At 44.0% G+C, this 268,840-nt stretch overlaps 3 protein-coding genes, 1 long non-coding RNA gene and 1 pseudogene across 7 annotated transcripts; 1 reads left to right on the top strand and 4 right to left on the bottom strand.

The window, feature by feature from the left end:
- Nucleotides 1-3,428: 3,428 nt before the first annotated feature.
- On the bottom strand, nucleotides 3,429-43,737 carry MTARC2 (mitochondrial amidoxime reducing component 2). 2 transcript variants are annotated; one of them, XR_006214108.1, is made up of 9 exons: nucleotides 43,414-43,737; nucleotides 37,526-37,699; nucleotides 33,190-33,352; nucleotides 32,078-32,218; nucleotides 16,336-16,397; nucleotides 16,177-16,248; nucleotides 13,701-13,831; nucleotides 3,990-4,286; nucleotides 3,429-3,896 (listed from the first exon to the last, which is right to left on the bottom strand). XR_006214108.1 is itself a non-coding variant. In XM_042976606.1 (8 exons), exons 1-7 carry the CDS (start codon nucleotides 43,698-43,700, stop codon nucleotides 13,705-13,707), a joined length of 1,026 nt encoding a protein of 341 aa, XP_042832540.1. In that variant the 5' UTR covers nucleotides 43,701-43,737; the 3' UTR covers nucleotides 3,429-4,286; nucleotides 13,701-13,704. The 2 variants fall into 2 exon arrangements, 1 of the variants encoding a protein (XP_042832540.1); XM_042976606.1 differs by having other exon boundaries at nucleotides 3,429-4,286.
- A 40,043-nt stretch (nucleotides 43,738-83,780) lies between these two features.
- On the bottom strand, nucleotides 83,781-92,276 carry CF3H1orf115 (chromosome F3 C1orf115 homolog). The gene is made up of 2 exons (XM_042976572.1): nucleotides 91,937-92,276; nucleotides 83,781-86,037 (listed from the first exon to the last, which is right to left on the bottom strand). The coding sequence occupies exons 1-2, from the start codon at nucleotides 92,222-92,224 to the stop codon at nucleotides 85,918-85,920; spliced, it is 408 nt and encodes a 135-aa protein (XP_042832506.1). The 5' UTR covers nucleotides 92,225-92,276; the 3' UTR covers nucleotides 83,781-85,917.
- Nucleotides 92,277-111,077: 18,801 nt separating this feature from the next.
- MARK1 (microtubule affinity regulating kinase 1) lies at nucleotides 111,078-227,531 on the bottom strand. 3 transcript variants are annotated; one of them, XM_042975820.1, is made up of 18 exons: nucleotides 227,426-227,531; nucleotides 179,257-179,457; nucleotides 178,020-178,073; nucleotides 159,798-159,846; nucleotides 158,719-158,784; nucleotides 154,908-154,978; nucleotides 150,065-150,121; nucleotides 145,997-146,233; nucleotides 145,791-145,910; nucleotides 135,470-135,569; nucleotides 134,327-134,439; nucleotides 131,661-131,814; nucleotides 131,168-131,361; nucleotides 124,366-124,466; nucleotides 122,909-123,073; nucleotides 121,498-121,749; nucleotides 115,235-115,279; nucleotides 111,078-111,719 (listed from the first exon to the last, which is right to left on the bottom strand). In XM_042975820.1, the coding sequence occupies exons 1-18, from the start codon at nucleotides 227,474-227,476 to the stop codon at nucleotides 111,365-111,367; spliced, it is 2,385 nt and encodes a 794-aa protein (XP_042831754.1). In that variant the 5' UTR covers nucleotides 227,477-227,531; the 3' UTR covers nucleotides 111,078-111,364. The 3 variants fall into 3 exon arrangements, with proteins under 3 accessions (XP_042831754.1, XP_042831755.1, XP_042831756.1); XM_042975821.1 differs by lacking the exon at nucleotides 115,235-115,279; XM_042975822.1 differs by lacking the exons at nucleotides 178,020-178,073; nucleotides 179,257-179,457; nucleotides 227,426-227,531 and adding an exon at nucleotides 162,948-163,172.
- On the top strand, nucleotides 216,012-218,619 carry LOC122235999 (annotated as a pseudogene).
- Nucleotides 227,532-247,655: 20,124 nt separating the features above from the next.
- LOC122236004 lies at nucleotides 247,656-250,321 on the bottom strand. The gene is made up of 4 exons (XR_006214205.1): nucleotides 250,209-250,321; nucleotides 249,587-249,692; nucleotides 248,935-249,219; nucleotides 247,656-247,739 (listed from the first exon to the last, which is right to left on the bottom strand). It is a non-coding gene; the product is annotated as an uncharacterized LOC122236004 (long non-coding RNA).
- Nucleotides 250,322-268,840: the final 18,519 nt, after the last annotated feature.

Raw genomic sequence — 268,840 nt, 5'->3', positions numbered from 1 at the left:
GCTCGGAGCCTGGAGCCTGCTTCGGATTCTGTGTCTCCCTCTCTCTCTGCCCCTCCCCCTCTCACACTCTGTCTCTCAAAAATAAACATTTAAAAAAAGAATTAACTAATAATAATAAATAAAAACAGAACTGCCATAGATTCCAGCAATTCCACTTCTGGGTATTTATCCAAAGAGAGTGAAAACACGAATTTGAAAAGATTTATGCACCCACATGTTCACTGCAGCATTATTTCCAATAGCCAGGACATGGAAACAACATAAAGATCCACTGGACAGATGAACAGATACAGAAAATGCGGTGCGTGTATACAGTGGAATATTATTCAGCCTTATTAAAAACAAATGAAATCATGCCATTCAGGACGAAGTGTGTAGACCTTGAGGATATTACGCTAAGTGAAATAAGTCAGAGAATGACAAATACCAAATGATCTCATGTACATGTGGAACCTAAAACAAAACAAAAACATAAACAACGCGCTGATACTGAGGAAAGACTGGTTTGCCAAAGGCAGGAGGTGGGGAGGTGGGCAGAGTAAGTGCGGGTGTCAAAAGACCGAACCTTCCTGTCGTAAGATAAATGGGTTTCTGGGGACGTAACATACAGTCTATCGACTATAGTTAACAATGCTGTGCTGCGAAGGTAAAAGTTGTTGAGAGATTAAATCTTATAAGTTCTCAACACCAGAAAAGAACTTGTAACTGTGTGAGGTAATGGGTGTTAACTAGACTTAACTGTGATCATTTCATAATACACACACACATCATTATGCTGCACACCTTACATACAATGTTGTACGTCAATAAAAAAAAATAAGGCAATTACCTCCTCTCTCCGCCCCACCCGTTTGTGCTCTCTCTCTTTCAAAAATGAATAAACATAAAAAATTAAAACATAAAAAAAATTAAGACATGAAAACAAAAAGGGGGCACCTGGGTGGCTCAGTCAATTGAGCATCCGACTTCGGCTGAGGTCATGATCTCGCAGTTCGTGAGCTCGAGCCCTGCATAGGGCTCTGCGCGGACAGCTCAGAGCCTGGGCCCTGCCTCAGATTCTGTGTCCCCCTCTCTCTCCACCCCACCCCTGCTTGTGCTCTGTCTCTGTCTTTCAAAAATGAATAAACATAAAAATTTTTTTTAAAATAAGGCGATTGCAATAGAGATATTACAATAGGTCTCAACTCTGAACACAGCAAAGACAAGTGGGGATTTATGACCAACATGCAGAGAGTGGGGATCAGTGGATGGAAAATTACTTAACAGGGACCATCAAGGGTAGGAGGATTCTTGATAAACCGAGTTCGCAGGATTCTTGCTGAAGGCAGGCCGAGGCCTTCCACAGCAACGGTGGATGAGGAACTCAATCCAATAACGAAAGTGATCAGAGATCAAGGGTGAGGGTGCTCTCTCAACTGATTTAGCAGGATTCTTGCTAAACTGGGCTATGCAGGCCTGGCCAGGGTCAAGGTTGAGGCCTAGTGGAGAAGGGGCTTCAGAGGAACCTGACTAGTTTGGTCAAGGAGAGAGGCACTGTCGGGTTAGGACGGTACAATTCAAGATCCACCAGAATCGTCAAAGATTAGGGGGAAAAAAAGAAAAGAGAAGTGAAGAGGAAAGAAGCGCCTGGGTGGCTCAGTCAGTTAAGCGTCCAACCTCCGCTCAGGTCACGATCTCACGGTTTGTGCGTTTGAGCCCCGCGTCGGACTCTGTGCTGACAATGCAGAGCCTGCTTTGGATCCTGTCATCTCCTCTCTGCCCCTCCCCTGCTAGTGCTCTCTCAAAAATAAGTAAACATTAAAAAAAAAAAAAAAGAGAGAGAAGGAGAAAGAATTGTCCACACGAATGGAGATTATCTTAAATCGATAAAGGGAGAATCCCCAAAGCACAGCGAATCCTTTTTCCCAGCCGACAATACACACTGGGGGCCCTTTAGTGCTCTGGGAAGATCCGTCCTTGAACGTTGTTCTTCACCATAGTTATTTAGGCCTAAACAGATTAAATGTGTCCTAGTCTCTCTTCCAATCCCAAGTCACCCTCTCCCTCCCTGACTCCAGTGAAAGCCAGGAACTGTGTTCAGAGTACAGAGGTCAGAATTGCTTCAACTGTTAACGGTACATCAATGACCTTGCTCCTTCTAGGAATGAGCTGGAAGAAGAAGGGGATTCGGTAAATCTAGCTTCCTATGAAGAAATGGTGATTGATGGTGAAGTGTGCCATGAGAATAGAGTGAAGGGCAACACTCCCCGGCATGACACAGGACTCACCCCTATCCTCCACGTTCTCCACAGACGAGAGAGCTCATGGGCACTAATTTTGTGTATTTCTGTTTATCCCCCTCCCTGATTTCTATTCAGAAATTTATTTTTTAAATTTGTATTTATTGGGGCACCTAGGTGGCTCAGTTGGTTAAACATCCGACTTCAGCTCGGGTCATGATCTCACAGTTCATGGGTTAGAGCTCTGCATCAGGCTCTGTGCTGACAGCTCGGAGCCTGGAGCCTGCTTGGGATTCTGGGTCTCCCTTCCTCTCGCCCCTCCCCTGCCCATGCTCTTTCTCTCAAAAATAAACATAATTTTTTTTAATTTGTATTTATTTATTCATTTAAATAATCTCCACACCCAACGTAGGGCCTGAACTCACGACCTCAAGATCAAGAGTCACATGTTCTTCTGACTGAGCCAACCAAGAACCTCTCTTCTGAAATTTTTTCTCTTCCGAACTTTAAAAAAAAATTTTTTTTAATGTTTACTTATTTTTGACAGAGAGAGAGAGAGAGAGAGAGAGACAGAGCATGAGTGGGGGAGGGGCAGAGAGAGAGAGGGAGGCACAGAATCCAAAGCAGGCTCCAGGCTCCGAGCTGTCAGCACAGAGCCCGACGCGGGGCTTGAACTCACAGACCACGAGATCATGACCTGAGCCAAAGTCACTTCACCGACTGAGCCACCCAGGCGCCCCTCTCCAGAACTTTAAAAGGAAAAATCTGCTTCTCCATTTCAATGGCCGACTTTACAGTTGGCATGATTTTTCAACGTCATCATTTCCAAACCTTAGCCGGGGACAGAGCTAACTTAACCCTTTCTCCTCACAGGGTGCTGGGAATGGAGGTTCATTTCAGTCCCAGAACCCAGCCAAGGAAGAGCTGCTCTTCACTGGCCACTGGCCAGTCTCCTCGCCGTCACTGGCCGTCATGCCTCAGGTGGATCGTGTCATTCACGATGCACCCCGACCCCCACCAACCCCAGGAGGTAAACGTCCGTGGAGTCCGCTCATTCCTTTGCAAGGAAGCTCTCTGCCACGCTACTCAGAAAAGGGTCAAGAAAAATGCATGACAGTGACTGAAATTCTAATATAAAATGAAAAAAGCCATGGAAGCAGACTCAGAAATACCAAAGGGAAAGTACAACTGAAATTCACATTTATTAATAATAAACCCCAACACTGTAAGTGGGTTAGCACATCCACACATTACTTCAGTGAGGATTTTTGTTTAGTCATACCAAAATAGTTCATTTCTCTTTTTTTTTTTTTGCACCGGATTATTTGTACCTGAAAATTATCTGCACCTAAAAAAAATGCGCTCGTGCTCCTCACGCCTGCTCTCAACATTCCATTTGTTTTAAAAGCCCATGTTTTCTTTGTCATACTTAAAATTCCAGGCAGTGGACCTGGTGGTTACAGACAAATTGCTTTTATATAGGGCTTAATCGAAAATGAAAACAAGATCTACAAAATAACTTCCATACTCAAGTACAACCCGATTCCCTAATTTGGGGTCCAGAACACATGAGCAAAAGTTGACAGGATTCAACCGCCGTGTGAAGGCCAACACCGAGGATTTGTGGGAACACGTATAAGGCACGTCAGAAAACAATGATCTTGTTTCCCATTTCTCCTAAAAACACGAACGACGGGGGAGAGGATGTAAACACGTGGGAAAAAGAAATCTGCGGCTTTTTGACTGATTCTTTAGACTTTCTTTACTCACCAATAGTAACGTCAGGGGTTGAAAAGTGTCATCGCTAGAGGAACATTCGAAGTGATTTCATAGACAATTTTATTTATTTAAAGAGTCCTCATTACGTCCAATCTATATACCTCCTTATTGCTGAATCTCCTCTAATACTTTTCCTGCATTAACGTGGAGCATGCGTAACTTCAAAAAGTTACAAAGAGATTCGGCTCCAGGGTGAAGACGGTCAAGGGCTGGGTAGCACAGGACGTGCCGAGGTGGTGTTGGCGGCTGTCGGTAACGTCCTCATCAAAGCCTCCGGGACGTGGAAACCTGAATAAATGACAAGGACCTCTGATTATTTGGCTTTTTCTCCTACAGGTCATAAATAAGTCACACACTCACAGAACAGTCACTCAATATAGTTAAAATGCAGGAAACGTGAACGATGTCCTGGGCCAAATTACGTTAATGGAAAAGAGCAGCCTATTAAGACTGAGTGGCCCGCCCAGTTCTGGCAAGGGCCCAGAGCCCGGATCTCTCTCACATGACATGAGGTGGCACACAAGGGAAGAACACTTTTGAAAGCCATTAATCAAAGGGCGCCTGGGTGGCTCAGTCAGTTAAGCGTCTGACTTCAGCTCAGGTCATGATCTTATACTCTGTGGATTCAAGCCCCGCGTTGGGCTCTGTGCTGACAGCTCAGAGCCTGGGCCTGCTTCGGATTCTGTGTCTCCCTCTCTCTCCGTCCCTCCCCAGCTTGCACTCTGTCTCTCTCTCTCTCAAAAAATAAATAAACATTAAGACAACAATTTTAAAAACATTAAAAAGAAAGCAAAGCCATTAGTCAAGATGTTAAAGAATATGTCTGTTTCCCATGAGTCAATAATTCCACTTTAGCAATCTACCTTACAGAAAACTTAATTTGAAAGTGACTCTGCATACAAAGATATATATTATAATATTATTTACAACAAATTTGGATATAGTCCCAGTGTCAAATACTCTAAAATGGTGCTTATTTATTTCTACAACGTAATGCTATGAAGCTATCGGAATGACCTTTGAAAAGGCTGGGGGTCTCTGGAAATGTGTATGATACATACTTCTGCATATATTTATCATATATGTATGATATATATCTGCATACATATATGATATACAATATATATCTGTATGATATATATTATACATGCATATATTATGAATGATTATATGTACATATTACACACACACACACACACACACAAATTATGGCTACATTAAACAAACAAAAAAAAACCAGAATTAAAAAAAAAAATTTTTATGAGAGAGAGAGTGGAGCAGGGGTAGACAGAGAGAGAATCCCAAGCAGAATCCATACTGTCAGCACAGAGCCCAACGTGGGGCTCGATCCCACACACCATGAAATCATGAACTGACCCAAGATCAAGAGTCGGACTCTTAACCAACTGAGCCACCCGGGTGCCTCCAGAATAAAATTTTTAAACAGTGACACGGGGTGATTTCTTTCCTCAACTTTGCTGGTATTTTCTAAATCCACCATGAGGAACATGTATTGCATCCATAATGGAACAGGTAAACTCTTATATAATTAAGTTTTAAATTTTAAATGGGTAAGTAACCCCAGTGCAAATATTAACTGCTATTTTTGTAAAGCTTTAATCAACCTGTCATATTAAGGATTCAGAATGCAAAAACCATAGAGGCTCACAAAGTAGATAAGTAACGTTACCATTATTTTTAAAGCCGAACAGAAATGCCCAGCAGAGAAGAAAGTTCTCCATGCTCTGGGGCATGGACGGCAGGACAAGTGCCTGTGGTGTGTAGGGGCGGGGGGCGGGGGGCGGGGGGCAGTGCTGGATAGTAAAGCTGAAAGGGAGCTTGGGGCCCAGTGGTCAACAGCATCTCTGTCACGTGAAGGGTCTGGGCACTCACACATCCCTCACCACACCCACAGCGTGCACCCTGCATACGTCTTACGCCGTCACCCCTGCTTGGCCCTTCACATCCCCTCTTGGCTCCAGTCCACCCCACGCATGTGTTAAAGAGCAAAATTTAACTGAGTGAACTGGAAGATCTAATCGACTTTATTAAATGATTCATAAATCAGGCAACATCATATCTAGCAAGTAGAGGGGACCTGTGCTAAACAAAAGGAAGGTTTTTAAAGGCAGAGAGAAGATGAGAGAGAGAGAGAGAGAAAGAGAGAAAGAAAGAAAGAAAGAAAGAAAAAGAAAGAAAGAAAGAAAGGAAGGAAGGAAGGAAGAAAGAAAGGGGAGGGGAGGGGAGGGGAGGGAAGGGGAGGGGAGGGAAGGACTTTATTAGCAAGGAACGTGCTGTTTAGGCAAGGGTGCGCCTGTTTAGGCAAGGGGTCTATCCAGCCATTTGCTGCTACTGACCAGCAAATTCCACGTTGCCTGGTTAAAAATTACATTCCTGGGGGGTTGAAACTGCAGTCAGGTTAGGCAGTAAGTCTTGGTTTACTGACTCGAAACCTTAACCTAAGTGAAGCCATTGTGGGGCTGTGGTTTTCTTGTTAACAATTCCCCCTTCCTTTTTTTTTTTTAATTTTTTTTTTAACGTGTATTTATTTTTGAGACAGAGAGAGACAGAGCATGAACGGGGGAGGGGCAGAGAGAGAGGGAGACACAGAATCGGAAGCAGGCTCCAGGCTCTGAGCCATCAGCCCAGAGCCGGACGCAGGGCTCGAACTCACGGACGGTGAGATTGTGACCTGAGCCGAAGTTGGACACTTAACCAACTGAGCCACCCAGGCATCCCTACAATTCCCCCTTCTTGATCAGACCCTCAGCTTAACAGAGTTGTGCTCAAAATTTAAGGAATTTGCACCACTGTCAGCTGTGCTCTGTAGTTCTCGAACCTTCTGTTGACCCTCTGTGCAGCATTCACAGGTCCGATGTTTTTGCTTTTTCTTTGTGATAGTCACACACTCGAGGTTTACATACTTCAAGTCTATCATCCTCTTTGGTCCTTTTCTGAAGGGGCATACTGATAACCCATACCGACTGGCCGTCGAATGATTCCAAGGTACAGGTGCGCAAAGGGTCTAGAGAGAGGGAGGTCTGGGGTCTCTGGGAATGAAAACGGTTTCGTTTTGTTTTGTTTTATTTCAGACTTTTGCAGCTTTATAGATGTCTCTCCACCAATGTCTGTGTGTAATTGGAGTCATCTTAAATGTACTATGGTGGGTGAAAGAACGCAAAAGCTGAAACATGGGGCTGGTCAGGGAGCCAGGGAGAACCAAGCGGCCTTCTTGGGTTTCCCATAATTCCGACTGTTCATTTTGTCTACAGCCACTGTTTGCCCGCCTTCATTTTCCTACGTCAGGAGCAGACCGCTGCCATGTTGTAAGGACGTCAAGGTGGCAAAAGCCTGGCAATGAGGGGCCTTCTTGTTTTTCTCCAGAAGAACAATGGACCTCATCCACTTGCCACAATTTTACAATGCAACATAAAGAAGGCTTAGAATTACTGCTTATTTGACAATGCTTCTCATGTAATGTGACGTATCAGATAAGTCCAATTAGTTTATTAGCAAATCTGTTAGTAATGTTCCAGCTCAAAAAGACTTAACCAGACCAAAAGTCCAGGGGGAAAAAAAGAAAAACTTTGTCTTTTTAACAGACAGAACCCCAAATTCTAATTTTGCACCAACTTAGTTTTGATATTAAAACTTATTTGTAGGGGCACCTGGGTGGCTCAGTCGGTTAAGCGTCCGACTTCGGCTCAGGTCATGATCTCACGGTCCGTGAGTTCGAGCCCCGCGTTGGGCTCAGTGCTGACAGCTCAGAGCCTGGAGCCTGTTTCAGATTCTGTGTCTCTCTCTCTCTGACCCTCCCCTGTTCATGCTCTGTCTCTCCCTGTCTCAAAAATAAATAAGCGTTAAAAAAAAAATTAAAAAAAAAAAATGTCAAAAGTGGGGGCGCCTGGGTGGCTCAGTCGGTTAAGCGTCCGACTTCAGCTCAGGTCACGATCTCACGGTCTGTGAGTCCGTGAGTTCGAGCCCCGCGTCGGGCTCTGGGCTGATGGCTCAGAGCCTGGAGACTGCTTCCGATTCTGTGTCTCCCTCTCTCTCTGCCCCTCCCCTGTTCATGCTCTGTCTCTCTCTGTCTCAAAAATAAATAAACGTTAAAAAAAATTTTTTTAAATAAATAAATAAAACTTATTTGTAAATAAATTAATTTTAATGTTAGCCAGGTTGACCACACATTAAAATTCCTTTTCAAGGACTCCTTTTCCACAAACCTTCTACAACTTTATCGTTACTATTATTTTTTACATTTTGATTTTGTGCTATGTTTTTCTTCTTTAAACAATGAGCTTCACCTTAGGACAAAATTATTTTCTTTTCCCTCAACAAAAAAAATACATTTCTATTTCTTATACCTTCTGTTACTGAAAACACATCCTACATTCCTGGCATATGGAGATGTTCTCTTATTAATTTTAGTAACTTTAATTATATATATGAACTCAAATTTTTAACCTTTAGAAACGTTAACAAAGTAAAAACTAAGCAGTAAGCAATTATGAACTGTTACACCAGTGTTCTTTAGATATGTAAATTTATCAATACATTTTTTAATTTCTAGACACATGGGAGTAGAGGCCCCTTTTATTATTATTATTATTATTATGTTTATTTATTTTTGAGAGAGAGAAAATGAGCAGGGCAGGGGCAGAGAGAGAGGGGACAGAGGATCCAAAGTGGGCTCTGTGCTGACAGCAGAGAGCCCCATACGGGGCTTGAACTCACAAACCATGAGATCATGACCTGAGCCAGTCAGACGCTTAACCAACTGAGCCACCCAAATGCCCCTAGAGGCCACTTTCAGGAATGAGAGAGCAAGACAAAAGGGTCCCCAGCGACCACCTGGCTGAATACAGACAGGCCCATCAGGTGACCCACCTCGAAATATCCATAAGCCCTAACTGACCAATAGGCTACTTACAACCAGGCACAGGTACCAAAAAAGGGAAAAAGGGAAAATTCCATGTCGCCACACCTCTTCCTCTTCCCCCTTTAAAAACAGCCCCAGCAAAAAAAATAAAATAAAATAAAATAATAAAAATAACAAACAAATAAATAAATAAATAAAAACAGCCCCAGCAAAAAAATAAAATAAAAAAATAAAAATAATAAATGAATAAATAAATAAAAACAGCCCCAGCCCACTGCTTCATTGCAGACAATCTCTCCTCAGCTGTCCTTCCTGCTAACCCCTTGAAGTGTATTCAATAAACTTGTACCTTTGTTCTTCCTCAGGTGAACTCTTTGTTTGTTTTGTTTGTTTTGTTTGTTTGTTTGCCTCAGGTGAATTCTTGATCTTGGCCCTTTCCACCAGCTTCCACCTAATCATTCGTTCCACATTTGGGGGCCCCCATCCGATTGACAACAGACACCATGATGGGCTTTTTCAACGTACAGCCTTCCAATGAAGGCTTATTAACAAACCCAAACACACTTATTAACAGACCCAAATTTATTTTTAGTTTCTCTGTAATAAGGAAGCCAAAGTAGATAAACCTAGATTTAATAATTAATGTTCCAGTATTTTATCTCATTTGGAAATAATCTAGATACTCAAGAAATTTAACTTAGCAAAACTTGTTTCAGTTTACAAAAAGATTTGGGGAAACTAATTGTAAGTACACATACCATAATATAGAACTGTTGCAAAAAATCGCATCTACAGGCTCTTACTTCAAATTTATATCTAAATTTATATATAAATCAAATTTATAGCTAAGTCATTTACTCTGTTACAAAGAAAACCACAGGCCCAAAATGGTATCGCTTGGGGTAAGGCCTCAAGTCAGTAGACTGAGGCTTAAAACCTAATCTAATTGCCCCAGAAATGTAGTCTTAATGAATCAGTTAGGAATTTTCTGATGGGGACCAAGGAATCACCACCTAGGCCCTCTCCATCTCCCAGAGGAAGCTGAAGTGATCTGCATGACAAGACCTCCTGTTCCTGCCTGGAACTATCCTTTTCTTTTGCTAATAACTTTCTTGCCCACCCCCCCCAACACCGTTTCAATAAAAACCCTCCATCTTGTACAACTCCTCAGAGCTCCCCACTACTTGCTAGATGGGTTGCTGCCTGATAAAGCTAGTTAGATCTTCAAATTTATTTGGTTGAACTTTGTTTTTTAACAGCTCCCAACAATTATGTACAGATTAACCGCAAAGGGGCATCTGGGTGGCTGAGTAGAATAAGCATCCAATTCTTGGTTTCAGCTCTGGTCATGATCTCATGGTTCATGGGATGAGCCCCTAATCAGGCTCTATGCTGACAGCTGTGGAGCCTGCTTGGGTTTCTCTCTCTCCCTCTCTCTCTCTGCCCCACCCCCACTCATGCCCTCTCCCTCTCACAATAAATAAATAAACAGAAAAAAGAAAAAGATTAACCACAAAAACTATGAGACATGAGGAGAACTCATTCATTCTCCCAAGCTATTATGCTTTTGTTTACAAACCCTCTAAGTGATAACAAGTACTTATTTAGCTAGTAAACTCAAGTAGGATAAAAGTTTTATATTTAATATTGATAACTCTAAAGACATGTCTATTTTAATAGACCAACGACCTTGGGTTAGCTTTAATACCAAATATTTCCTCAGATCATGTGAAGCTAAAAAACATCTGGGTTAGTTTCTGTCTTTTGGAGTTCTAGAATGTCCAATCCTTACAAATGCTTGCCTTCACACCAACCAAATGGAGCTCTTTTACAAATTAATTTTAGCACTACCATCCAGAGGCAGGAAAATATGTCACATTCATAACATACACACAAAACGCACACATGTAAAAACCTTACAGTTACTAGTATTGCTGACGAAGAGCTTTAAGATTTGTATCTGTGTCTGGAATTAAGGAGGCCTGCTAGAGTTTGGGCACAAGTGCCCTTAGAGTAGTTTATATTTTCAAAAAGGCCTCTCTTCTTTTTTCTTTTTTCCCCTTAGTCTTAGGTACCTGATTGTGGGCTATGCTTAAATTTCAAAGACATGATAAGATGTGTACAACTTTAAGGAACACAGAAAGAATGGAAGGTCTGCCAAGGACTTTTGTTTCCTTAGGCCAATAACTTATAAGCTTTTTGAAATAGACAGGAGCAGCTTTGGGATTGGTAAAGGAACAGGTGAATTTTGAATTGCCTCTAGAGCTGACTTGTATCTTGCAAAAGATCTGTCAGATAAGGACGGCTGTTTTCGATTCCTTAAAAAATTTGGATTGCAACTTAAATGATAGTAGGGGTTGATCCATGCATCCAACTACATTATCCCCAATTTGCTTTTCTCCTTCTTGGTTTATAGTTTGAATTTTAAATATTTCTGACAGGAGCGCCTGGGTGGCTCAGTTGGATAAGCATCCAACTTCAGCTCAGGTCATGATCTCGCGTATTGTGAGTTCCAGCTTTGTGTCAGGCTCTGTCCTGACAGCTCGGAGCCTGGAGACTGCTTCCGATTCTGTGTCTCCCTCTCCCTCTGCTCCTTCCCGCACCCCACGCTCTCTTGCTCTCTCTCTCTCTCTCTCAAAAATAAATAAACATGAAGTATTTCTGGCAGTACTGAATAACCCCCCTTGGATAAAAGATGGTCCTCAATGAGGGGGCAATGGATATTACCTTCCCCAAAGCTAGAGTCAGTCTCAAGGACAGCTAAAAGAAAGAACCAACAACCCCAAATTCCAGACAGGCAGAAAGCCAAGACCAGTTAAACAAAACAAGACAAGCAGAAAGGCAATGGTTACCCCTGGGAGAGAAAGGATCTATAAACAACAGGTTTGGATTTGGAAAGGAAGGGGGAACGTGAAATTGTATTTTTCTCTCTCAGCTGGGCACTACAGACAGATTCAGAAGAGCTGATTCTGGTAAGAATGTTTACCCTTTGCTGACTTCTGCCAGTCTTCCTAGGAGGCCCTTTGCAATGATGACAATAAAAATCATGGCTAATATTTACTGAGCATTTCTTATGTTTCTTGTAGAGCCTGCTTTTAGGCAACAGGCTTGAGCTATGGAAACTTGAACAAGACAAAAGGGCCCCCAGCGAACACGGAGCTGGATGCAAACAGGCTCGTTAAGCTTTAAGCCCTAACTATCTACTTAAAATTGGCCACGGTTCCTAACACTGCCAAAAAGGGGGAAATTCCACATGTCCCCACACTCCATCACTCTGCTCTATAACTATAGCCCTACCACCACCACCTCGTGACAGACAGTCCCTCCTCTGGGATCTCGCCCCTGCTCCCTTGCTGTGTATTCAGTAAACTTCTACCTCCTTTGTTCTTTCCTGGGTAAATTCCTTCCTGGCCCATGCTAGCTGCCCCCACCCGAGATGCCCCACATTTCTGTTGTAATGCTGCAACTTTATGTAAATTAATCCTCAAAATCACTTTGATTGTTTTAGGGAGAACTATCTGTATTCCCACTTTGCAGATAAGGGTACTAAGGCTAAGGGGTTAAATAACTCAACCCAGTTAGGAAATGGAGCTGCTAGGATCCTGAACCCAAGTCTACCCGCTGCTGGATCTAGACTGTCTGGACTGTTGCCCCACATTGTCCTCAAGGATTGTCAAGTGAGGGGCACCTGGGTGGCTCAGTCGGTTAAGGGTCTGACTTCAGCTCAGGTCATGATCTCATGGTTCGTAAGTTCAAGCCCCGCATCGGGCTCTGTGCTGACAGCTCAGGGCCTGGGGCCTATTTCAGATTCTGTGTCTGCCTCGCTCTCTGCCCCTCCCCTGCTCATGCTCTATCAAAAATAAACATTAAAAAAAAAAAATGATTGTCAAGCGAGAAGGTGAGAAGGTCAGGCCAGAATTAGAAAGAAGGATGGTCAAGAGTTTCAGACATGAGGTAACTTTCAAAACTCAGTTTGGTTTTTTGAGAAGAGTCATTTGAGAAAGTCTTCCAAATGACTTTATTTCTATAATTTGGGGGTCAGGCATTATGCTCCAGGCATCAAGGTTTTATTTGGCCTGATGAAATCAGTGTGAGAACATTATTTTATACCTCGCGATTCAGAATCCAGGCACCTTGATGCACTGATACTTTTCAAACTTTAAATCATATTTTAAAAATAAATTTTTTAGGGGCTGGGTGACTCAGTTGGTTAAGTGTCTGACTTCAGCTCAGGTCATGATCTCACAGTTCGTGAGTTCAAGCCCCACATCAGGCTCTGTGCTGACAGCTCAGAGCCTGGAGCCTGCTTCAGACTTTGCGTCTCCCTCTCTCTCTGCCCCTCCCATACTTGCACTCTGCCTCTGTCTCTCTCTCTCTCAAAAATAAATTTAAAAAAAATTTTTAATAAATTTTACAAAAAGTATTCAATGTTTTTCTCCAAGTTGATACTGAATAATGAAGCACTTCCCTTCATTTCACTAACAGAGACAGAAAAAAAAAATCAATACAGAACTCTGGTGACCTGCTCACCTTTATTTCCTTATTCCTTAATGAACTGAGAACATCTACCTGTCTTCTGCTGGGGCTCCTGCGTCAGCATTTTATAAGCGAATGCGAAGTGTGAGAGAAGCCCAGTTGGACTAAATCAGATTGCTGAGGGAAGAAAAAGAAAAGGCACTTTTCCAACTCCCAAGAGCAGGACCCAGACCGCTCATTCTGCTAAGAGTTAAAGCAGCAAAACATAAAAACATCTCAACACCGGAGAACGTGGCCGTGGCTTTGAGGCGCTGCGTTCCGGCAGCAAAGCCGGCCCTTCGCCATACCATGTCACGGTACCATCCGATACACGGGGTCACCAACGTTCAAGCTGCCGACTTTCTCCACTGAGTAATAGACCCCAAAAAGTGGGGACGACTTGTAGATCTGCTTCTCAGAAGGATCACACAGGCGGTAGCTGAAAGAAGCAAAAATTCACGGTCAGGCACAAAAGGGAAGTAGGAATCTAAGTGCTCTCAACAGAATTCAGGTTTTTATCCTCAAGGCCTATAAATAAACAGCAAGCCTTTTCTGCTCCTTGGACAGAGAAGTCTGGGGGTGATTAGTCAAACCGCACATGATCCTGCTTTTTCAAGAAGCATCCTCAGAGTCTAACCAATTTTTCCCTGGCTTCAGCTTGAGGCCAAAAAGAAAAAAACTTGTATGTGTAACTCAAAATAAGTAGTACATTAAAAAATAAATAAACGGGGTGGCTGGGTGGCTCAGTCGGTTAAGCGTCCGACTTCAGCTCAGGTCATGATCTCACAGTTCGTGGGTTTGAGCCCCACGTCAGGCTCTGTGCTGACAGCTCAGAGCCTGGAGCCTGTTTCGGATCCTGTGTCTCCCTCTCTCTCTGCCCCTCCCCTGTTCACATTCTTTGTCTCAAGAATAAATAAACATTAAAAAAAATTTTTTTAAATAAATAAATATGTGGAATGTTTGCATGTATATCTCCAACTTCACAACTGTCTGCAACAAATGCTCACCCAAGCTCGAAAAGGAACTGCCCTGAACTCTCCAAATCTTCTGTTCAGGGCATCCAAGTTTTAAGTACTATGCTTTCCACCCCGTAGGTTTACAAGCCTAAAGCTGAGTTTCTTCGGTGAACAAAAATGAAGACACAGATACAAATGGCATGGGGCCTGGGGGGCCTGGGGGGCCTGGGGGGTTCAGTCGGTTAAGCATCTGACTTCAGATCAGGTCATGATCTCACAGTTCGTAGGTTCGAGCCCCACACTGGGCTCTGTGCTGACAGCTTGGAGCCTGGAGCCTGCTTCCAATTCTGCGTCTCCTTCTCTCTCTCTGCCCCTTCCCCACTCACTCTCTTTCTCTCTCAAAAACAAATAAACATTAAAAAAAAATTTAATAAAAAAAAATGGCATGGGGCTTGACTACTAGCAAAGTTTTTTTTTTTTTTTCAAAAGCCCTGTCTAAAGAAAACTAACTGAATCTCAAAAATCAAAAAACAAAACAACCGTATATTTGAATAATAGACCCCAAAGAGTGGGAGTCTATCATTAACCTCTTCTTCTGACTTAAACCCATTGGAAACAAATAACAAAACAGACCAAAGGGAAACAAAATAGAATACACCTCCCCAAAAACTGTTAACTTAGTTTTAAAAACACGTTCTGCATTTATAACTAAAGTCAACCCAAATTCCTTAAATATCAAAACGAAACATCCTGCCATAAAAGAAGTTCCTCAATAAACAGACAACTCATTGTGTTCCAGTATTTCTAATATTTCATTATACAACTTCAATTCGTCTCACATTCCTTGATGTTGAGTCTAATAAACAAAAATAATTACAGTATTTGAGGTCTTAATTTAGAAATACATATTGAATGTTATTAAAAATTGATGTGAGAGGGGCACCCGGGTGGCTCAGTCGGTTAAGCGTCCGACTCTTGTGTCAGCTCAGGTCATAATCTCACGGTTTTGTGAGTTCAAACCCCACGTCAGGCTCTGTGCTGGCAGCTTGGAATCTGCTTGGCATTCTCTCTCTCCCTCTCTCTTTACCCCTCCCCTGCTGGCTTTCTCTCTCTCAAAATAAATATATAAACTTAAAAAAAATTGATGTGAGAGGTATGAAAATTTCAAAACATAGTATTATGCAATTAAAAATGTCAAAAGTGGGGGCGCCTGGGTGGCTCAGTCGGTTAAGCGTCCGACTTCAGCTCAGGTCACGATCTCACGGTCTGTGAGTCCGTGAGTTCGAGCCCCGCGTCGGGCTCTGGGCTGATGGCTCAGAGCCTAGAGCCTGCTTCCGATTCTGTGTCTCCCTCTCTCTCTGCCCCTCCACCGTTCATGCTCTGTCTCTCTCTGTCTCAAAAATAAATAAATGTTAAAAAAAAAAAAATTTAAAAAATGTCAAAAGTGGAGCGCCCGGGTGGCTCAGTTGGTTAAGCATCTGACTCTTGATAGCGGCTCAGGTCATGATCTCACGGTTTATGAGATTGAGCCCCGAATCGGGCTGTGTCCTGACAGTGCGGAGCCTGCTTGGGATTCTCTCTCCCCCTCTCTCTCTCCGCCCTTCCCCTGCTTGTGCGCTCTATCAAAATAAATAAATAAACTTAAAAAAAAATTGCTAAAAGTACCAGGAGATTAGTCCATAAAAAAAGAGGAGGCAACTTCCACTAACCAACAGACACATACCAACCAGAAGGTGGAGTGAAAGGTGCTCACACAGGGCACCTACACCCACAGGTAATTCTAGGACGGGGATAACATTAAAAGTACATTGGACACATTGCGGTTTACCTCTTCAGGGTTTCCAGTGGCTCCTTCCTGTCTATCACTCCGGTATCTGGGTCCACAGTGGTCAAAACGCACCTGTCATTCAAAAACCAAGAGTTAGGTAGAGCCACAAGCCAACGAACGTGCCACACCCCAGAGGTTGACTCTCGAGAGAACGCTTACCTGGGGCAAGCCAAAACCCTTTTCATCTCTACACCGCCAATGAGGAGCTCATCCCAGGTATCCTAAGAGGAAAGGATAGGTCATCTTGTGATTTCATTAGTCTTCAAAGCAGTTTATTCTTTGGCCGCTACCAACTATGGAGCAAGAAGAAGGCAGAGAGCAAGACACCAAGAAACATGTCCCAAAGGGACGCGAGGGAAGACAGCACATCGGTGTCCAGGATCCAGCTCCTCCCTCACGGTCTCAGAAACCGGACTCTATCAGTACGGCAAGAACAGACCTTATTTGGGGGGCAGTTGGCCATGAGAATCATAAGCGAACTAGAAGGGCAACTTATTGATATATAATGAGAAATGTATAACTTGCAAGACAATCCCACTTTGTCCTTAATAGCTAAGCTACAGTGGAAGCCAAGTTAAAATCTGATGGTTCTTTGGGGGCATCTGGGTGGCTCAGCTGGTTAAGTATCCAACTTCGGCTCAGGCCATGATCTCGCGGTCCGTGAGTTCGAGCCCACATCGGGCTCTGTGCTGACAGCTCAGAGCCTGGAGCCCGTTTCGGATTCTGTGTCTCCCTCTCTCTCTGCCCCTCCCCTCTCTGCCCCTCTGCCTCTCTCTCTCTCTCTCTCAAAAATAAATAAACATTAAACATTTAAAAAAATCTGATGGTTCTTTGACAAGTGGGACATCACCCAAGGGAAGTCAGTTATGAGATTCACACATTCAACACTTCCACATCCACGGAGAGGCAGCCTGCCCTGGGGGCGGGGAGTGTGGGCAGAGTCCACAGTCACGGGCCCTGCCTTGCTTTCCCGCCCTTGAACAGCGGGTAGTGCCGACATGTGCCTCAGGGCTTTAATAAATCCTCACAACTTTGAAGAAGGAACTATTATGATCCCCATTTTGCACAAAGAAACACAGACCTGCAGAGATTGCAAAATGTTCTCAGGGTCACAGCCAGCTAGGTTTGAAAACTTCAGATTCTGAGGGCAGGGCTTCTAACCACCCAGCTTGTAAATCAATCTCTGTCTCTATTCATCTGTCTACACATACACATATGTACATGTATATACACACAGATGGAGATCATACAGATGACATTATATATACATAGATATATATACTCATACACAAGCACACACACAGCACACACGTATAACAAGGGCATGTTATAGGACTCTCTTGCTAACAGGGAGCCATCTGTTATTGAATCACATGAGATAAGAATGTCCCTTGAGAACTTGTTTCCTGCTCTCAACCCAAGTGAGGTTTGGAAGCCATAGGTCCAAGGGATTTGGTGAGAAGTCAGTCTCCAGGTAAGGAAATGAGGCATCATTTCGTCTCATCTGGTCCTTTACTCCCCCTCAGGGGACATGAGAGTTTCTGCTGGAGGCAGGGCAGAGCAATGGGGAGAGACTAACACGTAATGTTTCCTCTTCCACCCCGATAACCAGGTTCCAGTCATGCTCTGACGCTCTTGCAGGGGTGCATTAACCCCCCAGGACTAGCGGGGTGACTTAGCAAACACAGGAAAGGCACTCCAGTACCTAATGGGGTCTCCCCACCTCACAAATCTCCTATAGGATACAAGCACAGCTGATGTTAAGCGGTCTCTGTGGATGCCCTGGGTTCCCACCCACCATTTATGAAAGCAGTGCTATAAGGAAATAAAGTCTGTGTTCCCGGGGCGGACTCAGTCGGTTAAGCGGCTGACTTCGGCTCAGGTCATGATCTCGCGGTCCATGAGTTTGAGCCCCGCGTTGGAGTCTGTGCTGACAGCTCAGAGCCTGGAGCCTGTTTCAGATTCTGTGTTTCCCTCTCTCTGACCCTCCCCTGTTCATGCTCTGTCTCTCCCTGTCTCAAAAATAAATAAAACGTTAAAAAAAAAATTAAAAAAAAAATAAAGTCTGTGTTCCAAACCAGCAGTCGACGGATGAACTACACAGCCCTCGTAAAAGGCAAGGATCACCAGGTAACAAACAGAATCTCTGTACCCTATCTATTACGTGCCCTATGCGAACAGCAAAACTGCAAGACAATCAGAACAGGTGGTTCACCTGGCAGAATGTGACCCCCACCCCCCCTTACCTCTCCCACTCCCCCCACCTTCCACCACCATCCCCCACCAGGAGCGTGACCAGTAATATGGCCTCTGCACAGGTAAGTGATGGGCGCGGTGCTACCCTGGCCTGGGGGCAGCCCAAAAGGGTGGATTTGGCCACACTTGGCCACACGAGGGTGCTGCGGCCCAAAGAATGTGACCCCATAGGTTCCCAGTGGGTTGCTCGCCCTCAAGTACCTCCCTTCCAATACCTTCGTACAAGGGATGGTGAATTTCATATTTTAAGCCACAGATCTGTGGAAACTCTACCTCATGACTATGATATGAGGCAGGAAAGTCTGAAGAGTTCAGTTGGGGTTCCTAGCTTAATAAAACAGATTCAATCTTGGTCTTTCACTCTTAGAGAACTGCAGGACCCAGTTTAGAATAACATATTGTCTGCATTCACAGAAATTGTCTGAGGCTCCCCAGTTCTAATCACCTATGAAAATATTAATAACTTTATATAATAACATCACTCTCATCCTAATCTGATCATGGTTGGCATTTTGGGTGCAAAGGGTTACTTACAGTAAAAAAACACTAAGCAAGTTTAAATGTAATTAGTAACTCACTTCTTAGATGAAAATAATAAGGCCCCCTTATTAAAATTAGTTTGAATTGAGAATGCATGAAATTAGGGGCGCCTGGGTGGCTCAGTCGGTTAAGCGTGCGACTCTGTCTCAGGTTATGATCTAATGGTTTATGAGTTTGAGCCCTGTGTCGGGCTTTGTGCTGACAGGTCAGAGCCTGGAGCCTGCTTAGGATTCTGTGTGTGTGTCTCTTTCTCTGCCCCACCCACCCCCCCCCCCCCCACAGTCTCTCTTCTCTTCTCTTCTCTTCTCTCTCTCTCTCTCTCTCTCTCTCAAAAATAAATAAGCATTGGGGCACCTGGGTGGCTCAGTCGGTTAAGTGTCCGACTTCAGCTCAGGTCATGAGCTTATCATGGTCTGTGAGTTCGAGCCCTGCATCGGACTCAGTGCTGACAGCTCAGAGCCCGGAGCCTGTTTCAGATTCTGTGTCTCTCTCTCTGCCCCTCCCCTGCTCATGCTCTGTCTCTATCTCAAAAATAAATAAAAACATTACAAAAAAATTTTTAATAAATAAATAAGCATTAAAAAAATTTTTTTAAAAAGCAACCCTGTGGCATTCTTCCTACACACACACACACACACACACACACACACACACACACCACGCACGGAGTGTCCCTTTCTCTGGGCTCCCTCGAGTGTGGTTATACATCTCAGCCCTTATCTGTACCTCAACCATCCAGCTACTGAGCCCTTGATCCTGCTTCGTCCTGAGACCCCTGCAGTCAGACACAGTGACTTCATTTCTGTAATTTCAGCATCTATCTCAGAGATGAGCACCCAGTAAACTCTCGATAAACGTCTGTTGCAAGCATGAGTGCTCCAGAATCTAGGCCAATGTGTAAACTTGCAGGGAACAAGTTTCCTTAGCTGAAGTAAAACTCCACCTCACAGCCAAACTTCCTTCACGGACTAACACAAGATGCCACACACTAGGAATTAGCAATTTACATGAGATGCGACTTTTCACTTAGCAGATTTAGTAAGGATTACAGGCATCGATGCTGGCAGGGGCATAAGAAAAAAGGCGCTCTTCTGCTCAGTTTGTGGGAACAAATATTGGTATGATCGGTATGCTTCTGCAAAGCAATTTGGCAAGATATGCGGAAAGCCTTGAAAGTTCTGACTTAAGGGCGCCCGGGTGGCTCAGTCAGTTAAGTGTCCAACTTCAACTGAGGTGTGACGATCTCATGGTTCGTGAGTTCCAACCCCTTGTCGGGCTCTGTGCTGACAGCTCGGAGCCCGGAGCCTGCTTCGGATTCTGTGTCTCCCTCTGTCTGCTCCTCCCCTACTTGCTCTCTCTCAAAAATAAACATTAAACGGTATTTTTTTTTAATTTTTTTTTTAACGTTTTATTTATTTTTGAGACAGGGAGAGACAGAGCATGAACAGGGGAGGGTCAGAGAGAGGGAGACACAGAATCCGAAACAGGCCCCAGGCTCCGAGCTGTCAGCACAGAGCCCGACGCGGGGCTCGAACTCAAGGACTGTGAGATCATGACCTGAGCCGAAGTCGGCCGCCTACCCCGCTGAGCCACCCAGGCGCCCCTAAATGGTATTTTTAATAAATAAATAATAAAATTCTGACTCAGCCTTTCTTAAGAATCAGTTGAGAAATGTAGGCAAAGACTGTTTTACAAAGCTGCTTATTATGTAAGGGGAAATGGAAAACCACCTACAGGCTCAATCACAAAGAAATGGCTAAGTGAATCATTGCATAGTTCAAAGATACACTAATACAGAACCACAGAGGAAGTGGTTCTTTTTTTTTTTTTTTAATTTTTTTTAATGTTTATTTATTTTTGAGAGAGAGAGAGAGAGAGAGACAGAGTGCGAGCAGGGGAGGGACAGAGAGAGAGGGAGACACAGGATCCGAAGCAGGCTCCAGGCTCCGAGCTGTCAGCACAGAGCCCGACGCGGGGCCTGAACCCACAAACTGTGAGATCATGACCTGGGCTTACGTCAGACACTTAATCGACTGAGCCACCCAGGCGTCCCCAGAGTAAGCCACACTTAAGAAATTACCTTTATGCCAAAAAAAAAAAAAAAAAAAAAAAAATTTAACTTTATCTGAAAAAGATTCTTGAATTGAATCATTGAAAAGCTTTCCCCATCTCTGCAGCCCGGGTTCCAGATTCTCTCTCGAGGCTTTCTCGTGTATGCTGGAGAACACTGGCTGGAGACGCAGTGTGTTTTATCCGGAGAGTGTAAGTCTCCTCCTGTTACACGCTGGCTGGTGTATGTTCCTACAGAATCAAAGGAGACACACTCCTGTAAACCTCCATGCATAACAAATGTGCCAGGAGGAATTTGTTGTTTGGGGAAATCCAGGCAGAAGGGCAGGACGGAAGCCTCAGCCTTTCTGCCAAGCTAGCTTCCATTCCCTGGAGGCCGCCGAACGTAAGCAACGGCAGCCACAAGCTACAAAAGTGGAAAGGGGAGACCCTGAATCCTGGCTGCTTGTGCATCTCTGAGGTGCATGCGCTGGGTTGGATACTCTTCGGGGCTGATGCGGCTGAACCTGTCCCAGGCTCCTCTCAGGGAGGTGAGAACCACGAGGTTTCCAGTGCCTCGTGGACGTGAGAGACCCCAGTCTCCCCTCAGGCTCAGCTCCTGACGGATGCTAAGGGGCCCCACACCCACCAATAGCAGAGTCGGGGAGAAGCAGCCACCAGTTCCATTCCCAAAGGCAGCAGCCTGGGGGCTTTGAACTGCCTTCAGCACCCACGGCCCACACTGAGAATCACAATCCTCCAGCAGACGAGAGAGGGGGATGAGTGGGGGGGGGGGGAGTCCCCCAGATGACTCCTACCTCCACTATTCTTCCATCACTACCTCAGCATCTGTATTTGTGGCCTATTCTCTAGGGTAGCTTTTAAAGCAAATGGCCACTCTTCGAGGATACAGAGAAAGAGGAACCCCCGTGCACTGTTGGAGGGAACGCAAATTGGTGCAGACACTGTGGAAAGCAGTGTGGAGGTTCCTTAAAAAATTAAAACTAGAAGGGGTGCCTGGGTGGTTCAGTCGGTTGAGCGTCCAACTTCGGCTAGGGTCAAGATCTCGAGGTTCATGGGTTCGAGCCCCACGTCGGGCTCTGTGCTGACAGCTCGGAGCCTGGAGCCTGCTTTGGATTCTGTGTCTCCCTCTTTCTCTGCTCCTCCCCTGCTCACACTCTTGTCTCTCTCTCAAAAAAAATAAAGATTAAAAAAATAAATAAGCATTTTTAAAAATTTTAATTAAAGTAATAATAAAAAAATTAAAAATAGAATTACCATATGATCCAATAATTCCAATACTGGGTATTTACCCAGAGAATATGTAAACACTGATTCAAAAAGATACATGCACCCCTATGTTCATCGTGGCATTATTTACAGTAGCCAAGATCCGGAAGCAGCCCAAGTGTCCATCAATACATGAATGGTCACAAAAGAGGTGGTATACGTTTACAATGGAATATTACTCAGCCACAAAAAAGATCTTGCCATTTACCACAACATGGACGGACCTAGAGGGTATTACGCTAAGTGAGATAAGTCAGACAGAGAAAGACAAATACGTACGATTTCACCCATGTGGAACATAAAAAAAAAAAAACAAAAAACAAAATAGGGACTCCTCGGTGGCTCAGTCAATTAAGCATCTGACTTCGGCTCATGTCATGATCTCACAGTCCGGGAGGGGATGGGTGAAAGAAGTAAAGGGGATTAAGAGATACAAACTTCCGGTTACAAAATAATTCAGTCACAGAAATGAACAGTACAACGTAGGGAATACAGTTAATAATACAGAAATAATGTTGCACTGTGACTACCCTGATCATGGTGAGCACTAAAACGCAGAATTGCTGGACCACAATTTTGTACACCTGAAACCAACGTAACCCTGTATGGTAAGTAGACTTCCATTTTAAGATAAGTACCTTACCTGTGATGCATAAATGTGTATGTTTGTGGGATCATACCTGCTCAAAGGGAATACCCACGTACTTTTGTCATTGAAGGCTTTTATTTCCTTCGTGATCTGAAAAGTTAACATATCTACAGGCACAGGTAAAATATGTTAAACACGACTCGGTAGCCAGATCCCCGCCCCTAATTCAGTTCAACAGTTTAAAGGTTTGCTCATTCGGGACCAGGGATAAGTAAGAAAAAGAGAGTGAAGAAGATCTTGAGAAACCAACCTCATGTGATTGATAGAAAGATTAAACGTGCTCACTTATAAAAAAAAAAAAAATGAAACGTAGAATGTACAAAGGAAGTGTTTGTTAAAAAAAAAAAAAAAGCCAAGAAAGAGGTCATATTGGAGAGGTTTGAGAGATATTTGTGATAAAGTGCCTTTACTGATCTCTCTCTCTCTCACACACACACACACACACAGCCTAACAGAAGAAAAAGACAAAAGAAATTATACAACATTAGGGCTGCAAAGAACCTTTAAAATCCGTTAGCAAAATCTGTCAACTTTAAAATCAGAAAACAGGGGCGTCTGGGTGGCCCGGTCGGTTAAGTGTCCGACTTCAGCTCAGGTCATGATCTCTCGGTTTGTGGGTTCCAGCCCCGCATCGGGCTCTGTGCCGACAGCTCAGAGCCTGGAGCCTGCTTCGGATTCTGTGTCTTCCTCTCTCTCTGCCCCTCCCCCGCTCATGCTCTGTCTCTCTCTCTCAAAAATAAACACACGTTAAAAAAAAACCTCTTGGGGCGCCTGGGTGGCGCAGTCGGTTAAGCGTCCGACTTCAGCCAGGTCACGATCTCGCGGTCCGTGAGTTCGAGCCCCGCGTCAGGCTCTGGGCTGATGGCTCGGAGCCTGGAGCCTGTTTCCGATTCTGTGTCTCCCTCTCTCTCTGCCCCTCCCCCGTTCATGCTCTGTCTCTCTCTGTCCCAAAAATGAATAAAAAAACGTTGAAAAAAAAAATTTAAAAAAAAAAAAAAAAACCTCTTAATAAAATCAGAAAAGAGTGCTCAGAGAGGAGTAAGGTCAAGCTCACAGAGTGGCCCCTCTGGTCTCCACATCCACTTGCAGCTCCTGTAATTATCTTGCTCCCAGGAAGACCCCAGGCCAGGGGCTCTGCAGCCTGGCTGCAGGCTGCAATCATCAGGGGGACCTTAAAGGCTCCTCTGCCCAGGCCGCCCCAGGGACCCAGCATCAGGCCTGTGTAAACCCCTCCAATGTGATGTGTAGCCAGTTTGGAAACAGCTGCCCAGGAAGACCTCAACACATTCCTTCTTAGCCAACATCCGCTCATCTTCCCGGCCATGGGCTTCCCAGGGGGTGTTTCATTTGCCCGGTGGGTGCAGTGGAGGACGAAGCAGTGTGGGGCCATGCGGAATCCCACAGAGGTATTCTCATTTCGTCGTGATCGGAAAGGAGCTGAAGCCCTAGGATTTGGCTTTCCATTCTTCAGCTCCCCCTTTTCCGGACCCTAAACATGTCTAGAGTAAACGCTTCAAGTTACTGAGATGTAAGCAAAAAGGCAAATGCATAAGGAGCTCTCCTTAAGTCAAGGTACCAACTCCACTAGAAAATTCTTTAGAAATGTGGGTTACTCTGCCCCCTACCCAGGAGTCCTGTCTCCCTTTTCATCATTTTGGCTTTTGTAAATAAGGACAGGCTTGTGCAAGGGCCTTGCTTGAGGCCCCTAACAAAATGGGCAGGTCAGGAAAGCAGCCCAGACGAGGGCATGGGTCCCCTCACTTGAAAGGCAAGCAGGAATCGCCTAAGGGGGGCTGAGTGTGGCCCCTGAATCCGCACCCACATTCCTCAGGCCTCATCTTGGTGCTTTTCATTCATTCAGAAAGAAAAATGACTGTTTGGGGCTTTCAGCTTGCTTCTAGCAAAGTCCATAAACACGAGATTTGGGCTTAACTTCTTTCTGCCAAAGAACATTATGCCACAGCACAAATTGTCACCAGCCACAGGCCAGTTAGGCGATGTGAGGCAAGTAACTCAACTTCTCTGAGTCTCAGCTTCCACAGCTCCATAAGAGAGGTGAAAACACTACCTTCTTCGATGACTAGCGAACATTTTTCACCCTGAACCAACGTAAAACATGACATCTTATAACTGCCGAAACTCGGAAGGAACCAAGATATCCTTCAGTAGGTGAATGGATACGTCACACTGTGGTACGTTCCGACAACAGAAAATTATTCAGCGCTAAAAAGAAATGAGCTATTAAACCATGAAAAGACACAGAGGAATCTTAAATGCGTATCACCAAGCGAAACAAGCCAATATGAGAAATCTACATACTGTAGGATTACAAACATGGGACACTGGAGAAAAGGCAAAACTGCAGAGACTATAAAAAGCTCAGTGGCTGCCAGAGGTGTGGGGGTGGGGTGGGGAGAAGGTGAACAGGCAGAACACAAAGGATTTTTAGGGCAGTGAAAACACTCTGCAAGTTTTACAGTGTTGGGGGTGTCATTATACATTTGTCCCGACCCGCAGGATGTACCACAGCAAGAGAGAACCTTCAGGTGAACTGTGGACTTTGTGTGACCATGATGTGTCAGTGTAGGTCCATCCTTAGTAAAAAAAATGTATCATTCTGGTGACCAACTTTGCTAATGAAGGAGGCTGTGCATATGTCGGGGCAGGGAGTCTATGGGAAATCTTCACAATTTCCTCTCAATTTTATTGTTAACCTATAACTTCTCTAAAAAAAAAAAGTCTTGGGGTGCCTGGGTGGCTCAGTTGGTAAAGCGTCCAACTCTTGATTTCGGCTCAGATTGTGGTCTCCCGGTTCGTGAGTTCCAGCCCCACGTTGGGCTCCAGGCTGGCAGTGCTGTGGGGCCTGCTCGGGATTCCCTCTGTCTCCCTCTCTCTCTCTGCCCCTCCCCCACTAGTGCATGTGTGTGCTCTCTCTCCTTTAAAATAAATAAATATTTAAGAAACAAAAATAGGGGCACCTGGGTGGCTCAGTCGGTTGGGTGTCCGACTTCGGCTCAGGTCATGATCTCACGGTTCGTGGGTTCGAGCCCCGAGTCAGGCTCTGTGCTGGCAGCTCGGGGCCTGGAGCCTGCTTTGGATTCTGTGTCTCCCTCTCTCTCTCTCTCTCTGCCCCTCCCCTGCTCACGCTCTGTCTCACTCCGTCTCTCAAAAATAAATGTAATTTAAAAAAAAATTTTTAAAGAAAGAAAAATAAAAGTGTTTTTTAAAAAATTACATTAAAATAAATAAAATAAAAATCACATTTCACACTGTTTCTTAATGTTCTTTCACACACACATACACACACATGCATGCACACAGCAGACATAACTTAAACAAAATTTTTGCAAAACAATTTTTTTTAAGTAGGCTTCATACCCAATGTGGGACTTGAACTTACAACCCTGAGATCAAGAGTCACATGCTCTTGGGCTGGCTCAGTAGGTTGGGCGGCCGACTTCGGCTCAGGTCATGATCTCACCATTCGTGAGTTCGAGCCCCAAGCTGGGCTCTGTGCTGACGGCTCAGAGCCTGGAACCTGCTTGGGATTCTCTCTCTCTCTCTCTCTCTCAAAATAAATAAACTTGAAACAAACAAAAAAAACAGATACCCCATGTGAACCTCCGGCATAGTGCCTGTGACTTAATACACACATGACAATTGTGAGTGTTGTGGTTACTGTTGTTTTGTTCCTGTTTTATATGGTGTTCTTATCATTGCTACTTCAGGAATCCCTGAAGCCAGGCAGAGGACATTCTTATTCCAGGATGGAGACTTCTAATCTAAGCCCCCAAATAAAATCCCAACTCGTCCCAAATCAGATTTGGGGGAATGAAAATGTGGGGGATGATGGTTTGCAAAAACTTTATTTTTCAGCAGCTGCAAAGGAGAGAGTACTGAGAACCCCCAGTCCACACAGCCAGAGAGTGATGAGGGTCAGGACCCAACCACAGCCGCCTGGCTTCAAGACCTACCACCTCTCTGGAAGCTTCTGGAAGAATAGAAGTGACAGAGTGACAGGGAACACACCAAATCTCTGGCAGGCTCTCCCCAGTTCTTCCATACTGCGGAGTGAGAAAGGATATGAACAACATATTCCGGGGGGGGTGGGAAAAAGCCAAGTCCTGTTCACCAGAATAGTGAGCAAAGTTCGGGAAACACTGACCCCTGCAATGGCCAACCACACAGATAAGAAGCATTAGTCAATTGTCCTCTTTTTAAATTCCACTGCTCTGCCTTCCCAGAACCCTCACGCACTGCACTGGCCCAAGAGACGCCACCTTTGAAAATGTGCTTACTATTCGGAGTTAGTAGAAAAAAGTACAAAGTACTTTTCGGGTTACAAAGAGTAAATGTTGCACAATGCATTCTACTATTGCTCTGGATTTTTGCAATAAATAATGGCCTGACTTTTTGCACCATGCTTAGATTTGCTATTTTTTTATTATTAGTTGCTCTATTAAATATTTATGAATATTATCATTAATATTTCATACAGTCCCACTAATTGAAAGGTTATGGTTGTACAACTGCACCGGGTAGACAGGTTAATGCATCAGGCCCTTAATTATTGGGCTTCCTAATTTCAGGCAGAATAAACTGGCAACATGAGCATCATTTTATACCAAGGATTTTTTAAAATGTGTACCATCAGAGGACTTTTCTAGAAAAAGAAGAGTATTCTGCCCGGGGTGCCTGGGTGGCTCACTCGGTTAAGCGTCCAACTCCGGCTCAGGTCATGATCTCGTGGTCTGTGGGTTCGAGCCCCGCGTCACAGGCTCTGTGCTGACAGCTCAGAGCCTGGAGCCTGCTTCAGATTCCGTGTCTCCCTCTCTCTGCACCTCCCCTGTTTGCACTGTGTCTCTCTTTCAAATATAAATAAACATTTAAAAATAAAGAAAAAAAGAGTATTCTGCCTTAGGTATTATGTCAGAAAGCCCATCACCATGCAGGAATAAAACAGAGAACACAAGGTCACTAAACATTTTTTTTTAATTAAAAAAAATAAAACTCCACCTACTCAAATTGCCTAAGAGGATGAGATTAGGCTCACATTAGCCTTAGGTTCATTTTGACAAGTTATAGGAGAACAAAAATTCTTAGCAAATTCCAGGAAAGCAAAAATCTTTAGCCAGGAATCTGGCTATAGGGCATCTTTTTGGGGCGCCTGGGTGGCTCAGTCGACTAAGCATCCAGCTCTCAGTTTCTGCTCAGGCCATGATCTCACGGTTCATTAGTTCGAGCCCTGAGCCACACGTTGGGCTCAGTGCTGACCGTGCAGAGCCTGCTTGGGATTTTCACTCTGTCTCAAAATAAATAAACTTAAAAAAAAAAAAAAAAAGTATCTTTTCTTCTTATTCCCCTGGCTCAAAATCTTACTAAAATTAGTATCTTCAGGGGCACCTGGGCGGCTCAGCCGGTTAAGCGTCCGACTTCGGCTTAGATCATGATCTCACAGCTCTTGAGTTCGAGTCCTGAGTCAGGCTCTGTGCTGACAGCTCAGAGCCTGGAGCCTGTTTCCAATTCTGTGTCTCCCTCTCTCTCTGTCCCTCCCCTGCTTGCACTCTGTCTCTGTCTCTCAAAAATTAATAAACATTAAAAAAAATGTTTTTTAAATTCGTATCTTCAGTAGAGATAAATCAAGAACAATTGTATTCCCTAAAATAAAATTCCTCAGAAAATGATGGAGCAATTATAGGATTCCTGTGACAGAATTTCTGCTTCATGTACTAATTTCTTTTTTGTTTTTTCTTTTTTTGAGAAAGAGAGAAAGCGCAGAGAAGGGGCAGAGAGGGAGACAGAGGATCCAAAGCAGGCTCCGCGCAGACAGCAGAGAGCCCGATGTAGGGCTCGCACTCCCGATCCGTAAGATCGTGTCTTACTTCGGACACTTCGACTGAGCCACCCGGGCGTCCCCACGGACTAATTTCTAATCCAATTCCCGGCCACTTGCATTACCGCAGAGCATGCAGCGTCTAAGGGCTCCACCCTCGTGCACACTACTAGACCACGGGGGAGAAACAGGCAGGTTAGGCCCCTCTCTTGCACCAGACCCTTTCTAGGCCCTGTACCTAACTGCTATTTTCTTTTCTAAAGGAAGCCCCCCAGACTGTTACCAACTCTAAGTCCCACAAAATCTGGATTTATTCCTGGGGAGAAAAATCAAGACTCTTCCCTCAAGGTGCCGACAGCCCAAGAGCATCAAGGTCCCTTCCTGTCCTGCCTCATCTGTAGCCGCTGGCATGAGACTCCCGCGGGCTGGGGCCTCCAGTGCGGTCACGGGCCTTATCACGCATTTCATGCGGGCTCCAGGTAAGGCCCACTAATCTACAGCTTTTCAAAAAGACCCTCTGGTGATTAAGCACCGCACTGGCGTTCCAGTCTTGGGTCTCCCTTCCTTTCCGGGCACATTCTAGAGAGCCGCCAGAGTAACAGCAAGCCTGGCACACTGTGCTCCCCTCAGTAACATCTGCTTGAGGGATATAAATACGAATTGCTTCCTTGTTCAAAACCATCACCTGCTTTCAATATCCACAACATAAAATGCAAACCCCTTGGCCTGGCGGGCGGGCTCCAGCCAGCTCCGGGTCCAGCCTCCTCCTGACACTTCTCTTTCGCCCCCAGAGTTCTGTGCTTCTGAAATGCTCCCGGGCACCCCTCAATGTCATGGCCTCTCGTGCTTTTAGGTCTTCAACTGGCTGCCTCTGATACCCACAACGACCCTCGCTCACCCTTGCAGGCACACAGAGCACACACAGCTATACACATACACAGCATGGCTTCGAGGTGGCTTGATCTGACCCACCCCCACACCCCCCTTCGACAGGCAGACTTAGGCAGTTCTACTTCTAAACATCCTAGGCACCGGCTAAGCATGTGCATTACAGTTCTTCTCACACCAAGCTGTCATTGCCTTGAGGCTCTTCTGCTCATATCACGGAATTCTGAAGGGTAGGATCTGTATCTTTTCACCTCTGTATCCAGGGCTCCCAGCCACAGTGCCTGGCCCATTATAGATTATCAATTTGGGAAAAAAAACATTTTGGGGACACCTGGATGGCTCAGTTGGTTGAGCATCTGACTTTTTTTTTAATGTCTATTTATTTGTTTTTGAGAGAAAGGGAGAGCACATGTGGGGGAGGGGCAGACAGAGAAAGAGGGAGACACAGAATCTGAAGCAGGCTCCCGGCTCTGAGCTGTCAGCACAGAGCGTGACACGGGGCTCAAACCCATGAACCGTGAGATAATGACCTGAGCTGAAGTAGGATACTTAACCAACAGATGCCCCAGGCATCTGACTCTTGATCTTGGCTCAGGTCATGGTCTCACAGTTCATGAGTTCAAGCCCCACATAGGGCTCTGTACTATCTGCTCAGAGCCTGGAGCCTGCTTTGGATTCTGTCTGGGATTCTGCTTGGGATTCTGTCTCTCCTTCTCTCTCTGCCCATCACCTGCTTGTGCCCTCTCTCTCTCTCAAAAAATAAATAAACTTTAAAAGAAAAACATTTTAATGAATGTAAAGAGAAATTATAGGAAATAGATAACATACGACAGGATAACATCAACAAGTAGAAAACTTCTGTATACACTGCTATTTTTTTTTTTTTTTTTTCAACGTTTTTTATTTATTTTTGGGACAGAGAGAGACAGAGCATGAACGGGGGAGGGGCAGAGAGAGAGGGAGACACAGAATCGGAAACAGGCTCCAGGCTCCGAGCCGTCAGCCCAGAGCCTGACGCGGGGCTCGAACTCACGGACCGCGAGATCGTGACCTGGCTGAAGTCGGACGCTTAACCGACTGCGCCACCCAGGCGCCCCTACACTGCTATTTTTTAAATTACCAAACAATAAAGTGCCTACGTATGAAAGAATTTATACTACACTGGATGCAAAGATTTATTCTTTTTTTTTTTTTCTTTTTTCTAGAGAAAGAGCAAACACAAGCCAGGGAGAGAAGCAGAGGGAGACAGAGAATCTTAAGCAGGCTCCACGCTCAGCATGGAGCCCATAACCTTGGGATCATGACCTGAGCTGATATCAACGGATTGAACCACCCAAGGGCCCCTCAATACAAAGGTTTATTCTAAAGGACAACACTTATCAGCAAATAGGGGCACATTTTACTCGCACAAAAGGAAATGTGGCCACCCAAGGGGGCAATGAATGGAGAGCCTCTCCCCTCAGAGTCAGCTATTTGGTATTTCTAAATTGGAACCACGACTCCTACACCTCAGAAACTGGAGTTACAAGTCTGAGGTGCTAATGCCAGAACCATCCGTTACATGACCAACAAGTGGGTAATACCTCCCAGCTTCAATTTCCTTATAGAAAGGAGACAATAGTACAGACCTCACAGGGTTTTTGTCGGGATCAAATGAGTAATTTATATGAAGTAATACGTTAGTTCGGTGCCTGGTACCCAGAAAACACCCAATAAATGGATTTGTTGTCATTACTTCCAGGGTCCATAAAGCTTAGCCCACCCCCAATGTTTAATAGGACTGCCAACATTTCTTAGCACAGAGCAACACCCAGTTATGTATTTCCATACAGACTGCAGGACAGCTGGGCTCTGATGTGCTTGTCCCCTTAGGGCTACAAGGGGCTGTGTCTGGAGAGGGTGGAAATTTCTGCCATCAGCCATGCAGGAGAGCATGTGGGTCCTCTGGGAGAGAACTCAGGCCATGGCATACAATGTCTCCAGGGCCCTGTTCACAAGGCAGATCTCCTGTATCCTCTCGGCCTCCACTCTGGGGTCTGGGCCTTCCGGGAATCTCAAATCCTTGAGCACTCCTGGCTGTTCTCTTCATCTTCATTTCCTTTTAGTGATCTCTGAGCTATAATGATACAGTCTAGCCTCATTTCAGACTTAATGCAATGTGGAGATCTGATTGCTTACTTTGGGGCCCAGGCATGAAAGGGTGAGCAACTCACCCAAGGCCAGCAAGGTGATGGTGGCAGCAATAGGGACACAAGTCCACAAGGTTAAGGTAAGTCTCAGGGAAGAAGAGACCCCATGGAGGGTCTGAGTTGGCGCTGGGTAAAAGGAACAGCAGCTCTGTTAGCATCTTGATCAGCACGTTAGAGCTTAATGCACAGAAGCTATGAGCCTCTTACCTCCTCAAAGGCATCGCAGCCTGTCACCACAATGCTGGGTCTGAACTGGTCCATTTTCAGTTTCTTCTCCAGCCTGGTATTCAGATCCACCAGGGAGGCTTCCGAGAGGAGCATGATCGGGCTGCAGTCTGGGTAGGCCACCTGAGCCAAGAACATGGCACCATCAGACCTCACTGGCCCGTGAAATGCCTCAGCCCAACAGAAAGCTAAGCAAAGTCTGGAAGTGGTGTGTACAGGGGGCACAATGCAGAGGGACAGTGGTGTTCAATGAGGGGAGAAGACCCCGTGGTCTTAGAAACAGCCAAAGTCAGTGCCAGGCCGGTTCCTGCCGCGGAGCCTCGCAGGGGCTCCCTTCACACACACACAAGGCAACAGCCAGGGCTCAGGGCAGCGTCACCTTCCAGGACTCCCCCTGCTCCTCACTCCAGCGCCCAGCAGTGACCCCCTTCCCACAGCACTGCTGTAAAACAGGCCGCCAATCCACCACACTGTCCCCATAATTTCTTCAGGCGGCACCCATTCACTCCACGTGCATTTATTAAGCACCTGCTCTGTACCCAGCACTGTTCTAGATGGCATAACAGCAGTGAACAAAGCATTCAAAAAGCTTGTAGTTCAGGGAGGAAGGGGAGGGCTGCCTAAGCGGCTAGCATTTTAAACCTTCTCTCACTGCAAAATCAAAGGCTGTGGTCTCTGGGCTACGGCTGACCCATAGGTGGCCTCCTTCAGAAGATACCCTTTCAGTGCCCGAAATAACCACACCACACTGATGGCCAAGGGAGCCCTGGGAGAAAGCCCGCTTCTGTAATTTTAGGAAACCTGGTTCAGTCCCAAACGAACCTTTCACTTCACCTTCCCAACCTGTTTTCTCCTGAGCCCCCCACCTCCCTGGGGGTCACCCCTAGCTTCTCCCTCCATGGTACCTGCCGCAATCTATCCTCCACGCTCCACCTGGAGGCCCTTCCCTCTCCGTCCCCAACACCTGCCCAGAACGCACCCTCCGTCCTCCTCCCCTGGGCCATGACTACACTCTCCTAACTGGGATCCCAAGAAGGAAGCCCGACACAGAGGGTTGACTGGCAGAAGCCAAGGGCAGCTCTCTGTAAGCTCACCTGGTAATTCGGTACAAGGGTAGAGAAAATTTTCTTCGATGACCTTCCCTTCATGTGATCCTCAAACTGAACCAACCTGAAAGCTTCTGTTTTCAAGAAGCTGGTGAACCACTTAGCTGCCTGGTCGCCACAGTCCCTGCCCTTGATGTCCATCCCAAACAGCCTGGAAGGGTCACAAGAGAACACCAGAGTTATTCTCCTGCCTCAACACCCTGAAAGATTAGCGCTAAAGACAGAACAGCTTGGGGGCACCTGGGTGGCTCAGTCGGTTGAGCGTCCGACTTTGGCTCCAGTCACGATCTCACGGTTCTTGAGTTTGAGCCCCGTGTCGGGCTCTATGCTGACAGCTCAGAGCCTGGAACCTGCTTCGGATTCTGTGTCTCCCTCTCTTCCTCTCTGCCCCTCCCCCGCTCATGCTCGGTCTCAATCTCTCTCAAAAATACATAAACATTCAAAAAAAATTTGTAAAGACAGAGTAGCTGGACCGCACGTCTTCAGGCCAACGGCCAAAGCTGAACAGAAGCAGGAGGGGAATCTGCAGAATGTGCTCCAGGGAAGAGCTTCTCAAAGCCTAATATGCCTGCACATCACTGGGATCGTGTGAAAATGCACACGCTGATCCAGAAGGTCTGACTGGAGCCTGAGCCTGTGCATGCCTGACAGGCTTCGGGGCGGCTAAGCTGCTGGTCCACGGACCACACTTTGAGTAGCAAGGATGCAGGATACTCTCAGAAGGGACTCTGGTGTGGCAGATGCAGCCTGAGCTTGGAGTCTGGCAGCACCTGAAACTCCACCGTGCTCTACTCTGTGATTTCACGCCAAGCATTCAACTCCCCTGACGCTGTGTTTCCGGTTGTAAACTGGAGATAATAATACAGTACTTACCCACAAGGCAGGCACAGATTCCATTAGATAACACAATGCTTTTTCTGCTTGAGCACTACTAAAAAAAAATGTTCAAAAGCTACGCACCCCTCACAGAATTGCAAGTGGACATGTAAACTATTTTTATGGTAAGTTTAATTTGTTGTGGAAGATATAAGTTCCATTGAGTTATAAATACTGACATTTAAAATAAAACTATTGCAGGGCCGCCTGAGTGGCTCAAACCGTTAAGCATCTGACTCTGGCTCAGGTCATGGTCTCGAGGTTCTTGGGTTCGAGTCCTGCATCAAGCTGTGCGCTGCTTGAGATTCTCTCTCTCTCTCCCCGCCCCTCCCCTACTTGTGCTGTTTCTCAAAATAAATACTTAAAAAAAAAATAATAAAATTATTATAAAGTGTATTATGTATACTAATATACAAATATATAAAATTATGCCCTAAAAGCATGCAATGGAATCCAAATGCCATGGTGGTTTGACACCCACTCCCATCCATTTTAAAAACATATTAAGGTCTTCCTTAATAGTCCACATTTTTTTTTTAGAGACACGAGTGCCGAATCTTAACCACTAGACCGCCAGAGACAGTTTTACAGAGAAAAAGAGTATACTCATGATTAGAGAAAAAGTGGCGGGGCAGGGAGTAGGGAGGGAGAGAGAGGGAGAGAATTTTAAGCAGGCTCCACACTCAACACAGAGCCCAACATGGGGCTCGAACTCATGAACTGTGAGATCACAACCTGAGCCAAAATCAAGAGTCAGATGCTTAACTGACTGAGCCACCCAGGCACCCTACTTTTTGTTTTCAAATAGGCTTCAAGCCCAGCACAGAGTCCAACACGGGACCCAAACCCACGACCTGGAGATCAAGACCTGAGCTGAGATCAAGAGTCGGATGCTTGGAGTGCCTGGGTGGCTCAGCAGGTTGGGCATTTGACTTCAGCTCAGTCATGATCTCATGGTTTGTGGGTCTGAGCCCCACATCGGGCTCTGTGCTGACAGCTAAGAGTCTGGAACCTGCTTCAGATTCTGTGTCTCCCTCTCTCTCTGCAATCCCCCACCCAACTCGCACTCTGTCTCTATAAAAAGTAAATAAACATTAAAAAAATAATTTTTTTTAAAAAAGCCCTGTGCTCTCCGATGTCCCCAGTCCCACTCTGACCTTTAGACTCACTTTCTTTTCAAATGGCCTCTCCAGCCCCCTGTCAAATCTCCATGCTGCTCTCAAGTTTCATGGGCTCTTTTTTTTTTCTCTCTCTCTCTCTCTAACCCCTCTTCAGGGACCCATTGCTTGACCTCTGATTAATTCTTAATTCAGTCCCAAAGCCTTCTCAAGGTCCCCTCCTGGCCTTCAGCCTTGCCCCTAAAAGTCTCCTCAAACAACAAATTACTTGGAACAGACTCGACCCCACTGTTCATCAGTTCCCACAGCACCTGCTCCTGGATCCAGCACATTCCTCAACCCCTCACAGCAACACCCGTGGATGAGCACACGCTTCTGTCCCCCAGCTTCCGTCCCCCAGGTGAGCCTACTGTGGGCACTTTGAAAAGTAGAAAGCAGCCGGTGGGTAAGAAAATACTAACAGCGAAACCTCTTTCTCATTCCCGAATGCTGCCCTTCCACTGGTCCCTTCTTCCCCATCCCTGCAGCAGGCGGTACCTACCCCTCAGCTATTCTAGGGGTAACCCTTCGGCTTCTCCTATTCTTCCAGAATGTTATGCAAAATCCACGCTCTTCCACATTTGACACAAAATGTTCCATAATCCTTTTTAATTTTTTTAATGTTTATTCATTTTTGAGAGAGAGAGAGACAGAGCACACACAGGAGGGGGGCAGAGAGAGAGGGAGACACAGAATCCGAAGCGGGCTCCAGGCTCCGAGCTGTCAGCACAGAGCCCGACGCGGGGCTGGAACCCATGGACCACGAGATCATGACCTGAGCTGAAGCTGGACGCTTCACTGACTGAGCCACCCAGGCGCTCCAAAGGGTAGTTTTAAGCTCAGACACTTTGCTTGAAAAAGTATACAATCAGGGCACAGGGAGCACTCTGTGGCCGTCCTCTGAGCCTTGGGGACCTATGGACAACCTCAATTTCCACATGCTGAAAATGACAAGTGCCCTAGCCTCTAGGACTTCCGGGCAGCACCGGACAAGGCCCCCTTGAGCCGTGGCATTTGACAGCCCTGCAGGGGTCCTACAGACTAGAAGGAAGCCCAGGGCTGGAGACGTGTCTAGGAGGCCAGAGGTGGGAATCTCCCATATCTGACTGGTGCAACAGGTGCCTCAGTCTCAATCCCAGACCTGAGAGGCTGCAACATCACCTCGAGAAGCTCCTGCACCCCTCTCACCCAACCCTGAGATTCGGCTGGTATAGTCTCCACTCACTGCCTCGTCTGCCTGGCTGGGCGCGGGCTGCCACTGCTGAAGCGAAGCCCCTCCAACTTGAATAAACAGAGACAAACTCTAAAGACTGGCCCTGTGTCCGCCCCCCCCCCATATGTATCAATCACGCTTTTGTATTTCCTGTCTTTTTGATGCTTTGACATCCTGGGATCTTGCCGACGTGGAAGGAACTGTCCTTCCCAAGTCTGGTCAGTTCCTACGGGTAGTAAACGACCCACCTGCAAGGGTGCCTTTCGTGTGCATGACAATCCATCCAGAGCCCCCACCCCAGCCTCCTCCCCTGTCTGCTTTTATGCTCCAGGCCACTGTCACCCTGCCCGAATACTCAGGGCCAGGTACCAGACAAACAGAGACAGGACCTCTATGCCCCAGAGACCACTGGAATTACTCAAACCAGCCAATCCTAAAGCTGTTTATCCTGCCGTGCCCGGTACCTCCTGTGGAAACCACAATAAAGGCTCTTGCTCGAGTTCCCCCTGACCTCCCACCCTACCTCAGCCCCCACCTCCTGACCAACCCTGGGGTCCCTCTATGTGGCCCTCTATGACATGCCAAGCCTCCTGTTTCCAGGGATCTGTATGTCCTTACACATCACGGTCATTTCCACATCTGCACTCCTTAGCATACCCGATTAAGACAAATCCCAGGGACCCTGGAAACAGCTCTCTGCCTCATCCACTCGCACCTGACCACGGGATTGATCCCAGCCCAGGACAAACCTCTTAAATATTTCCTTTACCGGGGCACCTGCCTGGGTGGCTTAGTTGGTTAAGCATTAGACTCTTGATTTCGGCTCAGTCATGATCTCAGGGTTCATGGGATTGAGCCCCGAGTCGGGCTCCATGCTGATAGCATGGAACCTGCTTGGAATCCTCCCCCACCCCTCTCTCTCTTTCTCTTGCTGTCAAAATAACCAAACATTTTTAAAAAATATTTCCTTGACCAAACTCATCAGCTACTATAGACACTGTAACAAGACAGGGTGCAGGGAGAAGCCCGCAGGAAAATCAAGTCCGCTGCAGGTCCCCGGGGGCCCCAGGCAGCGCACCTGCAATCATGCAGCTTGTTTGAAGAAGGCAGCTTGCCCGGCAAAACCAGCTGGTCCATGCCCGGAGCCCTGAGGATCAGGCGGTCGCCCTCATAGGTGATGGACACCAGCACCAGGCGAGGCTCCTGCCGGGCGGTGACCATGTGCCCATCTTCCTTAATCACCAGCCAAAACCTGCCAAGGAACAGACGAGAACACACTCAGAAAGGCCTCTTCCACGTTCTCAGTGGTTTCCGTCTAGCTTTCTATTTCACCAAAACCCTCCCCCTACCCGCACTCAGGATCCAACCATTTTTTCCCAGACAATTATCCAGACCTGGCCAAATTCTTTGGGTCCAAAACATGGTGCCCCCAAAAGGAGCTTCTTTACAAGAAACAGCCCTGGGAGAGAACATGTGGCCAATGCGTGAAAATCTCCAGTTCTTGGGGCACTTTGGTGGCTCAGTCCAACTTGGGCTCAGATCATGATCTCGTGGTTCATGAGTTCGAACCCCACATCAGGCTTGTTGCACTGAAGCTATTGTCAGCATGGAGCCCACTTCAGATCCCCTGTCCCCTCTTTCTGCCCCTCCCCTGCTTGTGCACTCACATCATCTCTTTCTCTCTCTCTTTCTCTCCGAAAAATAAACATCAAAAAAATAAATAAATACAAAGGGGCACCTGGGTGACTCAGTCAGTTAAGCGTCCAACTTTTGGCTCAGGCCATGATCTCACGGTTCGTGGCTTTGAGCCCCACATCGGGCTCCGTACTGAACAGCTCAGTGCCTGGAGCCTGCTTTGGATTCTGTGTCTCCCTCTCTCTCTGTCCCTCCCCTGCTGGCACTCTGTCTCTGTCTCCCAAAAATAAAATTTAAAACGTTAAAAAAAATTTTTTTTTGAAGAAAAGAAAATCCCCAGTTCCAAAAATCCAGAAAATGAGGCTGATTTAGGGACCTTCCCTTCACCGCTTAAGTAATTATGGTGCTCAGTTTGGGGCTTTGCTTTGGTCAGAAACTTCCCTGTGTCTGTTCAACACTCCTCCGAGCCCCTGGTCGAAGCGAAACGTCTTCTAGGTCTTTTCGCTGTGGAACCAGACGGGGCCAAAACTGCTGGCCCAAGTCATCTAGAACCCTAGACAGATTCTTGTTATTCCCGTGATTCCGAAGGATGCAAACGGGCCTCCGCTCTGTTTAACCTCCCATGGCCCGCAGATCTGTCGTCAGGAGACCCCCAATTAGCCTTTTTTCCTTGTGCGCATGTTCTGATTCAGAGAACGAAAATTCTCACAAACCACAAGTTAGATCAGAACTCGACTCATCTCTAGAGAGCTGCTATTCTGGCCACGGTTTTCACACCGCATCCTATCTGGGGTGGGGGTGGGGGGGATGGGTAAGCTGGAAAGGGGGAGGGAGGCTGGTCCGGGGAGGTCGCCTACGCTTTGATCTTCAGCAGAGTGCATGTTTTGGGTTATTCCACACAACTCTTTGATTACTAAAAAAAAAAAAAAAAAAAAAGAATTTAAAAAGCGTTCTGCCCTCTAGAGAGTTAGTTTCAATATCCTTTTTTTTCAACATTTTTTAATGTTTACTTGTTTTGAGAGAGAGAGAAACAGAGTGTGAGCCGGGGAGGGGCAGAGAGAGAGGGAGACGCAGAATGCAAAGCAGGCTCCAGGCTCTGAGCTGTCAGCACAGAGCCTGATGTGGGGCCCGAACCCACGAACTGCGAGATCATGACCTGAGCCAAAGTCAGATGTTTAACTGACTGAGCCATCCAGGTGCCCCTCAATACCCATTTTAGACAGAACACAAGTGCAGCGGGTGAGGAACTCTGCGGGCATTGATGTATAAGCAGCAGCTGAAAGCTGGGGCTTTCCAAACGTGAGTAGGACAAAAAGGACAGCGCCTTCCAGAACGAGGGGCAGCTCCTCTAAGAGAGACATTTCCAAATATGACTGGAACCAAGTGGGAACGCCTGCAAGAACCTGATAAGGATGTCTGATCTCAGAGTGCAGACAGCTCAGTCCCTGCCTTCACCGAACCCTAGTGGTGTCCCTTCCCCCCTCGCTGGCACCTGTGCCCTGTTAACCAGCATGCGTGTTGATGTCCAGGTATGGCAGTGGAGGCAGGACCGTGCAAAGGCATCTTAGGAACTGTCTCGGCTGTTCCCATCCCGGAGCTGGTGACGCTGGGCAGTAGCAGGCTCCGTCCCTCTGAGAAGCCGCCTCCTTCCTTCTAGGTAAGCTGCCTCCTTCCTTCTAGGTAAGTTAGGAACCTTCTAGAAGGTTCCCAGGGTTGTCTGGCCTACTCACCTACGGGGTTCTGTGGCCAAGGGAATCCCTGCTCCTCCGTTACAGCTCCATTCCCCCCGGGCTGGGCCCTGTTCCTATTTCCAGCCTCATCCGTGGGTGCGGAGTTCCGGGTGACCCTGCTCTGGTCAACCCCACCACCGCCGGCACTCCGAACTGGCCACAAGTCTTAGCACCAAACAAGACTCCCTCTGAGATCTGCACACAAGCCAGACCCATGTCCCAACAGGTATCTGCAGGTTATTTCTGACAGCGAGTCCCTCGCTGGGCTGAGTTTTCTCATCCCGCCCCCCCTTCCCCATCCACCTCCACTTTAGCCCTTCCCGCGGGCTCACAAGCGCCACCCTGCGCTCCAGCCAGTGGTATTGCAGCACAGGAGGTCACCCCTGGGTGTTCACAGTGAGAAGGGGAGGCGGGGCGCTGGACATTTCACGCCACCTGCTGCAACCGGAAAGGCAAGTGGCAGCTTGCAGGAAGTCTAACACCGGGACGGGACAGAGACACCGACCCAAGATAAAACGCTGCTGCCTGTAACATACCGTGACCACCCTCATTACCCTGTCCACTGGGGTAATGCCATTTGTCATCTCTTGCACACAAATGATGCCCAGTGAATGAACAATCATCTCTGCTCTGCCAGATCTGAAAGAACGTTAAGTCTGGATTGTGGATTCTTCATGACCAAGTTGTCCCAAAACGAACACCTTCCTTTACGCATAAAGCATGGGTGTGTGGTGTAAGAATCAATGCAGAGGCTGGAGCTCATATTCTCCAAAAAAAAAAAACCACAGCGGTGCCCTGAACAGCCATAGAGGTGGGAGAGCAGAGCCCAGGACAGCTGGAAAACCTTATTTCTAAACTTAGAAATTGGCCTGGGAAGTGGAAGTGCCTGAGCCTGAAAAAGGGGGTGGGGGGGGTGGGGGGAGCAGGGACCCGGTGACAGCAGGAGGGTAAAGTCAGGAGGAAATGACACTCAGGATAATAAATTAGAAATCTCATTTCTCCAGGAGATCACAGTCTGTGCACAAAACATAAAGGGCTGGCTTCAGCAGGGGTACGGGAGATGCACAAAAGACTGAGTCATATATGCCCACTAAGGAGAGCCGGATTTACAAGGTCAAGGAGGGCAGCCAACCCTCCCCCGTCTGTGCCAATCAGGCAAGGCCAGCATTCTGCTAGGCGGCCTCTAAACCGGCTCAAAGTTCAGGGTGCCCAAGCCAAACATTCACAGATCTGTTCAGAGCTCTGAACAAAACAGTTCTAGAAGTCGGAGACACAGAGCCCTTTAGAGAGGAAGAACCCACCCAGCTTCTTAGAAGGGTTCCAAAGACACAGGTTCAAAATGGAATTAAATACGAGAGGTCTTTTCCTGCGTTAAAGGCTAGTAGTAGTTTCGTTATGAAAGTCTTAGGTTGAGAGAACAGCGGTCACTTAGCAGAGTTCTTTCCAGCTTGCTTTCGATTATCCTTCAATAAATGAAACCTAGATTAAATAGCCTCTTTGAGACCGTCAAGTCCAACCCCTCTCTTTAGTAAATGAAAAACAAAAATGAGGTGCAGGGAGGTTAGACAACTGGGCCCGGGTCTCCTGAGGCTCAGTACAACCTTTGCTTTTTTAAATCACACTGCCTTCAGAAAAAAGCACGTGATTGCTGCACCCACAGAGCTCTGAGTTCAAATCCCCCCAGCACATAACTGTTTGGTGATCTTGGGTGAGACGCTCATCCTTTCTGATACTGTGTTTTGTTTTTGTTTGCTTGTTTGTTTGTTTTGCAGAGTGGAGATAATATCTAGCCCACAAGACTGTGATGAGGCTTGCATAAGATCACCTACGTGACAGGAACCAGCTCGGGGTCTGAGGCATCCGACGCACTGAGTCAATGTTCCCCTGCCTTGCCCTGTCTCATCCCAGTCTCCACACCCCACCACCGCACAAAACCCCAAGCATTTGTCGTTCAAAACAAAGTTGGTTTTTTTTTTTTTTTTCATTGACGGAAGAAAGGGGTTGTTTTGAAAGTGCAATAATCACAGCGAAGCAGTGACAACCAGAAGTGGGAAAACAGTCATTAGACGATCAAAAGAGACACGGATAGGAACCGGAAATCCCTCTTGAGAAATCACTTCGGTCCTTCAAGCGGGGAAGGAAGTAGCACAGCCACTTTCTCTGGATGTGCATCATGAGAATTCGCTCCTCCCTGTTTTTGGAGTGTGTCCAGTGTCACTAAAGTGAAGTGGTCTTCCCAGCAGTAAGAAGGCTTTTCTAATCGGTCACGCTTGAACAAGCTGCGACCAAGCTCTTCTCCTTACTGGCCCCCAGACACCACCCTCTCATCACAGAATCAGATTCCCCCGGGGAGATTGAGACACGACTTGAGACGGCTTCACTCTTGGTGATTCTGATCCCATAGGTCTGGGATGGGACTCCCAGGACATTTAAGTTTTAAAAATCTCTCCAGGATTAGAAATCCGGAAGGAGGTGGACGGAAACTCCCCAAGAGTTACACGGTCGGCATACACGATATTTCTCTAGGACAGGGTGTGGAGTTTTTCAAAGCTGTGAGCGTCCACATTTGTTAAAGACAGCTGTCTTCGGAGAATAGTGAATCCATGTGTCGTAGAGGGACCTCAGGGCAGCAGACGGCCGCTGCTAGAAGATTCCTTGAACAATCACCTCGCAAACCTCCTCCTCCCTATACAGAGAGGACCACAGCAAAACCATCCCAGATAGGAAGGCATCTTAACTGAAACGAACAAAAGATGGGCATTCTGTTCTTCCTTGTTCACTCTTTCTAGAGTTTAGCATCCTTCACCATATCGAGCGAGCCTTCCAGATATCCCGCATAATTCTGTGTCAAGGAGTATGTTTCTGTAGCCTCACCTTTGGGATGAGTTAAATGACAGGACACCTTTTTCTTTTCTGAGAGAGGAGAAATGAAATTTCCATGCGCCAGGCCTTATGTGGGTGGAAACTTTACCCAAAGTTCTTCCTTGAGGACCACTCTGCCTCTGGAGAGAGGGGACACACTCTGCCCTTAATGGCAAGTATTACGTTTGCAGCCCCCCATACGCCTTCTCCCCGACACAAAACTTCACTCTGCTCATTACTTATGAAAACGGGTCAAGTCTCCCCACCTCCTGGTTCTCCTAGGCACCTTCCCCAGGACTAGAGACGTGTGAGGAACAAACTCCAGCAAGCCCAAAGCCAGTGTCCTTGAACAAGACTTGGTTTCAGCGTTGCTGCGGTCCGCCCACGAGTGCTCATAGCATTTTATTTTCTACCACTGTGCTACAGACCTAAGATAGAATCAGAAAGTTTAGAACTAGCAAGAGACTTGGGAGACGACCGGGTCAGCCCCGTCCTTCTACAAAGGAGGAACCTCTCATCTAGAGAGGGGCAGGGGTTTGCCCCTACCTACCTACCTTTCCAAATCTGAACAAGACAGGAACTGACCTTCCCAGGTAAAGGATCAAAGGCAAGGCGTCCAACAGGCAGCCCAGGAAACGCCGGAGGCAAACCTCTACTCTCCCTCCCGCGAGCGGGCCCCCACCCGACCCCCGGGAGGTATCGCGCAGCCCCGGCCCGGTTCGGCCCGCCTCGGCCCTACCTGTCCCGCAGGTGGCCGCAGCGCAGCCCCAGGGCCGTGCACTCCGCCGCGCTCACCGCCACCCCCTTGCAGGACTTGACCGGGTAGATCCAGAGCTGCGCCACCGTGCCCACCTGCTGCAGCCGCCGGCGCCGCCTGGACCGCGCGCGGCGCCAGGCGACGGTCCCCAGCGCCACGGCGGCCAGTCCCAGCGCGGTCACCGCGAGCCAGCCGGGCCGGGGCTGCGCGGGGAGGCGCGACGCGGGGAGGCCGAGGCGGCCCAGGGCCGACGAGCCGGCGGCGCCCATGGCGGAGCGGGAGCGGGCGCGGGCGGAGGGGGGGGCGCGGGGGCGCTGGAGGTTCGGGGCGCGCGGGACGAGCCGCGGTCGCCGGGTCGCCGGCCCTCTAGTCCCTGCAGCACGCGTCCAGGTGGCAGGCGGCCGCGCGGTAACCGGACGTGAGGCCGCAGCTCTCCCCGCGCTGCGTGCGCCCTCTGCCTGCGCCGCGACGGTCCCCGCGCAGGACCACCCCTCGGGCCGCGCCCCCCCCCCCCCCCCGCGCTCTCCACGCCCCTTTTCGCGCGCGCCTCTCGGCGGCCGGGTCGCGCGCTCCCAACGGAACCCGGGAAGCAAAACCGCAGACGGGGGAGCGCGAGGTTGTGAAACGTTTAGCAACTACTTGCTCTGGCGGATCCCTCCGGGGACTGCGGGACTTGAGCCCCCCACCCGCTGCCCGGAAACCTCTGCATCGACAGCGGACCCAAGGCCAGCGTGGCCTCTGGCAGGGTGAGGCCCGGTCCCCGGGGTGACCCCGGCCCCCCACCTCTAATAAAATGCCTGCCCGAGACAGAGCTCCCTGCTGCAAGGATGCTTCACTGCTTGTTCCGGCCCACATCTGAGGACACACCCCTGACCTCCAGGTCCTAGAACATTCGCTCAGAAGGGCTCACAAGTGTGAATCCTTCCTCTGTCCCTCTGAGATGTGCATGTATCTTCTGCAACTCAGAAATGTCTTTCTCAGGGACCTGAGAGCCTTTCTTTTGAAAGAGAGTTATCGAGAAGGACAGGGCTTGTCTCTGGTCTCTGTGGGAGGACGGAATCCTGTCTTCAATAATTGCCAGCTGGCAGACACAGCCTTTTGTCATTTTTCACTTGAGGGCCACACCCCCCCCCTTCTCCCTTTAACCTGCCCAGTTGCCTCTGCCCAAATGGCGCTGGATCTCAGCTCTTTCCCCTCCTGTCACTAGTTACTGAATAAAATGTGTTTTCCCTGCTTTAACTAATGTCTGGCTATAGTTCATCTTGACCAGCTCCATTCATGCAGGCTATTTAGTGAACAGGGGATTTTCTTAGACTAGTTCAGGTTTGAGGCTGTTTATTATATTAAAAAAAAAAAAAGGCAGGGGGAGGGGGGCGCCTGGGTGGCTCAGTCCGTTGAGTGTCCGACTTTGGCTCAGGTCATGATCTCTGGGTCCCTGAGTTCGAGCCCCTGTCAGACTCTGTGCCGACAGCTCAGAGCCTGGAGCCTGTTTTGGATTCTGTGTCTCCCTCTCTCTCTGACCCTCCCCGGTTCATGCTCTGTCTCTCTCTGTCTCAAAAAAAAAAAAAGAAAAGTTAAAAAAAAAGTTTCTTAAATTGTGGCACAGTTCTGGGAACATTTAAGAAGGCAACCATGAACCACCTCCCAAATCTGCATCAGTCACCCTCCGGGGAAGAGGGCCATCTTCCGCAGCGGGAAGAGGCTGGAGAAGGGAAGGGAGCTGGAGGAGAAAGGCTCCCTCTCACTGTTCCTTGTGAAAGTGAAAGTCAAACCCCCACCTGAACTTCTCCCTCTCCAAATATATATATAAATCTATACCTATAGATATATCTATGTCTAAAACACAGTTGATTAGAGTACCGACCCAGGAAGCAGAGGGGGAAAAAAGAGTCTAAAAGGTGAATATTCCCCTTGTCCAACCAGCCCCTCGAAGGGAAGATGGGTTCCCGGCAGCCAACAGAGCAACCAACAGAAATATTAATTAGGGCCACCCAGTAGTACATCTCTCCTGGGGAGATGTACAAATCAGATGATCGGAGTGTGGTGATAATCAACCTTCAACTCATATAACAGGTCTTATGGGTGAGACAAGCTAAAATAGTGTAGCAACTTCAAAATCTCAACAGTCTAATAAAGTACAAATTTATTTCTCGCTTAGATCCCAGTTCAGTGCAGGCCAGCACTGGAGCCCTAGTCAATGCAGCCATTCAAGGACCCAGGCACCTTCTAGGTTGTTGCTCTCCCCTCATCTAGACACTGGACGACCTCCGCATTCAGCCAGTGAAAGGAGAAAGAAAACAAGGCTCTTGAGTTGGAGGTTTTAACACTTTTTTTTTGAGACACAGAGCACAAGTGGGGGAGGAGCAGAGAAGGAGACACAGAATCTGAAGCAGGGCTCAAACCCAGGAACTGTGAGATGGTGACCTGAGCCAAAGTCAGACACTTAACCAGCTGAGCCCCCCAGGCGCCCCTGCGTGACAGGTTTTATACGGGGTGGTCCTAGAAGTAGCGCACGACTCTTCTTACACCCATCCAAGCACACAGCCACATCAGTAGAAAGGCCGAGAGGCTCGACGGTGTGCAGGGCTGTTCACGGCAGATGTCGTATAGCTGAATAAGAGAGGGAGGAGGGGATACGAAATCTGGTCTATCTGTTCCCAGCCAGAAGAGGTGAATGTGGAACTAATAACATGAGCAATCTCTACCCGTGCTGGTGCAGCACCCAGAGCCTCTTTCGGAGAATAGCCCCCTCGCGATTATTTCTATACAAACGTGCTATTACATGGGCCTCCTGTGTTGAATCAGTAGATCTTTACTACACTGACCATGAAACCAGAAGTAACAGTAAGGCAACCAACCATCTATGAAGTGATTTGATCCAAGACCTTATGTGGCAAGAAAAGTCCTTATTGGATAGCACAAAGTGGCCCAATTAGAGCTCTAAGAAATTATAAATGGGAGGTGCACGCAGGAAAGGAGGGTCACTGAACAAATCTCCAGCAGCCCCATGTTTCTGAGCAGTGGTTTCTTGGGCCCACTCTACTCTACTCTGCTCAAATCCTTTTCTGTCTTCCTCCCTGTCTCACTCTAAGTAGACGACCTTGCTTCCAGATTTGGAGCAATAGAAGGCATCATCAGAAAAGGCTTCCTCCCTCCCCCCCTCCGTGCCCCTAAATGTGCACACTCTCATTCACCCCTTTTGTGCGCCCCTTCTCCCCTTTCTCCTGTTCGGCGGGTCAGATGTGCTTTCTGCTGCCTGAGGCTCACTCAGCCTTGGCGCCTGGGATCCCGTCCCTGCCCTGGGATCTACTGACTCAGCATCACCTTTCTCTCCTGAGCCTTCAGGAGCTTTCTCTCATTGACTGAAACACACAAAAGGATTTTCCATCATTTACAAACATTCCCTGATCTATCCCCTTCCCCTCCTGTTTACAATCACACTTTTGAATGGATTGTCTACAGACCCTGTCTTTCTCACCCCTCACCTGCTACTCCATACAATCTGGCTTCCATCCTCACAACGTCTTGAACTGCTCCTTCCCAAGCCAACGTACATGTCCCTTTCTCCCCTGTTCTGCTTTTATAGGACCTGATAGTTGGTTTTTGCCCTGATGATCGCTACCTCTCTTTCATCCCAACTTACAATTCATAAATATTTCAAACCTACAGAAAAAGGGCACCTGGCTGACTCAGTCAGTGAAGTGTGCAACTCTTGATCTCCGGGTCATGAGTTCGAGTCCCACTCTGGGTGTAGAGATGCCTTAAAAAAAAAAAAAAACTACAGAAAAGTTAGAAGTATGATACAACTCCCTTCATCGAAATTCTTCATCTAAATTACATAAATCCTTCATCTAAATTATACATGATTAGGGGTGCCTGGGTGGCTCAGACAGTTAAGCATCTGACTGTGGCTCAGGTCATGATCTCGTGGTTCACAGGTTCAAGCCCCCACGTTGAGCTCTGTGCTGACAGCTCGGAGCCTGGAGCCTGCTTCAGATTCTGTGTTCCCCAGTCTCTCTCTGCCCCTCCCCCATCATCCTCTGTCTCTCTTTCTCTGAAAAATAAATAAAACAAAACAAATGTATACATTATACGTAGTTAACTTGCCGCATGTGTTTCTCTTTGTCTCTCTTTCTTTCCGTGTATGTATATATATATTGCCTGAAACATTTCAAAATGGGTTGCAGACATCATGGCATTTATTTTTAAGTATTTGAGCATCTTCTAAAAATAAGAAAATGAAATAAAGCCTTGGATTGCGAGTAGCTTGTTCTGCGAGTGGTCCACAACATGAGGAAACATTTCTAACCAATTTTAACTTGATAAACAAGCGATGTCTTGCGATATGAGTAGTATGTGATGTCAAATGGCACATGATCACGACTGAACCAATGATTCCAATGAGATTGGTTCCAACTGAGCCAATGAGAGAGAGAGAGAGAGAGATCTCGCTGTGGGATTGTGGGCGATCGTCTCCCATGCTCAGATGCTCGGTCTCAGGCCACGGTGTTTGGCAGAAATAGGTGCCCACAACTGGCACTACGTATTTTTTGCCACTGCAACGTTCCTATGGATAGTCCTTTGCTTTTCCATATAAGAGTAAGCTTAGGAATGCTTTGCTTCATTCTAGGTCAGGCCGCCTGCAGATGTATAATTGATTTCATTTCATTTAATAGTATTTCATTTATCGAATGCTCGTACAGTTTTCTTCTAGAGAAAGGCATATGTTTGCCCCCCACCAATGGCTCTGTTTTCATGTTAATTGCAAGTGAGTTTCCGGACTTCAGGGAACACCCGCTCCCAAAGAACAATGACATCTTCTATTTGAGTTTGGAGGGAGGGTATTGGTGCGGAGTTTGCCTCTTGCTCCTCATAGAATGACGTAAGGACATTAAAACTGTAACCACAGCATGAGCCACATATATAAATTACATGAAGACGGGTGCATTTAAATATCTGCAAAAGGTGTGGCCTTGCTAGTGAGTAAGAATTTTAAAAAAATACAAAACGGAATGGACGTTGCAGTACGCTGATTGAGCTCAGTCAAGTGCTGTGGCAACCTGGCCGACATTGCAAAATCATCAGTAGTGAGGATCGCGGAATAGGAGAGCGGCTACCCCATTAATAGGACATGAGCTTGAAGTTGTTTATTGGCGTAATAGCTGGTAAAAGGGCTCCACCTCCTAGCCTGCGGATCAGAAAAATCTTTTGGGGTGTCTATAGCTCTAGAATCCCCTGTCTCAGCCAAAATATTTGCTCAACTTAAAATCTCACTCACCTGCAATAAGATCTCCAAAATTCAAACTTAATGAAATAACAGGAAGATTTAGAATTTACTTGAGACATAATGCAGTAGTAAAAGTTATTACAATAGTGTTAAACATAGGAATAATCTTTGCAGGTTCGGTAGCTCAAGTATTTTAATACTTAAGTGAGTTTAATATATAAGAGAATAGTGAGGAATGTTAGAATATCTAAAAGATTAGGGGAAGTGGGTGGGGCGGTGGGGCGATGGGTGAGATAGGTCATGGGTATTGAGGAGGGCACTTGCTGTGATGAGCATCCAGCATTGTATGGAAGTGATGAACCACTAAATTCTACACCTGAAACTAATATTACATTGTATGTTAACTAACTGGAAGGCAGATAAAAACTTGGGGGGAGAAAAAGAATATCTAAAGGATTAACCTTGAGATTCCAATTTAAGTTGTGCACTTGCTTGCTTGCTTTAGATTTTTTTTGGTGACTAAATATCATAACTAAAAAATGTCCTAGGGGCATCTGGGTGGCTCTCTCGGTTGAACAGCTGACTCCAGATTTCAGCTCAGGTCACGCTCTCATAGTCTGTGGGATCAAGCCCCACATGGAGATCTGCACCAACAGTGCTGAGCCTGCTTGGGATTCTCTCTCCCTCTCTCTGCCCCTCCCCCACTCATTCTCTCTCTCTCTCTCTCTCACTCTCTCACTAAACTTAAAAAAATTAAAAGTTAAAAAAAATTTTTAAAGAATTCCAATATTTATACATCTCATTTATTAGATTGTAAGAACTATTGAAATACTTGGAAATCTCTATTAGTCAAACAGTTGAAGTACTTAGAAAGAAAAACATTAAATTTACAAATGCAATTCAAAAGTCTTTAATGCCAAACATGAATCAAAAGCCCCTTTAAAAGTGATTGTTGGGGCGCCTGGGTGGCTTGGTCGGTTAAGCGTCCGACTTCGGCTCAGGTCATGATCTCACAGTCCGTGAGTTCGAGCCCCGCGTCGGGCTCTGTGCTGACAGCTCAGAGCCTGGAGCCTGTTTCAGATTCTGTGTCTCCCTCTCTCTCTGCCCCTCCCCTGTTCATGCTCTGTCTCTCTCTGTCTCAAAAATAAATAAACGTTAAAAAAAAATTTAAAAATAAATAAATAAATAAATAAATAAATAAATAAATAAAAGTGATTGTTAAAAAAAAAAGAATGAATGATAAAAGAAGAATAATAAGCTATGTAAAGTGAGTTTAAAATTTAAGGAGATTGGGGAGCCTGCGTGGCTCAGTCCCTTAAGCATCCAACTCTTGGTTTCGGCTCAGGTCCTGATCTCACAGTTCTCCCTCCCTCTCTCTCTGCCCTTCCTCCACTCACACTGTGTCTGTCTCTCTCAAACAAACAAATAAACTTAAAAAAAAAAGTTTAAGGAAATTTTGGGGGCACCTGGGTGGCTCAATGGGTCAAACAAACAACTCTTGTTTTCAGCTTAGGTCATGATCTCAATGTTTGTCAGCCTGGAGCCTGCTTGGGAATCTCTCTCTCCCTCTCTCTCTGCCCCTCCCCCCACCCTTGTGCGCATGTGAGCGCTCTCTCTCTCTCCTCAAAATAAATAAAAATAAAATATCTTAAGAAAAAAGGAGGGCCAAGAAAAATTTAAGGAGATTTTGGGAGCCCCTCCCTGGCTGGCTCAGTAGGTAGAACATGTGACTCTTGACCTCAGGGTTGTGAGTTTGTGCCCCACATTGGGCATAGAGGTTACTTAAAAATAAAAATCTTAAAGAAACGTTGAAGGAGTTTTTTCAAAAATTTTATTTAGTTAACAGGTAGTGCAATATTGGTTTCAGGAGTAAAATTCAGTGTTCATCTGTTCATCTGTTTTGTTTCTTAAATTCCACATATTAGTGAAATCATACGGCATTTCCCTTGCTTGAAGGAGATTTTTGAACTTGAAACTTAAGGAAATAAAATAACAAAAAAAAAAGTAGCCTTTTTTAGGGCTTTAGGGTCCTTGCACAAAATATACACATAGCTGGGCTTTCGTGACCCCCCAGAGTTACCATACGTAAATTTTGTGTGAGAATCTGTATTCATATCATAGTAATGGTATCATCAAAACGCCTTGCATTTTATAGTACTTTACAATTCATGGACTAATTTGGCATGCAGAGAGGTCGGGGCTGAAGTCTGAGAGAAAGAAAGCTTGCACGTTGCCCTGGGAAAGTTGGGGGCACGGCAAAGACTAGAGACAGTAGGGTATCCATCTCGAAAGTTCCCACTGGGAGGCTTAATCCAGGCAAATTCATCACGGTTCAGAATCTGCCTTTTAGCCTTTTAAAGTAGAAAGTCTAACTTTTCAGTATCCGGGAGTTGACGTGGACTCAGGGACACGAACCCTTGCTGAAAAGACTCACAGGAGACTGATGATGAAAACATCCGCGCCATTTTACTCATTCATAATAAGAAATATGTCCTCACGCTTGCACATCAGTGTGACCAATAATGCCTCTTCCTCCCAATGAGGATCCAACAGGGAGAACAACCGCCTTGCGTGTTAGGCGGGCGCCCCCTGCAGGCTGCCAGGAGGAGACGCGTCCAGATTGTTACAGGGGGAGTTTGGGTGGGGACACCACGGAGGTCATGCCTTAGCTGCCAGACGTCAGTCTCAAAACTCCCTGAGGCTGAGAACTCAGGTTTCTAGAACAAGTACAATGGCCAATCGTCGTCCAAAGGACAGCAACATTCACTTCAGCCCTGTCGTGGGCTAGACTTTGGTCTTTGGTCTTTAGTCTTTAATAATGACTAAAGAGTCTCAGATCTCAAGGAGCCAGAAGCCTGCCTGGGATCCATATCAGTAAACAGGGAATCAAGAGAACTGGAGGAAGGGAGGAATGGGAGCTCCTGGAGCCTCACGCACAACGGGTCCCCCATGCGACAGAAAAACTGAGGCCAGGCTCATGGGAAACATACTGCTAATTGATGCAAGGGTCGCGGGAGAGTCTGACAGAGAACATTTTGAGCAGCTAAATTTAGTACAGGCTGGAAAGTAGGGGGCAAAGGCGGGGTTGAGGGAGTGGGCTGGGAAGATAAACACACCCAGATGGCAGGAAGAATTTCACTGTGTGTAAAAGAATATGACCTTCATCCAGACGATGTTTAAAAATGAGTAACTAGTTACTGATAAGAAGAGAAACTGAGTGGCTGGAAACAAGGGACAGGTGGACACTTGTCGTTTGTACACATTGATACCTTTTGCATTTTGAGCCATGAAAATCATGACTTATTCCAAAAAATTCCACAAATTCCAAAATAAAGTATTTTGGGGGTGTTGGGGTGGCTCAGTCGGTTGAGCGTCCGACTTCGGCTCGGGTCATGATCTCACAGTCTGTGAGTTCAAGCCCCGCGTCGGGCTCTGTGCTCACAGCTCAGAGCCCGGGATCTGCTTCAGATTCTGTGTCTCCCTCTCTCTCTGACCCTCCCCCGTTCATGCTCTGTCTCTCTCTGTCTCAAAAATAAATAAAAACGTTAACAATTTTTTTAAATTTTTGTTTCCAATTTTTAAATAAACATTAAAAAAAACACTTTTTTTAATGTTTACTTATTTTTGAGAGAGTGTGAGCGGGGGAGGGGCAGAGAGAGAGAGAGGGAGACACAGAATCCAAAGCAGGCTCCAGACTCTGAGCTGTCAGCGCAGAACCGGACGTGGGGCTCGAACTCACGAGTGGTGAGATCATGACTTGAACCAAAGTTGGACGCCCAACCAACAGAGCAGCCCAGGCACCCCTAAATAAACGTTTTTTAAAAGTATTTTTACAGTATATTTTTTAATTATACTACTTACATGAGCCTAGCTGTGTACTAAACTTTGGGTGAGCATAACAGACAGCAAACCTACCCTACCAGCTTCCAACCTAGGAGGTGTTTTTCAAAGCAATACATCTCATCAGAGACACAGCCTACCATTGGGTACAGCCAATGTCAAGAGATATATAAACAAATCATTATAACATAAGCAAAGTGATCGTTATACTAGAGATTTGGGCTTAGAACTTTGAAAGCACAGGTTGGTGGTGGGCATTTTACTAGCCCGAAGGCTTGAGGAAGTATCACGTAATCCGGATTTTGGTGAAAGGTCACATGTAAACTGGGTTTTGAAGAATGCATCGGAGCTTTAAGAACTGATAAAGAGAGGAGGACCTCAAAGAGGACTAGAACTTCCCGGAAAGGACTGAAATGTTTTTGGAGGAAAATACTTTTGGAGATAGTAGGAGGTGAGGCTATCAGGCAAGATGATGCCAAATTGTGCAGGCTTCGCATGTTGGAGGAATTTCTTTCCTAAAGGTGGATGACTTTCTCTCCTAGAAAGTTCAAATATACCTCCACGGATGGTGGTATTCTGGCAGCTGGTGACTATGTAGCAAATTTAGGATAGATTTATATTTCTCCCAAATAGCAGGGAAAAAAATAACTTATGAAAACAATTTTTGTATTTTGTATTTTTCTTCCCATAATTGTTACTGAAACCTCCCAGTTTCTGTTGATTAATATGAGGTTAAAAAAAAATCAGTATAACAAGCAAATATGGGAAAGTTCCAAAGCAAGTAAATAGCTTGCTCTTTTTTTTTCTCCTTGTCAAATATGTTCATAGTTGTGATTTTTATATGTCATTGAAAAGATTTCCATTACCAAGATGTTCTTTGTTTATGTGTTGGAATGAACTGTTATCAATGTTTGGTCTCTTCCACAAAAATCAAGGCTTCCTGTTGGTTTGCAGCCCAAACTCTCCCCCACCGCTTGTTTTCTTTGGCTTTTACAGTTGGTTTTTGGTTTTGGTTTTGGTTTTTCAATCGGGAAGTTTCTAGCTGGTCTTGAAAAATTAATACCATGTAATGCGACATCTGTGTTCTGCGTGTCAGCAATCAGCGGGACCTGACTGGAACCTGTCCCTTCAGACAACATGACCTTGACCTCCAAGTTCAACCCTACAGGCTTTGGGTTTGTCCTGGGTCTGCGAGGGGTTCCACCAGGGGGCGCTGTGATCAGCGTTTTGGAGAGAAGGGCGGGGAGGAAGTGCCCGGAGCCGGTTCCACAGGCAGAGAAAGGAGGCCCTCCTTTCCTTCCTGGAGCGTGAGTCCTAAGGCACAGCTTCCTGTGGCCCAACACAGTGAAGGGTCAGGGAGTAAAATCCAGTCGCAGGCCAAGTATTTTGAAATAGAAGGGGAGAAACAAACCCACACTTTATATTACCCCTGACATTGGAATAATGCTTTGGAGTCAATAAACGTTTGTCAGAGACAGAATGTTATCTGGTCCTTCCAGCAATCCTGGGTCAAATATAGGAAAAGGTGTTATACTTGCTTTAGCCAAGTCCCTTGAACCCTCGGCTCGCTTCCTAAGAGTACCCACCCAGCAAGGAAGAGGCAGGTCCCCTCGGCGGTGGCTTCCTCACACGTCCCTTGATAGGGAGAAGGAGGGGGAGAGACAAAGCCCTGAATGAAGATAGGGAGTCAAGAACATGTGGCTAGAAAAGGGGAGCAAGGAATGGATGGGCCACGAGAAAGACGTTGACATGTGTCTGTCCCAGCAAACATCCTCCAAGTAAGACTGCCTTCAACCTGCTGGGAGGTCGGCCTGTGTATCTCGGGCACAACGAAATCTCAATTTGTATTTAAAATAGAATTTTTTAAGAGAGAGAGCGAGCGCGTGTGCACGCATGAGCAGAGGAGAGACAGAGGGAAAAAGGGACAGAAGATCCAAAGCAGGCTCTGCACTGAAAGCAGCTAGCCCAACGTGAGGCTTGAATTTGCAAACTGCGAGATCATGACCTCAGCCGAAGTCGGGCGCTCAATCGACTGAGCCACCCAGGCACCCATCAGTTTATATTTTATAGAGAGGTGATGCAAGGGGTTCGTTGGCCTCTACCTGTATACAGGAAGGACACTGATGTCCCTTTGATGTCAAAGGCAAAGTTGTGGGGTTGCACCAATGACGCTGAGGCCCCCCTCACATGTGGCCAGTCTGGTCCTGGGTGTCCCCCAAGCTTCCCAGTGGCCACAGCCAAATGTCCTTGCAGCTTGGATTTTGAGGATGTTATCAGCCAGGATGCAGAATCCTACTTCCTCTCCATTTTCGGTTGCTTTTTCTCTGTGTCTGTTTTGTTTGGCAGCTGCAGGAAGATTTGCTTTTCATCTGAGCAGCATGTGCACTGGTCAGAGCGAAGGACGAAGGCTACAACAGGATACAGTCATCTGGGAAGGGAAGAGAATCTCCCTGCTTGGGGCTTCCTTTCCAAACACAGCCACGGCCCTTGTAAAGTAATGGCCTTCCAACCTCTCTCTCTCCACTCACTTCCCCAAGAAAACATCAGGCAGAGTGCCTCCTCACCCAAGGTTAGCCTCAAAATAACCTCTGTTTCCCAGGCTCCCTTCCACTCTATTTATTTTTTTAAGCTGCAAAAGTCTTGAACGTCTTTAGTAATTGATGTGGAAATATTGGGGTTTGGAGCTGACAGCCAAGAAAGAAAGAATTCTTGACATGTCTTTGGAGCAAAAAGGTGGTTTTATTAAAGCGTGGGGACAGGACAGTGGACAGAAAGAGCCGTGATGGGCCGGTGATGGATGATTGATTATATTCTGTACTTTCAAGCTGGGAGGGAGTTTGGCACAGCACAAACCTCCAAGGTATTTTGGAAACAAGGTTTCCAGGGCGGGGGGAGGGAAGGGAGGTTGGGGGCGGGTAGCTATTGTTAAAAAAAGGTCATTTATGACTGCTCAGTAAAACCTTAGTCATGAGACCCTTCAGATGGGTACCAGTGGGCCATATACTCAGAGGATAATTGCTAAAATATTTAGGGGGTAGAGATAAAGGACATTTCCAAAGGAACTTTTATATGTTCAAGTAGATTTACAGGATCCTGAGGCCTTTTGCCCTTAGCAAAGTGTCCAAGGCAGCTAAGCCCCTAGGGGAATGCCACTCTGCCTGTCTCAAGGACTTGTTAATGGGCTGTAAGTTGTTAGGAAATTTAAATTTTATCTTTGGCTTTCGTTTCCCCTATCAGTCACTATGACCAAAAACTAATGACACAGGTACAATCTACTCTAGGACACTTGGGTTGCAAGCACTGTGTTCTTTTTCTTAATTGAGATGCAATTCACCAGGGTGCCTGGGCGGCTCAGTCTGTTAAGCGTCCAACTCTTGATCTTGGCTCAGGTCATGATCTCATGTTTCAGTTCGTGAAATCGAGCCCCGTGTTGGGCTTTGTGCTGACAGCGTGGAGCCTGCTTGGGATTTTCTCTCTCCCTCCCTCTCTGCCCCTCTCCTGTTTGCATGCATGCACGTGTGTGCACTCTCTCTCCCAAAATAAATAAATAAACTTCAAAATGAAAAAAAAAAAATTCGAGATGCAACTCATATAACATAGAGTTGACCGTTCTAAAGTGTACAATCTAGGGGCGCCTGGGTGGCTCAGTCTGTTAAGTGTCTGACTTCAGCTCAGGTCATGATCTCACAGTTCGTGAGTTTGAGCCCCGCATCGGGCTCTTTGCTGACAGCTCGCGGAGCCTGGAGCCTGCTTCCGGTTCTGTATCTCCCTCTCTCTCTGCCCCTCCCCCTCTCATGCCCTGTCTCTCCTTCAAAAATAAGTAAAAACGTTTAAAAAAAATTTTTTTTAAATTGATGAAATGTACGATCTAGAAAACAATATTGCATTGTATGTTAACTAAAATAAATTAGTTAATTTAAAAAAATTGAATAAAGTGTATAATCCAGGGGGTTTTAGTATCATTACCTCTATCCCATTCCAGAACATTTCCATCACCACGAAAGAGAAGCCCCGTACCTCTCCTCCACCTCCTTTCTCCAGCAACCACCTGGCTCTCTGTCTTTGTGGATTTTGCTATTCTGGACATTCCATGTTAATGGAATCCTACGACATGTGGCTTCTGTGTTTGGTTTTTTCATTTAGTAGAATGTTTCCAGGGTCCATCTCTGTTGTACCATGTGTCAGCACTTCCTTCCTGTGGAGGAGTAGTATTTCATTGAATGGATATACCACATTTCGTCTATCCATTCATCGGTTTCCACACTGGGGTATTATAAATAATGCTGTTGTAAATATTTGTGTATAAATGTTGTGGGAACATATGTGTTTGATTCTTTTGGATATATTCTGGACTGGAATTGGTGGGTCCTGTGGTCACTCGACATTTAACTTTTTTGAGGAAATGCCAAGGTTTTCCACTGTGGTTGCCCCATTTTACATTCTCACCAGCAGTGTGTGAAGTTCCCTTCCATTTCCCCCCAGTTTTATCAAGGTATAATTAATGTATAACGTTGTGTTCACTTAAGGTATACAATGTAATGATTTGATACGTGTATGTATTGTGAAAAGATCACAATTAACATCAGTCACCTCACATTTAAAAAATCACCTCAGGGGCGCCTGGGTGGCTCAGTCGTTTAAGCATCTGACTCTTGAGCTCTTGTGTTTTGGCCCAGGTCATGACCTCACGGTTTCGGTTTCGTGAGTTCAAGCCCTGCATGGGGCTCCAAGCTGATGGTGCAGAATCTGCTTGGGATTCTCTGTCTCTCTCACTCTCTCTCTCTGTCCCTCCCCCACTCACGCTGTCTTTGTCTCTCCCAAAATAAGTAAACTTTAACAAACAGTATTGTTTTGTCTTTTGAGGGAAGATAGAGAGTGAGTGGGGAGGGACAGAGAGAGGGAGACAATCTGAAGCAGGCTCCGCACCAACAGCACAGAGCCCAAAGTGGGGTTTGAACTCACCAACTGTGAGATCATGACCTGCGCTGAAGTCAGGTGCCCCCTTCCCCCTAAAAAACACTGTTGAAAAAATCACCTCACATAGTTACAATTTTTTTCTTTCTTGTGATGAGCACGTTTAAGATCTATTCTCTTCGGACGCCAGGTGGCTCAGTTGGTTAAGCGTCCGACTTTGGCTCAGGTCATGATCTCAACGTTCTTTGGTTCCAGCCCCACATTGGGCTCTGTGCTGACAGCTCTGAGCCTGGACCCTTCTTCGGATTGTGTGTCTCCCTCTCTCTCTGCCCCTCTCCCCTGCTTGCGTTCTATCTCTCAAAAATGAATTAACATTAAAAAAAGATCTGCTCTCTTAATGGGGCGCCTGGGTGGCTCAGTCGATTGAGCATTTACCTGTTGATTTCAGCTCAGGTCATGATCTCATGGTGAGATGGAAACTCACTCAGAGACTGCTTAGAATTCTCTCTCTCTGCCATTCCCCTCCTCAAAATAAATAAACTTTTTTTTTTTTTTTTTTAAAGATCTACTCTCTCAGCAGCTTTCAAATATACAATACAGTTTTGTTAACTACAGTCAGCATGCTGTATGTGACATCCCTGATGAGGTTTTTGGGGGTGATGGTGGGTTTGTGGGGTCCGGAGCCGACCGCCAAGAAAGAATTCTTGAAGACATCTTTGGTGCAAAAAGGTGACTTTATTAAAGCAAAGGGACGGGACCTGTGGGCAGGAAGAGCTGCTCTGGAACCATGAGGAGAGACTGGTTATATACTATGGAGGTGGGGGAACTAAAATCCAGGGGAAGTTTCCAGTGAGATTTTCTTATGCTAAAGAAGACCCACAGGATACAGGAGGCCTAGCTATTGTCAAGCTAATGCTGTTTTTCCCTCCAGCAAAGCATTAGCATTAAGACAGTAGGGAGTTCCTGGGGAAATGTTTTACTCTGCTGGCCTCAAGTAGTTGTCGATGGGCTGCAGGTTATAAGGAAATTCAATTTTATCTGCCATTTCCTTCTGCCCTTGTTTCCCACATCAATCCCCACAACTTATTTACCCTAAGCCTGAAAGTTTATATCTTTTGACCCTTTTTCTTTCTTATCCCTTATCGTTCAATGTCTTTTTTATGCATTCTTTTTAAAAAAAAATTTTTTTAATGTTTTATTTTTGAAGGAGAGAGACAGAGCATGAGCAGGGGAGGAGCAGAGAGAGAGGGAGACACAGAATCAGAAGCAAGCTCCAGGCTCTGAGCTGTCAGCACAGAGCCCGACGCGGGGCTCGAACCCACTGACCACGAGATCATGACCTGAGCTGAAGCCACGAGATCATGACCGACTGAACCACCCAGGTGCCCCTCTTCTATGCATTCTTAACCCGAGCAATCAGGGATTGTTTAGATGGGCTTAGCTGAACTTACATGGTTAAAGATGTTACACAAAATCAGACACACGAAAGTGGTAAGGACAGATTTCCATCAGTAATAGCGTTACGGAACCAGGCTGGAATGCTGGCGGAAAAACCAAGCGGCACTCAGAGATCTCAGCGGATCGGAGATTTATTTAACACCGGCGGGCTCAGAGGAGACATTTCTCCAAAGATCTGAGCTCCGAATGAAGGGGGAAGGGTAATTAACAGTTGTCAGCTTCCATATCTGTGGCAGGTTTTCCCTCGAGCGGCAAACAGGGCAGGAAGAACCCGGAAGAGGGGTCTCCAAGCCAGAGACCAGAGCTTGTTTTAGTCCCCTGGGCCATCTTACGGTGTAAAACTTTATTCATTTTCCCAACATTCCCCCCTTTGATGCCTTTTTAAAAAATCTTTTATTAGGCATCCCTTTTTAGCTCTAGGGGTTGGTACCCTCAGAGAGCTAAGATGTGTGCTGCAGTTTGGCGAGCAACAGTGTTTTCAATAAAATGTACCAGGGCATTTAGTATACGGGGGTCGACGGTCACAAGTAAAATTATGGAAAGGAGGGGCCCCGCCAGGGCAGGGAGCCAGGATGCCCAGTCTGGGAGATCCCATCCTTTCCATTGATTGATACTTTCCTGTTGTCTACATTGAATTCTTTCCTTGAGTTCCTTCACCTTAGTATTAACTATTCCCGACTAGTTTATGAAATAGCAACATCCCTCCCCCAGAAAGATACAAGTCCCTCCTTTTTCTGAAGTGAGGAGGTCGAGGGCTCGCCTATTTTGGAGGGCCACTGCTGCCAGGGAGTTTATCTGGCTTTGTAAGGTTACCAGGGATTCCTGCCAGCTGTCCCATGTCCAGCTTGTTGGTGCAGTCTCTGTTAGCCCAACAGCAAGAAGCAAGATCCGGGCTATGACACCAGTAAGGGGCAAGGGCTGGCTGAGTTGCATCCGAACCCCTTGGGCTCGGTCCACATGTTGATTACTCAAGCTTCTGCCATGCACAAGCCAGCCGGCTTCCGGGGTGTGGCTGGAGCAGGGCTGAAGATCTCAGGGGCCAGTGTCTTGTTGAGGGTCAGTTTAAGCGGGTTGACTAGATCTGGATCACTTCGCCAGGTTGAGGGTTCCTCTGAGTTGGCCTTCTTAGCTCTGGAGTGATGGAGCCATGGGGTGATACCTGAAACTGAATCCCCTGTTTGGGTGTATATCTGTAAAGTTCACCTCCAAGTCTTCGAAAGGGGTGGTTTTCTGGTAACTGTCAGATCAGGTTTAGGGAAGATATGGTTTGCATATTTAGAGATCCATCCTGTTTTCCAGTTGTTTAAATAATCTTATGCCCGTGGGCTCTTAGTATTATCCCCACAGAATAACAAGCCCAGAAGATTGTCTATACGTGAAATACTGTGACAATTTTTCTGAAGTTTACCTCAAGTTGTCTAGTTTAGGTCAATAACAAACATTTAAAGACAATCAGTACTAGAATTTAACATCCATAATGGTGCATTGTTGAAACATAGTTTTTCTCTCTAAAAAAACCCCCCTTTCCAGAGATAGCCAAATTGAGACCAACGCATTTGTAGAACAAATCCAGTCTTAACAAACCTGGCTTAATTATTTACATAAGTTCAGCAAGAATAGCGATTGATCATGAGGATCTTTTAAAGTTTGCTTTGCTGGAACCTTTTAGAAAGAATCTCCAAGTTGAACTTTCAGCAGCCTCTCCAGGCCAGAAGTCAAGCCAGATACTTGTTATCAGACAGGCCTGCAATACCTGTAGAATTGGGCGAATTCCTCTTCATGAGGTCCCCGAGATAGCCTGAGGTTCCTGCGCCTGCCAGGAAGTGGCCTTCTTTACTCACCTGGTGAGGCTGCTGGGAACTCTGTTAAGTAAGGCATCAGGCCAACATTTCCAAGGGGCTTTATGGCTCCACGTTTCATAAAGCCAACCTTAGTTCCTTAAAGCTGTGTGGTCATAACTGAGTCTATGAATGTCACTCTCAAATATGACGTTCCAGGGGCGCCTGGGTGGCTCAGTCCATTAAGCGTCTGACTTCAGCTCAGGTCATGATATCATGGTCCGGTCCATGAGTTCAAGCCCCGCATCGGGCTCTGTGCTGACCGCTCAGAGCCTGGAGCCTGTTTCGGATTCTGTGTCTCCCTCTCTCTCTGACCCTCCCCCATTCATGCTCTGTCTCTCTCTGTCTCAAAAATAAATAAATGTTAAAAAAAATATATGACATTCCAGTCAAAGCCTTGGTAAAATAACCAGTATTTCCAACGGTAACCTGTTACAAGATGAACAGATTCTTATTGAACTTATGCAAACAATTGTAATTGCCATGAAAGAAAGAATACTCACTGAGAGTTTTTGAATTTCAGGGGAGTTATGCAGAGAGAAAAGATAAATGCTTCAGTTTACAAATGGATACTTTAGGACATTTCTGTATATCATAGATATCTTAAGAGAAAGTTTCCTTAATTTGGAAGAGCAAGCATTAGAGAACCAGCATTATTTTCAGCAAGGATCACAAAACTATAATCTTCCTCAGCTCATTTAATCCCATGTTCCTAATTCTTGTTCAGTTTGAATGCAGCTTTTTAGTTCTGGAAATTCTTACCCATTTTAGTACTAATCTTAAAGATGTCAAATACCTGTATTTGTCCCCAAAGTCCTTTTTATAAATCTTCTTGAAGAAGAAACACATTATGTGAGAGATTAAGAACAATTATAAATGACAAAATCTCAGAAATAGACATTGTTAAGGATCTGATGAGAGTTCATTATGATGCAACTGACAAAGAAATTCGGTTATTTCTGTGACACATAACACTTCAAGTAATCACAATATTAAGTGATCACCTTATACCAAAACATTAAAACCTTAGGAATTGCATATATATTTGGACAGTTACAGCATTCAAGAGAAGATCAACAGTCCAAGAAAACTTTGTCATTTGAGCAGAGAGAAAAGAAGAATTTCAACCTTATACCAGTATACTTTTAAAATGCCATTCATCTCAACCTTAGTCCTTCCTGAGCATACATAAAATTCCTTTCCAAAGATTTCCCTTCATGAACTTTCTGCAACTTTCCTTTGTCTTCAAACTTTGTCCCAAAGCCATTTCTCTCCAAATAACCAGTCTCATTTAGGACAAAATTACTTTCTTCTACCCTCAACAAAAATGTATTTCCATTCCTTATATCTTTCTTACATACCTCCTACTTTCCTACATACAGAATTGCTTTCCTCATTTTCATCAGTCTTAAGTACACTTAGCAGAGTTTTAACTCTTAGGAAATCTTAGTCTCCAATTGAGGACTTAGTAACCAACTGAGAGGTGTTTACACCAGAATCTTTAGATGGTAAATTCATGAACCAATTAAGTACAAAGCATGTTTTCCAGTAGGTCCAAATAGCCTTAATTTCTCTGCAATAAGTTAAAAACACAAGCCTATGTTCAGTAATCAAAAGCTTTAGCAATTCATTCTACTTGGAAAAGACCTTGATGTCCAAGGAAGGGGGTGCATTTTACTCCTTGACCTTGAGGATGAGAGGAGGAGCCAATGGTGCCTGAGGCAACGAGGAAGGTATAAGGAACCCGTTATGTAGACCACACCCAAGTTGGTGCATAAACAGCAGGGGGAGGGGAAGGCAGAAGAGTCAAGGTGCCGGTAGAAGGTGGAGCAGGAAAACCTAATTCAAAACCTTAACTCAGACAGAGGAGCAGACGCCATGTTTTTTTTCCATCAAAGTGGAAATATGGAGTCCACATCATGCCAGCGAAGACTGGGAATTTTCCTGAAACAAACGGAGTTTCAAGAACTGCTTGGGAACATTCTTTAAAGTTCCCATCCTGAGGTAGACGAGCTGCAGTTGGCTCCAATTATAGCTGTTAACTTGGGAAATGAGGGAGAATCCCTCACATCTATTAAGGAGAGGAACAGGGATAGAGAGTCAGAGTCCCCTTCAGTCTGATTCTATCTCGGCCAGACCAATAAGGTCCCCTTCTCGAGGTTCCTCCTGATATCAGCTGGGTTTCTGGGACTTTCCCTGGTTGGGACATTTATTCTTTTAATGTCCTTTTTGCTTGCAGTAGGCTCATTGACCCCTTGCTAAGAAGGTTCTGGGCCTCCCCCTTTTGGCAGCTAGACCTTTCCCGTTGTTGTGGCTCTTTTGTGCCTCTGGAGCAAACAGGGTATAAGCCTCCCATAGTCTCTTATAATAATCTCCGGGGGAATCCCCTTGCTGCTGGGCATATTCATGCACTTCTCAGCCCCTGCTCTGATCCCCCGGAGGAGAGCCTCTTGGTACCAGCAGATGTGGACCGGCATCTGGAGAGCGTCTGCACCTGGCTAAGGGTGCAATCTGGCCACTCGTCCTTGTGGGGGAGGGTCCTCCGGGTTGGGAGGGGAGGGGTGGTGGCAGAGGAGAGAAAGTCAAGGGAGGAGTTTCAAGCTCAGGGGCAGCGGGGAGGGAGTCCGGTCATAAGGTGGCAGAAAGATGGGATCTTCCTCCGGGTCTCCTGCAAACACTAGGGGAGCGGTGGGTTGCTTCTTTGGCTCCCGGGGTGAGTCTCCAGATAAAGTGGCTGAAACCTTTGCCTGGCTCTGCTTGCTATGGATGAATCACACCCAACGCAGAGGATTTCGGGCAATTTCAAGCCAGGAGTCGATGTACGGAAATTGATCAGGGTGACCCGGGTCTCCGGAGACAACATGCCAGATGCAGCGGACCATTGGGACATCCAAGGTTCCCTCAGAGGGCCCTCCTACACCAAAAGTGGGCCATTCTAACTCACATAGGGTCCTTAACATGCCGGGGGTTATCTTAATTCCACAGTCTGCCAAAAACCCCTTCTTTGCTCTGTCTCAACCCCATAAGGTTCCCGTGAGGCAGAGTCACAAAGACAGAGCGATAGGGTTGTCCCCTCTAACGGGACCAGTCAGATGCCCATCTGGCTGTGTCCCGAAGGAACTTAGGTGACGCTTAGCCGAAGTGGTCTCCGCTTTGCGACTTACGATCAGAAAGTATTCTGATGCCACCGTAGGCTGTGTGCCATTCACCCCGGAATCGCAGACGGGCCCACTCAGACTCTGGGCTTTTGGGGACCTTAAGGGTGCCCACCCCTGGAGCCACAGAATCGAACTTGGCAGGGAAGCTAGACCGAGTCGCACATTCACACTCACATATACACCAGAGGTTATTACATTCCCTCCCACAGAATTTCTACCTGTGAGACCTCTGAGGTCTCCGGGGAGTTGATCAGGTCCCCCTTCCACTCTTGCCAGTGGGCCCGACTAGATTGGGCCCCAGCCTTACCAGTTCCGACATCGGGTGGAGGTCCTCACCTGCCAAGTCTCCTCCAGTCCGGCGGGAACAACGGAGCGGGGCTGGCCTAAGGCGGCCGAGCGGGAGACTGCGAAATCCAGGCAGGGCGCGCCTTCTCCCTTGCGATCCCGAGTTCCATCGCTGCCTCGCCCTTTCCCAACCGGTGGCAACAATGGGCCAGCGCAGTTGGGTTTCCCGGTCAGGGAACCAAGTATGTTATGGAACCAGGCTGGAACGCTGGCGGAAAAACCAAACAGTACTCGGAGATCTTGGTGGATCGGAGATTTATTTAACACCGGCGGGCTCAGAGGAGACGTTTCTCCAAAGATCTGAGCCCCAAAATGAAGGGGGAAAGGTAATTAATTAAGAGTTGTCAGCTTCCATATCTGTGGCGGGTTTTCCCTCGAGCGGCAAACAGGGCAGGAAGAACCCGGAAGAGGGGTCTCCAAGCCGGAGACCAGAGCTTGTTTCAGTCCCCTGGGCCATCTTATGGTGTAAAACTTTATTCATTTTTCCAACAATAGCTCCTGCAATAAGGAAAAGAGTCCAGCATAAACCGGCCTCCGCTTCAATTTGTAAGGAGGTGACTGGGCCTTTTAAGGGGAGAACAATAGAGCGCTGGTCCGGGAAGTGAAAAATGACAAAGTGGGAAAGGGGGTGGGTCCACGTGAGAGCCACCGAGTTCCGTACCTGGAGCTTGTCTGAGTAAGCCTCCTGCGGCCCCACAAATGCTGCCCCGTCTTCACGTGTTGGCTGGAACAGCTAATTCTTTGGGCAGCTTTGAGCTTTCTCGGGCAGGCACTCTAAAGGGAGCAGGGGCATCCCGGGGATGTAGCTTTGAGCTGTTGCAAACTAGGTTAGTGTTTGTTAAAGCCTTTATAGGCCAAGATGGAGGCTAATCAAGTCAGAGGAAGCTGGGGGCAAAGATAGAATGAGGAACTATGGGAGGCGGGGGGTCTTTCTCTAGAACTTTCCCTTTTTTTATGTTTCTGTCCAAGTATCACAATGAAACACAACACCGATATCATCAACTAATTTATAAGAAAATTGGGTTCAATGCATCCTGCTGTAGAAAGTCCATCAACGTAACAGAGAGCTCACATATAGCACCGCTTGCCTATGGAAATGGGGCCAGAGTTGTACGTTTTCATGGATACTGAGTAGGAACACAGAACCCAAATCTTTATAAGCACTATCCTTTTTTTTCTAAATTTTTTTTTAACATTTATTCAGTTTTGAAAGGCAGAGAGAGACAGAGCGCGAATGGGGGAGGGGCAGAGAGAGAGGAAGACACAGAAACAGAAGCAGGCTCCAGGCTCCGAGCTGTCAGCACAGAGCCCAACGCGGGGCTCGAACTCACGGACCGCGAGATCATGACCTGAGCCGAAGTCCGCCGCTTAACCGACTGAGCCACCCAGGCGCCCCTATAAGCACTATCCTTGATCGTCACAACAGGAAATAAATTCATCTGGATGATGTGCTAACCGAGTCCTTGACATAAACACAAGGAATCCTGGCTGATGTTAGATTACAACTTCTGACAAAGATGCTTCGGGGAAGGAATGTTCTTGGGCGGAGAACACTTCTTTATAACCAAACTCCACGATTGCTACTATTTAAAGTTTTTCACCACAAACGGAAAACCAAATAAACTCTCTCGCTTTGGATAAACTACTGGGGCCTTTGAGAGTGTGAAAAATGTTGTTCTTTCTCTGTCTCCCCTTCAATAATCAGAATGGGGAGGAAGTAGATTTAGTAATGCCCGCCCCACCCTACGCCTCACTACCTTGCCTGCACTTACTGCTTATGGTGTTGTTTGCTTACCACGAACCATAATATTGATACATATGGATTACGACTGAGCATTTATTATATGCAAGACTCCCTAGGTTTACAAAACAAATTTGGAGGCATTCTTCCCACTAGAAACTTACAAACTGGTATGTAAAATATACGTGTTGTTAAAAACAAAATTTACCCGAGTAAATTTGAAGATCTAATTGGCTTTATTAAGAGATTCTTAGGGGCGCCCGGGTGGCTCAGTCGGTTGAGCGTCTGACTTCGGCTCAGGTCATGATCTCACAGCTCGTGAGTTCGAGCCCTGCATCGGGCTCTGTGCTGACAGCTCAGAGCCTGGAGCCTGCTTTAGATTCTGTGTCTCCCTCTCTCTCTGCCCCTCCCCTGTTTGTGCTCGCTCGTTCGCTCGCTCTCTCAAAAAATAAACATTAAAAAAATTTAATGGAAACTATCCATTTAAAAATTTAACCTTCTGGGGCGCCCGGGTGGCTCAGTCGGTTAAGCGGCTGACTTCAGCTCAGGTCATGATCTTGCAGTCTGTGAGTTCGAGCCCTGCATCGGGCTCTGTGCTGACAGCTCAGAGCCTGGAGCCTGCTTCAGATTCTGTGTCTCCCTCTCCCTCTGCCCCTAACTCACTTGCATTCTGTCTCTGTCTCTCTCAAAAAAAAAATAAACATTAAAAAATAAATAAAACAAAGAGAAGGGGTGGAAGACAGCATCTCTATCTAGCAGTTGTACAAAATGGAAGGATTTTATAGGCAGAAGGGACAGGACAATTAGCCAAAGAAAGGATTGCTTCAGGCAAGGTCACCCTCCCTTAGGGGAAGAGCAGGGGGCGTTATTAGGTGGATTACCTCATCTTCCTGTGGGGAGTGGAGAGAGCCCACGGGACGGAATAAGGATTGGTGCTGACCAGAAAATTCCTAACGGACTGATTAAGACTACATTTCTGGGAAAAGTTAAAACTGCAATTAGGTTCGGTACGAATATGAGAGGGAAAAGATAGGATAAAATAGGCAGAGAGGGACAGTTTAGGACCTGAGGTTCCTGGGTGGGGGAAAAACACATATCTGGAACCATGCTGGGAAGGTCTGACCACAGCAAACCCCTCAGGTATAAAGTGCCTCTTAAGGGTGTAACAGACCCCACCTACTCCCCCTCCGGTTCCCCTCAGGAATTTCACAATCAAAATACATAACTTAAAAAACCATAAAACTTTTATCACACGAGGGACAATATGACCTTGGTCTGACTCCTCACGCAGTGGACGAGCCAATCAGGAGTGGACCACCCAAAACCTAGAGGTACCCAGCCAGTAAGGGTAGGACCTGAGAAGGGACAAAGGGGAATGGAAGGGGGACGGGACTGACCAGAACCTTATAAAATAAAGATTCTTGCCCAGAGTTGCAAACATTCACTTCTGAATGTCTCCTCTCTATAAAGAGAGATGTCATACTTTTCTTTCTTTTTTTAATGACATTATTATATTATATTTTATTTTATTTTTAACGTTTATTTATTATTGAGAGACAGACCGTGAGCAGAGGAAGGGCAGAGAGAGGGGGAGACACAGAACCTGAAGCAGACGCCAGGCTCTGAGCTGTCAGCACAGAGCCCGACGCGGGGCTTGAACTCACGAACCTCGAGACCATGAGCTGAGCCGAAGTCGGGTGCTTAACCAACTGAGCCGCCCAGGCGCCCCTACTTTTCTTTCTTTCTGATCTTATACGCTAATAAACTTTTCCTGGCTGCTCATTTTGTATCCACCTGTTCATTCTTCGAAGGAGCGAGACAACGAACCCCAGGTATTGAGGTAAAAACTCCTGCAACACTAAGCCTCCGTTTGGTGACTTGGCTTGGCATAAGTGACTCCATCTTGAGCCTATGCAGTTTTTCTTGTTTGTTTGTTTTGTTTTCTTTTTACAGTATAAATAAATCCACAAGTAAATAAATATAAGGTAGAAAGTAAGTAAGGTCCTGTGGGAAGGGGGTCTAGTGATATAAAGATACAAAGAAGAGAAATAACTTTTGCCTTGAGCCAAAATAAAGATTCTTTGGGGCGCCTGAGTGGCTCAGTCAGTTGGGCATCCGACTTGAGCTCAAGTCATGATCTCATGGTCCCTGAGTTCGAGCCCCTCATCGGGTTCTGTGCTGACAGCTCAGAGCCTGGAGCCTGCTTTGGATTCTGTGTCTCTGTTTCTCTCTGCCCCTCCCCCACTCACCATCTCTCTCTCTCTCTCTCTCTCTCTCTCTCTCTGTCTTCCTCTCAAAAATGAACATTAAAAAATTAAAATATATTTATATTTATAAAACATATTTATATATTTATAAAATATATTTATATTTATATATACATATAAAATCAGTCACTCCTTACAACCCAAGTGCACCTCTTTCTGCCCATGGGTCCTGTCCCTGTATTGTAACAAAGGTCCCTTTTTGCACCATAAAACATCTCAAGAATTCTTTCTTGAATTCTTGTGCTCAACAACTCCACATCATTAAGACGATTCACGAGAAAACTCTAAAAACCCATAAGGACTCACAAAAGAAGTGTCAAAATTTACTCCACCTCTCTTCCCCTTTATCTATTTCTCAACATTAGTTACTAAGGGTTTAAGAATAACAAGAATACATTCATCAATCATCAAACTTATTATGCACATACTGTGATTAGATCATAAAAGAGGAATTTTACAATGTATGCTGCAAACACTAAGTGATTTCTATGAGTGGGATGCTTTTCCAACCAACAATTGTCTTTTTTGAGTCCTCATGAAACTCATAGCAGATTTTAAAGTGTATTTATTTATTTTGAGAGGGAGAGAGAGAGAGAGAGAGAGAGTGGGGAAGGGCAGAGAGAGAGGGAGACAGAGAATCCCAAGCAGGCCCCATGCTGTCAGCACAGAGCCCCACTAGGGCCTCGATCCCACAAACTGGGAGATCATGACCTGAGCTGAAATCAAGAGTCAGACACTCAACCGACTGAGCCACCCAGGCATTCCCCTACTCTTTTTTTTTTTTAAGTTTGTTTATCTATTTTGAGTGAACCCCTAGTAGATTTCATAAACCTTAATTCACAAACAAGATCCTATCAGTTCAAGTAAAACAGGTAGAAAGTCCTCTGCTGTCCTTTGTCAAGAAACAAAATTCAACCAAGTAAATGTTAACATCTAATTGGCCCGATTCTTGAATTGGACAGCATACCATCTAGCAAGTAGAAGGGGGCGAGCAGGTGTACAAAATGGAAGGTTTTTATAGGAATTCCAGAGGGTGGTGCAAGGAGTTATATTCGCAAAGGAAAAGGATTATCCCAGGCAAGATCACTTTCTGCTGGGGAAAGTGAAGGGGGTCTTATCATGCAGATGACCTCATCTTCCTTTGGGGGGTGGGCGGTGGAGAAGACCCGGGTGACAGATTCCCTGGGGCACTGATCAGAAAATCCCCCACTGAGTGTTAAGACTTAAATTTCTGGGGAAGGTTGAAGCTGCAATTAGATTAGGTACCAAGCCCCGGTTTGGTGACTTGGCCCAAGTGATGCCATTTGAGGCCTGTGGTTTTCTTTTTAGCAATTTGCCCCCTTTGATCAGATTCTCTTAACCGAGAGAGGTGATCAGAATTGGGGGCACTGGAGCCACTCTCGGCTCCGCTCCCACAGCGTGAATGGATCATCTGCGTGGTATTCACAGGTCGTGATGTTTCTTGCTGATTCTTTGCGATATTCACAGGCTACAACTTCGGGTTTGCAAACCCCAAGTCAGCCGTTACCTTCACTTCTCTTCCAGGCTCAGGGAGATCATCCGCTTGGTATTTACTGGCTGCAAATAGGCATGGAAAGCTTTTGTGAGGATACACTGCACCAGGGAGGTTATGATGATAACTATAAGCAAGGTAATTCCCAATAGTTGGAGTGAACTTCAGAGCCATGGTCTCCAAGACCCACACCAATCAAAGACTCCATTGAAAGGGTCACACCTTTTTTTTTTTTATGTTTATTTATTTATTTTTGAGAGAGAGAGAGACAGAGACAGAGACAGAGACAGAGTGCCAGCAAGCAGGAGAGGGACAGAGAGACAGGGAGACACAGAATCTGAAGCAGGATCCAGGCTCTGAGCTGTCAGCACAGAGCCCGATGCAGGGCTTGAACTCATCAACTGTGAGATCATGACCCGAGCCAAAGTTGAATGTCCAACCGACTGAGCCACTCAGGTGCCCCGAGTCGCACCTTTTAAAAATATATATATTTATTAATGTTTTATCTATTTTTAAGAGAGGGAGAGACAGAACGAGCAGGGGAGTGGCAGAGAGAGAGGGGGACAGAGGATCCAAAGCGGGCCCTGCACTGACAGCAGAGAGCCTGATGTGGGGCTCAAACTCACAAACCGTGAGATCATGACTTGAGCTGAAGTCGGATGCTTTAACTGACTGAGCCACCCCGGTGCCCAAGAAAGAGTCACACCCCTTTAAGCCAAGTGGCTTAGTGACCTAACATCAAGCAAAAATGAGTTTCAGCTTCCCCACACATGTTAATCCAGATACAGCAGGTGATGTTAGCCACAGCACAGACATCTCCTTGCTCGGGCAAAAGAGGCACTTGTCACTCTGGAAGCTTCTGTGTTGAGTTTGGGGCAAAAACAACATGGAGGACCCACAGACCCTCAAGTGGGAAGACAGGTACTACTGGAGAGCCATCTGGAGTACAGTCCACCAGAATAGGATATGTGGGGCTGGGGGTTTGGGGTGAGAGGGGGACCAGAGCAGAAAAAGTGTCTCACATTCCCGGAGAAGGAAAAGCATGACTGCGGGAGTGGGGTTTGGGATCCGCCCGGCCTGAGCAATCTCCTGTAAGGCTTGATGCCCTTGGTGAGGCCTCTCCGCCTTGGTTTTCCTGTTTAAATAGTGAGGATAATACCCGTGTGGTTGGGTTGTTATGAGGATTAAATCCCATGTGACATTAAACACCTAGCAGGGCGCGCATCCCACCCAGGCAAGCGTGTACTTCTCCCCGCCCAGCCCCGCCTCGCTCGCAAGTACCTAAGGCATCTCCCTTCCTCCTGCCCGGAGGGCCTGGGATGTGCCCTTCAGCAGACCCCAGTGCCAGGAGACACCAGCGGGGAGAGTGTGTACATTGAGTCCCCTTTCTGCCGCAGGAGGCCAAGGTCAGGGACCGGGCTGCTCACGTGACTCCCCCAGGTTCCAGTGTAAAAGTAACAACAAGGGCACAGGAAATACCATGGCTGCAGCAGAAAACCCTGGGGCCTGGCCTTGCACATTGTATTTTCTGGCCCAGAGAAGAGGCATTGTAGAAACTAAACAAATAAACAGCAGTCTTGGCCTTGAACTCAAAAGACTCTTGGCATTCTTGTGCTTCTCCCCCCCAGCCGGTGCCTTCCCTGTGGCTCAGGCCAGAATCCAAGTGAGTTCTTTGATTCCTCTCTTTCCCTCATCCCTACACCCACCTTGGCAAATCCTGTCCCTTCTGCGTCCTCAGCGGGGCTCCAGGGAGCCCTCACCCTCTCCTCGCCCAGGCTACTCTGTCTCCCGAGCAACCCAGAGCCTCCGCCCCCCTGCCCCCCTTCGGATGCCCACCCCAGGCCCGCCCTGTCCCCACCGCAGCTAGGGGTGGCTTTTCACCATGGAGTGGGCTCCATCACCTTTCCCTCACCCCATTCTAAGAACCCATAAAAGCTTCCTCTTCCTTTACCCTCGCTGCCAAAGTCCAAGGGGGCAGGCACCAGCCACAGTGTTGGTCACCGGTGAGCCACTCCAGTCCAGTATACAGAGGAGTGCTCAAGGAACACTGGTTGGACAACCGTGAGTGACTGAGCACGAGAAAGAAGGAAGAATGAACGAAGGGTGTCACACAGCCAGGCACCCTTTTCTGACTCTCCAAGATACGGCGCCATAGTGGGGTAGGGAGAGGTCCCAGGCGGAAACCCGCATATGTGGCCTCAGGCTGGCTCAGAGCCCCAGGAATTCCCCAGGGAACCTCGAGTGCTCAGCTCTCCAGAGAACATCACCCAGCACACCAGCCCCCGCGCCCCCCCCCCCCCCCGGCCCCGGGCTGTCTGTCTTTGTCCACAGATCAGCAAAGGCTCGCTGAGCTCCTGCTATGTAACAGGCATCGTCCAAGGCACTCAGGATGCAGCAGTGAACCACACAGTCCCAGCTGTCACGGAGCCTACATTCCAGTGGTGGGAGTGAGGCCTCAGACAAGCAAGCGACCAATACAGGGACCCGTAACCGCAGAGTGGGATGGCGGGAAGCAGGGCGCTAGGACAGAGAATCACATCCCCCAGTGGGGTGGGCGGGGATTGGGCCACTCGCTTCCTCTGCTTCAGCCTTCTCATCTGTGAAATGGGCTGAGACAGTCCCTCACCATAGGCCGCCGTTATCCCAGAAGTCAGGCCCTGCCCTTGTCTGCTCAAAGCCTGCAGTGGCGCCTTGCCTCACTCTGAACAAGAGCCTTGTCACCACCATGACCCCCGTGGCCTGCACGATGGCCTGTTCCCAGCTCCCCGAGCTCGTCCCCTCCCAGGCTACCCTGAACCCTCCACTCCCTCTGGCTGTCCTGTTGCCCCTCAGTCAGGCCAAACTCCACTCATTTCCCGATCATACCTAGGGCAGCCCCCGTGACCAGACCCGTGAACGGCCCGGTCAGTGTCCCCACCACCCACACATACTCAGGACAAGGGGCAGCTGAGTGCAGCAGCAGGTTCCTCCCAGATGACTTTTCTAGTGCTGCCAGCGATCACACAGGGATACCTTGTTAATAACCTACTTCCTTGTGCCTAAGCAGGGCTGTCCCGTGGAATTGTTGGGGCTCACGCACACTCCACAGATTTTGTGTTTTATGTTGTACATAAAGCCGTAAGTAGGGATCAATTTTTCTCTAGATGCACCACAAAACTTCCTATAAAGATCTGTGTCATTTCCTTTCTTTTCTTCCTTGGTTTTCTGCACCCCCCCCCCCCATCACTCATCCAGCACCTACTGTATGCAAACCTCAGGCCGGGGACAGCACAGAGAATCACAGGTGTTATCAATTGATGCCAATATAGAGCAGAATAAAAGGAAGGCTTAGACCCAGGACATGCAGGTAGAACTGATTCATTCCAGCAGCTGAGATCAGAGAAGGTTTCATGGAGGAGGCGGCATTGAGCTGAGCCTCCCGAGAGGAGCAAAGTTCCCAGGTCAGGGCTGGGAGGCCGCTGACAGAAGAGCTGGGGCAAAGGCCAGGGCTAGGCCTCCGCTGGCCTGTCGTGGGGAAGCCAGGTCACGAGGGACAGCAGGGCAGAGGGTGTGGTGAGCTTGGGGAAAACAGCAACGGTGCCAGAAAACAACTTGATAGCTCTTCTTGACATGGGAGAGAGGCTGCTGGGGAAATGATGCCTATTGTTTCTGATTCCTTCTCAGGGGGCGGAGGAGAGGAGGCGGCTGATTGTGGAAGTGGCCTTGAGAGCTCCTTAAGAGGTCAAGAGGAAGGAGGAATAGGAAATGGCCCCCTTGAAGAAAGAAAAGATGAGCAAGGATCAAAGTAAACAAGATGGGATTTTGTAAGAGGGAAGAAGCTGCAAGAAAATCCCTCAGACTCAGGATACCAGGGCAACGGGTTGCTAATAATGCACCATCCGCTTCAACCATACCCAGACCCAGAGAGGTAAAGTGACTGGTTCAAGGGTTTCCTAACTCCTTGCACAGTGCTCAGATGACTTCCCGGGGCTGGAAGCCAGTGGAAGGAAACACCTAGACCCCTTCTCCCTCTAGAGTTCTGTGTTAGCAGCGGATGCTTCCCAGTCCCCAGCCGGGCAGGACGTTCCCTGCGAAGTGCCCATAAGGACCTCACAGCCCAGGGCCTCAGCAGGGCTCAGGCAGGGGCTACCGGCCCACACTCCCGGCCTTGGAGGTCAAGGCAAGTCTCTGCCCAGCAGGTCTTCACCTCCAAGGCCCAGAACATCCTCACTGCCTGGTTCCAGCCCCAGCTAACCAGACTGGGACAGGCCATGCTCACGGCTGAAAGCATCTCCTCTGTAATGGCCTCCCTTTGCCAAGGTCAGTGTTCATGACTCAGGGAGGGGCTGCTGTCCCCTCCCCGCCACCCCCTGGATGCCCCTCTGCAGCCACGCCGTCATGCTCTTTTCTCTCCCCTTTGGGCTTTTGCAGATGTTACTCCCATTGCCCGAAACCCTCTTTCCTCCCCACCCCTTCTCCCCCCTCTGCCTGGACAGCTCGTGCTCGACTCGCAGGTCCCAGCTTTGACATCCCTGCCTTTTGGGGAGCCTTCCCAAGAGAGGGTCTGGGGCCATTTCTGATCTCCTCAGGAAGGCACTCTTCACGCTGGACTATAATTGAAACCAAATAATCAAATAAAAGTTCCCTCAAGGCCAGACCTTACTTTTTTTTTTTTTTTTAAATTTCCAGAAATAATAACAATCACAGTGACACTGAGAGCTCTTTCTATGGGTTTCCCTGTTGTGAGAATTAATATCCTCCCGGTAACTGCAAAGTGGGTACAGTTATCACCCCCTTTCGCCAGATGGGCCAACTGTGATTCAGAGAGGTTGAGCCCCTTGCCCGAGGTCACACAGGGAGTGAGTTGTAGAGTCAGATTGCAGAGCCCGCTTGGTCCACGCCCAGATGTGCTACCCAGACCGGCCTGCCTTCGAGGAAGGACTCTGCCCCCGCTCCTGGGAAGGTCTGCAGTCAGCTTCTCAGCTAAGAGCGCTTTTAAGATTGCCTCAGCTCTGGAGAGCCACCTTGCCCAGAGGGTAGCCCACATCCGGGGACTGCCCAGCATGGGGCGTTAAGGCCTGGCCATCATGGAGCAAGTCAGGTCAACCCTGTAAGGCCATTCTAGCTTCAGCGTTCCTATGGGTGGGCTGAGGCCCGTGTTGGGCCTCAGCTCCTTCTGCCCAGTCCTGCCTCCTTCTCTTGGGGGTTGGTCCCACGGCACCTCTGTCACGAGCAAGCTATGAAGGCACGCACACAGATTGGGTCTTTCCACAGCGTCCGCCGTATTCAGTCATAAAGCAAGGTGGACGTGATCAGAAGCAGGTTCAGGATTCCAGACTCAATGACATTTCGCCACGTGACTAACTCGCCTTCTTACACGGTGCACAGAGGAGAACATAAGAATCACACAACAAACAAGGTAACCCAGAGAGTGGGAAGTTAAGGAACCAGACGCGAAGTCAGCCCGTGGGTTTGCAGTTGAGATAAGGCCTCAGTCCGGTCCAGGTCAGCTCTCGGCACCCGTGCTTGCTATGTTCAAGCAGGGAAGGATCTCAGTTCTGTTCAGAGCCTTCGGCGGCAGCTGCCTTTCCAAAATGGTCAGAGAGGGTCGTGTCTGAGGAGGCTAACAGTTTGCTGCAAAAATCCTCCCTTTTTAGGGACGCCTGGGGGTCTCAGCCAGTTGAGCGTCCGACCTCAGCTCAGGTCAGGATCTTACGGCTCGGCTCGTGGATTCGAGCCTCAAGTCAGGCTCTGTGCTGACAGCTCAGAGCCTGGAGCCTGCTTCCCTCCGTCTCTGCCCTTCCCCCACTTGCGCTCTGTCTCTCCCTCTCTCAAAAACACATAAACATTAAAAAAAAAATTTTTTTTTAATCCTTCCTTTTTGGAGGGATTTGATCAGTCTCTGCCCCTGCGGACCTCCTCTGCTTCTGCTTGTTACGAGTTCTGGGGTGTTGTCAGCTGGTGCTGGTCTTGCTGAGATCTCGTAGCTGGGTACCTTTTACAGTTTGGATCAGTGCTTGACTTGAGTTGTAGCAGGATTCTCACCCAGAGAGTCGTGACACCGAGACTTCTCTTTCCGGGAAGCGGCTTTATTGGTGCCGACACGGGCTCAGAGGGTTTGTATCCAAAAAACCGGGCCCTGAACACCACGTGGTGTAACCTTTTCCGCTCTTTCTACTTTCCCTGTCTCCTATATATGGGTAACGTATGAGACGTACAGTCTGATCGGGTGGTCTCCTGTTACAGGGTCGTGAGGGATGTCACCTATGCACATAGCCAGGTTGTCTTCCTTTACCTTGAGGTCTTTGCTCACCACATTCTTTAGGGAGGGGACTTTACCACATTCCCTCCCTTTGATGCTCGGACCCCGCCCCCCACCCCACCCCCCACCCCACCCCCGTTCGTTTTGAGTCAAAGAGCATCATCTTGATTTAGAGGTTGATATTTTCGTAACATCATCACATGCACGGCTGTTTTTCTTTCAACCTTTGCCTCAGTGAGGCTGGAGGCAGACTATATAGCCAGGGGAGCTAGGCAAGGTAGGATTAAGCAAGCTCTCCAAATCAAAAGGATAATTCCCAGGAGGGATTTGAATCCCCCGAGGGTTGAAAACCATCCTCCGAATAACTCCCCGGGGTCCCAACCTTTCCAGGTCTGGACTGGCACTCGAGCAGCCTTTCTCATTCCATCTGTGGTCTCCTCTCTGACTTTTCCATCAGCAACTATCCGCAGGCAGCAGTTGCTTAGGTTAAACTTTCCGCAAACTCCTCCCTCGGAAGCAAGCGGGAAATCGAAGGCCAAGCGATTTTGATAGAAGGCATTGTGCATTTTGGTTTTCTGCTTGGCTAGTAAGTTAAGAGCTCTGGCAGTTTCATTGGTTATAATTTCTACAGCTACTTGCCGTCTGATTATGCAGTTTGGCGCATAAATGGGAGTGCGGTAGCCCCAGGACCCATCCTCTGCCCAGGCAGAAGGGCCAAATATTGAATTACATACTCGGGAGGCCATTCGTCATCTTTCCAACTGCCAGTTTGTAGGACATGTCATTTCCTTTGAGTCTCCCTGTCTCCCTACACTTGGACTCCCAAATGTCCCCCTCTGGCAAGTGGGATCAGGAAGAAAGATGGACAAATAGTTCCCAGCACACATGACCTTGACCACCCTGAGGGAAGGAAGTACTGTACAGGCTGTGCTTCCACATACGCAGTCTAGTCCCCCTGGGGCCCGCCATTCGATGGCTCCATTGACATTGTCCCAGGCTTCTTGGAGATGAGAAGTTACACAAGGGGTGGGGATGTGGCTCAAGGTGATGTGGGGTCCCCCCACCATTGGGTTTCCCGGGAAGTTGAGTTATAAAATCTTTGGCCTAGGCATCTTCAGCTTCCAACAGAAGCAGTGAACTTCCTTCCCCACCGGGCAAGACAGGTTTTTTTTTTTTTCCCCAATAATTGAGGCTTTGAGGAGTCAAACCCCGGTAGTAGGACTGGGGTATTCTGTCCCATTATAAGACTCACGGGGATCTAATTCTCTAGCCTCCCATGGCCATTGATCCCCCATGCTGATACCAACGAAGCATCCTATCCCCAAAAGTCGGGTGAGTGCTGACAGAAACTTCTCACCATATTCCCAGCCGGTGGAGGCGGCCTCTGCCGAGTCTATGGTGAACAGTAGAGCAAGCGTCACAATAAGAAACAAGGGTGACAGTGCATCACAGTAAGGGAACAGATATAGCAAATAAGAACAGTCTGTCTGTTCCACCGGACCACGATTCCTCAAGCTTCTGCCGGGCATAGGTAAGTCAGCTTCCGGAGCGACTAAAGCAGGGCTGCGGCGTCCAGGGCCTCTGGGGTCGCAGACTGCTTCTCAGTATGGTGAGCTTGCGCGGTGTTGCGGGATCAGGAACGCACTCCCGGTTTCGAGATGCCGGCTTCACTCTGCTGTGGTGAATCCAGGGACCCGCCTCGGCTACCTCTACGGCCGTGGGGGTAGACGGTGAACAGGCCCCTCCAGAGGGGTCTTAGGGGTTGGACGTTCTACTCCTTCGGCCATACAGCGTCTCCTGGTTTAAAGGGTGAGCATCTGTGGTCAGACTCACAGGTCATCACTCCCTAACCCAGGTATAAGGTGGTTAGGGGAGAGTCAAGAGCCCGCATCTATCGCCTTAGGGTTAGATTGCCTGTCTTATTTAGATCCCCCCTGCTTATGCCCTGGATAATGGGGGGAGGGTGCCCATAAAGGATTTTATATGGGAGAACCCCATCTGCTTCTTCAGCCTCCCACCTGCAGCTACAGTCTGCCTCCCTGAAAGTCCCTTCTCTCTCCCCGCCTGATGTTAACCCTTTCCCTAATCAGAGGGACTCCGTTATGCTCTCTGCACCCTCCTAACAACGACCCGCACGCCACCCTCCAACTGGGGCAGTGTGAGCCCAGGACACATAGCTACAACCGCCCCCTCCCGCTGCCTCCCCATGGAGCAGCCCAGCCATCTAGCATGTGCCAGCATATGGCAGGTGCACAAAGCTTATTTGCTGAATAAGTGAGTGACCACATTTGGGTGTAGAGCCACCTCGGGTGATTACTGAAAGTGCGGATTTGCTGTCCTGGTCCTCATAACTGTTATTACTGAGTTGGTAGGTCCCCTGCGTGTTTGCCATGAGCCATGACGGTGTCCCCCCGGCCACCCTCCTGAGAGCCCTGAGCTTTCCCAGGGGTCTTCAAGCTGCCGGTTTGTCCTTTGAACACTGTGCACAGAGGAGTTGATGGGACTTCCTCTGCAACCCCAGGTTGCAAATAAGACCAGGCTGGATATTGGGAAACGAGGCCACGGGGCAAACTTAACCGAGTTCAGGGTGAAAGTGCAAAGTCCTCCTCGTCTGGAATGGCAGGAAAAAGAAAGCTACAAACAGACCTTTTCCTGCCACCTCGGAGCCACCTGCCTCAGATAAGCTGCTCTGGAACCCCTGCTCCCACCCCAGCTCTTGGGCAGCTCCAACTGGGTTTGTTTGAAGTAAAGGGAAGGCAGGGGCTCTGCTCCCATCAGGAACCTGGAAGCCATTCCCAGTGGATAAAGGATGGGTTTAGAGGGAAGAGAGGAAAACGCTAACAGTGGATGAGGAGGCAGCTGTGTCTCCCCGTCTCCCACCAGTTCCCTCCTCACCCCCACCCCCCCATAGCCGGTTGGAGTACAAGAGCACCTGGCTGGGAAAGGGGGGCATCCAAACAGACCAGGTTGGGCCACTTGCCATTGACAAAATCCAGAGGTGGAGAAGCAAGTAGGGGTGAAATGAGAAAGGAATTTATTTCAGGGAGGCCACCGCTGGGAAAAGAGTGGACTAGGACCTCCAAGGGTATCTCCAAAATGCCAAAAATGGTTCCAGGTTTATATAAGGAAAATGTGAGGCGAAAGTGGGTGGAGACAGGCAGGTAGGCAGTGAAGGTTAAGTCAGTCACGGTCTTGTCCTGGGATGCTTCGCCCACAGGGTCTTTGGCTTGAGTTGAGAGACAAGCTGGGAAGAAGAGCTCAACTAAAACGCTCGAGGTCAAAGTGAAGGCAGCCTTGGGGTGCCTGGGTGGCTCAGTGGTTAGATGTACTCTGACCCCTGTCTTCTTTCATCCCCACCCCAACTCGCCTAGGTTTTCTTTCCCTCCCGGCACATGTCCATGGGTCACAGACAGCCGGTTGACTTTCAGCTAGGGGCACCTGGGGAAGGAGCACACTCAACATCCTGCACACTCAGTTCTTAACACACTGCATATTTGATCTTCCAAATATGCCTCTGAAGCAGGTATTACTTCCTCTACTTTACAAAAGAAACCAAACCGAACCCTGAAATTCAAAGGCGTTGTGGAACTTGTCCAAGGTTACACGGCTAGAGGATTGGAAGCCGGTTTGTCTGATTCCAGTGTTTTTTCTGTGATGCTGGGCAGCTTCCTGCTAGCCTCAGGGCTTGGGCTTGGGCACCTGGCCCCTGGCCCCTGGGATGAAGCATGGGGGTCTGGCTCCAGGGAAACAGTTACCAGTCAAGGGGAACAGTAACTGTGGCTGCAGAAACCAACCACACCAAGGAAGTGAGGCAAATATGGTAAATGCAACCACACTGACTTGGGGTCACAGATCCCTTCCCCGGCCCAGCCCCATCCTGCCCTCTGTGTGGGGCGCTGCGATTGGATGAGGTGCCACAAAATGTGGGACATCCCAGTTGGGTAGGGGCAGCTGCAGCCTGTGGTGAAAGAATTCACCCGAAGCAGAACAAAAGACTTCACTGCCCACACCTCATGGGAGCAGCAGGCAGGGCAGCAAAGGAGAGACTGTCGGTCTCCAAGCAGTGGTGGGGAGGCGGGGCTATAGTCACAGGACTGAGTGAGCAAGTATGGGGACCTATGTAATTTTCGCTTTTTTGGCCAGTTAGGGCCTGTGGCCATTCTGGGGTGGGTGTGCTTAGTGAGCCTGTTTGCATGCCGCTCTCTGGTCGCCGGGGGCCCTTTGGCCTCGCTCAAGATTCCATCACTCAAGTTTGCATCGCTGAAGCCTGTTGCCTAAAAGCAGCCTCTACACTCTGTGCCCTGCCTTTGGTAAAGCAGCATCTAAGCAATCTCAGCATCTCAAACATTCGTGGTATGACGGGCTGGTGAATACCTCAAGTCTCGTGTCGCAGTTTCTAACTAAGGCCTTCTTGGATCACGTTATTGGGACCAGGAATGCGAGCTGGATGTGATTGCGGTGGAAGTTCCCTCTTCCTCGCGGTCACTCGCGGTGAAGGAGTCCGAGTGAACCGCGAGTGAGCGGCAGCTCCAAGTGGCTGAAAGAGCACAGCGTGGGACCCGGTTTCACGGCCTCCTGGCCCCAGAATCAAATATAAGGATGGGGTCAACCCGGCCGGCACAGCGCCTCATCGCTGGTCGACCGCCTCCTGGTCCTCCTCTCCGATGCCGCCGTGGGGCTGCAGAGCTGAGACCCGTGGAGCAGGCAGCGTGCTGGGGAGCACGTGAAATCTGTGGGAGCACGAGGAATCCCGCGGAGCACGTGGAATCCTGGGGGAGGCGCGGACTTCAGTGGAGCACGTGCAATCCCCGGGAGCAGGTGCAACCCCAGGGAGCCCGCAGAATCCCGGGGAGCACGTGGAATCCCGGGGAGCACGTGGAATCCCGGGGAGCACGTGGAATCCCGGGCTTGTGGGACCGGGGGCATGGCTCCCTGACTTACTGAAATGAAAGCGCCCAAAGTGAAATTCAAACTGGCTTTGGCATGGAAAAATAGCGGCAATGAAGGAAGTTCGTAAATAACTTCCATGCTCTTTTTCTCCTTAATGCTCAAGATCTCAAAACACACAACCCATCATTCACAACGGAGAGTGCCCCTGCTTCCTGGCTCCGAGGGTGGGCATGGTAAGAATACCCAACTCCGGGCTCTTTCAACAAGGGAGGAAGATAAACACCGACAGTGTTTTTTCCAGCAGGTGAGTCCCTTGCAAAGCAGCCCAAAAAGGTGTTAGCTCACCCCTTTCTATTTCTGCAGTGATTCCAAACGTCTCTCTCTCTCTCGTAGGGAGGGAAACAAAACCAGATGACTTCCCTCCATTTTGAATGAGGAAAGCAGGTCTGGGCAGAAGGCCTTTGCTCTGGAATTAAAGGAAGGGTTTGTTCTTAGTTCCCTCTGCACTTTCGCTCTCATTTCTGTGTAAACTTTGAACCAGCCGCACTTGTTTACAGCCTTGTCTACGGGTTATGCAAGCAAATCACCTGAGAAATGCCTGTAGAAAAACCAAAAAAAACCCCAAAAACCAGCAGAGCCAGCCCTGGAGGTGTTGAGTTCTGACCCTAATTTGTGTCCTAGATGGAGCTGCAGTCTGGAAGGTGCTGGGCACCCCCTCCGGGGAGATCCTGCCTAGTGCGTCCAGCAACCAAATCTCTGTTCTGCCCTTTCTTCCTCCTCCAGGCCCTGCCCTTTGTGGCTCTTGCACCTAGGGGGCTCTGGCCCTGAGCCTTCCGGAAAATCTGAGGATACCTCCTTTCCCCTTGGCTATGAAGGTCACGGGGGGTGGTTTGGTTCAAAAACCTCGCCTCCTAAAAAGGAAAAAAAAAAAAATCCCACATATTATGATTTTTTCCCACGTTTCCCCATGAACGGTTGAGGGAGTTTGAGATTGTTTTTCTCAGGCTTTTGGCCAAACCACAGAATCTCTCAAAGACATCCTTTCCAAGATGCGGAGGGTATTTGACCCCTTTAATTCTGAACATCATTTGTATTTTAAAATTAATTTACAGGAAGATCTATACAGTTTTCAAAACATTTTGGGGGGGGGGATGGCATCACAAAGTTAAATTCAGTTGGTCAGTCCTGCAGAGTCAGGAGCGGGGGTTGGGGGCGGGAAGACATCATAGGTACAAACTCCAAAACAGCAGCTGCCTGAGTCTAAAACTCCTGTGAGGCTCTCCCAGCCCCACGGCCATCTTCTGCTGAGGGCACCGCCATGCCCAGGAGGACCCGGGGAAGGCACAGGAGGCCTGAGCTCCAGTTTTGCTTCTGGGTGCTTCTTGCTGACACATGTCACTTGGAGGCTGTCTGACAAAGAACATGTGCTGGGCAGAGGCACAGCAGGGTGATGCGGAAGGGGCTGAAGACATCAAGGTCCCCCAATTCCAGCTTTGCTCTATGCCCAACAGCAGGTTGCCACACATGACCTCCGAACCGCCTGATGATCCCAGAACCACTCCGGTTCTCTTTACCTTCCTGTAATGGCGGTGATTTATAATAAATCTATAGTTGGTCTTAGTCCTTGTTCTGGACACAAGCTCCTAAAACCCTTCTGGAATTTTTTTTTTAACTTTATTCATTTTGACAGAGAGAGGAAGCGAGAGAATGAATCCCAAGCAGGCTCTGCACAGTCAGCGCGGAGCCAGACGCGGGGCTTGAACCCACAAAACGTGAGATCATGACCTGAGCCAAAAGCAAGGGTCAGCCGCTCTACCGACTGAGCCACCCAGGTGCCCCGCCTTCTGGAATCTGGAGAGCAGGCAAGGTGTCTTTTGTTACGCTAATGAGGAAGCCCCCAGGTAACCTGAGGTTTGGGGCAGGTTGCCCGAAGATTACGTGGTTGGAACTTTCCACTTCCCTCCAGACTCCCGGGAGAGGAAAGGGGATGCAGATTGAATTGTTACTAATTGCTAATGATTTAATCAATTGTCCTACGTAAAGAAGCCTCTGTGAAAACAGGGTTCGGAGATCTTGCAGGTTGGGAGCACACGGAGATCTGCGGAGAGAGGCGTTTGGAGAGGCATGGGAGCTCTGTGCCCGTACCTTGCCCTACGCATCGCTTCCGTCCAGCTGCTTCTGAGTGTATCTTTTATTTTTTTTAATGTTTGTTTATTTTTGAGAGAGAGAGAGAGAGAGAGAGAGAGAGAGAGCGAGCATGAGCAGGGCAGGGGCACAGAGAGAGGGAGACACAGAATCTGAAGCAGGCTCCGGGCTCTGAGCTATCAGCACAGAGGGCTCGAACCCACGAACCATGAGATCATGACCCGAGCCGGAAGTTGGATGCTTAATTGACTGAGCCACCCAGCCGCCCCGAGTTCTATCCTTTTATAATATAGAGGTAATCTAGTGAGTAAAATGTCTCTCAGAAAATACAGGTCCTATATTTTCCTCTCAAACTCCTCAGCCCTTTACCCTGGGAGGGGGGTGCTTGCAGTCCTGGGGGCACTGGTTGGCTGCAGCCTCCTCTGCCTGGCAAAGTAAGAAACCACCTTCCTTTTTTATACCCAGCCTCTATCTTCGAGTTACATGTTTTGGCTCTGGAGCACAAAGGCTGGTTTTGAACAATGGGAGGTTCTGGAAATGTTCACTTATAACAAACACGTGAGCTGGAAACCTTTCCTGCTGGGTTTCTAGACAACCCCCTGCCTCCACCCCTCCCCCCTCCCCTTGGGCCTTGGAGGGGCACTAGGCTCCTTGTGCTGCCTGACTGGCCCTCACCTGCTGCACAAGTTAGCCTTGGCGGGAGGCTGAGGGAGTCTCTCCGAGGCAAGGCCAGAAAGTGAGGGGTGAGAAGAACTCGTTACACACAGAAACATTACACAAATTGAGGGTTTTATTTACATAACAGGGCAAGAAAAGGATACAAAAGAAGCCTCTTTCAAGCGTGTAATAGCAAAGCTCTAAAACTCAATTCCCAGTAGGGCGTGGACCCTGATGTTAAAAAAACAAAACTGAGGACAGAGAACAGGTGATAGGGGGATCTGCCACACGGGTGCCCGGTGGCCAGGGAGGTGAACACTCGCCGGGGAGGCTGAGCGGCTTGGAGAAGTTCATCTTCTGTACACAAGAATCTGGCTCCCAGGACAATCCCTGCGAGGTTTCGCCTTAAGAAATTTCTGGGTTAATTCTTAACCAGGCTGTATGAGTTTTAGGGTCAAATGTGTCTGGTCTGACAGTGTCTCCAGTTTGGGAGTGGGGTAGGGAAGGTCTTCCCTGGACAGGCCCTGGCAGCTCTAGTCCCTTTCTGGGTCACACTTCCATCCCCCCAGGGGACTCAGTGAGCTTCTCAGCCCCCCCACCCCCACCCCCTGGGGAGGGGCATCCTTCAAGTTCACGGCAGGCTGCTTCCTCCCGTCCCCCTTCTGTCACTGGTGGGCCGGACAGGCCTGCCTGGCTCTCCCACTAAACCGCGTGTCTCCCCCCGGTCCCAGCGTGACCAGGCAAGCTATATTTATCTTACATGTGTGAAAATGTGCCATTATCAACTTTCCTCATTTGAGTTAAAACAAGACTGTCTGTTTTCTCTTTTCCTCACAAATACTAATGGTCCAGGAACCGGATCCAAGTTCATCTGCAACGTGGGTTTCCAGAACGTGAGGCTGAGTCCAGCTACAACTTCCTCCTCCACCCATTCCTTTTTCTGTCCCCGTCTGTCTGCCCACCTTCTTCACTTCCGGGGGCCACCTCGTCGGCTTGACCGGGCGAGGCGTGAACCCGGAGACCTCCTTTGCGGAGTCTGGGAAACTTGTCGGGGCCACAGGCAGGTGTTAATACCCATTCTACAGACTGATCAGCAGCCATCACTTCGGACCTCTGGATATTCTGGAAACAGATGGAACGGTGGCCCATCACGAGGGGTATGGGAAGAGGAGCCTCCTCTCCTTTCACCTCCCCGGCCAACGGTCCAATGGCAGTCCGTGGGTTGTCCTGGGGACAAACCTGGCAGCAAACGACAAGGATGCTACACGGGCAGCCGGTGAGAGAGCTCATGGGCCTCGGAGGGTTTTTCAGCGCCAGCCATGGCACCTCCAGCCGCCCAGCCTCCCTGGTCCCTACGCAGAGCCGGAAGCCCAGCCCACCTAAGATTTCCCAGCACTGGTACACCAGACCCGGCCCCCATCCTGCCACTTCTCCTGTCCACCATCTTTCTTGTCTACCTCCAACACACCTGTCTCCTACTTCCTGGCTCCTCCTCTAAATCGCACACTTCCCCTGCCAGGCCTCGCGTCTCCTTCTCTCCCGAGACAAAGTGCCCTCGGTGGCTTGGCACAGAGGCACGGACAGCCGTGGGGAGTAGGCGATGGTGCCCAGCAGTGGAGTCAGGACGCCCACCGTGCCACAGGCGTGCGGCTCCAAACACGCAGCCACACTGGGCTGGCCTGGGCACAACGCGGGCACTCCCTCCAGCGACCTGTGCAACCCAGCCTGTATGTGCACTTGGACTCCCTCCTTGCCTCATCACCAGCGGCTGCGTGCTGGTGTCACAGGAGGGTGGGAATCACAAGCTTTATCTACTTTAAACAGTCACCCGTCTCATCAACAGTCTCAGAAGCATCACGTCTCATCAACAGTCTTAGAAGCATCACGACCTTCACGGAGAGTTTCCTTCCTTGCTTCTTGGTGACAAAGGGGTGGAGGAAGAGATGGGGCCCAGCCAGCCAGACGGCGCCTCTGCTGCCCTGGGAACCGAGGGCAAACCATAACCCCAAACCGAACACGGGCCTCACTCTGCGGGATCGTCCGTCGGAGCCACGCGTGTCCTAGAGTCATGAGAAGCTCAGCAGATGGGCAGGGATGTTCCATTCACAGCATTCATCCAATTCAACAAAGAAAGCCATTGTCTTCCCCCAGGGGTTTTGCGGGTTCGGGTCTGAAATGGTCCCGGATTCACAGGCTCCCGGAGCAGGAGAGCGTCCATCCTTTCTCCAGCGCGCGCGTCCCCATGGCGCCCACTAGCGGACGAACGAGACCACGCTGGTGGCTACCCCGAATGGGGCGGAGTAGGCCGCGGCGAAGCCCTGCAGGCCGATGACAACGTAGCGGCACCCTTTGGTGATGACCTTCCCAACATTCTATTTTTAAGAGAAGAGAAAAGCAAAGGGGTTGGGTTAGGCACCTCGTAATCCCTCATACACAACAGTGACCCGCGCAAAGGGTGACCCGCGCAGAGAATCATGGTGCCTCTTTCCCTCAGGGCAGATTAGCAAGTGAGGCGTCTCCACATCCGCCCCCCACAGAAGAACAGGTAGGGACTCAGAACAGACGTCATCATCCCGCAAAGCAGTTCAAGGCGATGTGTGTTTCCAGCTGATTCAGACATCTTGGGAACAGGAGGCAGGCTGCTAGTTCTAAGACCAGACCAGTTTTCTTTCCTCTTTTTTTTCATTAAAAAAAATTTCGCGGGGCTCGAACTCCCGGACCGTGAGATCATGACCCGAGCCGAAGTCGGAGTTTAACCTGACTGAGCCACCCAGGCGCCCCTCCTCTTTTTTTTCAAAGTAGGCTCCACACCCAATGTGGGGCTTGAACTCTGAGATCAAGAGTCACATGCTCTACTCACTGAGCCAGCCAGGCGCCCCTGGTTTTGTTCTATTTTTTATTTATCTTTGTTTCATTTCTCCCCTGTGGTGATTTGTTTTGAGAGAGGGAGCGCACCCACGCTATCAACGCAGAGCCCCACGTGGGGCTCGATCTCCCGAAGTGTGAGACCATGACCTGTGGCCAAAATCGGGAGGTGGATGCCCCACTGACCGAGCCACCCAGGTGCCCTTTGTTTTGTTTTTTAAACCAAAGTGCACTCTTCTTCTCTGTTCCAGCCAAGTTACCGCATCATCTGAAGGCTGGGTCAACTCGCCTAATCTGAAAGCCCACTCGGTCCTCCCTGTCTCCAGGGCACAACCCACACCTTTGTGTCTAAAGACTCCTGCTGTTCTCTGATTGCTGCATCCCTCAGTGCAATTATAAACTCCTTGAGGTGCGTCAGTCCATTAAGCATCTGGACTTTGGCTCAGGTCATGATCTCGAGGCTCAGGTCATGATCTCGAGGCTCAGGTCATGATCTCGCGGTCAGTGGGTTTGAGCCCCGGGTCCGGCTCTGTGCTGACAGCTCGGAGCCCGGAGCTGGCTTCCGATTCCGTGTCTCCCTCTCTCTCTCTGCCCCTCCCCCACTTGCACTTATGGGCGTGTGCTCACTCTCGCTCTCTCTCAAAAATAGTAAATAAACATTAAAAAAACCCCAACAACTCCTTGAGGGTAGGATGACACCAGGCTTTCTTGCTACCCACTCTTTTTCTGCAAGGCATGGTGCTAGACAGGGGCCATCAAGGGATTCGAATGGAATCGCAACAGGAAAAATGGAGCCGGCTACCACCCACTAATCCTGATGTGCTGTTACCCGCCCGCCCCTATCCCCGTACCTCTCCCAGCTTCCCTCATCATTCTGGATGATGTCAACATCCATGGAGGTGACCTAGACCCCACCACACGCCTTGTCTTCTGGCCCCCTGACTTTTCCAACTCCAGTAAGCACCTAAAACTCCCGGTTTCACTTAAAATCCCTGATCTCAATCCCAAACCTCACTTCCAACACCGCCCAGCAAACCTACTCTGCCGATCTGGTAGGCTGACTCTCCCTCCCTCCCCGATGAAGGGACTTTCTTGTGCTCATTACTGTATCCCCAGCACCCGGAAAGGGCCTGGGTCTTTCTTTCGGAAACTCTTAGGCTAAATGAGGAGCCCTGGGAGATATTTGGGTAAAATCCATGGCTTCTCTAGACACGGATTCCTGGCATACTGCCCTGCGGACTTCTCACTGAGACATCAGGGTGCATGCGTGGGACGGGGGGTGACGTGATGTTGCTAAGAGAGCCATCTCTGTTATTGAGTAGTAAGATTCGGTGGGAGAATTTTACTTGCCTCCTTGAGATAACAATAACAAAGGCAACTGTTCTCTGGGAGCAAGTTAACAGTCCTCTGTAAGCAATGCCACCAGAATCACGGATGGCCTGCATTACACTTGACATTTTTGGTATCTGCGCATCCATTTTCCTCAGCCTGCTACTTTCAAAAATTGCCGGGCACATCATTTTTCTAATTTAGAAAAAAGTCACCAAGGGGCACCTGGGTGGCTCAGTCAGTTGAGCGTCCGACTTCGGCTCAGGTCATGATCTCATGGTTCATGAATTCAAGCCCCGTGTCGGGCTCTGTGCTAACAGCTCAGAGCCTAGAGCCTGCTTCGGATTCTGTGTCTCCCTCTCCCTCTGCCCCTCTCCTGCTCGCACTCTGTTTCCTTCTGTCTCAAAAATAAACATTAAAAATTTTTTAGAAAAAAGCTACTAAAATAGCTCATTAGCTGGAACACTGTCAGAGCAGATTGGAGGAAAGTGATACAGAGAAATGTAAAATACCTATTAACGACCAGTTGATTTAACACCAGTCATGTGAGGGACGTTTTGAACTCTTTGACCTGAGTCAAGTTTTCAACCCAAATAATCTCTCCAGAGAAGTGTTGAGACATGGGGGAGCACAGGGCAGCGTGGCAGGCTGAATAACGCCCCCCAATTCCAAGAATCTGTGCCTATGTGGCCCTTATGTGGCAAAAGGGACTTTGCGGATATGATTAAAAAATTTTAATGTTTATTTATTTTTGAGAGAGAGAGAGAGAGAGAGAGCGCATGAGCAGAGAGAGGGAAACAGAATCTGAACCAGGCTGCAGGCTCTAAGCTGTCAGCACAGAACCCAACGCGGGGCTTGAACCCATAAACCGCGAGATCATGACCTGACTGTCGTCAGCTGCATAACCAACTGAGCCACCCAGGCGCCCCCCGCAGATGTGATTAAATTAAGGGTCTTGAGATGGGGAGGTGGTCCTGGATTATCCAAGTGGGCCCAATCCTTTTAAGAAACCCCATATATTTAAAAGGATCCGAAGAAAGACAACAGTCCTTACAAGAGGGACACAGGAGGGGTCAGACGGAAAGCAATGTAATGACAGAGGCAGAGGGAGAGGGAGAGATTTGCGGACGATGCAGTGCTGGCTGTGATGGAGGATGTGGAAGCTTTGGAAGCTAGAACGAGCGAAGAGCCTGGTTCTTCCCTGCAGGCCCCACGGGGCCCAGCCTGCAGACTTCGGCGCAGTGAGACTGATTTCAGGCTCCTGGCCTCCAGACCCGCACAATTTGTGCTATGACCTAAACCATGGCGCTGGTGGTAATCTGTTAGAGCTGTCATAGGATGCCAGGCTTTTGGGGGTTCTCTGGTATTCAACTAACCCCCAGGGAAGACAGGGATTCCCTGTGCACTTCTGGTTAAAAAAACAAACAAACAAACAAACAAAACCTAGCTGCCCACAAAGATCATTTCCCCTGAATATAAAGACCAAGCCTTCAGTTTTGAAATGTGGTCAGGACGCAGGCACAAAGCTGAGGTGGGCAATCAGCTACAGACTTGAGGTTTTTTCTGAGTTACAGCTCATTAAAACCTAACCAGAGGGGCGCCAGGGTGGCTCAGGCGGTTAAACGTCAGGCTTCGGCTCAGGTCATGATCTCACGGTTCTTGAGTTTGAGCCCCGCGTCGGGCTCTCTGCTGTCAGTGCAGAGCCCGCTTAGGATCCTCGGTCTCCCTCTGTCTCTCTCTCAAAAATAAAGGAACATTAAAAAGCAATAAAAGCTGGAGCATTTGGGTGACTCAGTCGGTCAAGCAGCCGGCTCTTGGTTTTGGCTCAGGTCATGATCTCGCAGTTTGTAAGTTTGAGCCCTGCATCAGGCTCCTGGCTGAGGCTGTGAAGCCTGCTTGGGATTCTCTCTCTCCCTCTCTCTCTGCCTCTCCCACTGCTCATGATCTCTCTCTCTCTCTCTCCCTCAAAAATAAATAAACATAAAAAGGAGCATAAACATAATCAGGAAAGAAACAGTCACAGGGGGTCTCTCCTTCACCCCCTGAAATAACAGCCAACAGTCACAAGAGCCCTTCCACACGCCAGGTGTGCTCAGAGATCTCTGCGTGGACAAACTCATTTACTCCTTGCCACGACCCTAGTCTTATCCCATGTTACAGATGAGGAAACTGAGGCAAAGAGATGGGCATAGCCACCAACAGGTGGTGGGGGCAGGGGCTTGAGCCTGGCAGTCTGGCTCCAATGCCCCTGTCCTTACCTGCTTGCTACCTAGAGCATGAGGACATTTTTCTCCCTCTTGAGCTGAAGGTTATTCCAGGACCGACACTTCCTCTTTCTGACCCTCTCCTAGCTGCCTGATGACCACGCTGTCCACACAGAACCTGATGTGGAGCTTGAATGCACGAACTAGGAGATCATGACTTGAGCTGAAACCAACTACTCAACTGACTGAGCCACCCAAGCACCCCCAATGCAACCTCTCACCTTTTTTTTTTTTTTTTTTAATTTTTTAAAAATAAAACTTCCCCCCGGGTCATGAGCTCACCGTTCTCGAGGTCGAGCCCCGCATCAGGCTCGGAGCCTGGCGTTTACTTCGAATTCTGTGTCTCCCTCTCTCTCTCTGCCCCTCCCCCACTAGTGCTCTGTCTCTCTCAAAAATAAATAAACACTTAAAAAAAAAAAAAAAAAGAAAACGTCCTGAGCTTTCCAACCTCCTGAGGACTCTGTACCATGCGGCTCCATGGCGGTGCCCCAACTATGCCAGGATCTCCCCGGGAGGTGTGGACTTCACTGGGGCAGGACTGCTCTGTATCTATTTTTGCATCTCCAGTGGTTAGCACAATCCCTGCACGTGGCGAGCTCCCAGAAACCACCTCCAAGGGCCACCCTGTGACCCGAGCTGTGCACATTACCACTTCACCAGCTGAGGCAAATGATGGCTTGCTTCCTTGTGCTCCACTGAGACCAGGAAGAGCGAGAGGAGTCCTAGCGCGACTCCGAGCTGGAAAGTCCCGACTTGACAGTTTTTAGTAATAACACGTACCACTGCCTGCTCGTGCACTGTCCCCAAAGCTGCTGACTGCTTTTTACAGGGGATAATAAACCGAAGTTCCTGGGAGTGGAGACTGGATGGTTTTAGATATGATAAGAGGCCACTGGATGACACAGATAATGAGGCAGTAAAAAGCAGATAGCGCCTTCGGCCAGGACACCGTGACTTCTGTGACAGTCTTCTGTGTGGCCCGGTCCCGCCCCAGGGAGCGGACTCAGCAGCAGCTGCAAGTGATTCCAGGCAGAGGCACTTGGGCACCTCAGGCTCTGATCTCTGAGGACACTGTCATTTTATCCCATATTCCTATTCTCTCGCTCTCCCCCTCTCTGTCTCACCCCTTCCTCCTCCCCTGCCCCCACCCAAGGCAAAAGGCATGTCTGCAGGCCCCAGAATACACCCACAGCCGGCTGGGAGAAGAGAAAAGGAGATCCAACAAGTGCCTATGTACGTATCTGTTGAGCTCCCAGGCCCTGGAAATAACCGTGGGAATATTTGGGGGTCATAACCCAAACAGCTCTCAGCTGGAGGGACACCCTGGCCAGCACTGTTGGCAGAGAACAGATGAACTGGCCCCCAACTCCCTACTTGCCAGCTGGGTCGCCTTCTACAAGTCCCCTAACCACGCTAATGCCTCAGTATTCCCCATCTGTAAAATAGGGAATTCTGTCCCACCAACTGGACAAGGGAGGTTAAGCCTCACGGGGATCAGAGCCACCGGGAATGTCGGGACCCGCTGGAAATGTTACCAACCCGCCAGCCCCAGAGGAGCGGATGCATCGGTGCTCCCCGAAAGCCCTGGTTTGGCCTCTGTCATTACTTGCGACTTCCTTTTCCCTCACCTCCCGGACGACAGGAGGAACACTTTCTGGTGCTCTGGTAGCGACTATTGGCGAGGGGACGCAGGGGCAGCCCGGGGAGGCTGAGCGCAGCCGGCCGGTGGGGACCCGACCCCCACCCTCGCGGCGATCGATCGCCCGGGAAGCCGGGGCCCGGGCCGCCCGCACCCCGTCCCCGCGGGCCCTACCTTGCCGTACTTCTTCAGCTTCTGCCGGTACCTCCTCTTGGGCTTCTCTCCCGGCGCCGGCTCCTCCAGCGGCTCGTAGCGCTCGGGGAGGACGGCCAGGTGCACCTTGCGCGCGCCCCGGGCGCCCGGGCGCCCCGCGCTCGCGCAGCTCGCCGCCTCGTCCCCGCGCTCCGGCTGCTCCAGGAGGGCGGCCGCCTCCTCGTCCCCCTCCGTCCGCGCTCGCCCCCGGGGCCCGCGGCGCGGGAGGCCTCTCGCCGCCTTGCTTCGGAGCCTGGCTCCCACCGTCATGCTGCCGCGGGGCCCTCCGGCGAAGGTCAGGGCTTGAAGACGCCGACCTTCGCGCCCCGCCCCCGCCGCCCGCCCCAGCCCGGACGGGGCGGGGAGGTAGGGGTGGGGGACTTGGGTGGCAACGCCCCCTGGCCGCGGGGCCCGGAATCGCGCGCTCGGCCCCACCCGCCTACCTGGCGGCCAAAGCGGGGTCGGGGGCGGGGGGGGGGGGGGGAGACCCCGAAAACTGGGCGCGCGGTGAACGTACAAAACACGTCAGCCGCAGCCGCAACGAAATAAGTGAAAACCCAAATAACGAGGCTTCACTTCCACGTTCAAAGTGGCAGAGGTGATAATAATGAAAGTAAAGACTACACCCAGTGCCGCTGAGGGCGTGGTGAGACGGTGGTGATACGACGGTACGGTGTTCATGGGATGCACGCTGGTGACCAGCTTTTGGGAAGGCGACCCGAAAATTCTCACCAAGAGTCCTGAACAAACGGCCACACCTGTCTAGGCACCTGTCGTAAGGATATAGTCAGAAACGCAAAGCTCAGTGAGTCCACGGTGGTTAATCTCAGTCTGACTCACGGCGACGAAGTGAAGCACACCAACGGGGTTGGGCAGGCTAAATTCTGGTGCAAGCCTATGGCGTCCCGTGACGCAATCATTAAAATGAGGTTTTCAGCAATATGACGGGCAGGTATGCATCTCTGCATTCCTGGTGACTCTTAACCTTCTAGGGACGCCATACTGTCTTATGCGGGTAGATATCTTTTAATTCTTGCAAGCTACACGTTAAGTAGAGAGTAATATGGGTTGTTAATTTCATTAATAGTTTATGATTTAAAAAATTACAACACATTTTTTAAGGTTTCGTTTTGAGAGAGAGAAGGACAGAATGTAAGCAGGGGAGGGGCAGAGAGAGAGGGAGACACAGAATCTGAAGCAGGCTCCAGGCTCCGAGCTGTCAACACAGAGAAGATGTGGGTCTCGAACTCACCAACCCTGAGATCATGACCTGAACCGAAGTTGGATGCTTAATGGTCTGAGCCACCTAGGTGCCCCAATTTCATTAATATTTTAGTATTATTAAAATGCACGATACATTTAAGAGTGATTTGGATATGTTGCTGTAAATACATAAAATATTTACGATATAAATATAAAAATATTTTTTAAATATTACTTTTAATTTGAGGTCTTCTATAGTAAATCTCTTTCCGTTCAAAAGGTGATCAAAATAGATGGCATAATAGAGAGGGGAAATTAAACGTCTGCATTCATATTTTAAAGTATTTTCTTTAAAAAAAATGTATCTGTGGTTGTTGTCCAGATCCCACTGCATGCACAATTGGGAATTGAAGCCATATGACATATTTTATTTCTGCACCAAAGGTAAAGAGCAAACACTTCAGGCAAATTCAGTGGAAACACGGGATTGCAGTTAAAGGGTATTACAGCTAGAATTCGGTACAATCATAAAACAAAGGTCTTCCATAAATTGTTTTTCTTGAATACTGAAGAGTTTCCTGAAATTCTGTTTTCTCGTTCCTGGAGAGACCAAGTGTTTTCCGGTCTGGCGCTGTGAGGGGCTGGCCATGGGGAGCCCACCAGGAGTTCGCGGGGCAGGGGGCCGGGCTGGACCGCGGCTGCAATGAGATGGAGTTCAGCTTTGGTTGGTCCCGGACTCCGGTCACTGTCAAGGAGCCAGAGGCTTTGATCTTGTCAGTACCTGGGCTGGCAGCCCAGCACCAGCGTGTGGGAGCACCTTTGGCTGGAGCTCTCGCACGGCTCTGGAATGCACGACTATGCACAATGGTCCGGGAAGCCCACGCTGCCCGCCCGCATTCAGCTCAGTGGCTGGTCCAGGAATGGAGGCTTCGGTGGCTACCCACCTAGGACAGGCTTGCCCCTGTCCGGAATGCCACTGGCCAAGGCCCGCCTGCACCCGCCACTCCTTGGTACCACTATAGAATACGATTTTTATTGGTGTGTGCACAGATTTACATCTGTACGATCTAGACGGAGAGCCTACTGCATCGTTCCCCATCAGAACCAGAGTCAGAAGTCACCTGTGGCTAAAGCTTTAAAGTGACATACGTAACATCTGAAATAACTCTTCAACACTATAATGGAATTGTGTCTTATTTGGTTGTTTTTACCCAAAAGCCACTGAAGATTTAGAACACGACTGAGCCATTCACACTTAATACTATTGACAATAGAAAAGTGTATGTGTACTGTCTGTTAACTGGAATTAAAATTAAAAGGAAAAGAAGAAAAACATGTGTGTAGAAAAATAAGGTCAGAATTATGACCTTATGAGTTAAAAGAATATTTCTGACAAAACCTGAAAAACCTGAATTGGTATATATTCTCCCAATAGTATGCCATTCTAATACATATGTATATTCCACTGTGTGTGTGTGTGTGTGTGTGTGTGTGTGTGTGTATTTTTCTTGGAGGTAGATTAAGATGTCTTAATAAATGCTACTGTATTTAGAAAACAGCAATATAGAAAACTATCTTGGCTTATATATATTGTAAAACTAAATGAAGCATTGTTTAGACCTGTGGTTTGATGTGACAATACTTAGAACACACGATATATTGATTGGAAGGGATTGGTATCATATATGACTGACAGAAGAAAAGCTGGCTGGGCCGGGGGTCGGGGGAGGAGGCAGATAACCGAAAAGCTCTCATGTTAGGATAGGATTTAGTACAATAGAAGTCTGATTGGAGTCAGGAAGCTGTGGCTTCTAAACATATTAAGAGAGATTGAATAGAGGAAGTCTGACTAGGTCTGTCCAGCCTTGTTCAGATTGCACATACATAAATCTTGCACATATAACTGTGCAATGAGTCATTGTAGGTGATCCAGACAGCGATTTAAATGAAATTCTCATTTTGTACTATGAAGATTCAACTGTTGAGGTATTACTATTTATCTTCATGATGGGAACCAATAAAACTAACTCTTTTGTCAGTGGCTGAAGACAGCCCCAAGTGGAAAGCAGAAGCTAAAATATAAAGAGCTCGGAATTGTCAGGGTGCCTGGGTGGCTCAGTTGGTTAAGCAGCCAATTTCGGCTCAGGTCATGATCTCACAGTTTGTGAGTTTGAGCCCCTCATCGGGCTTCGTGCTGACAGCTGGGACCCTGGATCCTGCTTCAGATTCCGTGTTTTCCTCTCTCTCTCTCTCTCTCTCTCTCTCTCTCTCCCTCCCCCACTCATGCTATGTCTCTCTCTCTCTCTCACAAAAACAAACATTAAAACATTTTAGAAAAAATTTATAAAGAGCTCAGAACTGTCAAACTCTGACCCCTTCAAACTGAAAACGAACTGAAACATTTGGACAGAACTTCCATAACCCACAGACTGAGGGATTATTTCAGAGTAATAAAGCCAAGTAATTTCACTGTGCCTTAAGGACACAGGCAAGTACAAATACAAATTTGCATTTCGTTTAGCAGTGGTATCATAAGCATTAATTCTGGCATCACTATTGTGGATCTATTTCTTTTATTGGCAAGTAAAATAAATCAGTCATTCTGTTAGCTTTGTTATGAATCAAGAGTTTCAGACTGACAATTACATGAGTCATCTATGATAAAAATAATGAGGCCTAATTATAGTTTGAATATAGGATTAAGACTTTTCAGTTTGGTCTCTAATATCAATTTCCACTGAAGGGAACTGGGGCTTAGGAAACTAGCTGATTGCATGTCTGGGACAGGGCAGGTTTAAGATGGGTACGGGATGTCTTGTTACCAGAAAGCAAAGACACTTAAAAAGAATTTGTCCACTTTTGTCCAAAGGCTACATGGGCAGCTTAAGGATTGCTTTGGCTAACTTGTGACCTTCCAATCACCAAAACATAACTAATGACTACAAATAATCGAAACAAATCAAGTCCGTGAAAAGCCATCAGTTCATCACATTTTCTAGGAGAAAAAAAGTAGGGGCTCCTGGGTGGCTCAGTCGGTTAAGTGTCCAACTTCGGCTCAGGTCATGATCTCATGGTTCGTGAGTTCGACCCCTACATCGGGCTCACTGCTGTCAGAGCAGAGCCCGCTTTGGATTCTTGGTCTCCCTTGCACTCTCTCCCTCTCTCTCTTTCAAAAATAAAAATAAAAAATAAACATTAGCAAAAATTTTAAATAAAAAAATAAACATTAAAAAAATCATATGGTATAAAAAGTGGGTTACAAAAGATTATGTTATTTTTGGATGCCATTTTAATATCTTTATGGTTTTTGGCCCTGGTAGATGCATACAATATAAAAAAAAAAAACCTGCAGTATTCCATAAAGTTCCAAAACTTATTTGGATATGAGGGATCCGATGGCATGAAATTAAGGTGCCTTTGTCGCCAGATGGAAAGATTTAAATAACTGAAGAATTTTAAAAAGTGCAAAATCCCACTGAAGCAGTGAAGTACGTTACCTCAGATTCCGTGAGTAGGCAGAAGAGATAAACTTGCTCTTGGTTAAGTCTAGATAATGTCGGCCATGGGACCAAGCACTCTTCAGGGGGCAATGGGGTGTCCGCTGTAGAGACAGGTCCCTGGGGTTCCCCCCTGTGGTGGGTAGTAGGACAGAAGCACCGTATCCCGGACACGGTTTTCTCTGACCTCTAGTGGTTCCCTCTGGTAATAACTGGAACTAACAACAGTTTCAAGTTGTCAACCATTTTAAAAGAAATGGCGTGGCATTTGGGGGCTTTGGGCTGGGATTCTATCCATTCAGCACGGCAAGCGGGATCAGCTCACACACGGAGCAGAGCCTTTGATTGATAAATGTGTCATGACCTAAATGCAGCTTGACGGACCACACTTTTCTAAAATTAGGTCCACAAGGAAACATGCAGAAGGGGTTGCTGTTGATGAAAATGTTGGCAACATTAGCGGCACAGCAAGCTGGGATTCCAGAAGCCCAAGTGTGAAAACTTGCGGGGTCAGACTTTGAACCGAATCACTTATGACACCTCTGAAGCCAACTTCCTCGTCAGAGAATGGGGGTGTGAAAGAAATGATTTGTCAGGACACATCTGTCCCTGATATTTTGAGAACGCAAAGTGGACACGAATTTAAGTATCCAAACCAGTCCTTCAGTCTGGATTCATTTCTCCTTTTTTTTTTTTTTTTTTTTAACTGCAAGAGAAGAAATACTTATTAAGTCTCGGGATCGAAGGGTGGTTATGAGAAATGAAAGAACTGATATAGGAAAGACCAATAATTCAGAAGCCACCATTAAGAAAAATAAAAGACAGGGGCACCTGGGTGGCTCAGTCAGCTAGGCGTCCGACTCTTGGTTTCGGCTCAGGTCATGATCTTGCGGTTCAAGGGATTGAGTCCCATGTCCGGCTCTGTGTTGACAGTTCGGAAACTGCTTGGGATGCTCTCTTGCTCTCCCCCTTTCTCTCTCTGCCCCTCCCCTGCTCGTGCTGTCTCTCTCTCTCTCGAAATGAATAAATTAAAAAAAACCCTTAAACAAACAAAAAGACAAAAGGCAGCAAGTGAGAAATGTTGGCAACAAATAAGAAAAACAATAATAGCAAACATTTATTTATTTATTTATTTAGTTATTTATTTATTTTTAAACCTTTGCCCTGTTTTAGATAGCTCACATTTATTAGGGGCTTACAAAGTGCCCGACGTAGCCTATAAATTCTACGTGGCTTCATTTCATGGATTCATGTCTTTCCACAGCTAAGGAAAATCCCTTTAACAAACGGGATCATACTTTCATTTATTTATTTTCAATTTTTTTTAATAGTTTATTTATTTTGAGAGAGAGAGCGAGCAGGAGCAGAGGAGGGGCCGAGAGAGAAGGAGAGAGAGAGAATCCCAAGCAGGCTCCTCACTGCCAGTGCGAAGCCCGATGTGGGGCTCGAACTCACGAACTGGGAGATCATGACCTGGGCTGAAACCAACAGTTGGACGCTTAACTGACTGAGCCACCCAGGCACCCCCAGGATCATACTTTTAAATGAAGCGGGTTAAAGAAAACGTCACTGCTCAAATTTATATCCCATTTTGTACTTAACAGCTGAAGACAAAAAGTGCTGGGGTTAGGTCACCCCTTCCAGCCTAAAGGGACTGTTTGTAAAGGAAACGGCTCAGGAAAATAGGCTGTCTGCCTATCTTGAGGCCATTTAATTCTCCAATAATAATAATAGTAAGAATGCATTTTTCCCTTGCTGGTGAGGAGGACTGCGAGAAAGCTGCAGGAAAAGTGCCAAAGAGGACTGTTTTTTTTAGAGAGAGAACGGACGCCATTTTGATGTCAGCAAAGCAGAGATGCCATCAGGGGAGAATTACCAGCATCTTGTTTTCTAGTATGTATCAGGTATATTTTTCCCCCAAACCATTCCACTCTCAAGGGAGAACAAAGGGAGATTAAGATGCTACCGAAAAGTGTACAAATTTGGGGTCACCTGTCTTGAAAGAAGAGCATCAAAAGAGTTCCACTAAATGAAGGCGCAGGCATTGAATTATACATTCTGATGGGAGAAAACAACAGTGATTTAAGAATAGGTCTATTCACATTGTGTGCGACCTATCTCCACAACTCTTTTCATCTTACAAAACTGAAACTCTGTACCGATTTAAACGTCTGACTCTCAATTTCCCTCTCCCCCAGTCCCTGGCAGCCACCCATTCTACGTTCTTCTGTCTCTACACAGTTGACTAGCTACATCGTTAAATGGAATCATCCAGTGATTCCATTCTTTTTCTTTTTGTGACCGGCTTGTTTCAGTTCACATAATGTCCTTCAAGCGTCATCCATGTTTCTTCCTCTTTAAGGCTACCATTCCAATGTATGGACATACCAAATTCTGTTTATCCATTCACCTGCCGACGAACACGTCCGCCTTTGGGCTATTCTGAAGAATGTTGGCGGCTATGATCATGGGTGTGCAAGCATCTGCTGTCTTTCTTCTGAGTGTACACCTAGGAATGGAATCACAGGACCACATGGTAATCCTATTTTTCATCTTTTTTCCACCTGGCCAGCTATATTAAGATATAATTCACAAACCCAATTATAACATATTTAGAGCGCACAACATGATGATTTAATATATGTATAGTCTCTGTTTCTTTGAGTTTGCCTTTTTTTTTTTTTTTAGGTTTCACATGTAAGTAATGCTATGCTACTGAAGACCCCAAGCTGCCTCTGCCCTTCCAAACTCTCTGACTCAGAGATTCCCCCATCGTGCTGCTGAGAGGTATCACCTAGGCAGGAACCCCTCCCCCCACCAATTCCTCTCTCTTCTGGGACTTTCTTGTCCTTTTCTCCCTCTGGGTGGAGGCCCCAGGATGCTGTCACTGGAAAGTCTCCTGCTGCAAGGGACTTCCCTTCCCACGCTGCAGGTCAAAACACAGTCCAAGTAAAGCTGACTGTGTGCTATCGCCATCTGGCGGTCATGCCTTTGCCTTGATCTTGCCCCAATCCTCAGGCTCACTGTAATTATATGTAGAACTTCCCATAGAAATAGTCTGGAGGATATACAGCAAATTATTAGCAGTACTTTAGGATGGTGAGGCATTTAATTTTTTTTTCTTTTGGCTTATCCATAGTATCTTTTTAAAAAAATGGAGATATAATTGACACATAGTGTTACTTTCAGATGTACATCATGATTCGCTATTTATGTATATTGTGAGATGATCACCATAAGTCTAGTTAGAATCCATCACCACACAGAGTTACCCTTTTTTTCTCGTGATGAGAACTTTAAGATCTGCTCCCTTAGGAACTTTCAGATACATAAGACAGTATGTTAATGATAGTCACCGGGCTGTACATTATATCCCTATGACTTATGTATTTTATTTTATTTAAAAAAAATTTTTTTTAATGTTTATTTATTTTTGACAGAGACAGACTGTGAGTGGTTTAGGGCAGAGAGAGATTAGGAGACACAGAAGCAGAAGCAGGCTCTAGGCTCCGAGCTGTCAGCACAGAGCCCGACGTGGGGCTCGAACTCACGAGCCGTGAGATCATGACCTGAGCCGAAATCGGACGCTCAACCGACTGAGCCACCCAGGCGCTCCTGACTTATGTGTTTTATAACTGGAAGTTTGTGCCTAGGACTCTCTTCACCCATTTTGCCCACCCCCGCATCTGGTAACCACCAATGTCTTCTCTGTACCTATGAGCTCTGTTTTTCAATTTTCTTCTTTTTTAGATTCCACATGTGAGATCATATGGCATTTATGTTTTCTGACTTATTTCACAGTATATATGCCACATTTTCTTTATCCGTTAATCCACCGATGGACACTTTGGTTGTTTCCATGTCTTGGCTATTGTGACTAAAGCCACAATGAACATGGGGGTGCAGATATCTTTTCGACTTAGTGCTTTTCTTTTTCCTTTGGATAAATACCCAGAAATGCAATTGCTGGATCCTATGGTAGTGTTGGTTTGTATTGTTTGAGGAACCTCCGTACTGTTTCCCATAGTGGCTGCACCATTTACATTCCCGCCATCAGTGCACAAGGGTTCCTCTTTCTCCACTTCCTTGGCATTTGTTGGCTTTGATAACAGCCATTCCAAACAGGTGTGAGCTGACATCTCATTGCAGATTTGCATTTCTCTGATGATTAGTGATGTTAAACACCGATTTTCATGTACCTGTTGCCCATTCGTATGCCTTCTTTGGAAAAATGCCTATTCAGATCTTTTGCCCATTTTTTTAATTGGATTTTTTTCTTTCTTTTTTCTTTTCTTTTTTTTTTTTTTTTTGCCACTGAGTTGTATAAGTTCTTTATATATTTTGGATATTAGCCCCCTATTAGAGATGATTTCCAAAGGTTTTCTCCAATTCTGTTGGATTTTGTTTCATTTTGTTGACGGATTTCCTGTGCTGTGCAGAAGCTTTTTAGTTTGATGCGGCCCCGCTTGTCTATTTTTGCTTTTGTTGTCTTTGCTTTTGGTGTCAAATCCAAAGTGTCATCACCAAGAGCGATATCAAGGAGCTTACAGTTTGTTTTCTTCTAGGAGTTTTATGGTTTCAGCTCTTAAAAGCATCTGGGTTGTCAGATGTGGTTTTCAAACTCTTTGCCTCTTAGGGAGAAGCTGTAGGAAGAGTTTCCCCCTGACTGTGGGCTGCAGAGCAGGGGGTGGCATTACGGCATCGTTGTGCCTCAGTATCTCCTACCCATCATGATGTGAGGGGTTTTTTGCCCAATGCATAGGAGTTGCCTGGCTGGTTTCTGGTTTTCTTTCAGAGGGAATTGTTTGGTATGTACATGTAGATTCAGTGTGTTGACAGGAGCAGGCAGGTACAGGATCCTTCTCCCTTACTATCTTGAACCAGAACCAGCTTTATTTTCTAAATTTTCATTGAACAGGTCACTTTTGTAAGAAAAGGAAGAAAACGTTTTGTTATTTCTTTAAACAGAAGAGGTATAAGATTATTTTAAAAAATTATTTTAAAAAATTTATTTATTTAGTTTACTTTGTAACATTTATTTATTTTTGAGAGACGGAGAGAGACAGGGTGCAAGTGAGGGAGGGTCAGAGAGAGAAGGAGACACAGGATCCAAAGCAGGCTCCAGGTCCCGAGCTGTCAGCACAGAGCCCGACATGGGGCTCAAACCCATAAACTGTGAGATCATGACCTGAGCTGAAGTTGGATGCCTAACCAACTGAGCCATTTTATTTTATCGTGGAGAGAGAGAGCACAGAAGTGGGGGAGAGGGGCAGAGGGAGAGGAGAGAGAATCTCAAGCAGGCCCCACACTCGGCACACAGCCTGACATGGGGCTCGATCCCATGACCTGAGCCGAAATCAAGAGTTGGTCGCTTAACTGATTGAGCCACCCAGGTGACCCTTATTACTCTTCTGAATTATGTTATGACTCCTGGATAGAAAAATAAGTCAAGGGCACAGGAACAGCTCCAAGGATGAAATTTCTGAATTGCTGTAAGTGTCCTTTGCAAAACTGAGCCAAACAGAAAAGGCACCAAGAGACAGAACAGGTAAACACGGATTTCTAGAAAATTTTGAGAGTGACTTAGGAAGGAAACCAAAAGATAATTATGAACAATAAGCATGGGTTCGCTGATAAAAACATTATAGTAGATAACCTTTCCCTCCTCCTCCTTCCCTTTTAAATATCATTATTAATGAGTATCATGGAAAGTGTATCTGAATTAAGCTAAACATTTGGCAAAATCAAAACATGGGGGAGTGAGCTCGATAATAGACGTAACAGACTCACGACCAGTTAACTGAAATACACGGAGATTCATAAACTGTCCACACACTTGTGCTTCAAGCACCTCCCGATACAGGATGGAGCTGGGGGGGAGGAGGGGGGAGGGAAGAGGGGTGTGCTCTGGAACAATCATTCTCTTTGTGCTCTCGTGTCCGGGCCTGTGAATATTTAGGGCAGCCTGGCCTCGTCCCCGGTGCTGTGGAAGCAGCCAGCCTATAGGAGATTCAGCGTCATGAGAGCCCTTTCGATCCATCGGTATTTTGACTCTTGGACTGGGTTGATTACCAATTACTCTAGGCATGGCTCACAATAGTTGTACAAATTACAACTGGGGCTGAAAAGTTTATCCCAAGTGGGTACGATGATACCAAACTTCAGAACACCTCACAGAGATTTATTTATTTATTTATTTAAAATTTTATTTTTTTAATTTACAGCCAAATTAGTTAGCACAGGGTGCAACAACGATGTCAGGAGTAGATTCCTTAATGCCCCTTGCCCATTTAGCCCATCCCCCTCCCACAACCCCTCCAGCAACCCTGTGTTTTTTCTCCATATTTAAGAGTCTCTTCTGTTTTGTCCCCCTCCCTGTTTTTATATTGTTTTTGCTTCCCTTCCCTTATGTTCATCTGTTCTGTGTCTTAAAGTCCTCATGTGAGTGAAGTCATATGATATTTATCTTTCTCTAATTTCGCTTAGCTTAATACCCTCCAGTTCCGTCCACGTAGTTGCAAATGGCAAGATTTCATTCTTTTTGATTGCCGAGTAATACTCCATTGTATATATATACCACGTCTTCTTTATCGAGAGAATAACTTATTGATGGCATAAGCAAAAAATAATCAACTCAACATAACACAGGTCCCATTTTGACAATATCAGCATTTTGAGAATCCATAATGAGCGTGGCTTTGTTTATATGTAAAAAGACATAAGTTGGACAGTGTACAAAATGTTTTAGGAACACTTGATTTCTCACAGACATTAAACAGGTGGGTTTTTCTACTGTTTTACTTGCTTTACTATTTCCATGGCACCATCTAAGTTAAAATATGACTTATCTAGAGAGGCCCCTGGGTGGCTCAGTCGGTTAAGCTTGACTATTGATTTCGGCTCAGGTCATGATGTCACAATTCTGCAGACAGTGCAGAGCTTGCTTGGGATTCTGTCTCCCTCTCTCTGCCCCTCCCCTGTTTGCGCTCTCTGTCTCTCAAAATACACAAACCTAAAAAAAGGACAACAATTCAGAATATAAATTTAGAGAAAGAAAAATATTAAATTATCTACACAAGAAAGAGAATTCATGTTCCCAAACCTACAGACACAGGATTTATGATTTTCACATTTGAAAACATCTACAGATTTACTTATACTCCCCCGAGCACAGTACATCATTGTACTATGATCACATATGCTTTATTTCATTTACTGATCTCCGCTGGTAACATCCAGATAAGCCTTGACCAGCTTCTTACCCAGGTTACAGTTCATTATCTCCTGTCTACAGGACATCTCCATTCAGAGTCTGTCACCTGAGCTGGCATCTATTGTTAATGTACTGATGTTATTGTACAATGAGCAGGGGAGGGGCAGAGAGAGAGGGAGACACAGAATTCGAGGCAGGCTCCAGGCTCTGAGCTGTCGGCACAGAGCCCGATGTGGGGCTTGAGCTCACAAACTGTGAGATCATGACCTGAGCTGATCATGACCTGGACGCTTAACCGACTGAGCCACCCAGTTGCCCCATGTGTCTTTATATTTAAAGTGGGTTTTTTTTTTTCAGGTAGCATGTAGATTTTTAATATTTTAATAAAATTTGACAATTGCAGCCTTTTAGTTGGGGCTTTTGGCCATTGATATTTAATGTAATTATTGACATGGTCGGGTTTAAACCTTCCATTTGCTGTTTGTTTTCTATTTCCCCACCTGTTCTTTTGTTCATTTGTTTCTTTTTCTGCCTTTTTTTTTTAATTCTAGTTTATCTCCTTTGTTTTTCATTAACTATAAGTCTACTGTGTCTTTTCAGTGGTTTCTTTAATATTTATAGTATACATTTTTAACTTATTAACATCTATGCATTATGCCACTATGCATAAGATATAAGAACCTTGCAAAAATCTTCAGATCTTTGTGCTACATTTTCACAAGTTTTATTTCTACATGTTATAAATCCTATAAGAACATTGTTACTATTTTTGCATTAAACATAGTTGTTAATTTGGCTCCCTTTATTCCTTTGTGTAGATGCAGATTCCCATCTGGCATACTTTTCCATCTGCCTGAAGGACTTCCTTTAACATTTTTTAGAGTATCAAGTCTGTTGGTGATAAATTCTTTTAGCTTTTGTTATGTCTGAAAATCTTTATTTCACCTTTGTTTTTGAAAAATATCATATCTGAGTATAGAATTCTAGTTTGAGTTTTATTTTTTCTAGTACTTTTCCAAAAATTTTTGTAAATCTATTTTTGAGAGAGAGAGAGAGAGAGAGAGAGAAAACGAGTGGGGGAGGGGCAGAGAGAGGGGGAGACACAGAATCCAAAGCAGGCTCCAGGCTCTGAGCCGTCAGCAGAGTCCGATGCAAGGCTCAAACTCATGAACGGTGAGGTCATGGCCAGAGCCGAAGTCAGACGCTTAACTGACTGAGCCACTCAGGTGCCCCTCCAGTGCTGGTTTTTTTTTTTTTTCCATCTTATATTGTTTTTGACAGGAAGTCTGTTCATCTCTTTGTTCTTCTTTCTGTAATATGTGTTTTCTCTGTGGCTGATTTTAAGTTGTTTCATCACCGATTTTATTTTTTTATTGATTTTAAAGCAATTAAATTTAATATGCCTTGGTATCACTTCCTTCATGTTTCTTGACCCTGGAATTTGTTACACATTTTGGGCCCATTAGTTCATGGTTTCTAGCAAATTTAGGAACATCCTAGCTATCGTAACTTCAACTGCGTCCCCTTGCCTCAACTTCCTTGGGTGCTCGTGCACAAACATTGGACTGCTTGACATTGTCCTTCAGCTCATTTGATGCGTTGCCCATCTTTTCTCAGCCTTTTTTTTTTTTTTTTCTGTTTCAGTTTGGATAGTTTCTTTTCTTTCTGTGTGTGTGTGTGTGTGTGTATATATATGTGTGTTTAAGGTATGCCACTCCCATGAATGTGGGCTGGCCTTGGAGACTTGCTTTTTTTTTTTAATTTTATTTTTTTAATTTACATCCAAATGAGTTAGCATATAGTGCCACAATGATTTCAGGAGTAGATTCCTTAATGTCCCTTACCCATTTAGCCCATCCCCCCTTCCTACACCCCTCCAGTAACCCTGTTTGTTCTCCATACTTATGAGTCTCTTATGCTTTGTCCCCCTCCCTGTTTTTATTTTTGTTCCCCTTCCTTTGTGTTCATCTGTTTTGTCTCTTAAAGTCCACATATGAGTGAAGTCATATGATATTTGTCTTTCTCTAATTTCACTTAGCTTAATACCCTCCAGTTCCATCCACGTAGTTGCAAACGGCAAGATTTCAATCTTTTTTTTTTTTTTTTTTTTAATGTTTTTGATTTATTTTTGGGACAGAGAGACACAGAGTGCAAGTGGGGGAGGGGCAGAGTGAGAGGGAGACACAGAATCTGAAACAGGCTCCAGGCTCTGAGCTCTGAGCTGTCAGCACAGAGCCCGACATGGGGCTCGAACCCACGAACCGTGAGATCATGACCTGAGCCCAAGTCGGATGCTTAACCGACTGAGCCACCAGGCACCCCAAGATTTCATTCTTTTGATTGCCGAGTAATAGTCCATCGTATATATATACCACATCTTTATCCGTTCATCTATCAATGGACTTTTGGGCTCCTTCCGTACTTTGGCTATTGTTGATAGTGCTGCTATAAACATTGGGGTGCATGTGTCCCTTCGAAACAGCACCCCTGTATCCTCTGGATAAGTGCCTAGTAGTGTAATTGCTGGGTCATAGGGTAGTTCTGTTTTTGATTTTTTGAGGAACCTCCACACTGTTTTCCAGAGTGGCTGCACCAGCCTGCATTCCCAAGTTTGGATAGTTTCTACGTCTTCAAGTTCACCATCTTTTCTTCTACAATGTCTAGTGGGTGAACATCTAGTTCCAACCAGTACAGTCTGTACTTAACATATTTAACCTTTTCTCCGGCTTTCTGAACATGCAAAATATAGTTACTCTGTTTCAATGTCTCTGTCTACTAAAGATCTCACCTCTGCCACTTGTGGTGTCCACTGATTTTTCCCCCCGCATATTTGCATACAGGAAAACTTTTGAATGGATGCTAGATACTGTGAACAATACTATGTTGGTGAGTGCACATTTTGTACTCCTATTAATATTCTTAAACTTTGTTGGGTGTCTGGGTGGCTCAGTCGGGTACACATCTGACTCTTACTTTGGCTAGGGTCATGATCTCGTGGTTGTGAGATCGAGCCCCGCACTGGGCTCTGTGCTGTCAGAGCTTGCGATTCTCTCTTTCCTTCTCTCTCTGCCCTCCCCTGCTCACGCTCTCTCAAAATAAAGAAATAAACTTAAAAAAATATTCTTAAACTTTGTTCTGGGACACAGTTGAGTTACTCAAATAGTTATCCTTCTGAATAGTGCTTAAGTTTGGTTAAACAGGACCAAAACAGTTAGTTTCCACAGCTGAGGCAAAACTTCTGAATAGGCACTGACCTATGAACCATGAGGTTTTTCACTAAGGCTGGTCGGAAAGGGCACGACTTCTGTACAAGGTCCGGTTCTGCTAATCCTTCCAGGTGGCTCTTCCACTGGCCTCACGTTTCCTCCCATGTTTGATCTCCGCAGACCTTTGAGGTTTTTGTAAAGCTCCCTTCCAGACCCTAGCTGCCTTGACCTCCCTGGTGTCTCAGCTCTGGCTCCTTAACGAGGGTGAACGCTAGGTTCTACTTGGGCTCCCCCTTCCCTGTGCCACAGCCTGGAAACACTCTCGAGGGAAGTAGCTGGGGCAACAACCACAGGGGTCATTTCGTTTCCTCTCAGGGATCACTGTCCTTCACTGACTGGTAGCCAGTGTCCTGAGAACATTTCGCCAAAATGAAAACATCGCTTGCACCTGTCGTTTCATAGATCTTGTCTTAATTTTTTCCTTGCTGGAGGTGAAAGGATAACTATGGTACTTGTTATCCATGTTAGATGAAAGTGGAAGTCTTGATATGTAAGCTGAAACTTGAATCACAAGCCAGGAAGCTCTCCCTGCCACCCACTCATCCTTTTATAGTCCACATCCTACTCGTGATATCTCGTTGATACATCCTTTGAAAGGACTCTCAAATATACCCCCATTCACCCTTTTTGATCCTGAAAAAAAATCTCTGAAAAGATCTTCCTGGCTCTAGCCTTCAATCAGCCCACAAGTTTCTATCAGATCTAGATTTTCTTTTATTTTTACTGCTGTTTTCTCAGAACCTAGAATCTGATGTACACGGGTCCTCAGCAAAGTTGCTAATTAATTGCTCAGACACAATTTACTAATATTTCCTTGGCTTGAAAAGCCTCTTAATTGCTCCCTTCTAACCACAGGTCAAGTCCAAGCTGAGGCTGTTGATCAGTGCTTTGTGTAATGTGAACCCCACCAGTCCACTCTATCGCTAATGTGGGGCTTGAACTCATGACCCTGAGATCAAGAGTGTGATGCTCTACGGACTGAGCCAGCCAGGTGCCCCTCTAAGTGGTTTGTCTCTAACATGTGTCTTACAGCCGCTACTAATGAGAAGCCTTTTCTGACATGTTCCTTCCTAAAGGATCTTTTCCATTCTTCCTGAAATTTTATCCATCCTTAAAATCCTTTCTCCTAGGTATGCAAAACTCACCTTTCTTTGAATTTCTATAGCATCTATCGTCTGTGCTTGTTTGAGCCCTTTCATTGTTCCTATTTGGGTGTGGTTTTTGGTTTTGTGTTTTACATTTTGTCTTTCCAAAATGGACCCAAATCTCGAAGTAGAAACCATCTTTTACAATTCCTTTACATGTCTTAAGACACAGTAGGTACCTCAACAGAGTTAAAAATGAAGGCAAAGGTCATTGTGCTCAATGGATACATTCTGATGGAATCATTTATTTACAGTAAATCGGTGTCTCATTCATCACTGTTATTTTTGTTGCCCATGTTGTGCAATGTTACTGTTGGTGAAGATCACTTCACAAAAGGTCTTTCATGTTTTTAAATTTTTTTTTAAGTAAACTCTGTTCCCAATGTGGGGCTTGAACTTATAAACACCAAGATCAAAGGTCACTTGCTCCACGGACTGCGCCAGCCAGGTGCCCCAAGGGTGTTCAGATTTTATTTAAAAAAATTTTTTTTTAATATTTATTTTTGAGAGAGAGAGAGAGAGAGAGAGAGCGCGCACAAGCAGGGGAGGGGCAGAGAGCGAGGGAGACACAGAATCCGAAGCAGGCTCCAGGCTCCGAGCTGTCAGCACAGAGCCTGACGCGGGGCTCGAACTCAAACCGCAAGCTCATGACCTGAGCCGAATCGGATGCTTAACCGACTGAGCCACTCAGGTGCCCCTGGATTTTAAGTGAACTCTTTCCTTGAACAATATTACTGGGTTAAGGCTCTAGAGTATATTTCATCTTATTATTTGCCGAGTATTCACTTATCAAGTTAAGCACTGTGCCCCAGTCTCTACAAAATAATTAACTTAACTTAATATTAGGGATGTTGTATCCAATAATATTTAAACAGAAACCAAGGAAGCCCTGACATCACACAGCCAGTGAATATAACTGGTATTATTTATGGAAACATATTGTAAAATTCTTCTAAATCTTAAAAAAAATTATGTTGTCACATAAAATGGGAAAATCTAAAGTGAATATCAAGATTTCATTTTCAGTTCATAAAAAATATAGTGAAATTCCTTGCCACAAACACACCAGAGTTAACCAGAGTGAGAAAATGTAAAAAACAAAACAAAACAACAATCCAACCCATCAGTTTCTACCTTGGAAAAGGCATGATGGCTATTTTTTTTTTTAAAAAGTGTTCTGATGATAGGAATTCCTATAAAAAGAGTAAATTTTTCTTGTCATAATGACAATTTGAAAACCTACATAGCTTTACCCCCTGTCAACTAAATTTAGGACACAAGGAATACACTCCCCATGCAGAACACGTTTGTGCTAGAAAACAGGTAATTCACATGCTGGTAAAGAGCAGAAGACAAGTGCTTTATTAGGAGAACCGTTCAAGTAAAACTTCAGTGTGCACCAGTGAGAGTGAATGGAGATTTGCATCAATTTTTCTGAATGAACACTAGGTTAAAAAGGGGCTACACAGTTTTGTTTTTTGTTTTTTTCCAAACACCATCCTTTGCTAAGGCAAAAATACACTTCATTTTAGAACAGAACTGTTACAGAAGAAAGCTACGTCACAGTACAGTACAGAACGTAAAGTCCACCCCAGTCGGGAAGCCACCACGGGACGGCACGTCTCGTCTCCCACACGTGGAGCGCTCTACTGCAGAATTACAGTATTTACCACACCTTTATTCTCTCCTAAGCCGATGAAGCTTGGATACACTTTCTGTTTCTCAGGAGTGCGCAGATGGGGCCCATATGTCGATATTACAGTAATTACAACATTAAATAACATTGCACAGTCAACCTCCAAGGCTAATTCAGTATAAAATAACAAGTATTAAAATGTACCTTTACTAGTGGTTTTACATCGCATGTATCACCGATCATGAAAGAAAACTAGGCAAACGCCCAATTACAAAGCTGCACGTTCTAGGCATAACGATGTGGAATAAATACAAGAAATCTGGCAAAATATGAAAAACAAACAGGTTACGTGGGAACAAACTGAACAGCCACGTAAGCGTAAATCAGTAACACACTGTTATAAATAGCATGATTTGCTCAAAAGTCTCTTAAGTACTTACAGATACTACTGGGTCGGGGGTGGATGGAGAGGAAAGGAGGAGAAGAGGCAAATGTTCCCAATGCCAGTTATTTCCTGAGGTGGCATTATTTCTTAACTGATGCATCGATCAACACTGTGAAGATGAGTTTGTGCTATGAGACAGTCCCGATGTTCTTAGATTTCTGCCATCACGTTGCGGTATTCAGCGACAGTTTATGTTACAAGAGCCAGATGAAGTACTGATTCTTTTTAATTCTGCTGCTACATTTAGCAGTGGGCCAGAAAACACTTTAAAGTTTAAAAGGAATTGGATATAGGTTTAACTTTTTCCCCAGTATTTCTTAGCTAGCTCAAGGCAAAGCTATTATTATTTTCGTGTAATTTATCTGAAAAACTCTAAGTGCCAACACTGTAAACATTTTGTATTTTCTCAACTAAACCTTGTCTGAGAACAAGGGTAAGAGCAAAGATAAGCAGGAATAATTCTGTGTATAGTAAAGCTGATCTATCTATCAGCTTGTGGTTTACATTTAAATATGATTTAAAAATAATTTTTAAAAGTCCATGCTACAATTTTAAAGACTATTTCTGTGCACTTTTAATTCTGGACACAATTTTCAAAATTGCATGATGGAGGTAAGAATTTAAAAAACCCACCAGAATGTAAATAACAGGGAAGAACACTTCCAACTGAAAGCGTCGAACATACATTTATGTGCAGAAATCTAGACAACTATACAAGTTTTTCAGCAATCATCTGTTTTATTATACAACTCTATGAACAGAAAATGAACAGAAATACACAATATACTTACCTGTACATGTGAACCTACTTTTTTAGCTACAGATATTATACTTCATACTGACTTTAATTGTACAGTTCATGACTATGTATAACCTTATTGCGTTAAGGGCAAATTCTACATGGGGAGATTCACAGGCCAATCACGCTGGGCATTACCAATACATTCAAAAACTGTACCTCATATGTGAACGTTATCTTCCCTGATCCTGTAAATTTGAGTTTCTTTACAGCTTAAGCTCGTTTGCTATTTTAGATGCAATGTTCTTGAAGGCAATCGATGTCCCAGATATCCGCTTGAAGCGGACCCCGTTGAGGGACAGCCGTGGCAACTTGCAGACTTCCATCTCCCACTGCACGAGGCTGTCCTGCCTCGCATCTCCGTGGACACAGAAAAGCAAAAACCTCTCTTTTTGTTCATAATCACAGTTATTTGCATCTAACACTTTCCGGATCTCTCTCATCATGTCATTGGGGTCCATGGAACTAGTGGTCTTCATACTCCACGTGAACCGCAGAGAACGTGGCTTAGAATCTTTACCCTCTTCCTTGTCTCTTTCTTTCGGTTCCCCTGACGTGCTTCTAGAAGAAGAGGGCAAAGGGAGAGAGTGGAAACAGAAATTCCATTCAGCAAAGAAATCAAAGCACACATAAAGTCTAAGTGGTCATGATTCAGTGCCTAACGAAACCACCCAAGTTACAGACTACCTTCAGGTAGATACGAACGTTTGTATCATCCTGACGTCGTAAAACCAGACCCCGGGACGCCATCTGCTTTGACTTTGTTTGTGGGAAACAACTTTACAGCTGAAAGTGAAGAACTTGATACTCTGTCAGTTCCTTCCATATTTCTCTAAGTTGCAAAAGCAGATTCTCCATTTTCTGCACATTTACACAGGTAGAAACCACTAGCATTCTGCTTATAAATACATTTTTAAAAATGTAAATATCCTTTTTTTCTACCTTTTTTTGGGTAGGAAAAAGACTGGGGACAAACATGCTAGTAAGGGCCACAGAGGGGTTATTTATACCTAACGACACTGATAGAGAATGTTGTATTGCAATGCGGTAAAGACGTCAGGTCCCACACGACACGTAGAAGTGTAGACGTCAGGCCCTCTGAGGGTTTCAACATTTTGCTAAAGACATTCTTAAAAAGTAGTCTACAAGGCTCCACGTGACCCACGCTCCACCTCCCCGCCCCCCCCCCCGCCGCCATCTTGTATTATCTTCTTCCCTGCTCACTCTTATCAAGACACACTGGCCTCCACACTAGTCCCTGAACATACGGGGTATGTTCTTGCCTTAAGGCTTGTGCACAGGCTGCTCCCTCTGCCAGGAATGCTTTTCCCTCAGTGGCTGCATGGCTTCCTTACTGCTTTCAAATCTCTGCTCACTTTCTCCAGGCAGTCTACCTTGACCACCTCAGCTCCTACCATGGCATGGCCAACCCCCAACTTTGTTCTATTTCCACTTCTGTAGCACTTACCACATTCTAATATACTACTTAATTCATTTATTACCTTCATGACTTACTGTCTGACTCTACCACTAGACTGAAATTCCAGGACAGCAAGGAGTCCTGCCTGTTTTGTTCACTGATACTGCTCGGGCCTCTGGGACTGCGCCAGGCCCACGGTGGCTGATTGACACATATTTGTTAAATCAATCAACCTTAGTGAATTGTCCTTACTGTAGGCCTCCCATAAATAATACAGGACCAGAGAACCAATTTCAAATAATCGTCGAAAGCTAGACTAGATTATTTATGATTCAGAAGACCTATAGTTAAATTTGTGGAGCCATTTTCTAAAGATAGATGTTGCAATTCTTACTTGCTAACCTGTCTCGCTTATATGTGATTTCAAGAAGAAAGGATATACTTTGAGAGGGATTTATAACCTACTACATACATATTTTGCATTTATACATACTTTATATCAACATTATCCTCTAATATATATTCATGTGCACATCTGTGTATGTGAATTCTTATGTGTACATTTGCATACGTGCTTTCCTCCTCATTCCTGGTACCTGAGCCCACCGCTCTGCAAACTATACAAGCTTGAGAAAATAAGGAGAGGAGTAAGTAGAGAAAATGAATTTCTAAAGACTGTTAGGTAAATACGGACAGTATTTATTTCAGCGTCTTCTCTACCATGTTCTTTGTGCTGAGTCTAAGCCACTGCATCGTAAGCCTCCCTGGGCATGCGGATCTCGTGAGGACCGTATGCACGAGTCCGGTTATGGAATCAGCATGCTAGGGCTGGAAGGGACCCAAGAGAACACGTGATTGAACACTCATTTTAAAAACAGAACTGATGGCTAGGAAATGTACATTACTTTTCTAAGGTCACAGAGCTAATGAGCTGAAACGCACAGACCAGCAACCAAGTTTTCCTTCCGTTCCACCAGGGAAACCTGGTGACCTTGGGACGACAGGTACACACAAGATGTTTCTCTACGTGTATCTCACAGGCATCGCCACTAGTGACATTAACTGTAGAAAGATCCAGAAAATGCTAATTCTAATTAGAATTGCTAACATTTATTGGGCACTTACTAGGTGCCAGGAACTGTGCCAAGCGCCTAACACGTTTAGCCTAACAACCCTAGAAGGCAGCTGGGATGAGGAAGTGGGGGCAGGAGAGTTAGAGTGACCTCCTAAAGTCACATGGCTAAGTAAGGGGGAAGACACAGCTCAGACCCACGGGGTCTGGCCCGGAGCCTGCGCTGTTCACGGTCGCGCCCGGCCACAGCTCTGCAGTGACAGGACCTCATGTTGTTCCTTCCATGTAAAATGGCCGCTATGAGAATTAAATGGCCAGCTAGGACCCTGTAGATAGTAGGGATTCAAGAAGTTTGTTGAAAAGCAAAAAACCACTCCTCCGCCCAAACCCAACAACCAAAGGGACATGTAGTCACATCGCGAGGATAAAATGCATGCAGACCATCAGCGGCCGCCTGTGACTCTCCCTACACTATCAGGTGTCTCCGGGCAGGGGAATTTAGCGGAAAGGCAGGAAGAGACACAAGAGGCTCAAAAGTGATGACTGAGTGAGGGACGAGCTGAAAACAAATGTCCTTCATGTCTCTTTCACAGGCAGAAGAAAAGTCCAGGATATCTGTCCCGCCTCCCTCTGGCTGCCTACCGGGGTGACTCGGGCACCTAACTCAATAAAGAAACATTCCCACTATTGTGACTAAGCAAATAGAGCACAGGTGGCAAAAAAAGATTGCGTAGGAATGCCTGATAAAGTTTTTCCAAAGCTCGTTGTGTTTTATATTTCTATTAATTTTAAGAAGTAGAAGTTAAATTGGGGCTTGTGCTCAGCTGGGCCCAAAATAGCTCCTGAATGAAGCTGGGGCATCTGTCATACTGAGGAACTGCCTGTCGAGGTTCTGCGATGCGTATGGGATCCTTTAATGCTGGGATACACTCAAAATGACTTCATGCCTTCTTTTCTTCAACTTCCCGTTTGAAAACATGGACACAGGTACAAACACGTCACTAAGGTGCTCCCCAAACCAGCAGCATCGGTACCTCCCGCCCAAGTCCCCCCACCCCCCGGAATTCGGATGGGGCTCACGTTTGAAACCCGGTGTCAGCAGGATCACACAGCCAGCGCTGGACGTCAAAAGCCACCAGGGAGGCTGGGTGACAGTCCTACAATGTGGCCTACCACTGAATGCTCAACCTAACATGTCCTTCTCACGCTAAACCTTCCTACACATCTGGTTAGCCCAGTGTTCTGTATTATCTAATTTTAGTTACATCCTTTTGGTGAGAAAAAAAATCGATCCACATCCCTCTAAGAATTCTCTCCTGCTAGGGTGTATTTTGTAGGACAGGAAGGCTACTTCTCTACAAGGCCTACCCGTCAAAGTAATGTTTAGAGAACACACACTCGAATTAACTTAAACCTCATTAAACGCCAGGCGACGTCAGGAAGACCCGTCCCGATAGAACAATTGAAAACACACATACTATCTGGCTATTGGCTCTATTCAGCTTTATGAGGTGCCGTGGGTATTTCGAGGGCGCGGCTTCACACACGGGGGCCTAGCAGCGAAGTATAATAGTGGCTCCTCACCTTGAGGTGTCTGTTCTGCCACTGGCTTCGCCTTCACTTGGATCCCTCAAAACAAAGTGAAGGTGGAGATTTAATGATAAGAGTGAAAAATAGATCAAGAAAACCTGCATCTAACATGATTTTAAAGTTAACTCGTTAAGCAAACTTCCAGCGCAACACTTCTCGGTTACTAGGCAGTCGGACACCGCTTTGCACGCTTTCACGGCACCAGCTTAACGGTCATCTTATTGAGCGTCTACTGGGTATTGTCAGAGAGGAGATGCCAGCTTGACAGTCTAGGACTGCTTTTGTTTTCGTTTTCTTTAAGCGGGATCTTCCAATTCCCAGTCACAATTTTAAAGTCAGAATTTATCGTTTGGTTGCGTTCCGTTCAATCTACAGTTAAAACCATTTAATAATTTTCAACAGCAAGATCCAACTTCGTATTGGTTATTAAACGTAATTCTAGTAGTCGCTCAATTTAGAAAATACAGAAATTAGCCTTGTAGTTAAAGTTCAACATACAGAAGTGTTTCTAAAAACAAGTACTGATTTTTGCATAAGCAATTAACTTAACTTCAGATGTGACACTCATGATTCATGCACATGATGAAATGTTACAGCAAACCAACAGCCTATCCAAGCAGGTGAGTCTAAAACATGAAATCAGTCTTAAACAGAAACATTGATCTTACCTGGACATCCACCTGTGAAATAAAACCAGGAAAACTCCACTACTTGTCCTTTTGTTGAACATCATGAATGGTTTTTAAGTCTACCAAAATTTTAACTACTCTGTCATTGTCAAATGCAATTAAGAATCGACACAGGAGCATCGAGCTACACACCAGTTTAAATGTGCGGAGCTGACTTGGGATAGCGAAATACCACATCGCTGGGGAAAAAAGTAACCAACTCAAACCCTTAAGTTCATGTTTTCTTAATGTTTTAACCATTCTGGAAACATTTATACTATTTATGTAAAGTGAATGCAATAGGAATAAAATCAGGGCCACTTTCCTCATTCCCTAAATTACCAAATCATATCCATACACTAAGCTCTAAAACTCGAACTGGAGGTTAAAAATACGAATGCCTTATGCATCGCCTTTCTTGACAAACATACTGTGTAAAAACCATCTCGCTCTCTGAATCAAAAAGGACAAAGAAGACGTATTTTTGCATTCGGATTGTGGTTTCTTAAATTTCTATGTTTAATGACTGGCGTTTTCAACAGGAAGTGTAATGCTTCAAGGACATCTATGTAAAACTTATCTTTATTACAGCACACGCACATAAATAAAACAATGACATGTACATTTTCAGTCACATGTTGGTGTGCTGGTATAGACTGGAGGGCAGCCCAGCAGCTGGGAAAGACAGTGATGCCACCGCTTTCATACAAAGGAATACACGTCTCATGGGGCTTCTGTTCTCTTTGTATTTTGCCTTGTAAGTCATTGTTAGCAAACACCTATTCCACTGCTGCTGAACTGTAAGCATTAGGGACGACACCCTCCTCTGACACTACTTCCCCTGCTGCAATTGTTGAAACTCTCAACGACAGGTCACGTCGTTCCCGCACCCTGCTCCTGCCTCCTGGATGCCAACAGAAACCCTGACTTCAAGCATGTCTGCTACCTGGTGAAGGTTTCAAATCGTCCAGTCGCCACGGAGGGAGGCGGCTGGGGGTACAGAAAGCCAGCTGGCTCTAACACCATATGCGGCGTGGCAGGGCTCTCCAACATTTAAGACTTAAAAAAAGAAGCCAAATATCTTACACATAGCAAGACATACTCAACTGAACGAATTTGGTTATTCCCTATTAAGAGAGAGCTATGGTTAAAAACTCTTAAGGTTTGATCTAATCTCCAGTTTACACAGCAGCTCTATAGAACCTGTGCAAAACAAATGGTTCTAAATGCTATTTAAAAGGCTTTTGAAATAGTGCGTCTACATCCTCCCTTGACTGAGGAGGACTCTAGTGGAAAATCACCTTCCTAACTGGCAAGTTCTTTCCTAAGACCAGAAAGCCACTCTCTCACGTGGTCATTTCAGCCTACAGCCTCCTCACCGGCCGGGAAGAACTTACTAACTGGCTTCTTCTTTGCCATCACGGTTTTCAAATACATGAATGATTAACTCTGAACTAGTCTCTATCCTTCCCTTCTTAAAGTTTAGCAACCCAGATCCCTTTCCTATTTCCCCTGCAACATCCTGTCTTTCCATCTTTTTAAGCAGTTGGTGGCACACGATGTAGTTGGTCCCGAAGTACGTGAGGCGTCGTGGGGCCAGGTTGGGCCCGGATCAGCCCTGCCCCTGAGCGTTCCCAGTTGTGCTGCTGGCCACGTGGGCTGCCCGCGTGCGGGTTCCATTTCTTCCGGCCTTAGGCACAGCGGAGTGAGGAGGGCAAAGGGAACAGAGAGAAGGGCGGGAATTGAACCCAGGATGGACTCAGGAAGACGTGAGTGGGAAGGACTGACAATGTGGGAGCTGAGGTGAGAGTAACAAATAGCAAGGCTGGAACAGCTCCGGAACATCAAGAAACTCTCCAGTTTACCTCCGAGGCTCCAACCCTCCCCAAAGTGCAACATGCTGCACGTACAGAAGACCCAGTGCCCTTCCAGCCTGCCCGCGGCTGCAGAAGCCGGCAGGTTCACTCCTGGTCCCGAGACCGATGCTTTGCCGGTCTCCTGCATCAGATCGTGGGCGGTGTCTGCACAGCCCGCTCTCAAGCTACACAGTGGGACGTGAGGGAATCCTGTACGCGCGGCAGCGAACGCAAACACGTCCGCAAAGCCAAAGCTGTCCACGTGGTGACAGGTCACCTCACGGGAGAAGTACGAATTTTTCCTCTTCTCTAACCAGACCCAGGATTAATTAAAACATGTCAAAAATCAAAAGATGTTAAAATCTGCTACCAAACTGCTGACAAACGTCAGCAAACAACCTCCTTCCTGCCCTCTCCCCCGCCCCGGCAGCCTCCCAGGTCCCTCTGCTATGTGACGTGTTCAGAAGCTGAGAAGAACATTGTGGAACTTCAGAAATGTTCATGCTGGCTCCCCTCGGAGGCTACCTCTGAACGCCCTTAGCCCCCAGCCTTATTCTCTATTTTGGGACCCGCTTCCTGCCCGGCACTTACCAGGATTCATGACAACTTTATTTGCTCACTTTAAAAATTTGTCTTCCACACTATTTGACCAAATAAGGAAATGTTTATCGAATGTCATCTTCTGTGTCATAGTAGGCACTCGATACTCAGCAGAAGATTTAGCAGAAAACAAAGCAAACAAGCACATCCAGGTTCTCAAGGGGCTCATCTCAGAGCTGGAAGAGAGAGACGGTGAACGCCACGCCGAGCGGGGTGTTCGGGCAGGTAGTGTGGAGCGCTGTGGAGGAATACAGAGCTGGGAGAGGGCACGTCGGGAGGAGGAGGCTGTGATTGTAAAGAGGGGACTGAGGAAGGTCTCACCGAGGAAGGGACACTGCAGCAAAGACCCAAAGGTGATGTGGAAGAAGCCGGCCGCGGCGTGGGGGACGAGGACTCGGGGCAGAAGGAACAGCGGGTACGAGATCCCGCCCGGGCCTGGTGTGCGTGAGGACATTCAGGTGCCCCGTGTGGCCGGTGTGGGACCAGCGAGGGGAAGGGGCAGAAGAGGGGTCAGAGCAGAAATGCACGGCCAGACCATGTAGGGCCTCGGAGGCCACTGCGGGCTTCAAATTGTATTCTGAGCAGGGTAAAAGCAAGGGGACAGACAATGCTGAACACAGAAGAGGGGGCCAAGGGCGGGAGCGAAGAGACCTGTTCGCAGGGGGGAAGACGAGCGGTGGGTTCGGCGACCGAGAAGCTACGTCCAGGAGATGCTGGGACGGCAGAGAGCCACGGCCACAGGCCAGCAGGCCCGGCGTGTGCTCTCAGAAATAACTCAAGGCTTGTGGTCCGAGAACCAGAGGGACGGTGCTGTCGGTACCCAATGTGGTGAAGAATGAGGGAGGATGCTTCTGGGAAGAGGAGAGAGAGCTGGATTTTGGACACGCTCAGTCTGGGAGACCATCACACATCAGCGTGCAGAGGCTGGGTAGACACTGGATATGTGAGTCTGTAGTTCAGAGGAGAGAGCTGGGCTAAAGGCAGAAGTGTGGGAGTTGTTAACGTGGGACGGAATGCAGGGTCACGGGCCTGAATGCGATCACCGCAACAGTGAGGCCAGCCAGAGAAGAGAACGTGTCCGAAGCCTGAACGCTGGGGCGATCTGACAGAGGTCAGGGGGAAAGGCAAGGGGACCTGAAAAGAACCAGCAAACAGCCCGAGAAGGAATAGCTAGTTTGAGAGGGAGGAGGAAACCTAAAAGCGAGCGGGAAAACATTTCAACTGCGTGCAAGGCGGCAGAACTGTGCGAGCTGCTCCTGGAGTGCGGGCCGCGTCGGTCTCGCTCACGGCCGTACCAACAGCACCCGGTACGGTGCCCAGCACGGGCAGGGCCTCACATCTCTTAAACTGATGGCTCTGTGGCAACCCTTCATCCAACCACCCAACAGACCGTCTCCAGGCCACTTTCTTGCATTCTGTCCTGACCTCCTGTCAAGGGCCCTTTTACTATGTTCTCTCTAGAATCAAAATTTTCATTGCAAAGTAAAGGGAAATATTTTACACAAGGCTTCATGTACAATTAGTGATCAGGCTTTGCAACTCAAAACCATTTTCCTTCACTTTGAAATGAATCCTGGCTTAATCAGGAGAAAGTACTGGCTTTTAAAAAGGGCTTTAAATAGTGAGCCACATTCCAACAGCAGAAACCACTGCTAATCTAACTAGGACCCTGCAGGTGGACAGCCAGCATTATAGTCTGTCATGCAGAGTCTGAGCTTGTGGGTCTTTCTCTCTCAAGGTGTCAGGCTGCATGGTCTGTGCCCAAATGGTACATCATTGTTGATACGGTTAGAAATTGATGTTGTGTTTGAGTATTTAAAGTTTTAAATTCAGGGATGCCTGGGTGGCTCAGTCAATTGATCGTCCGACTTCGACTCAGGTCATGATCTCGCGGTTCATGAGTTCAAGCCCTGCATCAGGCTCTGTAGTGACAGCTCAGAGCCTGGAGCCTGCTTCGGATTCTGTGTCTCCCTCTCTCTCTGCCCCTCCCCTGCTCATGCTCTGTGTCTCTCTCTCTCTCAAAAATGAATAAACATAAAAAAAAAATTAAGTTTTAAATTCAGCCGTGATCTTGGGCAAACTGGTCCATGAGAAGACAGGAGACTAAAGCTGTTCTTCTCTTTTCTACTCACACTCTTTGAAATCCTAAAACACTAATAACCTGGACAATTAAGTATTTAATTAGTATCTTTCACAGCAAGCATAATAACTCCTCCCGTTTTAAAGCAAGCGTAACAATTCTCCCTGCTCAAATGTCTATATGGTACAGAGCTTTACCCTTCCCCCTCGTCACTGCCTGTGCCGTCCCCGGGCCACCCCAGGCCGCTGCTGTATTGCTTCCCATCACGGCCAGCTGCTTACAGGCCTGCCCCTTTCAGGACTGTGCACAGACGCGGTCTTGTTCACCTTTGCGTCTTGCTCCTAGCACAGGGCTTTGTACATACAGGATTCTAGCGGGCTTTTAGGAGGACCTAATAATAGATCAAATGGACAGCCACCGCGCTGTGTTCAGCAACCTCCACAATCAATATGTGCTGTGCGATCATGCTTACGCTTTAGAAGAGAGCACGATTCCGCTATCTGATCAGAAGTTTGCTATGCTTGTATTCATTGTGTGTCTGCTGTATTTTCACGTTAGGCTTTGGGATGTAAAATTATTTAAGTCATCTATGTGACTCCAGTACACAGGCTTTTCACAGGGAAGGAAAAAAAAGTGAACTAGATATTATTACTGAGTGATTTAGAAGTATTCCCAAGACATATTATTTGAAGGATAAATGGAAACTCTGATTTCCTCTTTTTAAATCCAGGGTTTTGAGTTGGGGATAATCTTTTTGTTAAAACACACACATTTTTTTTTTTAATGTCAAATTTTTGCTCTTTCCAATCTGTTTTATACAATTTAAAAATTCTTATCTTGCGCATTTTTTTCTCTGCCTCTTAGGAGAAAAAAATACTTTACATCTGCTTTGATTTTCTTCTTCAAACTTCTGTAAAAGAGGGGCTCTGGTGAAATACCATGAAACCACTCTGGAAAATCACCGCAAAGATTAAAGAAAACAAAACAAAACAAAAACAAGTCTCCTTTCTAATTCCTAGAGGAAGCAAAACACCACAGCACCTCGGTACTGACCTGCGCACGAATTTGGATGTTATTTTGCTTATTATACCCGTTGACGTTCCCCTCCTGGCGTGCGCGAAGGCGCCCGTCTCGTGGGAAGGGGAAGCGGGTGGCCCGTTGTGTGCCGCGCTGCGTCGCTCCCGGAGCTGTTCGCCGTGGAAAGTACTGCGGCTGGAGCTCCCCCGGGGGAAGCGGGTTCGGTCTGGGGTGCTGGCACTAATACTGTGAGCAGATGGGGAAGCAGCAGGCGCTCGCTGGGTCGCCCTGTGGGGACAAATGAAGATCTGTTATTCAGAATAATGGCAGAGAGAGCTCTCATGCTAAAAACTACCCGAACCTTGCCATGGCTACTTTCGTTAGGCCCCATTTTCTCTGCTCATGTTAGACATCCACGCGTTAGCTGCATTTAGGGTATCACTGCACGGAGAGGGATAACATTTCAGTCTGCAACTAAACGCCTTTTATAAAAATACAGTTATTAAGGATTGAGAAGTTATTGAAACAAGGATACAAATACCCTTCAGTATCAGGAATGGCAGACTGGGGCTGCTGCATGTATATTTTTTCACTATTCTCTTAATTTCAACCATTCAGCAACGTGGAACATGGATTTTATTATTTATCAGAAAGCATCTGAATGGAGTCATTTCCTATTTACAAGCTAGGCCTCAGGGACAGCACGACGCTACAGGACATCACCAATACGAATAACGAATTGAACTAAAGACGTTCCTGAATTGGAGAAATCCTAGCATAGATAAATACTAGAAAAACAGGCATATCATTTTGTACCTAAAAGGGCTCTTTGAGATCATCTGTTTCCCTGACAGAGAAACAGAAAGTCTGGTTTTACTTCAAAAAGGTACTGGGCAGCAGCCAGGGTTAGCCAGAAGTCTTCATTCTCAGTCTCAAGTATTTTTGTTGTTAGATCATAAAAAATTCAATTTACCTGAATGACAAATCAGGCAGCAATCCTTCAGGGATGGATTTAAAACAAGATCCTTACAGAAAATTCCTCTAGAAAATGATTTAAGTCATAAGCAACATTTTTGAAAACAGGTAGGAATGTGGTATGTTTATGTTACGATTCAACTTTTCCCTTTGCTACAGATACCGAATCTTCTCAGAAAGTTCTTAATGCGATGGTGCCTACCATATATTTTTGTTTTAATATTTACTTATTTATTTTTGAGACACACACACACACACACACACACACACACACACACACACAGAGACACAGAGAGAGGGAGAGAGAATCCCAAGCAGGCTCCACGCTGTCAGTGCAGAGCCTGACGCAGGGCTCGAACTCACGAACCATGAGATTATGATGACCAAAATCCAGAGTCGGATGCTTAACCGACTGAGCCACCCAGGCGCCCCTGGTGCTATGTTTTGAAATGAGGTGCACCCAGCACGTTACCCGGGCCGGTAAGCTTCAGAGCCGTCTTTGATGGTTGGCAGTGTAACTTTGACAGGGTGGCCGGAAGTGGACATAGACTTCTGGTGGCGTGGTCGAGCCGAGGGGACAGCAGAAGCCACAGCCGAGCCTGCAGAAGATATGCTACTTGCGGACATCTCCGTAAGGCTTTCGACAGAAAACAGTGGAGAGGACCATGGAAATGTAAAAAAGAAGAGAAACTGCAGTTTACTAACATTTAAGAAACAGACCTTCAACAGTCTAAATCGACTGTACCTTTCATGACTGAGACACTTAAAAGAATTTATATTAGTGGCGTCATTCGTGAATAACAAAACCGTATTCTTGCCAAAAAGGTACAGAATGAATTTACCACCACCTTCCACTGAAAAGAGCTCACACACGCTTGGTCTACAAATGCGAATCCGAGAAGGCATGAAGTTCCTCTTATGATCGGAGACCTTTTCCACTTCCCAACACTCAAGAGTTTGATGTAACATGCTGCTGTGGTTTATTGTCCCTCATCCAATAAGAATTCGTAATCACAGCAAAAATACAGTCTCCAGAAACATCATCAAAATGCTTTCAGCTCATGTTATTAATCAATAGGTTAACTGTCGTAGGTCAAAGGAGCTACAGATTAGGACTTGGTATAGGAAAAGTAATACGTCAGAAATCAATCCTCAACTCCTTTTCTAGCCTGAAGGATCTTCTATCTGAGGATAATACATTTACTTTGCACGCCTTATAATAACACTTTACATGTCCGTTAATGGAGAGGAAACCAGTGGTAAGCATGCCCTGTCCAGTCCACTGAAATGACAAGGAATGGGGCTAAGAACAGAATTTTATTTGAACAGGCTCCCTGCACTTTGGTACTATATTGGCGAATAGTCCTTACAACTCACGATGAAAAGAAGCTACATTTTTTAAATAATAAAAATAATATGATTTATCATTCTTGAAAATAAAACATGTTGAGAATTCTATGGTTCTCAATCATCAGTTAAGATGGCCACATTTCTTTAGAGGAAGAAAAAGCAGACCTTCATTATTTGGATACAACAATGGCCTGATGGGAGGGGGAAGGGTAAGAAACAAAGGTTAAAAAAAAGTGAAGTCAAAGATAAAAAGGAAGCAGCACGTAGATAAGAGAACAAGACTGAAATTAAGATCAGATTAGGAAGACTAGTAGGATGTGCTTTGTTACAGGGGAACACTTACTACCAGATTTTATCTAGCAAAGCTCGGGGTAAGAGCATTTATCTCCTCTTTCCCCAGAGTAGGTTCCCATCCTTCCATCCTGGTACAGGAGGGGAGACGCCTTCGTTCGAGTGCCTGCTTGCAACCATCCTCTCTAGGACTCCCTTTTCCTCTTGACCCGTTCGGCTCCTCTTTGGGCAAGAGCAGTCCTGCACGAGGATGACAAAGACAGCACCGTGTGGCGCTGTGACAGGTACCTGCTGTCTTTTCCGTTCTGCAATGCCACGTATCGATCTGCACTCCTTTCACACACATACGTGTTCCTTCTTGCCATGCTACCTCCAGGATAGACATTGCTCTTTAAGAAGGAAAAAAAAAAAGCCATCTTAAAATTGTGGCTGTAGCTGTGGAAAGTCAAAGAAATGAATTTAAGGTGCAAAGGACTTTGAAGAAAAAAAATCCATGGCAGCATTTTCATTTATCAGAACCTTACCTTAATAAGCTCGATCTCACCCACTCCTCCCTCCCTCCCCCCACACCCCCCACCCCCTCTCTCTCAGATTGTAGGAGTGAAAGGCAAAGCCTAACAAGCTCGTATGATTTTAGCTCGTCCTCTATAGCAGCAGTGAGCAGGTGTTTGGAAGCAACAAGGAAGTTGGATTTTTATTCTTCCCTTTAAGCTGGTGGTCCGGAGAAGGGTGGGGGCAGGGGTACAGGCAGCGCTATGGAACCAGGGGCAAGAGACGACTCCACGAGAAACATCACCACAAACTGGAAACCTGTGGTGGTGACAATGGCGGCCCCCTGGAAACCTGCAGGCTGCCATTCTTCACCTGCTCAGGGGACCCCCCCCCACCCCACCCCAGTCAATGGTAATGTTGAGGGGACTAAATCTCCAGGGTCAGAGACATGCCCTGCTGCGGCCACCAACAGTGTGCGTGTGCAGGGCCTCAGGACATTCCCTCATTGCAGGTCTTAGCCAGGAGGCAAGCCGAGTCTGAGAAGTTCTGGAGAAATGAGAGGGAATAGGCAAAAAGGGACAGAATCTCCTTGTCATGCACACAAGCACTGATCTATAACCCCTGCTGTCGTGCCTGCCCAAATCCCAACTAGTTACTAGTTAGTACTAAACTGTACAGGAATGACTTCCAAAAGGGATACATAATCTTCTGTTGAATCCTTATTCCAACAGAAAAAAATACCCTATTTCTGGCTAATCGAACTTTTACTATTCTCTAAAATACATAGCCAACTTAAAATATGTTTAATCATAAGGGCAAGAAAGTTAATAGATATATGCTTCAACTAAGTTTGGAGGAACAAAAAAGCCTCATGTAAACAAAACTGTTAAAGTGCAGATTTCAAACTCTTCAAAAGTGCAGGTTCCTGGGTGGAAGGAATTTTGTCACCATTTACATAAAAAACAAAAATTAAAAGCTATACAAGTACGGCAGCAAAACAGACTAAGATTATGAAGAATATGTTTTTAGGTAAGACACTGTCCACATTAAGTGAGGGCAGAGAAGTCAGGTTTCACCATGGAGAGATGCATTATGAAACTAGCTTGCGTTACAGTTCTTAAAAAAAAACCTTTCCTTTTGATGATTTCATCATTTGGGCTGTATTGTCACAGGAGCAACCTAATTGTGCACAAATTCCTGGCCAATTGTCTCTGGCCATTTTCAGTAACACTATTTTGCTTCTCCAAGTGTGATGGGTGAACAGTTTCTCCTTCAAAACTGTGCCTTCTGGATTCGGGATCTTCCCATGCCACCTCCCTTCTCTTTGCCCCTGGATGCCAGTGACACTGGGGGTAGCAGCCCCCCCCCCCCGCCCCGCCGCCAGGCAAACAGCCGAGGATCATGCACAAGTTATAGAAACACAGGTTCACTGACTCCATGTAATACAGGTTCATCTGTAAAACTAACTTTTAGAACTGACTTTCCCAGTTCACATAACAAAGCTCTGATGGCTGATGAACAAGTAAGGCTCTTTTTGTTTAGGATTTGGGACCTAGAGAGAAACTACCCTTGCAGACCCCTGAACTCTCAGGTTGGCAACTTCCCTAAAGGGGATATACAAATTTTTCTGCATTTCCTCAGAAACCAACCCCTGTAGACAACCCCCTGGGCTTATTTTATACTAGACTGCATGTTATATAATCACGCTATAATTTTTATGTATAATGTTTTATTTTATAATCATTATCTTAACCTTTCTGAGTCTCCCTGAAAGTAGTTTCTCCTTTCCCTTGTTCTTTTAAAGATGGTGATTAATAGTATTTTTTACAAGACACAAAATTTTCTATTTTGTATTACTTAGCATATGTGACGAATATCATTGAAAAACACATTTTCAAGTTTTATTGTCTTTTGATTAAAAAACAGCATAACTCGGGCGCCTGGGTGGCTCAGTCGGTTAAGCGTCTGACTTCGGCTCAGGTCACGATCTCACTGTCCGTGAGTTCAAGCCCCGCGTCGGGCTCTGTGCTGACTGCTCAGAGCCTGGAGCCGGTTTCAGATTCTGTGTCTCCCTCTCTCTCTGCCCCTCCCCCATTCATGCTCTGTCTCTCCCTGGCTCAAAAATAAATAAAACGTTAAAAAAAAAAAACAAAACAGCGTAACATATTTGCATCTTCAAAACTCAACATCTGGCTTCCACGTTTCTAGACTAGCCAAGAGCTTACCATTAACTGCTACGTGTAAAATTTTTGGATGGGAGTTTCTGGAAGGGAAGAATATTGCTTGTTTTTCCTGCCTATTACTGCAGAAAGAGTCCTAAGGTCTTTCACAAAGAGAAACACTCCCATCGTTTAGAGTCTGTGATGTTGTGGGTGATGAAAAATAAAAGCGATGATACAGATAACCAACAAATTTCACCAACCATTACATCTATTTAACTCTTTACCTCAGACCTGCCCCCACTGCTCTCTATAGCCTGTCAGTATCACCCTTAAGTCATACAGTAGACCAATGTTAAGTAATGCAGACTGACAAGTAAGAAATTTTACTACTGGTTTAAAAAGGTTTCTAATTCATAAACGTTAAAAGTGCTGTTGGGGTGCGTGGGTGGCTCAGTCGGTTAAGCGTCCAACTCTTGGTTTTGGCTCAGGTCACGGTCTCACAGTTCGTGAGATCGAGCCCTGCATCAGACTGCACTGACAGTGTGGAGCCTGCTTGGGAGTCTCTGTGTCTCTCTCTCAAGGAAAAAAAAAAAAAAAAAACTTAAAAAGTACTGCTAAACTACATGACTTACTAAATTATCTCTTCATCTCATGATTTATTTTTCCATCAGAAAGCAAAAAGCCATCGGAAGGGAGGTGGGAGGGGGAGAGGGAAAACAGGGGGTGGGGATTAAGGGCACTTGTGATCAGCACCAGGTGTTGTATGGCAATACGGAATCACTGTATTGTTCACCTGAAGTTAATATTGCACTGTACGTTAACTAACTGGAATTTAAATAAAAACTTAAGAAAAAAGAAAGTGAAAAGCCATGTCATGCCATTTGAGTGCATTAAGTATTTTCTGTTATATTTCATTTTTTGTTTAAAAATTTTTTTTAAACATTTTTTATTTTTGAGAGACAGAGACAGAGAGAGAAAGAGCGTGTACGTGCGTGTGTGTGAGCAGGGGAGGGGCAGACAGAGAGGGAGACACAGAATCCGAAACAGGGGCCAGGCTCTCAGCTGTCAGCACAGAGCCCGGTGCGGGGCTTGAACCCATGAATCGGGAGATCCTGACCTGAGCTGAAGTCGGACATTCAACTGACTGAGCCACCCAGGTGCCCGCCCCTATTATGCTCCATTTTACAGACAAATTAATAGAATCAAGGGTAAAAATGTTTATTTTTTCAACCAATATTTCATAATGTGACAGCACCTGGATTGTAAATGCTCAGTTCCTTCCTCCTGGACATTACCTCAAAGGAAAGGGATCAGAGCTGTGTATCTGGCTTTTGTATTTTGGGATCGGGAAACTTTGCGTGAGGAGTCAGATGACAAACATTTTATGCTTTGCGGGCCATGCCATCAATGTCACCGTAGTCTGGAAAATGCAAATTAATGACAAAAAGGATGTACTTTTTTGTTTTTTGGCCCTCAGGCAACGATTTTAAAGGTCGATAATACCCAGTTGCTGATGAGCTTGTGGAGATAGAATTACTAATTACTCCAGCCATCGAAATTACGCTGGTAGTGCCTATTAAAAATTTAACTGTGCATGTTCCAAGGGTACGCACATAGCCAGGAGCGTGCATTAGCGCCCAGCATTAGCACCGGGGCCCTGGATGAGGGGGTGGGAGTGAGGGGGGCGGCTTGTGCAGTCAGGGACACTGGAGAGTGGGGTGAGCCACCTGAGGTTAAAAAAACCCGGTCACCCGGAAACCAAACTTCTGAGAAGGTATTTAAGAGAAATACAGTAATAACGTTATGTATCCAAGGACAAATCCTCTGAAAAGCTGAAAACTCTAAACACCGCACGGACAGGGGAATAAACTGTGACACGCGCGTCTGTCGGTACCGAGGAGAGACGTGCAGGCCCTCAAGGGACCGCAGTGGCCCCAGGTGTTCGGATGTACAAGGACCCGATGATATTTTAAGTGAGAAAATTAAGATGTAACGGATATAGTACGATCTCATTTTTATAAAAAAATAAATCCCCTACGTACACGTATATTCATTTATGTGTTCTTTAAAAAGGAAAACCTATAAAGGAATTTCTCCCAAATGAGAACATTAGTCACATTGGAAGTGGCGAATGGAAGGTAGGGTAAACTGTTAGTGTTTCTTGAGACATTTCTGAACTGTTAAAATCAAACAAAATGTATTATTTTGGTTTCTTGCATTGCCAAAATTAATACAGTAAATGAAGATAAATTTAGAACCAAGGGGCTCAGAACAAAATTTCTCTATGAGAATCTTGGCTTGTGCTGTTTTTTTCCTTCAAGATGATAAAGAAGTGTGGCATAAGTACCTTGAATTTAAGCCAGCGTCAGAGTTGTTACGCCCTCTTTACTAAACATGCTTTGAAAAGCCACACATGCCTCAGCACCAACGATTCTGAGGAATCGGCATGTCGACACACAGGAGGAGATTACAAACAAGGGGAGAGAAGGTTTACATGGGGAAGCGACAGCCAACAATACAAGACAGCATCCAGCTGAGAGCTGGACGACACGATACGACAATCAGAAAGACTGACGAGATCCGGAGTGCTCAGTCCCAGGACACTCGATCCAGGAGGTGGGGCTGGAAATGACCTGTACGAATGGCATTTTCATAACGTGAGGGGGGAACTTCAGACAAGAGCACCACATGGAAACGGGAGGAAAGAGGCAGCTGAGTATATCGACGGGAAAGTAAGATCCACCCCAGTGGAATGACAGATCGCTGTAGGGCGGTGGCAGAAAATAAGGGACCAGATTCTTTGTTCCTGTGCTGTGGGGTGATGATGTTCCAGAAAGTGTCCCGTAGCGGATGTGTAGGTAAGGGAAAATGACGGCCTGCCTGGGAAAACTACTTTTCTTAATGACGTCTTAAACTCTATTGGAGTTAAAAAGCATTTCCAAACAGATCAGTGGGCAGGTAAAGTGGTTATATTTATCTGTTCTGAAAATGGTTATGCACACCTATTTCAGAGTTTAGGCAGGGACAATCAAATCACATGTTTTAAAAAGATATGGTTTCAACGAACGACATGAGACAGTTGGTGCTAGGGAGTTTTAACCCCTTTGCAATTAGGGTTGTGCTGGGTTTTCTGGTATTCTACTTCATGTTTCTATTTAAAGTACTTTCTTCCCTTTTCTTCTCTTTTCCTACTTTCCCTAGGCTAAACCAATTTTTTTTCCTCTGTTGGTTTAAAAGCTGTAAGTTCTATTTCTGTTTTTACGTTGTTTGTCCCTAAGTTCCTGAACTCATGTTTGCTCAATGCTACTGTTCCTCTTTTTTCTTTTTTTTTCGAGAGAGAGAGCAAGAGAGAGAACGTGCACAAGCTGGGGAGAGGGGTGGAAGGAGAGAGAGAATCTTAGGCCCCATGCTCAGTGTGGAGCCGGACACGGGGCTCGATCCTGGGATCACGACCGGAGCTGAAATCGAAAGCCGGGCGCCCAACCGACTGAGCCACCCAGATGCGCCCCCTCCCACGACTTTTTTTAAAACTTATTCCGATCTTATCTTTTGCTGAAAGGCGTGGGCTCCTTTTCTTTTAATCTCCACCCCATTCTTACTTCCTGGGTGTTGTCCACAATGTCGGTTCTGGATTTTCATTTTGTGTGTGTGTCTGTGTGTGTCTGTCACCACATACACACCTGAACCAGTTATTGCATCACGTTCAACTGCATATATTTTCCAGCGACACCGCAGATTCATTTCTCTTCCTGTCAGAGTACGGTTCTCCTCACACCACAGTGTTTCCCAACAGGTCACTATGTAACGAGGCCGCTGAGATATCTGCTGCCTAAGAACGTGCTTATCGGCCTTTCACACTGAAACGACAATTTGGCTACATACAAAACTCTGGGTTCAGTGTGAGTCTCTTTTAGTTCTTAAAACATATCACTCTACTTGTCTTCCTGCATTCATGCTACTGTTGAGAAATCTGATGTCAGTTTGAATTTTGTTCCTGTTAAGGTCATCTTCTACCTTATCCTGGAAACTTTCCTGAAGTTTTGACTTGGTTTTGGTGTGTGTGTTCCACTTTAGTGAGTCCCGGAGTAGGTTTTCCTTCTGGCTTCTGTCTTTCTGAATCTTTCAATTTATTTTTATTTGAGACAGAGAGAGAGAGAGAGAGAGAGAGAGGGAGGGAGGGAGGGAGGAGGGGCAGACAGAGAGGGAGAGAGAGAGAGAATCCCAAGCAGGCTCCACATTGTTCACACAGAGCCCGATGTGGGGCTCAATCCCATGACCATGAGATCATGACTTGAGCCGAAATCAAGAGTCAGACGCCTAACTGACTGAGTCACCCAGGCGCCCTGAAACATGTTTTTTAAAAGGATGGTTTCCAAGATTATTTTTTTCAAAAGCAATCTGACAACAAATTGCAACGTGCCAGAATGTTCACTCACACTCGGGATAGTTGAAGACTTTTTCCTTTCTGGCCCCACAAGAGGGCTTGCAGTCACCTCACTTTTTGACCCAACCGTAGTGCTGCCAAGTTTCCGAGCTAAGTCCTTGTCCCACTCGTCTTTCTGTTCACTCTCCACGCTGTTAGCCTGAGGCCTCTTGGTGTATGACACGGCAGGGGGAATGGAGGGCCCAGCTGTAAACACATTAAGAAAGCACAGTTAGCCGAAAATCCTCGGACACAGTTTCTCCTGGTGAACAAAACCTCTAAGTTAAAAATATCCTTCCTTATATATTTTACACTTGGAACTAACATTAAACTGTTTGATTATAAAAGTTAGGTCAGTCCCTAAAAGGGGGATTCTATTAATCATGCAGTAATAGAAATCTGTGATAACAGATGATACAAGCACATAAACACATGAGTGCGGAGTTCTCGATAAACACAAGTTTGGGCAGGACTGGTGTCTTTTCACTGGTTTGACTTCTCCCCACCATGATCACTGAAACGCCGCTGCTTCTGGTTTGCTGAGATGCTTCGCTGGACCTTCAGGTGGGCAGGGGACTGGAGGCTGCTGTTGTTCAGGTCACTGCTGGGCCGTGACCTCTGACACAAGCTTCCGCTAGATAACGACTCGCCGCCTTCAAACTATAAGGAGAAGACAGACCGCAAGGATTTTAAAAGAAAAATGTTTATGCAAACAATATGCACTCCTGATTTTCTAATCTATCCCAAGCCATACGAAGAGTAATCAGAACCGAAAAGAAAAATCAGTTTGGACACAGAACTGTGAGTTGGCAACCAGGAAGGGAGAGAACTGGGTACAGTGGGTCTCCACTGTCTGTGCGCCCTTCTGTTATCTTGTACAAGTGGTTTGGGATCCTTAGTTTAGTCAAAACACCAAAGAACAGTTACCACTTACTGAATGGTTATCATATAGTAGGTGCCTTGCTAGGCAGGCTTTTTCTATGTTACTTTGTGTAATCATTACAATAAATTCAATTGTTTACTAACCTGAACTTTACAGATGGAAAAACTGAGGTTAGGAGGCCCAAGGGCAATCTTTGGGATTCAAACTCAGGCATAGTTGGAATTCAAACTTAGGATGAAATCTAAAATTTTAACTTCAAACATCCGCTTTTTTTTTTTCCCACCACACTTACAGAACAAAATTTGGCTTATTGACTCTGATTAAGAGACTACATCTATTTAGATAAGCACAGTAAATAGGGCGTCGATACACTAGCCCTCTCCTTGTAACCACAAGAGGTTTGTTGCCCGCAAACTTCTGACTGAGTCACTGGCATCCCAAGGGAAAATCTAAATTGATATGTAAAGTTACTAACGACAAATAGCAGAGTTATACTGATGAAAGTGGTAACAGATGACACGGAACACACAGTAATGTGCCAGAAACTGTTTTAGGAACTGTGCAAGTTATTCGTTCATTTAACCCTCTCAATGACCCTCAGAAGTAGGTACTGTTATCCTCATTTCACGGAGCAGGGATCGGAAGCAAAGAGAAATTAAGGAAAGTGCCCAAGTTGATAGCGGCTGTGCTGGGGTGCAGGAGGGGTGGGGATTCAAACCCAGTGAACCTGGCTCCAGAGTTCAGGCTCTTACTACTTAGAGTAGCCTCATTTGTTTGTATTGGATACAATTCAAACTTCATTTTAATTCATGCACGGGCTGGGCTCTATACTTACGATGCCAGTGCTTGCTTAAGAGGAAAATTAAAGATCTCAGGAGTGAAATCTCAACACATAAGTAGAAATAAGTCAAAGACTTTAGAAACAACCATTTTACTATTTCCCACTTCTTAAACTTCTCTTGATTTGCCTTCTTTGATACCGCTTCTCCAGCTGTTCGTGTCTCCACTGAGCTCCTCCCCCCCACTGGAATGGCAGTGCCCAGCTGGCAGGGCCAGAGAGGGACAGATGAGTTACCACGTGCGAAGTCCTCAGAACAGCGGCTGGCACGTTAGTGCCGTGCTCCTCTGACGACAGCTCGCAAATCTATTACTGCTGCTTCTAACACTCCCTCCAACCCAGACCTTTACACCCAAGTGTCTACTGAAGAGCTCCACCCAAGAGGAATCTCAAATTCACCCACCTCAAATTGAACAAACCTCCATCTTCCCCCTGAAATCCACTCCTTTCGTATCCTGGCAAATACGTCTCACAAAACCAGTCACCTGTGCTACAAATCTGAGGGTCCCTCGGCCTCATTTCCAACAGGCTGCCAAGTACTGCTAATTCTACCTCTGACGTGTCAGCCTGCTGTGGGTGTCTGTCGTCCTGTCTGTCCCGGAGCGCCCCGCACCTGCCCCCGACCAGAGCAGCGGCACGCTGTAAGCGCACCGCTAACTGCGAGCCCCTCTAGAACGAGGGCTCCTTGCGAGAACACGGCAGAGTCCGTAAACGTCAGCTGAACGTACTGCTTCGCCAACAGCTACCGTCTAATTAAAGAGAATTTCAGCCTATTCCACAAAGTGCCTCCCACAGGTATCTAATCATTAACAAGCTGTCAATGTTCTCGGCTCTGTTCTTGACTCTCAATTCATACCTTTATTTTTGCTGTGCCAAAGGACTGTTTGGTTTTATGGTTCAACCACCATCTGTACACAGTTATTCCTGACCTGAATCTATCTCCTTATTATACAGATCTCTCCTGGCCCTGAGAATTCCCCATTGCAAGGATCAGAGCCACTGGATGTTCTAGAAGGCAAAATACCACCAAACAACATTTTCCTGGGTTCCCACCTACTCAAATCACTTCAGATACATGTTTTGTTTTAAATGCCATCCCTTCCTTCCGTCTCGTCTTCCTGCACACCCAGAATAACCATGTTCCTTTGTGCAGGGCTGCTGTTTCTGGAGCACAACCCTGGGGGGCTCTCATTCTCAAAGACTAGACTGTGTGTGCCCCTCGGAGCTAAAAAAGATACTTGGTCTGCTCTTGCATAGCAGAATCCCCCCTGGTACTTGGAAATGAAATCAGCTCATAACTTAGCATCTTGAGTTTGAACTCGAAAAGTAAGAATGTTAGGGCCTTTATATTATTTTCCATACCATACAGAACAGATGTGCTAACATTATATCTTAGCTGTCACTTGTCTCAAGAAACAGTTGACATTAATCTGAAAAGGTAAAGAACTTACTTCAGGTGGTTTTCTACCTAGTAGAATATACGTAGCCATAACTTCATCATATTTCTGATTTATTAAGGCGTCATTTATCTCATCTCGCGCAAAACCCATGGTGACCATGATGTCTAGAAAAAAAATGCAAATTTTCTGAAAATGGGTTTATTTTAGTAAACAAACCAACAAATGTAAGTTTGCCAACACAAGATATGAAAAATTCTGGAATTTTAAAGAGTAACGTTAACTACAAAAACTTCTGTATCATTAACACACAGATACTGCATATTCAGATGCTATACAGTCACAATTTTTCATACAGAAACTATACCATGGGATCCACATTCACGTGCCTAGCCCGCTTCTCACCACCTAACACATTCCTGAGCTCCTCTGTTCAGCCAGAGACACACTATCCATCTGTGACACACACAAAACCCCTTCTTTCTTTTTCTCTGTTAACACACCGTCCACCACCCATGGAGTGGTTTCTCTCATCTCCTAACAACTCCTACTTTCTGATCTGAAGGCAGGCCGATTCTTCTTTGGGAGGCCTGAATCCCGCAGTTGTTCTGAGCCGATTCCTAACACCCTAGAACACGCCTCCCTTGCCCCTCTGCTCTCAAGACAGAGAGGAGCACGGTTGAGATGAGTCAGCTGTGAGTTTCTGCTGGCTTTGGTAACGGAGACAGAGTTGCAGAGAACAGGTTGGAAGCAGAGCGCGGCTGGGTGTGGGAGGATGCACCCCGCCGAGACGCCGGAAAATAGAAAGGGAGAGCCAAAGTGTTCATCCCCTCAGCTCAAGCGCCTCCACATTTTTGGTTAAAACACACGCTATGTTTTGCGGATACTTATCAGTCTGATCAGTGCTGATACTTAAACCATTCCTCCTGTTAGGGATTTGCTGAAAGAAAAGAACGAGGTTTATCTACATTATTTTAACTTCTGTATCACTGTGGTCAACTGAAATGGATTTTAAAATACACGAGGACAAACTTGAAATTGTAACGTTTGGTGAAAATTCAGGGAAAGAAAAGATGACAATGCAAGTGTTTTCCAAATAAAAATGATTTCCTATTTATGTTTTTAAACACTATTTTGGTAGAGTGTGGGTCTCTTACAGTGTAGGGACAGCACGTCTCCCAGTATTTAAATACTTACCTATCCGTTTCGTGTCATTGAAATCTGGTTCAGGCTCAGAATATGGCTTTAGTTCTTCTTCTTCGTGACCGACATTCATCCACCGATCTTTCATTATTTGCTAGGAAATAAACTTTACATTATGTTTGGCCAATCAGAACACTCCACCACTTATTTTAGCTCTATTTTTAGTATGAAATTTTTGGGTTCACTCAGCAAGAATCACGATGTTTTCAATCTAAAGTCAGTTTGCAGTTTGATCACCAGGCCAGAAGAGGGGTGAGGCTTTGGGACGCACTTACGTACCTTGTGACAGTGACAACTATCGTCACGCACACTCACTGACTGTATGGATTCAAAATAACCTGCTGCCCATATTCCTCTAAAAGGAATATTATCTCATTTGCAAGTTTTAATCTCAGAACCCAGTGATTTCAACCTTTGCTTCATACTATTGCATTTAAGATTAGTGAAGAGAGTATTCATTTTTCCTGGTCTTCTCTACCCAATGTATACTTACACAGCTGCATTTTAAAGTCACCACTTATAAAAGCGTTTGGAAAGCAGACACCATGGGGAATGGAAGACAGGGTTAGTAAGTAAAGACGGCTCAGAGAATGTGGAAGGGGAGAGTGGTCAGAATGTCAGAATGGAAGCCAGACTCAGGGATGAGCAAGGATGGGGGTGAAAACAGGGACTGGTGTGAATTAAGAGTCAAAACCAGGAGAGGTGTGAATTCGAGCAGTCCCGGTTTGTTAAAAGGCAACCTAATTGGGGGCATCCTACGGAACGGGGAAAATGTTCACAAACATATATTGGAGAAGGGGTTAATATGCAGAATACATACGGGAAATCTGACAATTCAGTAACAACAAAACCGCCCAATTCAAAAATGGGCAAAGGACTTGGATAGGTATTTCTCCAAAAGAATATACACCAAGAGCCAATAAGCCTATGAAAAGGTCACTAATCTAACATCACTAAACATCAGGGAAATAAAAACCACAACGAGGTATATCACCTCACTTCTGTCAGGATGGCTACTATAGAAAAAAGTGAAAGTAACAAGTGTTGGCGAGGACGTGGAGAACAGGAGCCCGTGGGTGCTGCCACTGTGCCTGCACGACGGTGTTGCTCCTTTGGCGAACAGTGTGGTGGCTCCTCAAAAGGTACCACCAGACCTATAAATATGATCTGGTAATCCCACCTCTGGGTTTATGCCCACGAGAACCGAGAACGGGATCTTGAGGGGTATCTGCACCCCCGTGTTCACCACAGCTTTCCTCACAACAGCCAAGGTGTGAAGCAACCCAGGCGTCTGATGGATGAATGCGTAAAGAAGATGTCGTCTGCACACACAACGGAATGTTACTTAGCCTTAAAACAGAAGGAAATCCATATGCTGTAGCACGGATGAAACTTGAGGACATTTCTAAGTGAAATAGGCCAACCACAAAAGGACAGATAACCACTACATGAGGGATCTAGAGTAACCGAACTCACAGAAACTCAAATTACATCCTTGGTGATGTTCTCAAGTTTAAGATGACAATGTTAACAGACTGAAGATGATAACGAGTGGGATGAGACTTGTCACAGTCAGATCTGCAGCAAGTGAAAGATTCTGGAAGAGTGAGAGTCCATCACATGACAAGGGACTGGAAGGGAGAACGTGGGCCACACGGGCAGACGCCCAAGGGCAAACGGCAGGGGTGCGTGTCTGGAGGACAGCGAGTTCAGAACGACCGGAGAGCACGGGGTGAGATGGGTGGGGAGGCAAGACGAGGGTAGAATATTAATAGGGTTTCTTTCAATCACCTAAGGGGCACGTCTGGAGGGTGTGATTTTGAAGTCTCTCTGGCCAGTGTGTGGAGAGTGAACCAGAGGGGTTCGTGACTGGAGGCCCAGAAATCAGCTAAGAGGCTTAGCAAGAATCTAGGAGAGAGGTGATGCCCGTCTGAATTAAACGGAGGCAGTGGCGAGGGGAAAGGACGGATTTTCAATACTGGGCTGGTAAAAATCAAGAAAGCTTTGTGACTGGATACGAGGGGGAATGAGGATGTGGGACCGTTCAGAGGAAGAGAAGATGATGCCCAGGTTCCTGGTGTAGACGACGGAGTAGAGGTGGACACCACCTACTGGGAGAGCAAATTCAGAAAGAGGAGGAGACTGGATGGGGAAAGAGGCGGCTGAGCGTTGGAGCAGAGGAGTTTGAGGTGCTGGCGGATAGATATCCAAATAGACATGTTCTGTAATGTTCTGTGAGCTCCAGAGAAGCTCAAGAGAAATCTGGGCTGAGGACGGAGATTCAGGAAGCAGCTGACACACGACGTCAGAAGCTGTGGATTCTCCAGGAATCCCAAACAGAGTCGGAAGGAGTAGACGGGGGCCCACGGCACAGCCCCACGGAACACTGGCATTTAAGGGTTAGAAAGAAAAGTGACCCGAGAAGTGAGTGGAGGAGGGAAATCTGCACAGCGTGACACGGAAGGGAAGGCAAGAGTTTTTAGTTTTTAAAAATGTTTCACTTATTTATTTTGAGAGCGAGTGAGCACGTGAGCAGGGGAGGGACAGAGAGAGAGAGGAGAGGGTTAGAGAATCCCAAGCAGACTCTGCACTGTCATCACAGAGTCTGACCAGGGGCTCGATGCCATGAACCAATCGCGTGATCGTGACCCGAGCTGAAATCAAGAGCCGGACGCTCAACTGACCGAGCCACCCAGGCGCCCCAAGGCGAGTTTATCGAGGAGGACACGATGGTGTCCTAAGTAGGTGATATTAAAAAGTATCCTGCTGTGTTTAGGAGCAAACACGAGTGGCGTCCCTGAGGGAGGTTTCAGGGGAGCAGAGGGGCCACTGAGAAATAAGGCACAGGCGAGGACACGTGCAGCATAAGCGGAGCGACTTTTTACAAAGTCGGGCCAGAAAGGGAGGAACACGAGGGATTGCAGGCAGGGACTGCGGGCTTGAAGGGTGCCTTTTTCTAAAATGGGAGACACACGTACAAAGGCTGTGAGACAAAGGTGTCAGCAGAGAGGAGGCTGGACGGGACAGAAGAGGGAGCTTTTCCGAAGGAGAGAGCTACGAGAGGCACACAGCGATCTGCTTCACTGAAGTTAGAGCCCTTGAGGATCAAGACTGGGCCTTCACTACCTTTCTCAGCACACACGCTTGGTGCTGCGTTTGAACTGGGCAATATTTTGTTTTCTTTTTGATGTTTTTATTTATTTTTGAGACAGAAAGCACGAGCAGAAAGCACGAGCTGGGCAGAGAGAGAAGGAGACAGGGACCGAAGTGGGCTCTGTGCTGACAGCAGAGAGCCCGACGCGGGGCTCGACCTCACAAACCATGAGGTCATGACCTGAGCCGAAGTCAGACACTTAACCGACTGAGCCACCCAGGCGGCCCTGGGCAGTATTTTAAAATAAGGCTGCTACAGAAGCCCCGGGTACAATGACACGTTGAGAGGAGCTTAGCAATGAAGACGGCTGAGGAAGCCGCTAGAACTTCCGGGACACAGACAACCGAGGGCTGCGCTGGGCCTGAGGACACTGAAGAAGGAAGAGCTACAGACGTATCATTCGAAGCACCTGATGACAGAATTTGTTCTGGGAACGAGGGAAAGAAAGGCTGGAATCCAAAAGGGTTCTGCGGATTCTAAGTCAGGCGCCTGGTGGAATAAACAGCAGGGTATCCGTGAATTAAGTGAGAAACGCAGGAGCAGTAACAGATTTGCTAGTGGAAGATGGGCAATGAAAAGCAAAATGAAGATACTGCAAATTTCCGGGTATTTCTCAATTACACTGTGCTTGCTTGGTGTTCATTTCATAACCATTGTGTGTCTGTCGTCATCAAGGAGAAAAACGTGTGCGGGCCACAACCCGCAGGCAACTTGTCTTTTACCTGGGGAAATAAGATTTGCTCCTGAAACCTGAAAGGATCTGAACACACGACAGAATTAATTATTCAAAACTGTGTTATTAGCAGTGCATATTGTGCTTATTAATAAAGGGCAAAGGGGCGACTTGTGGTGTGGGCTGGGGTTTTCAGGGTAGGAATCATAAGGAGAGTGAATGTGAACTGACTCTGGAAACACCGGGACAATCTGGGTTGGTGGAAGAGTCAAGGCAGAAGAATTCAGGAGGAAACAGTGAGGAAGCTCCCTTCTCTGACTCGGAACCAAGGTAACGTGGAAAAATACAGAAGAATGGGAGATAAAGTTAGTATCTTCAGATGACTGGATTTAAACATGATGTGATGGGCGATGGAGAAATGCTACATTTCACCAACATGGATGTTACACAACATTTTTTTTTAATGTTTATTTATTTTGAGAGAGAGAGAGAGAGAGAGAATGAATGAATGAATCCCAAGCAGGTTCCACGCTGTCAGCACAGAGCCTGATGAGGGGCTTGAACTCAGGAACCATGAGATCATGACTTGAGCTGAAACAAGTCGGACGCTTAACCGACCAAGCCACCCAGGCGCTGTGAGAGGAACAATCTGAGGAGACGTAGCAGGAGCAGGAACCCCGCTGGTCCTTACACAAAGTTAGATCTGAGGCAAGGCTCATCCAGGGAAAGTGGGGGAAATCCCAGGGATATGGAGACATCAGGGCAGCGAGGAGAGAAGGAACGCGGTTTTGCCGTCCTTTTTTTCTTACTGTCGTCACTGGGGATTGCCAAGGGTCCACCCGGCACAGTCTGTCTCACAAAGGTAGTTGGATTTCAAAGCAAAATAAAAATCGTCTGAAGAAAATTTTCCTTTGGCAAAAGGAATGGAAGGTAAAGGTGGGAAAGAAAATCTGCTTAAAGGAACGCGTAGAGGCATAAACTCTTAATTCTAAATGTGAAGGTCTTTTCCAAGAATAAGGCACAGGGAACAGCAAACTATGGATGTAGAAGAGGGAAGACCCATGTGCAAGAAGCTGTTCTTAGCTGTGTGAACCTCATGCCCTAAACACTTCCGTGGGAACCAGGGTTTGCCCTGAGGCCAAGGCAGAAAGGCCCCCGGAAACGGAGGTGCTGCGGGCCAGGCGAGTGGTCATGTAGCCCTCGTTGTGTGGCTACAGGCGCAGTACAAGGCCGCACAGCACGCTAGACCCGCCGAATAAATGAATCCACTTCAGATTTCATTTGAGATCTCGGTTTCTCTCTTTAAAAAAATGCTCATTTATTTTGAGAGAGAGAGAGAGAGAGCTCAAGCGAGGGAGGGGGAGAGAGAGGAAGAGAGAAAATCCTAAGCAGGCTCTGCACCACTAGCACAGAGCCCGGCATGGGGCTCGATCCCAGGAACCAGGAGATCAGGGCCTGAGTCAAAAGCAAGAGTTGGACGCCCAACTGACTGGGCCACCTGGGCATCTCTCTCTCTCCTCTCTCTCCCCTCGAAGTAATCTCTAAGCCCAACGTGGGGCTTGAACTCATGACTCCAAGATCAAGAGTCACATCCACATGCTCTACCAACTGAGCCAGCCAGGCCCCCCCTGAGATATCTCAAAATGAGAAACAAGAGGTCAAACAAGATTCCAAACCGAACAAGAGAGAGCTCGCTCCAGCCACCACTGCCAATGGACACAGATGACTATTTGCTAGAAATTCTTTTTTTTTTTTTTTTCAACGGTTTTTTATTTATTTTTGGGACAGAGAGAGACAGAGCATGAACGGGGGAGGGGCAGAGAGAGAGGGAGACACAGAATCGGAAACAGGCTCCAGGCTCCGAGCCGTCAGCCCAGAGCCTGACGCGGGGCTCGAACTCACGGACCGCGAGATCGTGACCTGGCTGAAGTCAGACGCTTAACCGACTGCGCCACCCAGGCGCCCCTATTTGCTAGAAATTCTACCAAAATAACTGATTCAGATGAATTATCAAGAAAGAAATTAACAGTGGAAATACACAACTTATACCTTAGGTTCACATTAAAAATTTATGGACTTCAGGATTGCCAGATAGAAATTTTTTTTAAATGGTTTTAACCCCTGTAAAAGTTCACCATATACTTCTGAATCTGTATGTAGAAATCTTTCATCTATTTATTTATTTATTAAAAAAAAATTTTTTTTAATATTTTTGAGACAGAGAGAGAGCATGAACGGCGGAGGGTCAGAGAGAGGGAGACACAGAATCTGAAGCAGGCTCCAGCCTCTGAGCTGTCAGCATAGAGCCCGACACGGGGCTCGAACTCACGGACTGCGAGATCATGACCTGAGGCGAAGTCGTCCGCTTAACCGACTGAGCCACCCAGGCGCCCCTCTTTCATTTTTTTAAAAAAGGCTGTTATTATTACTATTTTTTGCTTTATTGCCTCTTGTACTGGGCAGATGCAAGCAAGATTTGCAAGACTACCTTAGCAGCAGCTGAAAAGGTGTTAAAGCAAAAATAAATACTTTTTTTGAGGAGAAACATAGATGACAGAGAAAGCGCCAGAAAGAGGAGCTTTGCCTTAGGCTCAAATTTTTTGCATTATTTTGAGAGGTAACACAGTCCATTCTGGTTAAGAACTGGGAAAATTAAGGACCTACATAGAGGGGATAGCAGAAAAACGTGATCAGTTTCTTTCTAATAAAAATATCTAGACACACCAATATTCCAATAAATAGGGAAAAAAGTATCATAGTGTATAATATAAAACACAAATCCTTTAAAAATCCTGTGTGATACTATCCCTCCCGTTATTAGTGCAGTGAGCAAGCTCTGACAGCATTCATACACAACTTGGAAAAATTATGCAGCCATTTAGATCTAGAAACAACTAGAGGTCAAGCAGTAATTTCATGCATTTTATTATCATGGGCGATAAATTAGGTACTTAATATATAAGGCTTTAAGAAATACTTTAATGAAGTAGCAATTATATTTGAGAAGAGGAAGATATCAGAGTTAAATTAGAAGTTTAGTAAGATAACAAGATAATAAGATTCTTAAATTGAACTTCAATATTAACAAATTATATAGTGAAGAAAGACTAGTGTTTGCTCTAATAGGTAACTCTTGACACTCAAGTAGCACTGAAAAAAATTCATAAAGTTTCATTTGTTTTTACATATAAGAATTAACAGAGGAAATATTTCATATTAAGATGTACAAAGCTGTTACAAATCCGGTAAGGCTGATTAACCAGACTCCATAAGACTAGCGGTTCAAAGACACAGAGAGGTTCTATGTAAAAAAGCACAGTTAACCTAGTCATTAAAAATACTAAGCATTATCTCAGATGAAATAAAGATAAATTAAGGCAATTATGACAAGCCATATAACTACCATAAAGGCATCAAATGTGGGAAATTATTATATCGAATACTGAATCCAGGTGGAGAACAGACACCTTCAAATGCCTTAGGTCACATTCAATCTTGTAGCAACTGATACAGAAGACCTGTCAGACTGTTTACACCCTCTGACGCACTAATTACACTCTGGAGAATATATCTAAGCATATATCCCAAAGGGAAAAAAAGCATATCACGTTGTTATTAGTAAAGACCATGGAAACAACTAACCCAAAGAGAACAACATTGCTACTGGCAAGGAAGGAGCTCACGTTTACGATAAAGAAGAGAAGTACCTGCCCCAAAACCTTTTAAGTTAAAAGAAAAAAAAAAAAAAAGAATGCAACACAACACGGAAACATTACTACCGTCCAAAAATTTATGTTTCTACACTCAAGATTAGGGTTTTGCAAACTGTGGGGTTTTTTTTTTTTTTAGAGCTTAAGGATTTTTTTGCTGTACAGTGGCTAGTAAAGTTGGTACAAAAAATGAAAGTGAAGACTCAAATGATTTTTGACATTATTGCTATTTCAAGGGGAGTTTCTTGAGGTTTGGTATTAGCAATCTTTTCCTTTCTTTTTTCTTTTCTTTTCTTTTCCTTTCCTTTCTCTTCTTTCTTTCTTTTTTTTAAACGGTGTCAGGTTTCTTTGGAAAGTTATTTCCGGGAACTAGCCTACAAAGGCGGACTAGCCTTTGTACAGTGAGATCTGCAACATTATGATAATATTTCCAATGCAGACTCATGGTTCCGTGGCCGGAAAACTTAGTTTTGATAAGCTGGAACAGAAGGTTCCAGTCTATACTCAAACACATAGTGTTGAGACTCTGATGAGCAGATGTTTTAAGGCAGCAATTTGGCTTCAAAATTCAGCCCAGAATTCCAATACTTTCATCGTTCGCATCTTAACGCTAAGAAGGATGAATGACTCAAGCACGTGGCTACTGTACAGTAATCATCTTCAAGTGACTAAGTACATCATATCAACCGTCTAAGGGATTCGTAACATCCATAATCATTTTTGTATGTTCTTTTTGCTCTTCTCATTAGTTAAGCGGATGCCTCAACTGTGAACATTTTATTAAGTGACATTCAGGTAAACTGGGTTCCTATGATAAAAGTGGGTCATAAAGCAGGATTAAGAAAGATTCAAGTTGCCATAAAATTTTACTTATTTTTAAAATAGTCTTTATCTTTGTGAAGTAAGCTCTACACCCAACGTGGGGCTTAAACTCATGACCCCAAGATCAAGAGTCGTCATGTTCCTCTGACTGAGCCCCCTGTTGCCATAAAATTTTAGAACTGATATGAGAGTCAACAATTTTAACTTTTTTCACTATTTCACGTAACTTTCTATGAATAATGGTTAAAAATAATTTTAATGTTTTTTTTTTTTAATTTATTTTTGAGACAGAGACAGACAGAGCATGAGCAGGGGAGGGGCAGACACAGAATCGGCAGCAGGCTCCAGGCTCCGAGCTGTCAGCCCAGAGCCTGACGCGGGGCTCGAACTCACATACTGTGAGATCATGACCTGAGCTGAAGTCGGACGCTTAACCGATGGAGCCACCCAGGCGCCCCCAAAAACAATTTTAGAAAAGTAATAATATTAAAGAAGGCAGGCCTCTGTACGAAAACACTGATAACATACTCTTTTACCCTCAAAGGAAAACAAAAACCCACAAAAATTATAGGAAGGAAGTAATCACGTTTAAACAAGTAAGTCAGTAAAAAATATCTGATATTTGATTCACCGGTATAAAGCATTTATAAAATAATTTCCCAATGGAAGTCACCATCTTTTAACTTCCATCAAAACATACTGTACCTTTTGGTGGAAAATATTTGTGGAAATAAAGTTACAAAGCCCAAAGTAACCTGAGAGCTCTGACTCACCATAAAGCTGTCTCCTACCCAGCGTGAAGTCTGTGCCAGAAAGCCCCACTGCTACACTAAAAAGTCCAGTTCAAGTAAGGTTAACTCCCTGAATTCTCTACCCCATCTATTAAGGCAAATAAATGAAGACAAGAAAGTACCAGTGGATAATACATGCGGGATCTGTGAAATCGTCTTAGCACAGGTTAAAATATCATTCTTCAAAACAGATGGGCGAAATCCTTAGAAAGTGGTTTAACGGCAGCGTCAGAAGGAAAAAAGGTTAGACATTTTGGTTTTGTGAACCTCTGATGTTACGCGGCTATAACGTACTGAGTATATTTATAACCGCACAATAGCGTCTATTACAAATAACCTCGTGCGTGGAACGTATGTATGCAACACAATAGTGTGTTAAGAAATGAAATCCCTGTTTCCAGTACGTTCGACTTAAACTGTAAATTTTCTGTACTGATATTGAGTGTTTTCTTTAAAAAAATTTAAGTTTTTTTAATGTTTATTTATTTTCCAGAGAGAGAGAGAGAGAATACGAGCAGGGAAGGGGCAGAGAGGGAAGGAGACACAGAATCCGAAGCAGGCTCCAGGCTCTGAGCTGTCAGCACAGAGCCCGACCTGGGGCTCGAACCCACAGAGTAGCGAGATCATGACCCGAGCCGAAGTCAGACGCTCAACTAACTGAGCCACCCAGGGACCTTCTGTAAAATTTTTTAATGTCAGCTACTAATTTGAGATACGGTCATGAAATATTCACTGGATTAGAACTTTGACTATCTTTTCTTTTATCCTTGAAATAGCAGTATTTCCTGCTGCACACAAGGCTCCCACTTTGGAGCAATTTCTGATGGGCCAGGTTTTCCTCCTTCTCCAACAAAAAGTCCATTTCATTCCTATTTTTATGTTGTTTTAATTTAATACTTCACTGCAGGACAAAGAAGAAATAACAGTCTTTAAAGAAGCCGAACATGACAACTTCTGAGCAGGGAAAGAATCACGCCACCTTCCCTAGCCCTGAATTTACATGATTTGCCCATTTTCTAAGAAACAAAAAGCCAAAAAACCAAAAAACCACAAAAACAAACAAACAAAAAAACACAACAAAAGCCACAGGGGAAAAATTATTTCGAATGCTCTTGGAATATTTTAATTGTTAAACTTTAAACGCGGAGTACAAACGATAACTTACTTCTAAGCTGCCTCTCTTTATTGGATTCAGCACCAATAATTTCTTCAGAAGATTTTCACAGTCGGTGGACATATAGAAGGGAATACGGTACTTTCCTCGTAAGACTCGCTCCCGTAGTTCCTTAAGAAGGCAAAGAAAGTACTCCTAACTGGCTCCTGAAATGATCATGCCTGAGATAAAACATTAGTACCGACTTCCACCGATACCTTCAAATTCTGGCCGTCAAAAGGCAACGAGCCGCTGACTAATGTATAGAGAATGACGCCGAGGCTCCACACATCCACTTCAGGCCCGTCGTACTTCTTTCCTTGGAAAAGCTCGGGGGCAGCGTAGGGTGGGCTTCCGCAAAATGTGTCTAATTTGTTCCCGACTGTAAATTCATTACTGAAACCAAAGTCAGCAATTTTAATATTCATATCAGCATCAAGGAGAAGATTTTCAGCCTGCGAGGAAAATTAAAATAAAAAAAAAAAAGAAAAAGGACAATGTAAATGCCTACACAAAATACTCACTATAACTGTTTCAGATCTCAAACATGTATTTCTTCCTTCTCATTTTTATGCATAATATCAGATTGAGAAGCCCAGCACGGTGTTTCAATGTATAACTGTTCAGAATCGCATCCATGTAAGACTGAATGTTAACACTATGTAAGTGAAGCTCTCGTCTATAGAAGTATCTGCAGCTGTTTAAGAAAAGTTACTGAGAACGCTTTTTCTTCCAAGTTACTTTAAACCCATTTTTTTTCTTCACTGTAAGAAACATCCTGGAACCGTACCTTAATATGACCTATTTCAAGAAATGTAAGTTGACATAACACTAACCCTTCTTGGGCTTAAACCAACAAGGTTAGGGGCGCCTGGGTGACTCAGTCGGTTCAGTGTCTGCCTTCGGCTCAGGTCATGATCTCACAGTTTGTGAGTTCGAGCCCCGCGTCGGGCTCTGTGCTGACAGCTCGGAGCCTGGAGCTTGCTTCGGATTCTGTGTCTCCCTCTCCCTCCGCCCCTCCCCTGCTTACACTCTGTCTCTCTCTAAAAAATAAATATTAAAAAAAAAAAACCCAACAAGTTTACTCAAAAGTGCTCTATTTTTAATAGACCATCATTGATTAATGCAAAGCTCAAGAGTATACCTAAAATAACTGCCAGTCAGGGGTTCTGTGCTATTGAATTAAATCTTTCGTCTTCTCTGATAGAATGCTTCCTCAACAAAGTTCTGTTCTTTTAGTAAAACAAAACAATACAACACAGCCTCCACTAGATCTTGTTTAAGTTTCTTTTTGCTGTTCTAAAACTAGATTCTCCTCTTCTGGAGGTATATTTTGGTAGAAAGCAGTGATTTCCACCCTCGTGTTTTCAGATGCTGTTTTTCCAAAATCCTAAAACAGAATCATTAAAAAAAAAAAAAAAAAAAAGGTTTAAATGTGCCTTTTGTAAACACAAGCTGAATTGCCTGTGTTTACAAAAGGCACATTTAAACCTTTTTTTTGTACCTGTCTCGTTTCAAACTCTTTTATAACTGATAGACTAAGGAAATTATTTATTACATTGTAGATGTGTTTTATGAGGTCACCAAAGGGAGTACAATTTGGCTAAAATGAAAGGCAGACTTCTCTGCCTCGCCGGAGAGCCAGGCACTGTGTCCACCTTGCAGCATTTCCCTCCCTCACCTTCCTTCTTTTTCCTTTCAAAGGTGTGCTAGCTTGGGATAGCTATTCTAAAAAAGGGAGGTATGTTTAGCACCCAAAAATACGACAATAATGTGGCGCCACTTATGACATGAATATTGCAACAGCACATACATTTGGGACATTTCTATTAAAACCCAACATTTACAGACCGGTGTGACAAAACCATGTGATGTTCTGATGTAAAAGCCTGGTCACTGTAAATTTCTGGGGCCATGCGTGAGCAAGTGGGGCTTTTTGGGTCTCCGTGAAGATGTCTGGATGGATGTGAAAGTACACAGGCTGCGTCGGAAGGGCAGAGCTGGAGGGGGTCTGAGATCTGCTCCAGGAGCATGAGGGAGAGCCCATCCCCCACACCGCAGGGAAACTCAGGGTGCTGCACATGATTTTAGTTTCTCAGATTTCTTTCCATGTAAGAAATGAGATAAGCTGGGCGTCAAACATACAGTCAGGGGAACACTCCTCTACTTTCTCTTTCTTTGTGGAAGTGATTTCTCCCTAAAATAGCTGTGGGAGGAAATGGAGAAGGAAAATTTGGGAGCAGTAGAAGATCTGCAACCTCAGAAAAATGGGGCCAGAATATGGGATTAGACTCTTGACAACCGCTTAAGACAGTATTTTTTTTTTTTTAATTTTTTTTTTTAATGTTTATTTATTTTTGAGACAGAGAGAGACAGAGCATGACCAGGGGAGGGTCAGAGAGAGAGGGAGACACAGAATCTGAAACAGGCTCCAGGCTCTGAGCAGTCAGCACAGAGCCCTACGTGGGGCTTGAACCCACGGACTGCGAGATCATGACCTGAGCCGAAGTCGGACACTCAACCGACTGAGCCACCCAGGCGCCCCAAGACAGTATTTTTAAGTATAATATGAACCAGGGCTAGTAGCTGACAGACAACCTGGGAAAAAAATGTAAAAAAGAAAAATAGACTCCTAGGTAAGGTACAATGAAAGTTCAGTTTGGAAGAAGAGAGAAAAAGGGGGGAAAAAAGACAAATATTTTAGCCCCAGGACCTTCTACTTCCATTAAAAAAAAAAAAAAAAGAGGACACCTGTTTGGCCACACCGTTTCTTTCTTTTTAAAAATTATTTTATATTTTTAAATTTCTCTTTATTTATTTGAGAGAGACAGAGACAGAACGAGTGGGGAAGGGGCAGAGAGAGAGAGAGGGAGAGAGAGAGAATCCCAAGCAGGCTCCACGCTGCCAGTGCAGAGCCTGATATGGGGATCGAACCCATGAAACTGTGAGATCAGGACCTGAGCCGAAATCAGGAGTGGGACGCTTAACTGACTGAGCTACCAGGCGCTCCTGAAATTATTTTATATTTTTAAATAAAAACGGTGTATGTACTTAAGGCGTGCAACACGATGATTTGATATATATACACAGTGAAATGATTACAACAGCCAAGCTGATTAACATAGCGCCTCCTCATTTAGTTACCATTTTTGTATGTGTGATGACAGCATCCGAAATCTACTCTCTTAGCAAATTTCCCAGTATTCAATACAATATCATTAACTTTTTGAATAGAACACTGAAAGCTCAGGCAGCCAGAGCAGAACTAAATGAGACTTCATTCAAACGGAAAAGCTTCTGCATAGCAAAGGAAAGGATCAACAAAAGGTATCCTATGGACTGGGAGAAAATATTTGCAAACCCTACATCTAATAAAGGATTAATATCTAAAATATATAAGGAACTCATACAACTCTGTAGCAAAAAACCAAACACCACAATGAAAAAATGAACAAAAGTCCCTCAACAGACATTTTCCCAAAGACGATATACAAATGGGCAACAGGTATCTGAAAAGGTACGGAACGTCACTAACCTCCAGGGAATTGTGAATCACAACCACAATGAGATAACACTTTCCACCTGTTAGGGTGGCTATCATCAAAAGTATAAAAGATAAGGTGTGTTGGCAAAAATGTGGAGCCAAGGGACCCCCGCACACCGTTGGTGGGAACACAAACTGGGGGAGCCATTATGGAAAAGAGGACAGAGATTCCTCAGAACTCTGAAAGCAGTCCTTCTCCTGGGTACGTATCCAAAGGAAATGAAAGGGTACCTTGAAGAGATATCTGTGCTCCCACATTCACGGACACAAACCTTTCATGACTGTCACAACTTTTTGTTCTGAAGTATATGCTAGTTTACACTCATCACATGCGTTGGACGTTCACAAAAACACTTAAAGACTTCCCGTTCCTCGAGCTTTACTGTGGAGAGTGGACACTGGCAGCACGTCACATAAACCTGGTCCTGTGCTCGCTACCTTCCTTCTGGCGGAATGGGATCTCAGGCATTTTTAGATGGGGACAAAGCTCCACGCTGATCTATTACAACCAGCTCACTAATGGTGAATCAAATCCTCTAGCCTTTAATGCCAGATAACTTCTCCTTCGTATTTTCTTCATTTTCTCAGTGGAAATACTGCCTTCATGAAGTTGCTAGGAGGCAAATAGGAACCACTTTCCTCGGACAGAGCCGGGCACAATTAAGCAACCAAAAAGATGGCGCTCATACTACAAAGCAGCTGTTAACGATTTAGACTTTTTGTCATAGAATCAGTGGCTTACCTTAAGATCACGGTGAACAATGCACTTTTGATGGCAATACTGTACAGCAGATACAATCTAAAATAAATATTTGGATAAAAGATGTGTAATTATTTTATGGTAAAAACACCGCAATTTTCCTTCAATGATCACCTCCAACTAAGATAAATTACCAACTTAGATTTCAAAGTAATATTTCACCATTTCCCTGTTCTCTCAGCTCTGAAAACTACGTATGTTACACTTAAAATGGAAAAGGTCACTTTTTTCCCGTGTAGACACGCAGCATTCTCTCACTAAAAGACACTAAAATATTTCTTTGTCAGAGTCCGTGAAGATTTCTGTGGGCTGTTATATTTCTCTGCTGACGTGATCAAATGTGTGCAATTTGTAGTTCTGATCAAATGGCTTATTCTAATGTTGGGATAACAGCTTTGGCACACATGAATCAGTCTATTTTAGGAATCATTATCAAATGTGTTCAAGGCATGTTTTTTCAAGCGAGGCCAATCAAAGGGGTATCTGGCATTGTCCTGTACTTATTCATACATAAAGAAATATAAAGAAATGGGAAAATTGTTCGGCCTTAAAACGAAACCCAAGTATCAAAAAAAAGGGGGAAAAATGAAATTTGATCTTAAAGCTGTTAGTAGGTCGGTCAGGCAGATTATTCTACCCCTGTAACTAGATATTGTATGCAATCATCATTTTTAACCATTACACAGGGTTCTTTGGGAACAAAGACTGAACAAGGAGGAACCCAATGGTAAGAGCCAAAGATACAAATGAGAAATAGGTTATAAACAATTCTATTATAGTTATTTTACTCCATAAAATAAAGACATTCAAAGAATCAGATAGTAATCAAGTTAAGAACTGTTTTGTATATGTAATCCCCTCTGATGTACAGGACGGCCATTTTAATTCACAGAACATTCACTTCTGTGGATTCAGTTAAATGGAAACACGCTATGAATGCTGAATACTGGTAAGGCATTTACAAGTGGAGATAGAAATGAGATTTTTAAAAGTCTAAAGATGATGTGAAGTATGACCACGCTAATAGAAATATGGGTTAAAAAACGTTCAAAGTAGAAGTGAGATTGATAGTTCAGTACTATAAAACTATTCTAATGTATATTAAAATGGTTCAGACAGAAACATGAATTCAAAACAAAATCAACACACAATGAGCAATATGTAATTCGATTAAATTCATTTCTGATTCAACAGTTTACTGAGTACCTGCTACGTGCAAGAAAATGTGCTGGCTGCTAGGGGAACACAGAATGAACACGACATGGACCCTGCCCTTAAGGAGCTGAAAGTCTGATTAGAAGAAAATATGTACATATCTTACATGTCTATGAGCAACCATAATACAAGGCAGAGTCATAGAAGCAGAGGTACAAAGAAGTGAGGGGAATCATATTACATAAAGAACAATTTCAGTTAGAAATGCTGCCCGGAGTAGGTGATATTTGATCTAAGCCATCCTTGAATGACAGTACTAAGTATTTCAGGATGAGATTTGGTGATGGGGAGGTAGGGGCAAGCTGGTGAAATGTACTGATGTTGAGACAACACAATGTATTTGAAAAGTAGGTGGGAAAATGGTAATAGTGGCAGTAAATGTTGACAGGTTGGTAAAAACCTCCAAATTCCAAACTACACAGGTACCACAGAACCACTAAATGTTTTTAGGCAGAGCAATTGTGAACGAGTACGATCAATTTGAAGTGTAAATCCCTAAAATACAGCAGGATCTTGCAATGAATAGTTGTAAGTATTAATTTTCTTAAATATGCTTTAAATTTCTAATATCCAATTTTCATTAAAACACATTTATTAGGCAAGAGATACACTTATATGTAAATATCGATACACCTTTTAGAAAATATTTATTTTTGAGAGAAAGAGAGATGCAGAGAGAGAGGGGGAGACAGAGGATCCAAAGCAGGTTCTGTGCTGATAGCAGAGAGACTGATGCAGGGCTCGAACTCACAAACCATGAGACCACGACCTGAGCTGAAGTCGGAGACTTTAACCGACTGAGCCACCTAGGCGCCTCCCAGGCACCCAGTATTAATACATCTTAATGAATATATTATAAGGCTATTTTTGTATCATGGATGACAGAAATTTGCTGATAATACTGGTTTTCAAGACACTCTGTCTTAGTAACAGTGAAGAAGGCATGTCATAGATAATGATTCGGCTATCAAACATGCATTTCACATTAGACAGAATGATCTCCATGAAAGCGGTTCTAAAGGCATTTCTGCAATAAAAACCTCCTGAGCCTTAAAGTCTTAAGAATGGAAAGATAATTAAAGAGAATGCTCTGTATTAAGCATTTCATTCTCCCCAAACTCTATGACCTCTGACTTCTATCAGTTAAATATGGTGGCTTATAGTATTATGAAACTTACCTAGCAGGTACAATTTCTGCCATGAAAGAGACGTTCTGCCTTCTGTCTGACTCACTGCAAGAATCCCCCATTCACAAGCCTAAATTTTACTGCATTATTCTATGGCCAGATCCTTCCATCCCAAAACATTCTGTACCTCCTTAAGTAGGATGTAGGGACTTCCTTGTGATTGTTCTTTTTTGGATCTTGAAAACACGATTTACAATCAGGCCTGAACTGACGCTAAAAACCAGACATGTCAGTGTTTTGCTATGAGGTGCAAATGTTGCGTTGCTTTGCAATTAACTTGTAAGTGAGTCAGGAACCCCCAAGTTTTAAGTTTACTGTTATTGGAAGAGCGGAATCAATACTATGATTTTCTTGTAGGCCCTCAAAACTTTAGGAATAGAGGAGCACTGTATGGTCAATGACTGCTAAAGTTCTCTTAAATTGTCTCTGGATGATTCTAACAGCAGAGTCAAGGACATAGATATGTAAATACTTGCTAATATAGTACATTCCTAAACTGTTAAAAATTTTAAAGTAATTTCATGATACAGAGCAAATAAAAATAAATGTACATTTATTCTTTGTCTTAACTAAATTTATAAAGAAAAATATGCACCTCGAAAGGAAACTGAAAAACAAATACAACATATAACCTTTTGTCAAAATGACTACAAAACTGTGTGTAAGTGTATCCCTCATTTTAAAAAACATGAGTTACCTTTTTAATTCTGAAGGAAGACATATAAATAGTAAACACATTTAATATGTATAATAAATAATTATAAAGGAAATATTTCCTATTGCATTACATTTTAAATAGCAACATGAAGAATATGAAACTGATTTCAAAAAATAATTCAGACTCTATTTTTTAAAATGAGCCAATGAGTAATTATGTGGATTTTATGACACTATCTACGTTCCAGCCTTCTACCCTGTTCCAACCCATCAGTAAAGATGGGCAAGTTCTTTATAATAGCAGGCACTGTCACCTTCTCTAATTTCACAGACTACCCGACACAGTTTTGTCCACACAGTATGATTTCAGTAAATAAATACAGCCAGCTGACTAAAAGGAACAAGAGTGAGTAGCAGCAGTCTATAAAATATACAGCAAGATCCCAGCGGAAACATTTAATGTCAACTGTAATTTTCTTGCTGATTGGCCACTAACTATAACTTCATGACTGATACTGAGAGAACAATGGCTTTTAAAGTGATGACTAGAGCTTTACTTAAGGTGAGCCTCTGGCCCAGGACAAGAGAGCCCTGAATGGTATGTCCAATTCCTTCATGTTGCGTCCTCATTATCAGTTGTCTTTAGATTTCAGACATTTTAGGATGAATGTTTGTAGGAATCCATCCTGAATAAAAGGGCCATACCTATCTTTGATATAAAGCATTTCACATATTATGCTCCAAAAAGTAATGACTCTGTGGGATAGCAACAACAGAGTTTTATAACACAAACTCACTTCATGATCAATTTGGAGAATACTATGTCAAAAACAGGTGAAACAGTTTTTTTTTTTCTCTCTCTCTCTCCTCCAGAACTTTTAACTTCTTCAAATTGTTTATATGTTAACATACATGTAACATCTCTTAGAGGAGGCCTCTGTATAGGTATTCAGTGGATCCCAAACTTTTAACTGGAGAATGGGTATCCGTGCAGAAGTACTGAGCTAGTTTTAACTGAACTATTTTAAATTCACTAAGGTAAAGTTTGGGACACAGCAAGTTGCCTGATGAAATTTTACTTCCATAAATTTTATGAACAATTTATAATTCATTAATTGTCATTTCCATCATCATTTATAAAGTATGTTAATTTTAATCACTTCATTCCTAAAAATTAGAAGTAAATACCCTAGATGAACTTAAATTACTTTCTCTTATATTTTCTATAAAAAGTCATATTCAATTTGAACTGGAAATATAAACATCTTACCATATTCTTCTCCCACATTTGTAAGGCTTCTTGCCTACTTAACTAAACAAAATTGACCACGGTTTGTAAATCTACAAAAACATGAGTTCTAATACCAAGACATCTTTAATGACAAAAGAAAAGAGAATAATGTTTTTAAGCACAATGCATATATACTTCATACATTAAGCTAATAATACTTGATAATTATTGGATAAAGGATTAAATATTTCTTTTCTTAGTTTAGTCTATATTTCCAGAACTATCAATGAATTGTCTTACCTATAAGACATTTCACTATTTATCACCATCTAAAAATAACCATATGCAACTATTTTAAATTTGAATTCAGGAAGAACAAACTTCTTTTTCAGTTTCCCATTCTTTAAAAAGTATAAGATAGCAGGACTTTTCCTCTTTAAAATACCATGTACTCTGAAGTCCAGTTTGTGATACTGTGCGTTGTACAACACTAAAACAAAGTTTTAACAACAAAGTTAAAAACTACTTTCCATACCTGCCTAAATTTTGCACGGGCCTCTTTTTCTTTCATTCTTCCATGGGCAACTAAGTAATCAAATACTTCACCTGAATCAGAAAGGTAAAGCAATAAAATATACACAAATCTCCAATTAACAGTACAAGCAATGTCAAGTTCTTGCCTTGTTTTTAGAGCAGCTTTTGACCCACAATTTTCTGACAGTTTTACGTAAATCACAAACTACTACATGAATAGAAAAAAGAGGGAAAAATTACACACAGAATTGAGTGTCTGTAAGCAGCTTATGATTTAGCAAAACTCTTTTAAAAAATAAGTCATGAAAACATAACTGAGAAAACTGCTTTCTGATTTCAAGTATTACATAAAAATACAGTCAACTCTTTATTGTGCATTCAAATAAAGGGAAGCCACAGCATGAGCAATCAAAAATTATACCTGGCGTTGTATTTGGGGGGTACGTGTCAAACAAAGTAACAAAAGTCATGTTACGCTGGATCTCTCTCTTTTAAATTCTACTTGTCATGGAGTCTTGGTCAAATTCCTTCTGACTGCTTCCATTCCCACTGATTTCGTGCTTTTCCTTCCTATACTCTGATTATGCTAGTCTCACTATACTCATTTCATCTATTTTGGTTCTTAACTACTTATGCAGAATTAAATCATCCGGTGTGTGTCTCCTATTACTCTGAACCAACTTCAACGATCATATCTGCCCTATCCCCAGGACAGAACACAAAGTGGGTAGACAATACATACTTGTTGAAATAATTCAAATGAGAAACTGTGGAAATTTCCTATTAGACCCATTACTTTACATGTATATAAGTTTTTTTTCATTTTTCTCTAGTTAATACTTGTAAAAAAAAAAAAACCCTAAATTACTATTTAGTTACAATATTAAAAATAAAATATCTCAGTATAAGGGAGAAATTTACTTTTAATGTCCTTATAATTTACACCAGATAGATATACATGTCTATTTAAAACTCCTAAGATGGCTTAAGGCATTCTTGTAAATACGGCAGAGTGGTTAAAAACTCAGGCTTTAGAATCAGACCAATTTTGTTATGAATCACTGTTTAGCCCTAAGTAGCTACTGGGAGACATGAGGAAGATTTCTCAACTTTATTAAGATCGTGCTTCTATTTACTGCCTATCTCACATGGCTGTTATAAGGATTAAATGAAATAATGCATGTGCTTATTAGCACAGTGACTGGCATACAGTAAGCACTCAATAAATTATACATTTGTATCTCAGTATACAGTAAATTGTATGTGTGTGTGTGTATGTGTGTGTGTGTGTGTGTGTATATTTTTGCAAGATCAATCCTAGGATATCAATAAAACATTAAAAACCAAATATGTAATGATGTATGTCAGATGAAACTAATACACCCACAGCGTCAGACAACATATGATACCAGGCATACTTAAATGACTGAATGGGATGATGAAAATAGACGTGAGTGGATGCTCTAGTTGACCCATCACAGTAGTTAATTCCAGATATGTGAGTTTAGGCTGGGAAAGACATATGCGAGAATTCAAAAATATGGACTGCTCTTAAGTTCTGCCTAGGACATCCATAGCCCAGATGTTTACAAGACTTAGTCCTTCACTAACTATACATTGCTTGTTTATGATTTGCTTCCCCCAAAGAATGTAATCTTCTTGAGGGCAGGGACTTTGTGTTTGCTCACCCATGTGTTCCCAGCAGCTAGAATAACATGTGGTACATAACAAACGTCTAATAAATAATGTTTGCGTGAACGAAAGAAGAAATAAAACACACCATTCCAGAGCAGCCGAACACATACTTTTAATAGGTTCTTTGGGATTAAATGTGGTTCAGAATCATAAAGGAGTTCCCTGCCTACCTAATCACAGAAAATCTTCTGCTCCATTAGTGAACCAGAATCAAAACTGATCTAAATACCCCTGACAAAGAAGCAGCTGTCTGACTCAACTCTTTTTCTCATGACAGATTCCATCCTAAAATATCTAGAAATTTCAGAGGAAAAATATTAAGTGTTGATTATAAAAGTTACCTTGCCAGTTATAGATTAAAAAGGCAAGAAAATGATCCCAGGTTTAGCACCACAGAACCATGACGGTTTTGTTAGAGGGTCACTAACGGGCAAGACCCGGCGAAAACCTACCACTAGAAATCAGAACTGAATGAGAGAGCACCTGGTATGGGCTGAACTCCGGTACACACCTCTGCACACTGTACCCCACGGCCCTTCCTCACTGTGCTGCTGAAGGAGAGCGGTGAGGATCCCACGCGCTCTCCGTTCCTCCAGCCACTGCTCCCCTTCATCAGCGCCAATACAGAGCTGACTGCACTTCCCGTTTATCGTTAAACAGCATACATGTTAATATTAACACAGCCTGGCGGTGGTGCCCCTTCACGAAAACAGAAGTGTCCACCGATTTCACCGATATCAAAGCTTATCCAGCCCCTTTCTCTACACTTTAGATCACCAAACGGGGGGAAAAAAAGAGTCTAAGTGAACTAAAAATAACACCCAGGGTTCCCACGCTGACAAATTGTTCTATAAAATCTAACTAAAGGATAGAAAGAGAAATAATCCATTATGTGGTATCCATACATTCACTAATTTTATTACAGACCTACATCTCATACAAATTTGCATGGCTGTATTAATATTTTTAAAAATCCTATAATAATAAGCCTTAATGACAGAGGTTTTCACGTTAAGTCAAAAAACCTACATTAAAATACTTTCAGGATGAGAAAAGGCTTTGCAAAAAACCAAACCTACTGAAACTTTCAGTTTGCATTAAAAACTGAAAAAGCTATTAAAATAGATGTAATATTTATAGTAAACATTTTTAGAAATCTAAGAAACAGTACAAAAATACATAGTTTAGGTATAACAGACTAGAATAAATCCTCTTTATTCTTACATACAAATCTACACATTAGCTAAAAGGATCAACACTAAATTCAACCCTAAGTTTTTCTACCGATTAGCAAAAAAGTTAATTAGCCACAGTGGTTTACATAATTTCAGCTGCTCTCCTCTTTTTCAGTTGCTTAACACCTTCAAGCATTCTGTTTTACTGGTTCGATGGTTTAGCTTCAGAAATTTTTAAATGTGTTTCTAAGAAAGTTCTGTGCCTCAAAGTCACAACAGTACCTTTGAGCCAACATCTGTCTCCTTTGAGGGTAAGTGTGGAAGATGAAGCTGCTTTTGTTATATACCAGTGTTTGAATCCTTCCCATTTTCGACACTATGTAGTCAAAGTATCCATTACATTCGACACACGCATCCGTATTTCTCTGTCAACTCAGTCCTCTAACTTATAACATGTATAAATCGATACTTGTTTAAATCGAGACATTTTATGGATTATCTTGAAAATCCATGTATATTGAGACTCTGTCATATGTGACCAACCTCTGGCCCAGAACACACTTTTACTATAAACTTTATCAGACACACTGTGAATGTGAAATTTCCTTATAGCCAAGTGCTTCTAATCACAATATTATGACATACTATAATATGTAGAGAAGAGAATCCAAACATTCACAACAATGTAAATTTAGGGTTTTGAAAAATGTCTTTAGGCAATTTTATGTAAGCCAAAAATCCAACTTTTAAATGTAGGATCAATAGGTCTTGAGAGCAAACACTGAATTTTCCTTAAGATATACTATATCACTTAAAAGCATTTTAAATAAAACTGCCGATTCATTAGCAACAGTGAACACATAAGTGTTATAATAAACCTTTGGGTGTTGATAGTTCTGTATGTCTCATCAAAGATAACTTTTCCACCCCTCTCATCCTTACCCCCACTCGCATACTCCATGACTAAATAGAGGGTCTTCTCCGTTTCAATAACTTCAAACAATTTTACTGAAAAAAAAATTAGAGATATAACTGTAATTGTTAGCATATATGGGATATGCTTTAAGAAAACTTAAGGTAATCCTAAGCCAGTGGAAAATCTGAGTATTTACTAAAAATTATTAATGACAATTTTAAACTGAAAAATTCTCTCAAAAGTAATTGCGACTGTGGAAGAAAACCACTTACCACAAAGTGATTTGGAACCAAATCTGTTGGGTCAAAAGAGTTAAGTTTCTGGGATTAAAAACCATTACTTTTTCTAATGAGAAGAATATAATAAAAAGGAGAAGCTTAAAATCAGGATAAAATTTTAACTAAAGCTTAAAAGAGACTGTATTATAATAACACATATGTTGCACTATCATAAAACGTTGACCAATCTTTGGTACAGAAACATAAATATTCTATAATTATTTGGTATTATAAAAGTTTTTGGTTAAAAAAAACACCAAATTATCAGACTTACATAGTTGAAATGATATACCACAAAGAATCACATTAATATCTCTAGTAAATATAATATTTTTAAATGTGAAAGAAACAAGTGTTTAGAAAATGGGCAGGTTAAAAGAATTACTTTTTCCTTCTTATCATCCATTGACTTGATATGTTACATGTATGTAATCAATCTATTTATTTGTAAATGTAGGGGAAAACCAGAACTTATAGGAATAAATTCACTAAAATTGAAATCAACCCTATTTTCTTTAAAATTCAAATTAGTTATTTTGCCCTATGATCAAACCTAAATGCATATTATCAAATTATCTGGAATTCATTTCTTATAAATACTGCAATGGCAAGCAATCTCTATTTAGGGCAATTTAGAAAGGAGATACAAAAAATATTCATATGCATTAACTCCAAGTCAAATAGATTATTTTAATGGAGAGCTTAAGACAGCAACGCAGTAGAAAATAGCCATTTGCAGCCTTCAATTTCTATAAAATTCTACCTTTTCAAATAGTCTCAAATTAAGGAATATACTTCATCATTAATTGTATACATAAATTTCATACCTATGTTAGGATGATTTAATATCTTCATTATTCGTACTTCCCGAAACAACTGTTAAAGAAAACAGGTAGACACATTTCTGTTAAAACCATTCGCTTGAAGAAATTCATCTTCGTACAAGACACTAGAAGATCCTGGTAATGAGCTAAGAAAGAAACAAGAGATTTGTTTCTCAGATTGACCTCTACCTTTGCTGAGACTCGATTTCCAGGACAATTATAATGAGATGAACTCAGATGGTTCTGTTTGCATGTGTACATGTGTGTGAATACACCACATACAATAAAACTTGCACTTTTATTTGACTACTCTTCATTACTGGCAATAAAAGAAAAATACTGTGGAAATGAAACTAAATGATCTCTCACATGATTTTTATCCAAAACCAAGCTTCCTTGGAGGCTGGGGTGGTGGGGAGGGGAAGGGGGTGGTGGTTCTGATACTTTGGTCACCTCTACTGGTTGATCAGGCACTTTATGAAAGATTAAATGATATAAACCTACACTAAGTAAAATCTGAAAAGGAAACAAGACTATTTTCAGTAGCATTTTTAAGGAGACTTGTATAATAGTAAAGGACAATAAAAATTTATTTACCACATTATATAAAGCCAAAACATACTGAAAATAAGTCACTTGAAACACGAATGTTAAAAATTCATGCCTTTTATTTTTCAATATAGGGCCCATTTTTCAAAAGTGTGATCTGGCATTTTTTTGCTCTATGCCGTCTTTTGAGTACATGTTAAGTTCAGAATCAAGCATCTAGTTCAGGAAAACAGAAGGGCCAATAACTGATAATATTCGAAAAAAGTCTATATTATGACATATGATCTAAGGTTAATGCTTTCAGAGGGGACATTTCTCCAAGGAAGATATACAAATGGCCAGAAAGAATGTGAAAAGAAGCTCAACGTCATTAATCATTAGGGAAATGCAAATCAAAACCACAATATGAGGTAACCCTTCAGACTCAGGATGGCTACCATTAAACAAAACAAAATAACAAGTCTTGGCAAGGATGTGGTTAAAGTGTATACACCTAAAAGCAGGGACTCAAACAAGCATTTGTTGTACACCTACGTTCACAACAGCTAAAAGGAAGAAGCAGCCCGAGTTTCAACTGATGAATAAATGAACAAAATGTCGTATATACATACAATAGAATAATATTGTCTTTTTTTAAATTAATAAAACAATTTTTTTAATTTTGAGAGAGAGCATGCACGAGGGAGGGAGGGGCAGAGTGAGGGAGGGGCAGAAAGAGAGAAGGAGAGGGAGAATCCCAAGCAGGCTCTGTGCTATCAGCACAGAGCCTGATGCAGGGCTTGATCCCATAAACTGTGAGATCGAAACCAAGAGTCGGACGCTCACTCAACTGAGCCACCCAGGCACCCGGGATAACATTCAGTCTTAAAAAGGAAAGACATTCTGACATACACTAAGATGGACAAACCTTGAGGACATTAGGCTAAATGCAATAAACCAGTTGCAGGAGGAGAAATACCATATGATTTCCCGTGTATTTTAGGTATGTAGAATAAGGTCAAACTGATAGACACAGAAGCCAGACAAGGCCTGGAGTGACTGAGGCAAAGAGTTTCACTGTCTAATGGGTATAGAGTTCTCAGTTTGGAAGATGAAAAAAGTTCTGGAGATGGCCGGTGGTGATGTGTGCACAATAATATGAATGTATTTGACACCACTGAACTGTGTTTAAAAATGGTTAAAATGGTAAATCTTAGGTGTACTTTAACACAAGTTAAAAACAGAATATAATGTGTTGATATGCCTCAAAAAATTTCACACCAATGATAAACCTACATAAGGCTTATCTGCCACTAAAATCTCATCCTAGCTCTCCTCCATATCTACAGAAACTTGGGAGTCATCCTTAACCACATGCCTCCCCGAAGTCTGCACATCAGATCTATCACCAAGACCTACTGACCCGACCTCCAAAATTCATCTCACATCTGTCAACTTCCATCTATCCATACAGGCAACACTGTCACACTGGATCCCATAGGTCTCTATACGTCCATTCTGCATTCTCTTTTCTGTCCTCCCATCCTCCAACCCATTAACCGTGCAGCACTACACTGCTGATCACCACTGCTGATTTTCCAATGCCATTAGAACAAGATCTTCAACATGGGCTACCGGGCCTTGAAAATCAGTATCTTGCCTACCTTGCCATGCTTATCTCATGACACTATGTACCATCGACATGGACGTCTCCTAGATGGACTTCACTTAAGGCAACCAGCCATCTTTCTCAGCTGAACTTGCTAAGATCCCTCACTACTCAGGGCCTTTGCACACGCTCTTCCCCCCTCTGCCTGGAATGAATGCTCTTCCTTCACTTTTTGAATTATGAAATATTTCAAATTTGTTAAAAAGTACAGAAACAAATATAGCACTTACCTCCGTATTCACTACCAAGATTAAACAACTTATGTTAATGTTCTGCAATATTTTCATGAGATTTTATTTTTAAGAAAAATTATGAATTTTAATTATTTAATAAAATATGAAGACATTAATCATTCTAGTCATAGCTAGAGTATCCCTCTCTCTCTTTTTCTTCCTCCCCATCCTAGGTAAAACCACTACCCTAATGCTGGTATATAACAAGCTATAAGCTTTTATTAATTTTCGATAGTGCATATATAAATAGCAATATTAACTTTTTTGTTTTAAACTTTATATAAGTGGAGTCATATTGAATATATCTCTCTAAACTTATTTTTTCTTCAACATTATGTTTCTTTGTTCTACCCCTGGTATGTATTGATCTGGTCCATTTACTTTAATTGCCATGTTCCATTACAGTACATGAGGAAACTACAGTTCATACACTGTTCTATTGAGGATGCTTAACTTACTGATGTATTTTCCCTACTGCAGTCAGTGCCATAACGAAAATTCTTGACACGTTCACGGGAAGTCCATCGTTTACATTCGGGTTCACTCTCGGTGTTGTATGTTCCAGGGGGCTCAACAAATGTATAATGACACGTATCCAACACTACAGTATCACACGGACTAGTTTCACTGCCCTAGATATCCCCCATGCTCCACCTACTCACCCTTCCCTCCCATAAATCCCCGACAACCACTAATCTTTTTTTACTTTTTCCATAGTTTTACCTCTTGAGACGATCATACGGCTGGAATCATGGAATATGTGACCTTTTCAGGTTGACTTCTTTCACTGAGTTAATATACATTCAATGTTCCTCCGTGTCCTTCCATGACTTGACAGAGCATTTATTTTTAGCACCGAATGATATTTCATTCTATGGATGTACCAGTTTATTTATCCGTTAACCGACATCTTGATTGCGTCCAAGTTTTGACAATTACGAATAAAGCTGCTGTAAACCGTGTGCAGGTTTTTGTGTGGATGTAAGTTTGTAACTCATTTGGGTAAATGGCAAGCAGGATGACTGGTGGATTTTACGGTAGGTATGTTTAGTTCTGTAAGAAACCACCAGACTGTCTTCCAAAGTGGCCATGCCATTTTATATTCTCACCAGCAATGAGAGTTCTCGTTACGCTACATCCTTAGCAGTATTTGGCGTTGTTAGTGTTTTGTATTTTCACATTCTAATAGGTGTGTGGTGGCATCTCACTGTTGTTCAAATTTCCAATTCCTAATAACAGACGGCGTTGATCATCTTTCCATATGCTTATTTGCCATCTATATGTTTTCTTTGATGAGATGTCTGTTCAGATCATTCGACCACTTTTTAATTGGTTGTTTTCCTGAGTCTTTTCAAGCCAATTTTCGCACCTGCATTTCCAACAATACCAGATGCCTGTGGATAGTAGTGAACATGGATTGTTCATCAAACACCTTTTTGTTTCTACTTTGCACCATCAGAGAATGGGTCATTCTCATGAGCAGTCCTGGAGGCCCTGGGCAGAGGGGACCAGAAATCACATACCCTCACTTCCTCCTTGAGGCTCTCAGGGAGATTGGTGGTCTGAGTGGTTGGTCTGAGTGGGGTGCTCAGGTCAGCAGAGGGAACCATGTCCAGGGGGTACCAGACATAGGACTGAGGAGATGCCACCCCTGCCCAGACTTGTGAGGACTGATGGCAGGGGTAGAGTCCCGAGGGATCTCCTGTGTTCTGGGTGAGGAGTCCCCTCGGAACACACACAGGGTTCTTTTTTTTTTGGAGGGGGGGGGAGACAGAGAGAGACAGAGCACAAGTGGGGGAGGGGCAGAGAGAGAAGGAGACACAGAATCCAAAGCAGGCTCCAGGCTGTCAGCACAGAGCCCAATGCGGGGCTCGAACCCATGAACCGTGAGATCATGACCTGAGCCGAAGTCGGACGCTTAACCGACTGAGACACCCAGGTGCCCCCACAGCGTTCTTACCTTAGCTGCTGACACCATCTAGGCCTCCCGTCTACTTACCTAATGCCCCCCTCCTCTGAACAAGACCCTTACCTCCCTGAGAGCCCCAAAGAAGTAAAAGAGGAAGTACCTCCCAAAGAGGAAGTAAGGGGCCCATCATCACGTCACCTTTGCCCAGGGACTCACTGGGCTGACGGCACGTACAGGACTCCGTGGGTTAGATTTTCAGAAAACGTGTACTTCTGGTTTCAAACTTTTTTTTTCTCTTGCTACAGCACATTAGCAGATAAAATTCACACACTAGTAGATAAAATTTACATGTGAGCGTATTATAAAGAATAAACACAAATAGTCCCTGTTTTGGTTTTGCTATACTATACAGGTTTTAAAGTAGCTGGACTGGCTATCAATATGCGCAGCAATACTGTAAGTTTCATTGGCATTCTTCAGTATGATCACTATCGTGTCTTTGCAACAGGAAAGTGCCCAATACCAATCTTGTTCTCTACGCTTACATATAAACAAACTGCCCCTTTTCTTTACTTAGTCTTGCTTTCTTATTAAGACTTCACCTGTTAACTTGTTGTATCTGACTATAAAAGCACAACTCACCAGCACTGCAGTACAGAAGCCTGTAACTGGCCCCCACATCCCCTCTGCAAATCTAACGTGCACCATCCGAGCACCCTCAACATTCAGTCCACGGTGCGCCCCGCGTCCTTGCACTCCTTAAGTTGAACAGAATGCTTGCCAGAGGTGATCTAGGTCCCAAACATATTTGTCGGGTATACGTGTTACTGTAAATAGATAATTTAACTAGTATATCTGTTTTCTTTTTTTCTTAATTTCTATTTATTTTTTACATGTACATTCAAGTTGGTTAGCATATAGTGCAAAGATGATTTCAGGAGTAGATTCCTTAATGCCCCTTACCCATTTAGCCCACCCCCCTCCCACAACCCCCCCAGGAACCCTCTGTTTGTTCTGCATATTTAAGTCTCTTATATTTTTGTCCCCCTCTCTGTTTTTATATTATTTTTGCTTCCCTTCCCTTATGGTCATCTGTTCTGTGTCTTAAAGTACTCATATGAGTGAAGTCATATGATATTTGTCTTCTCTAATTTCGCTTAGCATAACACCCTCTAGTTCTATCCACGTAGTTGCAAATGGCAAGATTTCATTCTTTTTGATTGCCAAGTAATACTCCATTGTATATCTATATCACATCTTCTTTTTTTTTTTTCAATTTTTTTTTAACGTTTATTGATTTTTGAGACAGAGAGAGACAGAGCATGAACAGGGATGGGTCAGAGACAGAGAGGGAGACACAGAATATGAAACAGGTTCCAGGCTCTGAGCTGTCAGCACAGAGCCTGATGCGGGGCTCGAACCCACGAACTGCGAGATCATGACCTGAGCTGAAGTCAGACGCTTAACCGACTGAGCCACCCAGGCGCCCCTATCACATCTTCTTTATCCATTCATCTGCTGATGGACATTTGGGCTCCTTCCATACTTTGGCTATTGTTGGTAGTGCTGCTATAAACATTGGAGTGCATGTGCCCCTGTGAAACAGCATACCTGTATCCCTTGGATAAATACCCCATAGCGCAATTGCTGGGTTGTAGGGTAGTTCTATTTTTAGTTTTTTTGAGGAACCTCCATACCGTTTTTCAGAGTGGCTGCACCAGTTTGCATTCCCACCAGCAGTGCAAAAACGATCCTCTCTCTCAGCATCCTCGCCAACATCTGTTATTGCCTGAGTTGTTAATGTTAGCGATTCTGACAGGCGTGAGGTGGTATCTCACCATGGTTTTGACTTGTATTTCCCTGATGATGAGTGATGTTGAGCATTTTTTCATGTGTCGGTTAGCCAGCTGGATGTCTTCTTTGGAGAAGTGTCTATTCATGTCTTTTGCCCATTTCTTTGCTGGATTGTTTTTTGGGTGTTGAGTTTGATAAGTTATTTATAGATTTTGGATACTAACCCTTTATCTGATAGGTCATTTGCAACTATCTTCTCCCATTCCATCAGTTGCCTTTTAGTTTTCCTGATTGTTTCCTTTGCTGTGCAGCTCTTTATTTTGATGAGGTCCAAATAGTTCATTTTTGCTTTTGTTTCCCTTGCCTCTGGAGACGTGTTGAGTAAGAAGTTGCTGTGGCCAAGGTCAAAGAGGTTTTTGCCTGCTTTCTCCTCCAGGATTTTGATGGCTTCCTGTCTTACATTGAGGTCTTTCATCCATTTGGGGTTTATTTTTGTGTATGGTGTAAGAAAGTGGTCCAGGTTCATTTTTCTGCATACCGCTGTCCAGTTTTCCCAGCACCACTTGCTGAAGAGACTGTCTTTATTCCATTGGATATTCTTTTCCTGCTTTATCAAAGATTAGTTGGCCATATGCTTGTGGGTCCATTTCTGGGTTCTCTATTCTGTTCCATCGATCTGAGTGTCTGTTCTTATGCCAGCACCATACTATGTTGATGATTACAGCTTTGTAAGACAGCTTGAAGTCCGTATATTCGCTTTCTATCGCTGAATAAGAAATTACCACACTCCAGCAACTTGTAACGACACACATTTATCATCTCACAGTTTCTGTGCATCAGTAGGGCTTCATTGGGTCCTCTGGCTCCCATCGAGGTGCTGCAGTCTCATCTAGGGGTCTGACTGGGGAGGAATCCATTTCCAAGCTAACCCAGGCTGCAGCTTTAGGACTGAGGACGCTGGTTTCTTACTTGCTCTCGAGCAGAGGCCACCCTTACCTCTTAGAGACTGCTTACGTGTCCTTGCCAAGTTAGGCTTCTCCAACATGGCTGTTTACTATATTCAAGCCAGCATGGATAATCTTTAGGGCATGTTGGCTAGAAAGGCAGTTTTATATAACATAATGTAATCATGGGAGTGAAATCCCATCACCTTTTCCATATTCTGTGGGTTAGAAACAAGTCAATGGTCCCGCCCACATTCAAGGGGAAGGGATTATACAAAGGTGTGAACACCAGAAGTGGGGATCACAGGCAGTTGCCTTAAAGTTTGTCCAATACAATTAAATGTTACATAAACCAATGAATTCAAGTTTGTTGTTTAACAAAAACCAAAACGAAACAACACACACAAAAAAACACAAAAAAATCTGTAAATTCTAGATAAAAGCTGCTAGAGAAATTGCTGCCCACTTAAGTGTGGGCAGAATAAATATCAAAGATTAAAATAAAATCTTGGGGCTGCTCTCAGATCATTCCTGGGTATCTTTAAATTCTCATTAATTAAAAAATAAATTAAAAAATTTTTATTAATTAATTAAATTAAAATTAAAAAATAATTAATTAAAAAAATAAAATAAACCTGGAAATAGCAGCAAGTGTGAGTTTAGGGGTGAGATCTGTGCAAGATAAACAAAGCTAAATGCCAATCAACAGGCCCAAACTAAGAAGGGGGGTGGGGTGGGGGCGAAACCTCGGCCTTAAATGGCCTTAAATTGTTCAATGGTATACACTGATGTGTTCAATTTAAATGTTAAATACCTATATAAGTTTTCATAATTCCTCCCTTTACCATACTTTTCCACTTAACCGCTCCTTCCGGCAGGCAAGAGAGGGTTTCCAGCTTATTTTCTCCAGAAAGTGGCCCAGGGAGTGTAGCGTGTCATTCCATACGAGCTCTACTTCCAGCTCCTCTTCCTTCTCTTCTGCCTCAAGGAAGCACATAGGGTTCCAAGTGTGTAGACAACGTTGTCACAGGGATAATCTTGAGGTTATTTCTCATTAATTTTTATGAAATTACTGGCAAATCTGGTGGCTTACTCTTGGAAGCAAACTGGTTGAGACATACCCTAGAACTAATGAAAACATGCTGATGCCTCCCGGCAGCTCCACGTCTGACAACATGCTCCATGTCTGCCATTCTAAAGGAATGGCTTAGCTGCACATGCTTCAAGCACTTCTCCACAGATACTGGGGTTTGCTTGTTGGTTTGTTCGTTCCCTAAGCTGGGTTTTGGACTGGCACTGAATTCACGAATGCGGTCCCTGACGAGAACCTAGAATTTAGCCCTTGTGTTCTACCAAGAAGTGAGATGAGCTGGGGAGAGGATTGCAACGATCTTGTGAACATTAGGGCATACCTGAACAGAAGTACCGGCCACTGCCATCTGGGGATGAAGCAGGAGAAACAGTTACAGGAAGGGCCAAAGTTCTCATAAGGTAATTTCTTATTCCAGTTAAAAAATTAAGACCTAGTCATTGGATTCCTGTATCTCAAAGATGTCTTCAATGTACTGTTCTATCCTTAGTTTCTTCTCCTTCAGTAATTGTCGACAAGAAGTGAGGAAAAAACCGTAATAAGCAAGAGCACGAATGTCTGTGTGGGTCGGGTGTGTGAAGGCTAAAAATGACAGGCAACGGTGGAAAGACCAAGAGCGGCTGCTGTTGGAAGAGCGATCGGTGTGTGTTAAGGGGCATCCCGACTCAGGATAATCAGACGCCAGTGGCCTGACCTACCGATCACCCTTCCTCCCAAAGAAACACTTCAGCTGTCAGCTAGATATGGGTCATTAACACTCCAAATCCAGAGAGCTGGGACCAACTGCACGGTAGCACACGGCTTGAGTAAAGGTCTAAGATGTCTCTTCCTCTTCGCGACTCTCCTCGTGCCCTTCCCTAAACTGCAATATTCCAGCTGGCTGCACACAGGAAAGAGACGGGACTAATTAACCACCTCAGCTTCCCGAGTCAAAGGGAGCAGGGAGACACAGCGAGCCACATGTCTGTGATCTTTTAGCTCAGAGAAGACCTTTATCAGCGAGGGTGCCAATCTTACCAGTGCCTGCTATTCCAGGCTATTCTAAGAAAGGTGGACAGGGCTGAGGGGAGAAGGAGAGCTGAAAATTCAGACCATGATAAGTTTACCTTGAGATAGACAATTATCGTTAAAAAAAAGTCAATTATCACATGTATCATAAGCCCAGGTACAAGTCAGGAACACCAAGGTTTGCAAACATATTAAATAGTCCCACAGCACTAGTTGAGTTTCTGATTCTAATTTGTAGTTCATTTCCCTTGCTCGCTTTCAAACTGTGACATCACGATGTTCCTAGCATTCTCAAACTTAGCAGGAAAGCTCCGAATTCGCTAATACCCTCCAAACTTACTATTTCAACTTTGCTGTGGGCTGGAAATTGAGGCTAGGGTTTGTTCAAATTCTGTGCGCCGAATTAGAGAAATGAGTGCTGAGTGAAGGCTTGCGATGGGTTTTCTCTAACTAAAAGGCAGGGAGGGACCTCAGTGTTTGGACTTTGTGACAGCTACTCTCGATGTTCAGAGGCCTTTGTTTCCTTCTTGGTTCCTGGCGTTGTTCCAGGTGACTGAAGTTAGTAAACAAGAGAGATATTTACTTTTCAATTCAGTCCTTTTTGTTAGGGCTTAAGGTCAGGATCAAACTCCATCAGTGTTAATCAGTATTTGCCTCAATTATGAGCATTTTCTTTTTCTCCTCTCATCTGTTCTCTTCCTTCCTGCCTCTTGTTTTTTTTGTTTTTTTTTTTTTTTTGGTGGTGGGAAAAATCGGTTATATTTAGAAGTAGCCACGTGGATATGGCTTAGACAATCCTCGTTCTATTTACACCCGAAGTATCATAGTCAGGGGTCAGTCAAATGCACATCATCTTCCTTCCACCAGACCCGCTCACCGTGTGCCCTTGTCACAGGATTCCTGCACTGCTCCTTTGGTCTCGAGGCACATGGAGAACAACCCCGTGGTCCCAGGGAACTTGACAAAGGCACAGTGGTCAAGCTTGTTCCCACTGGGCGAGATCTTCCAGACTGTCATCAGTCTTGGGGGACTGGGCTCATAGGAGGACGGCGACATTCAGATGTTCTTGCACCTGTCGACACAGCCTTCTTGGCCTTTCCAGCATTTTGGCCTGATTGCGGTTTGGCGAGGGGCAGGAAGCCTTTCTTTGCCTTCACTGTAATCTTTGTAAAAATCCTATATCTTTGATAGCAGTTTAGTGGTCTATTTTTTTAAACCTTTTTTTTAAGTTTCTTTATTTTTGAGGGACAGAGCATGAGCAGGAGAGGGACAGAGAGAGAGAGACACACACACACACACACACACACACACACACACACACACAGAATCTGAAGCAGGCTCCAGGCTCCGAGCTGTCAGCACAGAGCCCCATGCGGAGCTCGAATCTACTAACCATGAGATCAAGACCTGAGCCAAAGTTGGACGCTTAACTGACTGAGCCACCCAGGCGTCCCAACAGTTTACTGGTCTATTAAAGTGAGGTGTGGTTCCAAGTGCAAGTGATATTCAGGTCCAAGAGACTGCCGGGTTCTCGTTTAGTCTCGCTCAGAGGCTCCCGCCATTGAGGGGTTTTGTAGATGAAATGCCTGTATTAACAGAACCCTATAGATTAAGCTTTCAGCTTTTAAATTTCCAGGATCATCTTTTTACTCCTTTTTAAGTCTCCAGACGTGTTATTGGTACACCACATATTTTGTATAGTTATTGCTAGTAGCAGTTTAACAACAGGCTAATTTCTTAAGTTCTTCCCATGAAATGGTAGTTCAAAAAAGATCTGAATATAATCAAATGAATATATGTTAGATGACATCTCACTAAAAAAAATAGAACAATTGTTCAGTATTGCTTTCCAACCTTGACAACTTCTAAGTCAATTGTTTGTTGCAAAGTTAAGAGAAGAAAATGCTCTTTAAATGACAGGCTGGGCCACTTTCCAAGTTTCATCTAGATAGATTACCAGATTGTAAGATTCTTATTTCTTATAAACTGGTTCTAATTTTATATTGCTTGAGTCCTTCCCAAGGTCTTATACGTCTCTGAGCTCAAGTTGATGTTACGTAAATGTACTGAGATAACAGATCAAATAATTTCAGAGGAAAGATATTAAACATAAAACGGATCAAATTTGAAAACAGTTTAAATTACAAATGACGGAAATTAAAATGAGATACCATAATGCATTCATAACATTGGAAAAAAATGAAGAAATCTGATAATATAAAGTGCTGACAAAAATGAAGACCAATAGTAAGTATCATACAGTGTTAGCAGAAGTATAAATTGGCACAACCACTCTGAAGAGCAATTTGACATTAGCTGGTAAAGCTGAGGATATGCATGACCTTCAACCTAGCAATTCTGCTTGGACAGATACATCCTTTTACACACCTTCACAAATAGACATACACAATAATGATCGTTGCCTCACTGCTTCTGCAGCAAAAACAAAAAGCTAACTAACTTAAAAAGAAAAAGTGAAACACAAAAACACCAGGAACAATCTACATGTCAACTAACAAAAAATACACAAACTGTAGTATATCTATTAACAAGACAATGGGCAAACTGTAGCATATTCAGGCATGCCAATAGCAGTAGTGAAAATAAATGAACTAGACTATATACACTAACATGACTAAAACTGTGAGGTAATGGTACGTGGAAGAAGCAAGCTGTACAAAAAAAAGAAGTTTAAAAAATAATATGTAGTCTTTTACGTATGGAAACACACATGTGAAAAACCATTTTAAATTTGAATGGGAATAAGAAAGATCAAGTTCAGAACAGTAGTTATTTCCAGGTAGGAAAGAAAATATAGGAACAGAACCCAGAAATAAAACATAAGGCTTTAGTTGTAGCTGTACTATCTTATTTCTTAAAAAATACTAGAAATGAAATAGTTTAGTCTAACAAATGTCATAAAAAAGTAACTATTTTTAAAATGGGAAGGACATTTTGAAGTTCCTATCCAAGAATCAAAAATAGACCAGTTTACTATTTCAACAAACTGCCCAAATTAGAAAAAAATAGGAGTATGACTCTTCAAATAACAAAATGACACTATGACTTTTAAAACAACCAGATGGTTTAAGGGAGCCTGGGTGGTTCAGTCGGTTAAGTGTTTGATTTCATCTCGGGTCATGATCTCACAGTTTGTGGGATCAAGCCCCGCGCTGGGCTCTGTGCTGACAGCATGAAACCTGCTTGGGGATTCTCTCTCTCTCACTCTCTCTCTGCCCCTTCCCTGTTCGTTCTCTCTCCCTAAAATAAATACACTTTAAATAAATAAATAAATAAATAAATAAATAAATAAATAAGTAAATGAATGAATGAATGAATGAATGAATGAATAAAACAATCAGATGGTTTAGTCTACAACTCATGGGTGATGTAGATTCCTAGCCTCCTCCAGTTCCAAGAGAAAACCCTTCCACGTCTACTCTTCAGTAAATCTTATGTAGTTTCCTGAGAATGTAGAAAGAGACAGAAAGAAGCTTTACAGCCAATAAAGCCCCAGCAATCAAAATAGAGGTGTTAAGAGTCAGAGGTAGAATACAAACATCAAACCCAAAAAACAAACAGAACTACTACTCAAACTAAAACAAATAAGAACTACAGCAATTTTTATGAATAATCCTTGGTTATGGGTACTTAATTTTAAAGAAGGTGGAGAGATTTAACATTGTTGAGGCGGCAGCAAAGGTGGCCCTGAAGAAACGACTCCGAGGCTGAAATGTGAGGAATGAATGAATAAAGGTTTCATTAATGAAGGGGAGAAGCCTTATGTGGAGGGTGAGGTGAAGAGCTGCAGAGGCTGGTGGCCGGAAGGAAGACTAACTAGGAGCAGATGAAAGAAAGTGCTGAAGCCAGAGGCATAGGAGGCGGGGTAGGGAGATGCCGGGGGGGAGCTGGTGGGTCATGAGGTGGAAGAGGAAGGTAGGGCCTGGTACACACTGTTAACGAATTTGATTTCCAGACCTCCAAGAACGGAATGCCATCAAAAAGTTTAAATAAAGGATGGCACAGTCAGAGAGGTATTCTGTATCCCTGATGACTTTTTAAACTGTGTGTGTGTGTGTGTGTGCGTGCGTATGTTTGTGTGTGTGTGTGTGTGTGTGGAGGGATGCAAGCGGATGCAGGAAGAACAGCGGGAAGGCTACTGGGGTAGTCCTTGGGAGAGACAACGGCAGCTTTGTCTAGAGTGGTAGTGATAGAAAAAGATAAAAGCAGACCTTCTCAAAAGATGTAAGACATAAAATTAGCACAACTCATGGACGGATTAGATGGTGAAAATAGGTAGAGTGAGGAGTGGAGGACAGTTCTGGGGCTTTTGGCTTGCACAACTCAGGGGCAGTTGTCATTCACTGAGAGAGGATGCTCAGAAGAAAACCGGGTGGCGAGGTACTGAGGAGGTGGGGCAGAGATCATGAGTTCAGTTTTGGACATAATAGGTTTGGGCTGTCTTTGAAAGGTCACGAGCAAATTTAGGGGAGGTCTGAGTTGAAGGCATATATTTGTGACCCTGCCTGTAGTTGAGACAGCCCAGGAAGGGAATACAGAAAGAAAAGAGGACCGAACTTGGTGGGGTTGAAACACTGAGGCCAACAAAAAAGACAATGACTCTACATAAAGGACACACAAAAGGAGCAGCCAAAAAAAAAAAAAAAAAAAAAAAAAAAGAAGAAGAAGACAATATATGGAGAAATACAATTTTCTTTCAAGAAATTCTTGCTAAGAATTAATAATGAATACATGTGACTAACACTTAGCTTGAATCATAAGACGGTCTCCATTTCTAGGGTTTTTTTCTATTGAATTAAAAAAATCCTAAGTCACGATCACAGATTGATTGTACAAAGGAACCAGCATCAGATGATGTGTCAGCGACATTCAGACTGATTAGCTTACAAAGATATTTCTCCCTGAAGATTATGTACAGCTCTCAGACGGACTCCAGTCTAGGCTGCTAATCGTATCCACTCAAAAGCTGGAAGACTGTAAGTCCCGGCGAGAAGGCTAATAGCAATGGATTCTCGATCCACTCTTTGGATACGCTTGCTCCAGAAGGTGTCCTTCATATTTGGATGTAGCATTTGTGTGTTAAATATGCCCAATAATACATTACTGAGCCCTCTGGCTAGTTGCTAAAGAGGGCCAACAAGATTTAGAAAAGTCAAATATTTGGTCAGTGGCCCACTGGAAACAGTTTGGTTTTTTCAGAAAATTTGGTTACCTTATCTTCAACATTTTAGCTAGATATTAACATTATTGGTATCACCTTTTAAAGGAAACTTGTTTGAATGCCTTTTCCCTCAAAATCTATCGTATTTCAGTGTGAATATGCTTCCCACCAATTCTTCACACTCTACACGAAAGAGCCATGATTTCATGATAACCTGCTTTCAGCCTTTCCTTCAAAGCCCAATCAAGATCAGAGGTATGTTGCTCAGCGCTGATTTCATGGAGGATGAAATAATGAGTTACTGGGCATTAGGTATAATCTTATTTATTCACACGGCAGTATCATTCCTTGCAGAATTACCACACACCCCTCCCCCACACACACTCGCCAAAAAAAGGCCCTCCCGGTGTGTCACCATTATTAATTCTAAGCCAATTTTTGCAGTCCACAACCCAGTTAATCCTGCTAACTCTTCTCTTATCACTTAGATTTTCACTGACCCACAAAAGGATTGGTTCAGACTCTTCCTTCAAATGATCCGCATGTGTGAAAAGAACAATAAAGCGAAATATGCTATAAAGCATACGTATGTGACAGTAACTGGCATTTCAACATATGTCCAACAGAGGTGTTTGTTAAGGAATATTGCCAAAGAGTTTCTGCTTTCTCCTTGATAAAACTATTCAGCAATAATTTTATGACTGCTTTTACAAGTTTGGTTTCTTGATAATTTGCTAAAAGAAACTTAATTCTGAATATTGTTTCTGTGGTTCTGTCCTCCTCTCTGCCTGTAGTGACAGTGATACAAATTATTTTGCAGATGCTCTGGAAAACGTAACTAGCTTACCAGAGAGGTTGGTGGCTTTATCTGAAAACTCACCAAAGTTTAAATGGCTTAGGTCACCATTTGATAACATTTTATACAACAGATAACACACCAGACACTAGGAGTAAGCAGATTATTCATTTAATAAGTCTAATTTTCAGATATCAGTTACTGGAGATTGTTTGTAATTTCCCTGCTTGTACAAAACCAATGTCCTCACGCAGAGATACACGGTTTATGTCACTGCAATGCAACAGCCCTCTTTATTAAGGACATAATGCTGAGTTATGACAGTCTTATTTCTATTCTCATTACAGGCTTTACTACTCAGCAAATCAATTCTGAACCACTGAGCCATTTTTGTGAATTGGGAATATAATGCAACACAGTAAAACAATAGAAAATGTAAATTAATAAACAACACATAGAAGGCAGATAAACTGTACCCTGGTGGCTATGAACTAGAAAGCTAAGACAAACTTTGTCATCCATGTATAAACTAGTGTGTCCAAGTTTAAAAACCTAGTGGAATTTCTGAGAAAATGACAATCTTACATTTCAAGTACGTGAACTATGAACAGAACTGTTTCACTATTTTGCTGTTCCTCCAACATTATTAGGCTGCTTAAAAGATCCCCAGGAATCACCAGTACAGTTCATAAACCCTACCCCCAAAGACACCAATTAAAATATGAGGTGAGACTCATGGTCCAAAGTGGAAGAGGTAAATATAGCATCAAACTCAAATAATTTTTAAACTATGACAGCTCATTAAATTGGATCCCACTAATTCAAGATATGTGATACAAATCACATGAGCATCTTATGTGAACAATGTTGATGCCAAAGATGCTTAACAATTCCAAAGACCAAACTGTTTCTGAGAACTTTGTATGTTAGAAATTTTGAACAGTTGGGGTATCGAATTTAGGTTACTTTGTCTATCACTGATGTTGGCAATGGAAAGTATTATTTCCTAAAAATATGTTACACACAGAAGAGAATATAAAGGATGGGAATCAGCTTAAATTCAGATCAAGTCCAGAACAAGATTTAACCAAACCCTTCTGGAGATGAGATTAAAATGAACCCTTATTCCAAATACATGTGTTACCATTATCTGCCTTTTAATAAGCACACCTATTACACGGAGAATATATTTTGCTATTTTTTATCTATAGGTCCTGACTGTCAATGCTAAGGAAAACAAATGGATTACTTCTCGTTCCATTATTTCTTTTTTAGATATAACTGACCGGGGGATATGACTGGCCAAATGCTGAATATTCTACAATGCATGGGAACTAACCAAGCCTTGATCTGTTAGGTTGTTTTTTTGTTTTTTTCCAAAACTCTTAACCGAGAGCAAATCTATGAACATAAATGGAAATTATTTCAAAAACAATGACATATACACGTGTAAAGGCTACATTAAGTGAATGCTCATCTTTCCTTGGATTCTATTTTCATAGATTAAAGAAAACAAAATCGCCATCATTCTTTATATGCCTGTTTGGAAAAGCAAACACTTCATCAGCAAGATGAGCAGAATAACAACAGAAATTACTTGTCACCAAGTACATTTTTTTAGTTATTCAGATAAATAAAGCAACATTCGGCTTCACGTCTGCATGTTTCAACAAGTATGACTGCGGTTCTACACACTTCTCCGGGCCCCTTTGGGAAGAACAGAGTGGGGGTCATATTACTGTGCATCCAGCTAGCAAAACAGGCCTCAAGTGTCTCTAAAGGTCATTTAAAATCACTCAGTTTACCAGAGTCACTCACAGATTAATCCAGGAGAGGTGGGAAAGCCAGATGGGTGACGGGCAGGGCCACGGCGCACTTTTAAAAGATTCCCAGCAGAAAGAAGGGTGGCAAAATTTGCCCCACTGAAGCCCCACCCCGGGGAAAAAGACAACCTTTGGATAATGCATCTGCCCAGATGCATTATCTCATACAACTGCATCACGATTAGCTAAAAGACTGGTGCCAGAAGTTTCTCTCCGAAGACAGGCATAAGGTACACCATCTCACAGTCACAGAGGAAAAAGAATGCAGCAAACCTTTCTGTTCTCCCTGATCAGAAATAGCAAAGCTATGGAAAGTCACATTAACTGTTAAACTTAAAAGGAATCTCAGTAAGTAGTACAAACACAGACCTCCGAGTAGAAGTACGTATATAAAAATATCCTGACTTATCTGGCATGGAGCCAAGCGGAAAGTCTTGCTATCACAGACCTGAATTTTTATTTAGATGTTAGAATCACAGCAGGAATAGTTTAAACACACCATACTAAAAAGTTCTCATATTAAAGATTCTGTTTGAGGAACTCAAAAGTTATTTGTCACATTTACATATGTGACCGTGATCCCATTACGTTCTAATAAAAATTACAATGTATTTTACTATCTCACTACATAAAACAACATATATGGCGTAAGTGTTAAAGTATTTGCTTCATTCTTAAAGTACTAAAATGAGTATGTGAAACTTTTCCCACATGAGTAATGAAGCAACCTGAAACAGCTTTTCTAGGATTACCAGGGCAATTTCCACCCTAACTACCTTTTTTCCTCTCCCTCTTTTTTTTTTTTTTTTTTTGGCACTGTTTAAAGAAATGTTCCTACTTTTCACTCGAAGTTAGCTGAGAGACTAGTTCTTGCAGAAGAAGAAAGTAAAGCAAGTGAAGCAAAAAAAGGAAACCCACCTATGGACAATGTAACTATAAATACACTTCTAACAAAGCAGAATCCTGAGTATTTCAACACATTTGTTACAAAGTTTTATTCTACTGAATTAGAAGACGAAAATTCCTCTCATATGGTACACGCATTTGAGTCGTAGATACTTCTCAAGCAAACACTTGATAAACACAATTGAAGTGTTATTAAATACAATGCTTTACATCACGTCTTTTCTTCACATATTGATGAATATAGTATCTTACCTAACAGGAAATTTAGGATAACTGACTTTACACAAGATCACATGTTAATAAACTCACATTCTAATTACTTACTATTAAAATAATTAAATACCTTTTGTAGACTGGTAGGATTTAGCTGAGTTTTGTCTATTATTTTCACAGCAACCTAAAAGAAGAGAATCATTAAACTGTGTTTGAGAATACATATTTTGATGGATTAAAAAATTACAAAGAAAAAAATCTTTTGTTTCATTCGCAACCACATGTAATATAGTTATAATTGGAGTTCACATAACTAGATGGTGAAGTTGTGATAATCTGCAGCCTTACTGTGTATCCCACTGACTTAAGTCTTTAACACATCTGATTCTGAGTCAATAAAATTACACCTTTCTTATTTTTTTCCAAGCCTCCCCTTTTAAAGTAAAAATCATCGGTAATCATTTACTTATGATTTTAATAACTTATAATTATCAGAGGGGAGGGGCTGGTAAATTCAGTAGGTTAGGTATCACGTGAATAATATAAGACAAATTGAATGCTCAAGCTCACTTATAGAAGCAAAGTAAGCAAATGGATTTGAATGTCCTCAAAGTCTCTGCCTGATGGAGCCTGGGTCTGAAAAGCTCCTGGCAGAGGACTAAAATCAACCAGAAGTGGACTAAGATCAACCAGAAGTGATACTATGGACAGAGAGAAGGAAAAACTTATTAAAAACAAATTATGACTGAGATCTTCACAATGTCCTCACTAGAGCAGGGAAACATTAAGTAATACTGCTTTTTAGTCTTTACTATGTAAAGTATTAAATAAATATTAGTAACAATAATAATTACTAAATACATAAATTTTTTCTCTATATACATACACATAATTTAAAACACATGGGATTTTAGAAACCCAATTCTCTTATTACCTGAGGAAAAACATCAATATAATAACAGTTGTGCAATGTGGGCTCTAAATAGATAAAAATTAGTGGGTGACTTTATATACATTTATACCCAATTTACATGAGGCAATAATTAATGTGAACTTCCCTGCCTCTTCCTGGGGCCAGGGAACAATGGTAGTCAGAAATGTTTACAGAAACCGTATAATGCAGACAGAAGTCTGAGAAAAGCTCCTCTGTAGTTACACCTGATTTACAAAAGATGCTACGTGAAGGGAGGAGTCTTTTCTAAACGTTCAAAGGCCAACTATGGCTGTGTCCACGGATGTTCCATTCACATGCATCCCAGTGTTTTACCATATTTCAACTGTCATTCATTCCCAGCATCAACTATAGGAAAGCTTTAAAGACTCTGGAGAGGTCCAAGTAAATATTAGAAAGCATCATGAAAACTTACCTCTCTACCCGTTAGAACATGTCTTGCCAATTTCACTTTGGCAAAATTTCCCTTCCCTATTGTTTTTTGTAAACGATAATTTCCAATGTGAGGCTGTTCGTCCGCGGACGTAATGGAGTTTCTACACCGAGGGATGTTCTGTCGGCTACTTGATTTGGTGGGCTGGATATGTGGTTCAGTATATCCATCCACAGATGTATGCTAAGAAAGAGGTTAACAAGATTTCATTGTTAATGAAGTTATATTTTAAAAAGGGCAGTTAAAAAGACTACAAATAATTTTCATGAGTAATTCAACTTCAACAAAAATACATCACACTACACAATTTTAAGGCGCAAGAATTCTATTTATAATTTCTACTTGACTTCAGCTCGGTTTGCCAGAGGGAACAGAACTATTTAAAATGAAATGTTCTGCATAACTTTAGGTATATGTTTTTGATTAAAAAAATATAAAGAGATAGATAGAAGCCATATAGACCAATACTCCTCTAAGGGTACTATCCCTTTAGGATGAGATGAGAACACAGTCTGGGCTGTGTCATTACGAGGGCAGAATGTCTTTAATGCCGAGACAAACGACTCCATGAGTACATTTCGGCTTCTCCAAATCGCCCTGGCTACTTGCCATGTTCACTCTTTCATTTGCTGGCATATAGTTGGGTCAGCTGACCAACCAGCTGCCTGCTTCAGGTGTCCTTCTAGTCAATTCCTGCCCAACCTTCTCTCTCAGCTCACTGTGCCCAACCAAGAGAGACAGCGATGCCTGTGTCCATGACCTAACGTCCCCTGAATTCCTCCTCAGTGCTACTCTTCAGGGAAGGACGTCAGTTTGTCCCACGGTGTCACACTAGCCTACAACCGCACTGAACAGCTGGTCCAATGCGAGCTCAGCACGTGGAGCCCCAGGTCAACCTGCCTAGTGAACTGTGTGTCATCACTTCTGATTGTTCTGGTCTTGTTCAGTTTTGTCTGCATCCTAAAATACATACATTTCTAGCAGTTGTGAAAATACAGACTCACACATAATAAACGTTAATATCTTTCTCCAACAAACTTCTTTAAAATAGGTGAAGATGAGTAGCACAAATTAACAAAAGGGGGCATCTTTTATTTACAAAGTAACTAACTCAGCCTTTGCCATCTTCCGCATACAACTAAAAGTTTGTCTAGGGGCACCTGGCTGGCTCAGTAGGAATAGCATGAGACTCTTGATCTCAGGGTCATGAGTTTGAGCCCCACCTTGGAGGTAAAGATTTCTTAAATAAACAAATATTAAATAAAAGCTTGTCTAAAAAATTTTGATCGGAAAACTTCTTAAGGGCAACATTAAAGATGACTCCATTTACCAATCTCATGCAAAGCATGACTCAAGGTCATTTTTCTATTCGTTATTACTTTAGGATTTTTTTTTAAAGGAGAAAATCAAACAAAGGGGCTCCGTAAAAATACGAGCCTTCTACTTTCAAGTTTTTTTAAACCTGGCTCAGAATTGAATGGGTTTCGCTGTGCCTCACACACACCCGCAGCCTCTAGCCTCACTGGGAACTAGTACCCCCTCGGTACATTCTCACTGCACACCGCGCTTTCAGGGAGCTCATCGTCCACCCCGCCGTACTATCATTATACGCTTACTTCTCCGTCTCTGCCACCCTACCACGGGCAATCTGAGGACAGGGATGTTTTCTTTTCATTTGTATACACTCACCACAATGCAAACTGCCAGACACAGAGGAAAGACTCAACAAATCAATAGTCCTCAAAGGGTTGTCCCTGAACCAGCACCATCAGCGTCATCCGGAAACTTGTTAGAAATGCAAATTCTCTGGCCCTGTTCCAGGCCTACCGAGTAAGAAGGTCTAGGGGCGGGCCCAGCAATCTGTGTCCTGACAAGTCCTCCAGGTGACTCTGATGCACGCTGAAGTGTGAAAACTACCGCAATAAATAATGCAAAAAAGGGGTAAGTCCAAAGTTATTCACTGGCTCTTAGAGAATTCTGTATTATCCGAGCACAAACAGATGTTAATTACAATCAATTTCTAAGCGTTAACAGGTTGCCGTACTGTTTCCCATAAATGGTACTTCTCTACCTGAACTTGTTCTGCAGGCACTGTGGGCCTGTCCATCCTTCAAGAGTTAATTTTATCTCTTCCTCAACAACGCTTCCTATGTCTTTCCACCAAGCAGAGTTGACTCCCTCTCTCTTCTGTTGCTATTTCTATATCCAGTAAAAACTTCTACTACTGGAACTGTCACACCATCTTCTAAGTATGTGTCCATGGTCTGTTTTCACTGTGAGACCTGAAGCTCCCTAAGTCCCATAACTTAGTACAGTGTTAGGCACAAAGAAGACACTCAGTAAATAAAAGCTAAACTGAAGGAATTTAGGGCCCCTGTGCTCCTAATGCCCCACAGAGAAGGACTTCTGAGGAATGATTCCTTCCTGTCCCTATCTCTGTTGGGTATGATACCCACCTCCCAATGCTAGTTGCAAGGCACATCCTGGCGCTAACCCATATTATGACAGACTGCATTACTGGCCTCAAATTTCCATGCCCTTTGCCATGTAACTCTCCAATGTCCTCCCAGTGAAGGCAGGGGAAAGCTCCCCACTCTTTGGAGGCTCACTCACATGATTTGCTTTGGCCAAAAGAATGAGTTGGAAGTAACAGTATAGCTAGTCCCAAACTAGTCATCAAGAGCCTTTGTTGTGCTTCAGCTTGGTCTCAAACTTCTGCTATCACCTTCAGAAGGACTTGCCTGGGCTGACACCAGAAGATGAGAAATACACAGAGCAGAACCATTCCCAGCTGTGCCCAGATTAAATCAACTGGTTCCCCAGATGATCCACTGGCTCCTAAGAAATTATATATGCTTGTTAGTTTAAGCTTCTGAGTGTTGGGATGGTTTGTTACACAGCAATGTCAGCTGATACACATAGCCATCACTATTTTTAAATTCAGAGGTAAACATGAGAGCACAATGAATAATTTAGAGATGCTTATCAGACATGTTCAAATTCAAAAACAAACAAAAAAAGAAGGGGATGTTATATAATCAATTCCCTAATGAGAAATTCTTGATCAAATAAGCTATATGTGGGCAGAATCCTTACTTTTTTGTATCTCCAGCAAGTACAGTGAAAAAAAGGGGTCAGCAAATTTTTTCTATAAAAAGCTGGATAATAAATATCTTAGGCTTTGTAGGCTGTATGCTATCTCTGTTGCATATTCATTCCCCGCACCCTCAAGCTTCTTAAAAATATAAGAACCTTTCTTAGTTTAGGGCCATACAAAAACACAGCAAAAGGCTGGATTTGGCCCATTGGATAACAAGTGACCCCTAGGGTAACATGTATTTTTGGATGCAGGATTAAATTATTTCTGGCAGATTCTACCAACAGAGTAGAAGACTGGTGGACAAGCACAGGTATGGCTGTGTCTGTACCTGGAAAGCAGAGGAGAAGACAGAGGGCTCACCTAGAAATAGTATTCCTTCTCATCCCACCCCCTGAGTTGGAAAAGGTAGCATATTCTCCAAAATCCTTTTTAAAAATAAGATCTCTTAACTTTCAACATTAAACATGATCATTTTATGAGCCATCCAACTTATTCAGAACGCATTTATATGAGTCTTATATTACAAATAAAATAGAATATAGGGAAAATATTTTATATTATAGAATTCTGATTATAAAACACCCATTCAAACAAATACCACCCCCCCCAACCGCCTTTTTTCTTTCTTAGATTGCCACAGCACCACTTATGAGCATACTCTCTCCCCAAGAAACTCTTTGAAGGAGAGTTTGGAATAACTGATCTCATTCCTTCCTGATCAACACTTAACTCTCAAACAGAAAACCTGGCAAGAAAATGAATTCAGCTCATGCTGGATCAAACAGTGAGTTTAAGAACTATCTTAGCCCTAAGGCTAGTAGATACAAGAAATTGTGTTAGCTTAATTATAGAATAGCTACAAGTTTTAGTCCCCATCTTAAGCTGAAAATACAAGTTTAGGTCTTGGCATTTTTCTTTCTTCAAGTTGTCCACTCAACCCAGTAGACCGTGAATTCCCTCATTCTTACTGCAGCAGGGGCAAAGGGACCCCACGGCTTGCCCTGAGTGTGCAGCATATTTACAGTCCTTAAATGCCATAGTTTCATTGGCTCTTCAAGTCTGCATCCCATGGATCCATACTCCAATTCTTGAATAATAACAGAGTTTTCCCTGCCTTCAACATCAACTGAAATGAATTTTTCTACTCACTAGCTATGCATTCTTGGGCAAACTGTTTAACCTTTATGTATCTGTTTATCAGTCAAGCTGCTAAAAATCATGTTTAGGAGGGAAGGGGAAACTTTTTTTTTTTAAGTTTATTTATTTATTTTGAGAGAGAGAGACAGAGAGAGTGCACACAAGCAGGTGAGGGGCAGAGAGAGGAGAGAATCCCAAGCAGGCTTGTGCCATCAGCACAGAGCCTGATGTAGGGCTTGAACTCACAAACCATGAGATCATGACCTGAGTCACCCAGGTGCCCTGGAAGGGGAACCTTAAAAGCAGCCCCGGTGGGGGTGGGGGAAACAACACAATACATCCAAAGGAATGACAATACAAATGGCAGCCCACTTTTCATCAGAAACAACGGAGGTCAGGTGACAGTGAAAGATTTTTGATGTGCTGCAAAAAAACCAAATGGAACCCCCAAATTCTTCATCCAATGAAAACATTCTTCAAACTAGAAGATAGAGACATTTTTAGATGAACAAGAGATGAGAGAACTTGCTGCCAAAAGACATATACTATATAAAGTGTTAAAGAAAGGTTTTCTGGCTGAAGAGAAGTGGCCAGGATGGAAACTGAAGCTACTACACAAAGGAATAGAGAGCTCTGGAAAGGAATAAATATGTGGGTGAGTAGAAAAAGGGTATAGATTTTTTTTATTTCTTAATTTCTTTAAAAGACATATGAGTGTTTAAAGCAAAAAATTATGACACCATATGATGGAGTTTATAGTGTAAGCAGATGTGAGTATATGTGAAAATAAAAGTCCAAAGGTCAGGAGAATTAAAATACTCTTACAAAATCCTTACATTTTATCTGATCTGGTACAATAGTAGTCCTAGGTAGACTGTAATAATATGTAAACGTATTCTGTAATCTCTAGAGCAACCACTGGAAAAAAATGCACTGAAAAAATGCAGAGACCTAGGTAAGAAGTCGACAGAGGAATTCAAATGGAATACTAAAAAATACTGGGGCGCCTGGGTGGCTCAGTCGGTTGAGTGTCCGACTTCAGCTCAGGTCACAATCTCGCCGTCCGTGGGTTCGAGCCCTGCGTCGGGCTCTGGGCTGATGGCTCGGAGCCTGGAGCCTGCTTCTGATTCTGTGTCTCCCTCTCTCTGCCCCTTCCCCATTCATGCTCTGTCTCTCTCTGTCTCAAAAATAAATAAACGTTAAAAAAAAAAAATTTTTTTTTAAAAATACTGATTAACTCAAAAGGAGGCAAGAAAGGAAGAAGAGAGGAACAACACAATAACAACAGACAGATGGGACAAAAACAAAACAGAGCATATTACACTTACCAAACAGATCAATAATTATATTTAACATAAACTGACAATTCAAAGAGATTATCAAATTAATTTTTTAAAAAGGCCCAAATGTACGCGGTCTCCAAGAGATGCCCTTTAAGTCTGAATACACAGATAGACTGAAAGTAAAATTATGGGGAAAAATATACAATGCAAACACTAAGCAAAACAGAGCTAGAGATGCTATAATAATATCCGACAAATTAGACTTCAGTACAAGGAGAACTGAACCAACAAAGTAAAAAGACCTACTATATAGTGATTAAAAGGGCCAAGTCATCAGGAAGATGTAATAATCCTAAATGTAAACATCTATGTGCCTAATAACTGAGTTTTTCAATAAGCAAAAATGACAGAAGAAAAGAAGTACACAAATCCACGACCATGACGCGACTTTAACACCACTCTCTCAAAGGAAAAACCACACACGCGCGCGCACACACACACACACACACACACACACACACACACACAAAACACAACGGGTAAAGGTGAGCTGAACAACGCTGCCAACTTAAGTCAAAAGTTCCCGAAGCACACAGTGCACATACTCCAGGTCAAGAACCCTTCTCAACATCCTTGTCGCTCTATGTACCAAGTTACTTTACTGAAAAACTGTACACAGGTATGATTTTAGTTCTCTTTAGGATGACCACTTTGGATTTTTATCAAAGGACAAGTTAAAAAACAGTCACATCTTTCTTGTAAGAAAACATGACCACAGGGGTGCCTGTGTGGCTCAGTAGGTTAAGCATCCGACTCTTGACTTCGGCTCAGATCATGATCAGTCGGGAGATCGAGCCCCATGGGGGGCCTTGTGCTCGGTGTGCAGCCTCCTCAAGATTTTCTCTCCCTCTCTCTATGCCCCTCCCCCGCACTCTCTCTAAAATGAAAAAAAAATTTTTTAAAGAAAACATGACTGAACATATCACTAATAATGACTAACGCTTATTTCGTGAGGAGCCAGACAATAAAAATTCTCCCAATGGTATACTTCCTTAATCATACTATGTTATCATACAATAATGTCTCCTTCCTTCCCCAAGTCAGTGTTTCAAGGTGAATTTTCATTTTTAAATGGCAAAACAGTGAATGGCTTCAGTAAAAAACAGTAGCTTTATGAGTGATAAAAACTTGTAAATAGCAGAAAAAGAATACTTATTGAAAATGGAAGGCCTGTAGCTTCTCTGCCTATGTTCCCTACAGCACTTGGGACATTTCTTTTTTTCTTTTTTTCTTTTTGAGAGTGAGAGAGACAGTGTGAGCAGAGGAGGCAAAGAGAGAGACAGAAACACAGAATCCGAAGCAGGCTCCAGGCTCTCAGCCATCAGCACAGAGCCCGATGTGGGGCTCGAACTCACAAACCACAAGATCATGACCTGAGCCAAAGTTGGCCGCTTAACTGACTGAGCCACCCAGGCGCCCCGGTATGCTTCTTTACACAGCCCTTAATACCTTACAGTGTGGTTGCCTTTTTTTTTTTTTTAAAAACTACCTCCTACTAAATAAACTGTGAGCTTCTAAGTGGTCAAGCACCTATCATTCTTAATCATTCAAACAGTGGCTGCTGCATGAATGGACCCACTAAGTGTTATTTTTGATTATAGGTATCCCACTTAAATTACAAATAGAAAAAAATCAATTTTATCTCATATATCAAAGCTTATTTCAATGAGATGCCAACAAATTTGTTAAGATGGTCATTATTAAAATAAATTGCCTCCAAAACTTCCTAACAGCCCCCTGACATGTGCCACATGAGTGCACAGTACGGTGACCCTGCCTGCCCTTAACAAGGAACTGCACAGTATTTCGAACTTTTATATTCTAAGTGATCTTTTATCTGATTGTTTTTAGGAGTCAGAAATGGGAGTGATTTTAAAACCTTAAAAGCAGGATACCAGTGGAAAACAGTGGCCAACACAGTTTATTAATATAGGGCTAAGGAACCTAAAGACAATCTTTGCCAGTATCATGCAACAACATGAATTCTCATCACAGTCAACGAGAGATATTAAGGAAGGAAAAGGTAACTCGGAAACATCACAATTTATCGCCAAATTTGAAAAACACGGAGTAGCACTGAATGATAACCCCTAAAAAAACAGAAACAAGTAAGAATATCCCACCAAACACTCGATGTGATACTGGTGCTAGACAGACCAGCAATGCTTTTTAAGGAGAAAAATACACAGAGGAGAGATCTGTGTTGTCTTTCCACCACTGGCATGAATATAAAGCTAGAAAATGCAATAAATCAGTAAGCCTCTTTTGCAAATACTGCTGGAGTGAAAGAGGCTGCCAGGAAACATCCTTGATGACCAGTGACGTTCTGCCAGGACCTTTGGTGTGCCCCAACTCACCCTTCTGCCTTCAGCTAGGACACCAGCTCCCGGGAAAAGCCGTCCCTCCTATCAGAGCTTCCACACTCCCTTTCAGCTAAGCTGGGTTCAACGTCCATTTCTGGTCTTTCTATAGTTATTTCTAGCAGTGCACTGGCCCACATTAAAAAAATTTTTTTTTTAATTTTTAAAAAAACATTTATTTTTGAGAGAGAGAGAGACACAGTGCAAGCGGGGGAGGGGCAGAGAGAGAGGAAGACACACACACACACACACACACACACACACACACACACACAATATCTGAAGAGGCTCCAGGTTCCAAGCTGTCAGCACAGAGCCCGAAGTGGGGCTGAAACTCACCAACTGCAAGATCATGACCTGAGCCAAGTTGGATGCTTAACCGACTGAGCCACCCAGGTGCCCCTAAAAAATTTTTTTAATGTTTTATTTATTTTTGAGAGAGACAGAACATGAATGGGGGAGGGGCAGAGAAAGAGGGAGACACAGAATCTGAAGCAAGCTCCAGGCTCTGTGTGGTCAGCGCAGAGCCCGATGCGGGGCTTGAACCTGTGAACTGAGAGATCATAACCTGAGTCGAAGTCAGACACTTAACTGACTGAGCCACCCAGGCGCCCTCTCTCTCTTTTTTTTTTTTAATTATGCACTGTCCCACGTTTTAAAATTAATTTTTATTCAAATGATATAGGCACAAGGTCAAAAAAGTAAAGGAACTCTAACAGCCTGCCAACAAATTATCAGTCCCCCCTACAGCCCCTTCCAGACCAAGTCTGCCTCCTAGAGGCTTCTCCTTTGGCATTTTCTTCCAATTTTTGCTTAGGTGTTTCTAAACAAACTGCTTTCATTGCTAATTCTTGGTTCATCAGTCTTAGACATTCTCTCAATTTCCCATTAACGGTCAATTAGGATTAAGATCTTTTAGCTGCCCTTCCCCTCTGGTCATCCTCCTAATGCAATATAATCACATTTTCAGTTAACAAAGTATTGTGTTTACATGATTAGGACTTGTAAATACAAACTACTAGGAGCCAAGTAGTATGTTATTCTGTTTCTATTAAATTTTTTTTGTCAGCTTCATGGTGGGATAACACCCAATTAAAATCACTAAATGTAAATATACGCATTGTGGCAAACATAAAGCCATGAAACACAACAATTAACATGTAAAACATGTGATCATGTTTACATGTTTGCATAACAGCCAAAAGTTCCCTGTGCCCTGCACTGACAATGCCCTCCTCTCAGCAATCTGCCTTCTGATATTATACTTTTACCTTTTCTAGACTGTTAAGGAAAACAGATCACACCGTACAGTTTAACCTTTCAAGTTCACTGTAATTACTGACATATTTGGAGCTTTAAAAATTTTATTTTGTATTTTTAGTGTTTTATTTTTCCTATATTCATTGCATTTTCTTTTTTCTTTTATTTTCTAATGATTCGGAAGCCCCACCTCCCGGGTCTAGTCTACTGGTAGTTATTTAAAAAATGTTAGGAGTAAAAGTCCAGGTGCAGTGGGCCAGGGGCAAAGTGGCAAATGAAAAGAAGGTGGCAAGGGCAGGTAAGGGCCCTGACAAGTTTGACTTTGAAGACAAGGCAACAGTGTGGCAGCTGGGGAAGAAAGAGGGGCACGGTGAGGGAGGTTCTTGTTCATCTGCTTGTTTTAAGACGGGAGACACTTGAACATGCTTAAATCCCAAGGGCAGCATCCAGCAGAGAGGGAAGCTGATGAGGCAAGAGAGGGGAAAGACAGAGTTCCCAGAAAGCGGAAAGACCCAGAGCACATGTGGCCCTTACTCAGGAAGAAAGACACTTCTTCCCTGTAATGAGCAGAAAGGAAGAGAAATCAAGCCTAGATGTGGAAATGTGCGAACACTGGAGAGAGTAGGAAGCAGAGGGAGTTCCAGTGCGACGTCTCTCACTGTGTGACTCGTGTCACTCTCATCTGCTAAGAGTGAAGAGAGGCCGCACAGGTTTGCAGAGAGCAGCAAAGATTTGAAATAATCTCTGTAGAAAGAGGAAAAAAACGAGCGAACCAAAGAAGCCTAGTAGGGCTGCTGCGCAGTCCTGACAGTCTGGTGACCACAAACTGATTTGGCTCTCACCTGTCCCACTGTGTCATTTTCTTCATCAATACTCAAATGCCCATAGACAGGTTACTGAGGAAGCAGATGTAAGAGTTCATCCTGGTCTGGGTTTGACAAACAAGTAGGAGTTCAGCTATTTGTGAGTTACTGAAATGCTGGATCCTAAAGTCTAACCTGAGTAGTGAAGGAGAAGACAGGGCTGATGGACAGGGAGAGAAGTAGAGGCCAATACACTGGAGGACTCAATGAGACGAGGAAATGATTAAGGCAAGACTCGCTAAGACAGCCACTCAACAGCCAGGTACTTGCAGTCAGAGGTACGGGCGGCTGGATTCGCGGAACCAGAAGGACAGATGGCAGGCGCAACTAGTATAGAACGTTTCATTAAAAATCACCAAGAATTCTTCTTTTTGTTTTTAGGATTTATTTTTACATGTGCCTGTTCTATTTTTGAAATGCTTTAAAGAACTGCATTAAACTTCATAGCCACATTACTAGAATGAACCTTTAATTATCTATGATTTTCACTGGTTACATTATTCAACGGTAGTTTCTTACACCCCTATGTTTCCCTTTCTCAGACTTGCTTTTTTCTAGTTTCAATTTTTTTCAGGTAGGTGGGCAGATGATATAGCTTCTGAGTTGTTGCAGCTTCTTTAGGTTTATATGTAAAACAGCTTATAGAATAGGTACAAAGGAACATTTCCCCACTTTATTTCCAGATTTGTTCAAGAAGGCTGAATTTTTTAGAATCATGATTTACTGATAACCAGAAAATCATTACAATTGGACTGTGACCCACGAATGACAAAACAATAAAAGAGGAAATTGTACAGAATTTCCAGGTGACAGAATTTTTACAAAAGTTTCTTTAAGGAATATACACAAGTACAAAGGAGAATCATTGATATGTTAATGTCAATGTTAGTATCTCATGTCAATAAGGAAATCAACAGAGAATTCAACAAATGGTATTGTAACAACCAGAAACAAATTAAGTTGGATCTCCAGGAGTGATTAATTTAGAGATAGATGGAGCATAAGCAGGGGGAGAGAAAGCAGAGGGGCAGAAGGAGAGAGAGAGAATCTCAAGCAGCTCAAGAGGGTCCATGTTCAGCGAGGAGCCTGACACAGGGCTCGATCCCACCTCAACTCTGGGCTCATGACCTGAGCTAAAACCAAGAATCAGACTCTGCTCAGCTGGCTGAGTCACCCGGGTGCTCACCTCAATTTTTTTGTTAAATTTGACGTCATAAAATTAAAGAAAAAAATGCACCGAATTCTTTTAAAAACTCTCCTTACATCAAAGAGTTAAATAATAAATTGATAAAAAATATTTGTAACATGCGACAGGCAAATGCTTCATTTTTTCATAGTAAAATTTTTGTTAAATCAGCAAAAAAAACACTCATGAGAAAAATGAAAATAAGCAAAGGACAGCTATAAATAGTTCACAGAAAAGGACATATACACGGTTTTTAAACATATGAAAGCATAGTCAATCAAAAGTTAAACATAAATTAAACATAAATGAAATACTATTTTTCATTTACCAGATTAATAAAGATTAGAGTTTGACAGCACTGGTAAGTAAACTGTAGTACAAATACATACACTTGTATATTATATAGCTCAGAGTGAGAACTGATACAAATTCTACATAAAGGAATTTCGCAGTATTTATTATTAAAGAAATTCCATAACCATTGCACTAGAAAACTTACTTGCAATAATTTATTCTACAGAATCACAAATGAGCTTTAAAAAAAGAAATGCATGCAAAGATATTTATTACCTTCTGTAACACCAAAAGATAAAGCAAGCACAAATGTCCATCTGTAGGGGACTGGTTATGTACGTACGGTATGCTCTTTGTAAATGTGTGTGTGCGCGTGTAGAAGCATCACAGGTTTCCATAAGCATAAGCATAGAATATGCCCCAAAGATTACACAAGAAACACAGCATAAGCAGTTCTCTCTAGGAAGGTGAAAATGTGGAAACAGAAGTAGAACATTGTTTCTTCCTAATGTAACTTTTTAATGTTTGGAGTCCTGTTCTATACGCATATATATTAACCATTCAATATAATGAAACAAGCGATTTAAAATTTTTTATCTAAGAGAACAGGCAAAGGGAAGGGGGAACCAGCATTTACTGAATGCCCACTCTGGGCTATACATTGTGTTAGGTTGAATAACTTCCCAAAATTCAATCTAATAATTAGTTGCATTACTGGGATTCAAACTCAGATGTTTATTACTATACACATAGATGGAGATGTGTTTTTAAAAATTAAAATTTAGGGGACATGGTGGCCAGGTGGTTAAGGTGATGGACTGCTAAAAATTAAAATTTATGGGCTCCTGGGTGTCTCAGTTGGTTAAGTGTCCAACTTCAGCTCAGGTCATGATTTCATGGTTCGTGGGTTTGAGCCCCACGTTGGGCTCTGTGCTGACGGCTCAGAGCCTGGAGTCTGCTTCAGATTCTTATCTTCGTCTCTCTCTGCCCCTGCCCCGCTTGTGCGCTCTCTCTCTCTCTCTCTCCCTCTCTCAAAAATAAATGAAAAACGTTAAAAAAAATTTAAAGAAGAGGGAATTTAATTAAAAAATTAAAATTTGAAGTGCAGCTTTGAGGGTAAATAGTAGAATGACAGCACACTTGCGTAATTACTTCTGTAGAACCCACACAATTAGTAAAGTTGAAAAGAAACAAGTTACAGCATAATAATCATGCAGCCACAACCCCACTCTTCCAACTCCAAATTAAGTAAAAAATGGCAAATGAACAGTTTCAGAGGGATCTTATTAATGACCCCTAAATAGGAGGGTTGATGACCAGATACATAGGCAGACCGCAGGAGAAATGGCAAGAAAGCTACTATCTGGTGCCTGAAAAAAGAATCGAGTGGTAAGTTCACCTTTCTCCAACTCAACTTCCTAACTAGTAAAAAGGATGGTAAATCTGCTCATTCTAAAAAAGACCAAAATCCAAGAAGCATTCCCCTGTGGGTCAGATGTAATGCCAAAACCCTTAATACTCATAAAATCATTCCAAGAAAATATACCTTAAAAAAAAAATACACCTTACCTGAGGTCACCTGTTCCCTTCTGCCCCAACCTCACCAGTCTCCCTTTCCTTACCACTCACCACGTCCCTCAGGCTGCTGAAGAACTAAAAAGAGACTGTGAACCTATGAGCACTTATACCTGGCTGTCAGTTCGAGTTCTATTTCCACTAAATGAAGAGGTAAATCAAGGAGAATCCACCTACACTATTCTTAAGCAAGTAGAAAGTCTAGATAAAACTCTCTATTCAAAGGCAAACTGCACGTACAAGACTCCAACACTGTATCTCTGCTTAGACACTGGAGGGTGAAGGGAGAGAGGGTCCCTCGTGGAGCTGAGTGCGTACAGAGAACGTGTGTCCTTACCGGCTCATCACTTACAAGGCAGACTCTGCTGATGCCAGAGGCCCGCTGTTGGTCAGCCTCGCCAATAGCTAAAAGCAAGGTGCCGAGAGGAAGAGATCAAAGACCTGACGAAAGACCTTAGGATAGGGACAAGGACAAATCACATCGGCCTCCTTCACTGGCCAGTGCGGCATGGCAGAGTCCATGGCTAGAACTTCGACTGGGAAGCCGTTGCCTCCCGTCACTCCCAGTTATGCTTTGTTGCTCTACATACCCCTCCGCAGCAGACCCAAGACCAAGGGCTCACCGAGGAGCCAACCGTCACAGAACAGCGCAAATACAAGCACACTCTCCTCTTTCAGTATCTGCTTCTATTTCTGCAGAACACTGAGGACAAGGCCAACAAGTTGAGACTGGGGCCAGTTCACCATAGCACGTATTAAAGGAATATTCTCCAGATAGTACCACCAGGGTGCTGGGGGCTTCCAGAATGAACTCACTGTAGTGGCATCAACCTGAAATCACTTACTGGCTGATCCACAGGCTCCAAGCGATGGTTACTGCTAAGAAAACTGATCATCTGTGATCACACTATGGCTTAAATGCTCAGGGAGAAAGAAATGGAAAAATATCTGAGTGATGTGATTAAAATGTAGTAATTCCGCACCCCCCCCCCCAAATTATACCCATTTTTCACATCTACTACCCCATTCTTAATGCAAGGGCTGTTTCAAACAATACCTTACTGAAATATAAAAGCAGAATGGTACACACTTGGGATTTTATATCCTTTTGCATAAAATAGATAGCTTTGTACTGACCTAAATTATAATAGAATTTTCCTCCCTCAAAACCAAACAAAAACAAAAAAAAAAAAAAGAAAAGAAAAAGAAAAAGAAAAACCAGAATGAGAGAAAAAGAAACCCCACCATCTTGTAAGGAAGAGAATGAGAATAAAGAGGAAATTGTTTTGAGAGTTTCCCCTTTGGTATTTGCATAAACTGCCTTAAAGATGAAAAAAATAGTATTATCTCAGGAATCAAATGAAACCACTACACTTCAACATCATCACATTATTAAGTTTAATTTAACAAATATTAATTGATCATCTGTTAACTGCTAAGTATTAACTGATGAAGGAATAAATGTAATTATAAGAAATGGCCCTATATATTCAAGGTTAGTGGGAACAACCAGTACAGTTTGGCTATGATAGAGCAATCGGTAAGCTGGGTATACGACACGCGGCTCTGTCTTCCCGTCAGCGCGAGCTGTTTCCCAACATCAAACAGTTATTCTCAGGCCACCAGAGCTGTAATTCAGTAAATCTTCTTTTACCCACCTTGTACCATATGGGACCTATTTGGAGAATATATATAGGAAACAATTTGCATATACATCTGGACTTTCACCTTTCCAGCAATTACCACTATAAGTAAATAATTGTACATCCCCAGAGGGCAGAGAGAGTGCTGATTTGTCTCACCTCAAGCAAAACACTTTGTATAAGATACCTGGCCTACAACAGGCTCGCTTATGTGTGGAACGCAAAGTACACAGGTCTGTGTCTGGGCTCTCTGATCTGGTCTCTGATACTGTTGCGACCACACACAACCTTTAGTTAAATACAGGTTCACTCTGAGCCACTAATGGAACTTCTGGGCGAAAAAAAAAAAAAAAACCCAAAATAAAAAACAAAACAAAAAAAAATCATGAAACAAACTCTAAAGCATCCATATTAAGTGAAAATCAGAGAAAACAGGGAGAAATTAAATTGCAAGGCTATTTAAAAGCCATTTACGCAACGGTTTCTGCTCTGTCCCTCACCAAGCTAATGTTTTTAATAAAGAAGCATGTAATCCATTTTACTTGGTGACCCTTCTCTTTGCTAGTGATGTGCTCTAATAGAAGTGCTAATTGACAATGAAATGGCCAAAAGGAAGACCACACAATGGAAAGCATTCAGTCTACCTAAGTAAGATTAACAGTGTTCTTTTTCCTTTTTTTACAGATTTTTCTTTTTAAGTAACCTCTATACCCCACATGGGTCTTGAACTCAAAGCCCTGAGACCACCAGCCCCATGCTCCACTGGAGCCAGCCAGGCACGCTGGATTATCAGTTTTCGAAAGCAAAAAATGGCTGGGTTCAAACAAAACATTTCTATTGAAAGCATGACTTGACTATTCATTTCTACAGCCTCTGGCATGGTGATTAAGAGAAATGGGTCTGGAGCTAGGCTGCTTGGCTTAATGAAATCCTGGCCCTGCAATTTATTAGCTGTGTGACCTTGAGCAGGTTGTTGAACCTGCGTATTCCTGGGTTACCACAAGTGGAAAAAGATGTGATGATAGTACCTCCTTCAAAGAGCTAGTTCAACTGTCACCCAACTGCATGAGGGGTGTTCTCTGTGCACTGTTCCTAAAACAGCTTCCTGAGGGCTTCTCTCCACCCTCTAACTCTCCTTTACTTTCTTCATACTGCTTACTGCTATCTAACATTGTTATTTTTTTAGAAAGTACTTGTTTTCATACAACTTCCCCTGTAACAGCAGAAATGTGTCTGACTTACTTTTCTCTGCACCCCTCATGCTTAGCTAGAAGCAGTGCCCAGAAAACTCAAGGAGGAACTCCATAAATATTTGTTGAGTAAATGGATTAATAATACACGATACAGTGAGGTACTCTGTAAGCATTCAATAAATGTTACCCGTTATTATCCAGGTAATTAATTCAGGTAAATAATTCAGGCTTTTGTGTTATCTCCTTAAGTAATTTTTCTCATTGTCTTTGCAGATTTACTATTCACCAAAGTCAAAAATTGCATCACTTTACCTTCAAAAGATTTTTTCCTTCCACTGTTGGGAGCTGCCATTCATAAAGATTATTTCATTTCATTTAGGCTCATCTCAGACATTTATTGAGCACCACTCTATGAACCACATTCTGCAGATATAGCAATGAAAGACTATCCCAATTAGCCAAGAGGTTTGTACCTTAAGCCTAGCGCCTGCCTCTGATCAGGCTACCTACTTAAATGCAGTGTAAGGAGGGATACGGATATGTACAGAATGTACTGGGTTGGGGCGGGGGGCGGGAGTTTGTAGAGGATCCTGACCATTTAGTGGAAAACCTCACATGATTCTGTGAGGCTCTTCAAAGTCCTTCACTCATTATGGCTCAGATTCTACCTTAGCTACTGTTTGTGCTGGTAACATTATCACCAAAAGGCACCTGCCTAGGTTCTCTCAAGTGAGGTGTTTCTTTCTTTAAAATTAATTTATTTATTCTTGAGAAAAAGAACACGTGAGCAGGGGAGGGGCAGAGAGAGAGAGAGAGACAGGGAATCCCAAGCAAGCTCCATGCTGTCAGTACAGAGCCTCTCGCGGGGCTCGAACTCACCACCTGTGAGATCATAACCTGAGCCGAAATCATGAATCAGACACTTAACAGACTAAGCCATTCAGGCGTCCCCCACCCCAAGTTAGGTGGTTCTGAAATGTACCCACATGGGTGGAGATTTACACAGGTCCTAAGCAAACTAAGGAAAATATATTTGGGTGTATGTATAAATGTATGTTAGTATAAAATTGCCAAATGGTCCCTCTTAAAAGGATCATCCTTTTAAATTTTTTTTTTTTAAATCTTTATTTACCTTTGAGAGGGAGACACAGTGCAATCGGGGGCAGAACAGAGACAGAGAGAGGGAGACACAGAATCCAAAGCAGGCTCCAGGCTCTAAGCTGTCATCACAGAGCCCACCTCGGGGCTCGAACCCAGGAACCACGAGATCATGACCTGAGCTGAATGAAGTAGGATGCCCAACCAACCGAGTCACCCAGGCGCCCCAAGAACCATCCTTTTTTTTAAGGCCAAGTCCTTGTATTTGTTTGGTGTTGTGCGGTCCTTTCTTTTAAGTAATTATAGTAATAGCTCATGGTAAGTTTTCCCCACTTACTTGACAAAAAAGTTGGCAACCCCATTCCATTTACAAAAGGATGGCAACCCCATTCCATTTTTAGTTTCGTGTGGAGGTGGGGGGGGTTGTTTTTACAAATTTTATCAGTAAAATTCTGAAATCTAGAATATCTAGAAGTAAACAGAATACAATGAACAGCTGCCTGGCCAAACTCCAAACGCAGAAAACTTGATCTTTTATTCATTAACACACTGTCCCTTCATTCACCCAAGCCCAATTTTCATTAACCACTTGTCTGTAACCATTGTCTACACTATCCAGCAAATCTTAATTGTAACTCAGACAATATTAAGAAAATTCTTCTGACCATGTGTTTAAGAGTGGTATGGACCTTTCCAGAAAATGCTTAAAGCTTGTCACGAACTGAAATAAATACTATTATCAAACAGTGCTCCTGACTTTGTTCTTTGTGACTTCACTTGTCACGTATCCTCTCCGATTAAGTCTTGTCACAGAGAAGCTCAGAGCATTTAGCGCATTTATTTGATGCAGTTAACTCTTGTCCCCAATACCCCGCACTGGAATATTCAGAGCTTTCTTCAACCTTAAAACCTCTGATCCACTAGTCCTCCCCCGTGCTCACTACCACTCACTCCCACCACGTCCTCCCTTATCTCCTTCCCACGTGGTGTGCCAGGATCCTTCACTACAAGCACACCGCCCTGCAAACATCCTTAACTGCCCTGCTTTCCACAACCTCTTGCCTGTGCTTGGAAAACCTTCACGCCGTGAGAGCCCGCCGTGCTCCTTCCCCGCACCCGCACCCGCACCCGCACCTCAACAACTCAACACTGCTACACGCACATACAAGTGGGCTCCTCGACTTCACTTACGTTTATGGCCTCAAACCCCAAACGAGGACTCAGTCCTCTGACAATCCTCTCTACCGTGAGGACGCTCACCTTCCCCTTCTGTCAACCTTCATGTCATCCTTTCTCCTCCTTCCTCTCATAGCCCCACTTGCCAACTGATGTTTTGCTTAATAATAGTTTACTAATACAGAAACAAATGCAGAGATGCTCAGTGTTCACATCACGACGACAGTCCACCCACAGCCTTCGTGAAATGTCCCTGCTGTCACCAAAGACCCAAGCCCCCTCCCCTGGTCTGGCCCCTATTCAGTCTCGCCTTTTCAAGGGCTTTGCTCCTGCACTTGCTCTTGCTCCCCTGCCTCACTAATTCCTCCCTCACAAATGGACTTGAGTAGCATATAAACATCCCCTTGTTGTCGTTTTAAGAGAAGATTCTCCCAGGATGACAAGTTTCCCCCGCCCCCCCCAACTCTGAGTCTATTTCTCTGCTTCCCTCCACATTAAAAAGTTCTGCAAAGAAGGCTTTGCAGTTGTTTGTAAGTTGCTGTCACCACTTCTCAATCTTTGTTTCCACCCACGCCAGCCAGGCTCATCTCCATCATTTCACTGGGACCGGTCTTGTCAAGGTTATCGGTTACCTCTGGTCAAAAAATACAAGTTGCCTGTGACACCGTTGACCCTTTTCTTTATTCTCTTGGCCTTGAGAAGCAATACAACACTCCCCAGGTTTTCCTAAGTGCCCTTCGCGCCTCCTCTCTAGTGCAGAACGTTGGCATGGACCAGCGCCCTGTCCTGAGCACCCCTTTCTAGTTCTGCATCTTTTCAAAGAGCCAGCTTTACTGATTTCTCTGCTTCCTTTGTTTTTCTATTTCATTAATGTCTGCTCTCATTTTCATTATGTCTTTCCTTATGTTTAACTTGTTCTTTAAGCCTCAAAAATAACCTGAACCTATTTAGTTTCCTTTCTAAAATAGTCACAACTTAATTCTCAGTCCTTTATTTTCTAATTTGTGCCATAAGGGTAATACATTTTCATCCTAATTGTATTTTAGCTGAAGTGTTCTATATATGTTCAAAGAGAAGTGTATATTCTGTCTGGAGTACACAATTTTACACATGAATAAAACCTATTCTGTTTGTTCAATTTTTGTTTATTCTTACTAATTTTATCATTACAGATGTTTGTTAAAGACCATCTATTTATCAATTTCTTTAACATATCAAAATTTTTTTGCTTAATATATGGGGGCACATTGTTATATATTTATAGATTACTGAATATAGCTCCTTGTGAATAATATCTTTGATGATTTAGGCTACTAACCTTTTTTTTTTTTTTAATGTTTATTTATTTTTGAGAGAGAGAGCATGAGCAGGAGTAGGGGCAGAGAGAGAGGGAGACACAGAATCTGAAGCAGGCTCCAGGCTCTAAGTTGTCAGCACAGAGCCCGACGCGGGGGTTGAACCCAGGAACCGTGAGATCATGACCTGAGCGAAGTCGGACGCTTAACCGACAGAGCGACCCAGGCGCCCCTAGGCTACTAACCTTCTTTATCTCTAATAATGTTCTTTATTTTTTTGATCTGACAGTAACATTAATATACCAGGTTTTTATCACCTTTCCTTTCATTGTCATTAAGCTTTAGTCACCTTTAAATAGTTGTAGTGAGGTTTTACTAGTTTTTACACAAGCTGAGAAAACCTTTCTTTACACAGGAGAGTTTAATTTTATTTATTTTGTGATTATTTACCTCCCCCATCCTCCCCCCCAACGTTTCTTCCTTCTACTGGATTTTCTTCTCTGCTCCAAGCTGGCATATGTTCTATTTGTGTAAAGTCTTCCATTTATTTAATATATATATATATATATATATATATATATATATATATATATATATATATAAATATATATATATATCTCCAAGTTAGCATATAGTGCTATAATGATTTCAGGAGTAGAATCCAGTGATTCATCCCCTACATATAACAGCCAGTGCTCATCCCAATAAGTGCCCTCCTCAACGTCCCTTGCCCATTTTGCCCATCCCCCCACCCCAAACCCTCTAGCAACCCGCAGTTTGTTCTCTGTATTTAAGAGTCTCTTGTCTTCCTCCCTGTTTCTGTATTATTTTTGTTTCCCTTCCCTTATGTTCATGTTTTGCTTCTTAAATTCCCCATAGGAGTGAAATCATGGGATATTTATCTTTCTCTAATTTCACTTAGCATAACACACTCTAGTTCCATCCACATTGTTGCCAATGGCAAGATTTCATTCTTCTTGATTGCCGAGTAATACTTCTTATTATATATGTGTATGTGTTATATTAATACTTCACACACACACACACACACACACACACACATATATATATATACACATATAAAATATACATACACACACCATATCTTCTCTATCCATTCATCAGTCAATGGAATTTGGGCTCTTTCCATAATTTGCCTATTGTCAATAGCGCTGCTATAAACACTGGGGTGCATATGCCCCTTCGAAGCACTCCTATATCCTTTGGATAAATACCTCATAGTGCAATTGCTATGTCACAGGGCAGTTCTATTTTTAATTTTTTGAGGAACCTCCATACTGTTTTCCAGAGTGGTTACACCAGTTTGCAGTACAAAAGGGTTTTTCTTTCTCTGCATCCTCACCAACATCTGTTGTTGCCTGAGTTAAAGCTAGTCTGACAGGTGTGAGTTGGTATCTCATTATGGTTTTGATTTTTATTTTCCTGATGATGAGTGATGCTGAGCATTTTTTTCATGTGTCTATTAGCCATCTGGATGTCTTCTCTGGAAAAGTGTCTATTCATATCTTTTGCTCATTTCTTCACTGGACTGGTTTTGGAGTATTGAGTTTGATAAGTTCTTTACAGATTTTGGATACTAACCCTTTATCTGATAGGTCATTTGCAAATACCTTCTCCCATTCTGCTGGTTGCCTTTTAGTTTTGCTGATTGTTTCCTTCACCTTGCAGAAGCTTTTTATCTTCATGAGGTCCCAATAGTTCATTTTTACTTTTGTTTTCCTGGTCTCTGAAGACATGCTGAGTAAGAAGTTGCTGCAACCGAGGTCAAGGAGGTTTTTGCCTACTTTCTCGTCTAGGACTTTAATGGCTTCCTTTCTCAACGTTTAGGTCTTTCATCCATTTTGAGTTTATTTTTGTGTCTGGTGTAAGAAAGTGGTCCAGGTTCATTCTTCTGCATGTTGCTGTCTAGTTTTGCCAACACCATGCGCTGAAGAGACTGTCTTTATTCCACTGGATATTCTTTCCTGCTTTGTCAAAAATTTTTGACAAATTAATTTTGTCATAAATTAATTTTATTAATTAATGACATAAAATAATTAATTAATTAATTATTAATTTATGACAATAAAATTAATATAAAATTAATTTTATTAATTTTGTCATAAATTAAATTTATTTTATTTGGCCATACTAATTTTGTGAGTCCATATCTGGGTTCTCTATTCCGTTCCATTGATCTAAGTGTTTTTGTGCCAGTACCATACTGTCCTAATGAATACAGCTTTGTGATACATTTTGAAATCTGAAAATTGTGATGCCTCCAGCTTTGGTTTTCTTTTTTAGGATTGCTTTGGCTATTTAGGGTCTTTTCTAGTTCCATACAAATTTTAGGATTGTTTGTTCCAGCTCTGTGAAGAATGTTGGTATTATTTTGATAGGGATTGCAATGAATATGTAAATTGCTTTGGGTAGTATCAACACTTTAACAATATTTGTTCTTCCAATCTATGAGCATGGAAAGTTTTTCCTTTTTTTTTTTTTTTTGGTCTTCTTCAATTTCTTTCATAAGCTTTCTATAGTTTTCAGTGTGTAGATTTTTCACCTCTTTGGCTAGGTTTATTCCTAGGTATTTTATGGGTTTTGGTATAATTGTAAATGGGATCAATTCCTGATTTCTCTTTCTGCTGCTTCATTATTGGTATATAGAAATGCAACCAATTTCTGTGCATTGATTTTATATCCTGCAACTTTGCTGAATTCATGGATCAGTTCTAGCAGTTTTTTGGTTGAATCTTTTGGGTTTTCCACATAGAGTGTCATGCCATCTGCGAAGAGTGAAAGTTTGACTTCCTCCCTGCCGATTTGGATGCCTTTTATTTGTGTTGTCTGACTGCTGAGGCTAGGACTTCCAACATTATGTTGAATAACAGGGGTGAGAATGGACATCCTTGTCGTATTCCCGGCCTTAGAGGGGAAGCTCTCAGTTTTTCCCCATTGAGGATGACATTAGCGGTGGGTCTTTCATATATGGCTTTCATGATCTTGAGGTATGATCCTTCTATCCCCACTTTTTGAGGGTTTGTATCAAGAAAGGATGCTGTATTTTGTCAAATGCTTTCCCTGCATCTATTGAGAGGATCTTTCTTTAAAATTTTAAAATGCAAAATATACCTTAAATTTAAAAACCAATCCATTTTCCATCCTTCTCCCTAGCAACCTAAGCTCCAATGTTTCTCCTGTTGTTTTCCACATTAATTCTTATGTAGAATTTCCATTCACTTTTCTCCCAACACCTGAAACATAAGCAATTCCTCTGTTGGTTCTAAAGTGTTTACATTTATCAACCTAAAATTTATTTGCTTGTTATAATTTCTTCCACCCAACTTCCTTCTTCTAGATTCTATTTCTTTCTTTCTGAGCTACATTTTTTTAGAAGTTTAAGAAGTAAGGCTATGTCGGTAGAAAATGCCAGTCTTCATTTGTCTGAAAATACCTGTTTTTTGTCCTTACTCTTAAAGGATTCTTTAGTTAAGAAGAGAATTTGAAGTTGATAGCTATTTCTGTCACATTATGTAAAAATATTATCCCATTTTTAATATATTTATTATTGCTGATGAGAACTCTACTGTTCACCTAACTGTTGTCGCTTTGGAAATCATGTTTTCTTTTTGACTGCCATTCAGATTTTCTATTTTGAGTTTGCAATTCCAATGGATTTCCTTTTTATTTATTCTGCTGGGTATTCAGTGTGCATCACTCTGAAGATAAACATTTCTTCAATTCTGGATATTTCTTAGCCATCACCTTTTCAAATACTGCCTCTCAAAGATTTCCTCCATAACCTCTTTCTAGAATGTCTATTAAATGTAAGCAGTACTTTTTCACTCTATTCTCCGTATTTCTTAATCACTCTTTAATATTCTCAATGTTTATTTCTCTATGATTCATTCGAAGTCATTTCCTCAGATCTACATCGCAGTCCATCGTGTCCATCTTCAGTGTAGGTACAATCTGCTGCTTGAATTCTACTGAGAATTAAATGCTGCTATATTCTACTGAATTTTCAATTTCAATGACTATGTATTACGTTTCTACAATTTCTGTATAGCTCTTTAATTCCCTTATTTATTTGCTTTTGTGATTATGATTTTTATTCCTGCCTTAAAAATTATTTTAAATGAACTTACATCCAAATTGTCCCATTATTTTCACTTCTTGGGGTGTTCTTTCTCTGTTTGTTTGGAGGTTTTTTTTTTTGTTTTTTTTTTGTTTTTTTTTTTTTTTTTTGCATTTATTAACTCTCTACAAAGATGGCAGAAGTGAGTTCTGGGATATTATGTAAAGGTTCTTTATCTCAATTGGGGGTGATATATACTTTGATCAAAACTCACTTAACTGTACTCAAACAATCTGTGCATTTCTCTGTATGTCAAAGTTACCTCAATTTGAAACAACTACTCGCCAACGTTTTACTTAACTGTAACTTAGAGGTCTGATTTTCATGTGACCATTACATGCTTACATACTAAGGAGAGTGAAAACCACACCATGAAGTTCAATATTAAATATATACACCCAGTTGTTCTAAATATTCATGTAATAAAATATATATAGATTTTTAGCCATTTTTTAGGATGGGGGAAGACTATGTTCGGAATCATTTTATTTGCCAAAGTTACTGTTCTGAACACCGTCCAAATATTTAGAGAAAAAAAATCTCCCATGTGCTATCTAAACAAATTGTACAATATCGCTTCCTTGAGAGAGTAGTTATCAAAGGCTGCAAACTTTTTTTTTTTTTTTAAGTAGGCTTCACGCCCAGTGTGGAGCCTAGCATAGACCTTGACCTGACTCATGACCTTGAAATCAAGACCTGAGCTGAGATCAAGAGTCGGACGCTTAATCGACTGAGCGATTCAGGCGCCCTAAAGCTGCAACCTTCTAACTCACCAGTTAACATTTTGCTCAGAAAGAACTCAAACCAGCAGAAGCCAGAGATACCCTCGTCGTGTGTCGGTCACACACTGAGTCACATGCTAACCCTGGCAAGGCCGCTGTGTTGTGCAACTCCGAAGCACACCTGATACGTTCCAATCCATGGGAATGGTGCTCCTGGACTTGTAGAAAGTCACACTTAGTGGCCCTGATCTCAGCTGTTCCAAATGAGTAATAAACTGAAGCAGGAATTGATATGAGTATATATAAGCAACACAGATCAATTTGGAAAGTCCAATTACCCATGGTCAACGTGAACAATAACAACATCTTTGTGCTCAACACAACTGTGGTGGCTTGATACTGTTGGCTTAGCTAAGATGCAGCGTTTTCCCGAAATTCCCTTCTCAACATGGTTCTGAGTTACTGGCCATATGAAATTTGTGCAAGACTTAGAATGTAAAAATGTTATGATCTGGGTCTAGGTTAGGTGCTTTTGTAGCTCTCACTGTGACTCAAACCAAAATACAGCCATAGTCCCTCAAACAATTCCCAGACGCGAGTTAGTTCAAAGACCCAGAGACCCTTGAATGAAGGGAAGGCTGGGTCTTTGAGGAAACACAATCCTATTTACCCCAAAACGCATTCAGTAAATCTTCCTCCCAACTCTCCTCAAAAGAGAACTGTGGCAATTTACTAGGGTGACTGCGCATTGAAGGACGTGGGGAAAAAATCCAAACTGTCTCCAAACTGACAGTAATTCCTCAAGACCCAAACTCCACTATGATAAACCAATCAGAGCAGGAGCATAAAGAAATCAGATGTTCATTGAACTTTTGGACTGGGCCCATTTCACAGTGGAATCAGTAAGCACCCAAATGCTTCCTGTGCTTACCCTCCCAGTTCTGGAATACACAGTTGAAATTTACACACTTGGCATTTGCCAAACCTACACTCTGGTTCCCTAGCCCATGAGTGACTATAAGGGCTAAAATGCCGGGAGTGGGCAGGAGAAAGAGACCAGAACTACATGATCTTAGCAAAATAGTAAACCAAAAGCAATACTGCCTCCTGGAGGGGCCCAGGGATTAGTGCCACCATAAAGATGAAGTGATGCTAATTCCCACATCTCCATTCAACTCATCTTTGGCCTGTGCAAAAGACAGATAAATCTCAGGGAATGACAGGAAATTATCAAAACTTAAAGCAGTTGGTAATTCCAATTACAACTGCTACTCTAGATGTGGCTTCCTTCCTGGATCATATCAATGAAACCCCCGGTTTTTCTCTATGCGTGCTAGTAAAGAACATTAGAACAGACTGTGGCTTCTTCACTATGCTACCACGGGTCACTTCAAACCTCCAGCCTATGTCATAATGTGGCCCAGGGTTTCTCAATCTCAGCACCACAGACATTTGGGGCCAGATAATCCCTTGTTGTAGGGGACCGTTCTGGGCATCAGGGGATGTTTATCAGCATCCCACGCCTCTACTACCAGATGCCTGTCCCCGACCTGTGATACCAAAAATGTCTCCAGACATTGCCAGATGTCCTCTGGGAGACAGAACTGCCCTCAGTTGAGAACCACTAACCCAGTCCACAGGGACCTTAATCACCTTTCCTTCCACAGGAAATCACACGGGTCTATTATTTTGATGATATTATGCTGATTAGATCAGGTAAGCAGGCAGTAACAACTACTCTAGATACCTCGACTAAGATACATGTGTGACCAAGGGTAGGCAATAAATCCCACAGAAATTCAGGAGCCTGCTTCCTCAGTGAAATTCCTGGGAATCTAATGGTCTGGGATATGTTGGGATATCTCTTCCAGAGTCAAGAATAAATTGCTGCATCTGGTCCCTCCTACCCTTAAAAAAGAGACACCATACGTGTGAATTTTGAAAGTAAAATATACTTCATTACCAGTATAGGTAACCTGAAAGCTGGCCAATTTTTAATAGGGGCCAGAAAAACAGGACTCTGTAATAAGTCTCGGCTGTCATCAAGCTAGTCTACTACTGGAACCCAGAAGCCTCACTGGGGCTTGCAGACTCTGGCACGGAGAAATCAAGCACCAAGCCTTCATTGGGCCCTAACACGGGAATCACACGGTGAACTTTGAACATCTGGGAGCAAAGCTACGCCATCCTCTGTAGATAACTATTCTCTTTGAGGGGACACCTTCTGGCTTGCCATCGGGAGGCACAAGAGACTGAACAGTTGACCACAGACCACCAAGCTGCCATTCGATGTGAGCCTGCCATTATCACTGGGGTGCTGTTTGATTCATCAATCCCAAAACATCTGGGCTCCCACAGCAACGTTCCACCAGCCAGTGGGAGTGGCACATGTGAGACAGGACTTGAGCAAGTCCTGAAGGCACAAACCAGTTGCACATGCAAGTGGCAGAGCTGCCCCTTGATCCACACTCTTGCTACAGTGCTTATTTTGTCTAAATCCACGTCCGTGGACTCCTGGGGAGACCAGCTGATAAGAGAAATAAACGCCTTCAAGCCTAGTTTACAGCTGGTTCTGCACAATATGCTAGGACGGCTCAGGGCTCAACCACTGCTGCCCTGCAGCTGCACTCTGGGTGGCACTGAAGGGACGTGGCAAAGTTAAACTGTCAAGGTTAAAGCGGGGGGAACTTTAAGCAGTGCACCCAGTTGTTTATTTCACTTACAAAGAGAGTGTAAAAGTCTGGATCTACAGAGACTGACAGACTAGCGCTAGCGTCTTGGATGAATGATCAAGGACTCAGAAGGAACAAGATTTGAAAATTAATGGCGAGGAAGAAGTATGGGGATAGGTCTCCCTGAATGAGTGCAGCATGTGGACATAGATGAATGTTCGGTGAATGGTCACCGAAGATGACTCATGCTAAAGTTATCAGCCGTTCTCCAGCCACTCATCTGCATAGCAACATGGACTAACACTCACCAAGGCTAATCTGCCAACTGCAGAGAGTAAGACTAAGCTCCCCAAATGACAACTGCCAGGAGGAAGGGGTGAGGTCAGCCAGTTACCTGGTGGCAGGTTGACTGAAGTAGACTACTTTCAGCACAGAAGGGGCAGTGTTTTAATCTCACTGGAATAAACACTTGCTGCAGATATGAAGATGCCTTCCCTAATCCTAATACTTATGGCAAAACCACCACAGGGAGACTTACAGCATACATAGTTCACCATCATGATATTGCACACAACATTGCTTCTAAGCAAGGAACTAATGTTATGGCAAACGAAGCATGGCAATGGGTTTGTGCTGGGAGAATACACTGTTCTTATTATATGCACAATACCCTGAAGCAGCTGGCTTGAGAACCAGCGAAAAGGCCTTTTAAAGACTGTTATGATGCCAGCTGGGTGACAACACCTTGCAGGGCTGGGGTAACATATCTTCCAGGATACGACATGTACTCTGAGTCAGGGACTAATACATAGGGCTATTTCTCCCATAGCCAGGATTCATAGGTCTAGGAATCAAGAGATAGAAATTGGAATATCTCCTCTCGCTATCACTCTTAATGACCCATCAGAAATTTTTTTCTTTCTAGCCCCTACAACTTTATGTTCTGCTAGCATAGATATCTTAGTACCTAAGGGAGGAATGCTTCCACCAGGGATCATAGCAATGGTCCATTATGTTGCAAGTTGAGACCGCTTCATGGCAGTGAATAAGTAGACCAAGAAGAGGGTTATTATACCGGCTGAGGTGACTGATCCTGACTCTAAAGGGGAAATTGGGTTGCTATTGCATAACAGCTTAAGGAGGAGTATGTTTAAATGCACGAGATCCTCTAGGGCACCTCTTATTTCTCCCTTGTCCTGAGACAAGTCAATGGAAAATTACGATAACCCAATGGAGGCATGATTTCTGACGGCCCAGACTTTTCAGGAATCAAGTCTGGGGTTACCTCCCCAGGCAAGGAATTATAAGCAGCTGAGGCATTTGTTGAGCACAAATACAACACGGAATTAGTAGAAGAAGGTAATTATAAACACCATCTGTGACCACGTGACCAGTTGCAGAAATAAGGACTGCAATAAGTCTCTCTTATTTTGGTATGAACATATTTGTGTATAAATTAACCAATTCTTTCTTTCTTTCTATTCCCTTTCCCCATTTGCCTATCACCCAACACTGAAGTGTTAACATTAGCTAACTCTGTATTCCAATACTGAGGTTGCAAGGTACAAGAACAAGAGTGGGATTCAGAAGAGAAACGAACATCACCCAAAGATGGCTAAAGGGACTTCGTATCTTCTTTCGAGGAGAGGGTTAGCGTGTTTTTGATATACCTAGAATAGTTGCATCATATCAGGCAAAAGCGTAATTTTGCTATTACCTTCATTCAGAAGGTATGGCTAAGAGAAGTGTGGCCAAACCCCATACTTCTAAGGGATGGCCGAGGTGCCATGGGGTGGGCTGTGATGGTGTCTAGAATGTAAATTTAGCCAAGCTGGAATTCTACTGCCCCAAAGTCTCTTCCCTCTATGGTCCTGGGTAATACTGGACACAAGAAACTTGCCGAAGATCTGGAAGGCAGAACTAAAACAGTGGTCGTTTATACGCTCTGAAGGTCAGCGCTGCACCAGACACAGCGGCAGCTCACGCCTGGTTTAGATGATCTGTTGGCACGTCTTGCGAGCAGGGAGCAGTCGTCGGGCTTCAAAGCTCTTCAACTCCTGCTGGAGCACCTGCTTTGGCTGCTGTGAATCCCGGTCCAGGTGCTCAAGCAGCCCTGTGATGAAGGCCATCAGCTCAGCCTGCCGGTCACCCTCTTAGAGCTTGGAAAGCAGTGAGAGAGAGAAACGAGTTCCCTTTTGTCCTCATCGACTCCACTGTGTCCCGTTCTCTCCCATCACATTCATCGCTCCTTCCTGACTGATGGCACTATGGATTTCAGCCTCGTAATATCAGACTCCAAAGCAGCACCCAAATAAAATTAGAAGAACTTTTCATAACTCCACCAAAACCTTGCTTATCAAGCTTTTTCTGTAACTTCTAGAGGCAAAAAATACTACGCACTACTAAGCACTATGATTCAGAAAAGACAAAAGAAGATACTATATTCCAGCACACACAAGGACATCAAACTTATCTTCAACATCCAAATGTCTGATTTAAGACTTGTCTTTATATTTGGGTTCAATAGAATCAATGCAGTCTCGAGAGAGAGATTCCATTAGCATGTTTAAAGCAGTAATCAATCCAACTATATTTGTACTTGGCCTGAAGAATGGATGTACTGACAAGAAGAAAATGGTGAGCATGGGAAAAAGGGAACCCCAAAGAACATGAGTTGAGTTGCGCATTTCTTTACCGTGGGGAAAGAGAAGAAATGTATCTCGATGAGCAATGTGAACTTCCTCAACACGTTCGTTTGAATTCTTTGTTTCTTTGGTACCGTCACTGAACACCTGCTATTGCAAAGTTTGTAATATACACCTAATAACTGAAAACCAACAATCCACCCAACCAAGTATGTATTATTCTCATTTTAGAGATAAGGAAACCTGCCTAATGTTATACACCTTATCAATGACTAAGCTGGGAAGAAATCAACCCCCGGGGAGTCCTGTCTACAAGTCGGTGCTCTTAAGCATTACACAACCCTACAGGTATGTCTGTACCCACTGAGAACATTGATGTCACTACACAACTATCCTCTGTACCCTGCCAATACCCTGTTCACCAAGCCACCTGCAGGTAATCTGGCTTCCCACTTGGCTTTCTTAAACTTAATACAAGTATTCTAGTAAACCATAAAGTTATACTTCACATTATAAATTCATAATTTTGGGTATAAAAAGGAATATAAACCCATGACTTAAAATACAGGCACTAAAAGAAATGAGAATCATGTATAATCCAGTAGCTCTGAGGTAAACACTTAAAACCCTGGCATATTTACCTCCTTTATCTAAATGTACCACCACCACCACCACCGCAACGGCAGGAGCAGTTAACACAGGTGCCTTCCGCTAGGTGCCAGGCATTGTTCTGAGGTCATTAGATGTATTCAGTCGTCTAAACCTCACGACAACCTCAAAAGCAGTCACTGCTGCTATTACATTTTACAGATGAAGAGCCAGAGGAATAAAGAAAATAAGTGGCTTCCCAAGATCACAGAGCTAATAAGTGGCAGAGCTGGGATCTGAACCCACCAAGTCTGACTTCGGAGCATGTGCCCTGAGCCAAGAAGTTACACCGCTTTACATCTGAACTGGGGTATTACAAAGGGCAATCACTCCCCTTCAGGGGGCAGACAGAGGGTGGCTGAGCCCGCATTTTATTTCTAGAGGCACTCCTTCCTAAGATACTCCCCTGCCCCCAAAAAACTCCTTTGGGAGGTCTTTCACTACGGCTTGCCAGAAGATATTATGAGCCAACACGACTGAGTCCCCTGGGGATAAAAGAAAACATCTGCTTAAATTATATCTAAAAATACGGTATTAAATTCTTTCAGAAACTTCCTAGTTCTTTCACTCCCACGAGTACAAAAACCTAACAGCAAACTTGTGCCAGAAATTACAATGGATGTTTGTTCTTTAAATCTTTAGATTTGATTTGATTTAACACTCTAGTAGTCAAAGCTTTATTCTAAGGCCTTCAGGTTCTGATATATTTAGTAAATCTAACAAGATCCAGTAATTATCCCCTAACATAAGCTAATATTCATATCAACTTAAATGTCAATACATTCATTTTCTGAATAAAAATTTTAAAGTACAATAAAAATTTAATGGATGACTTTCAGTTATGAACATGAATACCAGGGGTGAAAGGAAATCTGTCTGCAAAACACGTCATTCATTGAAAAATGACCAGAATGTAAAAGGTAAATACCGTGTCTACACAGTAGACTCGTGAAGTACTTCAAAATTTGCCAGAGAATGAGTGAATCTGAATTGTATCTATTTACTAAACGCCCATCAAGCAGCTACTACGCGCGCAGCACCTTGCTAAAGTACTTTAAGAGAGGGAATGTATTTTACTGACATATTCTTGCTCTTCTCTGTGCAACACAGCAAGAAATTCCAGTCACTTCTGAAAGCCAATCATGCCAGACACTGCGGCTGGCTCAGAGCTGGGGCTCTCGGTCCCAAGCAGTGTGCAGCATTATATGTGGGACAGGTTTAAGGAAATCACAGTCAGTACACTTTGAAAGTACTGTCACAAAGCCCATTCGAGCTAGAACCAGGAGCATGATGAATAATTCACTTCTGGCAGAACAGAGAACACAGTCTCCTTCCCGACACACTCTTCCCTCCCCTTGATTTCTCTCCCTTCCAGGAGAGGAAGGGAAAAGAGAAAGGCAGAGACAATCACCCAGGCTGGTTATCAACCTTCTCAACTCAAGGCTTTCCTACTTAGAATGTCCTCGGGGCATCTGTGTTTAAGAATTTACTGAGAAGTTAATTCCCCGAGTTTAAACAAGTGGCCACTGGTACGTAACTTATTTCCCTCCAGTTTTTGTTATTTAAGCAGAAAACAGAATTGAGAGTGGCCAGAAGGATCACTGCCGTGACTTAGTACTGCCCTTCCATTAGTCATCTCTACAGAGAAGAGCATGCCAGGTTTATAGGTAAATATGAAAATGAGATGTGCCAGTAAGCATCAGAAAGAAGAAAGAGAGCTTAAGTGACTTTCCCAAGATAACCCGGCTAAATAATCATCTCCCTGGGGTCAACTGTGGTCACCACTTGTCAAAATCAGAGACAGGACACCATGAAAGAATGATGAATTACCAACCGTAGCCTTAGCTAAATCCCTGTCCTAGTCCCTTTAGGTCATACTACCCTCTGCCCTAAGTCTGGGCAGGCTCTCCTTTCTGGTCCACCAGTACTTTTATGGTTACTGTGGGCTTCGCTCACCTTACTCCCAATACATTCTACCACAGTGCAGTGTGTATGGCATTTCATTAGGCAATGTGAATCTTTCCTGAACTGGTGTTAAAAAGAAATAATTATTCTTACACTTGTTAAGTGGTAAGGAAGGTTTTATTCAACATTATTACAGCAGGGGTATGATGATAGGGGAGAAAGATCAGTTCTGATTATGGTAAAGACAGCTGGGGATTCAGTCGAGGCACCAAGAGAGGAGGTGAGTGGATGGAAAATTACTAAGAGGAGACCTCAGGGTCAGGGGATTCCTGCTAAACTGGTCTAAGAGAATCCTTGCTGAAGCAGGCCAACAACTTTGAGGACATCAACGTTGGGGGGTGAGGAACTTGATTAGATACCCAGGGCGGTCAGACATCAAGCGTGGGGGGAATTCTCACTTAACTGACTTAGAATTCTTGCCAAGAATTCTTGTGCAGGCCTGGCAAAGACAGGGCAGACATGAAGGCCAAGGTCAAAACCTAACTGAGAAAAAGGCCCCGAGGAGCCACCTGAAGTTTGGTTCAAGGAGAGTCTTTGTCACTGGCATTGGCACCTCCCCTTTACTAAACCCTTCTCCCGATAATGCCAAATCAAGTTCTTATAAATACTACATTAAAAGCTGTTTAGTGAACCTTGAGAAAGGAGGGCTCAAATTCATTTTAAGAGGAAATTTTTAAAAAAGATTTTATGTAATCTCTACACCCAACGTGGGGCATGAACTCACAATCCCAAGATCAAGAGTCACACGCTCTACCAACTGAGCCAGCCAGGTGCCCAGGTCACTAGATTTAAAAACGATTGTATTTCTAAAACACTCAGGCATACAGAATACAAATCTACTAGTGTTGGCCCCTTACTTCAATCATCCAAGGGCTACCACTGTCTCCAGGACCAGCTCTTGCGGAGACAGCCAAGGCCCTGCCTGGTCCTCTCACTAATGCCCCCCTGGGCTGCTGCCCCCTCCTCTCAACCCCACACTCAGGGCCTCTGTGCACAATGCTCCTTTAGCCCAGTGTCCTCCTCTGCTTCCCACAGAGCCACCTGGGAAAGGAGCACTTATGGTTCAAGCCTTAGTTCAAAGGCTACGAACCGTTCTTGGGCTCCCCGCCCCCACCCCCCCAGCCTTCTTTATTCCGCGTTCTGATCACTCAGGTGACAAGGACTGTAACTTTCTACTGCACTTGTTTGTCTCTGTGTCTATCTCCCCGTCAGGCTCTGAGGCCCTCAGAGCAGGAACAGGTTTCATTCGCCTTTGTATCCCTATCGTCTCCGGTTGACATGAAACAAACAGAAAAGGAAATAAAAGCAAACCCTCCTTTGAAATTGTGAAAGTAGCGCTGTTGATTCCAAAATAAAAGGTAGTCATGCTTTAAACATTTGAAATAAACTTATTACTATATCCTTTACAGGTAGCTCATTAAAACCTTGGACTATTGCTTAGCTTCTGATTTGTTTACAACCTGAACTAAATACCAACACAGTGGTCAAAACAGTATTAAATAATACTTTCTCAAAAGAAAGGGCACCACGCCGGGAACCCCTTTATTTTGATGCTACCGCCTCCCCCAGTACGGTTGAGCACATAATGCTGGGAAAAGGGAGGAACATGAAGTTCCTCATTACCTCCTTCATCAATCTTACACCTACAAATACCACGCACGTGTACCTGATTACCTCCGAGACAGACAATTCCCTGTTGTTTTCTATCGCTGTCACCACCCACTGGAAGGACTGATTTATCACTTCTCCAACCCCACTTTCTAGAACATAACCAGCAACCATAATGCCTTTTTTCATTTTAACCAAAAGGTGAGGTTTATTACAATGCAATCATTTTCATCATCATCACATAAATCACGGTTTTTTCAAAGCCTGGCCAGTGAACACCAGCATCAGAATCACTGAGAAGTTTACAAAGAGGAAGTCTGTGATCTCACCCTAGAGAAACTAACTCAGAATACAGAGTGGGACAGAGCAGGGGTTAGGGAATGTGAATTTGAAATGATCTCCCAAGCTGGCTCATAAACTCACTATAGTTGACAATGAATCAATAAACTAGACCTTGATTTATTAAATTGCTGAGTGCCAAAAATATACCAAATACTATGGTAGGTAATATAGGATACACAGAAGTAATATTGGTAGTAGTCCCTAGGGTACCTGAGTAGCTCAGTGGGTTGACTTCGACTCAGGTCATGATCTTACAGTTTGTGGGTTGAATCCCGTGTCGGGCTCTGTGCTGACAGCGTGGAGCCTATGTGGGACGGACGGACACTCTCTCTCTCTCTCTCTCTCTCTCTCTCTCTCTCCCTCCCCCCCTGCCCCTCCCCCACTCACGCTCTCTCCCTGTCTCTCTCAAAATAAATAAACATTAAAAAAAAAAAAAGTAGTTCTCGGGGCGCCTGGCTGACTCAGTCGGTTGGGCATCTGACTTCGGCCCAGGTCATGATCTCACGGTTCGTGGGTTCGAGCCCCGCGTCAGGCTCTGTGCTGACAGCTCAGAGCCTGGAGCCTGCTTTGAATTCTGTATCTCCCTCTCTCTCTGCCCCTTCCCTACTCATGCTCTCTCAAAAATAAATAAACACTGAAAAACAAATTTTTTAATAAAAAAAAAAAACAGTTCTTGACTTCAAAGTATTTTCAATTTAGTTAGGAAGAAAAAGTTTACACATAGAGAATTCTAGAACAATGCTAAACTCTATGGCACAGAATGGTCTCCAAACTTTAGATCAATTACCACATCTTTAAAAGTTTTAAGTATGGGCTACTATAAGAATAGTTACATACACCACATTATGTACTATTCTACTAACAGATTATATACATTAAAACACATAATACCAAAAAGATGAAAATTTGGGGAAATAGATTAAATTTCAATGGGACCAACTTTTCAGTGATTAGTAAAAACATCACTATGCAATATTAATAGATTTCTTGATTTTTTAAATCTTGGCTTACCAATTTGTGATACTGAGATCTGAAGGCCTGATTATAAGTTCTGTTTATGTTGACACTTGACTTCATCAATGACTGTATTCATATTTCAATTCATTCACCAACTATGTGACAATTTTTTATACAAGTCATGTTAGTAGGGCACCTTCCTGAGGACAATCAGCAGTTTTTCAAAATTAATCACTTAAATATCTGTAACAAATGGCTTCCAAAATCTACTAAGATTTTTGACCTAGAAGATTTATAAACAGGTTAGAAAGTTGTCTACATGTTTAAGTGTGTAGATATGAGAATTTTAGAAATGACATATAATTAAGGGTAGTAAAATCAAACAAGTATGGACATTTCTGAACACCCATTTTCAAAAAGCTTATTCCAGTCTTTCTGTAGTACAGTAGGCAAGATACTGTGAAAGGTTCTCCAAGATAAAACACACTTTTTTAAAAGTGTACTGCTGAGCTTGAAGAGAAACATCCAAGGGAAAAATAAACAAACATTTAAAATCTCCAGCTGAAAGCAATTACAAAACCCAGCACTGCCCTGGGGTCCACATACTAAGCTTGGGACCTACTACAACATTGGAGAGCTGAACTTAAAACTCCTTCATTGAGTTTGGGACACTTTTAGGAGACTGAAATGTCCCAGGTCAGGGGCTCCTGGCTGGCTCAGTCAGTAAAGCATGTGAGACTCTTGATCTCGGGGTTGTAAGTTTGAGCCCCATGTCGGAAGTAGAGATTACTTAAAAATAAAACCTTAAAAAAAAGAATGTCCCAGGTCAGCAGGGGCTCCCAGTAGGAGCAAAACAAATCCTCTCTAGAAGTCATCCTCAGTTCAGACCCCCAAGTTTCACACAGATAAAAATCAGGCAAATACGAGTTCACCCACAAAGACCAGCAAATACAGAAAAAAACAAGCCACAGGGAATGAGAATCAGCAGACACAAACCATAAAGCTAAAGCCCCAGGGACTTCCTATAGTGGAATTTCCAGATACAGGAAGTAAATACATATTAAATGTTTAAGGAAATGAAGATGAAATCACAAAAACAAGCAAAGACCAAAAAACTATAAACTAGGCCAGACTGGTTTGAGGGAAAAATTTAGAACTTTGAGAATGAAAAATAAAATTCATGAAATTAAAAATTTAACAATGAGGAAAGAGAAGAGTGGAACATGCATCCAACACTCCACTAGTTTGTGTCCAGCTCAACACAGGGTGCTGACGGGAACCAGCATATGCTAGATGCCGGGGGTAGGGGTATGGTGAGAACAACACGGGCTGCTCAGGATGCTGCTGTTTCAGAAGAACCACAGTACAGCAGACAGACACCAGAGGGAGCAAGAGCTTACAGCTCCTAAAAAATACAACCAGGAAATCCCTCTAATCAGGCATCTACAAGCACACATCCAGAAAAGACACATCTACAGGAACGGTTTGAGAGCCTTGAGAATCTCTAGCTGGACTGAATGGCGAAGATCTTTCAATGTAAGGGGCCGCCTGGGTGGCTCAGTAAGTTAGACAGCCGACTCCTGATTTCGGCTCAGGTCACATCTCAAGGTTTGTGAGTTCGAGCCCTGCACTGGGCTCTGTGCTGACAGTGTGGAGTCTGCTTGATATTCTCTCTCTCTCAAAAAATAAATAAGTAAAACTTAAAAAAAAAAAATCTTTCCGTTATTAAGCCAGTCCAGAAAGACTGGGAGAGGTAGCCATTTTTTTTAATGTGTGGATACTAACAGAGTTATAAAGAACACAAAGGGGGAAACGGCCCAATCAAGGGAAGGAAATAAATCTTCAAAAAAAAAAAACCCAACACTGAAGAAACAGGGGTATATGCATTACCTGGCAAAGAATTCAAAATGATAGACACAAAGATGCTCAATGAGGTCATGAAATGATAAATGAGCAAAATGAGAATTTCAACAAAGAAACTGAAAATATAGAAGATAACCAAACAAATTTTGGAACTCAATTCAAGAATGCAATAACTCATTAGGGAGGTTCAATCATAGATCAAGCAGAAGAAAGAATGAGCAAATTTCAACATTTTCTTGAAATTATCCAGCCACAAGAACAGCAACAATAATAGCAGCAGCAGCAAGAAAGAAAAAAAGAGTGAAGAAAGTCTAAGGGAATTATAAAGCAATATATGCATTATGGGAGTCTCAGAAAAAAAAAAAGAGAAAAAGAAACAGAAAGCTTATATTTTTAAAAAAATGACCAAAAAGTTCCCAAATATGAGGACGAAAATGGACATACAGATTTCCAGATGCAAGAAACCTAACAGAATTTAAACAGGATGAATCCAAAACAGGATGAACCCAAAAATGTCCTCACCAAAGCACATTATAATCAAATATAGTCAAAGGTCAAAGAGAATTTTGAAAGCAGCAAGATAAAAATTCCTTGTCATGTACCAAGGAACCCTCATAAACTTATTCACAGATTTCTCAGAAGAAAACTGGCAGACCAGGAAAGAATGCAATAAAATATTCAAACTGCTGGGGGAAAAAAAACTTGCCAGCCAACAATGCTATATCCAGCAAAACTGTCCTTCAAAAATTAATAAAAGCTTTCAGAGAAAAAAAAAAAAGCTGAGAGAGTTCATCACCACTAGACCTGCCTAATGCTTAAGGGAGTCATTCAAGTTGAACAAAAAGACACTAAATAGTAACAGGAAACCATATGAAAATATAAACTTCACAGGTAATGGGAAAAATAAACACAAACACAGAATATTGTAATATGGTACGTAAATCACTTTTATCCTGGCATATAAATTAAAACACAAAAGTATTTATAAAACTAAAACTATAAAATATGCTAATAGATATACAATACAAAAAGATATAATTGTGACAACAACAATATAAAGTGTGAAGAAGGAAGAAATAAAAGCAGAATTTTTGTATGAGATTGAAGTTAAGCTGCCATCAGCTTAAAACAGATTGTCATAACTGTAAAATGTTTTATGTGAGCCCCATGGTAACCACACAGAAAATACCTAGAGAAGATACAAAAGAAAATGGAAAAAAAAAAAACCACTCAAAGCATGTCATTAAAAAAAATATCAACGAAACACATAGGTAGACAGCAAGAAAGGTTAAGACAAAAGAATGACAAAACAGAGAAAAGACAAATAGGAACATTATACAATGATAAAGTGGTCAATGGGCCAAAAAGATACAACAATTATAAGTGTTTATAGACTCAACATCAGAACATTTAAAATATATGAAACAGATACTGACAGAATTGAAGGAAGAAATAGACAGCAACACAGTAACAGTTGGAAATTTCATCAACCCGTTTCCAACCATGGATAGAACATCCAGACAGCTATCAAGAAGAAAACTGAGGACTTGAACAACTCTACAGACCAAAAGGTCCAAACACACATATTCAGAACATTTCACTGAATAGCAGCAGAACTCATTTTTATCAAATGTAAATAGAAATTTCCCAGGATGGGGCACGTGTGAGGTACAAAACATGTCTCGCAAATTTAATAATACTAAGATTATACCGAGTATCTTATCCAAACTAATGGTATACAACTAGAAATCAGCAACAGAAGAAAACTGGAAAATGTGTGAAAATTAAGCAACATATTCTTGAGCAACCATTGGGTCGGGAAGAAATCAAGACAGAAATTATAAAATATCTCTAGACAAATGAAAACAACGTACAATCCTCTTTCCTTCGGCAGCAGGGACAGATTGTGCAGCTACGGCCAAGATTAAGGCTCCACACCTTTGCGGCAAGGAGGAGGAGCTGCTTGAACAGATGGGAGACCTGAAGGTGGAGCTGTCCCAGTTGTGCGTCGTGGACGAGACAGGTGGCGTGGCTTCCAAGCTCTCCAAGATCTGAGCTGTTTGCAAACCCATTGCCCGTGTTCTCACCACCATTAGCCAGACTCGGAAAGAGAACCTCAGGAAATTCTACGAGGACAAGAAGTACAAGCCCCTGGATCTGTGGCTGAAGAACACACATGCCGTGCGCGCCCTGCTGAACAAGGACGAAAACCTGAGGACCAAGAAGCAGCAGTGGAAGAAGCAGCTATGCCTACTGGGTTAGTATGAGTCAAGGCCTGAGCATGGGCATCAGTAAAACAGTAACAAACTGGAAAAGAAAGAAAGAAAGAAAAGAAAAGAAAAGAAAAGAAAAGAAAAGAAAAGAAAAGAAAAGAAAAAGAAAGAAAGAAAGAGAAAGAAAAAAGAAAAGGATAGAATAGAATATACAAAAACTTACAGGATATAGCAAGAGTAGTACTAAGTGGGAAGTTCATATCAATAAAGACCTTAAAATTAAAGAACAAAAAAGATTAAAAAACAAAAAGAATGCTCTCAAATTCCACCTCAAGGAACTAGAAAAAAGAAAAACCTAAGCCCAAAATTAGTAGAGGGAAATCAGAATAAAGATTATAGAGGTAATAAATGAAATACAGAATAGAAAAAAATCTTTAAGTCAACAAAGAATTTGTTTTTTGAAGAAAAAAAAATCAACAAATGAAAGAATCTCTAGTCAGACTAAGAAAAGAGAGAGAGAGAGAGAGAGAGAGAGAGAGAAGAACCTAACAAAATCAGAGGAAACATTACAACTTATGCCATAGAATTAGAAAGGATGGTCAGAAACTACCTTAATTACATACCAACAAGTTGGATAACCTACAAGAAATGGAGAAATCCCCAAGAACATAAAATTGACCAAGACTGAACTATGAAGAAAAAGAAAATCTGAACAGATCTACACTAGTAAGGAGAATGAATCAGTAATCAAAAACTTTCGGCAAAGAAAAGCCCAGGACCAGATGGCTTTCTGGTAAATCCTATAAAACATTTAAAGAAGAATCAACACCAGTCTTTCTAAAACTTTTCCAAAAATTGAGGAGAGGGAAACACTTTCTAAGTCATTGTATGAGGCCAGCATTACTCTCATACCAAAACCAGAAAAAGATGCTACAAGAAAACCACAGGCCAATAACCTTGATGAATATATATGGAAAAATCCTAGATGAAATATTAGCAAACCAAATTTAACAGCACATTAAAAGAATCATACATGCTGACCAAATGGGATCTATTCCTAAGATTCAAGGATGGTTCAACACAGGTAATCAGTGTAATTAACATTAACAGAACAAATGATGAAAATCACATGACCATCTCTGTTGATGCAGACACGGCATTTGACAAAATTCAATGCCCTTCATCATAAAAAAAAACAAAACCTCTCAATATACTAGGAATAGAAGGTAATTACTTCAACATAATCAATACCATATATGGAAAGCCCACAGCTAACATCGTACTCAATGATGAAAACCAAAAGCTTATTCTCTGCTATCAAAAACAAGGATGCCTCCTCTTGCCACTTATATTCAACATAGTACTGAAAATCTTAGGATTTTGCCTAAGCAATTTGGCAAGAAAAAGAAATAAAAGCCATACACACTGGAAAGGAAAAAGTAAAAGTATCTCTGTTTGCAAATGACATGATTTTATATGTAGAAAACCATATGACCTCCACCAAGAAACACAAACAACTGTTAGAATTACAAACAAATTCAGGGCATCTGGGTGGCTTAGTTGGTTGAGAAGCTGACTCTTGATTTTGGCTCAGGTCATGGTCCCAGCCCAGGGTCATGGGACAGAGCCCTGTGTCAGGTTCGGGTTCTGCACTGAGCATGGAGCCTGCTTGGGATTCTCTCTCTCTCTCTCTCTCTCTCTCTCTCTCCCCCTCCCTCCCTCTGCCCCTCACCCCTGCTCTCTTTCCCTCTCTTTCTCTCTCTCCCTCTAAAATAATAAAAAAGAACTAAAAATGAATTCAATAAAATTGCAGGCTACAAAATCAACAAATAAAAATCACTAACAACAAGTGATGTGAAAAGAAAATTAAGAAAACAACCTCATTTACAATAGCATTAAAAAGAATGAAATATTTAGTAATAAATTTAACTAATGAAGCAAAAAAATGTCTACCCTGAAAACTACAAAACATCACTAAAAGAAATTAAAGGAGACACAAATAAATGGAAAGACATCTGTGTTTATGATTTGGAAGATGTAACACTGATAAAATATCCACACTACCCAAAGAGATCTACAGATCAACAAAATTCTATCAAAACCCCACTGCCATTTTTTTTACGAAAAAAGAAAAAAATCCTAACATTCATAAGGAACCACAAGGACCCTGAATAGCCAAAGCAATCTTGAGAAAGAAGAACAAAGATGAAGGCCTCACAGTTAGGACTTCAAAGCATATTACATTCTTCTAATAATCAAAACAGTATGACACTGGTATAAAGACAGGCATACAGACCAATGGAAGAGAATTGAAAGCACAGAATAAATCTATGTATATATGGTTAAATGATCTTTTATTGATAAGAGTACCACGAATACACAAGGAATGAAAGACAATCTTTTCAACATATGATGCTGGAAAAGCCAGATCTCCCCATGCAAAAGAATGAAATTGGACCTCTTATATCATACACAAAAATTAATTCAAAATGCATTAAAGACTTATATAACACCTGAAACTGTAAAATCCCTTAAAGAAAACACAGGGGAAAAGCTTCATTACAATGATCTTGGCAATGATTCCCTGGATATAACACAAATATCACAGGCAATCAAGGCAAAAAGTGAAAAGGTGGGTAACTACGTCAAAGTAAACAGCTTCTCCACAGCAAAGGAAACAATCCTCACAGTGAAAAGACAAACTATAGAGTGGAAGAAAGTATTTGTACACCATATATCTGAAAGGGGTTAATATCCAAAATATGTAAGGAACTCCTACAATTCAACTGAAGAAAAAAAACAAAAAGCAAAAAACCCTGATTCTTTTAAAAAAATGAACAAAGGACGTGAGAAGACATTTCTTCAAAGAAGACATCTAAATGGCCAACAGGTATTTGAAAAGATGCTTAACATCACTAATCATCAGAGAAATGCATATCAAAACCACAACGAGATTATCACTTCACATCTGTTAGGATGGCCATTATCAAAAAACAAAACAGACAAAGATATGCAGAGATTGGAACCCTTGTGCGTTGTTGGTGGGAATGTAAAACGGTGTGGCCATTATGGAAAAGAATATGGAGGTTCCTCAAAAAATTTTTAAAATAGAACCTATAATCTGGCAATCCATTTCCAGATATTTATTCAAAAGAATTGAAATCAGGATGTCAAAGAGATATCTGCAATCCCACGTTCATTGCAGCATTATTCACAACTGCCAAGTAATGAAAACATCCCAAATGTCCATCAACGGAAGAATGGATAAAGAAATGTGTGATATACATTCAATGGAGTATTTCTGCCATAAAGGAAGGGAATTCTGTCACGCTACATTATGGATGAATCTCGAGGACATTACACTAAGTGAAATTAGCCTATCATAGAAAGATTGACACTGCATGATTCCATTTAACTTAGTCAAACTTATAAAAGCAGAGAGTAGAATTGTAGTTGCCAGGGGCTGGGAAAAGAGGAAAATGGGGGAGTTGCTGCTGGATGGTATAAAGTTTCAGTCATGCAAGATGAAAAAGTTCTAAAGACCTGCTATACAACATTGAGCCTACAGTTAACAATACTGTACTTAGGAGTTTAAGAGAGTAGATTTCATGTTATGTGCCTACCACAATTGAACACAATTTAACAGAAAGATTAACTGATTTAAATACGGCCAAAGAGATTTAGCCAACTAAAAGATAAATCTAAATATTACATAACTGTTGCAGATAGTATAGGGAAACAATGAAATGGGGGGGGGAAGGAGAGTTTAAGACATATGTAGGATAGAATGAGCAATTTTAACGTATCTAATGAGAGCACTGGAAACACTAGAGAGAACAGAGATAAGTTAATATTCAAAGAGAGCATGCTTGATTCAGTTCCGAAGTGATGAAAGATACAAATCCACAGATGATAAATCCAAACAAATCATGCAGCTTATAGTACAGACAGGCAGTGAACATGTGGGAAAAATGAGTAAGAAGTTAAGGCACACAGAGGAGTTATGGCCTCACGTTATGTAATCAGACTCCCCAAATGAACTGCCACAGGGAGCAGAAACAAGGCTATTTTCAAAAAGATAAAAGTTGATAAGTATCTAGAACTAATGACAAACAGGAAATCACAGACATAGGAAGCAAGAAGGAAAAAAGGAAATCCACACCTAAATACACTGTAGTAAAGTCCAACACCTAAAGAAAAGCAGAGACTCTTACAGAGGCGGATGGAACAGATCACCTAGCTACCGGCAGATGACTTCTGAACAGAATGAAATCAGCAGACCATGAAATACTATCTTCTGAGCAATGAATGAAAATAACTGTCATCTTAGAATTAGAGGCTGAGCAAAACTATCATTGAATAATAAGGGCAAAATACATTTCACATTTAAAAAACAAAGTTTATGGCTAACAATCCTTCACCAAAAGAACTTCAAAGGTGTTCACTGGGAAAAGGGAAAATGACATCCAAAGGGAAGTCTGAGAAGGAGGAAGAAATGGTGAAAAAATGATAACTTAAAAACTGTGTAGCTGATTTTAAACAATCTGGGCTTAAAAAAAGAAGAGTTAAAAACAGCACTTTGGACAGAAAGGAATAGAAGGTAGAGATGTTTTCTCACAATGGACTGTCAGACCAGGAGTGTGGACTGTGCACAGACCGATATTCAGCTACAGCAGAGACCACTGCTTGCTGCAACCATATCAGAATTTTTCTTAGAAACGTGAGCCATACCTTAAGGGATTTGTGAGTTTGGGATGAGGCGGAAAGAGCAGGGCACCTGAGACAGAGAAAATAGCAAAGTTTCAAAATAAAGATGAGCAGGGCATAGCCCATTCTTCCTCTAATAACGCATTTTATATCATTTCATATATTCTTTTAAAAGTTCTAAGACAAAGACAAAACAAACCAAAGGAAAAACAAAAAACAAAAAACCTCTAAGAAGCAACAGCATGAGTACAGCAACAGTGGAAGATGTCAGAGATCATAACCTTGGGTGGTCAGTTGACTTTCTGAAGGCTTCTGCCTCTGTCTGTACTATGCGATATTTACCATAACTTCCCAGTGTCACTAACTTAATCTGATGATAAATGAAAAAATTCAAAAGGGGAATGTTCCAGCACTGATGTCTTACAGATTACTACTAGATGCTCTGCTGGGTGCCGGGGATACAGAGTAAAAGGGACAAAATAAGCCAACAATGAGGGTGCCGTAGGATAGGTACTGTGACATGTGAGGTATGCACAGGGTACCCAAAGGTAGTGGCAATGGCATGTTCTCTCTTGCCTTTTCACATTACTAACAGTGATTCCCACAGCACAAAGTACTGATGGCGCCTCGTACACGCTAAGCACCCGCTACACTCATCACAGTGAGTTTCACGTCTATCCAAAGAATCACCTTCAAAAGTTTTATTATTAGAAGATTCAAAGTTAAGTTTAACCAAAACATTCCAAGAAGGGGTCAAATCAATTATCTTCATACTGATTAAAATTCACCACAGACAGCTAGTCTGGGCCTTTTGCATTCAGAAAAATCAGCACGATCAGAGTTTTTCTGAAACACAGAAAAACAATTTATCTTGCTTCATTTAAAAGTACCTACAAGTAATGGTAATAGATTGCCTACGGTCATGCTGGAACTAACCAAGCATAATCTAAGAGAAGAAAAAAAAAACTTCAAATACCCATTCTTTTTCTGGATTCTTTCCAACCTAAAATCAAACACATTTTGCATAAATTAATTCTATTATCTGTAGTGTGCCTTTTCTACTTGGCTATGAAGTGTTGATGGCATGGAAAGTTCATCATTGGTTATTTTGTGGTATTTAGCCACTTCAGGCCTACCACCGATGCACACACAAATCCCTTCACCTATGAGAAAAGAACTCCTGAAAAAGTACACACAGAATGTTCTCAAAGAAAAGCAATTCTTGCTGACTCTACTAGATACAGTGGTAGTAACAGGAGATTAGTGGTGTAACACACCTCTTTTGAAAACCTTAATTTATCCTCAACATTTATTAGTGACACACATGGGATAGGTATTACATATTCCCAAGAATACAAAATCCAAATATGTTCACATGACTAAACAAAATTTTATATTAGCTGAAAATGACAATAACACACAAAGATGGTTTCTAAAACTGCCCTGTTTAAAACATTTCCAGCAGTGAAAGAATATTTTTAGTTATGTCCTTAATATTTCAAAGAACTTAGAAACCTTTATAGTCATATGAAAATAAATTTTCACAACCATCTTTTTAAATATGTCACTTTAACTGAAAAGGACTGGCAACGTCCATCTTGATTGTCTTACTGGCATTAGCATATTAGCTCACAAGCAGGTTTGTTCTTTATTTCATTGATGAGAGGTGAGTAAAAACGGATTAGGACACTTACTACAGGCCAGAGAATACAGAGAGATAACAGCAATGACTTAATAGCCATCTCTGGTAGTCCCTTTGATAAACACCTATGGCACGCACAAACCAATTTAGCCCTATTTACACAACTTTCTACTGTACAAGATTTGTTCGGGATTATATTTCGGGTAAGCTGCTTGAGGGGAGAGGACTTATCTTAAGTAATACTTCTGTATGCCTTCCAGCTCAAAAACAAAGCTGGGCGCACATTAACTGATAAATTAACAGCTAGAGTGTAACAATAAATACTTTCCACAAATTGGGAGATATTAGGCAATTAGGAGAAAATCAGAATTAGATAAAGTAAGGTACAGGGAGATACAGTCATTTACAACACAAGGACAGAAGACAATACCATAAACGTGACTTTGAAATAACATGTTCAGAACCGGAGCGAATGTGTTTATACAGCATGATTATTTTCAGAAGGTACAACAAAATTTATCACACAATTACTGCTTTGCTTAAAAATCCACTAGGGTCTTTTTTTTTGGGGGGGGGGGCAGGGGTCTTACTTGTGATGCTGCATTTTGTCTATTCCTTGATGCATATTCTTACAATGCTATCCCATGTCCTTAAAAAGTACCTTATTCACGCACACTTATGGAAAGAGCTTTACTATTGGAAATCCAAAAGAAAATACAATGTATTTTTCCACCCTTCCTAGGTGAGCACACAGTGTTTTACTAATAAACACAAAGGTCATCCATCATCTATCCTACTTTCCATTCACACTGAAACGACACAATGACAAGCATCTTTTTAGAGTTCCTATTAGAAAAATTCTGTACCAAAACTTGACTTGAAGATCAAGTTTAACCAAATTTTTCATCCCCCACCCCCGACCTCCTTCAATCTTCCAGTCAAAACTGTGCATCAATTATTTATTTTTTAAAACACTTATGATGCAAAATGAAGTTATAATTTATGCTGGCAGCAGCCTTACACCGTGTTGACCGTTTTAAATGCATGACAAGCTAGGGAGGACAAAAGCACACTCTGAAATACCTTCCCAGGTCTTCTAACAATAGTCTCTTACTAGAATTTCTTCTCCCTTCATATAATTATATTAAGTTTCTGTGTTCCCCTGCGCTCCCAAGATTAAATAATCTGTTTATACCAGCCACCAACACTTCAGAGGGGAGCTTGTGTCTTCTCCTGCAAACCTTTTGTCTAAGAACGCCAAAGCACTTCATTTTTTTATTTTACCAACCATACGACGGCACTGGTCCACTGAGAGCTGGAGTCTAACTTAAACCAGACAACCAGACAGATCTGGACGGCCCACCAAACTTGGTACCTGCTAGCTCCTTAAAAACCAGTCAGAAAATCAGCCAAGGCCCTATTTACAAGTCATGCGGATTAAAAACAAAACAAAACAAAACAAAACAAAAACGAGGGGGTGGGGTGGGGGGGGGGTGGTGGAAACAAACCCTTTTCCACAAAGAAACTCACACAGACACCCACACACAATTGTACTTTTCAGAAGGTGGGAATACAACTAACTGATCTGGTCCTTTTGGTTTTCAAGAGTTGAAACACCAGGGACATCTGCATCCAGATAAAAACTCCTGAGGGCAATTTGATCAAAGACACAGCAAATCCTTCCTTCAAAGAAATGCACCGTGTGACACTCCAAGGAGGAGGAGAGATATTTAAAGTAAAACCTGCCCTGAATTATCGCCCCAGACTTGAGGAAGGGAATGAAAAGCCGCTGGCTTCCTACGGCTTTTAAACGTTTTTGCTGTAACCCCAGGGCCACAGAGGCTGTCCGGGAAATTCTTGTACTCATCTCTCCCGAAGAGTATCTCAGCAGCAGGAACTCATCCACACAAACACACACATCGATCTCTACTACCGCTCTGCCCCTTCCCTTCCGACCTTCCGCCTGCGGAGCCCACGACCCAAAATGGGACACAGTGTTACAAAAAGCAAAGTCATGGGGCAATGCAGGGGGGTGGGGGTGCAGGGGACCGAGAGGGCCAGAAGAGCGGGGGGGGGGGGGGGGGGGGGAAGAGGCAGTCAGCCGGCTCGCCCGCGGCGGCGGAGCGAACATTCGGGTGGGGATACAGCATGCCGAGGGACAAATACAGCAATCTGGGATGCCCACTCTGCCCTCGCCCGTGCCTCCCTGCCCTCCATCAGCCCGTCCTCTCCGGGAGGACCACCCAGGACGGGGCTCCCCGTACAGCCCCCGCCCTCGCCCTGCAGGGAAAAGCAGCGAAATGGGGTTGGAATGAAAAGGGGGCAGAGCGGCGGGCGAGGGGGCACGCCGGCTCCAGGTGGAGACCGTGCGGCGGCGGCGGCGGCCGCTCGGGGGACCCGGGGGCGGCCCGGCGGAGGGCGAGGCGGGGGTCGGCCCGGGGTCTCGCCCCCGCCGCTCCCGGGGGTGGGGGTGTGTGAGGGGAGGGGAGAGGCTCGGGTTACTCACGTTCTCCGTGTCCCGCTCGTTCACCGTCGGCAATGGCGTCCGGGCCGACATTTTGTGCGGGCGGCGGGGTCGGGCCGGGGTCTCGCCGGCCGGGCTGGGGTGCGGGCCCGGGGTGGGGGGGGGGCGAGCGGAAGGGGGGGGTGCGGGCGCGGGGCCGGGCCGAGCGGCTCCCGCAGGCCGCGGGGCGGTGCAACAAGCGGCCCCGGCGGGGCGAGGGGGAGGAAGACGCGGAGGAAGGGGAGGGGGAGCCGCTTCCCGCGGCGGCGCCGGCGGGGGGACGCGGGCAGGAGCGAGGGCGGGCTCCGGGCGAGGGCGGTTGCCCGGCGCGGGCCGGGCGGCGAGGCCGGCGGGATGCGGCGCCGAGGGGAGGGGTGGGGAGGCGGGGAAGGGGGGCCGGGGTGTGTGTGTGGGGGGGGGGGGGCGGCGGCGGCGGCGGCGGCGGCCGGGCCCCGCTAGGCTCCCCGGGCCATGGCTGAAGGTGAGCTCGCCCCGCAAATCACTGCCCGGCTCGTCCCGGCGAGCGCGGTTCGGGCCCGGGAGCCGCGGCCCTGACAGCGCCGCCCGCGCCGCGCCCCGCGCCCCGCCTCAGGTGTGCGGCGCCGCCCGGCCGAGCCGCAGCCACGCGCCCGGGGCCCAGCGGCGGCGGCGCCCCGGCTCCCGGCGCCCCGCTGCCCGGCGCGTCCGTCCCGGCTGCTCGGCGCGCTCGCCGCCGCCGCCGCCGCGCCTCAGCCGGAGGAGCGGCCCGAGCCGGCTGCGCGCGGAGCGGCGGGCGCGGCACGCAGCGCCCAGAGGCACTTGGCGGCCGCCGCCGGGTGGGCGGGCGCCAGCCGAGGGGGCCTCTCCATTCATTCCCTCATTAGGGATGCGGGGCCGCTCCTCCCCCTCCTCGCGCGCGCTCTCGCCCGCGGGCCCCGCTGTTTATTTTTGTTTCTCGCCCCACCCGCGGAGTACGGTCGTCGGAGAGCCTCTGGTGGCTTTTATTTGTACTCGTGTTTGGGTTTTGCCGGGCGAGGTGAGAGGGCGCTGGTGCAATCAAGCGGCCCCCTTTTGTCCGTTTCATCGGGAAGAATGGGTGCGATCCTCCACCGCCAGTCTCCTACCTCGGGACGTGGCCCGTGCTTAAATTCTGCTCCCCCGCCCCCGTTTCCAAGCTTTCTCACTTCCCGGGCAGCCCTGAGCCCCCTCTCAGTCCCCTTCTTCAGGGCGCCGTTGGGTTCAGGGTCACCCTAGTAGTTGGGCAAACGGCACAAAAGCCCCCCCTCCCTCCCAGCCCCCGGAGGCGCCAGCAGCCTCCGCGGGCTGCACAGGGCTCGGGCCGGGCAGCCCGCCGAGGTGCCCGCGCGGGGCCGCCGCCTCGGGAATGGGGCGGCAGAAGAGGTCGCCCGGCGCCCACCGCAGCACCCCCGGAGTGGGTGAGACCGGGAGTCCCAATGTCTACACTGGCTGATCGTCACTTCCTGGGACACAAGGAAGTGTCATTTAGGCGAGCTTGTTTAGGGAGGGTGGAGAGCTGTGTTTGATTTTGGCCCAGTCCTATCTCCTCCAGGTGGCTTCCTCACCCTTCCACCCACCTGCCTCCCACATTATCCTTTAGACATCCCCGTACAATGCAGTTGTCCAGGGCCCATTAGCCCTTTACACAGCAATCCCACTTCTTTCTATCTTATCCGGGAGCTTACATTTTGCACACTCAGCCTCTAGGACAAAAACCACACCATCGCTCTATTCTTCTTTCCAATATTTCTTTCTCACTTCCTTGCATGGGTGGACAGGAAGATAAAAGGAGCAATAAATAGATAGAAGGGGGTAGATCCAATTTTTGAGCTACTTTCCCAAGCCTCCAATGGGAATCTTAAGATGATGGGAAATCCTCCTCTCTCCTGAAGTTCATCCATTTGAAGGAAGAATCCGTGCACCAGATGGTTTTTATCCTGACTCATTAAAGGTTGTTTCTGAAAAGTTAACAGTCGACCCTTAAAACATGCTGGGAGAGACCTAAAATAGCACATACAAAGATACTCTGAGAAAAAAATTCTCACCCAGCATATATTCACTTCTAGAACACCATCCATGTATTTATTCCCTTAGCAGTTTATCTTGTAAACACTTCGCGACTTCACAAAACAAATAAAAGTCACAAGATCCCGTTGGCGTTTGTCACCACCCCTCGAATAAAATTCAGGCTTTAGAACTGCGAGGCTGCATCCCGAATTATGGGGCACACCAGGGAATGCCAAGCTTTCACAGTCCCTCTGCGGAGATCCTGAATCACCAAGATGTACTGAAGTTGCCAGGGCAGAAGCCTGTACTTTTCGGATCAACTAGAGCCACTGCTGCCTATAGGGGCTGCTGATGCAGTGTCCACAGCACCATTGGCTGCCGCAGCCACGGGAGTGTACCCTGTGCTATAATGGTCCACGTGTCAACATGGAAATAAACAAGTATCTATGAAACAGTGCCCAACCCCATTGGAATACGAATCATCCCTTCAACTGGTAGCTTGGAATTTGCTTCTCAGTGCCCATTCACATAGTATCCTATGTCTTTATCCTTGTATTGACCCAGAGAGACATTTAATTTCCATGTTAACAAAAGTCCACGCACCTGACTTACTGAAGATCACAGATGCACTGGGTTGATAGTGTATAAAAGGGGATTACTGGAACATGTGGTACTTTCAATCATGTACTGGTTACAGTACCCATAGGTTCATTTCCATTGGGTTCTTTATGCCTGTGGGGTGTAGTGGCTAATTAAAGACAGCGCTCAAAGGAGAGCCCAAGATTCTGGCACAGTGGCTTTTAAAGTGTATGTTAAAAGTCATGGGCACATCCCTTAGCTGTGTTTGCTACGCTGTGTTCATGTACTGAAACTTACTGAAAACTATGTAGCAACACTAAGGGATACTTATTTTTGAGATCAATCCATAAAGAAAATTTTATAATATTGGCACTACATTCAAAGGGAGTCTTTATTGGGTAGATAACTCAAGTCCATAATCCTGGCTACCAAAATAGACTAGGAACAACTCTATCCCCCCAAAATGGCATTCAAATAATCCTCCTTCATGCCTACAATGTTAGGGTTGGTATATAATGAAAATTCATTTGGCATAGGTTAGAGAAAAAAAAAAAGTCATTGAGTCATTGCGTATGTGCACCTGTATGAATTCTCCTCCCCTCAAACTGGCATGAAGCAGTATTGGGGATGAATCACAATTTATTTAGCTATACTCCTTAATAACGAGAATGCTCATGAGCAGAATCTATAGCTCCCAGTGTCTGTGACTGCGAAGAAGTGACAAAAGGAATATTTTAAGGCTTGGAGCAATTTTCTTTAGGATTATTAGCCAAATGTGGCATGTTGAATTCAGAGGTTTCTAACTTAAGGTATTAGGGTAACAAAGATTTCAGAAAAAAAAAATTGAAGTACCGAGAAAACAAAAGAAAAATAAAGATCTTCAAGATTCTAAACTTCCACTGAAATGTGCTAAAAGAGCATTGTCCATCCCCAGCCCTCCGGAGTGGAATTTTCTAGAACTACACTATCCTGTACACTACATACTAGCTACATGTGGCTATTGAGCTCTTGACGTATCACTGATGTGACTAGGGAACTGCATTTATTATTCGATTTCATTTTTAAGTAATTTAAATCATTTTAAAAGCTGATATTTGATTCAGTTATTGGGGAATTTTTAATCGTTAGGGAAAAAAACTTGGATATAGGAACCTACCCTTTCAACGAAATATTCTGAAATCCAAATGCAGCTCAAGTATTTTTTTTAATGTTTATTTATGTTTGAGAGACTGTGCAAGTGGGTAAGAGGCAGAGAGAGAGGGGAACAGAAGATCCAAAGCAGGCTCTGCGCTGACAGCACGGAGCCTGACGTGGGGCTTGAACCCACGAACCGTGAGATTGTGAGGGTAGCCAAAGTCAGCCGCTTAACCAACTGGCAGCTCAAGAATTTCTGATGAAAATTTATCATCTGAATTGAAATGTACTATAAGTATAAAATGTACGCCAGATTTTTAAAGACTTAGGGAAGAGTGTAAGATACCTCTTTAATAAATATGATATTGATTACATATCGAAATGCTAACACTTTGACATGTTGGGTTAAATAAAATATATCAACATTAATTCCAACTGTTTCTTTTTACTTTTACAAATATGAATATGGAAAAATATAAAATTACACATGTGAAGTAAATCATATCTCTACTGGACAGCACTTGTCCATAAAATAGAACTTGAAAATAAAGAGATGTGGTTGCTGAAGAATCAAAGGCCTTGATTAGAAGCTATTAATAATTCCCATTTTGACTCAACAAACATTGTATTAAGTACCACTCTACCACAGGCCAAACACTGTACTATTCAAAGGGAATATTCTTCGCCTAATAGTTACCAGCAGTTAGCATTATAATATCCTTTTAACAGAGCTAAATGAAAAATATGGTGAATTCGTACAAATGAGCGTTAACAGATTGCACTCATTTGTAAACAAAGAATTTATCAAATGTGACAGATTTAGCAGAGCTCATAAGCAACTCGTAAAACTGTGCATTTCTTTCTTTTTTATTTATTTTAATGTTTATTTATTTGAAAGAGAGAGAGAGAGAGAGAGAGAGCAAGCAGGGGAGGGGCAGAGAGAGGGAGACACAGAATCTGAAGCAGGCTACAGGCTCTGAGCTGTCAGCATAGAGCCCGACTCCAGGCTCAAACCCACAAACCACAAGATCATGACCTGAGCGGAAGTCGGACGCTTAACCGAGTGAGCCACCCAGGCGCCCCCAAACTGTGCATTTCTTGTATCATGTGCTCTAAATGTAGCTAATGTCTGATAGACTTGGCCAGCCAACAGCTATTTACTATTAAAGGCATACTTTGTGTCAGTAGGATACAAGGCTATCTATAATCTTTCCTTTAACCCGCAGGGAGAACTACATGGTGGGCAGTTCTGTAAAGGTAACAAAGAGTTGTCCCAGCTAAAGAGGAACATAGTTAATGTCCATCAGAAAAAGAACACTCCGTTCTTTTCAAAAAAATAAACTGGGTCCTGATTGCTCTCCTATGGTTAACAGGTACATTTTTATTACACGTCAGAGTCACCACATAAAATGTAGAACCACTGAAATGGAAATGGACCTCAAGGGAAAAGATGTATTTTATTTTAAACGCTATATGGGGTGCCTGGGTGGCTCAGTTGGTTAAGCGTCTGACTTCGGCTCAGGTCATGATCTCGCGGGACAGGAGCTCAAGCCCCACATCAGGCTCTCTGCTGTCAGCGCAGAGCCTGCTTTGGATCTTGGGTCCCCTTCTCTCTGCCCCTCCCCTGCTGGCACTCTCTGTCTCTCAAAAACAAACATTAAAAAAACAACTATATAAGGCTGTTGCCTTTTACATTGTATATATGGTCATAGAAAGAAGAGTCCTATGATTTTACACACTACCCTTGTCTTCGCGGCTGTCGGGGCCAGCCCCATCCAGCTCATGGGGAGTTTAAGTGGGCCCATTCCACACCTTACAAACATAATCTCTGCCTACGTAATATTTAACCTCTTTCTGTTTGCCCAAGCACCCTACTCTCTGCAACAGGGCACTGTTTGGAAATCCCAGAGCACACCACACTGCTTAACTCCTCTGCACCTCTCTGTCATCTGTTCTCTCTTCTGGGAATGTCCTCCCCTCTCTTCTGCCGGATGGACTCAGAGTTGGCGTCTAAGTACCTTCTCTTGAAGGCTTCCATGACATCCTTGCCCCTCCCCACACCCACAGACGTAATTAATCCCTTGGTGCCACCCCGGGACCCTGGTCATTCTGCTGTTTCTCCCCTTGCACTGTGCACCTGGCTGGTCCCCCACCCAGCTGTGAGCTAGGTCAAGGAAGGGAATATGTCTTCTTAAAAAATTTCATTTGAGTACAGTCGGCACACAATGTTACATTAGTGTCAGGTGCACGGCTTAGTGATTCAACTTCTCCTTACACTATGCTAGGCTCTCCACAACTGTAGCTACCATTTGTCAGCATACAATGCTTTACTATATCATTGACTGTGATCCCTACGTTGTGCCTTTTATTCCCACGACTTGGGAATATACCTTACTTAATTGACTCTTTTTGTCCAGGGCGCAGCACAGTGCCTAGCAGCTGGTAGATCCCCTGTTTCCTGAAGGATGTTTATTGACTTGTTCCATGTAAATTTCCTGCATTTCCACCTTCTTTTGAATCCTAAGAAGCATCATATAGGAATTGAAAAAAATAATCAGGAGAATCACTAAAGTTTGCACTTAGGGGCTATTGGAGTGGATAAGAGTTCACACAGTATATAAAATATCTTCCCAATAAATGTTATTGACTGAGTAGTAAAGTGAGTCTGTTCTGTCTGCTGTGGAGTAGTAGCTGAACAAAGTACTGGTAATTTTATTACTCTGTGGTTTTACTGTAATCGTTCATTTTTATCCAAACGTAGGAGTTGCTGGTCATCGCTATTTCAATACAAACAAGTCTTCTTCTCAAACGTTGTGTTATTTATTTTTGAGGAAGTGCAAGAGGGGGAGGGGCAGAGAGAGGTGGATACGGAGGCTCCGCAGAGAGCCTGACGCCGGGCTCAAACTCACAAGCCACGAGATCATGACCTGAGCCGAAGTCAAGAGCTGGATGCTTAACCGACTGAGCCACCCAGGTGCCCCTCAGCAGAGCAGTCTTTTGAAGGAGTATCTGCATTAGGCAAGGTGCAGCGACAGCAAGGACTCGCTTGGTCAGGAGAAAGCCCTTCAAAGGTAGGTGAAAAAATGAAAAGTTGGATGACATAATGATGGGGTGCCAAAGACAATAGAGCTAGCGTATCAGCCCCAGGAGGAGTCAGCGGGAATCAGGTGCCTCCTCCTAAGCAAAGGCCTTTCAGCAGACTGAGCATGACAGCATCATCTGGCAGTGCAAATTGGGACAGCGAAACAAAGGACAAGACACGTGGAAGTGACTACTGGTGGTGAGTTACACATTGGTCTGTGGGAACATTGAAAAAAATGCAGATAAAAATCAGCGTTAATAGTATCATGTTCAGGGGCACCTGGGTGGCTCAGTCGGTTAAGCGGCCGACTTCGGCTCAGGTCATGGTCTCGCGGTCCGTGAGTTCGAGCCCCGCGTCGGGCTCTGTGCTGAGAGCTCGGAGCCTGGAGCCTGTTTCAGGTTCTGTGTCTCCCTCTCTGACCCTTCTCCGTTCATGCTCTGTCTCTCTCTGTCTCAAAAATAAATAAACGTTAAAAAAAACTATAAAAAAAATAGTATCATGTTCAAATAGAAGGACACTGGTTCCGTATAGACTCATACAGGTGTGGATACACCCACATCATTGTACCTTCCAAACTGCAGTTTGGTAATGTCACATGGCAAGCAAAACAATCCTTTGGATGGAAGTCTTATGGAAACCACCCAATTTGCAACTACAAATTGGACATAATGTAATTCAACACCCTTTTAAACAGCTTTGTAATTTCATTATCTGACTTCGTGGACGACATCCTGAGTGAACTGTCCGCTTATATTTTTATACTTCCTCTGTTAGCACGAAAGTATGTTTTATAGTTTCTTTTCATGAACTTAATGTATTCAATCACTTCAACTTGTTGTTATGTTAAAGGCGACACGATTTACATTTTGAGGATTTTCTTCCTTTCCTACCTAAATACTGACACCATTTCTTACTTTGCTTCTCGCTCATTCACTCATTTAAAAATATTGAGCGCTGCTAACGCCTGGCCCTATTCTTAGCTCTTCAAAAAGAGCAGTAGACAAAATAGACAGAAATCCCCACCCACATGAAGTTTACATTTTGATAAGCACTTTTGGTGTCTAGACAGTTCGAAACCAGAGGCTCCTATCATACAAATAACATTTTGTGTTATCCCTTGGTTCCTTTTTCTTTTTTAACAAACATAAGCACCCAGATTTAATTTTTTTTTTAAGTAATGAATTGCAGTAGCTAGATCTTTTCTCCAATCCACAGGCGATTGCTTTCTCTCTTAATATTTTGGCCTCTCTCCAATAAGCTTTTATATAAACAGCTTCAACTGGTTCCACAAGTAGGTTGGGTACTTTAAAACCATAATAAAGATGTCTTCCTGACCAGGTGACCTGTATTGGAACTACGTTCTGTAATATTATCTGAGCTTTATTATATTGACCCCAGCATACTTCCTACATCTCGTCATTATGAACTACTTCACCTTCAATCACTGGTAGTTTTCTTCCTATTTCCATTAGTCCCAGATACACTGTCAATATTTTGGTAGCTCAGCAAGAACCGTGTCATAAAGGTGGATCTATATCTATAACCATTTAAGCAGTGCTTTTTTTTTTTCAGATCAAGGAACAGTTTTGGAAATTTCTTCCCTGTCTGTCCCCCTGTTACTCACTTTGGTGGTATATCCCACTTTTCCTTCCGAGCTCTCATCACAATGATTACCAGGGAGGCCCTCTGGGTGGTCCTTCCAGGGCTGTATCTCCAGGGCCTCTCACAGTGCCTAGGGGTCGGAAGTTACTCAACATTAATTTAAGGAAAGAATCCTAGATTTCATCATTTCTCTGAATTTGAACATAGGTTATCAGACCCCCAATTTCTTTCAGGCAATCTTTGTACGCTGCCACTAGTGAGTGAGTGAAGGACCCAGGTTATGTATCCCTTAATCGATGGCCAGAATCCAGGTTTACTTATATGTGAGAAAATGTATTTCCTTTGTAATATTTTTAACTATTCTTTGCTATCTGCTTGTGTCAGATCAAACCTTAATTCCACCTTAACACACACACACACACACACACACACACACACACACACCCTTAATTCCACTTTAGTACTGAGCCCCAAATCAATTACGTATTTTTGAGCACTTACTATGTGCTTAGTGCTATTCTAAGAGGAGCTAGGCACAAGGTTTGGCACTAACCTGTTGCAATTAAGTTTTACATAATTACGGCAAAACTTAAATAGCAGAAGTTGAGCTGTACCTTTAAAGTGATCACTGAGAAAGTATACAGTGATGTGATGTTACACCTCAGGAGCTCCTCTTTTGTTGTTATTGTTTTTTAGCATTTTCTGAAGTTGAAACCCAAGTTAGTTAACCTATGGTAACGTATGGTAATACTGACTTCAGGAATAGAATTTGGTGGTTCATCACCCAGTGCTCATCCCAGCAAGTGTCTTCCTTAAAGCCCCTTGCCCATACAGCCCATCCCCCCCACGCAACACCACTCCAGCAACCCTCAGTTTGTTCTCTGTATTTAAGAGTCTCTTATGGTTTGTCTCCCTCTCTGTTTTTGTATTATTTTTGCTTCCCTTCCCTTATGTTCATCTGTTTTGTGTCTTAAATTCCACATATGAGCGGTCAGATGATATTTGTCTCTGACTAATTTCGTTTAGCATAATACCCTCTAGTTCCACCCATATTGTTGCAAATGGCAAGATTTCATTCTTTTTGATTGCCGTGTAGTATTCCAATGTATATATACACCACATCTTCTTTATCCATTCAACTGTCGTTGGACATTCCATACTTTGGCTATTGTTGATAGTGCTGCTGTAAACCTTGGGGTGCATGTGTCCTTTTGAAACAGCACCCCTGTATCCCGTGGATAAATGCCTAGTAGTGCAATTCCTGGGTCGTAGGGTAGTTCTATTTTTGATTTTTTAAGGAACCTCCATACTGTTTTCCAGACTGGCTGCACCAGTTTGCATTCCGAAGGAGCTCCTCTTTCATAATTGCCTCTGGAGCCTGTGACACGAGTTTTGTGTATTCTCAGTGGTGGCAAGTCTTTGTCTTTTGAGAGTTTATTTTTAACAAAAACTCACTCCAAATCACCTTTGATGGGTATCATAAATGAATAAATTGGTTAATCTCACATCTGATCAAACATTTGAAATGGAATAGTTGCAGGGCCCCTGAGTGGCTCAGTCAGTTAAGTGTCTGACTCTTGATTTTGGCTCAGGTCCTGATCTCACGGTTCATGAGATCAAGCCCTGCATACAGCTCTGTGCTGACAATGTGGAGCCTGCCTGAAATTCTCTCTCTTCCTCTTTCTCTGCCTCTCTCCCACTCGCACGCACATGTGCTCATTCTGTCTCTTTCAAAATAAATAAACATTAAAAAAAAAAGAAATGTAATAATTGCAACAGTATTTTCTTGCCTTCATCAAGCTGGATCATGCTTTCTTATTTTTTAAAATTTTTTAATGTTTATTTTTGAGAGGGAGAGAGACAGAGTGCAAGCAGGGGAGGGGCAGAGAGAGAGAAGGAGACACAGAATCAGAAGCAGGCTCCAGACTCTGAGCTATCAGCACAGAGCCCGATGCAAGGCTTGAACTCAAACTGTGAGATCATGACCTGAGCCGAAGTCAGAAGCCTAACTGACTGAGCCACCCAGGCGCCCCTGGATCATACTTTAAAGAGACATTTAAAACACTGAAATATGACAGGCTATCTGGAATAAGCATAAGACTTTGACAAGTGACTATTTTAAGAGATGTTGTCATTGTTCTATAATCGCTTCTACACATGGTCATGTGGCTCATGCAGTTAGGGAACATGAAATCTTGACAGAATGACGTGACAAGCTAAGGGACAAAATACAGTGTTAATTGTTAAGTGTCCGAAGGGCACTAGAGGCAAACACGGGTGAAGAAGAAGCTTCATAGAGGAGCATCAATACATATCATCATCTTCATTAAGAGCCACGGTTTACAGATGGCCAACAGGTATCTGAAAAGGTACTCAACCTCAGTCATCATCAGGGAAATCCAAGTCAAAACCACAATGAGATATCACCCCACACCTGTTAGAATAGCTGTTATTAAAAAGACAAGAAATAACAAGGCTTGGTAAGGATGTGGAAGAAAGAGAACCCTCATGCACTGTTGGTGGGAAATGTGAAGCAGTGCGACCACTGTGGAAAACAGTATTGAGGTCCCTGAAAAAAATAAGAATAAAACTGCCATATGATCTAGCAATTCCACATTTATCCGAAGAAAATGAAAACACTAACTCGAAAAGAAGTATACACCCCATGTTCATTGAAGCACTATTTATAATAGCCAAGCTACTGAAACAACTCATGTTCACCAATAGATGAATGAATAAAGGGAAAACACACACACACACACACACACACACACACACACACACACAGAGGAATATTATTCAGACATAAAAAAAAGAGAAGTCCTGACATTTGCGCAACATGGATGAAGCTTGATGGCATTATGCTAAGTGAAATAAGCCAGACAAGAAAAACAAATACGGGGGGCACCTGGGTGGCTCAGTGGGTTAAGCGGCCAACTTTGGCTCAGGTCATGATCTCATGGTCCGTGGGTTCAAGCCCTGTGTCAGGCTCTGTGCTGACGGCTCAGAGCCTGGAGCCTCCTTCAGATTCTCTGTCTCCCTCTTTCTCTGCCCCTCCCCTGTTCATGCTCTGTCTCTCTCAAAAAAATAAATAAACATTAACAAAAAGATTTTTAAAAAATGATTAATTGTTTAAGGAGAGTCAAGAAAAATGATTTAAAGTTGAACAGGGATCAAAATGTAGCACTCCAAATGGAGTGCTCAGTTGCACACAGGATGTTGGTCACCCTGTTCCTGGTCAAAGGGGATTACAAAATTTATTTCAGTTTTTAGGTGTTGAGGGATTTGACATTGACAATAATGTTTCATCTCTTATGACCACGATGAATGACTTGAACGCAGGTGTGAAGCCAAGGAAGAAATGAGAGGGTGAGCAGAAGTATAAGAGCAAAGTGCGTACGACGAACACGGTGAGAGGGTTACAGAATGAAGCCTGGTTAGTCTGGAGGGCAGTGTGTTCTATTGGGTGTATGGGTGCTATTCACAAATTGCATTTGTCGACTGGAGCTTCTTCAGAGCAGAATGGAGGTAGCACCTGTGTAAACGGGTTCTTTGGAGAACAGTCACCATCTTTTTTCTCAGATTCCATCACGGGCTGTGGAAAGGTAGGGTGATACAGAGGAAGATGTTGTAAACTTAGTCCTGTTGAAGGGAAAGGTAACATCATAGAAGACCTATACCAGATGGAGATGATGAACGAGGGTCAAGAGAAAAGGGAAGCGGGGGGCACCTGGGTGGCTCAGTCGCTTAAGCGTCAGACTCTTGTTTCAGCTCAGGTCATGATCTTACAGTTCATGGGATCGAACCCTGCATTGGGCTCTGTGCAGGCAATACAGAGACTGTTTGGGATTCTCCATCTCCCTCCCTGTCTCTCTCTGCCCCTTCCCTGCTCCTGCATGCTCTCTCTCTCAAAATAAATAACCTTAAAAATACTTTATTTTAAAAAAGAGAAAAGGAAGGGAAGAGAGACAAGGGCATGACAAAATGGGAAGGAGGAGGAGTAAACAGATGAGGAAGAGAGGGTGGGGCAAGAGATGGGAAAGAGGAGAAAGAGTGGGTTTTTCATCTGCCGGCCTTAGTGGTTTCTGGGTAAATTGATTGAAAGGTTCAGGGCTGAGGATGATTGGTAGGTATGTTTGTTAAATGATTCCCTTCATGTTTCTCTATGTTTGCAATATTTCATTTAATGAAAAGGTAAAATATTAGCTCAAGAAAATTGTTCCGTGGGTGATTCAAACTCCGATATCTCCACTAATAAAACTTAGCAGGTGTTAACATTTCTCAATATTTACTCCAGATCTGTTTTCTTTTCAAAGAAAGCATGTGTTATACAAGGTGACTTGACCTCTCCTCTGAGCTCCAAACTCACCTGCAAATTGGATAGCTCCACGTGAAGGTCTCATAGACACCTCGGACTAACTATATTCACAACTCAACTCGTTACCTTCACCCCCAAATCTGCTTTTCTTGCATTATTCCCTTTATTAAATAAGGAGGCCATCGTCAATGCTACTGGTCCATAAGCTTGTTTCATACACTTTACCTGTCCTGCCATCGCTTTGCTCGTGAATGCACAGGCTGGTACATCCATCCTCCCATTTGCCCTTTTGCAAATGGGTCTTTACAACCTATAGAAAAAATTTAGGCGTCCAACCTTAAGCAGATAATGGGGTATCACTGTAGATGCAACAACCAGACACATGTTGTTCTCCAAAGCCTTGTTGTCTTTGTACATATCGCGAAGTGTATTGTGAAGTGTATTTCAGGCAGCATCTTGCCTGGAGCAAGGATCTTCGCACCTTTTTCTGATACTTTGGGACTTTACTTTTTCAGAGAAAAAGGCAGGAATACAAAACTGGTCGGTCTCCATTATCTTCAAGTCCAGAAAGAAGACTTAGCCCCAGGGTCGTATCATCACATTGTCATTTCGCATCCCTTCTGGGTCCTACTCAAGGAGAAATGATTTGACGATTGAGAGATGTTTCTAAGGTATATTTGTTTTTCTGTATGTATTGTGTTGAGCATGTGACTTCAACATTTTATTGCATGTGATTTCCTTTGCTTAGAATACTTTCCTTTCTTCAACCCTTTCCTCCTATATCAGATGTCCTTCTATTTAGATGTCTTCCCTGACTCTCCCCACTGCCCTTGACCCATTAGGGTTGGGAGTTCTTCTGTATGTGCCCATGGAGAATACTCCCCACCTTCCCATCAGAGTCCTTACAGTGCTGTACTGTAATTGCCTGCTTCTTTGTCTGTATCCCCCACTAGAAGACAGCCTCTGGGAGGGCAGAATCATGTGTGTTCTATTCGCCATTGATTTCCCAGGACATGCCAGAAGCTCTTGCACTTAGTAAGCACTCAGTGGATACTTGTGGACTGTATTAAGTCTTCTCAACAACTCTCAGATCTGTTCCTCTTTTTTTCTCCTCCATTTTACTACCTCTATTGCTGGCCAACCTTTCATCATGTCACATGTGGATTATGGCAAAACCTCCCCCCTCTCCTCCACCTCCCAGTCCTCATCCTTCCAAATCATCACATGCCCCAGTGACAGATTCTTATGCCCAGACTCTTTCATCCGCTTCCTTAAAAAGAGTTTGTGATGGTTTTCTCCTGCCTACCAGATTAAGTTCAAGGTCATTTCATCATTCCAAGACTTAATGTTCCAGGCTTACCTAAACATACAAACTCGGGTAACTTCTATCCCCAAATATAAACTCTTATCCCTAGACAGGCTGATTTCCTTGCTAATGTTTTATACGTGGTAATATTAGGGTCTTTGCTGTTTCCCCCAACTGCCTTCTCTTGTATCCCTTCTGTCTTTCCAAACCCTTCTCATCCTTCAAAGCTCAAGCCCAAACTCACTTCCATGAAGACTTCTTTCAGCCATTAGGACTCTTTGATTTGTTTCGAATTTCATAGGCAGCTTCCTCAATTCAATTTTAAGATGCTTGGAGTCAAGAATCGGGCCTTGGAATAGTGTAGCAGAACCTGCCCTATCACATTAGATTGATTGATGTGTTATTCTTAAGTCTGTGGACTGATATACCACAGAGGTAATCCTGGATATTAAGATATCAAAAAAAGTCATACAAGAATGGTTTGAGGTACTTAAATTTAAGTACTTTCAAGTTAAGTGTTATCTTGTTACCCAATTGGAAAAGTAGAAGTCCCACACACCTAACTCGATCCCAAGCAGCTATTTCTTAATGGAAACACAAGAATTGCCAAATGTGACATTTGTTGTGGGTCCCAAGTGTTGGGAGATGGGGGTGGAGATACCAGCCAGTGGTGTCATACAAACAGGGCTTGCTACAAATGCCCCCCACCCTCTACCACTAAGGAAATGGAGGATGGGCCTTGTTTGATGCTGGCAGGGCGAAAAGAATCACGGTTCCCGCCCCCTGGGCTCGCTTGAACTCAGTAGGGGCGAGGGAGGAACACACACAAAACTAGAACACAAACAACGTGTTAGGTGGAATCGGCCTATGGAAAAATAAACTACAGAATATTCCAAGGTCTTGGCCTGGGATACTAACACAAAAATGGAAAGTCAGGAGGAAAAGAAGCCATTGTGAGGAACAATGATGCAAAATTTGGTTTTGAGCCCATTCGAGGATAAGGCGTTTAAGTAGAAATGGCCGTAGGTCAGCTACGAGTGGCCTTGGTGGGAATGTAATTGGGTGAGTTGGAAGCAGAGAGATAACAACCACTGAAGCAAGTGGATGAGTCGCCCGGAAGTTCTGAGTGCGTTTTCCTACATGCTATTTTTTCATTGTTAAACTGACATTAATAATACTTGATTTCCACTTCATATGAAGTTCTGAGAATTATTCTTAGATCTTGAAAGTGCTTTATTTCTCTTGTACTGATTGATCAAAGGAGCAGGACTTCATCTGGCTGCTGAATAGTTCCTGGGAGGGTTTGAGGCGGTGGGCGGGGCGGGGGGGGGTGGGGAGGTGTGTGTGTGCCAGGACCTGGCTTGCCCCTCCCCCCCAACACACTCGGGGTGCCCCGGCTGAAAGGAGATGGAGCCCTTCCTGACTGGGACCCCGCTGAGGGAGTACCCCTGGGGGTAGCGCAGCTGGGACAAGCCTGACATGATCCTGCAGGTGTACTTACCCAGCTGTTTTCCTTCAAACCACCAAACTGTGGAACACAGCATCCTGGAAACCTAATTAAGAAAGTTGAAATCAACTCCTATCAGCATCATAATGGTTTAGCTTAAGTGCCTTAATGCCTTGGTCTATTTATAGTGGAGTGCTTTTGTTTAAAATGCTTTTATAGAAAATGCTTCATATTTATATTTACATATGCTCTAGCTAGATAAAGCTGCCCTCGTTGTGAGCCTTTTCTGTATACTCCAGACGGTATTAGATGCTTTGCACACACACGCGCACACACACACACACACACACACACGCACGGCTGGCTTCGTAGGTGTGGACCTGTGTGGCCGCACAAGACCCTAGGCTCAGAGAGACCCCCGCTTGCCTTAATCTGCTACCAGCACCTTGAAATTCTGGATACTGTCTGAACTAGCCACCCCGCGTTTTCATTTTGCTCTGCATATTATATAACGGACTGGGTACCCACGCTATTTCCTGTAATCCTGACAACCACTCCACGTGATGGCATATTCAATACCATTTCATAGATAAAGAGACTGGGGCTCACAGAGTAAATTGCCAGTGTACCTGAGCTGGTCTTTCCACTCTGATCGGGGTGACTGCCAAGACTTTGTACTCAGTCTGTGCTTCCAAATGGGTATTCATCTGAGTGCTCTGGGAACCTGCCTCCATCAGATTCACCTGCAGAGCTTGGGTGTGTTCGGGTCTCTAGGAAGCAGGTTCTGTGGGTGGAGCCTGGGACTATGCATTTTAGTTCACTGCCCGGGTCATCCTTGCAAACACTCAAGTCTAAGAGCAAAAGCTCAAGGTGCCTGGGTGACTCAGTCGGTTAAACACCTAACTCTTGATTTTGGTTCAGGTCATGATATCACGGTTTGTGAGTTCAAGCCCCGCATTGGGATTCACACTGACAGTGCAGAGCTGCTTCAGATTCTCTCTCTCTCTTAAAAATAAGTAAACATTAAAATTTTTTTTTAAAAATGAAAGCTCTGCATCAGTGGCTGTCAACTCTTTTTGGTTCTGCCTGTGTAAGAAACACGTTTCAGGGCACCTGGGTGGCTCAGTCGGTTAAGCATCCAACTTTGGCTCAGGTTGTGATCTCACAGTTCATGGGTTCGAGTCGCGTCAGGCTCTGTGCTGACAGCTCAGAGCCTGGAGCCTGCTTCCGATTCTGTGTCTCCCTCTCTCTCTCTCTGACCCTCCCCTGCTTCTGTGCTGTCTCTCTCTCCCTCAAAATAAACATTTAAAAACATTTTTAATAAAAGAAGAAAGAAATATGTTTCATAGCAAGACCTGGTATACATACACGACAAAAGTATCATAAAATAGTATCTACCTTACTACAGGTGAGGCCCTGGTGATTATTTCATTCTCTTCCAATTTATTCTTTAATGCCCATTGTGATTCATCATATAGATCATGACTCATAATTTGTAAAACATAGTGTCTAGGTGAAGAGGGAATGTTAACTAAGGCTTGAATCTAACACTGTAAAAACTGAAGTAAAAAAAGATCTACTCTTCCACTTAGGATTGCTTAAATTAGAGGTTTTAAACCTTTCTTTACGCAACTCTTGAAAATCTGGTGGAAACAAAGGCCCCATTTTACAGGAAAATTCATGTATATGCATAGCTTCTCATAGCTTTTCAGGGAGTCTCTGGATCTCCATCTTCCTCGGACCGCAGATAAACAATCTTTAATTGTCACTCCTTGCAGCCTCCCATCATTACATCATCAGGGCTGAGCTTGAAGTTTCAGCGATTTATTTCCTTTAGGTCTTAAAGTCATAAAGATTGATACCCATTGGCTGTTCTTTATTTTCTAGTTATCTGATATCACAGGAATGCAGTTATTAGAGAAAAAATGTTGCCAAGGAATAAGGATGGCTGACTGGAAACATTTTTTTTGAGGAAGCAGTGGTCATTACCATGGTGCAGAGGTCACCAAAAACAAAAACAAAAGCAAACAAACAAAACCAAAGGGTGAGGAGAAGAAAGGACCTCTACAGTCCCTCACTCAGTTGGGCCCCACTGGCTCTGGATCAAGAACTGGGACATGCAGACAAGAACTGGGACAAGACCTGGGATCTAGCATCTTTCTTGGGTGTTCTTGACTGACTAAGCATAACCACGTCACATCTCGGGAGTCTCTGAGATAGCCTGGGATCGGTGGGAGACTTTGGAGCTGTTTGGGCAAGACTAGAATATTTTGCTTTTTTTTTTTAATGTTTATTTACTTATTTTGAGAGAGAATACAAGCCAGGGAGGAGCAGAGAGAGAGAGAGAGGGAGAGAAAGAATCCCAAGCACGCTCCACGCGGTCAGCCCAGAGCCTGACTTGGGGATCAATGCCACAAACGTGAGATCATGACCTGAGCCCAAATCGAGAGCCCGACGCTTAACCACTGAGCCACCCGGGCACGCCTAATTCGCTTTCTGCACAGGAAAGCTATGCCCGTTCCCAGTGATTGAGGAACTGGTCAGATGCACCTTGGGACTTGAAATGGAGAAAAAGTCTGGGAAGATGCGGTCCCTAAAACTCCAACATTAGCTGCAGATGCCTCCATGTGGAGTCGTGCTGTCGATGTCAAGAATAGTTTTTGGGTGGGCACAGGAAGGAATGATGGAAGGAAAGCTTGAGGAAAGTGCTTTCTGGTAGTGCTGCCCCAAGTGTGGTCCTTTGGCACACTTCTACCGAACCCAAACTGGTTTTTGTCCTTTGCTGATGTGCTGACAGTGTGCAGGAACACGCACAATTTGACAGAGTGATTTTATGTCCATGGAATCTAAGAATACATTTAACCTTTTGTACGCCTACAGTTAAAATTTTTAATTTGTCAATACGTTCACTTTTGCTTTATTTTAGAAAAGTGTCAGTTTTTGACATCTGAAATTTTGGGGAAGGAAACCTGCCAACATACACATGTTAGGAAGCGTAGGAGGGTAATTCAAAGACCAGAACTAAGGCCCCTCCCTCAAAACTGGGCCACATATAAATGAATACAATTGTCAGTGACATTTGGGTTGCCATGTGAGAGGGCCGAGGGGAATGATCAGTGCCCTATTCTGAGGACTTTTCTTGTAACATCACAGAGGTTTTGTATTTCTACCATAACTAGGAGGGATTACTCTCATGCTTGTATTTAAATAAATATATTTATTTATATTTGTATTTCACAAGGACTTTGAACATGTTTTATAAGCATTTACTAGGAAATGAAAATGACAATCTCCGCTTAATAGGTAAAGAAACGGAGGCACAGAGAATAACCATAACCCAGACATGTTGAAACCGGGAATCGGCCCCAGGGTTCCAATCAGCCCCTCCTCCTGGTGTGGGTTAACGTCCAGATCCCCCACATCCTCCCCAGAGAAGATCCGGGGGGCGGGAGGAGTTGTATTCATTTATTGTTTATTGTTTAAAGCTCTCGCCATCACAAATAAGTGGGCTATAAAAATAACAGGAAGCAAAGCAAACCTATTTCTTCAGTAAAGCATTAAAGTATCTCACCAAAATGAGTTTCCACATGTCGGACTGCAAAATATGTTTTCAGTACGAAGAGCTGTGGTGTTGGGGTGCCTGGGTGGCTCAGTAGGCTCAGCGTCCGACTTCAGCACAGGTCAAGATCTCACGGTTTGTGAGTTCAAGTCCCACATGGGGCTCTGCGCTGACCGTGCAGAGCCTGCTTGGGATTATTGCTCTCTCCCTCCCTCTCTGACCCTCCCCTATTTGCATTCTCTCTCTCTCTCTCTCTCTCTCTCTCTCTCTTTCTCAAAATAAATAAATTTTAAGACAAGCAAATAGTTGTGGTATTATTTTGGGAAAGAATGTCAGAAAACACCCGATAATACATTTCAACTATAAATTAAAATTCTATTCCGCACTCAGGGAAATAGAAAGTTTGTGACTTTTCTTTTTTTGGGTCTGTAGACCCAAGGGAGTGAGGGCTGCTAGAATTCAGAGCAGCCCCAAGACAAGGAGAATTGAACAGTCCCTTTGGGAGAAAACTATTAAGGAACTGGAAAGAGCAAGCCGCAGTTCCCAGCATTATTTTAAAGCTGTCTCAGTAGAGGCTCACGGTTCTATTCGGGCACAGACCCCTTTCACATATAAGCACACGTAGTTGAGTCCTTAAATATTTTTGCACGGGAATGATGCTTTTGGATTGCTTAAAACCTTGTTGCTGTCAAGCAGACCTGCTTGTTGTCTCCTGTGCACGGAGTGCTCGTTCTGGCCTCCGTGCTTCTGTCATGACATTCTCCTCAGAGGCTGCCTGATTCCCTCCTCTTCACTTATGTTGATCCTCTTGTCTTTGAAAATGCAGCTTAAAGCTTTGCTCCCCCCAGAAAGCCTTTTTTTCTAATTGAGCCCGTGTCCCTCTGACCCACTTCGTTATGTCCTCATGATTCCAATAGGTGTGTTCTATGCTATATTTCCATTTTTCTTTACAGGTGCCGTTGGCTTTGAGGTGTGTGTGTGTGTGTGTGTGCACGTGTGTGTGCGTGTGTGTGTATGTGATCCTAGTACAAGGCTTAGTGTGTGAGGTTCACTTCCTGATTGCTGGTTGTTTTTGTTGCTATTGCTGTCGTGGTTGCTTAATAGAAATGGCCCACATTTACTCTTCTAAGATGGATACATGGTCATTAAAACCAATGCTGGCATTTAGGACGCTCCTTGTCTTTCACGAATTACTCACCTGCCTTAGGCAGATGGTTATGAGGTTAGTGAGGCTTGCATGGACTGAGGTCATTGCCTCCTCTCCCGGTGTTTCTGGAACGCAGGCACTAGTGAGAAGAAGGAATAGAAGGAGGAGGAAGAGGGTGGCACCATCAAAGATGAGACGAAGAAGGAGAAGAAATAATAAATAACATTATCAAGAGACAGCAATGATGCTTAGAGTTATGTTATGCATTCTGTGTGTATTAATTCACTTAATCCTCAGAACTGTGCAACAGGGACTAGCTACACTAACTGTGGTCCCCGGAGCAAGACCCCCTGTTGAAAATTATACATAATTTCAGGATGGTGAAAGCAGAGCGAGAAACCACGAGCAGGGCCCTTAGGCCACAGGGCACTGGGTGGCTGCGCCGATGTCCTGCCTCCAGGAAGGGCACTCCTATTCCCATTTTTGGGAATTTATTTCTTTTTGTCCAATTGACAAAGAGGACCAGAAGTGTCCTAAATCTTCTGAAGGTTGGCCCACCCTGCCCACCATTTCCTCAGTGCACCAAGTCTGGCATTTTCTCAAACTTCCACACATTTTAACTGCAAGTCTAGGAGGGTTTCTGCATGGGGTTTCTTTAAGTGTGCACTGACTGAGGACACAGTATCATTTCTTTTTTTTTTTTTAAGTTGATTTACTTATTTTGAGAAAGAGAGAGAGAAGAGAGAGCATGGAAGGGGCAGAGAGAGAGGGAGAGAGAGAGAATCCCTGGTCAGGGGCCAGATGCGGGGCTTGAACTCACGAACCGTGAGACCATGACTGTCATGACCCAAAGTCCAATGCTGAACCACCCAGGTGCTCCACACAGTGTCATTTCTAACTGTCATTTCAGTTGCTTAAGCAATCTGACCCCCGCCCAGTCCAAGAAAAACCCAATTCAATGCCTTCAACAGTATAATTAGCCCGCGAGTTCTCTCCCAGCCATCATCTGGGGCAGCTTTGTGCCATTTCTGCCCGGCGGTGTCCTCCCCTCCCCCATTACCCGTCCCTCACACACAGACACATAGCCTCCAGGCTCTAAGCCATATGTATCTTTTCATTATTCCTTTCCTAATTCTAGTTTGCCCTTGGTTTTAATTCTAAACTGATTTCATCCATATAAAAACATCAAACAAGCTACCTAATGTCGTTTGGCCTGGATCCCGCCTGTAGGGCCAGACCTGATTTTGTTTCACATTTATCGCAAATCAACTCACAACAGCTATTCACAATTTTTCTGTCCTCATCGCTCACCTCCGTGTCTCAGGAGCACTTACGTTCTCATAGTCGGAGAGCTGACTGGTCTTTAGGAAGGGTAAAATGGAACAGAACGAGAGATGGGCATATGGAAACCAGTGATCCCTGTGTAGACGTTCAGGCTGCACACGCAGGAGACCCACAAACCGAAGAAAGGAGGCCGGGGTTCGGGCCTGGAGGACCCACATCAGGTCTCCACATCAGGTTGTCACAAAATGCATGCTGCTAGGCAACCACTTCTCCGTTTGAGGCTTGGTTTCTTCTTTGGGGAATGATCTAGGAATATTTGTCTGCTTACCGGACTCCTAGTGTGGATTACAAGAGAAGAATGTAAGCAAAAGGCTTTAGAAAATACACATAAGCATAGTCTCCCTTTAGTTGAATTTACTTTTGCTTTATTTTTGTTGCGGTATAATTGGCATATAACCTTATAATGGCTTCAGGTATACAACGTCATCATTTGTTTTTGTATCTATTGGGAAATGACCACCACCGTAAGTCTACTTAACATTCATCGCACATAGTTACGAACTTTTTTCTCCTGTTGATGAGAACTCGGAAGATTTACTCTCTGGCAGCTTTCAGAGATGCAGTGCAGTATTATTAACCACAGTCACCATGCTGTACTCGACATCCCCATGACTTACTTATTTTATAACTGGAGGTTTGTACCTTTTGACTCCGCCCACTTTGCTGTTCTCCGCATCTATGAGCCTGGTTTTCGTGGCTTGGTTCTTGGGTTTTAGTTTTTTTGTTCCGTTTAGTTTTGTTTTAGGTCCTACACGTAAAGAAGATCATACAATATTTATCTTTCTTTTTTTTTTTTTAAAAAAAAATATGTTTTAGGGGCGCCTGGGTGGCTCCGTCGGTTGAGCGTCCAACTTCGGCCCAAGTCATAATCTCACAGTTTGTGAGTTCGAGCCCCACATCGGGCTCTGTGCTGACAGCTCAGAGCCTGGAGCCTGCTTCGGATTCTGTGTCCCCCTCTGTCTCTCTCCGCCCCTCCCCGACTCACACTTTGTCTCTCTCTCTCTCTCACAAATAAGCATTAAATAAATAAATAAATAAATATTTTTTAATGTTTATTTATTTTTGAGAGAGAGAGACAGAGTGTGAGCAGGGGAGGATGCTTAACTGACTGAGCCACTCAGGCACCCCTCATTTTCTTTAAATCTTAAATACCCAACTTCTTCCTGAAATCTCCTCTGGCCATTATAACTCACATTACGATTTCTCTTTCCCCAATGACCACAGCATAACTGTTAAGCCAACACAATAGGAATGAATCACGTACTCGCTTGTGTTGTGATTATGTTATTTCATCTGAGACTTTTATGTCCTTTCCAGATCCTAGCACGATGCTAATCAAATTGCAGTTTGGTTGACATAAATATTAATCCGCCCTTATATCTGTGTTGGGAGTGGAGAGAAGAAAAGTCTGATATGATAAAGGTCAGCCAGAATGTCAGCAGGTTTTTATGTGGGCACTAGGGAGTGACAAGACTATTATTATGTCCTCATCAGCCTGTCCCTACATCTCACTGCTGCCACACAGCTTGTTAGTGACATGTGTATCCTGGGTCACTTAGTCCTTGAAAAGGACACGGACTGGGACACAAAAAGGGCAGAACAGAGCCCCCTTGTACATCTACTCTGCAATTTCCTTATAGAGTTCGGGTTCCCAGTTTTACAATACGCCTCCCAAAAGATATTCGTTTCCCCTAGCATAAACTGTTATGAAAACATGCAAATAGCCGTATCTTTTTTCTTAATGAAATTTATTTTTGTGCTTTCCCCAAAGGTTTCCTCACGATTTCAGTGAGAACGACGTGAACGTAAGTATAAGGAGAGGAACTGTAGTGGTCCAGCTGCCTATTTAAGATGGGATATGGGGTGGGGTTTATGTAAGATAGGTAGACCGATGATAGCTAGATGATAAATGGATATTGTGTGTATAGAAGAGTGTTTTAATCTGTACCACGTACTGCATTAAATATACTTCAAAGATCATCCCATGCGGTGGATATGCTATTACTCTATCTTAGAGGTGGCGACATGGAATAATAGAGGCTAAGTAATTTGCTCAAGGGCAACATCTAGAAAGTCATAGTGTCAGCGTTTGAAAGCGGACAGTCTGGTTCCAGAGCCCGTGTTCTTGACCCTTAATGCTTCATGTTCTTTTGGATATAAAGACGAAGTTCAAGTCTACCACACTCTTTCTATAGTTTTACTTTATTAGCAGTAAAATATGTGAGAATGCCTGGAAAGTTCCTTTCTCAAGGATGTTGCATAGGAAATTTGGGCACCGGGGAGGACAGTGAGTAAACACTCTCTAGTATCTTCTCCAACCATAAAATTATCCTAAATGTTACTGCATAAGGAAACCAAGTTTCATTAGTATTTAACTTCATTTAAAAAATTTTTTTTTTTAATTTTCAAAGTTTATTTATTTTTTGGGAGAGAAAGAATGTGAGTGAGGGAGGTGCAGAGAGAGAGGGAGACAGAATCCAAAGCAAGCTCCAGGCTCTGAGCTATCAGCACAGAGCTGGACATGGGGCTTGAACACAGCTCAGGTGAGCTGTGAGATCATGACCTAAGCTGAAGTTGGATGCTTAACTGACTGGGCCACCCAGGTGACCCTTTTAGTATTTAACTTAAAAAAATTTTTTTAACGTTTCTATTCATTTTTGAGACAGAGAGAGACAGAGCATGAACGAGGGAGGGTCAGAGAGAGAGGGAGACACGCTTAACCGACTGAGCCACCCAGGCGCCCCAGTATTTAACTTTAAAACTGAGAGAAAGAGGGGTACCTGGGTGGCTCAGTCGGTTAGGCGACTGACTTTGGCTCAGGTTATGATCTCATGGTCTGTGGGTTCAATCCTCACATCGGGCTCTGTGCTGACAGCTCAGAACCTGGAGCCTGTTTCAGATTCTGTGTCTGCCCCTCCCCTGCTGGCACTCTCTCTTTCTAAAAAATAAATATTAAACAAATTTTTTAATTGTTAAAAAAATAAAATAAATAAAACAGAGAAAGATAAATATCCTTCTGGGATATATATACATATATATATATATGGAGAGAGGGAGAGAGAGAGAGTGCACAGGACAGGGGCAGAGGGAGAGGGAAAGAGGATCTCAAGCAGGTTCCACACTCAGCACAGGGCGCCCGACATGGGGCTTGATCCCATGACCCTGGGATCATGACCTGAGCCCATATCAAGAATCAGATGCTCAACCGACTGAGCCACCCAGGCACCCCTGGATTATTTTTTAAGTACTAAATAGTTAGAATTATATTCAAAATATCTGAAGAAATGGCAGGATGAAATCGGTATGTTCAGAAGAGTGTTTTAATCATATCTCTTCCACCCACACTTAACACCCTTACACACGAGTCTGTGCATCTAATTTCTCTTTCTCCTTCAAAACCTCTGCTCGAGGATGGTCTTCTCCAGGAATCCCTCTCTGACGTCTCCCACCTAGCCGGCCTCATCCATGTCCGTTCGCTATGTTCTTTTGTCACTGTCCTTGTCATCACTAATTTTCTTGTTAGTTTCTCTTGCTGAACTATATGGGTCTATGGGTCTTAGGGATTGTGACCCTGTCATCTTTGTATTGTTGTTTCTAGTGTAGTGCATGGTGCTGAAAAGGTACATGGTAATACACTAATAATGAATTAATAAGTAAACTATAACAACATAGAGCCTATATGTCTGAAAGAAGGACCTTGACCTTGCTGTAGACAGCTAGTGGCCGAAGCGGGCTCACGGGTTTCCAGCCTGTGCAAAAGCCCAGTACAATCAGAGAAATGCCCAGTTTGCAAACCCGTATGATTTTCGGGGGGTGGAAGACCGCAGGGAGCTCTTGTTCTCACCTGTCATGTCAAATACAAAAACAAACATCACCAGATTCCCAGGGTCCGCTGCTGTTGACAAGCGCTAGTGAACGATTCCTCTCCGAGTCTTCTTGTCTGCTTAAGGGGTCCAAGGTCAGAAAGGTTTGAGAGGGGAGGATGGCCTTGCCATTCCATGTGTCCTTGCATAAGGCTTTCCTGCATGTATTTTTTTAAAGAGAGATTTTAGTGTGAGGTCAGATCAGTGACCTTGCTGGGTGCAGAGCTCAAGTTTCTCCCCCCTCGGGCGCTACCATCGCACCAGCTGATTCTAACTCATCCCTCAAAAGGAGCTCCTCTAAAAGGCATTCAACGACCTGCTACACAGGTTGAAATGCCTTCCTCTTTGCTCTCAGGGCTCCAGGCAAGGCTCTATAATAGCGCGTATTCCCTGGGTCAGAGAGGGGCTGGCTGGCTCGCCTGTTTCCTCTCTGGGGCTGGCAGCCACAGAGAGACCAGTCCCACATCCCAGGGCCCGGTGCTCCGCTGCAGGCAGACCCACGTGGCATCACTTGTGTCTCTGTTTCTTCGGGGGAAGGGTGTGAGGGGAGAGGGAGTTGGAGTCCACATCCTTGTTCTAATGGTCTGTGCTCTGGATGAGGTCCCGGTGAGCCTGTCCCACTGCTACGGGCGGCAGAAAGATTTCAGGGTCCCTTCGCCGTGTCAAAATGAAGACTGACAACGAAGGCAGCCTAATTAAACTCTGAGAGCCTGGCCGCCTCCCAAAACCCCAAATGGGATTTCATTAGATGCCGCTGTCCCTCCTCCCTCCTGCACAAAGCCCTGGTCCCCTGCCCAGCCTACATTTGAGAAAACAGGCCTGCCCTGGACTGGGCGGCCATCTGAAGGCTGATGTTGTAAACATTCCGGGGGACTTCATGACACCTGGGGGGGGGGGGCTGAACTGCTGTCGATTTGAAGATGAGTCCAGCTGCTATCCTGGGATGAAGGATCACAGGGAGGAGACACAGAAACAACTATTATAGATTTTACCGGCAGTGGCTTTCGACAGACTGGAATCGAAACAATAATTGGTGAAGACGTCTTAGAGGTCACCAGTGACTAGGAGAAAGCTCCCCGGCTTTCTATGATAGCAGCCTCTGCCTGAGCACGATAATAACCTTGAGGAGGCTACCTTGCAAGATGAATTCATGTGGGGAGAAATCTGGGAACACCTCTAAATAGCAGCTTGCCACCTTTCAGGAACTGGGCGGTAATAAGAGTGAAGTCTTTCTCTTGAAAAGACTCTTTGCTACCAATTAAGGTAACCAAATAACTGCACCCCTGTTTTATCAAGAAATAAGAATCCTGAATTAACAAATAAGCCAAAGTCATTAGTGAGTATGTTCAATAATGAACGTATGTGTCTTAGTGAAGCAGAGAGAATAGAGCAGGTGGCTTTTCCTTCCTGGCTGCAAATGACCTTAAAGGCACCGTTAAATAATAAATGTCCATTAACTAGTCTTGAAATAATTGCATTTAAACCAATTTTATGATCATATGGAACCACATTTTATATCATAGTGCGGCAAGATAAAATTGCTTTATGTTGCAGATGTTAGCCAGTAACAGAGGCAGTCTTGTGAGAATGATGAGCTCTCAGGGCATCAAAAGACTCCAAACGTCCCCAAGGTATGGCCTCACCAGCCTGTGGCATCAATTTTCTCTTCTCCCATCAAGAGATGAATTGGGAACCAGATCATAAGGTGAGAAAGTTGTTCAAAGTGTCACTTTTAAAAGACAACGATACGAGTCAACAGGGAAGACGGACTCTTTATCCAGCCTCCGCCACAAATTCTGGCTTTCCCAATGAGCTGTTCATCACCTTAGGAGGTAGAGGAAACCCACCAATATTTATCAACACCCTATGTATCAAGGAGGCGGGCTGTAGACATACAGATGTATATCATTTGGTGACGGGGGGGGGGGGTCTGTCAGTATCTCCTCTTTGTCACTTATGATGTCTATCATCATTATTACTTGAGTTTTTGTGTCCATATTGAAGTGTTCTAATACAGTGGTAGTGCTTGGGGTGAAGAACTCAAGAAACAAGCCCCCCTCCCTTTTCCCCCACCTCCATACGCCAAATCAAGAGAGAGAGAGAGGGAGAGAGAGAGAGAGAGAGTGCCAGGGAGAAGGATTGAGATTTTATTCTTTTTTAAATTTTTTATTAACAAAAAAAATTTTTTTTTGCTTTTTAAAGAAATTTATCTTTTTAAATTTACATCCAAGTGAGTTAGCATGTAGTGCAACAAGGATTTCAGGAGTAGATTCCTTAGTGCCCCTTCCCCATTTAGCCCATCCCCCCTCCCACGACCCCTTCAGTACCCTCAGTTTGTTCTCCATATTTATGAGTCTCTTTTGTCCCCCTCCCTGTTTTTATATTATTTTTGTTTCCCTTCCCTTGTGTTCATCTGTTTTGTATCTTAAAGTCCTCATATGAGTGAAGTCATATGATATTTGTCTTTCTCTGACTAATTTCACTTAGCATAATACCCTCCAGTTCCAACCACGCAGTTGCAAATGGCAAGATTTCATTCTTTTTGATTGCCGAGTAATACTCCATTGTATATATATACCACATCTTCTTTATCTATTCACCCGTTGATGGACATTTGGGCTCTTTCCATACTTTGGCTATTGTTGATAGTGCTGCTATAAACGTTGGGGTGCATGTGCCCCTTTGAAACAGCACACCTGTATCCCTTGGATAAATGCCTAGTAGTGCAATTGCTGGGTCGTAGGGTAGTTCTATTTTTAATTTTTTGAGGAACCTCCACACTGTTTTCCGGAGTTGCTGCACCAGTTTGCATTCCCACCAGCAGGGCAAAAGAGGTCCTCTTTCTCCGCATCCCCGCCAACATCTGTTGTTGCCCGAGTTGTTAATGTTAAATGCTCTGACAGGTTATTAAACATTTTTTTAATGTTTATTTATTTTTGAGAGAGAGAGAGAGACAGGGTGTGAGCAGGGGAAGGGAAGAGAGAGAGGGAGACACAGGATCTGAGGCAGGTTCCAGGCTCTGGGCTGTCAGCACAGAGCCCGACATGGGGCTTGAACTCACAAACCTCGAGATCATAACCTGAGCCAAAGTTGGGAGCTTAACCGAGCCACCCAGGCACCCCGAGATTTTATTCTAAAATAAGAAATTTTAATTTATATTATTGGCAACCAGTAAGAGTTTTTATGCTTAGGAGAAACAGGGAAGAAGTCTTTGGGGAGAAACCTAGTTATGTCGGGATACCACGGACAGTCCTGAAAAGAGTTCGAAGTCAAGAACTCATGGGTACAACCAACATAGATAGAATTTCAAATATTCCAGTTGCCTTGGTGATAGCCCATGTGAGTATGGAGAGTGCCTGCCTGCTCTGTGATGCTCTACCTTAATGGACTATCATTAGGGCAAATGTTCCCTGTGTGTTCCTATGATGCCATACAAGATAATGGTACTCAGTACTCTTTATAGGCAAAGAGTACAAATGCCTTGAAAGAAGGCATGCTCCACGCTTTAATGAAAATGGCCTTCCCATTTCGGTGAAGCCTTTGATCCAGTCAGGGAAGGTGATAATCAGCCAGGAGTCAAGCCAAGAAAATAAAATCTGTCAGTGGCTTTATCTTTCATATTTTGAAGTTTTTCCCATCCCACCCCTACACACAAGAGTCCAGAACATGCTATGGACTTGTACTTTTTAATATTGACTCCTAAAATATTTCAATGTTTATTTTTGAGAGAGAGAGAGAGCGAGAGAGCGAGTGCGAGTGGGAAAGGGGCAGAGAGAGAGAGAGGGAGACAGAGAAACAGAAGCAGGCTCTAGGCTCTTAGCTGTCTGCCCAGAGCCCGATGAGGGGCTCGAACCACAAACCACGAGATCATGACCTGAGCCAAAGTTGGACATTTAACCAGCTGAGCCACCCACGCACCCCCACTTGTGTATTCCTGATAAACATCAGCCTTTGTTGTCTTTGTCTGTATCTGAAGCTGCCTAAGTGGACACTGGAGAAAACAGCAAGGCTGTTTCAGTGGGAGCTGCTTGAAAAGGGACTCGGGAAGTACAAGGGAAACAAAATTTCTAGCTCCTTTTAAAGCCCAGAGCACACCTGCGCATTCTCCTATGGTCAATCTCTGAGCATTGGGATTTCATTAATTCACTTTAAAATGGTCAACTTAAGGCAGGATCATTTAATATCCATAGCTTATCAATTTATGTCATCCAGAAGAACCAGCATTTGCTCAGAGAGAAAAAGGGAAGGATAATATCTTGCCTATGATTCAGATTTTACTTGGAAGGCCCTGGATTCATGAATATCCTTCATAAAAACTGAAAAGTTCTAGGGGAGCCTGGGTGGCTCAGTCAGTTGAGCATCTGACTCTTGGTTTCGGCGCAGGTCATGATCTCACAGTTCATGAGCCTGAGCCCTGCACTGGGCTCTGTGCTGACAGTGCAGAGCCTGCTTGGGATTCTCTCTCTCCCTCCCTCTCTCTCTGCCCCTCCCCAGCTTGCTCTCTCTCTTTCTCAAAATAAATTAATTAATTAAAAAAATTTTTAAAAACCTGAAAAGTTCTCAGCATTAATATTTAAATTCTAACTTTAGAACTCAAGCCAGGGCAGTGTATCTGTTATCTATTACTATGTAATAAATAATCACAACGTTAGTGGCTTAAACTACATCTATCATATTAAACTTAAACTAGATCAAACACACATCTATCATCTCATGGTACTATGGACTGAGAATTCAGGTACAGCTTGCCTGGGTCCAAATCTCTCATACTGAGATTCATTACTGTCAGCCAGAGCTGAGGTCCAGTAGAAAGGCTCAACTGGGAGAAGCTCAGTTTCCAAGTGCACATGGTTTTTGACAGGATTTAGCTCCTTCTTAACTTGGATCAAGGCCACTCTCCCCATGCACTGCCATTTGGGACTCTTCAACATGGCAGCTTTCTTTATTAAAGCCAGCAAAGGAGAATTTGCTAGAAGACGGAAGTCACTATCTTGTGTAACTAATCACAGAAGTGACGTCTCATCACCTCTGCTGTTCTCTGTTGGCTGGAAATAAGTCACAAGTCCTACCCACAACTCAAGGGGACGGGATTACACAGACCACGAATACCAGGAAGTAGAGATCATTGAGGTCCGTAGTAGAGTCGTCCTGACATCAAAGCATTTCCCAAATCAAGTTCCCTGAAACACTATTGTGTCCCAAGACATTAACTGATCCTCCAGGCAGCAAAGTAAATTGAACCAGTGTTAGTGATTGTGTTTCATCTAGATGTTCTGAGAAAGAGAAATGCAAGATATGCTTTTATATAATGACCGCAAAGATTATGTCATAACCTGCCATACTTAAGAAGACTTTCCTTGAAAGATTAATGCTTGATTTAAGAATGTTCAGCCTCTATATTCTGGCATAAACAGCGCTGAGCTCAGTTTGACATGACCCATGTCATTTCTTCAATGACAGCTGCTATACGCTATATATCTTGTCTCACAATTTCAACATAAGTTAATATTTAATGTTCCTTATATATTAAATATTTATACTACGCAAACTCATTCTCCAAGATCTGTGGCTACAGGGATGTTTGCGAACAAAAGGAGTCTTGAGGTTCTCAACGGTGCCACAATCAAATCATCGAAGTTATAACACATCAAAATGAAGGTTACACCTTTGCTTTCTAAAAATGCCTGGAATCAAGGTGTCCAAAGCAAAACAATGAATCATACTGGAATAATCTAAGTCAGGAGTACCAAGATTTTGCAAAGCATGCGATTTGGGTTTTTCCTTTCCCTTCGATACATGCGTACAACAGGGGATTTTTGCAATGAAAGGAAAACATAGATTTAATGTGATGCCTCACATTTGGATTTTGATTCAATAATATCATTCCTACAGGTAAGGCCATCTGTGGAAAAAAGACACAAAAACACCGTTTTCATTTAAAATGTTTGTATTTTTTGGTCACATTTTATACAAACATGAAAACAAGATCAAAAAAAATTTTTTTAACATGTATTTATTTTTGAGAGACAGAGAGAGCACAAGCAGGGGAGGAACAGAGAGAGAGAGAGGGAGACACAGAATATGAAACAGGCTCCAGGCTCTGAGCTGTCAGCACAGAGCCCGACACGGGGCTCAAACCCATGGACTGCGAGATCATGACCAGAGCTGAAGTCAGCTGCTTAACCAATGTGCCGCCCAGGCGCCCCCAAAATAAGATTTTTTTAATGTTTTTTTTGCAACTCTTCCATTTTCCCAATTTCTGTGGTGAAAATTTTATGAAAGGAACAAAAACATCAAACTTTAAATATTCTTTCCCTCACCATAACTTTCTGAAGAATATTCCTCGTTTTACGTTTACCGCCTTGTATGTTTGTTGTGCTGACGGAATAAAAAGATGGAAGACGTTATGGAAAGTCAGTGAGAAAAAGGTGACAAAGAAAAGAATGACACAGAAACGTAGAGACAGAAGCCATCAGGATTTTTTATTATTTTTAAATTTTTATTTATTTGTTTATTTTTACATCCCACTCTTAGTTGATTTATTTTCAACAAAGATGTGGTACATATTTAGGGCGGGGGGAGTATTTTTGAACAACCGATACTGACCCGACAGAGTGAACAAAGCAAAGGTGAACTTTGATTCCTATCTGACACACCACACAAAGGAACACGAGAGATAGAGCACTGAGTTAAATATTCAAGGAAAAACTAAAGATTTTAGAAGAAAAAATACAAGAAAATCTTCATTATTTGGGAGCAGGTAAAGATTTCTTAGTATATAAGAGGTGCCTGGGTGGGTCAGTCAGTAGAACATGTGATTCTTGATCTCGGGGTCATGAGTTCAAGCCCCACAAGAAAAACCCAAAGCAATAACCAAAAAATATATATATATATATTTTATAAATTAGACTTTGTCAAAATTGACAAATTCTTTTTTTTAATATAACTTATTGTCAAATTGGTTTCCATACAACACCCAGTGCTCATCTCAACAAGTGCCCTCCTCAATGCGGGTCACCCATTTTCCCCTCTTCTTTGTGCCCTGCCCCCTCCATCAACCCTCAGTTTGTTCTCTGTATTTAAGAGTCTCTTATGGTTTGCCTCCCTCCCTCTCTGTAACTTTTTTTTCCCCTTCCCTCCCCCATGGTCTTCTGTTACGTTTCTCAAGATCCACATATGAGTGAAAGCATATGGTATCTGTCTTTCTCTGCCTGACTTATTTCACTTAGCATAATACCCTCCAGTTCCATCCACATTGCTGCAAATAGCTAGATTTCATTCTTTCTCATTGCCAAGTAGTACTCCATTGTATATACAAACCACATCTTCTTTATCCATTCCTCATTTGATTGACATTTAGGCTCTTTCCATAATTTGGCTATTGTTGAAAGTGCTGCTATAAACATTGGGGTACCTGTGCCCCTATGCCTCAGCACTCCTGTATCCCTTGGGTAAATTCCTAGCAGTGCTATTGCTGGGTCATAGGGTAGTTCTATTTTTAATTTTTCATCAAAATTTTTTAAAGAGAAGAGAGCTGGGAACAGTATCTGTGAATAATTTAGCTTTCGTATGGAGAGGAATGGGCAAAAACTTCCTGGTTTTCATCTGTGCTTTGTGGTATAATTCTCTCTTTTGCTTCTTCCTCGAGATACCCTTCAGTAGTAATCGCTATTAATCTAAGGCTCCTGGAGCCAGATTTGGGTCCCCTTCAGGTGTGCCACTGCTGAGATGGCCCTTCCAGTGGGCACTCAGAAAGTTCCCTGCCTCCAGTGCGTCTTCCATGTCAGTCATGTGCCATTACTGACAAATCTTCTCCCGATTTCCATGATTGAAAATTCATTCCGTGGGGGATTAATGTGGAAGGTAGATTTTACAGAAGATTTCATGGTGGAGAGCAAGGAAAAGGTCCTTCATGTCATAGATAACTTCATTACAAAATGTCACCTGGGACATTACTCCCCAACGCGGTCTCCTGGTCCGCCAGCTGTCAGGTGTGCTGGTATCCATTTCCCCATCTGCTTTCCCTCGTTCCTCCACTCTACCCTCATCCAGAGCTCCAGATATTCCAGACCTGCCTAACTCTACCCTACACTGCAAACAAAATACCTTTCCAAGAAACCCATGTAGAATTACGTGTAAATGTTTTTCACTGTCACATAAAGTTAAAGACGATAAAAAAACCAAAGTTGATCCGCATTTTAATCGTTTATTATAGCAATTGTTTTGTCTATCATTTTTGGGGGGTATAAATAAAAACCAGGTTCCCGCTGCATCTCCTGACCTCCTGTCAATGTTCTATCGGTCTGTTCTAATTTTCAGGGGGTTTTGATGTCCAAGTGGTTTGGGCAATTCTACAGTTGGGTGAATGGCTGGAACCAGCATCCCTAAATCCAAGTTAGACAGAAGGGTCCAGGAAAAAACGTGAGAAAATTGTTTAGTTTAGAAGGAGAAGTCGTCTGTAGAGGGAGAGGCTGGAAGTTCATTCATTCACTAAGCATTAGTTGCATTCCTACCACGAGCCAGCTTTGAGGCTGGGAGCTGGAGCTGTGACAGTGAGCAAGATGGACATGGTCCCCGACTTTGAGGAGTCTGCGGTCAGTCGAGTGAGAGAGATGAGCAATTAAGCAATGTGACTATAATGTGCTGAGGGCAGGGAAGTACTGAGTGAAATAGGACAAGGCTCTAAAAATCACTTAACCTGTTTATCCATTCACTTATCCAGGACCGATAGAGAAAGTGTGGGAAAGGAAGAGGGAAGGCCTTTTGAGCAGAGGTGACGGCCAGTGCAGGGGCGAGGCGGTAGGAGCAGCTCAAGGAGTGTCAGGGAAGGAGCTCACTTTGGCCGTGACATGGGGTGTGAGTGGGGTAGGGCAGGTATAGCCAGGAAGAGGCTGGAAAGTTCCATGTTTGGTTCCCACACCCTCGGGTTTGTAACCCTCTGCCGTGAATTTGGTTTCCTTCCTTTTCTGTGTGTTCAGCTGAAATCTAAGCCGAAATCTATGCTTGTACTTTGTGTCCCTCGCTCCCTGGAGCAGCCAGAGTTTCTGAGTCAGAGGCTTGCATCTGAAAAGTGCCCCTTGGCATGTGACACCAACTTTCTAAAGTTGGGAAACACGATCCAATTACGGTTTAACTTTACGTTCTTCACCTTAATCACATGCCTGTCGGGAAAAAGGGAGCGTTTCACAAAATATATGTATTTTATTGATACAAAATAAATTAATTTTACTTTAACAACGTTCCCGAGCATTTCTTTTTTTTTTTAATTTTTTTTTTTAACGTTTATTTATTTTTGAGACCGAGAGACACAGAGCATGAACGGGGGAGGGTCAGAGAGAGGGAGACACAGAATCTGAAACAGGCTCCAGGCTCTGAGCTGTCAGCACAGAGCCCGACGCGGGGCTCGAACTCACAGGCTGAGAGATCATGACCTGAACCGAAGTTGGACGCTTAACCGACTGAGCCACCCAGGCGCCCCTTTCCGGAGCATTTCTTGACCAGCCTTCAAGATAACAGCAAAATGTTGGTGTATGACAAATTGGGTTTGAAATCTCTTTTCCGGATCTCACTATTATGCATTTGGAGATAAAAATAACACAGGAGGGATGAATAACTGGTAACAGCCATGTCCTGGGAGCCCTTAAGACAATGTATTTTCAGGGGTGCCTGGATGGCTCAGTGGGTTAAGCATCTGACATCGCCTCAGGTCGTGACCTCATGGTGTGTGGGTTTGAGCCCCATGTCTGACTCTGTTGACTGCTCAGAGCCTGGAGCCTGCTTCGGATTCTGTGTCTCCCTCTCTCTCTGCCCCTGCCCTGCTTGCACTCTGTCTGTCTGTCTCACTCTCAAAAATAAGTAAATAAAATTAATTAAAACAAAATAAATGTAAAAAAATGTATTTCCAAAGTGCCCACAGTCTAGGAAATGTACAAAGAAAAACAATATATTCCTGTGATAGGGAGAGAGGTAAAGGGCGTTATTACAACCAAGAGCTAGAAGGCATTGGGTTAATATGATGAGTGGCCGGGTGAGGCTCGCTGAGGAGGTGATGGTTCGTATCAGGGGAAATCGTTTCTCTTTGCCCTTTTTTCCCTTTCCCCCTATTGCCTGATTACTGCTATTCACCCAGGCTTTCTGGGGCCATGTGCCCAATTACCACACCAGTGTAGTAATTAGGTAAAAAGACTCTGAAATAAAAGCATTTTGGACATAGAAGGCTGGAGTTTGAAGGAAGGGAGTTTGCTGTTAATGAGCAGAGTCCGTCTCAAGCCCCTCCTCTTGCTATGCCTCTCCCCTGATTTGTTGGCCCATTTGCCCAGGGAAGTTACCAACTGGATGGTAACTTACATGGTTCCTAGATACTCCAGTGCTCACCATCCCAACTCAGGACTTGATGTCTAGAGCAGATAGAGAGCAGCAAACCAGAAAAGACCCTCAGGAAGGCACGGGGCTAGAGACAAAAATGTACAAACTTAGCAGACATGGTTGGGGAAGCCCCACAAATTATATGAGGGTACACGAACTGTCTCAGGTATGGTGTGTCATAAACATCTGCACAGGTTTTTAAATACTTGATTTCTGAAGGGAGAGTGACAATAAATACTTCTCGTGCACCTTATAGTCACGGTGACAACGGATTGGCCTTGGAGTGCTGAACAGGAAAATTTGGATACTGTGGATAGGCTTAGTTATTTACAGTTGTTATCTTTGTCATTCATTTGCTCATTTACACAGCAAAAATATATAGAGCCCCTACTATGTGCCATATACTTTGGAGCAAAAATATAAATGAGACCAGGTCGCTCTAGTAATGGAGACAGCCAAGTACAGCACAATGATTCGAGTACAATATAAACATCATAAAGGGCGTGGATCATCTTTGTCCTTCAAATTCTCTCCCTAACACTTAATGCAACACGGGTCGTGCAATAGGTGGTCATCAACTCTACGGTGGATGATACGTGTTGAATGATGTCAAATGCACAGTGTGTTAAGATCGCGTGGAAGCAGGACACATAACTGGACAGGGTTGGGCGCTGAGTAATGTCCGGCTGAATTTGGGCACTATATCTAGAGTGGCACCATTCTGTCTGATGGTTTGCTTTGGGGCAGCAGAGCTCAGCTGCTTGATTATGAATGGAATCATTGCATGATTTGGATGATTAAAAAATAAATTTCAGAAAGCAAAAGATATAAGAGCCAAAAAGCCAAGAGTCCTCTTGCAGAGTTACTGAAGTAATGAGGTATGGATTTTAGAATGGATAGGGAAAGGAGTGAAACTCAAAGGGAATGAAAATAGCCTGGTCAAAGAACTAGGGGCCTCAATGAGGCTCAAAGATTGGAGAATGGGGTTAAGAAGAGGAAACAGAACAAAGAGGGAGAGGTGAATGTACTGTTGACTGTTGGACAACGCAGGGATCAGGGGTGCTGACCACCACCCTCTCTGTGCAGCCCAAAATCTGCCTATAACTTTTGACTCCCAAAAAACTTAACTGCTAATAGCCTACTGTTGACTGGAAAGCCTTACTGATTACATAAATAGTCGATTAAGACATATTTTGTGTTATATGACTTTTATATCATATTCTTACAATACAGGAAGCTAGGAAAAAGAAAATGTTAAGAGAATCATAAAGAAAAGAAAACATAGTTACAGCACCATACTCTATTAAGAAATATGTATGTATACATATATATACATACATATACATGTATATATTTTAATATATATTAAATATATATTTTAATATATTACATATATTTAATATATATTTAATATATTTTATTTATATATATTTTAATATATATGTACATATATATATATATATATATATATCCACGCAGCTCAAACTACCCTTGCCATTGTTCAAGGGTCAACTATATAAGGATGGAATACTGATGTTTACGGGTTCAGAAATGGAGCAGTGGAGAGTAATATCACTTTCCAGTGGGGATGTTGAAGTGGAATGGAGGCCATTTAGAGAAGATCAAAGCAATATGTAATGCTCAGGCAGTAGATGGGTCATTCTCATTGTGTGGGACAATGGCAACGGTAGCAGTGGAGGGGCAGAGCCAGAGGTCAGGGTCATTCACGAACCACTGACTGGGAAGTCACTAAATGATGGCATCAGAGAAAGATAGCCCAGATAAAATGAGCCTCTGGGATGAGCTTAGCCAGAGTTCTCGGAAAGCAGAGCCAGACTTAAGGGCTTGCATGCAGTTAGTGGATTTGGGGAAGCAATCCAAGGGAGTGGGAGTGGGGAGGGAGGAGGGTAAGCAAAGAGTAGGGAAAACCAATGTAAGGGGATGCTCCTGAGTGGTCACCACTGTGGGTGAGAAGGGCTTGATCTTGCCTTCGAAACTTCCGAGAAGCCATGCGGAACGAACCTCAGAATGCTTCCTATGGCGTCTTCCTCCATCAGTCAAGGGTGCCCTTGTGGGGCCTGACCTCCCTCTTGTGGAGGCCGTTCTGGTGTGAGTGTCAAACAGGTTTCTGCAGGTGTCCTCCGCTAAGGCCTCCAAAAAGCCCCAGGTGAAATCAAAAGACAACAAAGTACAGCTGAGGCAACGTGCCATCAGGTTTCCACCTGCCTGAAGTTGGTTGTCCCAGCAGTGGCTACAGTAAAAGGTGGGCAGAAAGAATGCGAGGTGGGGCACAAGAGGAACCCGATGCAGTGGGCCAAGGAGTCATTGTCTGTAAGCAGTGGGTGGGAGCAAATAGAAGGCTAGTGCAGGCATAGGCATCGAGGGGGCCACAGATGGATGGCATGAGTTGCCATGGTCCAGTAAGCCCTCAGCAGCTTTGTCCCAGGACCCCAAAGGAATGTGGATGAGAAGTCCATCCTTGGAGCTGAGTCTTGCTCCAGGGAATGGGGCCAGGTGGGAAGATACCTGCTCACCTGGGCTTCCAGGTGTCTACGAGACTCCAGCAGGTTTACCAGATGGAGAAATCTAACCAAGTCTTGGCTGATTGTGAAAGCAAGCTGTGACCTAATCAATGGCATCAACATATCAGGAGAACAACGCTTGCACTCACAGAAGTTTGGTCTGAATGCGGAAATGTGTAAGGTATATCTCTAGCTCTATCTCTAATCTATCTGTTACGTATACATATAAAAATGTATGTGCATTTGTTTGAGATTTTTTTTCTGGGAAGATGTTAGAAGGAGAAAAGAAAGCATTAAACTGAAAAACTCCAGCTTATAAAGATGTAATTTATCTGATCCACTTGGCAGTTTTATTCTTCAAGGTAAATTAGCAAATTAGCATTCTGATCTGGATATAACTCTCTTGGGAGTTTGTTCAGCCAATTAAACTCCCCTGAGCCCAAACAACCGTGGGCTTGCCAATAAATCAAGTCTCCAGACCTCCAAAGCAGAGGATCATGGCCTGGAAGTCAGTGACCACACCAAACAACGAAATGCCCTGGGACAGCCAACATTAGCGTCTAGCTCACCTCTTTTGTCCGATATTTTAAAATTAATTTTCTGATCTCAACACACTATGTCTGTGACCTATCATTGGACCAAAGTAAAATTATGTCTATGTGGCATGAGTTAACTATGACTGCATAACAAATTAACACCAAACTCAAAACAATGCGCAGTTACTGTCTCAGAGGTTCTGTGGGTCAGGAATCCAGGCACGGCTTTGCTCCTGCCGGAGTCCTTCAGGGTCTCTCACAGACTGCTTTCGAGGTGTCGGCTGGCATGCAGTCATATGGAGGCTGGACTAGGAAAGGATCTCTTTCAAGCTCTCAGGGTTTTTGGCAAAATTGATGTCCTTGCGGGTTGTTGGACTGAGGGTCTCAGTTTCTTGCTGGCTGTTGGCCAGCGGCCACCTTCAGTTTCATGCCTCGAGGGCCTCCCCAACATGGCAGCTTGCATCACTGAAGCCAGCAAAGGACAGAATCTGCCAGCAAGAGGGAAGTTAAAACATTCTGGAACTTAATCATGCAAGTGACATCCCATCATCTTTGCCATATTCTGTTGGTTAGAAGAGAGTCGCTAAGCAAGCCCACTTTCAACAGAAAGGTATTGCACACAGGTGTGCATAGCAGGAGGCAGGGGCCATTGGGAACCATCTACCTAGCATACCATGTATCATCAAAATGGGGACTGTGACTCAGTCAGGGTACAAAGTAGGCTGCTATAACGAAGAAGTTCAAATGCAGCGACTTACATGGGAAGGACGTTTGGTTCTTTCTCACAACACAGCAGAGATCAGCAAGCATTCCAAGTTGGAGGTGGTTGTGCCTCTCCAGAGTGCAAGGATCCAGGTTCCTTTTATCCGTTTGCTCAGCAACCCCCATCCAGGATGCCATTGTAGTTCCCAGTGGTCAAAACTGGTTTATACTCACCTTCATTCTAATCCCTGGGGATGAAAAAAAAAATGGGAATAAGAACTGAATCACATTTATTTTAAGGATGTGATGGTAGCAGGGAAGTTACACAGACCCCTGCTACTCACATCCCATCAGTGGGAAGTTGGGCACAGGTCAGATGTAGCTACGAGGAGGCTGAGAATTGTGGTGTTCTGCTGGTCAGCCATGTGCCCTAACGACACTTGGGAAGGGGCTCCCATAAAGGAAAAGAATGGATATTGGGAAGCAGTGAGCAGTCTCCACCACAGTGGCCAAGGATGAATGGAGGGTTGAACATTTTGTTACTTTCAGGCCATGAACCCCGTGTTGATTTTTCCCAACCCTGACAGACTATGGCTGGGATGGTTACCTAGAAAATGCTGTGTGTTGACAGGCATGGTTGCCAATCCTGGAGGAGCTCATTTCTGCTTGATTAAAATATTAACTCCAGGCCAAATGAGGCGCAGTTCAAGGGAGGTGTCCCTTGAACACCTCCTTCCGAATTAGTATGAAAAATTAAGTGCATTACAGATTACTTCAAACATTGTATGGTTATGCTTCTATTGTATCTTAAATGCCAAAATCCAAACGTATAAAATATTCAAATTACTGGGGGATTACTAACACAAGAGAAGGATTCTTACTTTTTATACATTTCATTGTCATAATCTAATCTATCAAGAGGCCCCCTAGTGCATTTCATTTATTGTAAGGGATTCATTCATTTAGAAAGAAAAACTCTATATTCCCCTATGGACACAAAACACACTGGTGCCTCTGGGCACCTGGGTGGCTCAGTCAGTTAAGTGTCTGACTTCAGCTCAGGTCGTGATCTCGCGGTTCGTGGTTTCGAGCCCCGCGTCGGGTTCCGTGCTGACAGCTCAGAGCCTGGAGCCTGCTTTGGATTCTGTGTCTCCCTCTCTCTCTCTGCCCCTGCCCCGCTCACGCTATGTCTCTCTCTGTCTCTCAAAAATGAATAAACGTTAAAAAAAACCAACAACAACTGGTGCCTGATAAATTGTATTAGAAATATGAACGCTGATTAAGTTTTGTTCACCACATTGTCAGTGCCATTTCCAGACACTGGGAGTGGACCATTTCCAGCTGACAGGAGGAGATGGGAGTAATGCCCAGTTTTTCTGGATTCCTTTAATATGTGTGTTATCTCTCGGTAACACACTTTACTGTGTGTGATTTCTTCTCCGTTGTAAGTGAGAAAGACTCCAGGCTTTTCTGTGAGTTTCAGGGACATATTTTAACTAAAAACGTTCCCATATTGCATTATTTGATAGTGCCGATTGAGGTAACTGTAGGCATACAAATTCCTGTTGACTTTATCCATCTTGAAAACCACCAGCCAGTTTACAACAGAGGAGCAAATAGGATCCAGTAGAAAGTTAGGATAGGGGCACCTGGGTGGCTCAGTTGGTGAAGCATCGGACTTCGGCTCAGGTCATGATCTCACGGTTCGTGGGTTCTAGCCCTGCATAGGGCTCCATGCTGATAGCTCAGAGCCTGGAGCCTGCTTCGGATTCTGCGTCTCCCTCTCTCTCTGCCCCTCCCCAACTCAAAAAGAAATAAACATTAAACAAAAAAAGTTAGGATAAATTCCTGGGCCGAATTTTTCAAACCTCTCAACTCCCTGCCCCCCCCACCCCCTCCCCACCATAG

Source organism: Panthera tigris, chromosome F3 (assembly GCF_018350195.1).
Source record: "Panthera tigris isolate Pti1 chromosome F3, P.tigris_Pti1_mat1.1, whole genome shotgun sequence".
Taxonomy (NCBI): Eukaryota; Metazoa; Chordata; class Mammalia; order Carnivora; family Felidae; genus Panthera; species Panthera tigris.
This window is presented reverse-complemented; position numbering and strand designations above follow the sequence as displayed.

Coding starts and splice junctions, on each gene's coding strand:
- MTARC2 (XM_042976606.1), bottom strand. CDS start 43,700: ATGGGCGCCGCCGGCTCGTCGGCCCTGGGCCGCCTCGGCCTCCCCGCG. Junction 32,219..33,189: donor CCCTTGTACCGAATTACCAG/GTGAGCTTACAG, acceptor TTCTTGGCTCAG/GTGGCCTACCCAGACTGCAG. Junction 13,832..16,176: donor CCACTGGAAACCCTGAAGAG/GTAAACCGCAAT, acceptor TGCTTCTTTCAG/CTACCGCCTGTGTGATCCTT.
- CF3H1orf115 (XM_042976572.1), bottom strand. CDS start 92,224: ATGACGGTGGGAGCCAGGCTCCGAAGCAAGGCGGCGAGAGGCCTCCCG. Junction 86,038..91,936: donor AGCTGAAGAAGTACGGCAAG/GTAGGGCCCGCG, acceptor TCTTAAAAATAG/AATGTTGGGAAGGTCATCAC.
- MARK1 (XM_042975820.1), bottom strand. CDS start 227,476: ATGTCGGCCCGGACGCCATTGCCGACGGTGAACGAGCGGGACACGGAG. Junction 154,979..158,718: donor CATGGAGTATGCGAGTGGGG/GTAAGGATGAGA, acceptor TTTCTGATTCAG/GTGAAGTATTTGATTACTTA. Junction 111,720..115,234: donor GGCAGAACAGACACCTCAAG/GTGAGGAGCCAC, acceptor CTCTTCTTCTAG/AAGCACGTCAGGGGAACCGA.